At 38.9% G+C, this 288,358-nt stretch overlaps 6 protein-coding genes and 2 long non-coding RNA genes across 22 annotated transcripts in view; 2 read left to right on the top strand and 6 right to left on the bottom strand.

The window, feature by feature from the left end:
* Window positions 1–4,358, bottom strand: part of LOC135452054 (uncharacterized) — a 21,249-nt gene extending 16,891 nt beyond the window's left edge. Inside the window, exon 1 of the long non-coding RNA XR_010441534.1 lies at window positions 4,292–4,358. This is a non-coding gene — a long non-coding RNA (uncharacterized LOC135452054). The remainder of the gene's footprint in view (window positions 1–4,291) is intronic.
* Window positions 4,359–9,515: 5,157 nt separating this feature from the next.
* On the bottom strand, window positions 9,516–15,774 carry KCTD12 (potassium channel tetramerization domain containing 12). Its single transcript, XM_064713226.1, has one exon. The coding sequence runs from the start codon at window positions 15,546–15,548 to the stop codon at window positions 14,550–14,552; it is 999 nt and encodes a 332-aa protein (XP_064569296.1). The 5' UTR covers window positions 15,549–15,774; the 3' UTR covers window positions 9,516–14,549.
* A 4,648-nt stretch (window positions 15,775–20,422) lies between these two features.
* LOC135447954 (uncharacterized) lies at window positions 20,423–28,683 on the bottom strand. 5 transcript variants are annotated; one of them, XR_010440360.1, is made up of 8 exons: window positions 27,590–28,222; window positions 25,601–25,751; window positions 24,869–25,016; window positions 24,529–24,644; window positions 22,611–22,710; window positions 22,335–22,511; window positions 20,810–20,905; window positions 20,435–20,552 (listed from the first exon to the last, which is right to left on the bottom strand). It is a non-coding gene; the product is annotated as an uncharacterized LOC135447954 (long non-coding RNA). The 5 variants fall into 5 exon arrangements; XR_010440359.1 differs by lacking the exons at window positions 24,529–24,644; window positions 27,590–28,222 and adding an exon at window positions 28,233–28,683; XR_010440354.1 differs by lacking the exon at window positions 24,529–24,644.
* Window positions 28,684–37,685: 9,002 nt separating this feature from the next.
* Window positions 37,686–49,876, top strand: ACOD1 (aconitate decarboxylase 1). Of its 2 annotated transcripts, none has more exons than XM_064713197.1 (5): window positions 37,686–37,790; window positions 43,837–43,998; window positions 45,087–45,176; window positions 47,169–47,374; window positions 47,939–49,876. In XM_064713197.1, exons 2-5 carry the CDS (start codon window positions 43,921–43,923, stop codon window positions 48,891–48,893), a joined length of 1,329 nt encoding a protein of 442 aa, XP_064569267.1. In that variant the 5' UTR covers window positions 37,686–37,790; window positions 43,837–43,920; the 3' UTR covers window positions 48,894–49,876. The 2 variants fall into 2 exon arrangements, with proteins under 2 accessions (XP_064569267.1, XP_064569259.1); XM_064713189.1 differs by lacking the exon at window positions 37,686–37,790 and adding an exon at window positions 41,940–42,015.
* Window positions 49,877–50,468: 592 nt separating this feature from the next.
* On the bottom strand, window positions 50,469–57,853 carry LOC135447947 (glutamine amidotransferase-like class 1 domain-containing protein 3, mitochondrial). Its single transcript, XM_064713212.1, has 4 exons — window positions 57,638–57,853; window positions 53,636–53,807; window positions 51,652–51,856; window positions 50,469–50,762 (listed from the first exon to the last, which is right to left on the bottom strand). The coding sequence occupies exons 1-4, from the start codon at window positions 57,743–57,745 to the stop codon at window positions 50,570–50,572; spliced, it is 678 nt and encodes a 225-aa protein (XP_064569282.1). The 5' UTR covers window positions 57,746–57,853; the 3' UTR covers window positions 50,469–50,569.
* A 1,373-nt stretch (window positions 57,854–59,226) lies between these two features.
* CLN5 (CLN5 intracellular trafficking protein) lies at window positions 59,227–70,179 on the top strand. Its single transcript, XM_064713176.1, has 5 exons — window positions 59,227–59,305; window positions 61,863–62,384; window positions 65,673–65,838; window positions 67,000–67,225; window positions 69,017–70,179. The coding sequence occupies exons 2-5, from the start codon at window positions 62,260–62,262 to the stop codon at window positions 69,526–69,528; spliced, it is 1,029 nt and encodes a 342-aa protein (XP_064569246.1). The 5' UTR covers window positions 59,227–59,305; window positions 61,863–62,259; the 3' UTR covers window positions 69,529–70,179.
* A 3,113-nt stretch (window positions 70,180–73,292) lies between these two features.
* On the bottom strand, window positions 73,293–90,416 carry FBXL3 (F-box and leucine rich repeat protein 3). The gene is made up of 5 exons (XM_064713162.1): window positions 90,277–90,416; window positions 85,792–86,155; window positions 83,641–83,763; window positions 80,465–80,636; window positions 73,293–75,704 (listed from the first exon to the last, which is right to left on the bottom strand). Exons 2-5 carry the CDS (start codon window positions 86,152–86,154, stop codon window positions 75,061–75,063), a joined length of 1,302 nt encoding a protein of 433 aa, XP_064569232.1. The 5' UTR covers window position 86,155; window positions 90,277–90,416; the 3' UTR covers window positions 73,293–75,060.
* An 11,264-nt stretch (window positions 90,417–101,680) lies between these two features.
* On the bottom strand, window positions 101,681–277,347 carry MYCBP2 (MYC binding protein 2). Of its 10 annotated transcripts, none has more exons than XM_064713139.1 (85): window positions 276,877–277,347; window positions 253,941–254,016; window positions 246,126–246,341; window positions 241,245–241,398; window positions 239,784–239,980; window positions 239,327–239,569; window positions 238,980–239,051; window positions 237,037–237,133; window positions 232,598–232,671; window positions 231,388–231,526; window positions 230,707–230,783; window positions 228,939–229,143; window positions 227,855–228,019; window positions 227,001–227,159; window positions 226,346–226,550; window positions 225,500–225,645; window positions 224,688–224,789; window positions 215,419–215,526; window positions 207,634–207,753; window positions 206,902–206,983; window positions 200,949–201,066; window positions 198,867–199,071; window positions 198,363–198,516; window positions 195,868–196,040; window positions 194,687–194,812; window positions 194,464–194,591; window positions 192,762–192,853; window positions 191,723–191,857; window positions 191,559–191,642; window positions 190,239–190,335; window positions 189,267–189,459; window positions 188,389–188,663; window positions 187,232–187,453; window positions 185,419–185,610; window positions 184,391–184,597; window positions 183,506–183,637; window positions 182,784–182,962; window positions 180,030–180,172; window positions 179,156–179,256; window positions 177,796–178,014; window positions 176,129–176,354; window positions 175,711–175,829; window positions 174,357–174,444; window positions 171,339–171,391; window positions 170,487–170,659; window positions 170,104–170,248; window positions 168,118–168,330; window positions 165,607–165,662; window positions 165,068–165,183; window positions 162,941–163,038; window positions 158,711–158,827; window positions 157,798–157,938; window positions 151,736–151,810; window positions 149,579–149,803; window positions 148,547–148,679; window positions 145,741–145,866; window positions 142,187–142,348; window positions 131,199–132,845; window positions 130,075–130,244; window positions 129,091–129,335; window positions 128,223–128,390; window positions 126,420–126,577; window positions 125,807–126,006; window positions 125,378–125,527; window positions 124,078–124,238; window positions 123,320–123,476; window positions 121,819–122,043; window positions 121,104–121,169; window positions 119,577–119,816; window positions 119,325–119,423; window positions 118,631–118,711; window positions 117,786–118,052; window positions 116,128–116,411; window positions 115,898–115,994; window positions 113,951–114,070; window positions 112,262–112,363; window positions 110,457–110,585; window positions 107,855–107,987; window positions 107,530–107,633; window positions 106,175–106,363; window positions 105,541–105,648; window positions 104,307–104,516; window positions 103,594–103,701; window positions 103,196–103,361; window positions 101,681–102,468 (listed from the first exon to the last, which is right to left on the bottom strand). In XM_064713139.1, the coding sequence occupies exons 1-85, from the start codon at window positions 277,146–277,148 to the stop codon at window positions 102,353–102,355; spliced, it is 14,250 nt and encodes a 4,749-aa protein (XP_064569209.1). In that variant the 5' UTR covers window positions 277,149–277,347; the 3' UTR covers window positions 101,681–102,352. The 10 variants fall into 10 exon arrangements, with proteins under 10 accessions (XP_064569209.1, XP_064569147.1, XP_064569175.1 ...); XM_064713077.1 differs by having other exon boundaries at window positions 119,334–119,423; window positions 276,877–277,163; XM_064713105.1 differs by having other exon boundaries at window positions 149,687–149,803; window positions 276,877–277,163.
* Between the last annotated feature and the right edge of the window lie 11,011 nt (window positions 277,348–288,358).

Genomic DNA, 288,358 nt, shown 5'->3' with positions numbered 1-288,358 from the left:
CATGATCATGCTGAAGATTGCATAAGTTCACAGGTGTTTGAAAAGTAACCACAAAGTCATGGACTAGAAATCCACCAAGCATTCTAAGACACAAGGACAAAGCTACTGGTTTAGAATCTGAAAATGGGAGTAGGAAATACCATTACAAGTCTGCTTTATATTTGTGTGCCTCTGCAGTTTTCCCTTAACTTCTCCCCTTCTTGCCTAAATTTCTTTCTTGCTCACTTGGAGAAGGACAATACTGGGCTAAATGAATCTGTGACCTGATCAGGCACACTTATTTCTAGAAGCCCCTTGCTCCATTCACATTTCTCTTCATTTGTTTTTCCCCTGAACTACACAAGCTGTTCAACAGCTGAGTACTTAAAATTTCAAAAGGTAGAAAGAGTAGCATCCTCTTCCCTGTCACAACACATTTGGAACTTTCTCCTCAGCCATTGGGTTTCAGCTCTAAGAATCCAAAAACTGTAAAAGATGTGGAGAGGTGAAAAATTGAAAGATGTCTGTGGTTGCTTTAATATTTAAATAAAACAAATCCAAGCAAAACCCTCAATGTCCTCAACCTAAGTCTAGGGATGTTAATGAAAACTCTGTGATACCTCTCAGTCCTACAGCTCCTAATCAGGTCACTGCCAGCCCAGACTGTCCTACCCCAGTCTAGCTCAGTCTCTGCTGGGATCAGAGTTCACTGTGCCCAGCCCTGCAGTGTGGTTGGTGAATGCTGCTCTGGGGTACAGGGCTCTGGAATGCAGAGAATGCAGAATCACACTCAGCAGCAGCAAGGCCCCAGGGACTCTGCTGGAAATGTTGGCTCCACTAACAGTCAGGACTGAAGGGGAAGGCAATTAGGGTGACCCTAAGCCCCGCGAAGATCACTGGGCAGTGATGTTACTGACAATTAAAGGAGAGAAAACAGGACTCTCAGAGTGCAACTATCTCAGAAAGTCAAGCTCTTTGCCTACCTATACAACAGAGTGGTTCTGCTGTTAAAAAGTCAGAATAAATTCTGATTTTTAATGCTCCAATAAATGTTTATGTACTGCAAAGGTTTACAAAGAAATAATTGTGTTAGTGTTCTTCCTGGTTCCACACCTGCATCTTAAAATGAAAAAATAGATTATCATGTCTTTGTTGTACTACATTGTTCTATAACTGAGAATTAGGTTGTGTTTCATTTTAAGTATTTCCAAAAGATACAGATAATTACAGCTTTTACTAACAGCAATGAACAAAATGTGAATTCTCAGGTGGGCTTTTAAGCCTCATCTCAGCATGTTTGATGTAGAAACAAATATTAAAAGTACTCTAGTATTTTTTGTCAGTGCTTTCCTGAATAAAGTCTATTAAAAATACAGATTATTTTGGTCTTTCATGCAGAAAGTATAATGAAAACAATTTTAATCTTAAAATGACTCATCGAGATGCCAAAGATTAAATTAGAGATATCAACTACCAATCCTTTTCCCATTTACTTGCAGTCGGTCATACCAATCTTCAGACAATATATGTGAAGTAAGTCATCTCTACTGTTCCATTACTGTGTTATGACACAACTTGGCAGAGTTTTAGTTCAATTACAAAAACTAACGGTGGGCCAGACACATTCAGAATGATATGTGATCCCCAGCAACTGGTAGGGCAGCAATATATTAAAAAAAAAAAGTTATTTTCTTCAATAAGTGAAGGAAAATTATGGAAAAGAGAATTTAGTGCAGTATTTGACTGACAAGACAGGCCCAGCTCCTTTTCAGCTACTTCAAAAAGATATACTACTATATGAAACAATATCTAAAATAGATATTTTTGAGCTGAAGGCAAATGAAACAGAGAAGAGAGAATTAAAGGCTGTAGCAAAGTATTGTCTCTACAGGAAGATTTTTTTTTTCCATCCATATAAACACTTGAATAATTACTCCTCAGTTCTTCAAACTGGAAATTTGCAAAAAGCTGTTGAGTGGCTTTCAGTAGTATAAAGAGCTAAAGCTCTTCAGGGTCTCAATTACATCCTTGGAGGAGCTATAAAAAATGAAAACATGCAGATTGCAACAATCTATGAGAACACCTTCATTTACTACTTATTTGTCAAATGGAATAAACTACCAGTAATGACCATTTAGAGAAACAAAATATGCCCAAAAGTTTCCCAAAAGGGAAAAAATTTACTATCAGGTAGCTGCAGCTTTGCTGGGTGAGCTAATTATTCATGAAGAGACATTTTCTAAATCTGTCACTTCAGACAGTAATGGCTTCTAATTCTAGAAAGCCATTTGCCTAGAGCAGTAGTTGCTATTGCTCTGACTTAGCAACAAACCCAGTGCAACCTCCACTTCTTCAGCTGAACAAAGACACAGCTCTCACTGAGTCTCTTTGTGTCACCAGCACTTTTTTACATGCCTCACATGTAGAGCACTTAACCATGGAACAGTTGGCTCAGAACATTGTTAGGTTAATATCAATTTACTGTCCATGTCCTGGTAGCAACATTTTCAACAGAAACAGGCCAGAAGTAACAACCTGCTATACAAACCTGGTTTACAGGTATGTTCAATCCATGCCTGCTTTTGCAGCTCCAGCATAACTCAGTGTTATTCATTCTTACACCCTTTATGCTTTAACACTTCAGCAGCATAGACTATTCAAGGAAGTCTTTGCAATCTACCTTTCACAAAAGCACCTTTCTTTAAGCTGAGGCCTAACCTCCACTATATCCAGAGTGGGTTTTAAACCTAGGCTTCAGAATAAACATGTCTGCACACACTTCCTACATGGAGATGAATGCAAGCTGAAGATGGAGTTCAGCAAAAAGGATAAAGATGACATTCTGTGGAAACCATTTCTCTGCATTCTGTCACCAAAGTCCATCCTCTTTGTTGCTGTCCCATACCCAAAGAGAGCCTTGTGAAGACTGGGGTGACATTTGCTTTCTTCCAGTCCTCAGGCACTTCTCCTGATTACCATGACCTCCCAAAGATGATCATGAGTGACTTTACTATGGTATCTGCCAGCTCTCTCAGCAGTCATGGATTCATGCTGTCAGGACTTATGGATGTCTGTTTTACCTGAGTGTTCTCCAAACCAAACCTCCTCGACCACGGGAAAGTTGTTCAATGTCCCTTTACCCCAGTCTCCAGGGTCAGAGATTCCTGAGGGCTTGTCTAGCCAGTGAAGATGGATGCCAAGGCTGAGTTCAGTTGCTCTGCTTTCTCTGCACCCTCTGTTACCAGGGCCCTCTTTCCATTTAGTAGCAGAACCACATTATCCTTAGTTGTCAATGATGTATTTGAAAAAGCCCTTCTTGTTGTCCTTGACATCCTTGGACATCTGGATTTAATTCCAGATGGACTTGGCCTTCCTTGTCTCATTTCTACTTAACCTGACAAACTCTCTATATTCATTCCAAAGGGCCTGACCCTGCTTCCATCTCATGTGTGTTTCCTGCTTACACTTGAGTGATGACAGGAGCTCCCTGTTCATCCATGCAGGTCTCTTGCCCCAACTGCCCAACTTCTTGCTCATCAGGCTGCATTTTTATGCATGACCTTTCCTTTGAGACTGGAGGAGGTGATCTCTAGACATCAACATTCCCTGCGAGGCCCATTCCTATGGGATTCTTCCAAGAAGATCCCTGAAGAGGCCAAAGTCAGCTCTCCTGCAATCCACAGTGGCAATCTTACTTGCTGCCCTGCTTCCTCCTCACTCAAGATTGAATTCCACACGTGGTCACAACAGCTAAGGCTGCTCCCAACCTTAACATCTCCAAGGCTTTCCCTGTTGGTTAGTATGAAGTTAAGAAGCACACCATTCCTTGTAGGATCCTCCACTACCTGGGACAAGAAGTTGTCATCAGAGCTTTCCAGGAACCTTCTGGACTTTTTTTTTCTTCTCTGGACTGTGTAGCTTCTCCAGCAGATGCCAGGGTAGAAAAATCCCCCGCTGAGAACCAGTGCCTGGGACTTTGAGGCTGTTTCCAGGCCTCATGCACTTCCTCCTCCTGCTCTGGTAGCAAACACCCACAACAGTGCCACTCCTTCTAGTCTGTCCCTTTATCCTAAACCACCAGCTCTTTTTACATAAAAAAACACTAATACTTTGTAGGTTTTTCTTCATACAAAAACCAGAAGAACATTCAAAATGTATTTTTTCTCATGACCTTTCCTTAGAGAAGGCAAATCAGCAAAGCTTGTTGCCTTTTCACAGTTACAGCATACAATTCCTTATTAAACTCACACTGTGTTGTCCTTATATCGCAAAGGTTTCATATTGTTGTCTCCTTAGTGCAAGAGTTTCATACCTCCATGATGCTTCTCACAGACAGCTCCTCCGAGCACCAACTCTTCCTTGTCCTTGCAGCAGCAAACTGACTCTGGTTCCCTCAGCCAACCAATCCACTCTTTTATATCCTTCTTATTGGCTACAGCTGTGGCCTGTTAAAGTCAGGCCTGCCCCTAATATTTAATAATTAGCTCAGCTGCAACTCTCTAGGGCATAAGATTATTTTCTCCACTACCTTTATTTACTTATATTCTATCCCCCTACAAGAGTGTGCTTTACCACATACTTAGAAATGGGTTTACACTGAGATGCTCTATAGGCTTTACTGGGATTCTTATTATTTTCTTATTCTGAAATTATTGTCCTGTTCTTGAGAAATGTCTGTGAGATGTATGCTTTATCTTGAGGAAAACATTCAGTATTAAGCGACTGCTGTTCCAGAAGAGAGGTGTTCTGATCACAGGAAAAGTTTCTTGCTTGATTGAAACCAGTTTATTCAGAACTACCTCTTCTGGTATTCCATATAGGGAGAGCTACTTGCTGATTTCAGACAGTGACTTTTTTATTTCCCTTTGCTGCTATCAAAATTAAAAGTAATTTCTTATTGTCTAAGGATGATAATTTAAAGAAACATTTCTTCCTCTAATTCCCTGTAATTCAATGCTGCAAATGAAAAAGTGGAAATTATTTAAGACAATATCAAAGGATAAAAGGAGTTTACAACTGTATGGTTATAGTGAGGGAATTATACCTGATATATTACCTGATGAAAACAAAGTAACAGAACAGCTACTACAACCTCTTGCTTTTAATGTTAAGTGTTTGTTGTTTATTCACACAGAATCAGCCTTCACACACCATTAATTTGTGGGTTGGGTAGGCAAAGTGTGTAGCCTCCAGGAGCTGAGAGGTTGTCAGTGATGGCACTCTTTCTTGGCCACAAGCCTTTACCATAGCTGAATTTCATGCTGTCCATCTGATTTCCGTACCAGTTCATACATACTGGAAGCAGGGCCTCACAAAAAAGAAAATATCGTCTCCAGTGAGTGCAAGTCGAAGACAGAACAAAGGAATGATCTGTGTGCCATGTGTGTAATACTCCAAAATGTGTATCAGTAATGTTCTTAGGTAACTCTGTAAATGGAGTTTAGGAATAACAGTATTTAATGAAGAAGTAACTTTTAAATGTATTGAAAGAGTGCTAAAATCTTAGACAATAGTCCTCTGGTATCCATCTAGATATTCTTTGTACATATACCACAACAGATAGTAAGAGATTAAACAGTCAAAACACAAAGTAACATGATGGTATAAATTCACACTAGCTGTATATTAAGACACCTTGAAAAATACTGAATTTCTAAATCCTAGGTTACAAGTTCAGCAAATAACTGCACATGCAAAGTCCTGAAAGTAAAAAAGAGAATACTTTTCGTCTAAGTTCTCATTAGCATCCTGTAGTGACGGCACATTTTGTTGAGATCAACAGGAGGTAACAGTCATCCAGTACATCCTGGGATAGGATCCAGATAGCTGCTATTAAAAACTCATAGATATAAAGTCTAAAATGGAAAGAGAAGGCTATACCAATCTGTACAAATCAAAACTATAAATTGCAAATACTGTACTAACTGCATTGTATAAATTTAATAAGGTAAGAAAAAAGAACACAAAGAAAGTAGTAGTCAGCATGATTACAAATGAAATTATTTAATTTTATTTGGAACAATGTGAAAAATTGTACAGATTCATTATTAGATGGAATTTTTAGGCTCGTTACCTCAGGAGAAGTATAAACATTTTGCTGTTCAGGTCTGTTAGGAATAATGATCAATTTCCCTTCCAAACCTAATCAAAAAAATATGAGCAACAAGTATTTTTTTCAATCAGGTCTGGCCAATTTATATCTGGTATGTTTACAAGCCTCTGTATTTACTAATGCAGCTTTCTCAAAAGTCTCAGATCCCTGCAGAAGCTACAAAGGACTGGAAAAAAACCCATGGACTGTTTGGACTGTGGTTAAAAGAAAATTGGGTAATTTAGAAACTTCAGGCCTGCCAACCTGTCAGTCAATGCTTAGCCATCCATTCATGTGGCTGGAAAACCACCTATCCAATGTAATAACCAGGGAAAATGATACCAAGCATTCGTGTCACAGTGATGTCCATCAATGCTGATGTGGAGGAAATAGATCCACTTTTACTGGGCTTTGTTCCTTGGTTGAGTCAAGTTAAACTCTGGCATAATGTTTAATAAGCAAATGTCTTAGGCACTCCCATGCATTTTGACTGATAATTGGGATAGAATTCTGGAGACATAATACAGGTGCTTGCAGTCATTGTTTACTGGACATAAACTCCAGAGACACTTAAAGCCCTAATTCTTCTAATTCAAACCCCGAAAGAAATGAATGGAAAAAAACAGAGGCTAGGACAATGTTACATTTTTTTTGTGAATTCCCTTATTAGAATGAGAAGCCCCTGAAATGAGAAGTTCAAAAGACATTGATAAATTGAAGGGGATTTGGAGAAGAGACAGGAGATGACTAAAGGAGTGAAAAACATGCCTTACTGACAGACCACAGGAGCTCATTCTGTTTAGATATCAGGCTCCTTTGCCCAACACTAATAACCCCATTTTGCTGTGAGCCCATTCTGGGAGCTGATCCAGCTGAAAATAAGCCTGCTTTCTCCTGTTTCCTTGTTCTAAGGTTTCATCTACACCAGCTCCCTGAACTGGTCCACTCCACGGCCACATCAGCAGTGCCAACGAGAAACTGGTTACAGGGACAAGCGGCGGGGAACCAAAGGACACCACAGGACAGTTCATCCCCAGGTGTTGATCAGGGGAGCTACTTCTGTACATACCCTCCTGCAGAACACTCACTACAGCCTCAGCATGTCAATGAAGAAAACATTGCTGACCCTTCTGGGAGAAAGCCAAAGCTGGTGGCATTCACAGCCTAACAATTAACCAGGCACTGTGATGTCTTCTTGTGCACAAGCAGTATCATCCATGAAGTTAGATGACAGCCCAAGAAATTTCACTGCCTGACTGAAAGACTCTGCTAGGGGCAGCCCTACAGTGTATGCTATGTTGAATGGCAGACCAAATGATCTGGACATTTCTTTCTGTCCTCAAACCCTAGAAGGTGATGTCTTGGAAAACATCCAATCTGATAATTGTCAAGCTGAAACTTCTAGAAAAAGAAACACTGGTGCATTTGTATACATATACTTTAACCTAGCATTTTCTAAAGAAATTGGACTGTTTGGCCCAGTTACCTGCAGGTGAGTGCTCTTCAACCTCTAGAATGATACAAACAAGTCCAAGAGGATAAATATACTAGTGCTCCAGCTAAACTGATTAAGTTATTCTCATCTTAAACAGAAAAGGTGCCTTTACCCAGTGTTATTATAGTTTATGCAGCACTTTCCATGGTTTATTTAGGCCATAAAATTTTAAAGAACTATAAAACTCTTTTTAGGTGAATTGTCCTCATTGTCCCTTTAGTGCCATGCCAGATAAGCTATTAGACAGACTACTGTAAACAGCTGAACCTTTCCCATATTCCAACCATACCTTGAGACGGCAGATAAAGTGGTGCAGACTGTGAAAGCAAACCCTGGAAATAAGTGGGTCAGAAATCTCCTGGAGAAGAAGTGCCAGTTCGTGGCAGTTGGGCTGCATGGAGTGCACCAGAATACAAATGCTGCCCCTTTATTCACACAAGGCACCAGCAGCAGGACTGTGCTGGCTCAGGGACTGCTGTGCTACATTGGTCGTGGCCAGGAAGGAAGTGAGGCACAGGCAGAAGCTGTGGTCAGGACCACTGGGTAATCCTGGGGCTCAGCTGCCCACCCAGCTTGTTCTGACTGCACAAGGGATCACAGCAGAAAGGGATTGCTATGGAACAACTGGGAATCACTGCAAGACCTCCTGGTGCTTGCAGCTTTCAGAAATATTCATGCCTTGAGCTCTTAGCCATAGAAAGATGTGGAAATGAATTTTATAAGGTGGGGAAAATTAGAAGGGTTTGTACGAGACTACAGATTTGGAGGGGAAAGTGCACCATTTGTATCCTTTCCAAAAAAAAAAAAAAAGAGTCATTCTTTGTACAGTCTCTGCCCTTTTAAAGGGAAAAACTAACTTCAGGCTTCTAATAATCACAGGCTTTGCTGTAATATGAGGACAAAGATTGTCACTAAGCTATTTGGAAAATATGAGTCAAAACCAAACTATATCCAAATTAATGGAAGTTTTCATAGTTATGAATATATGCTTTTCTAAAGGACCGCTTATTAAGGGTGGGTGTGACGTTAAAGTTCAGCCAAGACCAGAAAAACAGACAGAATTGAGATGGCAACATTGTGGGTTATTTCAGTTATCTCTGAAATCAAAAATGTTGTTTTCATCACACCAGCACTGCATTCCCTCCTCAAGAATGTGGGAGAGGATTGGAGGATTTTTCCCTAATTTTATTTTGTTTTTAATAACAGCCTGCTCCTTAATAAATTAACCAAGGCTCTGTCTTTACCTCAAAATTACAAATTAAAAACATAGATCACATGGTCTTTATCAATGGACCTGTTTTCATCATCACAATCTAAATATTCTGGTCTCAGTTTCTTTGGCTGAACTTCAATGAATCCACACTTACTTAAGTTCCAGGTTGAGAAAATTGTTAAGTTGCAAATGGTAAGTCAGAGGCTACATGGAGCTAAGCATTCTAATCCTAGTGACTCCATGATTCTGTGATTCCTATATTCTTCCATGTGAACTTCTCTACCTTTTGCATTATGTTGAAACAAAAAGGATGCTGAAATGTTAACTCAAAGCAAGGTGTACCGCTAACATTGTCACTTCCCAGCTGCTAAACACTGAGCTTTTTTGAAGGATAAAAACAAAATAATTTCCTTCATCCAGATGATACAAAATAAAACCTAGAACAAGTAAATGTCATCAAGGACTTTAGCTTTCCAGGGCAGGTTGAGTTTGCATGATGGGTGTAATGTGTGTGTATTACTTGGATTATACAGAAAAATATCTTTTATTTCCTGTGATACCAAGAATTTTTCCCAAATTACTTGAAGCTGCTCCCACTTTGTGCAAGAATATTTCCTAGCCTTTATTTCCTCACAAGTAAACAGACCTACTTCAAATCCCTGAGTCACAGTTGCCCACAACTTTGACAGAAGTATCAAAAGCTCCATAGTGTGTGTTAAAAAACTTGCAAAGCAAGAAACGTGTAACAGAGCTTAATTTTATTCCAGTTTGAGCACAGTGGAGAGTAAAATGTGAAGAAATGTGATAATTTGACCAGCTATGGTTTTGACTGTCACAGCAGTTGTGCTGCATATTTCCAACAGACTATTTGCAATGGTGGCATTACTACTTCAGCAGACATACACAGGAGTTTTGTTTAGCAGCAGGGGAAAAACACATGCCGCTCATTTTAATGAAAAACAAAATTAGCATTCGGTTTCATAAAGCTAAGTACTTTCTAAATAAATAACACATTAGCACGAATATTTCATTGAAAACTATACTGAAGGGTTCTTACAAAAAAAAAAGAACAAAAAACAACCCTGCCCTGAGGCAAATCAAATCTTCAGAAAATGTTTTCCTGCTCACATTTGATTCAGCCTTGGAAATGCTGCAGAAATTAGGAGTCTATAAGTATTTTTAACACATTCTAGCATACCCATTAGTTTGACTGACTGGCCAGAGCTGCAAAAGTAAGAGTGACCGCCCACCTTCACACTCTATAGGGATTTAGGCATTTAGTACACTCAGACTATATAGACAGTGGCAGGTATAAACCACACTATTCTGTCAGCCTTGTTTCCTACTGAAATAAGGCTCATGGTATTTGCATTGTCCATTTGGGTGGATATCTGTCCCGCTTAACTTCTGAGGTGATGGGCAATTTAAACACAATCAAAAGAACTGAAAAACCTCACAGCTGTTACATTCTTACAAATTCTATGAATACTGATGGTGGGGTAAGGGAAAGGAAAGAGAAAATCTGTAGTTCACAGGGGAGACAAAGCCAAAATTCAGCCATAACCTTCAGCCTAGCAGAAGGTGGCTCTGTCAAGGAATGTGCCTCCTTCTTCAAGTAGAAATTGAACAAAATTGGCAGGGATGAGCAGGAGTAGGACAAAGAAAATAATGCCTTCAGACGCAAATTTTTGTTGCTCATAGAATGACCTCCTTTCTTTCATTATTGCATGATAACAAAGCACTCAAATACTATCAAGCTGTCAAATTAAACAGTTGATTAAACTTCCTTCAGCTGGTTCCTTTGTAGTATAACCATGATACCCAAGAAAGAACTATTAAATGTACAGGCACTTCACATGTGGATTATACTAACAAGTCACTACTAATTTTATATGAAGCTGACCACAAGTTTAGAAGAGTTTGCTAGATATCACAGGGTAGCTAATTAAAAATTCTAGATGCAATTCCCTCAGATCATGTATTACCTTAGGTATTATTGTTTCTTTCATTAAATGAGCACTGTATCGCATGTTATTATTCTCTAGCTTCATAAAAAACATCAACATTTGAATTGAACAATTCCTCAGTGCTATCAAAATTAAGCTGTTCAATCACTATTTCTTCCTGAGGATTGGCTGACCAGTACTACAAAAATTCTCTGTGATGCTTAAAAGGAAATGATGCAGTCTGAGTACTATGCATTTCTGTTTATCTTGCCATGGGTGTTACTAGAGGTCTCTGTATACATAATTTTCTTTGTTTTTCTGCTTTTTTAGTTTGGAGTCTTTGCTGAAGTTATGAATATGATACTGTGGGAGAACAAAGCTAACAATATCTGCACAGAGAATAAAAAGAACATCATAAACCACACAACGGAGTTAATATTTAAAGAACAAAAATTTAATTTGGTATGCAACTTTGTCCTAGGAGGATCTTTATTTTCAATGCTATACATGTGAAAATAAGAATGAATAAGTGGCTCATTATCTACATGTATAAAAATATAAACATCCTATCAAACATATGCAAAATCACCCTTCATGATATGCATCACTGAAAAGACCTATGCCTTAACTTCTAATTAAAAGAAAGACTGCCCTTGTGGATTTTTAATAGCACTTGTAAATGCTACTGCATTCATCCATAAGTACATGAACTGTGAACAGCAACAGCTACAAAACGTAGACAGGACTCCAGTATTGTGCCTTTATATTTTTGTATGTTTTCATGTCAACAAGTCAGCAGAGTCGTTGTGTTTATCCATTCTTCAAGCTCTCAATAGAACAGACAAGTAAAACTCATTGAATTTGCCTTGAGCATTTTTCCTTTTAAAAAGTTTACTGCCGTTACTAAGTAATGGTTCAGAAAAGTGTCATCTTCTGTGGCAAAGAATCAAATGACTGTTATATTTATGGCACCATCATTTTAAGCCTGCTGACGATACTGATAATGAGTTATCAGTAAATTAAAGGCCCATTTTTTAACACTAATAACACTTAAATTTTTTTAGCACAAAGACTAGAAAAAAATCCTGTTCGTATTACATCCATTTTTACGTAAAAGTGAGAATTACTGGGTCGTCTGCCAGGAAAGGGATAGGCAACAATTAATCAAAATACAGGCAATCTTTGTTAGAGATGCATTCAGCCACCTAGAAGATTCACATTCAAGCAAATATGTCATCAATTTCAGTTCTACAAGGTGATGATACTCATTCAGTTTTTTCCATTGAAACAGGTATAAGAAACCAGTAAAACATTACCATGTTATGTACATAACATAATGTGAAAATGCTCAGCTAGATACATTATGAAATCCTGTAGCACTAAAATTGTTTAAAAAAACTAAATGATTAGTGTAAAATGTTTATATACTGTATATATATGTACACTAAATCACAAGGTCAATTTAAAACTGCCCCTATACATAGTTCCTATGATGGATTTAGTAAGCTAGCAGATTCTTAAAAAAAGAAAGCTATCTAGAGCAAATTTGAACACTTTACTGAAAACTGATTTTATACAAAATCTTAAAAAACATACTTCAGAGTTACTTAACAGAAACTAGAAAAAGACGGTCATTACTCTTGAGAAGGGCACTGTAAAGACCTAGTAGCTGTGGTGACCAATGTCTTTTCACTTGTGGTGAAAGTTCAGCACAAAGAAGTCATCTCAGAGTAAGGCATAGGACAAACAGACTTCATTCCATCCTCAGGTGTATTGGCCTCTCACTGTATCTTATTGCTCATCTAATTTGGCAGGTTTACATTTCCATCCTTTTAAAAATACTCCATAATACAACTATCTACAAATGGACAGTATCCAGTGCTTTCATATGCACATCTTCAATCATGTTGATATACAACCTTGCTAATATTAGAAAAAATAAGCCATGGTGATGCAAATTATTTTCAGTTTTATGTAGCTGTGCATGCACTTAATGAAAGACCAAGTGAACAGAGACTGAGCACTGAAACTCGATAGAAATGTAGCTTATAGCTGTTTCCAAAGGAATTTGGGTTTTTTAAAAAAGCCCTACTGTGAAATTCTTTGGTTAGAATACAGGTGCTAGCAGTATTTCTAAATTTGGAGTTAGACCTAGAACTAGCATTATTGTTCAAGAGTTTTAAAAACATAACTTCAAGCCTTTAATATGTACTGCTAAATTCTTCAACACTTCAGGTATATTTAGGATATTTTTCTGTCTGAACAGGCTATACACATTCTTAAATCCAGTTTAGGTTTTTAAAGGGAAGTGTTTTTATACTCCAGGCTTCAAGAAATTTATTAGAAGAACTGCTGAATCTGTAAAACCTGCGGTTCAGATCATCTGTTCCAATGCAGACTCTGACTGCCTCCTCTGGGAAAGACTGTTACTCAGCAGTAACAAAATAGAGCTCAGAAGTAATTTCCCCTGAAGAAAGTTGGCATCACCCTTGTTTTTCTGAGGAGAGGGCTCAAGCCTTTCTAAGAAGCACTAAGTTTGTCGAGGAAGAGGTACAGTGTCAGTGCCCAGAAAATACTGCTATGAAAACTAAGGAAATGGCTCTTTAAAACTGTGATTTTTGTCATCTGCTGGCTTCAGAGTTTTACCGCAGGAACACGACAAAAAGTAACAAGGGTGCTCTTGATGACAGTTATAATGTACATCTTGCACTAATTCAATGTACATGATTTCAGCTTCCCAAGACCCAGGCCCTTCCTTTACTCAGGCAAGCCTGGCTTCACCTCACTCCCATCATTTTGAGGGTGTTTAAGGAAATGCACATGGAGATTTCTGTCCGTATTAGAGACAGTAACTTCAAGAGAATTATAAGGACTTCAGACCACCCATGGAAGTTACAATTCACAAGCACTTTAATTTTTCAAAGTGTCTTTGTTTTACCTCTCGAGGGAATAAACACATGTCTCTGGGGACACTTCATAGTTCAAATGGTTGGTTATCCAGCAAATCTGTCCTTCCACATCAGCCTTACGTGCTCGCTGTGCAGGACCTGGTCCAGCTTAACAGAGAGGAGATCAGAGACATGGGGAGCAAAGAGGGGAGATGGGAGCAACCACTTGTGAAGGGCCACATGCACGCCTCCTGCAAAATTACTCATCTCAACAGATAAAGTATGAGCCAGTGCAAACCCCTCACAGTCAGGCTTCCTTTCTATGTGACAGTCCCTCACAGACAGGCATCGCTTTGATGGGTGGGGAAGGGAGGAGTTAAAAATGGACAATTTGGGGTCTGCCCACCAAGGCAAGCTCTCTCACAAGGGTATTGGGATGGGAAAAGACAGGCGTTTGTCATGCCACCTTCAACAGAAGTTGCTCAAAGCAACTTCAAATCTTCTCAGCCCCTGCCTGGATGATTTTTAAAACGCCCCACCCTGCCAGAGCTATACCTCAGCTCTGTGTGGGGAGAGGGACAAAGACTGGGTGCACACGCATGCTTTTGTGGCATTTGGCTACTCCCAATATTTCTCTCCTCCCTTGCTACCAACACAGCTACTGGGAGATGCAGGAGGGAGGGTGAAGGTGGGAGCCAGGACATGGCCAAGCAGGGACACGACAGCCGAGGCACAACACGGTGACCTCCTGCCCCGGGGCCGTCAGGAGGTGCTGCAAGAGGGCTGGGGGCTGCGCCGGGGCTTGTGCGTGGAGGCAGAAACCGGGGTGAGACAAGCACAGGGAGACATAGCCCCGCTTCACATCCTCCTTCCTTCGGGACGCGAGGGGACCGTAGGTGCGAGGGTGTGCAGGGCCGGCTGTCTCGTCCCCGGACGCTCAGTCCCGGCAGAAAACGTACTCGGTGTAGCTGGTCCAGATCTTGTCATCGGCGGGGCCGCCCTGCTCGGGAGCGAAGGCGCAGGTGCCGGTGGAGGAGCAGGCGGCCATGCGGAAGCCGGCCTCGGAGAGCCGGTCGAAGGCTTGCTCGAGGAAGTTGAACTTGAGGTAGTAGCGGGCGGTGTAGCGCTCGGGAGGGCGGTCGGGGTCGCGGCTCTCGTTCAAGGTCTCCCCGAAGACCTCTTTGGCCAGGGCCGTCTTGCCGCAGACGGTGATGCGGGCCACCCGCCGGAATTTGGCATCGGCCTGCGCCTCCCGCCCGATGGTGTAGGAGCCCCGGTAGCCGATGGTGATGTAGCCCGAGCGCCGCCCGCCCGCCCCGTCCAGCGACTGCGACGGCGTGAGCAGCGGCCCGCCCGAGGGGCTGCGGCTGGCCGTGGGCGACGGGGCGGACGCCACGGCCCCGCCGCCGCCTTCCAGCGGCTCGGCCTCCAGGTACCCGAGCAGCGGCGGCGGCGGCTCCTCGGCGCAGATGGAGCCGTCGCGGTGCAGGACGGCGGGGCGGGCGGCGACCGCCCGAGTCTGCGCCAGGCGCCGAGCCAGGTCGGGCAGCTGGAAGTACTCAGCCTCCCGCTGGAGGCGGCTGCGCTCGGGGAAGTGCTCGGGCAGCACAAGCTGCAGGTCCCGCAGGTAGTCCAGGATGTAGCGGAAGAGGAAGCCGTCGCGGTCGAGGAAGAAGCGACCCTTGCTGTCCCGGGGCAGCTCGCTGGGCTGCTGCTGCGAGAACATGCGCCAGAGCAGCGAGTCGCGCACCGAGACCACGGTGCAGCGCCGCGTCACGTACACCTGCCCGCCCACGTTCAGCTCCACGATCTCCGGGAAGGAAGCCCAGCCGCCCGTCGCCGCCGCGGCCGCCCCGCTGCCCGGCGCCCCGCTCCCCGCCGCGGGCGACACGCCGCCGCCGTTGGGCAGCCCGCGGGCGCTGTCCGCCAGGGCCATACCGGAGCGAGCCCGCCGGAGCCCACGCCCTTCCTCCTCTTCCTCCGGCCGCCTGGGCTACGGCAGGGCCGCCGCCCTCGGGGGAGCGCGCAGCCCTCCGCTGCTGCCCGCCGCAGCCTCCCGCCCCGTCTGGCGCCGGAGCCGCGCTGCCGCTGCGCTCCCCGCAGCCGCGCCTCTGCCCGCTGCCGGACAAACTCCTCCGTCGGGCTGCGAACGGAGAGCCCCGGCACCGGCGGCACGGCCGTGTTTATGTAGCGCGGCCGCACCTCGCGGGAGGCGTGGGAGGCTGGCGGGAGGCAGAGCCGAGCGCACGGGGAGGAGAAGGGGACGGCCCTGCACTGACGCAGGGTCCCCCGTCGTCGTCCGTCCCCCGTTCCCCCCCTCCTTTCCCGGTCCTCCTTCCCCGGTTGCTCGGGGAGCCTCTCCCCGCCCGGGCTCCCGTCGCCGTGGGCGAGCACAGCGGTGCCTGTCCGGCAGGGATAAAACCTTGGGGGTCCCGCCTCTCTCCTGCCTCCCCTGTCCCCCTGAGCGAGGCTCCGGCTCCGGCTCGCTCCTCGGCTTCTCCGAGACGTCTCATTTTCCGCAGGCAGGACGAGCCCCCTGTTTGCCCCGAAGTGCAGGAGCAGGCAAGCGGCGGGACGCTGCTGCTCTGCCGAAGGCGCTGTGCACCCCTGCTAATCCTCCTAAGGCTTGCCCAACCCTCTCCAAATGAGAACTCCGGCAAGATAACCGTGTCCCCTCCCTCCTGTCGCCTTCGCAGGAGAAAACGCGAGCCTGCGGTGCTGCCCGCTCTCTCCTCCCGCGGCTCCCCGGCCTGTTCCGGGCTTGCGAGACACCCCCATGAAGGTCTCCGTAAAACCTCCCCGATCCTCATTCCCGGACGGAGACGCGCGGATCGCACCGTCGGGAGGCGCCGGGAGCGCCGTCCAAGGGATGCCCCGGCGGCCGGGGGAGGACCCTGGTGGCCAGGGACACCTCGGCGCCGATGGGGTCCCCTCCAGCTGCCTGACAAGCGGCGCTTCACCGTGAGAGCCGAGCTCCTCGTGTCTGCGTGCATATTTGTGTATTTAGGTGCCCTTACAGCTCAGATTTAATTAGGATTAATTAGGTACATCGGGATCTGCGTGAAACATAAGCACCTATTTAACATGCGTTGGTAGAAAGCATTTGTTTCAGGCTTTTGCTTGAATTTAATCTGCGCCTCGGTGTCTCTCTGCAAGCAGCGGTAAAGAGCTGCTGCCTCGGTGCATTCAGCTGCTCTCCAGTGGGAGTTCACGTGTGCTTCCTTCCTCGGGAGAGCAGCTCGGAGGACAGGAATGCCCGACGAGGGTGAAGACAATGTCAGTGCTCTCTTTCGTAGCGGGGGACGAAGCCCTCTCCGGACTGCCCTGCTGCAAGTGCCCCTCTGCAGCCGTCGGTGAAGCAGAAATCAAAATATGCAGAGGCAGGGGCTAGAAGCCCTTCAAAAATTGAGAAGTGGGAAAGGAAGGAAAGGCAAGTTAGTTCTTGAGAAGCAAGATAAGTTTGCTCAAGAGAAGAAGAGGAAGAAGAGGGGAAGTTGAGAAACAGAAGTTTTGAAAAGGGAATGGTAAAAAAGAATAATGTGTAAAGGGAGACCTGACAGGGAGATACTGTGGTCTGGGGGGAGTGGACACTCAGAATTTACAGGAGTTTCATCTTGAACAAGACTAAGAATATGTAAGAAATATGTAGACCACTACTTTTTCCATGTTGGAAATCTAGTTACCAGGGTTTTGACCAAGTATTTTCATTTGTGGGAGTAGAATGGCAAAGTAGGTTAATCTGATGCTTTGCTGACATTTTGTTACAAGAGCTTGTTTCTCTTTTCTTTTTTTTTTTTTTTTTGTTTGGTTGGTTGGTTGGTTTCATTTTGGTTTTTGTTTTGGTTGTTCGTTTTTTGTTTGGGTTTTTTTTTTTGAGAGAAGTAGAAGAGAGGTTAAAACAGTTCTGAAAGATGAGGGAGGAAATGAAACAATCTTGAATTACATTGTTTTGCTACCCATTTAAACACCTGAGTTTGTTGCTGGAGAAAAAAAAGGGGGGGAAATAACATGACATGTACTGCCACACACAGAATTTTTGTTTTCTTCCTGTATACTATTTCAGGGTCAATTCACCAGAGTAAAAGCACATGAAATTTTCACGTGGTGGTTTGCTGGTGACAGTTTTATGGAGTTGCTTTTACCTCTTGGTCTCTTAATGTGGCATCTCCCCCCACATCACCCTGCTCCCGGCCGTACTTAGCAAGAAGCCACCTCAAGAGCCTCCCACAGATTCGTATTTTAAACTCCACTTCCCTAGTGTGGGCTCTCTATTGAGAGCACTGTGATTAAACTGTGCACCCAGAGGATGAGATCATATAATGCTTGAGCAGGAGCTTATTCATAGCAGAACTTGCAGTGGAAGATTTTGTACCTACCAGCAGGTGAGTCTTAACCCATATTAAAAAAATGGGATCTTTAATTCATCTGTTAATTAAAATTATTTCATTTTTCTGGCATTAGATGAGTATCAATGCAGGTTAAGGAAAAAAAATAAAACAACACTAACATATTCATTAGACCTGACTTTGTCTTGAGCTTTGTTAGATTTGACTTCAGACATCATAAGACCTGAGCTTAATGGATTCTTCCAGTGCATAATTTCAGAAGCTTCAGAGATGAGTAAGTTATGGTGCTCCTGCAGGCACTGGCTCCTCTGAGCTCCTCTGCCTGCCTCTGTCCCATGGGAGATCAGCTGACAAGGACCCACCTGCTCCTGTGCAGCACCCTGGGCTGTCCAAAGCCATGCACATCAAAGGGGTGGCGAGGAGCACAGCGACACAATAAGGTGTTTGGCCCACTGTCCCAGGCTTCTTTTTAAGGGCACAAACCAGTCCATCCCCCGCCTGTTCTCTCTGTCAATGTGAAGCTGACTCCAGACTCGCCTTCTAAAAGGGAGCAAGGAGCGTTCTCAAGACACTGTTCATACAGCCTGTTCAACAGTCCTGGGCAAAGACCCAGCTTGCAGTGTTTGTCTCTGAGATAGATGTCATTTTCTGGGCTTAAAAACATGCCCAGCACTGAAATAACTGTTTTGAAGCTATGTCTCTTCAGAGAAATTATATTCTGCGGGCATCTCACTGCTGCTTTATGCCTTGCCTGGCTGCGAGGCTTTGGTTATTGTGACTTCTTTCGTCAACAAATTTTTCCTCTTTTCACAATATGTTCATCTAATTTCTTCTCCATTTCCCCATCTCTTTTCATTTGGCAACGTTTGTCTCAGTGAGGAGGATTGGCCTTCGTCTGTAGGTATTACAATGGGTAAATATATCAACAATTTTTTACTTATGTGTCAGTCACTGGGTTGCGTAACACAGTCGTAGTGGTTTATTCTTATTTTGTGTGGGAGACAGCGAAATATTGGTACATGAAACATTAAAGGCTGCCACAGAATGCCTCCTGTAAGGCATACAGCCCCCATAAAGGCTGGTAAATATGAAATATGGTCTAGTGAACAGGAAAGGCTTTATGACAATAAACATGGAGTTGAATATCTCTGACTGTGCAGTGTTGGGACATTTCGGGGCAGTAGCTCTTACAGGTAAGACAGTCACATTTCAGTGTTTGCTATTAGCTGCTGACCAGAACTAGCTACAGGGACACTGTCTTAACCTGTCAGGATACAAGTTTTTCTTCTTTTAATATTTTGAGATGTTTACATTTGTTTGGGGGGATTTAGTGGATTGGGGGGGCTTTTGTGACTTTTGTTTGTTTGTTGTTGTGCGGGGGAGGCTTTTGTTGTTTCCATGTTTATAAAGATACTTCCATCGCGATGGGCCCCTGTTTTGCATTTTGGGCGGTGCACCCACGGATGAGCCAGGTTTATTCAGGGAGCACAGTTTTCTCCACAAATGGAGGAAGGGTAACACCTAGTGGCAGTAAATCCACATTGCTGTTAAGAAATACAAAGGGCTCCAAAGTATTGCCAGCATGACCCAAGGCAGATAAAGAGAAAACGATACTTTTTCGGTAGATGTGAACTATTATGTATTCAGCTTCTTCGTGAGAAACTTTGTAGGGAAAGAACATATTTTATCCCTTTTCTGAACTGAAACTGAGTTATTATTTGTTCTAGCAGTCTTCGCTGTGTGAAGTGGTATAATATTGCTTAGAAAATACCTAATTCCATATGACTGCATTGTTTGAATTTTAGTACTGAGTTCAGTGAAATATTTAGCCTTCTCCATAAAATCATCAAAAGGAGTTAACGGTCTAAACTGAATTGGAGGTTCAAATACACACTCATTTAAGCTTCAGTCTTGTTTAGACAGTGCAAGAAAGAGAGTCTAGTAGTCCCACAGCAGATTATATTTCCTAAGAGTCAGAAATCCTTTGCTTTTTTGATACTTACATGCTCTCTAAAATGTGTGCAGTTCCATAGGTTTGACTTTGACAGTCAATGGATGGCTATTAGGCTGAAACCTTTCCCATTTCTGAGTCATTGTTCAGAGTGAACTTATCAGCCTCACCATTATGCTCAAGTGATACCAAGTAATATCTCCAAAAACTTGAATTATGCATTATTCCACCCAATGACAGAAGAAGAATTCAACTCCTTCTAAAGAGAGGCTGTCTCTCTCTGCAAACTCAGTTTACAGGCTGTATATAGTTGAACACAAATGTATACATTGACAGATTTCAATATTGCCTGTGAATTGTAATGAATGTTACCTGTCAAGTTACATCTGATAATATCTGTTCATAGAAATTGTTTTGTCTGTGTTTGCATTTCCAGCTAGATGCATTTAGCTGGAACTGCATGTTCTAGGAAATCCAGCTGCTGTGGAAATCTGCACATTCAAGCATGAAAGATGTTGAAGAGCCAGAATAACACAGGCTGTAAGGGACCTCAGAAACTCATCAAGGGCTCATGCACTTTCCTCCTGCCAGGGTGCTGCAGCATTTCTTTGGATAATTTTGGGAGGGCGATGCTGTGCAGAGTCTGGAGAAGAGGGAGGGAGAGAAGGAGGACAGACATTAGCAGTGTGTTCTGTGTCCTTGGCCGATGGAGAGCTACAGAGTGTGACTGAGAAACATAATCAAGTGAGCAATTAATGAAGGTCAGAGCTGTGTTAATTTCCTTCAAGCACCTTTGTGACAATTAGAAGAGAAAAAGCACCCTTTCAATGTTGTGGGGACATGCAGGTAGTTTCTGCCTCAGTGAGCAAGAGCACTGAAGGGGACACCTTCCACACACACCTTGAGCATCACTGAATTTGGAGAACACAGGAAAAGAGGCTGTGCATCCTATGTCAAATGGGGAGATACTCCCAGCTGCTTCTTTCCAGGTGATATCTAGGAAAATGTGATAACTGATCTCCTGTTTTGGTTAATTATAAGGAAGTTACAGTCCTGTCTGATACCAAAGGAGCAGAGGACAGCTGTCATTTTATACTATGCAGTGGTGTGGTATTTTACATGCACAACATCTGAGGCTTTTCTCCTATGCTAAATTGCTCACAGCCCCTATGGAGCAGCTTTAAATCAAAGTTCTTTTTGTGAGCTCTGGCTCTCTGAAAGTAATCTTCTGTATCTCTGTGAAACATTTCAGTCATGTCTTCAAATATTCTCTCAGCAATTCTCCTATCTGTGAATAAATAACATTCTGACCTGGCTTCTACCACAACAACAACAGAAACACAATTAGGTCTCTGCAAAATATGAGTGGAAACTACATCCACCTTCTGCATTACCATCAGTGTGAGTCAAGAGCCTTAGGCTGTCTCTTAGAACTTAACAGTATGAGGATTCAGCAAAAGAGCTCTCCTAATAGGGAAAATACAACTCATTATCTAGCTAATTAGGATAAAAAAAGCAACCTCTACTCCCCCTTCTTACCAGCCTACCTTCCTGTAGGGTTGGACAGGCTTCAGATAGGTTTTTAAAGGGGTAAAAACACATTTATGGTGCTTTTGGATGCAATCTAAAGATAAGAGCATTGATTTGCTGAGGAGCAAGTAAAGGGCTGTCCCTAAGTCTAATCCCTAAGTTAATCACAAGGATGGTATCATTCCTGGGTAGGAATTCTATCCAAGAAAAAATGCCTTTTAATGGAATTTCTTAAATATACAGCTCTTACTTACACCTTTTTCTTACAAACATGTGTTTTTAAAAAGGATTTTAAAATGTATTGGTAAAATTATTCTATTCTTTTTGACAGAGTGATCCCTCAAAGGTAGAATAGTTTATAATAATGACATTGGTGATTGTGCTTCAAATTTTTGTATTAATTTTAGCTGTGATTTTGAGGTATACTGTTCCCTAATTAAGCATGTTTCACAATCATAACTGTGATCAGTGAACAGTGATTAATGCATTTGTTTTTGCTTTCTTCCACTATGTACCAATAAAAGCTGTGCTTAAAAAACATTAACTCTTTAAGTTAGATTAAAATAAGCAAATGAAATGCAGACACTCTTTTCAGCAGACTCAGACATTGAATGTGCTGCTTTGTTCTCTTTGCATCTTTTTCTGTTGAAAACAATTTAAAATTCCCTTTATGTTTAATAGAAGAATTATCAAAATCCTTAGCAGGGGTGCTTACAGCATCTGCAAAGGTAAGAAGGGAGTGAAAGCTCACAGCATTCCACTATAGATAAGTTGGTAAATTATTTTTTTACTACTTTAGGTACCTTGCTTGACTACCTGAGAAAAACATATTTGCACTAGTTTAGTTTGCTCCTCTGCTGAGAGCCAAGTTTGTATCCCTGCTGGCAGAACTGACCTCAGTGCTGTCAAACCCTGCTGCCAGGCTTGTGCAGTGTTTCACAGTCCCCTGCTTGCTGCTGTCCCCCCAGGGTATCAGTCCTGAAGGATGCTCTGAGTAGAGGTGGTTCCAGCTCTCCACTGTGCTTCTCAGTGAAGTGTCTCTCCACCCAATTTCATCATCTCTCAACAACAGCTGAAATGAAATTAATAAAATCTCATTAGAGAATTGCTATTCACTTCCACAGAAGTGAAGATTAAAAACTATTTCTGTACACATAAAGAGGAAGAGAACCTTCAATGTCAGCATACTCGCACTTGTTTCTCCTCCTTTGGCCTCAGAGCCTCCTACAGGGTGAGTGCAGCTCCACAAGCTCTTAGCTGCTCCAGACATCCTGGAAAATATCCATTCTGTCAAGACCTTGCCAAAGTACATGTCAGCAATGGCTACAACTGGAGTTCATGCCAGTGAGGACATCTGTGAGTGAAGGCTGTAATTACACACTCTTAGCTCCTGCAGGCAGTGTATGTCAGCTGTTCAGCCCGTGCCAGAAAGGGATGCTGGAGCTCCTATTCACTGATACCCTTCCTGACCTGCTATGTAAAATAACTTGTCACAGAGAACATATTTCAGTTACTTGGCAGGGGAAATTATTCTCTCCAAAACTGCCAAAAATCTCTGCCTAGAAGGTGAGATAGTAGACAGCCTTCTGTTAGGGCCAAAATTGACTTTGCCAGAACATTTCCTTCAGCCCTTATCCTTAGCAGTGTTTCCAGGACTTCTCCTACCTGTTATCCACTGCATAAACCAACCTGATTTTTTCTTTGGACTGAGCCAAGCTTGAAGAAACTTGGAATCAACTTAATCAGGCATAGCTGATGTTACCCAGCTTGCTGTTGTGCTGTGCTAATGAGATGTTATTGCCCAAAGTAATGAAAAGCATCTGTTTCTCACCTGTAAAGAAAGACTAAGGGTTGCTTCTATCTACTTGAAGGTGAGTTTGACAAGCCTGTCTTCCCTCTTAGAAAAGTTCACTGCATGTATTTTGCTCTTGGCCTCTTGGAGAGGCCAAACAGAATTCAATTCATGTGTCTATACAATTCTGAATGTGCTTTCCTGTTGCAAGTGTTTACACAGAAGGATTACTACTCTGCTTTGTAGGGATTTCCTGTAAGATATCATCTATGTATGATCCGTGTTTGTAAATGCAAATAATATATTATCACTAAAAGTAAATATACCAATAGAATAAATGTTTGAGAGACATGTAAGAGATATATGGAATGAAGAGTGTGTTTAGATTTCATGAAGTTTTAATGAAGTAAACATCTGGATTTACAGAAAATCACAGCCAGTTAATTCCAGCAGCCTACAGAGTCTTCAAGCCCTTGAGAATATAGGAATTAGATTTTTAAGAGGCTCTTTTCTTTTTGTGTACTGCAAGCTGTTAAAAAAAAAGATTATTTGTTAATTGCTTATGAACTAAGCAGAGGAATTATCTTTTCTGTGTCAGCAATATGACAACAGCAGAAGTATATGCCCCAAAGTTTTGCTAGCCTGGAAAGTGCTGTGCCCATGCAAAGCAAATTGTTTATTTGTTTTCACCTTTTAATTTTTCATGAGTGTTGTGTTTGTATAGTTCTTGCCAAAATGCCTTTCTTAGAAAATGGAAAGCTTTCTTCATTAATGCTTGTATTTTTTAACAGAATGCCAAGAGTCTAGATTGTATCAGAACTGAGTCCCCTAAATAAAATCCCTTCAAATAAAACAAGCAGAAAAAAAATCTATTCATCTCAAGGAGGTTAAATCATATATAAATAGGTTGAGATTATAGGATGGATCTTAGTGAAGGGGAAGCTTATCTGAGAAGCAGAAGATAAGCATAAAGCCTCCAGTCATAGTGACAGTAAAAGGCTTCTGAAATAAGAAAATATCTCTTTTTAAGTCAAGATGCTGGTTGTGGCTGACAGCCTGAAAGAGGGGAAAAATTAAAACTACCAAGTATTAGGATTGTTAAGAGGGAAGAAGAGAAGGGAAGAAACTAAATATATAGCTAAGGAAAAGCAAAAGAAGTATGGAACAATTATTTCTGTATTTTATAAGCCCTCAGACACATCTTTTCTGTGCTTATGGGGAGTACAATAACCATGTATTTAATACTGTGTATAATACTGATATATATAATACTGACAATAAATGTGGTTATTCAAACCTGTTTGATAGTGGAGTGACTTGAAAATACTCATCAGTAACCTGCCCAAGTGATGTCTCTTCTTAACCTCTCAGCCTCTGTCCCCAGGTCAAGGCTGATGTGGCTCCCTTTGATTTCTAGTGAACAAAGATGATGTTTGGACCATTACCAGCTGTGCGCAGGAAGGCTTATACTCATAAGGGAGGTTCTCATTACTTTTTCCAAGAAACCTCTATCTTCATCCTTTTACTGTGATGTTGCTTTTTTCCATCACCCCCAGTGAGTGCTCAACACACCTGCTTGGGGCTTTTTCGCTTTGTAGTAGAAAGAAAATATTTGTGAGGGCAAAGGAGGTGCTTACCTAGCCCTAAGAGTTGGCATCTTTGCAGGTACAAGAGGGCACATCTCAACAGTGCCAAGTTAGCTACGTGTCCTGCATCCAGAACAGGGCTCAAGAGTAGGATGGAGTGGAGGAGCAGGTTCATGGAATGGAGAGGGTCTTCTGGTAGCTATAGGGAGGAAAAATATTTTAAACTGTATTTAATATGAGTAATCATACTACCCACAGGAGTTCTTCAGAAGTGAGCTGGGCACATTCCAGCAGTATGTATTTGATACACAGGTTGGGAAACATCAAGGTAACCTCATCTATACATGCTACAGTGACTGATATGCTGTAAAACTGACTGTAACATCTGCCCAAGTAGTTTCTCCCTGCTTCTCCCATGTAATTTATTCTTCTACACGAACTTTTTCTTTTCCCCCATACATTGAGCAAAAACGGTTTTTCTGATATTGCTCTTCCTCTGTGAAGAATAAAATTTTGTTTACTAATCTCAGCTAGGTATTGTCAGTAAGCTTATTGGGCATTTAAACCTTACAGACCTCACCAGATTAAGCTAATACCTGGTTTGTTCCATTCACCATACCTTATTTTGAGTTTTCTTGTAGAATTTAAGCAATTCCTCTTCTATATAGAATTCAGCTTACTCAGAGCAGAAAATACAAGGTTGTATAAGAAAATTTTATGACATTCTAAAGATTTTTGGTTGAAGACACAAAGCTTATTAGTGATCTTAGTCACACAACTTACATTAATTGGAGCTGTTTGCCTTAGTCTTGGACTAGGTGATGATTGTAGGTCCCATCCAACTGAAATATTCTGTTCTGTTTTCCTCAGCTGTGAGTATTTCAAACCTTGTTATGCAAATCACAAATCCATCCACACTTCTTCTGGCAAATTGCTGCCCAGGAAAGCATAACTAATTTAATGCATTAATCCCTACCCCTGAAGCACAAACATCTATCACCTGAGCTAGGAAGACTGTAGTTGCGCTTGTGGATTTCAAGTTGCTGTGTCAGAGTGAGAAAAAAATATACTGTAAAATGCACACGAAGCCTGAACATGTTTTGTTTGCTAACACAGTGTGACTAAGAAAATATGTACAAATTTACCCCCCCCTTTTTTTTTTCTTAATTTCTACTTTCCATCTTTACTTAGGTTGAACTTTGTAGTAGCTATATATATATATATATATAAAAAAAATAACCCCTAGTTATATTCAATGATTTCTTGATTATTTGAAGTAGTAGCAGTATTTCGTGTGTTGTGCATGCATTCTAACTAGTCTGGGAATATCAGGTCCAATGTTTGTGTTAAGATTCATAGTGGTTTTCCTTAGAAAGGACTCTGAGTATGTTCACAGTGCTTTCACTCAGAAACCTCCTAGCCTGATGCATTCAAATGAGGACCCAGTTAAATACACCTCAGCTGGGAAATGCCAGGCACCTGGCTGCCCAAGAGGTAAGGCTGTATTAGTCCTTTTCTCACCCTTGAGAATCATGCCTGGCTGGGGAAACATTCCTTTGCTCCACTCATGTTCAAGCTGCCAGGGCTAGAAGCTAACCCGCCTGAATTTGCGCTGCAGGAGGAAAGAGATACATTGGAATGCATTTGTTTCAGTCGGCTCTTTTCTGACATCCCAAAGAGTTTCCAGGCACAAATAAAAATTACTGAAGGCAGCAGCAAAGCAGGGTTCAGGCTGAGGGATTTGAATGATTCATGAGCAAGGACTCCAATAGGGAAGAAGAATGGGCTTACAGAGTGGTGCTCATGCACCTCGGCAGTGAAGCAGCTGACAGCTTGACTTGATAAGCAAGGATGATCCTGATTCAAAGCATTGCAAGACAAAGCATGAGCAGGTGTTAATGCCACACCGTGTTCCAAGCACTGTTTTTAATATGAAAAGCAGTTTTCTTTAGAATCTAGCACAAAAAAAAAAAAAAAAAAAAAAAAAAAGTGGTGTTCCAAAAGCCGGGAAGCAACTCTCTCCCAGTGAAATCAACATTGCAAATGTAAACATAGAAGTTGAAATGTTGGCCTCTCTCAAGTTGGTGGCTGCAGCTCCCTGCAGCTTTTGCCAGGATGCGTGACTGGCTGCACAGCATGCACTGTCTTTCCAGATGCACTTCTGTATTTCATCTAAATGTTTTCTGGGGGAAGATCTGAAATTCAATTTCTGAAATAGTACAGTTACTTTAAAATTTACATAGGCATTGTTGTAAGAAAAAATCATCACCCTTTGTCAGTTTCTGGCAGCTTTTGCAGCTCAGTAGTTAAATCACAGATGCTAATCTAATCTTTATTAAAGTGTCATCAAAAGGGTCACAGGCCTGGCAGTTAAAATTCCAGTATAGTTTCATTAGCACCAACTTTATAGTAACCCTTAGATATCCTTCATTATTTGGGTCTGTTGTGTCTAAATTTATTTGCAGAAACCACAGCTCTTGCCAGCCACAAACATCAGCCCCAATTTCCACAAAACTTTATAGTAATTTTAGTAGCTACTATTTTTTACCATTTTAGCATGACAAATGTTGTGATGGTTTCTAATATGACCTTAAAATAGTGTTGCTTTAAGTGCAGTTCTGATAGTGTTTATCAAAGACAAGGTGAGTAAGGCTAATAATTTCAGCTGTATAGGACAGGTGATGCAGAAGAGGAGTAAATACACACATTAACACTTTTAGGTCATGCATTTCAATAGGATTTTGCCATATTTTTCTTGCATATTGTTCTTACCTCTGTCACTCTTGTCTGTTGCCCATCATGCCTTTCTTTAAGGACAGCATTGTTAATATAAAGCCTTAGTCTGGTGAGAGGTTAATTGCCTGCAGTTTCAGTAAATTCCTAACGAAACTCTCTGTACTGAACTAGCCAAAGACAACAGTATCAAGGGGTGACTAAACTGTAAAGCAGGGTGGCAAGGCAGCTTGCTTTCTTTTTAAGACTGTGACAGGACTATAGTGGTAGCTTATGTTATTACCTGATGCTTTGCAAAGATCAAAGTTGGTATTTCATTTTATGGTAAACAATTTTTGACTATAAACTTTAATTTTTTTTAACATTTACTTTTACATTAAATACCAACTTTTCACATCCAAGCTTTAAGAATTGGACTCAATTATATTTGTAGGTCCCTTCCAGCTCAGAATATTTTGGGATTCTACAGGAAGGCTTTGATGCCCCTGGTGAGCAGGAGAGCCACGTCCCCAGGAGCAGCAGGTGGCAGCGCTGTCTCTGCTCTCCTTTTTTAAGCACTGCAGCAGCACAGCTGGAAGGAGCCATTTCAGCGAGAGTGTTTAATAGTTCAGGTTCCTGCAAACAAAGGCACTTCTGCCTATGGGCAGTGCCGACTGGCCTCATCAGGGTGGAGTGAACTTACCCTCCAGACTGTAGCCTTCTATCTCCACATGGAATTCCTCCAAGTCATGCATACAGCATTTACTCCAGTTTATGTAGCAAGAAGTGAACTCCAGTTTATGTAGCAAGGAGTGAAGGTCTATAGCAAGGAGTCCAAGTGATTTTTCTGTGCTTTTAATTTTAACCCAAGATTTATTTGCCTAAAAATGATTGAACTGTATATCTTTACTGATTTTGTTGGCAGCATCCTCTGGCAGGCACAGTTCCATCCATCCCTAGAGATTCTCAGCAGTAGATTCAGTAGCAGTGTCAGTGATAGGGACAAACCCTGCTCCTGCAATGTGGCTTCACCACATCCTAAGGGCTGGTCAGGAAGGCAGTAGATCAATGTCTGGCCATGCCTTTTTCGTCTGTAGCTGCATTTCTCTTCACAGAGAAAAGCAGGGCACAACTTCCCAAGGATATTGCTGGGATTCACATTCTCTGAATCTCAGAGAAAATAAAAAATTCTTATCTCATTTACTGCTTTTGTGTTTTGGAACAAGTGGAATGCATTGAAGAAGATTATTTACCTGAAGGAATTTTCTTGATTGGATTCTGGTGTGAGTGTTTTGATTCATTGACCAATTCAATCTGTGTGTGTGTCAGGGCTGTCGGCTGACAGTCACGAGATTCTGTGCAGTACATTTGAGTTGGGTGCTTGTGCAGATTCAGTGTAATAAAGTATAGAATGATATAGTGTAATAAAGTAATTAATTAGCCTTCTGATATCAATGGCGTCCTCCTTGTCCAACGCCGGGGGTTATCCTGATTTACAACGGTCTTCTCCTGTCTGCAGACTCTGCTTGTGGGCCACGGCTCCGAGGTCACACTAGTGTGCTGATGGCTCAGCAGCAGGTTGGCTTGCAGACAGAGAACTGAAGTGGTCCATGACTCAAAACACAGAATTAAATTTAGGCAATGTAAATAACCAGGGGTCCAAAACCAGTGCTCACCCCCTCATGCTCTGCTGTTTATCAGCACAGACATGCCAAATAGGACATCTGCTACCTGCAGGGAGTAGGGGCAGGACTGGAGGAGGAGCAGGGACAGACTGACAGCCACTGCCTTAGCTCGTTGGAGAGTGATGGGGAAAGGAATGACTTGTTGCAAATGCATGATGAGAATAAGCCACAAGACCAGGTCATCATGATTAGTGTGATCAAGTGGTATTATCCTTCCTTTTTTGAATTCTCCTTTTTTTCCCACTGTATTTTTAACAACCAAGACAAAAACAGAACAAATGAAAATAAGAAATGTCTTCTGTGGCCTCTGTTATCTCAAGAGGATTCAGATAAAATATGAGTTAGGTCACAGGGTTCAAGATAAAAAGCATAACTATAAACTGAGAAAATAAGTGAAGTAAAGAATTTTTCTTTGAAAGGATGAGATGTGAATCACTGAGGTCAACAGTTTCAAGACATGTTAAACTAGATGTCTGCCAAATCACCAAAGCATTTCTGTCAGCTTCTTTATTACATAAACATGGACCTGGTTTTGTTTTTAATCTGAATTCCTCAAATGGGACATCTGAGTTATTTGATGCAGTGTCAGCAAAATAAAGAAAACACTTGGCCTCTCTGAAAATAGATATCAGTCAAAGTGGAGACATTTGAAAGTTCCCCTCTGAGATAATCTCTAAAATTTATTCCCGTTAGTATGGGTGTCTTGTGAAATGCTTTTTTCAGTAAGGGCTTGGATAATTTGGTGAATCAGCTGAGAAAGGCTGGGGCAGACAGAAGTGGGAAAAGGAAATAAGCAGAATATGCTGACCCAATGTTCACTGCCAGGACTGAGAAAGGTGAGATAATTTGTCCATTGTCCTGCTTTGGACTGAAATGGGCTGCATTTGGCAATGGGTAAGCTGACAGTATTAGCACTGCATTAGAGCAGCATTACATGAGTGGAATTAAATTAAATGAACACACACAAAAGTCTGGAGGAATTACAGACCCATCTTCAGAATTTTGTTAGCATTTTCAGAGAATCACAGAATAGTTACTAAGATTTATTATTTATTATTGAGTCCAGCTGTTAACCATATTTGGTCCTTTCCTATTTCATGTGTCAGTTATTACTGCCCTTCCCACTGAATTATTCCTTTAGTACTCACAGCCATGTATCACACTGCTGAATCAGGATCACAACAAAACTTCCAAACAAAAAATACACGAAGCCCAGCAGGGAAAAATATGGGAGAGTCCCATCTGAAGTAGAGGAACTGTTCATTTTATGATGTTTCTGCAAGCTTCAGTGTGCTCACATACAAATGGAAAGAAGATGCTAATGTGAAAGGGCAGAATACAGAACAAGTTAAAAAAAAAACTATGGTACATGTCATAGGAGGTTGTCAGTGCAGCCTTCTGACTAGTTAGCTCACAGAGGCAGTGAGGTCTTTTGAAGCTTCCTCTCCCTCTTTAATCAGTCCCTTTAGAGCAAGCAGATCCCAGCTTCAAAGGCTGCAGGGCTCGTCAGAGAAGAAAGCTGCCTGCTCCTCAATGGAGCCGTGGATGGAGCTCAGTGTCCCACAGAGGTGGCTCCCCTGTGAGGCTGCCCAGCTTGGCAGGGTGGGAGTGGTTCCACAGCAACTCCTGTGCTCAGGTGGCTTTGAAGGGTTTATGTGCTCTCCCTACATTAGTATTGATCCTCTCCCTTTGACAGGACTTCCAAAGACTTGAAAAGACACTTGGTAAAGCATTTTTCTTACTTGATCCCTCCCCCAGAAAGACCAGGGGAATCCACAGGCTTCCTGCATTTGAGATAGTTTTGTCTACTTCTTTAAGTAATAAGGTTTTCTTAATTAGAGTGATCGTTACATTTTCTTTAAAAATGCCTCTACTTTTTCTTTTTCATCCTACCTACAAGACTTTTCCCAGAACTTACTTGCAGTAAAGTGAATAGAGAATTTTGTACAAGAAAGCTGCAGTATTTATTTTGTCCATAAAACACTTCATTAGAGAACATCAAATGTCATTAATAATGACATTTACTGACTCTGAGGAGACAGAAGATTAAATGCATTTCAGTATTTTCCAAGTCTGTGTATATCGATCTTGCAGCCTGTCATTTCTGGAAAAGATTTCCAAGGGGAAAAAAAAAAGTCCCTAATACAGCACCTCACTCCCTCATTTGATCTCCAATTTCCCATTTCTGCACTAGTGTATTTTAAACGGGAACACCAGTTATATTTCAACAAAGCTTTACTGTTTGGTATACTTTTCTTCTGATATATTAATGAAATTGTATATCTCAGCATACACATTTCCCTGCTGGTGACCCTGCTTCCCCTATTTGCAATTGGATTTCCATTGTGCTTCAGCAGCTACTTGCAAGTGCTGCAACCCCATTTGCAGTACAAATCTTTAACCTGGAAATCACCTCTGGTGTGTGACTTGTTCTTATGGGTTTATTTTCATGGTGTATTTACAGACCAGCTATGCCAGCCCAGGAAGTTTTCCAGAGTGCAAAGCAGGTCATGAGCAGAGTGTCTGGTAATGTGTCCATGAACAGCATATTCACAGATACTTCTCTGGTCTTCAACAAAATATAAGTCAAATAGCAATATTAGAATCTGGCACTGTTCTTGTTAAAGCAATTTTTCCAAGTACTATTGAGTTCAGTTAGAGCTAACTCAGGCAGGATGGGTGAACTTGGCAGATTGTGAAGTCTGGAAAAAGAGGGATAGAATGAATCTCAAGAGATCATTCTCAAAATCCACATCTGCACCAATGCAGAAAAAGAAACCTTGAACTAATCCTGGCAGATTGGGGTAATACATTGGCAATGATTCCAGTAAAGGAAATTCCACAATATTCTTATGTACAATATTTTAATACCCTTCCCGTTATAAAGGGGTTTATCACATCAGTCAAGAATCTGATAAATATTTAACAGATTCCTTTTTTTTTCTTTCTCAGCAGATAGAGCAAAGTTGTTCAACACTCTCTACTTCTAAAATATACAGATTGTATTTTTTGTATTGTGTACAGAAGTACACTTCCACATTAAAGCTATGCCAATCTGAAGGTCAGATGCTGCAAAATGAACCACCCTACATTTTTTCCCATTCAGCCAGCCCTCATGTGATTGTGATGAGCCAGTTCAGAGGATAGAGTGGAGTAGCATTCAAATAAATAATAAAATTTGTTTCCTAGCAATTTAGCTTACTGGATTAAGCCCGAGGGAGGGCATTAGGCAAGTGCCAGTGGTCGGACTGGCTTAGCTGTGATGTGAAATGGAATAGCTTCCCTTTTCTAGGATAAATAAACCTCCTCACACCTCTTTCACAGACCATTATTTCCAAGGCTGTTATTGTTCTTAGGCTCCTCTGAATAATTTCCAATTTTTCTGAATCTTTTTCATAAATGGTATATTTAATGTATGTCTCTATCATTTAAAATGTATGATCCAGTTGTGAATGAGCAGGCCATCAGAAGCATAAAAGAGATCAGTTGTTCCTCATATGCTCTTCTGCCCTAATTTGTGTGTGCTGTTACCATGACTTTGCCTGCCTATGTAATAATTGTTCTCACAAGATGGATGGATAAACACAAGTGTGTCACCCTGTTCCCAGCTTTTTCAATTTAAGAAATTCCAATTTCTTAAATTCAGTGCAGTCATTCCAATCTGCACCTTTCCCTATGTGGTCACTGCTCATGTGGCCATCTTATCATGTTCCATTTTAACTTAAGAAATCATCTAAATTCCAGAAGAACCTTAAGCAAGAGTTTCTCTAGATGGGGTAAATAATTTTCCTCAAGTTTCCTTCTGTTTTGCTCTGTGTGTACGCTGACCTACATTGAGAGTAGGCATATGACAGATTCTCAGTCTTTTCTGTAATCAGAACTCTTTTGGGGTTAATGGCTTCATGCAAGTATAATTTTGTGGCACTCTAAAGGAATAAGATTTTAAAATTCGCTGTATTCTTTTAGATATTTATAAATTTAGATTTTTATAAATAATGTATTTTTCCCAGTATAGATTAACTCTTGATTTACATTCATATATTTCTCTCAACACATGATCGAGACTCTTGAAGAATTTTTTTTCTTTTAAAGCCATCACCACCTGAAGCCATGTAGTCAACTGAGAATTTAAGTTTTTACTCTTACAGTTTCTCACTGTTATCACTGGAAAAATGGGAAGCCTGAGGATACAGCAACAGCAAAGTTAAAGCAGTAAAAGCCCCAAATATATGCAGCCTTATAAATCTCACCAATTGTTAACAACTGTGAGGCTGGAGTTTGTGCTAGAGAGTGCTGTGGGTGAACCCCACGCTGTAAAGAAGGTGCAGCAATGGTGGTTCCATCACTGACTTGTATCCCACCACGGGCTCTGGTAACCTGTGTGCTGCTCCCTCATTTGTAATCAGGTCTGGTCTGAGATGAGCCAGATTGTTCAGAAACATTCCAAAATGCCTGATCTGAAGCTGGGCATTGCCAGGCTTTCCTGTCCTTCCTGTCAAGGCTCTTGTGTGGTTCTCAGAGTGCAGGAGTGACCAAAGCCCATGGGCAGAGTAGATACACTGCCCTGCAGGCCCAGAGGTGATGTGGGACCTTTGGGCAAGCTCTTCCCCTCCAGGCTTCTTTGTGGTGTAGTGACATGGAGGAAGGAATGCTGCTCACCTTCATGTGCTGCCTACCCTCTGCTGAGACCTCAGTGAGCTTTTGAAGCCATCTTTCCGTAGTCTGACAGGAATTTCTCAGGATGTGAGGGACAGAGGGAGGGAGGGAGCAAGGAAGGAAGGAAGGATGGAAGGACGTGCTGAGGGTGGACAGAGACCTACCAGTTTTGTTCACCTGGACTCAGGAGCAAGCTCACCACATATTTTACTCTGTCAGAACACAGGAATGTTGCTGGGGCCTGGGAAGAGAAGACCTATGAGGAATCAGGGGACTTTACTGGATGGGAATATTTAAGGGCTTGGGGTATCTTTCCTTTCCCTTTCCTTTTCCCTTTCCTTTTCCCTTTCCTTTTCCCTTTCCCTTTCCCTTTCCTTTCCCTTTCCTTTCCCTTTCCCTTTCCTTTCCTTCCTTTCTTTCCCCTTTCCCCTCTTTCCTTTCCTTTCCCTTTCCTCTTCCTTGCCCCTTCCCACTTCTCAAAATTGTGCTTTTCCAGTGTCCTTGTGAAACATGTCATGTTTTATTCCCACACAGTCATATATCTTCTCTTTTCTCTCCTCCTTCACTGTCTCCATCCATCTTCACTAATTGCCTTTGACTGGAGAGGCTTCCCAAACCTGCACAGAGCAGACAAGCATGGGGAAATATGCCTGGCCCTTGCTAACACAGGAAGAAAAGAGGCAGTGCAGAGCTCAGCTGGGCTGGGCAGGTGGGGGAAAGTCCTTTTGCCAAGGGTAGTAGGGTGAGACAGAAGGAAGCTGTGGGGAAAATCTACTTCTCTGCATCAGTCATTGCCTTCCTCCCTAGGAGCCCTTCCTTTGGCAGCAGCAGCTGAACACAACAGAAGCACAAAGCAGCAATGGGTAGGTCGGGCTAAAAGCCACTCTGATTTATCTTTTCTTTCACAGGCAACATGGGCACCAAACTATCTCCTACAAGATGCTGCCAAAGGCAGCTTCCTGCTTTGCTTTTGTGGTGAAACAGAATTGCATTGGCTCTGCCCCGTGGCTGGCTGGTGGCAGGGTGATTTACAGCCCACTGCAATTGTGCTGGCAGCCCACGATGGGCCATAACATTTCACTGCTCCTTCATTTGAGACTCATTTAATTCAATGGGGGAAAAAATGTACCTCCTGTCTTTTTGGACTCCCCCAGCCACCCCTCCTTGAGTTTAATAAAATATCATAACAAATCAAGGAAAGAAAAAGGAAAATAGATGCCCAAAGAAAGCATAGACTTCAAAACAGACTTCAAATCTGCCCAATTTGATAAAGAGTGGCAATAGTAAGATTGCAGAAATAGAAAAATCTTCTGATTGTGGAAAGGAGAACTAAGAATGGTTTATTTCCATTTTATATAAACCCCAAAGTCTTAGTGATGGCATTGTGCCATGCAAATGAGTTACCAAATTCAAGAGGATCAGCTGTGTGAGCTGGTGGTACCACTACCACCATCTATTCTCACTGAATATGACCTTTTTCAATAAATAAATGCAAGACTCGAATATCACATTATTTCCCTTACAGCTAACCCTAGGGCTCCTGCAATAATTCAAGGCCATACAAGGAGGGACATCTTCCAGCTATTGCAGGGAGGGAAAAGGTAAATAAAATACTGTCCTCTGCATCTGACAGTAGGTTTCATTTTTAGGTGAATAGTTTTAAACCCTGCCAAGACTGAAGCATCAACATGGTTGATCATTCCTATCATTTTGTGAAAGTAGTTATTTTTCTTGATTTTTAATTCTTCCTGCATCTGGTTGAATCTACTATGCTGGAGATGAGTAATCACAGGGAAAAAATAGTGTCATTATAAATTCTAAAACCCAAAATTCTTCAAATGCTACTTATGTAAAAAGGACCAATTTAAATCAAATCATTAGCTTCTGCTTAGATGCTCAATTACAAGTGCAATAATATAAATGTTTTATGTATTCACAGCTCTTATGTTCAAATTTAACCTTTCTTCCATTTTTGCTGTTATTTCTCCCTTTTATAAATGTTGGTGTAATTAAGCCCATTTCCTCTTTAGAGGTGAATACACAATCACAGCTAGAAATTCCTCAGTATGTTTTACAGTCTGAAATATGTGATACTCAATCTCAGAACTAATAACTACCATGACATGTTTTATAATTGCACCATAAATCAGAGACTGCTGCATTTTAAAGTGTAATTTCAGGCTGTTTTGCAATATTTCTTGGCACTTTTAGAAGTGTATCAGGGTGGAAAATGCATAATCTAGCTGGGTACAGCCACAGATGAGGAAAAAGCTGTTTTTTGCAGTTGTTGGAGTGCTCCAAAAGAGCAGGGACATACTTGTCACTCATGGGATACCCAGGCTGCCTTGGGGATCTCAGTGAAATCATGATGTCTGAACAGGTGGTTCTGTCCAGCAGCTAGGAGGGAAGGGTGGAAATTAACTCATGGCAAGAGCTTGAACAGTGGGCGCTCCATTAGCAACAAGTACTCTGTGTGTGGATTTTGTAACATGACTCATTGTTTAAATCTTTCCAGGAGGGGCGGTGTTTGGGAGGGACAAAGCTGGGAGGAAGAGAGAAAACATCTGCCCCGAAAGCTGAAGGAACAATTCTGTTAACTCACACAGCATCTTCCAGCACCAGTCTCAAGCCTTCTGCAGCTGCTGCCAGGTAAATGATGGACTCTCACAAAATTAGGTGATTTTTTTTTTTTTTGCCCCAAAACTTGTTTCTGTTTGAAGAATGCTGCTTTATTTTTCATTCTGGTCTTGCTGTATATTCTATAGGTGTTATTTTAGCCGTTTCAGTGCATACAAAAGTTTGTAATCAATCTTGGATAATTTCCTAGGGATTCCAAATCCCTGAGAACTAGTATAGACACAGAGAGGCTTTTTTATCCCTTAATCAATGGTTAAGCTTGTTGTATACTAGATCTTGATACTGTATCTCCCCACTGGACCACCATCACAGGCTTGCTGGGGCCCATTATGTCCTGACATCTCTGAAGTGACCAGGAGCATCAATTTTCTTGGTGCCTTTCTGTGTATGATGCACAGCCTAGCACAGTGGGTAAAGCCTCATTTGCACCACTGGAGTTCTGCTGGTAATTTAATTAAAATTGCCACATCCCTCACATGTGCTCTCACTAGTTTGGTCTCTGCTCATGAAACTCTGAATTTATGCTAGTCAAGTTTTATCTTCTGCCCAAATAGCACAAGTCATGTAATGACATCTGGCTGCATCTTGGTCACATAATATAGACATCATGAGCTGCTCTTTGATTAAGGGAGCAGAGTGTGCTACAGGCTGCCACAGGCTGCCAAAAACAAAAAGTAGTTCTGGAAACTGCAGGTACACAACACCTATGTGATGGCCCACACTGCTATTATTCACACTGGAGATCTTTGGAGATCATCAAACATCTGGCTATTTGCAGAGGCAGCAGAGTGCTGGGGCAGGGATTGCACCCACCAAGGGGAGGAGATGAGTTTGGGGGTATGTTGGTGGCAAAACCTCTGATCCAAATTAGACAGAGGGGGAAAACACCCACCACCAGAGATTCTGGGGTTTGAGCCAGATCAGATAGAAGGTTGATAAGAAGCAGGCGCTGTGGAGGGGAGATGGTGGGTTTTGTCACATCAATTGTCCTCCCTTACACTTCTGACTTAGATGTAAATCCCCACACCTCAGGGAAAGTCACATTCACACACAGGCCTGAAGGTATTTATCCCTTCTGATGAGGCATAACTGGCTCAGCTACATGAGATGCAGCTGTGCTATCTTAGAAGGTGCCATAAACTATCAAAGACCCCCCAAAGCACCACCAGACTCATTTCCTAGTCCTTCCAACGAAGGATTTCATGTGATCCACAGTATTGCAGCAGAGCCTGAGGGTGCTGCAGAAGACAGGGTAAAACTGAGTGCTGGCACCAGTAAAACAGGTAAAGCTTGTAGCTCTGGTGAGAGCTGAATTGATTCAACAGGAATGTCATGGAGCTGCAGTGTCTTTTCATATTGTTATGGACCAGGTCTCTTCACACTGCTCCATAAATGATGTGTCTTGAATGTGATCCTGAGGGAATATTCCAGGTTTGTCTGGTGCCTCTAACTCACAGCTCATTTAAGCAAACCAGCATCTACATTACAAGTTAAAATGAGCCTTGAGGTCTTGCATTAAGGAATAGCACTGCTAATTTAGGAAGGCAAGAAGGGCAGTGTAATGTAGTGCACTGACCAGCACATTGACTCCTAGCAACCTTTACCAGAACATGGCCCGGAACTTCCAAGATTTGTTGTGGGAACTTTGAAAAAAACAAACAAGGGTGTAACTTCTCAGAGATTTCACTGCCACTGCCACTAGTTGTGCAAGTAAGTGAATAAGAGAACTACTGTAGGCTGGAAATTTCCAGGATGATACATTTCAAGGTGCAATCATTGCCTATTGCATTTGCTGTGTGTTAGTGCTTTTCACTGTAATTAAATATCCCAGTAGAGGGAAAAGGAGAAAGTTCTGAACTTGCAACTTGTTTTCAGACAGTAAGCAACAGCAGAGTCTCTGTAAACACAACACACTGGCTGGCATCTGTCTCCTGTTTTCTCATCTAAGCACAGGCCATGAACAAAGTTACTTCTTAAAAGCTGGCTTGGAAAATAGGAAGCCTGGGCTCTGTATTTTGTCATAATTTTTAATATTTCCTTAGAACAAAAGGAGCATAAGGCTAGGGCCAAAATTGCTTTCAGTTGCAAACATACAGTTTGCAGGTGTGGGCAGAGTTTAGCCTAAAATAACTGGAGGCAAAAGAAGGAAAAAACAGCTTAAAAATGTGATGTCAGCAGGAGAAAATAGACTCTGTGGGGCACTGGTTTTCTAAAGCCTTGTTCTGTAATCAACACAGCTCATTACTGTAGCTGTGTGCAATGCTGCAAATGACATTTGGATGAACACATTTTGTCTTTCCACCACACTTGCTAGTTAACAAATTGTCTGCCCAAATTGCTGAACCATGAGTATTGTGTCAAAGAAGAGGAAAGCAGCAGATTCCCTTTGTCAGGGTACACAGGCTGTACCAAACTCTCAGTCACTGATTTCCAACCTTCTTCTGTTCAGACCCCTAGGAATTCTGCTGTGCAGGTACAGGACTTTGTATAGATGCCTGTTCCCCCTGCAGTGATTTTCATATTGCTTTCTTTTCCCTCACACTCCACAGTGTACACCTGAGCCTGAGATCTGCAGACCACAGTTGGGAAATTGGTTTCCCAAGCAAAAGTACTGTTTCACTTCATTCTTTTTTTAAAAAAAAGTCTCTTTCTCGTAATATCTCAGTTCAGTCCATAAATATACTAATGTAATTATTGCAATGCATGGGACAGTCCGTCCTGCAATCAGGATGACAGAAGGAAGTGACCTCATATCTGAGATCAGCCAGCAGCATGTGACTGCACAGCACACTGCAAGGCACATCACAAGTTCTGGGTCCGTCCAAATTCACTTTGGAGTTTCATCATGGGATTAAGGCAGTGGAACTTCTATCTCACCTGAGGAGGAGAAAGAAATGAGAAACAGAATGGGTTTATAAATTATATCCCAAAGGTTTTGGGAAAGATGGTGAACTTTAGGGTTTTGAATATCTTTTATTTAATATTTTTTGTGGTTGCCCAGGGTGGCTGTGGAGTCTCTGTCCTCAGAGATATTCAGAACCTAACAGAACATAGCCTGCTCCGGGTAGCCTTGTTAGAGGTTGGACAAGATGGTGTTTGGAGCTCCCTTCCAACTGCGGCCAGTCTGTGATTGTATGGTTCTGAAATTTAAATATTTTCGTCCAATTTTCTAAGAGAAGAATGAGCTGAAAGAACAGAAGTGAAAGTAAACAAAATCTTTCCCTTTATCAGCCCAATAGCATTAACTTCTATGAACCTTTCTAACCACTGCCAACCTTGTCAACCTGAGCAATCCCAATATGTCAGGTGGATTTTATCAGCACCAAAGAAAATTCTTCAGGCTACCTCTGAGGTTTTCCTCAGTGGGGAAATATGGGGGGCAAGTAAGAAGCACAGATGCTCATTCTAACCCCATGGGGTCAGGATTTGGCAAAACAAACCCAGGACCTAGGACATGTGCTGGCATGTTTTATGTAGATGCAAGTTATACCTCCTACATGGGTGAGGGAACGCTGTCATACTCATAGAGAAAAGTGTGGGAATAGGTTTAGTAGCCATGCTGAACAGCTGCTCATATTTAAAAGAAAGACAGGACAAGGGTTTAAATGCAACCTTCACATGGTGCAGGTTAGCCTGTACAAAATTATGTTTGTGTTTGTAGGGCTGGGTTTTAGGAGTCCCAGGCCTTTGGCTGTATCCATGCACTGACTCATCCCTGTTTCTGTCATTGAAGGTCCCTTGTTACCCAGTGCAATTTTCAGCATCAGGTTATGCACCAGCAGATGATACCCAAAAGCAGAACTGGCTAAAAGCATGGGCAAAATAGGCAAATGTCTTGCTTAGAGCTTGCTGGGGAACAGCTGATTCCCTCTTTCTCTCATGTTCCTTGTCCATGCTCTCCCAAAATTTCACAGAATACTGCTAGCCCTACTCCTCCCTCCCTCTGCTTGTGCTATTGTATTTGCAGGGTGCCCAATAGAGGAAGGATTGATGAATCTGACTCCATGTTCTCAGAAGGCTAATTTATTATTTTATGATACTATATTATATTAAAGAATGCTATACTAAACTATACTAAAGAATACTGAAAGGATACTTACAGCAGGTTAAAAAGATAATAATGAAAACTCATGACTCTCTCCAGAGTCCTGACACAGCTTGGTACTGATTGGCCAATGAGTCAAAACAATTCACATGAAACCAATGAAACAACCACCTGTTGGTAAACAATCTCCAAACACATTCCAAAGGAGCAAAACACAGGAGAAGCAAATGAGATAAGAATTGTTTCCCTTTTCTCTGAGGCTTCACAGCCTCCCAGGAGAAAAATCCTGGGCAAAGGGATTTTTCAGAGAATGTGAATGCCACACTTGTGCTGCAAGATTTAATTTTGCATTTCCGAGGGAATGAAACTCAGTTATGCCTGACTGCTGAGGATCACAGAGACAGGCTGGAGCAGCTCAGAAATGGGTCTGCTCAGCATCAGGGCTGACCCAGGGAGGAGAAGGACCATGTACCCAGGGACAGGAGAGGGGGAAGGACACAGCCTGAAATAGGACCTTTCAATTGTGGTTAGAACCACTCAAATTGATGCTTAGCTTCACCTCTAGACTCATGTTGTTATCTACCTGGAAGCACTCAGGAGTTAGATAAGGCATTACAAAATTATTTAGAGCTATTCTCAGTAAAGGGCTGAGGTTCATAGACTGTTTTAGGCAGCATTTATCATGTAAGTGCAAGGCAGCAATTCTGAGATTTGATGCTTTGTTCCCTAACCCAGGCGATTTCCATACTTCAGACATGGTTACTTATTTACTTCAGAATTATTCAGTGGCCCCTAGTCATACTCCTGTGGGGTCTGCTCCCTTCCTGATGGGCTAGGCAGGGATTTCTCACTCACTATCTATTGCTAACACACAGTGATTCATGCTGTTAAAACACTGCTAAGAGCCAAGAACTGTCTTAATCCAATTTATGGTCTGAAATTCTTATGGCACACATTTCCCAAGTCTGAATTGTATGTGTTAGAGAGGAGACATAGAGCAAAAGAAGAAAAAAAAAACCAAACCAAAACAAATAAACAACAGGTTGTTTAAAATAAAACAGCCTTTGCCATCCTCTAGTCTAGTACTGGACTTTTCCAGCCATGTATTACTGTGGTTCCACACAGCTCTCCATGCTGCCAGATGAATCAGCTCCTATCTGGTAATGAAGTATTACATGTATTAACTTACACAATATGTAAACATGACTGGCTAAGTCCTATCACATGTGTCCCAGAGGTTTGTAGTGCAATTAGTCAGAGGAAAGTTGAAAGTGAAACAAAAAAGAACATTTATAGGCAGAAGAGGAAATAGGACAAGATGCAGAAGTGGAAAGGCCTAATATTCCTTCCCCCACCTAAGGCAGACACACATAAATAGTGAGAGAGTTCCCCTGCTCACTGGCCACCACTCATTTGCTGCATCTCTCTGGGACGTGCATCACCCCTGCAGGATGTGGGCAAAGGTACTGTCTTGTTTCCTTGCACTGTAATTCTCTATTTAAGCTTTCATATCCTCACTCCAAATGCTGCAGTTGGTGACCACCACACCATGGGATATGGGGTCCACCTGCTTTAAACTGCTTGTAATTCTCCCTTGGGACAATCTTAATGCTTCACTGCAAGTGTGAGTGAGAACTTGTTTGTAATGGTGGGTACAATTCTGATCACTGTGGTGGTGTTTGCAGCAGTCCCAGGACAAAGGAAGAGATGAGAATCTTGACTCTATGTTTCAGAAGGCTGATTTATTATTTTATGATATATATTATGTTAAAAGAAAATTGTGTACTAAAATTATACTAAGAGAAAAGAGAAAAAAGACATCAGAAAGCTAGAAAAAGAGAGGAATAGAATGATAATAAGATCTTGTGACTGACCAGAGAGTCTGAGACAGCTGGACTGTGACTGACCATTAATTAAAAAGAACCACATAAGACCAATCAAAGATGCACCTGTTGCACTCTACAGCAGCAGATAATTATTGTTTACATTTCATTTCTGAAGTTTCTCAGCTTCTCAGGAGAAAAGATCCTATCAAAAAGATTTTTCATAAAATATGTCTATGGCAGGTCATCATTGCTAGAGAAAGAGGAATGCAGTGTGAACAGCGCAATGAAAATAAATGAGCATGGTAGGGCTGAGTCCATATTGCAGAGGAGACAACAGCAGAGTTTGGTTTGTTTATCTCAGCTAAATGAAGGCCAAAAGGCAACACCAACACTCTGTGTGGATATGTACAGGGGAGTAAAGGAAGGGCAATGAAGAGGGGAAATGAAAGGAGATCATTTCCAAAGAGAGAGAAGATAAATATTCACTACTGCCAGTATAAAAAAGAAACTGTTTCTTTTTTAGGTTGTAAATAATGAGTACCTCTACACATTACTTCTAATGATCCAGGAAGTGGGACGTTTCTAATGGTCCAGGAAGGGAAGTTTGAGATAATTTTCTGAAACAGATACTAACAGCAGCTCACAGCCAAGAAGCAGGTTGAATTTGCATAATGGGTCATTGCTCAATAGGAGAGCAAAATAAATATATATAATTCCCAGATCAGTAGGATCCAGGAACAAGGAGCCACTGATTTTCAAAGAGGCAAGACCTTGTCTTGGAGAAAAGCTGGGACTCCAGCTGAGAGTGAATTCAATGGGAGCTGGGAGCTATGAGCAGTATGTGCAAGGCAGGGCTGCCAACTCCTGCCTCCTACTCAGCTCCAAGCTCAGCAAGATTTGGGATAGTAAGGCTGCCAATCAGGGAGATTAAATCTTGCCTTCTTGTGTGGTAGTGGGTGCACTGGCTTGAAATGCTACTCTCCCACTGATTTCAATACCAATAAGTAGGTGCCATGGGAAAGACAGATGTTTTTATTTCTGTTTGGGGGATGTGTGTGTGTGAATAGTCATTAGAGATGGAGATGAGATGGGGATGAGATGGGGATGAGATAGAGATGATAATCTTGCATAGTTATAGCACCTGCAGTGCATACTCTCAAGGGCTCGGGGAGAAGCAGAAGAAATTGAGACCAGAAAACGATAATGATGAAAGCATAAGTAAATTATAAATAAGTGGCATTTCTCGGAATAAAAAGAGGAAGAATTCAAACCTTGGCTTTGCTGATGCAATTCATGTAAGCAGGGGCAGAAATGGCCAGCGTGCTAGACAATAGCCCAAACACTGAAAGGATAAAAAAAAGAGGAAAGAAAAAAAAAAGGAGGAAAGAAAATAGAGTGTTTACTTTAAATATAGAGAAATATCTACTTCTTCTTTTTCTTTATTTCTTCCCTTCCCAGACAGTTACAGGAAATTTTGCCAAGGTGATTCATGGTTTGAATGCAAATCAGTTGACAGATGAAGTAATTCAGAGAAGTAAGCGAATGATTCTGGATACTCTTGGAGTGGGGCTTCTGGGTACCAGCACTGAGGTCTTCCACAAAGTGGCACAGTACAGCAAGGTAAGCTGTCTGGCATTCATGGCACATCCTAAGGTTTAGCTTTAAGAAAGCAAGGGAAAACTTGAGCAATGAAAAGGAAATTTTGCCATGGTGAAATTCTTTCATGGATGGAAAGAGAGAAATTGTGTTCTTCCCACTGGAGACAGTGAAACTTCAGTGCTCAAATTACTTTCCACTCTGGATGGGCAAAAGTCTGTGTATCAGTCTATGTGCTAAGATCTCCCTTACAAACACAGTCAACTGAGAACCCCTTCCTTTCTTTCACCTATGACATCTTATTAAAAACACCAACAAAGTAAGCATCACTTATCACCAGCCCTTCAAATCAAGGAACTGTTAATGAGATGGGGAGTTAGGAGTGGGTTACTTGCAGTCCATAAAACACAATGGTCTGAGGTGCATTAGCCATGCTTCTCCTCCAGTCTTGCTCTCCTCAAACTAGCAGAGAAATTGACCCTGGAAAGAAGCCTTCCCAGCACAGGAGTGCATCAATGAGGAGTTCAGCCCCCTGTTTTATCATTCAGACCTGCCTGGGTGGAGTTGTGCTCCAGAGCTCTGTGTGCCAGTTAGTCTCTTCCCACAGAGAATTCCCCCTTCCAAACCAGGGTAATTTATGCCCTTTTATTCAGTTTGCAGCACCAGGAGGCCATCTATCATTTACTCAGGCTCTTACTAACACACAGAAAACAAAACCCTTTAATGAGACATCTTCTCCAACAAGATGATGACAGTCCCATATCATTTAGGTTGGACTTGATGGTCTCAGAGGTTTTTTCCAGCCCAGCTGATACTGTGATGCTGTCAATGGGTGGTGAGAAGGGGCATTCAGTGGCCAGAGGTTGTGTGAAGGTACTGAGTGCCAGGTGGGTGGTGCTGGAGCCCCCCAAGCTCTGTTTGGGTGGAATAGGACATAAGCCAACAGGAAACTGACTTCCTTTTCAGACTTTCTGAAAGAACAGTATTTTTCTCATAAAAGGGAGCAGTTAGGTCCCCAGAGGACATGGTCTGCTCTCAGTTACATCAGAGATACAATGCACATTTATCCTTAGGTTCAGGACTTTGAATTAATTTATGTCAATTTGTTTCAGATCTACAGCTCAGATTTATCCAGTACCATCTGGGGCCACTTGGATTTCCGACTGCCTCCTCTGTATGCAGCTTTTGTGAATGGAGTGGCTGTAAGGGATGCTCTTTTATTTGCTCTGAAATCATACAAATTGATGCCATTCTTGCTCTATAGAGAACAGAATGTCCCAAAAATCATAGCTTATTCTGAAGCCTGCTACAAAACTTTTCTATATTATTCTCCTAATGTGCTTTAACTTCCTTCCAGTGAGTCTAAACTTAAGGTATAATATATGTATGATCCAACTCAACAGCATCCCTTACATTTAATATGGGACCTGGGGCTGTTGTCAAGTGTCAGAACTCTACATCTTACAACCTGGCAATCTTGTAGCAAGGCTACAACCTTGCTGTAGCTGCTTAAAAACGCACCCTCTAGCTCATTTCACTGAGCTAGATCCGAATTTCTTGCCAACTGGCAAAGTACAGTTACAGAAAAACACAGATGCACATATAGATACACACAGACATAATGTCACAAGGCAACTTAATCCTCAGTTACACAGTTTCCAAAAGCCAGTGATATATTTTGGACATGCACTTTGTCATTAAAGCAATAACTGACTCCCCAGACATTTGTTTAAATTCAGATTGAGGCTGAAACTGTTTGAAATTGAAAGATGCACAAGAGGTGGGGTAGAAAAATTTGGCAATTATGCAAAACTAGGAAAGGTGACCAACCAAGGAAATAGTAATATTAAGCCTATTTAAATTCGTGTGACAACAATATCAGAGGTCCAATTTAACAGCTCATTTCCAATGTAGAGAAAATTACCTTGGAAATGAGATCTGGTACTGCTCAGCTCCTAGCAGCCCTTAGATATTCAGATGTGGCTGTTAGCATATATATGATCAGTTTATATCTTGGTCACAGGTCAGTTTAAGCACTTACTGAAGACACCAGAAACATAGCTTACAGGGTATTGGCCACAACTACCCTTACCCTGCACTGCAGGGCATCTTCCCAGATGGCATCAAAGGTTTTCAAGGCAGACATTGTGTTTTCTTCTATCTGTTTAGAAACAGTCCTCAAAAATGCAGAATCACAGTATAACAGGGCAAAACCTGACTGTTGGGGAGCCTGACCACCTTCCCAGTTTGCTCTGAGGGTGAACAGATGTGAGAGTTCAGGTTTTTGAGGTGTTTTAGTATGCTAAATAAAAAAAAATGCTGTCCCTGATGCTCTCAGGTATTTGGGGGTTCTCAAAACTTCACCGGAGGAAGGAATGTGTGTGACAAGCTGTGCATTACAAACACCGACTGCACTTTTGGGGACAATCTGCTGCCAGATCAGCAGCCATATGCTGTGCTGGGAACACCTAAAACCTTCCTGAGCAGCTGGGCTCTGGGCATGAGAAAGAGAAGGCACCTCTTGGGATACTCTCTTGAGCCAAGCAGCTCATTCCATATTCACACTGTATTTTTCTCCCAGCAACTCCAGGAAATCTGGTTTCTTGTGTGACAGGTCTTGTTTCAGTGTGCTTAAAATTCACAAAATAAAGCCTCCTGTACATTTTCAGGCTTGTGCCTCTTTACAGTAGATGGTTCCAGCAGAAAAAATAGTTCTGATGATATAAATTCCATTTAGCAGTATTTAGCTGCTACAGTTTTATGGTGTGAGTCCTAATGGTAGCATCAGTTCCAGCACCGGAGAAGGAATTTCATTGTGTTTATATTTCATTATGTTTTGGGGAAAGAGAAAATTCATTGTTCACATGGTGGACCTAGAACAGCTGCTTTAATTATACCAGTCTAATGAAAGCAGAAACTGCAGAAAAAAGGAATCACTGTCACACCAGTTTCAGGCTGGTACAAGCTGAATTAGAATTATTCTCCTCTGAGGAAAGATCTCTGCTGCATTGCCACTTCTCAGACAGCCATGTTGGGAGTAAAGCTCTTTAAAAGACTTTTGAAATTTTTGCTTTCTAAGAAAGATCTAGTTCTCTGGCACTTTTTAATACCAGTTGCAGTAGTTCCATTTGACTGAGGCAACCTTGCAAAGTCAGAGTTTATTTCTAACATACAAATGCTTCTCTTTCCACTAGGTGCATTCAATGGATTTTGATGACACCTGGCATCCAGCCACACATCCATCTGGGGCTGTGCTCCCTGCATTGATTGCACTCTCAGAAGCCTTCCCTCAGAAGAAAAAAATCTCAGGTCTTGATCTGCTCTTAGCTTTCAATGTGGGAATCGAAGTGCAAGGCAGGTTGCTGCACTTCTCCAGAGAAGCCAGGAATATCCCAAGAAGGTACATAGAAATGGTTAAAGTAGAAAATGGAGTGGAGGTGTTTTTTATCAGTGCTAATATACATAATTAAATGTCAGTTAATATACAGGTGGCACAGTTATTCATATTTCCTAAGCTGTTTGTTGGAAATTTTGGGAAGGCTCATCTTACACATAAATACATTTGATTCCTAACTCTGTAGCTAATAGATTTTTTTTTAAAGCATTGATTAATTCAGAATGAGGCAATGATCTCCGTAGTTTGAATTTTTATAGATTTAGAATAATATATAAATTTAAATAATAATAAATATAACTTTATATTTGACTATAAATTTGCTTTAAACTATGAGCAGCACTAATGTTTCCATCGCTTTCTGGGAAGGACTTACTGCAAGCAGCACTATTCCAGTTTTACTTTTTCCTGGGGAAATGTGATAACTCAGTTAGGCCCACATGTGAATGCTGAATGTATGTTTCTTTATGGTCCGATCCATTTCCCATGGCAATGAATGAAAAGCTTTTGTAGATAGTGAATTTGGGTGAGTTTTTGAGATCTGGAAATGAAGATACTTTTGTTTTTCAGGTTTCACCCTCCGGCTGTGGTTGGTACGATGGGGAGCGCAGCAGCTTGTGCTAAACTGCTAGCTCTTGACCAGCTGGAATGTAAAAATGCCTTGGCTATTGCTGCCTCCTATGCAGGTGCCCCACTGGCTAATGCAGCAACCCAAATAAAACCCCTCCATATTGGGAATGCTGCCAAGAATGGACTGGAAGCAGCTTGCTTAGCTTTACAGGGCCTTCAAGGAAACAAACAGATCTTGGACATGGAGTCAGGGATGGGTGCCTTCTATACAGATTACAACCCACAGACTCTGCCAACCTTGCAGTCCTACCCATGGCTCTTGGACCAGCAAGATGTGGCCATCAAACGTTTTCCTGCTCATCTTGCAACACACTGGGTGGCTGATGCAGCATCTTCTGTTAGGAGGAAGCTCGTGGAGAGCAGTGAGAGCCTGCTCCCCATTGATAAAATCGAGAAAGTCATTCTCAAAGTCCCTGAGGTCAAATACGTGAACAGACCCAGCCCAGCCTCAGAGCACGAAGCACGACACTCCTTCCAGTTTGTTGCGTGCTCGGCTTTGCTGGATGGCAGCATGTCAGTCCAGTCCTTCAGCAGTGAGAACATTCACCGGCCGGCCTTGAGGGAGCTCCTCTGCAAAACACAGCTGGAGCACCCTCCTGACAACACACCCAGCTTTGACAGCCTGTACTGCCAAGTGAGCGTCACGCTTCAGGGCGGCAGCACCATCAGCGACCGCTGCACTACCTTCTACGGGCACTGGAGGAAACCTCTGGAAAAGGAAGACTTGGAGAAAAAGTTTCAATCCAATGTGCTCAACATCCTGCCCACAGAAGCCATGGAAGGCATTATAGAGACTGTGTACAACCTGGAAAAAGTAGAGGACTGTTCTGTATTAAGTACATTTCTATCAGGACAGTCTGCTAGAGCACTTCCAGAGAAGCTGTGCTTCCTTTGAGTGTTCCAGCCAACAACTACGTGCTCTTCACAAAGTCAATGCAAAATTCAGGACAAACTCTTGCTTAGTGACTCAAGCACTTTTAAATAAGACTCCTGTAACACAAGAACCATATTCAGTTCAATGCTGTGGGTTTTGATTAGGTAAATAATTTGGTGTTTAGGTGCCCAGCTTAGCCAGGCTGAACAGAAGATCTTCTGTTGGCACAGCTGACCCCAGCTATCTTTGTACCTCTAGAGGCAGAGCACTCACTGCTTGCTCACAGCACAAAAATCTCCCTGCTCCTCTGCCAAAAATCTGTGTTCTGCTTCTCCTAAATAACTCCAACAGGAAATCCAAACTCTGGAAGAGTAGGGAAGTCCTGTGTGTGTGAAAATCATCATGGTTAGAAGTACAGAGAATGAAAACCTTTTCATAATTATTTCTGTAGATTTATCTCTACAAGCTCCTTGAAGAGGGAATCTGTTATGGCTAAGCGTTGACATTTGTGCTAAAATAAACCCAGCAGATGTAGGGAGGGGTAGCACTCCCTACTCTGCAGCATGTCATGTGTCACTGCAGCCATTGCTCTGGCACTGAGGCAGCAAAGGCCTGGGCCCAGCCTGATCACAGGAGTGCTGAGCACGAGGGACAGCGCCACACTCCTCACCATAAAGGCATTCTTGCCCAGTTCCACCTGCTGGCTGCTCTGTGGTACAGGTCTGTTCCTGTTTCATTCCTGCCCCAGTCACACGAGACACTGAGCAGGTGATGTCAGGTAGGTTACTTGGCAGAGGCCCAGCAGAGTGTGGGCTGTGCCACACTGGGCAGGAGTGACAGACCTGTGAGCACCAGAGCACTTCTTACCAGAGACAACTCAGTGTCCACAGTGAACCCAGACCATGAATTCCGGGAGTTTTTTGTTCCTCCAGGAGTACAAAGCCTTGCCAGACTGAGCGTCTAAGAGAAGCTGCCAACCCTTTCTTCACATTTAGAAGATCAAAGCATGGTTTCTAATACATATAAAATTGTCTTCCTCAGGGCAATAAAAAATATATGCAAGAAAAAAAACTTCAAAATAAATCTCATTAATTTTACTAAATAAATCGGAAATTACTTCATTTATTGGTGCAAAACTTGTGTATTTTGCACATGCAATGCATTCATTTGTGCTGCATCTTGGTTTATAAAGTTGGTTTACCTAGGGGCTCTGCAAAATTTTTGGAAGTCCATCAGTAATACTTGCTTAAAGACACTTGCAAGGGGAAAAAAGAACCCAAATAACCGCATTCTTTTATTATTCTCCTCTGATTAGAAATCAGAATTTAATTATTCACCTATACTTATGGTAAACAGACTCATTTACAGCTACTTCACTTGTAATTGCAGCTGGGTACATTGCAATTGCTATTGCAGCTGAATACATTTGGATTCATTTAAAAAAAACCACAAAACAAAAAGAAAGGAACTCCTCCCATCACCTTCAATATACGGTTTCTATTTTAAAAGATAAATAAATAGGTTAAATTCAGCAGTAACCATCTGATGTATTAAACATTAAAAAACACCCCACCACACCAAACAAACCAGGAACTGTGAAGTTTAGCAGTTGCATTATTTTATTAATTCAGTCTAAGGAAGCTAAATGCTTATGCTTAGCTACACTGATTTCCTTGGAGAAGTCTGTACACTCCTAGTCAGGCAAGCTTCAGGACTTCTTGTACCATTGTTCCAATTCCGTCAAAGATTTCATGCAGAGGAGCTTTGCACATGAAAGCACAGGTAGTAACTATTTTATTGGCTTTATCCACATGGGATTCATTTACATTTTTGCAAATGTGCTTACATCCAAGCTCTGCTATAGCAGATGCCGTTTCAGCATCAGGAAATCTGTAAATAAAAAGACTTTAATTAACATAAAGGAATGATACAGCCATAAAATTCTGCACACATAACTTGAATGAGAGAACTACAATAATATCTACGTGAGTCTTTAACTGATGATAAGGGAGTTAGAGGCTGCTACTATCAGATTTTCCTATCTCCTATGGACATATCAAGTGATCTAATACCTTTGAAAACAAGGTCTGAAATATGGAGACACAATATGTCAGAAGGTACAATACTTTTTAATAATATTTCCATAAGTTTGGAAGATGATACCAAGTGCAGCCATAACTGATCTTCAAAAGGTTGAGAGAAGCCAGCTGAACTTGCAAACTTTTCCAACACCTCCATGCAAGGTGTTCCTCTGGGATCTCCAGAGATTTTGATTTTTTTTTCCCCCTTCTGGTAAGGAAGAAACAAATGCAATCTGTTCTGAACAGAATCTCCCACTATGGCTGCTGATAAATTTAATTCAGAAGTTTTATTTGGAGTTGACAGTTCTTGAAGCAGTACTGCTTTCTGCCAGGCCCTGTTCTCATCTCCCTCCCCTAAAGTGGCCCCAAACCACTACCACCAGAAAAACTTTATTAAAAATCACTGATTTAGCAGTTGGACTCACCCATCCTAGAGGACTTTTCCAACCTAAACAATTCTGTGGTATCTCAGATCAGTGTATACCTGCTTGTAGCACCACAAGTCACTTGACCTCATGGATTCACTCTGTCTTCCCTGAGAGTTCTGTGCCTACTACTATTATTCTATACTATTATACTGTGACTGAAAACTGTCACTAATTTTTCTTAAAAGTAACTAAAGAAACTTTTGCTCAGAAGCCTATCAATTTCCTAATCTTAATTCCAATGTAAATCATCTCCATCCATTTCCTTCTTACCTTCCATCTACGTTTTTATCCTGACCAACCGTAACCTCACAGCCAGGAAAGACTTTGGCTGCCAGAACTGGTGATATGCAGCACAAACCAATGGGCTTTTTAGCTCTGTGGAAGGCCTGGAGTGTGGAGCTCACGTGCTCATTGACAGTACAGTTCTTGCCATCTACAGCCCAGGAACACAGATTCTTTGCTACACCAAAACCACCTAAGAAAAAAACAAACCAAAACCAAAAAGCTCAAATATAAGGCACTGCTAAAAGCTATTAAATTTGATAATAGCACACACCAAACAGAAGCTCTTTTTTACAACATAATCTTGGTATCAGTGGGACTGTTAAGTAACTGTACTGAAAGCCTTACAATGTCACTGTAACCTGTAAACAATGGGTTTACAATGTTAAAAGTTTAACTCTGCACTTTGTTATACCACGTAGGTCATATACAGGCCAGAAAGCTTAACCTTGTTCCAAAAAGTAACAACTAGACAAAGAGGAAACCTCACATTCTCCTGCACTCAATAAAGAAGAGGCACCAGAACACCGCTACTAGTTAAAAGCACAAGTATGGAAGTAATGCAAACAGTGATTTGACCCTCTGTAGTAATTAACTCTCAAGTTTTATTTTTATGCTTAAGCAATTATAGAAGAGCTTTTCTTCTTCCCTAGAACTACTTTTCAACTTAAAAAAGCCATTAACACAATAAAAAAACCATTAGGGATTTTACATAAAATAGACATTATAACATATGGTATTCTAAGACAAAAGAACTTGTAAATGATAACATAATTTCCTATTAAAAATAGTGCTGATTTGCCTTTCTATAAATTAGTTTAAACAATCCTTTAGATACATTTAATCATCATTTAATTGCATAAGCAGATTGTATTTTACAGCTCCTTTGTCTGCTGGATTTATAACCATCAGAATACTCAAAGTAAGGTTATTCCACATGGAATGTGCACAGCATCAACTTTTCTCCAATAAGCATAAGGAAATTTCCAGAAGTACTTGGGCAGACATCAAGAAGCTTTGCATTTTTAATATTTTTCCTTTCCCGGTTTGCTCACTTTCAAGTGTTATCTGAAATCTCTGAGGTAAGATTTTAATTTTCAAACTAAATAGGGTTTATGTCCCTCTAACAGTTATTACAGCAATCCCCCCGGGCCTGGGTTACAACGGCATGAAATTAATGTGGAAAACATCTGTGAGCCTCTACTCGTTCCTGATCAGCCCTGACATCAACTACTCACAGTGCAGGCAGAATTGTTTCTCTGCGTTATACACACACTCCCTCTGCTGGCCTTACAGCAGTGTGAAAACTTCAAAATTAACAGGCCCAATCATGAAGGCAGTATTTAACAGCACTATGAATATTCTGGAAACAGATCTTCAGCAAGTCATGATTTCCTCGTGATGCTCCAGCTTCTTCATTTCTAAAAATGATTACAATTACCTCTGTCTGGAATGAAATTTTGTGGTCTCTAAATGAAAAATTATCCATAAACATGTTTAGTACAACTCGATCAGCAGCTGAGTGGATACATAATTAAAACAGAATGTACATCCATCTGACATGGAACATCATCTATTTGGAAACCTGCTATTCTGCCAACATTTTCAGAGGCCCTGAAATTAAGGCATTGCCATGTAACTGAGTTCTGACCCTATTTTTGTATTCGGGTCAGGGTTCTTGTCAATACATAAGTAGTGAAGTTTTCACAATATTCAGTAAGAAGAAATGGTGGGATGCATAACTTAATACTAAGAGAACACTCTGGCATTTTAACTTAAGTGAACTATGCATCAATAAATATACTGAGTTAAAAAATCACAATTTTCTTTTGAAAGATGAGCTCAGCTAGTCAGAGCATGGTGCTAATAACACCAAGGTTGTGGGCTCAACCCCTGTGTGGGCCATTCACTTAAGAGTTGGACTCAATGATCCTTGTGGGCCTTTCAACAAAGAGTATTTTGTGATACCTACCAGGGAAAATGACAGCATCAAATTCACTAGCTTTCAGTTCAGCCAAATCCTGAATGTTTCCCCTTGCCAACCTGGCACTTTCAACTAACACGTTTCTCTTCTCTTCTGCTGGACTTCCTTTTAGGTGATTGACTACATCCCTTTGCTCAATATTGGGGGCAAATATCTTCACCTAGGAAGAGAGATGAAGCAATTTTGTGAATGTAAACAAAACTCATACATATTTGTCACAATAAAGATCATTTAATGAAAACAGATTTTGTCCCTGAAGCCTCTTATCTAAGTCAAGCAAATTCCACAGAATGAATCTAGCACATTAAATATCTAAAGCAACATATGATATATTAGGATGGGTAAACACAGGCATCATTCCCATCCTATTACTGCAGCATTTTAACAGGAGAGTATTCTTATGCCAACATCAAGCTTACTGATTTTGCCAAGGCAGATAAGCCCAAGGACAAACAGGACACCACAATTTATACCAGCAGCCCAATTGGACATGCAGCTGACTTTGAAGAAAGGTTGCTCTTAACTGTTATGGGATGAAAGTGACTGTGGTGGTTTGACCAGGAAGAAGTGGGAATTCTGGGAAGCTGTGGTCAAACCAAAGAAGGTTTTGAGTTTGAGACTGGCACCTGGTGTAGCCAGTGGGGTTTGGACACACCTCCGAGAATACACAGGGGTTAAAAAGCAGGGCTCTGCCCCTGGCAGGCTCTCTTGGGACGTCGCGGCGAAGAGGTCAGATCTCCCCCCCCGTCCAGCCGCTGCTGCTGGGCGGGGGAGGGGCAGCCACGTGGTAGGCCCTGGGCCTGGACAGAGATGGGAGGTGAGGAGGCCCTCGAGGATGGAAGGGTGGAAGACCCCAGGGAGTCAGCCCTTGGGCAGCCATTCCCCCCCCCCCCCCCCCCCCAGGAGGCAGAGAGAGAGAGCCGGCAACACCGAATGTGATAGCAGCTGGCCCAGGAGGAGAAGGGGGGGAAGAGTGCCCGGCCGGAGCGGCAGCGTTTGGGCAGCGTGTGTGGGAGTGCCGCAGCTCCGGGACAGAGACTGAAAGTTTTAACCCCTTTCTTTCATGATTGGGGCCTTGCAAAAATGCTAATCCTCCTCGAAGCTGAATAAGAAGGGAGATAAGAGATGAGATGAGACAAGGACCTGGCCCGAAGAACGTGGAGATGATTGAATGGGGGGAGATGATTTGGAGTGGCCTTTTGGCTGGACTTTTCTTGTGGCCATGGACTCAGTTGTTCCTGTGACACAGAGACTGCACTTAGGGGGAAGCAGTGGCTCAGAACCAGGAGGGTTCATCGTGAGGACCCCCCGGCCCCAGGGGGTTGGAAAAATATGGGGGGGACAGATGTCCCAAAGCAGAGACTGTGCCTTTTTGGAGTGAGACAAGGCATCCTTGAAAGACAACCCTAAAAGCAGCTCTGGTCCATGCGCAGTGGTGAGAGCACTGGGCATGGAAGGAAGATGTCACAAGCGGCAAAAGGACTTTTTTCCGGGCGGTGCCGAAGTGACAGGGAAGCACACGAGGTTTCAGTGTGTTTCCAGGGGAAGCCTATGGAACAAGAAGGACTCCTTTCCTCTTCATGAACTGAAGTTTGAGTATACTAAAGTGTGGTGCCAGGCTGGGCAGTTAGTGATTTGGGAGAATGTATCGGATTGGGAAAGTCAGGTAGTGGGGAGGAGGAAAGTGGTTTTTGTAAGGTTTTCAATTTTTTTTTTTTTCTTTTCCTTATAGTTTTTCCCTATTTTCCTGTAGTTTAGGTAATAAAGTGTTCTTTATGTGTAAGCTAAAGCCTGTTTTGCTTATTCCTGGTCACATCTCACAGCAGACACCAGGATGAGGGCATTTTCATGGGGGCACTGGCTCTGTGCCAGGCTCAAACCATGACAGTGACATAAAAAAGTTAAAGACACAAATTTTACAAGCATTTCTAGAGCAAACATTAAGAGTTACCAGCTATGCTAAAACATCAGCAGCAGAAAGGAAGACCAAAACACAGAAGAACCGATTTTGGTTAGACACAAAAGGTGGACAGTGCATCAGAACACAAAGCTCTGTCACAGGGGTACCACAGGGGCTGCACCACTGAGTCTGTTTTGACGCCTCCTTTGCAGACTTCTCAGAGACGACAATTTTGTGCTAAATACGAGGGTGCTGTTGTTACCATCAGACACCTGAGCACAGCTACACACAGACAGTGACCAGCTTCTGCCACCTGAAGCCACAGATGGGACCAAAGCACACCACTATGTCCTGGCCCAGGCTTCTCTGACAAGTCCCAGCTTACCAAAGAGAGCCCAGAAACAGTGAGCAGAAAACAAGCAGGTAATCCCCAGGGAGAGCTGCAAAAGCAATCAGAAGGAAGATGAAGACTTTTAACCCATCCTCAGCTCCCTGTGGTCAGAGAAGAAGGGACAGGTCTCCAGGTTCTCCTTGCTCCTGCCTTCACAGGATCAAAGAATTCTAAGGGTTGGAAGGGATTTCTGGAGATCACCCAGTCCAACCCCCCTGACCAGGCAGGGTTACCTAGAACAGGTTCCACAAGAATGCATCCAGGTGGGTTTTGGATATTTTCACAGACAGAGACTCCACAGCCTCCCAGGGCAGCCTGTTCCCATGCTCTGCCACCCTCAATGTAAAAAAGTTCCTCCTCATGTTGAGATGAAATTCCTTGTGGTTTAGTTTATGGCCATTGCTCCTTGTTCTGTCACTGGGCACCACTAAAAAGAGTTGGCACTGTTGGCCACAAAATTGGATGCATTACCTGATGTGTGACAAGCAAATAATTACACATCAAGAGAGACATTGATCATTTATTTCAGAGTCATGCAAGCCTGGGTGTTCAGTGATATTCCACAAATCAAGCACACCCACTGGAGCTTTTGTGCCATTGTCTATACAGGGAAATTCAGAGAACTCTCCAGGTGAAGCCCCTCTTTTACAATTGGTTGGTCACGGCCAAACAAGTTTTGTATCTCCAGTTAACTTCTACACATGCTCAGGGGAACAGCCCTCACCTGGGCAGGGCTGTCTTTGACTCTTAGTATAATAACTTATTTGTATCAATGAGACCCCTTTTCAGTCTTGTGTCCAGCTGCTTGTGTAACCGGAACTCCTGTCAGGGAGCCAAGCAGGCCTTTGGAGGGTTTTAAAATTTGAAAAATGCGTATTTTATGACTGGCTTTTTGCAAATATTAAAATGAGTATAATATGTGTTATGTTAGAAAGTTATGCTGCACTAATTTTCTTAAGTAGTGTGTTAAATATAGTTTTAGGTAATAACATGATGTTAAAATAGAAACTAAGATACTTTTTTTAAAGAAAGGACTCACACCAAGATAGCAGCCACAAGACACCTAAATCTTTCAGAGAAAAATAATTTATTGCTCCCTTATCAGAAGAAGCGAACTTTTTCCCATCTCGCTCAGGTCTGAAGACGCCGTTAGGATTAAGAAGAAGAAGCTGACACTGACCAGACAGAATCCTTTGTTTGAATGGAATTCATGCATCATGTATGAAGTGTATGAATATGCAATAGGCTGTTGTTTTTAAGGGTTAATCCTCTGTTAACGGGTGGGTGTCCTTTTTCGGGCTTATTTTGCCCAGAAACAGGTACCCGGACGTTCGTAACTCTTTGTTTTTATTGTCTCATATTGTCCTAATCCAAATTGTCCAAAGTATTATTACTCTAATTATGTCGCTATTTTTGTAACCATTTTATTATTATTAAACTTTTAAAATTTTAAAAACAAGTGACTGGCGTTTTTCACAGAGGGGGATGAATAAAACGAGGGGGGGGACAGCATAAAGAGAGAGGTTATGGCCGAATATGCTTTGTAAGGTGCAGGGGCGGCGCAGGGAGCACCGCAAACCGAGAGGGGCTCCTGTCCCACGGAGAGGGGACTCTCGGCTGCTGTGTCGCACGCACACACACCGACAGACAGACACACAGACACAGACATACATCCCCACACCCCGCCGCCCCCCGCTACCTCCGCGCCGCCGCGGCTCAGGTGCACCAGCGCCGCCGAGGCCTCGTGAATCTCGCTGCCATCGAAGACGCCGCAGCCGGCGAGCACCAGCGCCACCCGCTTGCCCATGGCAGCCGCCCCTCGGGCCCGGCAAGGAGCTGCGGCAGGCGGCGGGCCCGGGCCTGGCACCACGGTCCCCGCCCCGTCCCTGTCCCTGCTCTTTCTCCTCCTCCTCCTGCCGCGCCTGCGCCGCCGCCTCCATCTTCCGCCAGCATACGGGCCGGCGGGGCAGGGTGGGAAATAAATGAGGAAGTCTGGAAGGCAAAGGGCGCGCGTCTCTAGTTTTAAACAGAACATATTTTAGAGCTCAGACATATTTTCGGCCCCACGGCTGGCGTAGCCTGCGCCCCGCAGCAGGGCAGTGACGGGCGGGTGCCGCACGGTGACCTCGGTGCGCTGCAGAACCCTGTCGCTGGTCCCGAATGTGCCGGGGCCTCACTGAGCCTCAGGGGGTGCCTGTGAGGTGGGCTTTGTTTGCTGGGTTTGCTTTGTGCGTAGGGCTATAATTGTGTAATAAAAGTCGACTTCCAAATTACTTTGAAAGCCAAAGAAAAAAGTGGAATTTGGTAAGGGGCCTGCGGTACTGCTGGGTACTGATGCTGTTTGTTTCAGTGACCCCACCTAAGCCTTTTTTCTCTTCCAGCCTCATGCCGGGTTTTAAGGAGCTGCTCCACTTTTATCAGGGAAAACGGAGGTATTTTAACAAACAAAACTTTCTTCCCACTTATTCCCTTAGGGCAGTGCTTTAGTGAACCAAAAGGGAAAGAATACATCCCATGTCTCCTCTTTAGGACTGTGCACACGAATGCCATACCAGGGATCAGCTGCATTGAATTTTACTAAGATCTCTCAGCTCTTGGTTCTTCGTTTTTCATGAGCTGCCTCTCGTATAATAAGAAGTTTGTGTTTAATAATAAAAACTTAGTCTTCTATTGAACCAGAGGACTGAAAAGCTGGATCTTGTAGAAAAATTAGAGCGTCTTCCAAAAATTTGGAGTATGGGTTTTCTGCAGAGGACATGAGAGTGAGCAGTTTGGGCAGAACAAAAACAACATTTGAAAGCAGAGCCTTTTCCTGCAGCAAAATGAATTCAGTTAAATAGTGATTGGTTGAGAGTCTGTGTGGCATGATGGACAGGGAGATTCTGGAACAGGGCAGGGCCAGGATAGAGAAATTCTGTGCTGAAGGGCAGACTCCTGTCTGCTGGGCAGTGCTTACTCCAAATGGGTGTAGGGCTTCAGCTCAGCCTACACCACAGCCCACACTCTGCCTCTTAGGAATGAGCATTACAGCATAGCTCCACTGAGAGTCTGCAGAGCTGGAATCCCACTGGAATCATCTTAATGCTTGAGAAGGAGCTCTTCTTTGCGTCTTCTGCCTGGAAGGAGTTGAAGCTCTGTAGGGGGATACAGCATGAAGGTGGTATAGAATGTAATCTTATCCCCCAAACAGCTGCAGCTGAACCAATGACTAAAGATTAGGAGCAGACCTGATCTTAACAGGCCACGCCTGTAGCCAATAAGAACAGTGGTATAGAAGAGTGGATTGGTGGGATCTGAAGTTATGACTACTGCAAGGAGCAGGAAGAGTCCGTGCTTAGAGGAGCTTCCTACAAGACACATCAAGGAGGTATGAAACTCTGGCAATATGGAATCCTTGCACTATAATGATAATAGAACTCTTGATATATAAGGCAACAAAGCTCAATGCGTTTTTGGAGAAATGAGTGTAGTCTCAAGCTCTGCTGTTAGGGCTAGGATTAATGTTAGAGCTAGGGAAGCGAGCACCCTCAGGATTACAATTCCATGCTCCTTTCTGACCTGATTTACTGGCTAGCTTTTCTGGATGGATCCTGGCCCTGAATTGTCCGTAACCTCATCTCCAGTCTTGTTTCTGGCCCTGTCTTTTAGATGGATCTCAGATTCATGTTATAGGTGGTCCTTTTTCCTGGATTGTCCCTAGACTTGGCTGGGATATGATAGTCCTATTGTACTTCAGGTTCTCTGTGTTGCACCTCTTATATATATTCATAAATATATTAGTGGTTTATTTTCTGTGTTCACAGCATAACTTAGGTTGTGTGAGAAAACCAAACCAGTACCTCACTGCAAAAGTTTCCTGTGGGATGTGATGAAGTAAGATATAAAAATGCTGTTAAAAAAAAAAATCAACCCCTCCAGCATCTACATAGTGGAGATTTAATAATCCACACTGCAAGCATATGCTGAGTGAGGTCTAAGAACCTGTTTGTACTGCATTTCTAGTTTGGCTAGTGAGCAGTTATAGCACCTTCATTATGTCTTTTTACTTCCTTGCATTCTGATTTCAAAGAAGGGATAAATTAGCCTTCCTTCATTTCATAAAGCACTTCCAGAGTTACACATCTAAATCTCTAGCACTAGGAATTAGGGCTATATTCCAAACAAACACATATCTTTTTGAACAGATATAAGAGCTGGTATACTCTACTACACTCAAGCTATGAAACACACATGATTACTGGCACTCTTTATTTTCTAACAAATAATACCAGAGATTTTATAAATCAGACACAATTTTAACATGCATGAAATTAAAATGAGATATGGAAATGTAAGTATGTATTGATTATGTAAGCATGCATTAAATTAATGTATAGTGCTGAATGGCATGGATTTTAAAAATAAACACTATAGAATCAGACAGCAGGGAAGTGAGATAAGGAAATGTTCCTGAAATTAAAAGTTTTAAGTTAAAAAAAGTAAAGTTTTTCTGAACATCTTTAGTACCCCCAGCATTATTGAAACTGATATTCAGCAGCCTATCCTTCATTTTTATGAAGGAGGCAGGGTTTTCCACCTGCAGTTTTGTTTGAATATATAGCCTAGCACAGTGCTGACTAGAGAACTGATTGTTCTTTAGGGGCTCACAAGAAATGAGCAGGGATGTTTTTCTGGTTCCTGATAGTCAAAAGTCCACAGCACAGTTATTATTTACCCAGTGAGTAGCATACACCAGTGTTTTCACTCTGCATGCCAACTACTAAACTTAGCCCTCTGGACTCTGATGCCAGCATAGCCAGCTGTGAACTCTACTGAGCTGGAAAAAGCTGTGTTTTCTGCAGGGATGCTGCTGAAAAACCTGTCTTCACAGATTCTCTTAGTTCATCTGCAAGACAGAAGTTCTTATCTGCAAGATAGCTCTCACCATTACCATAAAGATGAGAGAATAAACTGCTATATGATTCCTGTAATGTAAAGTGTTACAATTTGAAAAAGCATTGTGAAATGGGTGATAGATATACAGACTTAGCTTGAAGCCCTGAAAAGTTTCAGACAAGACTTCTGGGCAGTCTGAAGAGGCTCAGGGTTACAGGGTTTATCACAGCAAAAGCCTCTCCACCATTTGGTGAGGCCTCACGTCATCATCCTGGGGCCAGGCCCAGAGGTCACCCCCTCAGTAGGTTCTGGGTGTGAGGATGGGCACTCGATGTGCCTTTTACAGAATCACTGAATCAATGAGGTTGGAAAAAACCTCTGAGATTGAACACCCCATGTCACCTACAGCATGGCACTCAGTGCCTCCTCAGTGCTGTATTCAGTCTCTGCTTAAATACCTTCAGGGACAGTAACTCCACCACCTCTCTGGGCAGTCCAATATCCAAATACCATTTCTGTCAAGAAAATTCTTCTTGATGTCCAACCTAAATCTCCCCTGGTGCTGCTTAAAACTATGTCCTCTCATCTTGTCACTGATTACCTGGGGCAAGAGACCAACCCTGGCCTACAACTTCCTTTCAGGGAGCTGTAGAAAATGATAAGGTTTGTATGAAAGACATTCTGTGCTGTTCTTGTGAGCCAGCAAAGGCCTCCTAGAGATAAAGGAAAGCCCTGTATCTCTCCTGAGGAAGACACCAAGGTTGTCACCATGGCAAGGTGATGAAGGAGAGAAAGTTAAAAGATACAGACTCTAGCTGGCTCACAGAATGACGTGGCTCCTTGGTCACTTACTGAGAACTTTGTTTCTTTCTTATAACCAATGGGCAGTGAATGTGTCTGTTAAATAAATGTAAATATCTTGAAAAAGTATAAGAGCAACATGTTGCTATAATAAATCTCTCTTGCACCCTTCTGATGGAGTTGTGGTACTTTGTGCTGTGTCTTGCTTTATAGCTACAAGGTTCCCCATGAACCTCCTTTACTTTTAGGCGAACTGCCCCCAGTTCCCTCAGCTGCTCCTCGTAGGACTTGCGCTCCAGACCCTCCACCAGCCTTGGCGCGTCTCCAAAGCAATGCGTGAAACGACAACGTTCAGAGGATCCCTGCCCCATCTGAACGACAGCGACGTGGAGTTCCTTGGACCTCCAGAAAATTCAGTCGCAGTTCGGCCGGGTGACGTTTCTCAGGGATGATTCTGCACCTGGCTGGCTTCCCTCGGCAGGAGGAGGGAAAAGCCGCCCCGCTCGGCCAGGCCCTGCCCGTAGCCCGGGCTCGGCGGGCACCGCCGGCCTCCCCGGCCCCGTGGGCGGGCGCGGGGGCGGCCCCTTCCCGCCCGGCCTCCTCCGGCCCCGCCGCTTCCCCGGCAGCTCCGGGCCCGGCTCCGCCATGGGCGCCGCTCGCTGCTCCCGGCTGCTGCTGCCGCCGCTGCTGCTGCTGCTCCTGGCGCCGTGGGGCCTGCATGTGTCGGGGGAGCCCCGCTCGGCGCGGCGCCGCTGGCCGGTGCCCTACAGGTGAGTGCCGCCCCCGGGCCTCGGCCGCGCCGCGCTGCTCCTGCCTCTCTGTGCCTTAGCCTGAGAGGCCATGGGAAGCTTCCCCTTTCTGATCTCGGGGTGGTGATCACTGACACGGTGTTTGGCGTGGGAGCCGTGGTGCCATGCCAGGCCGAGCTGTGCTTGGTCTCTGCAGCGGGGGGTATTGGTTCCCCGGGAATGACTGCCCGCTTTAAACACGCGCCTTAATGCCCACAGAAAAGGTTACGGTGAGGAATTCGGAGTACGGGGTATTTTTTCTTTTTAAATTTAACTTAACGTCATGCTTCGTGACAAATGAAACGGTACAAAATCCCATTCGCTGGTCCAGAGCTGCCTGACCTCCAGAATTCCTGCTGGTGTCGGGGACAACAGGAGACTGCACGTTGTGTTGAGCAAATAGCGATAGATTTGGCCGTGCCGAGGAAATGAGCCCCTCCAGGAGAAGCACTACGTTGGATTGTGTATTTTGTGCGGGTTTGCTGTTTGTAAAGGGAGTAGTTATCAATGTTTAACTGCAGCTAAATAATGCACACCTGAAATTTTGAGAGCTTGTTGTGCAATTCCCAGCAGTTAAATTTGTGTCAGGTGATGCCTGAAGGAGCTGGTCTTGCAGTCAGGAGTTGTTGGGATTTTCCAGCAAGTTCAGGAATTGCAGGGCTGGGCCTTGGGATGGTCAGATTTGGAGAACAATCCTGTTGGTGTGAGATGCTCAGAAATGTGGGGTTTCAGTGTTTCTTAACATGCTTGTTGCCTTCTTGTCACATGCAGTGCAAGGGGTAATTGAAAATATAAGGTGTGCACACTAGAAATGGGACTTAAATGTGTGGTTGGCCTAAGTTTTTGTTTTCTGTGTGTTTTGTTCAGACATACTCGTTAGGGTTTCCCTTCTTTTTCTTTTCTGCCCCTCCCCCCGGGTAACCAGACAAGATCTGGACAAGTTGTGCATGCCAGTTTGTCATGGTATCAGGAATATAGGAGTGTTGTTTTAAGGGAAATACAGGAACGACTCTAAAGGAACTTGGAACAGGAAGACTTGTTACAGTGAGTTGATCCTGGCTGGATGCCAGGTGCCCACCAAAGTCACTCCATTATTCCCCTCCACAAGTGGACAGAGGAAGGAAAACACAAAGCAAGGTACCGTGAGGTTAACCATGAGTTAAGGACAGGGAGAGATCACTAACCAAATACCATCACAAGGCAAAACACACTCAGCTTTGGGATATTAATTGGATGTATTGCTAACAAAATAAGAGCAGAATAAATTAAAATAAGAAGTAGAATAAATCTTAAAAATACCTTTTCCCCAACCCTCTCTCCTTCCCAGTTTCTGCCTCCTTCCCCTAGTGCTGCAGGGAGATGGGGAATGAGGGTCAGGATCATTTCATCAGATGCTATTCCTGCAGGGAGAGGAGTCCTTCCCCTACTCCAGTGTGCGGTCCCCTCCACAGGAGACAGTTTTCCATGAAGTTCTCCAGCCCGAGTCCCTCCCACAGGCAGCAGTTCTTCATTACCTGCTCCAGCAGGGGTCACTCTTCCATGTAATCCTTCAGGCACCGTCTGCTCCAACGCGGGTCCCCCAGAAGGTCACAAGTCCTTCCAGGAAGCCTGCTCCAGCATGGGCTCCTCTCTCCATAGGTCTGCAGCCTGCTCTGTGGGGTCAAAGCGTCCTTTAAGGGATCCACCTGCCCCAATGTGGGTTTGTTCCACAGGCTGCAGGGGAATCTCAGCTCCAGCTCTTGGAGGGAGCAGCTCCTGCTCCTCCTTCTTCACTGACTGTGGCATCTGCAGGGCTGTGCCTCATACGTATTCTAAGCCTGCTCTTCTCTGGCCACAATTACAGCAGTGCATTAACTTTTTTTTACTTCTTAAATTTATTATCACAAAGGTCTTGCTGTCATTTCTGATTGTCTCAGCCCTGCCCAGTGTAGGGTCCATCCTGGAGCTGGCTTTGCCTGACATGGAGCAACCTTCTGGTGGCTTCTCACAGAAACCACCCCTGTAGCCACCCGGCTTCCAAAACCCGGCTGCACACTCCCCCCTACACTTGTCAAAAAGGTTCTTTGCTGTTTGAATATAGTGTGATAAGGAAGTGGATTGGGTCTTCAGTTTTTGAGGTGTGATAGGAATGAAATAGAAACAACAATTCCTGTCTGGTTTATCTCGGCTGTTTGAGGGGCCTGGAAGGCCCGGAGGTGGCTTTGGGGCAGCCCGCGTATCGAAAGACGAGAAGAGGCTTCAGTTCTTCTTTCTGGTTTTATGTTTATTAATTGTTTATCTAAAAGATGTTCTTTCAGCCGAACAAAGATCCGCACAGCAGTCAGCCATGGACACACTGTGCCGTCCCCCTGACCGCCACGTATCTTTATACTCCTTGTTACGTATACAATATTTATCATTTTTCCTCAATACCATCTATTCTTATAGCTCGGTGTACTCTTAGTAATAACCAATCTAAAGGTGCCACCGTGGCCAAAGAAGATGGAGGAGAGGAGGAAGAAGAAGGAGGGTAGGACACACCCCAATTCCTCCATCTTACTCCTTTAAACCCCCCTGTACATAAATCTTAAACCCTGTTTCTCACCCTCTAATTAGCTAATCTTTCCACCCTTCACCCCGGTGAGGCCCTCTTATCTTCATAAAGGTGTCGTCTCCCGTGTAGGGTCAAAGTCCTGCCACCAGACACTTCTGGCAACATTCCAGGACTCCCGGGCCCCCCAAGGGTGGTCTCGGGGGCCCTGCATCCCAGGACTCAAATCCTGGGATCCCACAAATTCCAACAATGTTCTTAGACCTCTTTATCTAAATTAGCATAGAGGGATTAATTATTCTTCTGGACTTTGCACCATTGTAGAGTCAAAACAGCTGCTCTGGGGACCTCTTACTATAGAATAGCAAGAACAAATTAGTCAATCCCTATGTAAATAAATTGCCAGGAGAATGTTTTTGAGGCAGATCTCAAACTATCCTTTTGAGGCAGATCTCCAAACTATCTCTGATCTGGTGAGTATGTCACCCTTTGTAATCCACATTATTTCCACTCCTTCACGATCAGTACAATACGACTTCCATTTGTGAGCCTGAAGTCCTGTTTCTGTAGATGTGCACCCCAGCAGCCTTATGAACTGGAGTACTCCAAGTGTTGCAGTGTCTGGGTCACAGAATGTGTCTTGTGGGGTGCTGGACACGTAAGCTGTCCCCCTTAGGAAGCTGTTAGTCTAGCTGCAAAGCTGTGCTTGTCATTCCGTGTGCCTCTCTTTCTCAACGCAGGCGCTTTGATTTCCGTCCCAAGACCGATCCTTACTGCCAAGCTCGCTACACCTTCTGTCCCACTGGCTCTGCCATCCCGCTTATGAAGGAAGAGGATGTCATTGAGGTGTATCGACTACAGGCTCCAGTGTGGGAGTTCAAGTACGGGGACCTGCTAGGACATTTGGTAAGGTGACGTTTTTAACAAAGTTAGAGTGACAAATTCAGCTGAATTTAATAGCAGGTGTTAAGAGTGGGAGCTGTGAGGTTGGGCTAGGCTTGTATGGAAGAATATTAGAGCACACAATTAGGGCTGAGCTATCTGTAGGGCAGATATTTAAAGAACACTGAGTTTCAAACAAAATGTACAGGATTCAGCTCAGCTAAAGACAAGAGCAGCGTCATTGGTGGGTTTGAACACGTTCCCCTCTGTAGCTGCATAAGTGCTTTGTATACACACACCATTAAGTCTTGGATGTCTTTTTTTCTGTGCTATCATCACATCAAGAAAATACTTTTATTTGTCCCTTTATATCAGGTAAAATAGTTGGTTAGTGTATTAATTTTTCTCTTGTTAAAAACTCACATGTTTGCTTGGACATTAGTATCTGTCAGGAGCAGACAGCCAGCTGGTCAGAATGGTGGATCATGAGAAGTTGGTTGCTTTTACAGTTCTTTCTTGAGTGTTATGATGAGTATGGAATTGAAGTCTCCATTCATGGAATCATGCAAACATGAAGTGTCAACTTTAGTAATATTTATAGTTATAGCAGTAGCAAAATTAATCTTCAAAGCATGATTCCTAATTAGTAAAGAAATGTTAGTAAATCAAAACCAAGCACAAAGAGTTAAAAATGGAAATAGATTCAAATATTGTTATCTCAATTGTTAACTAAGTTTGGATTTATGTTTTTACTGTACAGCTTTTAAATGAAGTGTTTATCTCATTAGTTTTAAAGCATTTATTAGAAAGATCTGGTTTTGGTAACTTGGTTCTGCTCTTTATTTCTCTGAAGCCCCCATGAAGTTAAGGATTCAAAAGACGGCTTGAGTCTTGATGATTAGCTCCCACTGAGTATCTTCTTCCAAATGACAGAATTTACAATGGATGGATAGACAACCACTGAGACAGCATGATGCTCTGAATAGTAGTGTGTGTGTCATGCAATCTGGTGTGTTGTGCTTCAGTGTTACAGAATTCAAGATGTTATAGGAACTCCCTCCCCTCTTCTCACCCTGTTACAGAACAGCTCCTGAGCATCTTACCTTTTGTACAGGTCAAGCTGAAGTTGTTATGAAATCAATGTTTTGGTAGTTTGGTTCTTTGTGTTTTTTTTTTATTTTCCAGAAAATTATGCATGATGCTGTGGGTTTCAAGAGCTCTCTAACAGGCAAAAACTACACAATGGAGTGGTATGAGCTCTTCCAGCTTGGGAACTGCACATTTCCACACCTGCGGCCTGGCATGGACGCACCGTTCTGGTGTAACCAGGGAGCTGCCTGCTTTTATGAAGGAATAGATGATGCACACTGGAAGGCAAATGGAACTTTAGTTCTTGTGACCACAATATCAGGTACATTTTAGATGCTTTGGATAATGTTACTACAAAATATAGAGTCAGCCTTGACTTCTGTAAAGCTGTATCTTTTAATTTATGTTCTGTAGGTTATTTGCAGCATTAGTCAATGATGCTAATTTCAGACATTATGTTGAATACAGAAAGTGGCATGAGGCTGCTGCCTTTTCAACAATTCACACTGAAGAGTTGTTAAGTGAGAGTCATTTGGTGTTGCTGTACAAAAACACTTGAGTCTCTTGAGTGTAAAAATAGCAAAACAGCTTAAACAGAGTCATTATGGACTCCTTTCACATGGCTTCACCAAAACAAAATCTTCTATTGTGAAGTGGCAGATGACTGCTGAGATGGAAAAACTGTTGAAAACATGTTCATTATTGAGCAAACAATAAGGCATATTTAGAAACAGTCTCAAAGATATAAAAATATTAATCTCTATTTCCGTCCCCCTCATTATGTGTCCTAAAAACTGTGAAAATGTCCCCAGTAATAGGTCTCTGTCATATGTTGTAGAACAAACCTAGGCCTTACACTTCAAAATACATAGGTGATCACCAGAGGAGTTTCCTGCTGTATACTGATCACTGCAGTCCTAAAATAAAAAGGTCATTCCCATAAATCTGATTGATTGCTCTAGCAGTAGAGTGAATGACTTACAAAGTTCACTGAGGAAACTTTGGAGAGTTACATTTTGGGTGATGAAAAGTGCTTAGTTTCTGAAGTTGGTGCAGGGTGCAAGACAGTGGAGAGTCAGCTTACAGCTCTTGTGATGTGGTGCTTTGTGTGTGCCCACTTCCACCCTTAGCAGCTTTGCTGGCCTCAGTCTCTGCATCATCTATACAGTGCTGCAAAGAAATTCTAGGCAGTTCTTCAAACAAGGAAGTAACGTGGAGCTGCTTTCCTGTGAGTTTGTAGTTCATGACTGAAGTATTTGATGCCTGATACAGTTGGATTCTTTTGTGTGAATACCAAGTTAAAGTTTTTCAAACAGCTAGGAAACTTGTCATGTTTCCTCTCTCTGTGGATTATTGGATGCCCAAGGAAGGTGAGGCTATACTGGTGCCTCATAGAGGCATAGCTACAGTCTTCCTCACCTTTCTTGCTTTCCATTTCCATGAAACTTTGAAGTAAGTAGCATTTCTGAGAGCTTTCAGTTGTCTGAATTTCACAATAACTGTCAGATTTCTAGTCAAAGAGAGTGAGTGGATGCAAGCACAGATGAACAGCATCATGAGCTGAACTTGCTCCCTTCAGAGAGCTGGCAAAAAGCATCCCATCTTAGTTGTCTTACATCCCACCTATAATTTGGCTCAATTCAGCTTTGCCAGCTGTGCTAAATCAGCAGGGTGTCTCAGTCTGTGTCTCTTTTGTGAAGAAACATGAAAATATCTGCTCTGAATTTTTGAATTTAATTAAAACTTGAAGTGCAGAAATGTCTATTGGTCTGGTGAGCATTTTTCCAGCATCTCTTGTAGACTGTACTACCTCTGCCCTGTTTGTCTGCATGGATAATGCAAAATGAGAAGTGTCACAGTTCTCAGGTGTTTGAATGTTCTGGCATAGTTACAGGAAGAAGAGGAATTACAGTTTAAATAACCTGCATGTAAATGTAGTTTATTCAGTGGATTTTCCCTTGCCCCTCTTACCTAAGCCTTGTGTCTCTGTATGGTGAGGTAGTGAAGGTAAACTTTTGCAGTGGAGGCAGGTGAACCTTTTAACAGATGGAAAATATTTTGAATCCTGCATTTGTTACCTGATGTCTGCAATAGTTACTTTTATCTCTTACAGGAACCATGTTTAATGAAATGGCCCAATGGGTAAAATACGACAATGAGACTGGCATTTACTACGAGACCTGGACAGTTCAAGCAAGTCCTGACAAAAAGTCAACAGTGTGGTTTGACTCTTATGAGTGCTCCAAGTTTATACTGAGAACCTACCAGAAGCTAGCTGACTTGGGAGCTGTATTTAAGAAGATACAAACAAACTACACCAGCATAATTTTATTCAGTGGAGAACCTATTTATCTGGGGAATGAAACATCTATTTTTGGACCACAAGGAAACAAGACACTGGCAGCAGCTATAAGAGACTTTTACAATCCATTCAAACCTCATCAGAGTGTCAGAGAGTTTTTCGTGGATCTTTTCAGAATAATTGATCGTGTTATCTTGAATCATCAGTTTTACCTCTTCTACAACTTGGAATACTGGTTTTTACCTATGAAGTCCCCTTATCTCAAAATAATTTATGAAGAGGTCCCTTTGCCTGTTGGCAGCAAAGCATCCTCTGGTATATGACTGTCTACTGAAGAACAAAACTTGCCTTTATGGCAAAATATTCTTAAGGATTTTGGAGCTCTACCATGATGATGTGAAAGGGTTGTATGTTTCACTGCTGACTGTAAAAATTGTATTGGGAAGGCTTTGCTGTACCAGGTGAAAGACTCTGCATTTTTTTCTTACATCCTGTATAATACATTCATGAATGCTTCAGCATCTCTGATCTGGCCAGCTTCTGTGTAAGCATGGCCCCTGCTGCCCGAGGGGAGACTGCAGTGGCTCCTCTGGCTGAGCTCTGCAGTGCCAGAGGGGGAATGGGGGGGCAGCTGCCTGCTCTGGGCTCAGGGACTCTGCATGCATGGCCACAGGGCAGCAGATGGCACCTGGCCACTGGCAGAGGGGGGACACAAGTTACAAGGACTAACTCACTCAGCATGAGTGTCTGGATGTGTCCAGTTCCTTCAACATGTGCCTTACACTGCTGTTACTGTAGTTCTCTGGTTTGTTCAGCTGGGGCCTGGGGCAGTGAATGTACTGGAGGGTGGGCATGGGTGATGCTTTTTCACCACTCTGCTTCCTTCAGCTGCACTGTAAACACCATTCAGCTGACTCTTCTTCAGTTTCATGTGTGTTCTATGCCACAGATAAAAGCCAAACTGCCTGCCTTGATGTTGACTCATGCATAATTGCAGTGTTCTACCAGTCTACTGTCTTGAAGTCTACTTGAGGCTTCAGTTGGTCAGTTTTGTAGAACTTGTGTATATTCCTTTCAAATTTTTTTTAAAAGCACAGAAATCTTAATATGAAAGACATAATGACAGCTTGTGGGGCATCAACATCGGAGTTAAAAATCCATGCTTGTCACAGAGCTGCCTCTAAAATGTGACTGCAGCCTCTTGCTGGCAGTGATGTTTGCAGTAGTGGTGCTGTGCCAGCTGTGCTGTCCTTGAGTGCCAGGCTCAGCTTAGAGCACTTTGGCAACTACTTAGTTCCCTTTAAACCCAAGGGACCAAAGCCAGATGAACACTGGCTTTCTGCAAACTACTGAGGTGCCTGCACACTGAAAAACCACAGCTGCAGCAATGTAGTCATCTCCAAGTGTTCACTGCTCACTTGGGATGCTTTTTTTAAAGTAGCTGTGGGATGAATTGTGCTCCTGCAGAGGTTATTGCTGCCTTGTGGCCAAGCAGGAACACAGGAACGAAACTCTGCAGTTTCATTTGGTGTAAGCCAAGCTAATACCCTGCTGCAGCCGGAGAGGAGACTACACAGTGCTTGGATTCAAATAATAAAAATGGCAGAAAATTACCCTTGTATTCAGAAAGTCACTACAATTAATTAGTTGAATTGCATTATCATGTAATGGGATGAGCATGAGAGGTAATGGGAGAATGAGCACACCTCTCTTCAAGCTGCTACTTCCACTGGTAGGTGAATCTTCATCTTTTACCACAGACTGAAAGACTTGAGTCTTTTTAGCCAAAGTCACAGGCCCTTGTGACTGAGCTCAGCTTTGGATTAAGACACTCATGGTTTCATCCCAGCCAGCAATAGAGCAGCACCTAGCACCACCAGGAAGGTAATCCAGGAGGCTCTAGGGAAGTCAGAGGGGCTGCAGCAAGCCCATCTACAGTAGTTACATTCTCACTGATGCATGTTTTTATGTCTCTGAAACCCTCAATGTGGTTAAACCCACTTTTGTCTTCCCAGGAAAAAGCTTCACCATCACAAACCACTGTTCAAAGCTCTGAAGGGGAAACAGGATCACAGAACCAGGCTTGCACATCAACTGCCAGTGATGTGGGGATTCCTCCATGCAGTCACATGTGTCTGTTTCACACTTTGAACACTATCCTCACTTTAAAGGTACTAATTGCCAATGCAGGAGCTGCCCTTTCTATAACACACATGAGTTCCTTCTGAGGCCAGTATTTATGAGAGAGCTCTCACTTTCTTGGCTTCTTTCAGCTGGGGGGGGGTTTGTGTGTTAATTAATTGGTCAGACTGAATGCACAGCTGGGTGGGAATAAACTCCACCAGTACAAACTGCAGTCCTGAAGGAGGTGCTGCTGTTGCAGTTAAACTGGAATGACTGCACTGGAATGAGCTGTAATTGTTGAGTGTAGTGTTCTATTGTAGGTAGAATCCACAATCCTTGAGTTAGGCCTACAGAGTTAGATCCGAAAAAAATAGAGATGATAAATAGGCCAATTCTGCAAAGTTTAGACAAGCCCAGAATAGATCCATAAAAATGACACTTTTAAAACTTAAAAAGGAAGCATTGGATGTCACAACTTTTGTGCACCTGACCATCTGTTTGTGACTGAAAACCACCTATTCACCTCAAACACTTAAGGACGGCCTGAAAGTCACACAGGAAGCAGGAGGTAGGATCTCACCTCATTTCACTCACAGCCAGGTTCTCTTAGCACCTGCCCAACAGTAGGAACCAGGGCGCTGTCCAGACTGCCAGGCTCAAGGATAAGCCTGGCGTTGTGTCACTGTCACTCAGTCTTTTACCACACTTTGAATACAGCACTTGTTCATCACTTCAGACTCTGCTTGGTTCTGCTCCCTGCTCTGATGCACATTGCACTTGAGGGCAAAAATATACAATCATTCTGTGCTACATGATTTCCAAGTACGCACTCTGGTCTTGTGCAAAACTGCTGCAGTGCCACACCTGTGGGCTGCTCAGGGTTGTCAGCCACACTTCATTCCATGAGGGTTCTCCAGCAAAGCAGATCCTGGCTCATCATCCATCAAGTTCAAATGGAGTGTGCTGCTCCTGTTTCTCAAAGCACCGTGCAATGAAGGTCACTGGTACCGATGCTCTCTGCCCTCTCCCTCACAAACCCTCCCCTAGACATCCTGGATTAGGAGACCTGCTGCCTTCAGTATCTTAACTTGTAACCACTTGGATTCAGAGGTAAGATTTGTCACTGCACACATTAACTCCTACCCAAAACTGGACAACCAAGCCAACACCTGAGTTTTGTTATTCTGATAATAACGGTGAGCTCAGGAGAAATGATACATCTATGACACTGATGTTCCTGTTTCTAGTGAACTTTGTGAGTCTTGGTACTCTTTACTACTTGTGCCATGATTTTTACGTATTTGAATTGTTTCATCATCTAGAAAGCAAAAGAAGACACACAGAATTTGCTCAAAAAGCGCTGTAGGCTTGCCTAGCAAGTTTATGTCATAGCTGGATTTTGTGAACAAAGGATGCAGTAATTGATTCAATGTATAAAACCTGCTGACCTCCCATGGAAGAGGGAGACAATTCCTTTTAAGCAGTTTTCCTGCGCTGAACATCTTAATGACCGGTATTCAGAAGGATTTTTTGAAGTCAGCGCAACAACACAGGCTTCTCAAAGCCAGCCAGTGACCTTGCTGGGGAAGTGGTTCTGCTACAGCCAACCCTGCCACCTTCAGCTCCTAATACATTCCTCACACCAGGGCCTGACAGAGGCCTCTCGGTGAGCAGCAGCACGCTGTGTTTCCAAGTTGTGACTGCCAGGAGTGGGATCAGGTACTGAGGCTGTGCCTTGCCTTTCAGTTATTCCCACTACCAACATGTTGGTGACTTACCTTGCAGCATCGGGACATTGCAGTCGAGGTCCAAAGAGCTTTTGGCTCCATTACTAATGGTATTAGTTCACATTAATTTAGTGAAAACTAAATCCTGTTCCCCAGATGTCAAGCGTTACTTGACCTTTCTCATACAGACAGTTCTGAGAGTCAGGTTATAAAAGACACAGAGCTTTTTTACTTTTACGGACTAAATATATTGACACCTTTTGTACAAATAAAAGCAAATTATAGTATTACATTAATTTAACAAATTCTAATACAAAAACCGCGTATTTCATAAAATGCAATTTTTAAATCAAAGCTCTACAGAAACATACAACTCCCCTATAAAGATGTCCAGTCCGCTGAGCATTGTTTGCTCAAAATATAGTTATGAACTTAAATACACTCATAAGTGTATTACACTAAATTATACATTCGGATAAACATGACTGAAATCAGAGATGAAGGAAATCTACTTACTACAGAAGGAGCTGTACAGCTCAAGTGAGAAGCAGCTCAACCCAGCCCGCGGGGGCAGCTCTGCCTTGCTGAGGGCTGACCACATCTCTCAAACATGCAGCGGTCTGGGCAACACTTCAGTGTTACCATCAGCAACCTCAAAGAGAAAGTAACTGTTGGCAGTAAGAAATGAAGTCACAAGCCACGTCCAGATCACAGGCAGTGTCTTGCCTACACCACTTACAAACTAAAAACTTTCTTTATTAAAACTGATTTATCAAATGTTCAAAACAGATTTTTGCCTATTGCTCTACTCCACCAAGTCTACTCCTTTTGAATTGTTAAATATTATGAAATGACAGAACTAGCTCAATTAAAGGAATACAAAAATTATCACCTATTAAACATCCACTTTATACATAAACATTTCTGAAACAGATTTACAGTATACAGTTAGTTTATACAGCTTAAGCAACTGTTCCAATGTCATTTCTGTCAAACTGAAAGCAGCCAAAAGGTCTAAGGTTTTGTGAAAAGGTTCTTGGTCAACATTCAAATTTTACCTTTCTCACCTTGCACTGCTCATACCCACGTCATCAGAATAACATTGCTGGGTTCATTTCACAAACCATACATTATTCCATCTCACTGTATGCTGCCAAACCGGGTAATGTGCAAGAAAAGCTCATTAACTCCAGTGTGGTTTTAAATACAATGTATCTACATTTTTCCCCAGAATGCTTTCGCTTCCTGAGCTAGACATAAAATACCTTAAAACAGGTTTAGACGCAGATCTGAGACCCCATAAGCAAACTACATTAAAATGCATAGAGCGTGGAAAAAACCCCACACCACTTTTGGTAGCTCACACTACTGGCTGTTAGCGCTCTAAACACATTTTAGATGGATCCAATAATCTGTTGAATAAGGTGGTAAACTTACTACTTTAGTTGTCTAAATTTATTATTGTATATTGCTCTTGCCTTTATGACTTAACAGAATGTGTGTATTTCACAGGCTACTAAACACTCCTCATAATCGTCATCTTGTCATCGAGGTGACTGGATTTAGAAATGCTACAGTCTGCAACAAAACATGCCATTTTGGTGGGGTTTCACTTGGCTTTTTAAGATCAAATATGATTGTGTCCAATACTACTAATCTAAATCAAAGAAAAACACCATATTAAAACTGGTATTTTTCAAGTGCATTTCAATATTTTAAATAATTTTTATTTCCAAAAATATTTAAAGTCACCTTTAATGACAAAGACTAAATATAAAACAGAAACCTGAATTTTGTTTGGATGAAAACAGGTTTTGGAGCTGTGAACTCTTTTGGTTCTCAAGTTCCAAATCAATTTTTGAAAGAAAAATTAATTTTCTAATCAAACCATTAATTAACTTGCAGCAAAATCTATATTATTAAATAAGCTTATACAGGAAATTGCAATATGGTAAGCTTGGGTTTAAGGTGCTACTCCATTCGCCCTGGAGTCTTTTAAGGACTTTACCAAGTGGGCATCATGTCTGGGAACCAGACTCTACCAAGATGCTTTGAAACCTCCCAGTGAATCTGCTCTAAGCTGTATTTCTGATCAGGAATCAGAACTTCCTCCATAATAGAGAGCTGCGAGAGGCGACCGCCACACATCTTCACGAACTCCACAAAGGCACTGCAGGAGACTTCACACTCCCCGAGGCCCACGGCCGACAGGTACTTGCACCGCTCGGCGATGCAGATCAGCTCCTCGTCCAGCGGCCGCAATCCATTGGCACACACCACCAGCTCCACCAGGCGCGGGCACGTCATCCCCACGCGGCCCAGCACGTCCTTGCTGACCGACCTGCCGAAGTACAGGTGAGTGACGGGGATCTCGTACCGAAAGAACGGGTCAAACTCCTCCTCGTACAAGAAAAAGTACATGACTAAATTCACTTTAGGAGAGTGCTTGATGAAAGCGTCCCAGCTGCTCTTCTGAATGGTGTGGAACTGAGTCTGTCCGGGATTCTCGCTGACCACGTCGATGCGCAAGTGTTCCAACCTGACGTGCTTCTCCGAGGACAGAGCCAGCAGCAGCTCGTCGCTCAGCAGGTGGTAGTTCAGTGCCAGCTCTCGCAAGCCGTGGCACTGGTCAGCCACACAGAGGATTCCTGGGAGAGACAGCACCATGCAAGGGTTACACAGATAAAGGCACTGATGACTGAACATAACATGGGAGGGAATTGTTTGTGTGGCAGGAGGGGTGCTATGGGCACCTGTTTCAAATGTCCAACCAAGACCTTAAATCAAAACCAAATCAAACTGGCCAACCAGAACACTAATCTTTTTCACAGGCAGGATCTTGTGACTTCTTTGTACCAATGTGTGAGACAGACACACACAATGTGACTACATCTCTGTTTTGCTGGGAATCAGAAAGAAGTGAACAAACACATGAACAGAAGTGACAAATACATAAATAGCATATTCTGACTGTTCTGTTGTAAGACTACATATACTCAATCTCACTTTTGTAAAAGGTGCTTACTCATGATAAAACTATTTCCTTAGCCAGCTTGGAAGAACTGCTGAGTGCTCTGCGGCTGACAAAGCAACCGTGAGTGAAATTTGTCATCTGAAGAAAGCAAATGTAAAATAAATGTTAGATTTTAATTCAATAGAGAGGCTCCTGCTGTCATATTTATTTTTTCTAGGAAAGTATAAATGCTTAAATTTGGAAAAGCTACAGCAAAAAAGAGGCAAAACAGTAGAAATTTGGAGCAGTAATTTCAAAACCAGCAATTTTCAGATTCTCTTTAATGATTCAATATTCAATGCAGCTCACAGAAGACAAAATATTAAAAAGAGAATCCGGGTCAGTCTAAGGTTTCCACTCACACTATTTGTAGATACAAGCGATGGTATTATACTGGTAACAATACGGAAAAAAAAAAGCACTAAGAACAGCATTCAGTCCTCTGCATTTCATGTGACCCAGAAAACTGCCTGAAATGTAGGATACGGCCCTTCCATTAAGAGAAGGGATGAGAACATAGCCTTTAAGATGAAACTGAAAAACCTGAGCTCAATACACTGAAGCAACAGGAAGAAATTCAGAAAACAGCAGTTATTTTAAAGTGCAGTTATTAAATTTAGGGAAGCCTATTCTGAGCATAGAAACACTTTCTTAAAAACATCACTGCAAAAACATTGCATGAATCAGAAGGGTCACTATGACCACTCTCTAAGGAAACTCAGACATGCTGCTTCAGAATACCTAGGTCTGCTGAGATATTTTAGGCAGTTTCAAGATCCATATACATTTTCTCATCTAAAAGAAGCTTGTTGTCCTGGCTGCCATCCTTCCATAAATCTTTGTTAACTTTAGGGGTACACTATGGACCAGTGCAATGCAAAAAGGGAAGAGCTGGGGTACAACTTACTGTGATTTTTATGGGTCTAGAACTGGATATACATGGTCTGTCAATGCAACTATGCACCCTATATAAAGAGCTGACAATGCATACAGTGTAGGCAGCTACTGGAGCACCTGCCTGGAGCCCATGTATTTCACAGAACACCCCTAGGCACTGCCCACACCCCTGTGCCACTGAGAGGTAAACAGCTCTGCTCTCTGATCTTACTGCAGAGTTGCATCAAAAAAATCCCTGACTCATGACGTCCCTGATGAAGGCACACCTGACACCGGCTCTGCTCCTCAACTCCCACCCCAAGAGAAGCAGCCCTCCTATCCCATGCCACAGCACAAATACCACCTTTACAGGAACACATTCTATTGCCTCTGTTCCAACAGTTGGTGTTTCAGAGCGGGAACAACAAACAGAAGTAACTTCAGATAAGCTCACAAAGATTAGAAATACATCACTGCCTTTGTTTCTCCAGCCCAAATTCAAACGTGCCTCTTTATCTTTACACAGTAACTTCGATCAATTCACTATTTGATATCAACCTTTTTCCTTTATCCCTGCAGTAGTGGAGTCTCTCTTGCTCTACTTTCATTACTCTTCTCTGTCCTTCACTAAAAAATTTCTTGAGAACTGACCTAGTAATGAACATTCCCCCCTCCTCCATTCTGAAGACATTTTAATTGCATCTATAAGTAATTAGTTTTGCAACTCACAGCCCTTTTGTTTCCATAAAGTTTTTCTGTATTTATAGCAGCCTGCTAATTACAATACCCCCATTACAAAAAAAAATCCAGGTCACTTTTTCCTTCAACAGTCTCATTTTTGCAGCCTGCCTGCTCTTGAAGCCAACTATCCACTTACCAGCTTCTTTATTTCTTTGTTCCACTTGGTGGGTTGTCCCTCCCTGGACACCAGGTACCCACCAAAGCTGTGCAATCACTCCCTTCCCCAGCTGGGCAGGGGAGAGAGAATTCAGTTTAAAACTCGAGAGTGAAGGTAAGGGTGACAGGGAGAGATCACCAATTACCATAATGGGTAAGACAGACTCAGCTTGGGGAAATCAATGTATTATCACTTGAATCAGAGTAGGGTAATGAGAAATAAAACTGAATCTTAACAGACGTTCCTGTCACTCCTTTATTATTCCCAGGCTTAACTTCCTCATGATTTTCTCTACCTCCTTCCCTCCCAGCAGCACAGGGGTACAGGGAATGGGGGCTGTCGTCAGTTCTTCAGACATTGTCTCTGCCACTCCTTCCTCCTCAGGGGGAGACCACCCCTCACTCTCTTTCCTGGCTCTAGCATGGAGTCCCTCACATGAACTTCTCCAGCAGGAGTCCTTCTCAGACTGCAGTTCTTCACAAACTGCTCCAGCATGGGTCTCTTCCATGGCATGCAGTGCTTCAGGAACAGACTCCAGTGTTCCACACAGGGTCAATTCCTGCCATCAAACCTGCTCCAGCATGGGCTCCCCACAGGGTCACAGCCTCCTTCCAGCATCCACCTGTTCCAACATGAGGTCCTCCATGGGCTGCAGACAGACCTCTGCTCCACTGTGGCCCTCCATGGGCTGCAGGGGCACAGCTGCCTCCCCATGGTTTGCACCATGGACTAAAGCGAATCTCAGTTCTGGCACCTGGATTAGCTCCTGCCCCTCCTTCTTCATGGACCTTGGTGTCTGCAGAGTTGTTTCTCTCATGTATTCTCACTCTTGTCTCCAGCTGCAGTTGCTCTCCTGCAGTACATTTTCCCCCTTCTTAAACAGGTTATCCCAGAGGCACTACCATTGTCACTGATGGGCTTGGCCTTGGCTCTGCTGGACATTAGGAAGCTTCTGGCAGTTTTCACAGAAACCACTCCTGCAGCCCCCTCACTGCCCCACAAAACAAGTGCCATGCAAACCCAGTGCATCCACCTTTTTTTCCATCTCAAGGCACACTCTTATCTGAATTAAGCAATTAAACTACCCTACTGTTTGCTCAGCACTCCCTGGTTTTGTTACTAATGCATCTTACCCCAATCTATTCATCCTCCATGAAGAACATGGAGGATGGAACATGTCCTTCAACAGGCACGACCATTTCCTACCCACTGTTCCTTCAATTTACAACCATGCAAGATACATCAATCAGAACACACCCATGTCTCCTCCCAAATTACCAAGCGTATGATGTTCCAATGAAGCCTTCTAGCAAGGATTATCCACAAACCAGCCAACTCTGCTGGAGCTGACAGGTTACTCTTCGATCCAAGTCCAAGGAAATGACTCTCCCTGCCTAGCTACAAATTACTGCTGAAGCCTTTTCCCCTTAACAGACACAGCTGTTATGGCTCTTGCACTTCTCAGACACAAGGATTCTCAAAAAACAATTTTAGGCTGGAAAAGCCAGTCCCTCAAGCCAATTTAAACAAACCCCATCTACAACCAGAAAGCTTGGAGGAGGCAATTATGCAGTTAATTCCACAAACACTTTGCCGGACCAGGCTGCTGCAAAACACCACTCCTGCATTTTCAGGACTTCTTTATACAAAGCCGAACACCAGGCTCTGTCTGAGAGCTACACTTACAAAAGGTATTAAGTTTGTTTTGTTTGTTATCACTACAATAATACGCCCTCTGCAACAGTACTGCTTTTCCCTTGTAGGAATCCTGCTGGTGAATTTGACAGATAATAAACCTAGCATTTATAGCTGCAATGTATTTGCATGGAGAAAGTTATGGTGTTATGGTTTCTATAGTTTCTACTCATCCTCAAAAGAGGAATCACACTAAGTTGCCAGCACTTCATTTACAATTCCTCTTCTCTTTCTCAGTAGAAAACTCTAAGTGTTAAGCTGATGGTCTGTGAATAAATCTTAAATTTGCTGTGTGTTGTGTAAGTCTACCACAAATCTTGAATGATTTTGTTCTGGAATGAGCTGGCTTCATTCTTGTAACAGACACACTTAAGAGTGTTAGAGAAGTACATTTGGTGACTGTAGAAGTTTTGCACAGTTCAGTCTCATCTCCTGTTTTTGATGCTGTCTGCAGTTTCTCTCCAGCAATGACTTTCTATCACAATTACTAAACCAACATCTTCCTAAGCCATGGCATGGCAACAGTCAAAACCTACACGTAACAAAGTATGGAAAAGAAACTTGTATTCCAAAAAAACTTCCTTATATTGGAATACTCTGTCATTGCACAAATAGAGCACAATCATTTGATATGTTCTCATTAAGTTCCACATGAGGTTAACTATTTGCCCACAAGAGACACGCACTATTTTATCATTACCCCAGTAGTCACTGTGAAGTGGTAGGATAGATGGATTGACCACCAGCTGAAAGTACTTTATTCAGGGACAGTTGCTGGTAATACCATACTCATCTTCCCTCTTACTCCACTCGTATGTATTCAGAGGTGCACTGGTTTCAGACAGAATTTAATGCATGCATTAAAAATCCCAATCAACCCACTAAAAAATCCCAAAGAGGCTAACCCCAAAACCACAGCAGCTTACCAGCTGGAGAAACATGAGGACAGCTGCTCATTTTCAACAGTTTGAGGGTGTCACTGTTGTTAGCCACCAGAACCTTGAGAGATGGATCATCCACGGGTGTGTCATCAATCTTAAGTGAAGAGAGGGATTTGGAGTTCACAAACACCACTGTCAGTGCAGAAATAAAGTGAGACTGAAAAAAAAAAGGAAGTTTAAATGAAAGAGTAGTACATGAAGTAAAAATCTCAATGGTTTCACAATGTGCACAGCAGTCCTAGTTTTTAGTTCTTGACAGTATTTGTTGAAAAAGCATTCTTTTGATATTGCATCATTTAAAAATTATACTAAAACTGACATTTTTAGTAAAGGAAGTGTAGTATTTTTTTGCTATCTGTTTATGTATTTGGCAAATCAGAATGTATAACATTAGATGTTAATAAAGAACCTGACCTTGGGCAATCCACTGCACAAATTTAAATCTGCAGAAAGACCACAAGCAAAGGGAAAGCCTAGAAGCCCTCATTTTGGGGGGATTTTTTAATGTCCTTTGAACAGATGAGACATGTCACATGTCACACTCTAAAAGAATCATCTTGTAGAAGAGGAATTCCTTCATGGCAAGTTGTGCTGCACTGGTGAGACGCAAACATAGTCAGGAGTGTTTGTATCCAAAGCCAAAAGACTGCACTGCCTGCCTACCACCCACATAGGAGTATTTAGGGTTTGGATGGATTTCTTGGAAAGCTAACTGGAGTGGTCCAAACAGAGCCAAGGAGCAGGAAATCTATTAATTACTGAATAAGCAGCATAGATAAGGTAGGACAAGTGCTAAGCATTTCTGCATAACCACTGAAACTTACTCTTTAAAGACAGAGCCCTGGGAACCTGAACTTGAGAAACAGACTAGGAGCAGATACAGCAGTGGTTGTAAAAACCACTGGTAGTATGAAGTGAACAGTTAGTTCTTCTTCATGATTTCTTATCAGACTGACCAAATAGAAGATTTTTAAAAAGTATTTTCTACGCATGCTACATTAAGTATCTTTAAAAAACTGAGCTGCTACTTGGATTTCAAGCCTGTTTAACTCTGAGCCACGGGCACATATCCTGAATACAATTGTATGAGAGAAGGCCTGGCAACAGTATTTGTTCTTAGGTGATATATTTGTGATTTTTGATAAAACTGACACACAATTAGATTTAGAGTAGGACTTACTGCTTTCACGTTTACACAAACTTTCAAAGTCAGCTCATGCAAATGGAAACAGTTCAACTCAGAATCTTTACACATTTTGGCTTCAGGGACCACTGCAACTATCCTGACAGTATGCTTGTATGTGTTATGTACACAAAAGATGCTTTAGTATTATTTCAATTCTCTCTTATGAGAATGTTAGTACTGTGCTTTTATTCTCTGTATTTAGAAAAAGAAGGCTGTTAAATAGAAAGGCAAAGCAAGCTAACCACACTTATTTAAAAAGGCAACTTGAACCTTCTAGTTTGAAGAGCTAACAGGAAACAGGCAATATCCCAACATGTAAAAGCTGGTCTTTTCAGTATTGTCACATCAGTAGTCTGCAGTGTGGTTCCTTTTTTTTTTAAAGATTCTACTTACCTACGATGTACTTAGTGAAAAGACAGGCAACACAACTCTAAATATGAGTCAGAGATATTTGCCACATGTCAGGTACTTGACAACAAGAGAGCACTGATGAAGATAATGCCAAGTAGTTCAGTCTTGATAACAATAAAAATCTCCACCACACCAAAAAAAATCTCAAACCACAGCAAAGTATTAACCACTTTCCAAATTAAGTCATCTTTTTCTGCTTTTCATCAAATGGACCTGTCACTAACAGCTTCCCACAAGAATTCAGTCATGGCCAAATTAAATTCTTTAGTTTCACTAGCTGTCCCTTATGCAAGTGACAAAATTATTAAAGTTGTAAGCACCAAAAGGCAAATGATCCTTAAAGCTAATTTTGGCTTATTTTGAATCTATTTTTTTAAAGATCAAATGTGAACTTAATGAGAACAAAAAAAGGAAGCCCGTGCTTTGTAAGCCTTGAAGCTGAATAAGAACATAGCATGAACAATTACAAGTAATTACTCAGCAAGCTAGATGTGACCCTAATATATCCCTCCAGTGAAAACTAAGAGATCTAAAGCAGCACTCAGATTAATCAAGAAAGCAGTAAGAAACAGCTGAAAGGACAAAGTACTTTTAACACACTGGATTGTTTTCACTATATTCAGGTTTTCTTATCATCACACCTCAAAGAACATCAGGAAAGGAAAAAAAAATCAGAGCAAAACTAGTTAAATATCTGAAAAGCCTCTTTGAAAATTATCAGTTAAAAACACATATTCAAGAGAGCTACATGACATGACAGTGACCACTGCAAGGATAATAACTGATAACCCTTCTGCAGCTAACCTCACCTGCAGCCTCGTTCCCTTTCCAAGGCTGTCTCTAGTTCTTCCTTGTCCTTATGCCATCAGCAGCCACGACATCACTGAGATCTAGCTAACAGTCTATTTGTATTTGGCCCTTCACAACCACTCCCCTGCTCCTTAGCAATAGCACAGTTCCACCTCACTACCAGGAATGCTTCTCTAGAAGCACATGTAAGAGATCTGTCATCCAGATTAAATGCTTTCTAACAAGATCTGATTTTTGGTAAACATGCAAGGCAAAAATCTTGACTGAAAATTTCAGAAATACAGTGCACTTCACCAAGGATGTTAATGCTTGACTGCCTCATGTGAAGCCCTGCAAATCATGATCCTATTTCTTTCTGAAGAGATTTGTAAGCCCTATGGCAAGTCCACATGGATAAAACTCTACCAATCATTTGATTGTAACTGTCTCCTAAACAAACTCCACAACACAACTACACAGACCTGAACTGTCTAACCTGCACCACGCTGCTCAGCACTACATTGAGGTCAACAGACAGGAGGACTTGAAAGAACAAGGCCAGGCCTACGCTCTCATATGATTCACAGACTGAATGGAATTTCATACATCCATCATTGTTCAAATCAGTTCCTCCATTTATTAGAGGTTAGACCACTAATAAACTTTTCTTTATCCAAGATTCATATTCCTACTATAGAGCTTTTGATAAAGTTACAGAAGTACTGTATGAAACACTGCAATACTTTGCAATAGAAAAATATACATAATAAAATACCTTTGGTAAATCCATGAAGCTTGGCCGGGCAGTTGAAATTAGCCCAAGTGTTTTCAGAGAGCAATTCACAAGCTGTGATAAAATATCACAAGCTGCTTCTGCAGATTCCTTGCTACTGTCCACCTTAAAACAAAACGAATTTTGTGTTCAGAATGCACTGCAAATACACTCTTTTAACTTTTTTTTTACTTTACCTTCTGAAATGTGATGTAAAAAAAAAACCTCTCATTGTGAATCCATCAATGTTATTCTTTATTCCCCAAAAAAGTATGAATCAAAAATTCAAGACTATTTGCTATAAATTTACTACTTTTCTAAACACTTCAGTAAAATATGGCATGGTGAGGGGTTAGCTAAACAGTGTGTTCCAAGATACTCATTCCATATCAAACAACAAGCAAGTGGAGGGTCCAGAGCCTATTCCACTTCCTCTTTACATTCCTCCTTACCAAAATGCAAGAATTCTATAAATCTTTTACTATGTGCAAAAGCCACTTCTTTTTACAGTGCCTCAGTTCATAAAACTGAGCTGCTGGAGAGTTAAGTGCATTATCATATGTACACAAGTGACTGGCCCTTCACTGTTAAAACCACAAGAGATGCAATGGATACTCTAAAAAAGCCAAACCAAACCAAGCAAACCAACACAAATCCCAAAACCTTCATTAGTCAGCTTGCTGCCCACCAAAATCACTTAGAGTGTCTCCAGGGGACTTCCCCTGACACTCAGATGTGCTTTCTGAATGCACAGCAGCCATGACAGCTCTGCAGACCTACAGAACGGTATCAAGCTTGATCCCAGGATCAAATTTAACTCCACTGTAAGCCATGCTACCTTGGCAGCAACAGATTAAGTCAAATGCACATTCATTTTCTGCTCAAACACAAGCTGAAAAACCGTGATTTTCAACAATCTAATCCTTTGCCTACAGCAAACATCCCTCTTGTTTTCAGCCTTTACAGAGGACAGGTGAGTGTTACACCCACTTCCTTGTGCATTCTGCAGCACTGGAACAACTGAAGTGACACATGGAAGAAATGATGGATCACCCTACCAGCAAAGGGCACCCAAAATTCCTTGGGCGTAAAGCAACACAGCAGATAAGACACTGGGAGGTCACTCCACTACAGCCCCAGGTTTTCTTTATTTGGATGCTGATAAAGGCCCTGCAAACCACGTGGTAACAGTTTGTATCTGGTACTGCAAGCAAGCAGTAGCAATACATGTGATCAGCTAGAGGTGACTCAGCTCCTCACATGCTGATGATTCCAGCATTAGAACTGCCTGATCCCAGACACAAGTATGCTGAACTTGCTGCAGAACACACTTCCTTTCCAAATTTCTCACACAGCTGATGCATATGCAGCCAGGAGACTCACAACACCATTCCAAAATACACTGCTATGTAAGCCCACATTAGAAGTTTTCATGTACTGAAAATAATTCAACAATGCGAATACATGCACCATCCTGTGCAAACCACACAAACTTTCTCAGTCCCCTGAAACACAGCTGCACTGAGTACAGACAGTCCCATACAATTTAAGATTAAAGCTGCTAGTTGATGCCTGGCAGTACTGAAGTCACTCTGTGTGCATTAGATGTTTTCTAACCATCAATGTTAGAGCCAAGTACCTACAGGACGTGAAATGGGGAAACGTTCAACTTAGGCATCCTGACTGAACTTCATTCTGAGGCAGTAACCCACAGATGCAGCCACATCACAACTATTTCTGTCCACTCTATGAAGCAGAATTTTAAGCAGCTGAACTGCTACAAAAAAACCCTCAAAAAACCAAAAGTCGAAACCAAACAAAAAGCTCACAAAAAACCCCAAAAAACATACCAACAAAGGACTCACAAAAACAAACAAGAAACCCCAAACAAACCACAGCACCAGCCAAAAAAATTCCCATCTAACGGAAGTAAGACAATGAAAAGGTATGTTCAATACTGTTATTCCAAATTTTGGTCCTCAAAATATACCCAAACAAATTAATTGGGAGGTAACCTCCATGTCCACATGTCCATTTAGAGAATCCATTTCCTCCATCTATTAAGCCTGAAAACAAGGCCACCTACCACACTGACAGCTGCCCTCTTTCTTTTAGAATAAAAGTCACTTCTAAAAAGCCTATAAAACACACTACCTTGAAGCTAACATACTGCAGGTGATTGGAATGCCTCTTTATTATTTGCTTGATTAGTTCAGGGTGTGTAGTCCTCAGGTTTGACGTGGCTGGTTGATTCAGCTCAAACTCAAAGCACCTCCAGAGATCAGGCATATGAAACACTTGGTTCCAGCTCCTGCAGACCTGGGATGCATGAGCACGATCCAGAAGTGGCAAGTACTGGAACACCTGCAGGATAATGTCTTGGAGCAGGTTTGCCCAGTCAGGACTCTGCACAACTGTGCTTTTCTTCTCTACAATCTTGTGTCTCTTGGATTCCTTCTCAGTTGTGTCTTCAGATGAACTGCTGTTGGCCTCATTAGTTGTCCTTCCTCGTTTCATTCTATAGAAGTAATAAAAAAAATTATTTATTTTGTAAATGTAAAAGAGCTGAGAACAATATTACTAGCAACTGTGGAGTTGAAAAAGGGTATTTTATGCAACAACACCTTGGCAGAGTTTTTTTTCCTGCCATATATAAAGGAAAAAACCCCAAGTAACAAACCAAAATGGCAGACCAGAAATAACATTATCATCTAAACTGATATCTTTACTATTACTTCTTTAATCATTAACAGTGCCAACCCATTTATAACAGTCACTCTCTTTTCAGTGTTTCACTTGTGTGTTTGAGAACACTTTGAACCTAATTTGTTTTACTGTGTTGTTGATTATTACTCTACTGTTCTACTAATGGAAGGATAATCCTCTAAACAATTTTTTGAACACTGACATAAATATTCCTGGCCCAGTCCTATTTATTAGGAACTACACCTGAAACTGTGGAGATAAAAATCAGGCAAGGAAGTAAATAATTACTAAATGTATGCTTGCAAGCACTGCATATTGCAATGTTGCATCAGACCAAATAATTTTTTTTTCATAAAGAAAGAATATTTTCTTTTAAAATTTATTTATTTAAAATACATTGCTTTAATAGGCATCTGTTTTAAATCAGTAACCTTGAAAATATATTTCATCAAGTCCATCGGTGTGCTTTCATTTTTCCAGCTAACTAGTAAATAGGCATCACAGAAGATTTCCAGTAACAGTCTGGAAGTTTCAACCCACAAAAAAAATTTAGAGAAGGGCCAGAAAAAATTCTTCAAAATTGTATTAAATTCAGCAAGCCTGCAGCAAAAGGTTGTAGCACATGCTTTTGCCATAATTACATCACTTAAAGAACTTCTACCTTACATTACATTATTGGAGAGAAAAAGACCCTTATCACTACATATATCTGAAACACATCCAGGGCTCACTGGGTTTTAATCCAAACATGTTCTTTTGTACATGCCATCTTACAAGTGAACTTGGCATCTGATCATTTATTTTTAAAAGCTTCAGTGTGATGCACATCATGCCCTAAAGAGCTCTGCTGCCTCATACTGAACTACAATGTGCTCAATTCCAGTCTCCAAAGAGCTGAGAGAATCCAGGGGCAGGGTGAGCCTGACACATAAAGCACACCCAGCCTCCCTGATTTCTAGAAGATAAAAAGGACTTTATGCACAGCGAAATCATCCTGGTTTAACATTCAAGCACAATTACATGTCTAGGGTTATCATATGCCCAGATCCCTCCTGGGATCTGGAAAGTTACATTTCCCTGCTAGGTACTGCCACTAAGTCTGGAAGTACTTCCTAAAACAAAATGCCAGCTAAAAATTATACTGTTCATAATCCAGTGCATCACAGATTACTTTCTCAAAGGCAGCACCTCCCTACCTACCTTTCAAAGGCTTTAATCCTAGCTACTCACATGACAGAAGCAAGCTATCACTCAAGGTCTAATGCCACTCATAAGATGATGCAGAGAAACCTGAACACACAGTCACGAAAGACTGATGAAGAAAATCTGTCTTCCCTTTTTTCAGCTCCTATTTTCACTCCCAGCACACTTGGAGGCAAGCAGAGTATGAAAACAGTGCTGGGCAAACATCTCTACTTGCTTCCTGAGAACTGTTTTCCATGATTCAGTTCCCGTCTACGGGACTGTGCAGAACACAATTCCTGCGCTGGAACAAGCTCTCTGCCAGAGCCAGAGCTCTGCTGCTGAGCCACTTCATCAGTGAAGAAAAGCAAGAAAACCGCACAGTGACTCAGAACCATCTGCAACTAACAAAAATATACAGGAATTGGATTTTGCAACCGTGAAAATGGAATTCAACTTAAAATTAATCAAGAATTAATTGGCAAATCCACTGCAAGCCTGTCGTGTTGCCGTTAGAGATAATAACTCAGCATAGTGCAAGAACAATATTTATAATAAGCTAGTCTGAAATGCAACATTAGTTTAAGCTTTGGGCTAAACAGATATTCCAAACAACTAGGTTATAAGGAGCATTCACCACAGGCAAGCTATTAACTTGCCAAATTCAGGCTTGCCTGTTTGATGTCCAAGTCTTTCCAAAGCCATCTGTAAAAAGCTACAGAAGGTACTGTTAGACTGGGCTCTCCAAGTCCTCCCTGCAGAGATCCTGTCTCATCTTTTGCTAGCAAGGCACTAAATCTGCATAAAAGTTCCAGTTAGGTAGGCTACTTCTACCACTGCATTAAAGTAGGGTTTGGGGGTTTTTCCCCCCCTCTTTTTTGTCTCCCTTTCAGAGAAGACCAGGATGGAGCTGCCACTGACAAAACCGCATTCATTTTTCTTCTGGGAAAAAAGCCTGTGGGATGTGTTGATAGGAGTGGACCAGGTCAGTGACAGCTCTCACTGCGCACCTCTGAGCTACCTGGGATGAGCTCGAAGTAGTTAATGTGTGCTGGTTCCACCAAATCCCACTCATGGAAGTTGTGGGATACTGTCCCACATTTCTGTAAACAGCCAACTTAAAAAACAAAATGACAACACAGCCATTCCTTAGAGGTATATTGATATTTTCTTCTTCCAAGAAAATAAGAAGTTACATGTTCTAAAGGCCATGACTTAAAGCAAGGGAGGGGGGAAAAAATCACATTTCCAGACAACTTTTTTTGTTACTGTATTTAAAGAGGTCAAGATTAAGATTTTTGAAACCTTTCAAAAGTATTTCCTTGGCAAACATCTTCCAAAGGAAAAAAGTGCCTAAGCTCAAGACTAAAAAATATTATTTTAAGAACTGCGTGACTGTTTTGTCATCTGATTTTTAACCAATTTGTTCATCTAATTTTTGAGTTCTCATTTTAGAACTTAAAGTATCAAATTACTTTTTAAAAAATGTAACTGCTTTCAACCTCTTCATATGCCAACAATAAAAAATATGAAATTTAAAGAATGCATATTTGCCTGCAGAAGTTTACAGAGGTATCTGAAAATATATTTACTTTTAAAAGGCTGCTTAAGAGAGAAAACTTTTCTGGACATTTAACATAAGAACAGGCAATGCAATTAGAAGTTCAATTCACTTTGCTTTATGTATCCAGTAATTTAAAGATCCGACCACTTGAAACCCAAGACCAACTTTCAACACGGAAGACATGGATGCAAAATTCCATACTAGCAAATTACTGTATGAGTAAAACCTACTTTTCAAGGAATGATTGCTTATCACTTCTTAGAAACGCAGGAACCATCAATCTTGCTTTTAACTCTCTCTGGCACACTCAGGACACACACATATCACTGTTTTTCAAACTGCTGCTATAACCAACTGTGCTTTAGCAGCTAAGATTTTGCCAGTAAGGAAAACAAACCCCAAAACCACCCAACTCTATGGGGGGCAGAGAGATGGGTGAAAGCCGGGTGAGTGCCTGACTCTTTAAGATTTTCCAAGTAAATTTCTCCGCCTGTTATAAGGACTCGTTTCTGAACTCCGCACCTGGGCGCAACCCAGGCTGCTATCTTGTTTGCAATAGTCATGTCCAACCCTAATCACACAGTTCAGCCACCGAGCAGCGGGAGGAGGAGCAAAGCACGTGCTTAACATTGTTTTTATTGCCGAGTAAGGTGCAGTCAGAACACAACGGCAGTTAAAGAAAAAAAAAAAAAAAAACAAAAAACACCCCACAACCAAAACCAAACAAAACAAACTGTGCAGAGCTGTTTGCACCCGACTGATAAGGCTTTTCCGAGAGCCTGTCCAACCGAGCTCGCTCTGCCTCAGCCCCGCTGTTCATGGAACACCAGGAATGCGCTGAAGGGGAGCAGGGGCTGAAAGAAGGGGCGAGCCCAACCCCTCCCTGCCGCAAACAACCTGCTCCGCTGGACACAGCGAGGCTTCCACGACTGATTACCGCTATCAGGGGAAAGCTTCGAGGCAGCGACCCCAAACACCGAGTAGGATTTAAGGATCTCTCGCTACTCCCGGAGAAGGCTCCCCTCAGGGTCGGCTCCTTCCGGCCCAGCCCCGGCCCGGGGCGCGCGGCTCGGACAGCCCGGCAGGCCCCGAGCTCCGCCGCCCCCGCTGCTCGGACCCCGCTCCTGGGGCCCGGGACCCCGCGGATGGTGCCCTGCGCCGCCGCCCGTCCGTTCCCGCCCCAGCACCTGGCGGCTCCCTGCTGCGCTTCGCATTAACCGGGGCTCGGGCCGCGCTGGCGCCTCCGCTCCGGCCACATCAGCTCTCTCCGCCAAAGCCGACCCCAGCGCCGCCTCCGCCGCCCGACCGTCCGCTCCGTCCCGTCCCGCCCGCGTCGCTGCTTCGCTCCTTCCCTGGCCTCGCTCTCTGTTTACTTCCAGCGGCGGAAGCGACGCAAACCAGCCAAAATGGCGGCGGGCGGCGGCCCCACCTCCCCTCAGCGCCCCCGCCCGCGGCGCCTCTGAGCCAGGGCCGGCGCCGGCTCCTCCTCCCGCCCGTCTGCGCCACGGCTCGGGGCTGGGCGCGTCCCGCCTCGGGCAGGAAGGGAGCCGTGCAGTCTAGAGACGTAGCGGGGCTAATCCCAGAATCTGTTAGGTTGGAAAAGTCCTCCGAGATCATCGAGTCCGGCCTATGATTGAACGCCCCCATGTCAGCTGCACCATGGCACTCAACTCAGTGCCTCCTCAGTGCCGCGTCCAGTCTGTCCTCAAATGTCTCCAGGGATAGTGACTCCACCACCGTTCCAATGCTCAGTCACCCCTTCTGTGAAGAAATTCCTCCTAGTATCCAACCATAACCTTCCCTGGTGCAGTTTATGATTATCCCATCTTGTCCTGTGACTGGTTACCTGGGGGAAGATGCCGACCCCGACCTGGCTACAAGCTCCTTTCAGGAGCTGTAGAAAGTGACAAGGTCCCACAAGACCCTCCCTTGTCTTCACGCTAAACACCACCAGCTGCCGGCTGTTCCTCATAGGATTGTGTTCCAAGCACTTCCCCGGTTCCATTGCCCTTCTCTGGACACACTCCAGCCCCTCGCTTTGTTTGTTGTAGCGTGGGGGCCTGAGCTGGACACAGCACTCACGCTGTGGCCTCCCCAGTGCGAGCATGGGGACAATCCCTGCCTGGCCCTGCTGACATGGCTGTGTGCTGTGCTTTGCCTTCTCGGTGTTACCAGCGATGGAGCCGGATCCTCATCATCAGTACAGCCGGTTGGTTGTGTCCTGTGATCTGGAAGCCCCATGTGAGGATGGCCTTAGGAGTGGATGTAAGAGGGAAAGCAAACCACCAAAGTGCCCTGGGGCCGACGGGCACGGGGAATGATGTGCTTGGGATTTTACCAGGCAGAGAATGTGAGATGCAAAGCTGTGTTTCATGTCAAGTACAAACAGGCGACGTGTGTACTTGTCAATGCGAAATATGTGGACACCGGCAATGGGATAGTTGCGAATTCTATTAATAACTGAGGAAAATAAAGCATGGGAAAAGGCTTTTGAACCTATCTTTTGTTTGCAATTAACCCTGGTTGAATTAAGAGCATTGGAATTAAGGTGTTAAGGATGTTGCTTTTTTGCTTGCATTTAATCCATAAAAAGCTCTGCAATAATAACCTTTTGAAGTATAATTGTAGAATGTGGGGGCCTGAATATATGTTGTATTGTAAGACCTGTGTGGGTCTGAGTTGCTCGAGAGCTGTGGCAGCCTGAGAGCTGGGACTGTATAGGGATATGCATATATTCTATGTATGTATCTAGGACAGCTGAGAGCTGGGCCTGTATGCATATTGTAATTGTATAATTGTTAAAAGAAAAGGGGGGAAATGTGGGGGCCTGAATATATGTTGTATTGTAAGGTCTGTGTGGGTCCCAGTTGCTCCAAACGAGCTGCAGCTGCAGGGTCCTTAGTTGGGCAGCAGCTGTAGCTCGTGAAGATAACTGAAATAAATAGGGGTGGGTCAAGAGCCCAAGAGGAGCCCCTGAGAAGACAGGAAGGACTGTGCTGCAGAGAATGGAGAAGAGCCCCAGCAGAGAAGCAAGAACAACACTGTAGCGAAGATTACAACAACTGGTGCCCTGTGTGAGGAAGAATATGCAGCCAAACATCGAGAGAAGGTATGGAATCCCCCGGACAGCCGAGAGCTGTGGCAGCCTGAGAGCTGGGACTAGAGAAGGTATGGAATCCCCTGGACAGCCGAGAGCTGTGGCAGCCAGAGAGCTGGGACTGTATAGGGATATGTATATATTCTATGGTTGTATCTAAGACAGCCGAGAGCTGTGGCAGCCAGAGAGCTGGGACTGTATAGGGATATGTATATATTCTATGGTTGTATCTAAGACAGCCGAGAGCTGTGGCAGCCTGAGAGCTGGGACTGTATAGGGATATGTATATATTCTATGTATGTATCCAAAGACACCGAGAGCTGTGGCAGCCTGAGAGCTGGGACTAGAGAAGGTATGGAATCCCCCGGACAGCCGAGAGCTGTGGCAGCCTGAGAGCTGGGACTGTATAGGGATATGTATATATTCTATGGTTGTATCTAAGGACAGCCGAGAGCTGTGGCAGCCTGAGAGCTGGAACTGTATGTGTATTGTAATTGTATAATTGTTAAAAGGGGGGAAATGTGGGGGCCTGAATATATAGTTGTATTGTAAGACCTGTGTGGGTCTGAGTTGCTCCAAATGAGCTGCAGCTGCAGGGTCCTTAGTTGGGCAGCAGCTGTAGCTCGTGAAGGTAACTGAAATAAATAGGGGTGGGTCAAGAGCCCAGGAGGGGCCCCTGAGAAGACATGAAGGACTGTGCTACAGAGAATAGAGAAGAGCCCCAGCAGAGAGCAAGAACAACACTGCAGCGAAGGTTACAACAATGGACAGCCGAGAGCTGTGGCAGCCTGAGAGCTGGGACTAGAGAAGGTATGGAATCCCCCGGACAGCCAAGAGCTGTGGCAGCCTGAGAGCTGGGACTAGAGAAGGTATGGAATCCCCCGGACAGCCGAGAGCTGTGGCAGCCTGAGAGCTGGGACTAGAGAAGGTATGGAATCCCCGGACAGCCGAGAGCTGTGGCAGCCTGAGAGCTGGGACTAGAGAAGGTATGGAATCCCCCGGACAGCCGAGAGCTGTGGCAGCCTGAGAGCTGGGACTAGAGAAGGTATGGAATCCCCCGGACAACCGAGAGCTGTGGCAGCCTGAGAGCTGGGACTGTATAGGGATATGTATATATTCTATGGTTGTATCTAAAGACAGCCGAGAGCTGTGGCAGCCTGAGAGCTGGGACTGTATGTGTATTATAATTGCATAATTGTTAAAAGAAAAGGGGGGAAATGTGGGGGCCTGAATATATGTTGTATTGTAAGACCTGTGTGGGTCTGAGTTGCTCGAGAGCTGTGGCAGCCTGAGAGCTGGGACTGTATAGGGATATGCATATATTCTATGTATGTATCTAGGACAGCTGAGAGCTGGGCCTGTATGCATATTGTAATTGTATAATTGTTAAAAGAAAAGGGGGGAAATGTGGGGGCCTGAATATATGTTGTATTGTAAGGTCTGTGTGGGTCCCAGTTGCTCCAAACGAGCTGCAGCTGCAGGGTCCTTAGTTGGGCAGCAGCTGTAGCTCGTGAAGATAACTGAAATAAATAGGGGTGGGTCAAGAGCCCAAGAGGAGCCCCTGAGAAGACAGGAAGGACTGTGCTGCAGAGAATGGAGAAGAGCCCCAGCAGAGAGGCAAGAACAACGCTGCAGCGAAGATTACAACAGTAGAATATTACTTGTATCCTTGAAACTATAGCTTTGGAATGTATATAAAGGAAATATGCTTATCTCATGCTATATTGAAGCAGAGAAAAACAGCTTGAGAAAGGAAGATGAACATCATCTCAAGGATTTATGGTTTCGACCAAAGGGAAGCTGGACATCACTGTTATGAGATTTATAGTCTCTGCAATTAAAAGGTGAACACACATCTGGGGAGCTGGACTCCACCAGATGAGATTTGTCTTTCTTCTTATGGAAACTGGACCGTCACCATCTGGGGATACTCCTTTGAAATACATCCTGAGAGATTAAAATCACAATAGTGTATAGAATTGTGATGTAATAATTTGGAATAAAAATTGCTGATGAGTAAAAAATTGGAAATAGAAACTGCTGAAAAAAACTGATAAGTACCCCTATAAATACCTGTAACCATCAATTATCGGTGTGCAGTTGGAGGGAAAACTTCCCCCACTGTACCCAGTGCTGTATTGCTCATACTTTACCATATTAAATACTAAATTGCTGCTTGAATATTGGCCTAGTCAAGCTTCTTATTCATAACAAGAAGACAAAGTGATGTGTGACATTTCCCATGGGCTGCAAATGCCTTGTCATCATGTGTCCTTTGTGCATGTGGTACACTCCAATACACCTCATTTTTCAGCCCTGTATGTGTCCAAACTATTTACAGTTGTTGAGATTCACAAAACTTAATTTATTGCAGGCTATAGTAAATAAATTAGTGCTCAAATTGTTGCAATCCCTGTCATTATTTTCTTGGAAACAGCATTTGTGATCCTGTGCTCACCTCAGTCTTGAAATGGCTTTGAAACATTCTTCAGTGGTCACTCACATGTCACCATCCCTGAGATCTTTAAGAAGCACTTTATAAAAATACATTTCCTTGCATACTTTAAGTCAGGTAATTTATTTTTTCAAGTCTAGTTTCTTGAGATTATTAGTGGCAGGGGGGGAAGACTTGTCTGGAAACAGAATTGTTTTTCAGTGAGAAACATAAAATACATTTTTATTTTGAGTTTCTGTGAGAAAATAATATTTTTCTCCATTTCAGAATGTCTTGAGCTGTTTGCTAAAGCTCAGCCGTTACAGTTCTGTGTGTATTTATGAATCTACATCCAGTCTTCAGCTTTTCAGGAAATGCAACAAAAATCTGGAAATAAGAGGTGTTATCACCCTACCTTGAGCAGATTAATGGGTATCTTAGACAACCTTGTAATAGCAAATATGTGACTGTATAATTTGCTCAGTTTTATAAGACAGCTGTATAAATCTTGGTAGGTAATGAGATGTGTTTATGAATGGAGCCAATACTGTCAAGAAACCTGCAATAACTGTTTTGCTGTCCCCATCTGGAAATGTTCCATGTCTTCCATTCTCACTGCTTAGGAATTCCCTTTTCAGCGCCGTGTTCCACGTCAGAGATGGTTTCTAATGGTGGGAAGAGAACAGCCCCCAGTTACAGTTTCTAGTGACGACAAGTCGTATTTGCAAGTATGCAAATGCAAACTGCTGGAGATGTGGGAGACAGAGTCAGACTGCAAAGGCTGGAACCAGACCTGGGCCCAGTCTGTGGGGAGAAGGATCTCTTTTTTATCAACAAACACAGAGCAAGCAGCTGCTGCTTCTCCTGGTCACCTCTCTGTGTTTTTAGCCAGCATTATAATGTGATGTAACTGAGCCATGACATGTGAAGTCAGTAAAAATATATTTTCATCAAGATTTATGGTCTGATCATGTTCTGGTGTCTGCAGAAAAAAAAAAAAGAAATATCTTTTGACCAAAACAAATATTTTCTTTTTTTGTTTGTGTGGAAGTCTTGGGAGATGTAACAGCTGCAATTTCATTATTTTTAAGGTAACCTTACTTTAAAACCCTCTCATTATCTGAGTTTCCCTCTATTGACTTACTGGGAGGGACTTCCTACAGCGCCGAGCAGTTGCAATTTGCTGCCTTATCGTCAGAGTGAACCAAGTTTGGCTCACTGCCTGTGCCCTTCTTGCTTTGTTGTAGCCGCTTGTGTAAGTTTTAGGCACCCTTTGTGTGTGTAGGAGAGGAGAACAAGCGCAGAAAGCACTCCCAGCACGACACTGTTTGGGGCCATAGCAGCTGAGCTGAGCAAGAGAGGCAGCTGCAGCTCTGTCCTTGGGGCCAGCCCAGGCCCTGGGCAGGGTGCAGAGCACTGACAAAAACATCTGGGCTGTCTGTGGGCAAAGCACAAGAACCGGGCAGTTCATCAGAACTGCATGAAGGCAAACCTGCGGGCAGCTGGTGCTGCGGGCTCCTGGTGACCCCCAGGGCTGGCTCTGGTTTAGGTGGCAGACAAAGCCCTGCAGAGCTCCTGGACTGAGGTAGCTGGCACTGAGATGGGTGGCAGCAGGCTAAGAAGGGGCCAAGCAGTAAAGGTTCAAAGAACATCCATAGGTCTGGGCTGGTCTGTGTTGTTGCCATGTTGTGGCCAGTGGGGGCTGGGCACTTTGGAGCTTTAGATAGGTTTTTGAGAGACAAATATTTAGAATAATTTTTTTTTTGTATGCTTTCAGTAGTAATAGAAAAAGGCCATGGCCTGTGCTGAGCCCAGCTATGCAAAAATGAGACTATTAAGGAAACTGCATTGTAACTTTTTCCAAAAGAAAAGGAGAAGCTCTCTGAAGTTTCAGTTTTTCTGATGGGACAATCACTCACTTAGAGATGTGAAGCAGCCCTCACTGTCACCATGTGAAGATGAGGAACAGCCCACAGGCATAAAACCCAAGACACAGCCAGTAAAATCTCAGTGTCTAACAGGGGATCTCCCCACCTCAGGCTGAGGTTGCACAGAACACCTCATTTCAGCTGGCAGGCTGCCTGACTGATGAAGCCACGGCAACATTTCAAATGCCAGGTCTTGATTATAAATGCTGCACCCTTTAGCACTGAAAGTCTACTGTGCTATTTTCTGGCTATATTCAAGTAGCTCTGAAGCATTCCTGAAGCAAGGAACTGTACTCCACCCTGATAAGCCTGGCTTGCATTTTGCTAGGATAAGAATACAGAGAGGAAAATCACAGAAGCAATTGGAAGAGAGTTAAGTAACCATAGTAGACCAGATCCAGCTATGATGAAAGTATGTCAGGCTTGCAGGGCATGAGTAGCTCTGATTTAATGAAAATAAAGTTCTGAAAAATGTGGAGAATATTGATATAATGAGTAGGGGCTGAACGAGCTGGTCTGGAATGTCTGTGACAATCTTAATTCTCAGCAGATTGTGCTGAAGAAGAAAATACAGAGGAAAGCTGAACCTATTCATTATCAATGCCAAAAGAAGTGAATGTTTTTAAGTAATGGATATCATTAGGGAAACTTCCTGGTTTTATTTTCTGAACATGTCTATACAGGAAGATTTTCTGTGGTGAGGGACTTTCTTAAACTGTTAGAATGTGGTATTATGGGCTGCTAAAATAAGTATGTTCCATCCATCTAAAGCAAGACCTTACAGAATACGAGCTGTAACTCAGCTTCTTTTTTTTTAAACAGTAGATGCAAATAAAATGGTCTTTAAAATAGTGGGCCTCAGTTTAAGGCCTCTTGGCCACAGAAATATACAAAGATAAAACTAAGGATGAGCAACAGCAGGACAGAGTGTTGCCTGCGACAGGCTGTTTACCTGATGTTGTTCACCGTGGTTCAGTAGAAGCTGGACATAATTATTTTAAAAGGTTCCTCACTGTCTAAATATTGTTTCTGTCTCTAGAGGCCCTAGTAATTCTTTCTAGATGAATGGCTCCCATGGTTGCTTCCTGGGTAAAAGCTGTTGTACCACTCTATTTTGTTAGGTAATACAGCAAAAGCTGCTGTTTGCTGGAGCCCCTCTGACAGAGGAGTCTGGTGGCATGGCCTTGGCTAGGGCTGCTGTACAAATGGGCAGAGTGGGCTGAGCTGTGCCCAGCAGCACGGACAGCACCTCATCTCTGCCATGGTGTGAGCCATGGACAGAGCAATGCTGCTGGAAAGGGCAGTGCCAGCTCACTGACAGGTTGGTCTGACAGCATCCTGCTAGAGGAGTTCTTTGGTTTACAGGAATTTTCTGTGCTTTGTGTAGCTCCTTGCAAATCAGTTCAGCTGACTCTGCCAGTGGGTGAGGAGTTAATATGATTAGCAAGGGACAGTGGTAAGAATTCCCAAACAGACTTATTGCTGAGAGGGGACTGGCATTTGTATTAGGATTGGCCTTGGTACCAAGGCATGGAAGGAGGGTACCTTATGTGTGATGTGAAATGTGTCCTGCAAGGGTACCTTGAAGCTGGTTTCCAAACATGGCTTGTTTCTAAGTCTTGTATCCTAGCACTGGAGGCAAACCCCAGAAGTTATTCACCAGCTCCTTGATTGTATGTGAGTGTTGGATGAACAGATCCAAAGTTCTGCCAGTGGGCATCTATTCATGGGAAAGGTCAAATTCAGTCAGCAGTAAGGCACTCGGGGTGTGCCAAAATTTAGGATTTGCTTGGTGGGATGTACGTAATTGTGCCCAGCCTCCATCAGGAGGGAAATAAAGATTTATGAACCTAGGCCATTCCCCAAGCCACTGGGAGTATGGAAAAAGCCAAAGATGTAGAAATAGAGACAACAATCTTACGAGTAACAGCTGGAATGTTGTTGCTCAAATTCTGTTTGTATTGGAGAAAAGGGAGGCAGAGATGGATGCAAACCCAGCGTATCATCTTACATATGTTTTGTCCATTAGAGCAGAATCTGTGGAGAGCTGTGTTTGCCCTGTAGCTTGGATCATCCCGTTGCGATTACTGCTCTGTGACAGAGTCCACTGATAAAACCTGCCCTCAGGCAAATGCTTTTAAGCTGTTGTTCAGGTCCTCCAGCCAGGTTTCTAAGTATCTTTGTCAGGAATTGGCATTAGGATGGTGATGCTGGTAGATCATACCCCATTCACACCAAACCACCTGAATCTCTAGGTTAAAGTGATGTGACACTGCTGCCCACATGGCCACAGTGGAGTACACATTCCCTTTGTGTGCCAGCATACTTAATGCCATCCTTCCTTCCTCTAATGGCTGTTCTGGCAGAGTACATGGCAGAGGTGAGGCCTAGGAATGGGGCTGGGTGGAGTGGGAATGCTCTCCAGGGCAGCTGAGTGAGCAGAAAAGTTAAACTGTGCAGGGGAAGATGTAGACAGAGTCACATTCAGGAAAGGAATACTACTGAATGAACTGACAGGGAGGTGGAAATACTAGATTAGCTGAGACCTAGCATGGGCTAAGGACGCTTGAATCACCTGGATGCAGAAATGAGTAGGAGTGTAGAAACAATGTCATGGATGGCAGTAGCAAACTACACTGTGTGTGATGCTCAGTGGACGACCCAAAGCACTGCCTCAGGTACCTATATCCAAGGTTTCAGTGTCCAAATCCCCTTTCAGGTACACAGGAAGAAACTTGGTACATCCAAATAGATTATATTTCAATGAGCAGCCCACAGCCTACATATAATATTGAGGCAAGAGCAGAGAGCACCTCCTGAATCCCAAGAGACTGCAGTGGTGGGTATTACCTGAGAAAACTCCCTGGACCAGCTGGCAGGGGACATCTTTGGGTGATTATCAATAATAATCACAGTCCCCATTGCATCTGGCTGCTGTGTAATCAGCGTGCTGTTCTGCATTTGGCTGCATCTCTGTAGGAATGCCTGGTGAGGAGTCAGATCCTGGAATGCTTGGCAGCACAAACTCACTACCACACCCCCTCAGCGAGAGTGGGGGCTGTGACAGTGCAGCCCTTCCAGTGCACCTTGGGCTGAGGGACAAGGCATCTGCCCTTCAACCACTGCACTCTGGCACCTGCAACGTGTGGCATGGCTTAAGGAGGGCTGTGGAAAAGCCCTGCAAAGCTTGAGTTCTATCCTGAATGGGTGGGCCTGAAACTCCCTAGCTAAGCCTCTGTCTAGGTGAAACATGAGCCTAGTATGATGGAATTGGCAAAACCTGTTTTGTAAGGACCAAGCTTATTTAGCCTTGATGATGACATGTTAATTAGCTGTATCTTATTAACTTTTACTGTTCACATTGTGTTCAGTGGGTGGAGACACCCATAAAAGTTCAAGCTATTTTTAAACTGATCCAAGTGTGAGCACTGAGGCCTCGCCTTGGCCAGGAGCTGACTTTGGTATAAATTAGCTGAGTGTGGTGGGCTGTGGCAAACAGGGTGGTACAAACAAGAACTGACTGTTTCCATTGTGTGGGCAGTGGATCAACAGCTGACAGAAAGACATGTGAGACTGCTGGAAAGGCATACAGCAATCTTATTGTGGACTGATCTGATTAGCAGCCTGTGCTGGCATCTGCTATAATCACCGGCAGAGATCCGCGTGGGGGGACGTGGTGACGCCAATGTCTGAGACACTGTGGGAGCAGCGTGGCCAAGGCTCAACCATTACGTGAGGAGCTGAGCTCTGTGCAAGAGCCTGATGCTCACATGTGGCTGTGCTGCCTCCCTGGAGTGGTGACAAGGGATAGTCAGCTGTGTGTGAGAGAAACATTTCTGCAGTACTGCCTATCCCTCACTCTATCAATTCTAAATAAACATGAACAATGTCATGTCCTTTCTACACCATAATCACAATTTCCTAAATTAATACTCATATTAATCTGAAATTAAAGAGAAGGCTGAAAAATTAAAAAATAGAATTAATTTGTAAGGATGGTGCTACACTCCAATTTTCTAAAAATGACAATGGATCAGACACCCAATACAGGGACAAGGACTTCCCTGGCTGTGCTGGCTATTTTTGACACAGGCCATTGGCCTTCTTGGCCACCTGGGCACACACACTGGCTCATGTTCAGTTGCTGTTGACCAGCACACCCAGGTCCCTTGCTGCTGGGCAGCTTTCCAGCCCTTCCCCAGCCTGCAGCCCTGCATAGGGTTGCTGTGACCCAAGTGCAGGATCTGTCACTTGGCCTTGTTGAACCTCACACAACTGCCCTCAGCCCACTGATCCAGCCTGTCCTGATCCCTCTGCAGAGCTACAGTAAGATCAATTGTAATTCACAGGTGTGTGAACTATTCAGAACTATTTCAAAGTGCAGGTATATATGCTGCTCTAGGTAAGCCTGTTTTAGCAGGGGGGGTTGGACAAGATGATCTCCAGAAGTCTCTTCCAATGCCAGCCTTTCTGTGATTTTGTGATTCAGAGGTTTGAAGTTAGGCAAGATGGATCCCGTGCTTCCAATCAAGATTGTCTGGTATGGATGCCATCTACCAATATCTTAAATGTAAAAGGCAGTAACACACTTTTCATCAGGTTCAAGACAGAAATGCTAGAAAGGGAGATGAACACATCTAAGAGAAAAAATCCAAAGAGAAAAATCTTACAAATAGAAGTTTTTACTTGAAGTTATATTCTGCATTCATTATGCAGGTGCAGAGGACCTAGGGCTTTAATGAAATGAACATTTTGAAATTCAAACAGCTGTTTGTCCTAAAAGCAGGAGTGATTAGGAGTCTTCAGCAAAATAAAACTGATCAAAACTAATTTAAAATGCAGTCGTCTTTTGTGTTTTAAAACACTGTTGGTAATAGAAATAGCAATACAATTTTTCATATGAATGCTGGAACATTTATCCAAGTTTTCTGTTGAGAAATGGAGCAGTGCTTTTCATGTTGTAAGTACTTCCATTATCACCAGTTTACCCAAAAGATTTTCCTAATTTTCAAGAGTCTGCTGAAATAATTATAGGACACCTCTCTTCTGCCCCTTCCCTCCCACCTCCCCGACTCTGTTTTAAGAATGTTTCTGAAAATGGAGGCTTACACATTTGTTAGACTTTCACTGTATAAAAATGTACAGTGGCTTTATTGACATGTACATTCCATTATGTTTACAGCTGCAAGATATGAGGCACACTCAGTATTGCACTTCATTAAAATTTCAGGCTCAAACATAACCCAGAAGTTTAAATGAAACTGCTGTTGTAATTTAATATTTCTTATACAGGACAAACATTGATACCTTTATATACAGGGTGATACTTGTTACATTTATGCCTTCCTAACACATTTTTTTTATAACAGTCTAGGAAATAAACCAGAATATTCCTCTTTCCCATCCCCACTTGTGATGCGTTACAATTGTACAAGATTACAAAAAGTCAGTATACAATAATCAATATTTTTTTCTTTCTCCTGAAAGCCAGCATCATTCATAGTCCACAGACACACAGATCCTTTAATAACAATTGTTTATTTGTAAATGTCCAATGTTTCCTAGCCGATGACTGTAATGGCCACATGCAAACACCTCACAAATTTTGATGTCTCAGTTCAAAAAATGTCAATATCTCACAGCAAGAATTATGTACATGGTATTTGGCATCCTTCTTGCACTGTAAATTGTTCCTTTTACCTGGGTTATGGAATGGTCCCATCCTCATCCCAGCAGGACTTTGTTTTCAGGACACTTGAGGGATGAGGGCACCTGTTTTGCTCTGGTTAAAAAAATCTGCTATTCTAAAAAGTGTGTGCATTTCTGCAAACCCCACAACCCAGAGCAAATTCTTCACCAGTGGGTGGATGGACAACATGAAGTGGACATTCTGTTCCTTCAAGTTGTTTACCTTTGGGACCTACAGTGAATGTAAGGATAAGGAAAAAAAAAAAAGAAAAGAATAGATTAATGCTTGCAGACAATGTAAACAGACATATATTACATTTCCTCCAAAAAAATCCAAACTAAATGAAAAGAATAAAAAAAGATCAAACTGCCATTTAACTAAAAGCAATCAAATTCAAATTTAAAATGCAAGATGCTTATAGACAGTCACTTAAGCAAGTTTTATCTCATTAATACTATGGAAGAAATTTATACAAGGTAAGAGAAAAACTGAATAATGAACAAGAGTTACATTCTGCAGTAAAAAATAATTCTAAGGTTATAGCAGGAATTGTAATTTATTTGTTTACTTATTTTATGCAAATATCTTGAAGAAAAGATCAGACTTTCAACCCCCAATCATTTACTAGCAGAACATTGATATACAGCACATGAACTTAGTAATTAAGGCACTGAGGTAACAGTTTGCAGATAATGGCTACCTAACTACACATACATCACTTAATAATGTCTCAATTTTATCAATATACCATTTTACACACCATTGTACATATGGAGTCTGACCTGGTATAGGGAAATTGAAATGTCTTTCTCTATCGAAGTTCCTAATGTTTAAATGATCAGTGCAATGACATTGCCGGAAAACCAAAAAAAATATCACCAAGAAAAGCTAATATCAATTAGAGCTTGTAATTTATTTCAGAATCCAGTGTGATAAATTTGCTTTGTCAAAGTCCTACCTGCAGGACAGTGTGGGAGCTCTTCTTTAGGGATGCTTGTCATTCTTTGGAAATCATCATGGCAAGCGTTGCAAAAATGCGTTGTCCCGAAACAGAAAAAAACAGCAACTGAACAGCAGTAGCGGCATTTGTACTCTAAGAAATCTGTACCGTGTTTGGGACACATCTGAACAAGGAAAGCAAACACCAGTCAGTGAAGCAGCCATGTTCTCACAATCCCAACAACTCACTTTTACATTCTGTACAATATATTAATGGTATATACAATATTGTTCAATATTGTATATACCATTCAATATTGTATATACCATATTACAAATGGCTGTAAATTACTGTATAGTTCAGGTACTCAGGGTTTCAGAATGAAATAAAAACATGAATAGAAGTTATTTACTCACCTGAGCCCTTGAAACATCAGAGCAGGCACCACAAATAAGTTCTCTTGGATCATAGTCATCTCCTTGTCCAGCCTCAGCATCACAACGAGCTTCGCCACCAAAATATGCCTTAATTGCATATAGAAATGATTGGATGTTAAACCAGAGACAATTATTCTTTTAACTATTCTTTTCAGTTTAACCAATTCCATTTATAAGGGGAATACGACAAATGACTGCCATTTCAGTGGCCTCCACTATTCTGAACTCTCTTGATTCTGTAGGTACGAGGTTTGGAGACACTCAGAGAATGTCCCTCAGTCTCAGGATGAACAAGACCCAAAACTGCAACAGCCCCTGCTCTATGCCAGTGACTGTACGGCTTTTGGAACAGCATTTGGATGCTCTATGAGCCCTATGTCAGAATTAAGTAGCAGCTTGAGGTAAATAGGTAGTGGAGGAAGTAGGTACTGCACCTTCTTCTAAGTGGCCATTGACTCAAGGTGCTTTTGGTTTCTGAGCTGCTCTGTATACATGCTTGAGCTTTACTAGCTAAGATACTGTGTACATCTCATTAGCCCAACACTTGATTTTTTAAAATCAAGTATTATTGTGAGTCTATAAACAACATCTTTTCCTGCCTTTCTGCTCCATACACAATGTATTAAACATAGGGTCTGTTTTAAGAAATTACTTGTGAAATGGTAACATCTATTTAATAAATCTCACCATACCTTTTTGCACTTGTAGCAAACATAATAAGCATATCTGTTCATAGCATAGCCAGCTGGGTCATTATAAAATCTAACACCTGGCGTTGTGATGGCCTCACTCTTGTGCAGCCCTTCATACTCCAATCTCATTAGCGCTTTTCTCCTTACATCTTCATAGAGTTCTTTGATTGGATCAAGCAAATCCTTTAATACTGTGTGATTGATTTTGTTCTGAAATAAAAACAAAGCTGTTTAAAGTATCGTGCATCTTTATCCCAATAGCTATGATAATTTGTGTTATAGGCACAAATAGCATGAGAGATGTCATAAAAACATATGGGTCTATTTCAAAAAACAGCTGATACAGAATGTACTCTGTTTGCTGCAAAAATGGTATCCATGAATGCTTTTTCTATGGCCTGTTGTGACATGGGAGCATCAACCCTTCCAAGAGACTAACAGCCAGGGAGTTGGTGAAGAGTATATGAAATATTCACCACAGCACAGGAATAATCTCATTGTGTATTTTCTGTAATTTTGGTCCTTTTTGGCTTACTGCTGAGCAAGTAAGCATAATGACTGACAGTCCTCTATGGCAGTTCTTTATCAATTTGTGACCACAAGCTACTGCCATTAATTACCCCACAACACAACATGACAGAAGTACCATAGCATGCAGAATGGCTGACTATTCCCAAATTTCAAATTCCTAGGGTGAGGTAAGGTGCTCTTCTTTCCAGCAGCTATTATGTGCTTTTGCTAACAGCAGTTTTTTAGAGTACAATAAGAATTGTTAGCAACTTAGCTAACTAAGTACATGTATTCTTTGGCTCTGCCCTCACACTGAAAAGCAAAAAGCAGCTTTAAAATGGTTAGTAAAACAGAGAATTCCTGTTTCAAGACAGTGTGCTTTAAGATTACTTCTTCCTCTCCCCACTATCACCAATACTGGGAATTTGCAAGCTGATGTTGGTAAGAATGAAACAATATTAAGACAATGTCTGACCTATACTTTCTTTTTAAGAGGACACCTCAGGGAACAGTAGGAGAAAGTCAAAAGATGCATCAATGCTAGTCTTTCTATAGCAACAAGTGGAATTAAGAAAACAAGTAATGTATAACTCATTTATACTGTACCAAGCAATACAGTATTAACAAAACAAAAAAAAGAAAAAAAAAGAAAAAAAAGAAAAAAAAAAGAAAAGGAAAGTATCAGGTAAGTTTCTTGACTTTGGCAGGCACATAGCTCATTTACCTTGCAAATTGGGCAGGACATAAACCCAAAAGTTATCCTTGGACCAAGCCATCTGTTTTCTAGTACTCGTTGACAGCATTGCAAATGGAAAACATGGCTGCAGTCCAGCTTTAGAAAAGAGTAAGCGAATATTGTGAATATTGAAGTTACATTAACCACTAAAGTGAATACTGAAGTTACATTAATCACTAAAGTAGAAGCAGTTATTTGCTTTTAAGTGGCAACATATACCAATTCCAATATTAATTTGAAATCCTAGAAGACCCCTATTTTCTTCTTAACAACAAGAAAGAACAAAAAATGGGCATTAAAATCATAACCATGCCAAGATCACCTATCGATATATGAAATACATGTGAATTACATCAACTAATTACCTCAGTTGTTTTACTCCTTCACAAAATACCATTTATTTTAATAAAGTAGACATAGCAAACTGAATTGATCCAATCTGCTTTCTTGAAATAGAATGCCAGACAAAAATAAAACTTTAAGTAGCTTAACTATTGTTACAGTGTCTGCTTTCAAATTTTGAAGAGCATAATTTGAAAGACTTTATATTTTCACTTCCTTCACACGACACATTACAATCGTAATAATAATCTCTTAGAAGAGGAAAAAACAAACAAAAAACCTGGATAGCTGGTGCTGCTGAAAGTGCCTCAGTGAAGCAGATCATGCACATGTCATCAGCATCTTGCTTCAGAGTTGTAGCGTTTTTATCGCAGCCATGCAGGCACGGCAAACAGTGCTCCTCATTCTTCACGCCTCCGCAGGGGTGGCCGCAGGGGTGTGTCTTGCTGCAGGCAATCTTGGCGTACTCCTAAACAAATGTAAAGCAGAGAGTTCATCATCTCTTCCCCTTTACCGAGTGTTCTGACAGTGTCACTTTTTGAAGGACTGCTGGTCCATGTAATAAACTGAGATGGAAGAACCATGGTTTATATTGTCTGCTGCTGCCTCAGGTACTTGGGAAAAGCTGAACGTTGTGTACTTGAAATAACAATGCTTCCTTTGTTTACCTACGCTGCTCTTGAATGCAAACGGCTAAAAATGAAACCATGATTTAAAACTTTCAATAGAAAGAGAACTGTTCTTTGATCCTGTATGCTTTTTATATATTGAGTGCTTCCTGCATAAATACTGCTGACCTGTATTAACAGCCTTTAAGATTTCTGCAGATTTTGGAGAAGTTTCAAGTAACTCACTCTTAAGAATACACTATAAGCTAACCATTAATCAGCATAAAGTGATTTTACATGGAAATGGATTTTTAACCACCTCTAATTCCCATCCCTACTAAACAGAAAACTTGTAAAAGTTACCCAGAAGCTAGCAACAAATTGAACTGAATTTAAGTAACCGTAATGAACTGTTACTCAACAGTTCATTAATAAACTGTAATATGTCTTCATAGGCTGACAGAGGAAAAAAAAGATGACCAATTTGCTTCACTTTGACAGAAACAGGTAAGAAAAGTAAACAGGTAAGAAAAGTAAAACAACTGGTTATGATTTGGTTCTCTGCCAATTGCACCCAGTGTAGGGCACAGAAACACTCAGGATACATGGATACAGATGATAAACCTGGCCAAGTCTGGAATGTTCTACACTCACGTAATACACAGGCTCTTGAACAAACTCTTTTCATCAAGCTTTCCAGTACATTTGACTTTATACTGACAGTGCGTAGTTTACTTTATAATTGCAAGGCTGGTGTGAAAACTTGAGGTACTTTTGAAGATAATAATGAAACTACCCAGTATGTAAGTTGACTATTACTGTTCATAGTCTGTAATTAAAATGAAAATTTACAAATTCAGAAGTATTTGAATGGTAATATTCTATATTAGAACCTTTTCATATGACAGATCTGATTTAAAATGGACTACAGGGATAAACAAGGTTTATTCAAAATAAGAAGCCCATTTCATCCTATGCTCTCCTCTATGTATGTAATTAATGGTGATTGACACTTGCTAATACACACCTGGCAGTCTGCATCAGAACAAACACTTCCCACTGCTGATAATTCTGTTCCACTCCTACATCCACAGAACCGACATGCTTCAGAACTGCTGGTGGTCGGTTTGCCTATAGTGTAAGAGAGAACAAGGCCAAAAATGTTCTCATGAAACACAAGGAACTCTATCAGACATCAAAGCAGCATTCACAGAAAACAACCAGAAAGCCAACAAATCTTACGCAGGTAAACTATTCTACTTTTATTAACAAATATTTAAAAGCATTGCCCTAAAGCAGGTGAAGATCACAATAATCAGGATAAAAAACAAGTAGTAACAGTTGTGTTTTACCTGTCTGTTCTCTGAACTCCACCATGGCCTTCATAGTTTTAGAATCTGCTAATGCCATCAGCCAGAAGAGTTTGGTCCTACCACAGCCCTCGTGGAGATCAACTTTGATAGCTTCTTCTTCTTCTTTGAACACCTGTCAAGTGAACAAAACAGATACTAAATGGCATGTTTAATTAGAGCATGGACTTGTCTCTGTTTTTTCTCTCGCTCTCTCTTTGGATTTAGACCAGGCATTTTACAGATTCTGTGAGATTGTCTACTGCAAGCTGTCTTTCTTTCATACTTCCATAACTTGTACATCTTGCAGATATGCATGATAAAGGTTTAATGTTTTTAGAAGTAAAAATGAATAAAATTAACTCTTGATCTAACATGGCAGAGAAACAACAGTGCAGCAATGCTAAGAATAGAGCTGCACATTTTTTTTCTGATTTAATAAATACAGAGCTTGGACTTCATAATTCCTACCCAACACATCCAGTAGGCCACAGAACATTAAAAGCACAAGATAATATCAGAAATATCTTCATATAACTATGCTAGTAGTTTATCAAAGCAACATTGAGAATCAGGGTCTTAATAACAAGTACAATAGAGTAACAATTATAGAAATGTGTGATATTAATATTTTTGACTTTCATATAAATACACAGTGGATACTTTTGGCTACAATGAGGAAAATATAAAGTTTTTGTAAATAAAAATAAAAACTGCAAGAGATCCTTAGGGAATTTTATGCAGTCTCTTCTTTTGCTGCTTTGAAGACAGTTCTGTTTGCATTTGTTTCACCTGTAATGCAAGGAAAGTTAGAATTTTCCCTGGTATGGATGTATACAGCTCACTCTAATTTTTACTAGAATCAGAAAAAAAACCTCTAACTGCTTCACAAAGTATTCACATAAGCACATCTGAGTAACTTATAGGCTGTCCTTTCTGGAGGGGACAGAAAATACATTAAAAAGGTATATATGACTGAAGTTGGACAAAGAACAGGAAGCAAACAGAAAATAGGACAGAGAGAACAGGACAGAATTGAAACTGAATCTGAGAGGCTCAACATATCAGATGTAAAGGTAAAAGTGGTGAATAAAGAGCAGAACTTTAAACATGCTTTTAGAAGTAAATAGGAAAATCTGGTAAGTAGCTATTTTGGACAGATAAAAGGAAAAATGGGAGGTTTTCTATGAGATAAGGACTTACTTTTTATCAACTGTAATCTGAACAGGCTATATAGGAGAAATCAGAAAAATGAATGAGACTAGACTGTGCTGTGCCACGACAGAAGAGTAGACATAAAATGATCTTCTTAGGATGATGAAACAGGAAAATTTCAACGGGGATTGCAAAGACTCTGGCTAAGAACTAGAAGATAGCAGACACCCATGGCAGTGCCAGACTGAGACTACACTGCAAATGCTGTGGCAGAGTGAAACTCAGTACCAAAGGTCTGATGTTTACACCACATGTGCTCTAGAGCAGCTTATCCCTTGCACTGAGCGACCATTTGCAGTGTGTCTCTGCATCTATCTTTTGATTTGCTTTTAGTTTCACCTAAAAGCAAACAAAACCAGTTCAGTTCATGCTCTCCAAGGCTGCTTAGTAACAGAAAACACTGTACTTTAAGGAGACATGATCATCTTCTTTAAAAGTGAATATAGATGCATTGTAGGAGAGGGAGAAGAGGACTGAGTTCCACTGAAGTAACTTTATTAATGACATTTATTATTTTAATCCTTGTACAAATATTAAGTAGTCAGAGGAAAGAGGGAAAATAAAGGATCACAACAAACCATAAATGAGGAATAGAAGCAGGAAAGAGGAAATGTTCAAGAATTCTAGAAGTAAAGGCATCTTCAACATCAATTTCAATGACAAAAACAAAAAAATCCAAAGAAAAGGATAAAAGAATACCACAGAAGAATAATAATTAGCAGAGTACACACAAGTTATAAAAAAATCATATCTAGTCAAAGTTTCAATCCTAAAAACAAACCCAAAAGAAGTCAGAAAATTTTCAAGCTTATGGATAGGGGAACATATTTCTCTTTTAAAACATATCTGTGTTTTAGAACGTAGTGAAAGCCAGAGGAATCTTGAAAACTAAGAGAAAACTCAGAGGAACCAGTAGGAAAAATTTGCTGTCAAATCATCTTCCTGGATATTAAAAAGGAATACACATACATTAGAAATGAACAGGTTGTAAGCACTGACTCCTATGACAGAAGTAGTAAAGATGATAAAATTTAACAGGAATAAAGAACCAACATATACTAAAGAAAGTCTATGCAGCTTCTAAATTCTCCTAAAAAAGCATTCCTAACCAAGAGAGAAAAACAAGAGAGAAAAAGCTGATGTAGCATAGGAACTAGAATTAGGAACTACTGCAAGATTTTCTAATCTTTGTGAAAGATAAAGGACACGAGAACATAACCAAAAACAACTGATGAGAATTGATTGGAAACACATCTATCCCATCTCCAAAATAAAATATAACACCCTTTTCAGATTCAGTATTTGCTACTACCTTTTGGTTCTATTTTATTTATATAAATATGCACACCATGATGCAGTACACACAACAAGGGGGCCATGTATACTCTACCTGTCTCTGGTGAGTTTTTGTTCGCCGATGGAGATGAAGGAATCGGTCACAGTCTGTGCACAAATTCCCACAGACATTACATAAAATGATTGCAGCAGTTTCACCATCATCATGGTTATCACACATTGGCTGAGAGAAAAAATGAAAAGAAATAATTCCTCTTTATTAAGTCCTTCACTTCCTTTCAGCATCTGTTTTTATTCTCCTGTCAGTCACACACCACCTCTCTAATTTATAAAAGTGGATAAAGAGCTTGTTTGGACTATTAATGCTATCTTGAAAATAATAAGTATTTAAACAATTATTCCTTGACACAAATCCTCTCAATTTCTGACATCAGTTTTTCTGATGCTCTTCATCTCGTATTTTGTGATGTACCAAAAATGTGTTTTTCAATAACACCATTGAGACATCACTTTCAACTAGTCTGAGAAGAAGTTTACATGATATCAAGGGGTTATGGGCATGTTAACAGAAAAGTTCAGAGATATGAGTACTCAGGTCAGTCAACAGGCATGGTATTTACCCTTCATTACTTTGACATGTTATGTTTACTCTTTTCAAACATCTAAACAAAGCTGTAGGTCATCCATACCTCAAAGACAGTATGGTTGAAGTAACAAACTTCAAAATCCATCATAAAAATAAGTTGCTCTACTGACAGAATTTTTTTTTAAATTCAGCAGGGTTCAATTTTACAATTCTAAATATCCCTGCAAATAGACTTCAACAACTGATTTTGACTATGCACATCCCTGAGAACAAGTTTCTATGGTAATACATGGTCCATTGTAACACATGGTTTCCATGATACTCTCATGCAAGTTAGAACAGAGCTCTCTCAAAGCAGTTCTGGTAGGGAGACTCACAGTTCACCTCAACTTTTGAATATCCTGATGTAGAACAGGACTGGGGAATTTCAGGCTTGGGTTCAGCAGCTTGAATACCTGCTTAATAATGTCTTGGCTACTTCTCTGACATCTCCAAGACCTTTGACTTTCTTAATCACCTCAGAAACCTCTGTGTTTGCTTCTCAGCAGGGTTTTACTCCTTGCTGCTGCTGCAGCTCTATGCCTCCTGTATTCTGTTTCTATCTACACTAAACTGCTTTGGATGCTTCTTTGCTCTAAATATGCTTGATTGCCATTGCACACTCATTCCTTGCTTCCCACAGGGATCCACCTAATCAAGATTTAGAGAGACCAGCTTCATTACTGTGCTCTTTCTAAAATGGTATTAAAAAAATCACAAGCTTTTTGTCATACGGAAAAGTACAGGCATTTTGTCAACTGAAAAGTATGGAGACAATCGTATTCCATATCAAATTTATAAATCCTCTGAGTCAATGGCAGTTTTACTAAATTCAGTTAGAAGGAATTTCTCCCTGGGGTAATCATTCTCTAGTGAGATGGGGAAGAGGAAGCTAAATTACAGAAAAGTAGTTACTGAGTAACACAAAATAATCGATTTTATTTTGTGACAAGGATTAGGACAAAGAAAAAGCTCTGACAGAAGGTGCTGTGCAAACTGAGTCAATCTACTAAAAACCTCATGCCACAGGTGTTAGGAAGGCCTTGTTTCATCCTGAATGCTGGCAGAATTGCAATATTACTGTTTTAAGTTGGAACTTCTGTTTCTGGGCAATACTTATCTAGAATGCAAATACTTCAAACATATATACAATCCCCACTGGGACAGAAGAAAAAGAAGAAAGGCCAATTTTACTATTCTCTAACATTATTCTAAATTCTTTGATGAGTGAATATATCAAAACAAACACAAAACTGTATGATTTTCAGTCTCACCATCTGTTTCTGTTGCCCATCCTTTCCCATCCATCTTCCTGAGGATAGTCTATCAACATGATCCTGATCAAGTACACAGAGGGATGCTAAGGCCAGCCACAGCTATTGAAAAGCAAGGTAGAATTAAATGTCTCAGACATATGAAAATCAAACCAAATACTGAAGAGAGAAACTTTGTCAGATAAGAATGTCACTGTTACCTGCAAACTCTATTATTGTTAGCTGAAGCCTGCTCATACAATGTAAGTTTATTTTCCCAAATAAGTCAGGAACACAATAAAACTTATTTAACTTTTGGAAACGACCTTGTTTCTTTCAGGTATGTCACTTTATGATTATAAATACAGTAGTCAGCACACAAGAAAGAAAAAAGTGAAGAAAGATCAACCAATGTACATTATGAAGAAATATGACAAATAAAGACTTGCACATTGACCCACACATTGCAGGCTTTGGGGAAGAAGAAATTCAAGGACATAGACTAATAAAATCAATCCCAAAAACAACCACCCAAAAACCTGAGCACAGTGAGACTGATTTCCCTGTTCCCTCCTCACTGCATAGGGCAATTGGCATTACCTAGAAAAGGGCTCTGAGCTAATTAGTCAAAGGAAGATTTTCTCTCTTCTTCTCCACTGACTACAGGGAAATCCTGAACAGATGAGCTACATGAGGATAATTTGTCACTGCAAACAAAACTGAAAGGCACTTGACAGCTGTTTTTTGGAGCAATCTTTAATCAAACCTGTGGTTTGAATAGAATTGTTTTAGTTGAGAAACTTTACTGGACTCTCCCCCCAAAACCCCCCATCTCCATGACAGAACTACACTCAGTCACAGGAGCAGCTGGGCTGACATTCACGGCTCCTCTGAGACCTGATTAAACTAATATGACAACAGCAGAAGCCAGTGGTAGTCCAAGACTATGATCTCCAGAAAGCAGAGACTATATGAGTAACAAAAATGATGGAAAGAACTACTGGTACAACCTTTTAAGATGGAACACAATGTGAGTGTCAAATGCTTGAAACCACTGCAAACTTTTTTTTTTACTTTTACATGTAATTATTAAGCTTGAGAAGCTAAAGTCTGTGTTCCCTATGACAGCAAGAATGTCATCATTTACAAATATGCCTTTCATGGTATTTCAAGCAATCTGTTAAGGTTAAAGTAATCTTTAGTTTCTATAAAAGATTCACAGACAAAGTAAAGACCAAGAAAAGAAAACCACCAGGTTACACCATGTCAGTAATAAAGGGCTCAGCAAATATTTTTTGAGACAAACACAACTGAAGCTTAGCTTAATTGTCCTAGAGAACATCTGTTGAAGTGTTTTCATAATAGCCTTGAGATGTGGCAGCTGATTACCTAGAAGTCAAACAACTTATAGTAATTGCTTGGAGAGCTGAAAGAAGACCGCTGATACATATTGTGCAATTTCCCACACAGATGATCTCACATTTAGTGTAAAGCAAGTGTGACAAACTTCAAGCAGAATTATCTAAAGAATAAACCCCCAAATACATACAGACATCACACTTATTCTTCATTATTTCTGAGATTCCTTAGATGCACATTTAATTCTAATTCAGTTTTGGCTTGTGTATTTCTGACATATAAGAAGGTTCTTGAATGGGCTCCTACTGCACATTTACAATGAACTAATGGTAAGTTTGGTGAAGTTCTTACTCTGGTTGTTGCAATGCACCTCACAGGTGATCTATACTCTTCTTCCATTTTGGTCAGAGCTATGATGGTTTCAGCAATAGCATTCTTTGTCACACGTGACCAAGCTTCTGACAGATGACCCTGTTAAAGATGAAACTCAATTTATTACAGCTTTTCTTAATATTAAGAGCAAATAAAATTGTAATTAGAACTGCTATAAAACATTTGGTTAGTGTCTCAAGTTAGAACAGAAAAAGAGGAAATTTGGGATGATTGATATGATAAATAATTCTGTGAAAACACCTAATTTATCTTGGAAGGGATCTTCAAGATCCTCTAGTTCCAACCTCTTGCCATGGGTAGGGACACTTTCCACAAGACCAAGTTCTTTAAAGCCCCATCTAACCTGGCCTTGATTTTCCAATCAGACACATCTGGCAAAAATTAGCCCTCAAATACTGAGGTGACTGAGTTTGTCTCTGAGCAACTACTGGAATAATTAACTTGGAATAGGTAGAGAGCATATGATTTGAACAATGGGAAGTCCTTTTCCTGAAGCGTTCCCCACCCCTTCTGGAGAAATAAAGATGCAGAGCTGGAGCACAGATAAGTGACTGTGACCAGCACACAGATCACACAGGGTTCCTAGAAAAATCAGCTTCACATGGCTACCTCAGCCTCCTGAATAGATTCCACAGTTCCTGTATTAGAAGAAATAATTAGGAGTACACAGCACACATCAGAGCCACAGTATACTTTCCAATCTGTAACATTCTGAGCCTGTAGCACTGACTCATACTCTCAAGTTTCTGATTCAGAGGCTGCTGCATCCTTCAATTCTTATTGTCATCTCTAAAGTCCTAAACTTCATGCTGAAGGTGACACACAACTGAGATTCACTGGACTCTAAAAAGGAAACTATAATGACTAACTCAGATACAGGTACCTACACATTGCAAATGGTAAAAATGATATTGAAAGGAATCACATTTGTAACTCTCATGAAGAGGATAGTTACACTGATGCCACCCTGCTGATAATTAGCAGCTCTAAAAAACTTAGAAAAAAAACTTTTCCAACACAGACAGACTTTAATTGCAACTCTTATCAATTATGAGATTCTAAAATCTTGTAGTCAGTATCAACAGTGAGACCTCCCATCCAGCTTCAGCAACCTTGAGAAGGAACCTCCTTAATCCAAGTACAGTGAATGGTTTAGAAAATAGGACTTCCATTCAAAGATACTGAAAAACCTTTCAAAGGGTATTCACAGAGGAAAATCTGGGTCATTTAGAACATCTCACTGAAATAGGTGCAGAATTAAGGAAAACACAAACAACCTCCTAACTAAATTCCTTTCCCAGAAACATATACAGAACCTTTTTTTCTTTTGCCAATATCATTTCTGGGAAACAGTTGATTCACTTTTCTTCAATTTTTCTGCCAAAAATTGTCTGAAGCAGAACTATGGAAAATTTAAACCCAGATAAATGAAGTAGTAAGTAACTGTAAGTGTAGATTCCAGCAACGAAAAAAAGTCAATCTCAACCAGAAAATCCATACATTAAGTCTATATATAGTTACATGAAAACAATGCTGTTATTTTACTTCACAGGTAAGTTTTACTTTTGACTTGAAGTTCTGAGTGCTCAAGATTTAAAAATTAAACTTTAAAGTTAATAATATTAGAAAATGACCTGCAATTATTGTTTATCTCTTAAATTTCTAGTATAAGCAACTTTTTAAAAAGCTTATTTCAAAACTGGATTTCTGTTTATCAAAAGGAGAACTCAGTTGCTACTGCTTTTAACCCTAGACTCTATCCAGAAAACTGTATGGGTCTTTTTTCTTGAGACCAATTAACATCAGCTCAATCTGATACTAACTGTAACAGAATTTATGAAAAAATGTATTTTTCATGATCAGAAATATTTGAATACCATCCACATTTAGAGAATAGAAACTCACCGCTGCCATGTCTTTAATGAGCTTAATGATGATCTCTGAAATCTGGGTAGGTGTTGACCCCTTCATCCACCAATGACTTTCACCTCGCCGAATATAGCTGCAAAGAATAAATGGTAATAGATGAAATAAACTCAAATACTTAGTATTAGTCAAAATCCAGCACAAAGAAATAGTGCACATACTCAGCATACAGTAGGTTGTAGCAGTTTGCTACATATTTTGAAACAAACCTGGAATTGAAGATCATTGGAAGTGTGACTGTAGTAACTCCTTTGCCTGCAGTAGTGCCAGCTGTCCCTGTGATAGTAGTTCCTTTGGCTTTTAGCTGTACAGTGAGAGCTTTGGCAATACATCCCAAAAACATGTCCAAGATACCTAGTTTGTTCCAATCTCCTTTTTCTGTTGAGTGAATTATATCACTTATATCTGCTGGTGGAAGAGACTTCACCCCTATAATACTTGCCAGGCGGCTGGGGGTTACCTCGGGCAAAACACGCCTCAGTAATGATGTTACCTGGAGAAAAAAAACCACAACACCACAGTTCTTACCAAGACAGCTGGAGTTTTCAAGCAAAATCACATGAAGTCCTTCTTCACAATTTATTTCAGTTATAAGGACTCAATCAAATTGCTGTACTTAATTACTCCTATAAGAAATTCTGCAATATTTCTACATAATGATGAAGCATTTATTAATGTAAGCAGCAAGGCAAAGATCTAAACCTGATCTCACTCAATACTTATTCTCCACATGCTAACAAAATAGTGTTTGGTACTGGACTTAGGATAAGAGTGATACAGATGTTTGTACAACTTTGATTTGCTTGCATGGCACCCACTTCACATGCATTATTGAGATGTCAAACTGTGGTAGGACTGTTAGAGACACTCTGGACTTCTGGAAACAAAGTACTTGCCTGAGGTACTGAGAATTATAATACTTTTTTCCAATGCCTTTGTTTTCCCTTTTGCTAACCTAACAGGATTTTTTTTTTTGCTGTGTCAATAGCTCTGGACCCAATAAGAATTGTCTTGAAAGCTTACCAACTGGTGAAGCTGGGGTTAAAATTGCACGTATCATGCGAAGTTTGGTCCAAATCAGCATGAAAGCTGATGAAAGCCTAAGGACTTAATATTTCATATGTAATTTTGCAAGCCATCAATGTTCTCTTGAAAAACCATTACATATCTGCAATGTATCACAACTACTAAGTACCTGCGTCCAGGCAAGATGAGATGTGAGATTTTAACAGATCAAAAACAGTAGAAGGAAGAATAAAGAGTATGAAACAAAAACTTCTGCAACAGAAACTTAAAATCCACCTGAAGAAGGCACAGCACCTAGCAACAAAATAGCGCATGAAGTGTACTAATGCAAATATGTTATGTTTATATATTATTAGCATAATTAAACAAATATATATATATATATAATATGTGTTCATATAGTATGTGCCTACAACTATATATACACTCAGACAACACTCGAATTCATAAAGAAACAGATATTAAAACTCACCCTGAGGATACCAAGAGTAGAAAGGAGCTGGCTAGTTCCACACTACTACACTTAGAGCCTGAGCGTAAGACACAGACACTAAGGACTCCTACCAGACCCATAACAGACTCTGATGATTAAAAACTTCTCATCTTGCCTACCCAGGCTACGCGGGCATTATATACACATCCCAGGAAATACTGAAAAATCACTGCGCTGTTCCTCTGACAGACATTTCTACCATGTAATCATTAGCAAAAACAAGCACCCTAAAACTTGGCACTTCAATTCCCAAAAGAAACCCTGTATTTTTTCCAAGCACATGATTTCAGTACTCCAAAGACACTATTCCAGCAATACCAAGGCACTGGAGGATCGGTCAGCACTGACCTGCCTCTGCACCCTGGGAGAAGCCGTGTGCAGCAGGGAGAAGAGGTCCTGGAGCAGCGTGAGCTGCTGGGCCAGGTACTGGCGGCCCACGTTGGAGCCGCTGAGCGCCAGCACCATGGAGAGCAGCTCGAAGCAGTAGGCGTCCGAGGCGGCGTCCTCGTCGCTGGGCTGCGAGTTGGCGTTCTCCTTGCTGGAGATGGCATGCTCCCACTCCTCGCGCACGCGCGTCGCCTCCATGCGAATGGCCTGCACGATGTGCGCGCACACCTGCCACACACAAGCCAAACGCGCGGCAGCTCTTAAAATGTTGCAGTTAGGTACCTTCACAAGTATAGCCTAAATGTGGAATTCGGCCTATACTTAAATTACTTTTCAGCATCAATTCAAATGAAGAATAAAATGCTGAATTTGCTCATCTATGTTATGGAAAATTAAAACGAAATGATTTTTAATTTTATTTCAGATCCTGCCTTTTAATTTACTTTCTATATAGAATTCAGGCCAAGAAAACCACTCCACATAAAATCCCTAAGAAATACATTTACTCAACATACACAAATAAAAAGCATTTATTAAAATAGTGTCTTGTTCAGTTTAATAATAAGAAAGCTTAAGAAAAATTTAGAAACAATAGCATGGTAAAAAGCATTTTTAGGAGACTACAATGTTTGCTAAGATGAATGACAGAAGACTAGATTCTGCTTAACTTACTAAACTAAAAAATTTCAAAATTAGTCAACAGCTCTATTATTGTACAAATCTTCATAGCAATATTCACTGAAATTGAGCTTATTTATTAAAAGACACCAATATTTAATCCTCAAATAATTTCAAAAGGAACAAACCTGTTTCTGCAAATTTGTCAGTTTGCTCCGGCTGAATATGATCCCTACCATGTGCTCCTTCAGGTCTGCATCTGATGTTGCCTTCATAAAAAAGCATGTTTAATATTAGATCAAAAGTTTCAAGAACACTTTGTCATTACTGTAGCAATTATCACGGTAAGTATCAACAAGCTGTGTTTTATAAGTTTGTAGCTTTTTCTACAGAAAGATATATAACCAAGATCAATGTAACTATGCTTAATAAATACCTCCTCTATATATTAACTTTCTCTTTGTGAGAGGAATTTAAGCATCAAATGAAGTAATAGGCCAAACAAGTAGAGTGCAGTTTCTTTATACTTTTTCTCTACATATTAACAAAGCCTCTCTTGAAGCATAATGGTACTTACTTACTTTCAGGCTAAACATTACTGCAGCTGTTAAGTACCTCTGTAATTGTAGGCATCACTTGCATCACCATTACTATGGTGTTTCCATTAAATGCAATATGCCTCAATTATAATTTACTTTAAAAAAAACCTCACTGTGGTTTAGTATTAAAGATACACTATGATATTTTAAAAATAAGCAATTGTAACATAATACTTCTGTTTTGATCTAAAAATTATGCAGCATAAGAAATGGAACAAATACTGAAAATCATCCTGGATAATTTTTTTCATCAAAGTATTATTGATAGAATACGAATAAATACATTGTGTACTTTTTCTTCTCCTTCTGGGGATGACAACAGTGCTTTTTCTTCTTGTTCTGGGGTTGGCTCAGCATCTCCGGAGATAAGTTTCCCAAATACCTGGAAGAAAGACAATGATGTATCTCAAAGATGTATCTCAATGAATCTCAAAGACAAACTAGTGCAAATGTCACATTTTCCATTAAAACATAAAGCACTTAGAAGTCTACAATTCACAGTAACTTTCACTGTATAACATCATTAAAATCCCACCTGGGATGTTATAAGTCGGAATACTCGCAGTGTCTCAGATTCACAGTTCCTTTGTTGAGCCACACTTGCAGAAATCTGGCCTGCTATTTTAATGCTTTCACCATCCTTCCATCCAAGAATTTTTACTTGTCGAACTCTTAGTGTGTTCTCTGGACCCTTCAATTCGATTTTGATGATGTGATTATCACCCCCAGGAAGCTCACTTGTTACCCAGCCAATATGTCTTGAATCCAAGTCTACCTATTAAAGAGGAATATAAAGTTGGAAACTGACATTACATCAAACAAAAAGTCACCCATCATCATATATATCACTGTAACAAATACTGTGCTTGTAATGAAAATCTGAACTTGAGCAATAAGACCTATGTTTAATGATAAAAATACTCAATCTCTTGAGTTCAGATTAAAAAGTGACATATAGCCATTTCAGATTTATCTGCAAAGCTGATTAGAAATAGTGGTCTCCCTATCTCTTTTATACTCAAAGCAACAGCTCATATATTAAAACCAATAATTCTTAAAACTAGTCCTTGGTCTAGTTAGTCCTTGAATTAGTCCTTGGTCTTACTCTTAGGGGGAAGAAAACAAATCAGCCTCTACAATTTAACTGAAAATATAACATACAATTATAATTTCATACATTATTTCATCTCTATTCACACAAACTCCTGCCAAAGAAATTGTTACTCTGTGGAAGTCAGTATTTGCTACCCTTACACCAAGACATGCAGCACTTGTGTAAAAATGGGGAGATACACCATGTCAAATTAAGTGTATTTCAAAATAAGTACTGTTTAAAAAAAACCCAACATAAATAATGCTATATGAAATCATATTAATATAGGATCCTATAAATAACGCTATATGAAATCATTTATTTCATATGAAATTGCAGCGTCACAGCTGGAAACCAAGCACTGATAGGGTGCTGTGCCTCACATCACTACTCAGAGAAACCCAAGCCCTGAGCCAAGTGAGCCCTCTCTCCTATCCATGGGCTCATTTATAATCAAGCTAATATTTGTTTTTGCCCATTTCTACATTAATTCTCGGAGTCTGCATTGAACTGTGCTGCAGCAGACAAGGCTAACTTTTTTTTCTGATACCATGAGACAAGATACAGTATGTGGGTGTGCTGGAAGGTAAAAAGCTGTTGGAAAAGTGTCAGAGCAAAGAGGAAGCAAAGCAGAATCAGTTTCTGCCTGTGCTCTGGGAGTTTTTTTGGGATACCTTCTCCAGCTGAAAGGATAAGCTACCACATTTTAGTAATTAAAACTAAATTAATCTAAGGAACACTTTACATAACTCTGTTCTATTTCAGTAGAAGGGTAAAAGCTTGATCAATAGTCAGTATACATAACTGAATTCTGTCATTAATGGTACAGTATTTTCCACGGCTTATTATGATGTCTGATATTTGCAAAGTAATTTATCTACTGTAAGAAAACTATTTGCTCAGAAAAATCTCTGGTATGTGCACAAAAAATGGCAGTAATTTTTCTGTGTCAACTGTTAAAATGTTTACCTGCTTTATTCTGCAGAGATCTTCTACTGCCTTGCCAGTTAGAAAAGTCATGGAGGTCACTTTGTTCTGCAACAAACAAGCAAAATAAGAATGAAACGCTTCAACTGAGACACTTCTGACTACTTCTTCTGTATTAAGAGAGTACATACATAAAAGAGAAAAACTGCTTCATTACAAAAAACCTCTCATAATCAAAAGCAAGGACAAAGAATTCCAAAACACAGCTCTCTTAACACAATCTGCTCTTTGTATTAAAAGCTGTAGTTTTTAATATATAAAATATATATATTATATATATATTACATATATATACATAGATATATATGTAATATTACTGTACAGATCAATAAAAAAGAATGTAGAAGGTCTAAAAAAATTGGATTTTATGACAGCTCCTTATTTCAATGCTTTTGTGGAAACCATGAGCAAGAAAAGTAACTTGAAATACTTAAATGATTGAAAATGCATCTGAAATAGAATATGCCACTAAGAAGTAAGTTTCCCAGTTTTAGTTTTATGTAACTGTAAATTCAGACAGACTGGTCTGATCATAACAGCTCTTGCTTTCTAAATCACACGACTTAGAAACTTCACTTTGAAATGTGAACTTCTGCATTAGAATTACCAGCTGACGAAGAAAACAGCACTTTAGTGATAAACACATACAGCTTGGACTATGCACGTTGAATAAGAGACACTTTTATTTTCCTCTTACCCCAAGATCTCTGGAATTGTCCACATGAACACAAACATAACGTGCATTGATTCCTTTTACACAGTTGATTGTGATGTTTTTAGTTTTGTTTTTGTCCTCATCTCCTGACTCCCAGAACGTTTCTGTAGACCCATCTGTTAAACTACCAATCATGGCAGGTCGGCTTGATGTCTTAATGTCAACAATGCTGGTTAGGTCTTTCAGACAGACTACTATACACAGCTCCTGTGAAAACAAATGGCAAGTTTTAAAATACTTGAGGGCAAGTCCAAATACATGGGCATGATTTACGATTTTTAAAACCACACGGACATTTCTGTTTTGATGAAATGCGCTCTCCAAGAAATTTGTCCTTTATTGATTCAAATTATTTAGTTCTTTAAGCCGAAGGAAACATTAATAGCTAAGAGCTGAATATATCAGCAAATGCCTAAATGTATTACTACATGGAAGAAAATACTTTAAAAATATTAAACAGAAGTATTAATTCATCCTCCTCAGAATAACAGAAGAAAAAAGATGTAATAGCAAAGAACTAGAAGCACACAACATTAAAAAAGTTTACCAACTCATGACACTCCCCAAAAACTTTACTTGCAAACAAGCACTTCTCTGCGGAGGGGAGCATATGTGGCCCGAAGTTTAGAGTCCGACTAGCTGAGGGGGAAAGGCCGACGCCCCTCTGCAATTCCTGGCCAGCGCCCTTCGGCGTCTGATGGCCTTGGGCTGTGCTGGCTGCGGACTGGCGTACACCGCTGGTATAGGAGAGGAACGGAGCTGACCATTTCCCGGGGGTTAAACATCGGTTTATTCAAGGTGATGCGGGGTCCAAACACGGGGACAACAACCGGGAAAAAGTTATTTCATAGGGGGTGAAAACAGGATTATAAAGGAGGGGGGTGGGTACAGGCGGAGCCAATCGGGAAAGGTGAGGGGATGAACTTCACAGAACTGACACTCCATGGAGACCAATAATCAAAAGGTAAAGGAGGTGTCCTGGGACCCCAACCAACCACCATCTCCAGAGAGGAGAAGAAGGTTCTCGAAACCTGGGAGGAGAAAGGGAGTGATTGACTGGACAGGGAGGAAACAACTTTCACTTATAAGGGAAACCAGGGGAGGAGCAATTACATATCGGCAACTATGAATAGCGGTTACTATAGCAACTTAGCTGACAGGCTAGCAGTGGCGGGAAAAACTGGGGGAACGAAACCATTTTACACATAATAGGGGAGAACAATACATAAATTGGGGGAATAACACAAGAAACTTAACAACACACTACCACACTTCTCCAAAATTTAGGTCTGAGTGATATACAGGCTAAGGGTCAATATTTGAACCTCTAAAGTTGAGAGCAGGGACAAGATCCCAATTTGAGATATGTCCAAGAAAATATGACACTGCAATAAAGAACCTTTTAATTTAAAGAAAATCACCATGGGAAATACAGACTGTTCACAAATGTTCTCTGCTTCTGAGCTAGAGCTGTGATACTTGCCTGATTCATGACTTCAAAACCAGACTGAACGCTGATACTAAAACTCTCTTCACTATCTCCATCATCAGATTTAGACAAAATATTGTTGATATGATGAAAAACATTGCTCTGGTGCAGGAACTGGTGATCAGATTGTTTGAATTTAAGGCTCCAGCACCTGAAAACACATTTAGTTGACTTTGAAATTTTGAATGTTGGCAAAAGACATCACTTACCCATGAAACTATTAATCACATTCTCGCTTCTCGAAGTATTTTCTATAAACGTTAAACTTCAAATTTTGCAGGATTGCTAGTGTTTCTAGTGCACCATTTTGAGGAAAGCAGGAAGAGGCTTTTCTTAGAATTGTAATAGTAAATGCAACCATTATTATTAATTTTTTGTCTTTGAGACAAATACACAGAAAAAATCTCAAAGTTTAAAGATACTATCCAGGCGACAGATTTCTGAGCAAAGGGCACTACAAAGCCATGCACATACAGATCCTTCCATATTATTTTGTTAGATGCTTTCTTTTTCATAGTGGACACTGTGTAGAATTTAGAAGAAAGTACTTCCTCTCTACAAAGTCTTTTATGCTATTATTTATATGTATAAACACTTAAGTGTCTTCTATGCATCTCCTTCCTAGTGGTAAGGATAGATGTGCTCCTTCTCGCACAAAGTTTTCAAGCATTCTGTTTACATTGCAAAATCTTTTAACCTGTAATTCTACAACATTTCCAGCCTTTTCAAGAACTTTCTTGATTTGTGTTTACCTTAAGGCCATTTGCTGTAATGCACTACCACTGGGAAGAGACATCATAAGATCAGAGATTGTCTGCAGAAGGCGATGGAAAGTGTGGGGTAAGGGGTGAGCAGCTTCCCCAGCAATCACTATATCCGACAGAGGGTGTTCACACACTCGTGTGTCCTTTTCCTACAGGGAAAAGCAATCTGGGTGTTATTCACAGACTTTCTGAGACAAAAGGTTAAGTAAACAAAAACATTTCTGCTGTTTGCTTTATGAGTAACTGCAACAATCTTACAATCTATGTGAACTTGACACAGTTCCTGTCAGAGAATTTTTGGAGTAAGTTACACACAAGCCTCAAACAGGGAATTTGGGAAGTGTATTGTATACTGCCACATATTTCTCATGATTTAAAGATGTGAAACATTATATGGCAATAATTTGAAAACAAAGAAACAAACCAGAAAAAAGTAACACATCCCAGCAGTTGAAACCAACTATATCTGAACGGCAAAATCCACCCATAGCAAACTTGATCACTAAGCTGATGTTATCAGTTGCTGCATTTCATTAGAGCTGTGAAAATAATAATTCTTAGTTAAGGTGTGTCAGTATCAGAAAAACAGTGTACCAGGTTACACTGCTGAAAAGACTTATTTCAGAACAACTAATTCCAAAATTGGATTACATTTGAAGTGATAGAGATTATCCTGACTTCTTGACAACACTAGCATGTTTTTTTTTGAGCTATTCATCATGGACATGATAATATTTTAAATCAGAGCTAAGTCTAGAATAGGTTGTATGTAGATGTCTTTTGGAAGTATGGGATGTACCATTTTGCAGGCTACATTTTCAGAACTATAGATTTTTCTCAAATCACTGAATTAATATTACTTAATTATTTATACACATACATGTACACAGCAGTACATAAATTGTCTATGCTTTTTATAACTAACTATGGACTTAAAACATGGAAAGACATAGTAAACCAAACCACAAAGTGGTTCTAAAAAATATTTTATCTTCTCTCTCATTGTAGTGCAAAGGAGGAATAAAAAGCAATTTTTTTTTAATTTATCAATGTGCTTGTGCTTGTTTTGCTTTCTTATTTCCCAAGAATACTAGAAAATGCTGCTTTAGAAGACCTCATGATTGATCGGCACATAGAAAGTGATGATTCAGAAGAAAAACTAATCTGTCTACAAAATGAATTCAACTACAGTTTAAGATTTTGTTTCACAGAGGGAGGATTAAGGAATTTTGTTTTTCACATGGAAGTATTTCTAATTTGCCTACAAAACCAGCAAAACCTCACTTACTTGTTCTGCATTTTCTTTATTTGATTTATTTTCTTCATCCTCTTCTTCTTCAGGCTCTACAGGTGCAGGAGTCAGGGAAGCCACAAAATGCCATAAGATATCATGAAGAGAAGTTGTTTGAATGACGTTACAAAGAAGCCAGTTGAAGGCCTAAAACAAATTACATACAAGGAGTTACCAGCTGGTTAAGCAAACCTGGAGTAAAACTGTTTCCTAAACCATTTATTGAAGGAGGTGATGATGATTTGGACAGGCAAATAATAATGCAAAAGTCTTCAAAGTAAGACATTATTGCTCTGTAGCTAAAACAGTTTATTTAAATGACAACTATAGTACAGCCAACAGAGCATAATCTTAAAAAAAAATTTCCAAGGCAGAATTTACAACCACAATATTTTAATCATCCAAGAGCCATCAGTACATGAATACCTCCATGGCAAAGACTCTGCAAGCAGATTTCCGTAAGGCTTGTTTCATCGCTATTTCAAGTCCTTCCAGATCATGATGCTGGATTACAAATGCCAATACTGGCCACTGGAAATTTCTCTCTCCTTTGGAAAGAGAGCTGTGGGCGGAGATTAACCGAGAAAGTTCAGGAGATGGATGTCTCAGGAGAGAGGACCCCACTTCTATTTAAAAGCATAAAAATATGCATACATTAGATTCCTTGGGCATTTCAATTTTATAGCCACAGTAAAAAAGAAAAGCAATAAAGCACTTTTAGAAATGATTATTTTTTCTGAGAGAAAACTGCATTAAAAAAGCAATATGGAAAAATGATGCTTCAACTGAGAAAGAAAATACCACCTTTGCTTTCAAAACAGGCACAGAAGATTCACTACAAATTTTAGAATTACAGTAAATCCTAATCCAATTTTAGGCTAATTCTGTGCCGATTACCAAACACCTGTTTATTATTATTTTGTTTTATAACTAAAAAGTCACTACATGTATTTATAAAAAAGATATTTGTCTACAGTTTCCAAAAAGAATTCCAAATCCTTGAATCATCTTTCCCTGCTTCTGATGTCTGTGCTCTTACCTGCATCTCCACTGTTGACTCGTCTCCTGGGGATTGCTTTTACACGTGCTGGCAGAATTGAGTGCTGTTTGTCATATTCTGATGCAACAACTGAGTATGATCTTTGAAAGACTGTGCGCTTTGCAAGGTCTGTGTCTGTGATTGGACTGGTTTCCAAACTACGAAGAAATCAGTGAAGTAACACACTCATTAGCAAATATACACAGTGTATCTGAATTATACACCAATAATTAATAAGGATACATGCATTTCATAATCACAATGCTACTACTGCATGAAACTTTGTCTTATGTACCTAAGAACTGTTTAAATGCTGGAAAAGAAGGAGCACATATTAGAATTACACATGGTGAAAAAGCATGCAAGTGGCTTTATAAACAAATGTAATGATGAACATGGTGAGTTCCAAGAATTTAGGTATTTCTTTTAGAGAAATACAAACATTCAGATCATGCCTAATTTGAAGTTTCAGACCAAACTTCTCCTGAGAATGCATGTGAAAACATCTATGAAGTGAATTTTTAATAGCAAGCCAACTGAAATTAAGAACTTTATGTGAAGTAATAATTTCTAACATCATTAGCCTTAAAGTCAAATTTGAATTGCTACGGCTATACCTCTGACATGTTTTACTCCTTACCTTCAGTGGACTTCTTACAGTCTGCAGAAGGACTCCCAGCTTATGCTGTCCCTATAGGCCTCAGGAGACCATGGTGTCCACAGTTTTAATAAAGGAATATACCAATACGATGCACTCTTAAGGAGTTTTGTTAGAAAAGTTCTATTTCTGAAAAGACTACATTATAGATTGTAGTATTCCAATAAACTAATTGTGCAGTCAGTATGAAATACAACAAATTGAAATAAAAACAGATTAAAAGCAAATTTTCTCTTCATTACATCCTCACTATAATATGAGGAATCACTGACATCTGAGAACACTGAGCATCTAAGTAGATTCTGAACTATTATTAATAATAAGAGCCATTTTTCCCCTGGTGAAACAAAAATTTTTATATCTTCTTGAATTAGATCACAGTAACATTACATGACAAGGAAGTGGCTTAACTTGACAGAAACCATCAAGCACTCTTGGTCCTAGACAGCACTGTCATTTCTTCTGTGACATTTTTATGTCCCACAGAACAAAGCAGCAGCATTTGCTTTGAAAAGTGTAAGGCAATGAAATTTCCTCCTGTTCAAGCTTCCCTTCAGAATGAAATCCTGAAAGAACAACAGCTACTTCCTTTCAAAAAGCCTGCACTCAATCAGTTGTGGTAAAGAACAGATACAGAGTCAAAAAAACCTGCTACATTTTCAAAGAGTTTGCAACAGTTACAGTCCTTGGATTATTGATCTTTAGATCACTTCTTCAGTTCTGTTGATTCTGGAGAATTTTCCTCTATGGGGAAATAAGCAGGCCTGAAGTAGAGCCTATGGATAAATTTCCCTGTATGATAAGAGTCCTTATCAACTGAACAAATTGTTTTTGTATTTGGGTTGTAAACCCAGGATCTTTCTAGAGCGAAGTAAGTTTCAGTTCTGATTTGTATATTCCTTGCATATTTACATATTCAAACATACTTCACTGCTAACAGTTGAAAATACACACCTGATATGCTATAATCCACTAAAAATTTCCTAACTACAGCTTCATAGGCTTTTGTCTTTTATGCTGCCATTTCAGAAACTGATCTGATACTTTAGCTTCTTAACTGCAGCAATGTTTTCCTTTTTTTTTTAATTGGTGTCATGCTACTGCTTTAGCATTTGCACACAGCACCTAGAATTACAAGGAAGTACCTTGGGGGCATAGATTTCATGTTACTCTCTGGCTCTTCAAAGACATTCGGGCTTGCGTCTGGCGTAACGGAGATGTATGGTGCAGGTACTGAAGTTGATCGCAAGTATCTCATCTCATCCTGGAACAGGTTGTCATCCTGGTACCCAACAAAATTTTCATGATGATGCCTACACCAAATGAGATTTTAAAATTAGAATTAGGATTAAAAATTGCTGAAACACACACATCCACAAAAGTTGTTTGCTGATACAGCGCATCAGCCAATGCTAGTCATTGTACTCTTCACCTATTAATGCTTTTAAGCTAGTAATGACTTTGAAGAGTGGCATACAATGACTTGGAAGATACAGTGGCATTCCTAACCAACAGGTACTGGGGATCACCTTTTTCTATCTTTTAGTATTTTCATCAGGTATTTCCAGAATGTATTTTAGGTCCAAAAGTCTACCCAACATAAGCATGAGACACTACAGTGAAATTTACTTGGAATTTACAAGAAAACCCAAGTCTTCTGGTTTCCTTTTTTATTATTTTTAACTGTGAAGAGAAAAAAGTAGCACGTATGTCTGCTACTAATACACTAAGGTAAACTCTTTGGGAAATTCCAAATTCTTTGGACAGAAACTGAACTGTTATAAAATATTTAGCATCTAAAAACTACTTAGGGCATATTTGACTCTAGGAGAAAATACAATCTAAAAGATTGAAGAGGATCATGGATCAAAATAGATGAAAAAAACATCATGAAGAACTAGGAAAATATGTCTTTTTCTATGAAAGCTTTAGTTCAGTTTACAGACACATTTTTATCCAATACTCTGCATAAATGAGGGTTAAAATCAATATTCATACATGCCCTTTAATTACCTTGCTAATGTCTGTAGATAGAGACATGGCATCTTAATGGGAAAGTCTTCAGAAATTCCTTCTTTTAGACTGGGAAGTTGAGATTGGAATGCTTTTGCAGGGTTATAGCAGAGGATACTGGGCTCAGCAGCACTACTCAGCGACAGTAAATAGAGTGCATTGGCTTTAATCACTTGATGAGCTTCCATAGTTGGCAAGGCACGAGGTGTCTTAACTTGCATTGGTTTTCTCCTAGATTGTTTAATCTAGATAGATTTAAATAAGGCATAATTAAATTCACCACAGGAAAACCTGATGACCTATCTCATAATAGAGCTGCTGAATTCTACCCGTTGTAAAATGCCTCCTATGACAAAACACATTTCTATTACTTTCCTACCTTTGCAAACATTTAATAGTTTGATAGTTCTGACACTTGTCTTAAGATTAATTTTGTGTGGAAACAGTTTCAAAAAATTTAGATTAAAAATAAAGTTAAATTAGCATCATTAAGATCAATATATTTGCATACTTTGAGCAAGATTTTGAAATTAGTCCTTGAAGACCACTACAAGAAAAACACCTTTTGTACTATTTCCATTAAAAACTCCTCTAATGGCATCTTGTATGCAAAGATCTGGATTATTAGGATCATTAAAAAAACTTCAAACATGAAGTTAAAACAGCCCTCATTTTAGCAAACAAATAAAACCATTCAAAATTAAATAAACTGACAGATGCTAACAAAACTATTACATTCAATCCTGTGGCTATAGAGGGATAAAAAATAAAATTACTTTACAAATTTGAGCACACTATCATCTGAAGGAAAGAAAACCTGTCAGAAGCCAGTGACGTTTCTCTTTTATCTTAAACCTAACAATGAGGATAAGAGGCTATTCCCAAATTATGAAGTTCCAAATTTTTTAAACTAGTCCTTCTTTTCAAGTTGTGAACACAGCACTACTAAGCAGACAGGAAGTTAAACAGAGAAGCTGAAAATACCTTCTCTCTTGCCGCTGCTTGTTTTTCACGGAGGTACTTTTCTCTGCACCGATCGCACACCAGATACCACGTGCTCCCTCCGATGCCACCATCGCCACAATTGCCAGCCCATCCTCCACAGAAGTGCCCAATGCTGTTGTACCCTTGGCCACCGGCATAGCGGCCACAGCCTACATGGGGGAAAGTGAGAACAACTGATTTCAAATGCAGGATTCTTACTCTATTATTTATTGCTCTAAAAGAGGGATGAAGAGGGGAGAAAGGGAAGTGCTTGTCTTTTTCCAGCCTGATTTTCTACTTTTCTATGTGTCTGAATTGTTCTTTATAAAACTTGAAAACGACATTTGTATGCTTTAGATAGTGGTGGGATACATGGACAAGAACAGACAAGAACCTTGTTTTGGTTCTTGTCCATGTATCCCACCACTATCTAAAGAATACAAATGTCGTTTTCAAGTTTTATAAAGAACTTATCCAAAGCATGAACAGATCCCCATTTAGACAGCTAAGTTATAGTTAAGGTGAGTATTTTAAGTTAGCCAACAATATCTGTAATTTAACAAACACAAAAATCTTGCTTCCTAGCTAACAAAGCTTAAGAAGGAATGGAGGGTATTCTTTTGCTGATTAGAGTTTCTCAGAAAGATTCAGGACTTTAACTTTGCACACACAGTGCTAAAAAAAAGTAGAGACCAACAAATACGTAAAAAATAAAGTCACTGATACCCAGTACTGACACAGCAGACAGAAGCTCCCTACTCTTGACAGTAGAGCAGTAACAGAAAACTTCTGTCAATGTAGAAACTCTAACTGACCAATCTCATTTTTTATTTCAGCACAGCTTCAAATCCTAAAGTGTAAAACACAGCATGTTTCTGAAGAGCTACTGTAAAGTCAGAGCATTATTTTGACCTTGTTTCAAACAACTTAGAAACTTAAGATTCCTAACTACTTAAAATTATACACAAAGATGTGCAACTGATCTGTATACAAGTATAACTTTTAATTTAGTGTATATAACAGAAAGCATAGCCTGACATTCTCCTAACAGCAACTAACACCAAAGCATGTGTGTGAAATATACTTTATGGATGGACATGGGAATTAAAAATATGGAGTCTTACCTGGATGAGCTTGTCTCATGTGGTAAGTCACTGGATATGGATGGGATTCTCCACACAACTCACAGATGGTATCTTTTTCTGGTCCTCCCACTGCAAGCTGGGCCATCTCACCAAAAAGATTTCCCCTTGGCCTAGCTTCAATTTTTTCTTTTTTCTTTTTCTCCTTTTTGGCTTTCTTGTTATCTTTGTCACTTTCCTTCTTCTTTAAGACTGCGCATGAACCAGGACTTGGAAAAATCATGTTTTGGGAAGCTGCTTTAATAGTTGCTAAAGAAATATCTTCCCAGAAAGCTACTAAGTGCTGCAGTGTTAATGGAAGAGGAGACTTGGATTTCATTGTGTGATGACTGGATGTTTCAAAGGAGGTAGTTTCATTTTTTCCATCCTCACACTTTTCATGCAGAGGCGGTTCTTTTAACATTGAGAGGACTTTGTTTTTATTGATGCTACCCATTTTAGAGATATCTGGTCCGTGAGGTGAGATGTTGAACATGTTAAGAGCAGATGATATTTCCAATGAATGTCTATTTTTCAACTTGGTCTCTTTTTCCTCTGCAGGTTGTTGAGTAAGACTGCTTCGTATAGGTGCATGCTCTTTGGACAGTTCTGGATTAAACTTCAAGAAAGATGAGCATGCCATGGCATCATGAACTATTCCTTCATGCCAAAGAAATGCGGCAAATACGGCTCGAGCACATTCTGCAACAGAAGGTGACATTGCTTGCTTGGCAGGCTCTATGGGCTTTGATCCATCTCCTTTGAAAAGGAAGTTGGATTTTTCCTTTTTGGGTCTTGTGTGCCTGCCAGCACATTTACGGCTCACTTTCGGAGATGCTCTCATGTCTTGCTCATCCTTCAGTGGTGCTTTTCCAATGCTGAAATGAACTTTATTAGAACCATCGTCCAGACTTCTGAATTCGGTGTTGTCTTCACAGGTGGTATCTGTAATGCTGTCAGTCTTCAAAGTACTCGAAGTACAGACTTCAACTACCTCACTGTGAAGATTTTCTTGTACGACATGAGGGGAAGGAGCTCTATTTTCAGTTTCTGGTGCAGATTTTCCATCTTTCGTAGTAATTTTTGGCTTGGGTGAAGTGGACCTCCCCCTTAAGGGTTCTGTTAGCGGCACTTTCTTTTTGCGAAGCGTGTCTGGATCTAACGTGTAAGAATCTGATTTGGAGCGTTCTCGAGGAGGATCAAGCTTTGTTTTTACAGGGGATGAAGCTTTCTGAGGTAGAGTTGTTTTGTCATTGGGTGACGAGGATCGTGGAGAACTAGCACCGGATCTAATGCCTGTAAGTGTCTTTGTCTTTGGAGAAGTTGACCGGGTTCCTGGCCCTGGAGATTCAGCTCTCAGGCCAGGAGTTGTTCTTCCATCAGTTTTTAGTGTTTGCAGAGTGTTATGATTTGGTGACAAAGACCTGCTGTGCGAGTCTGAGCGCAACTTGGCGGCATCTGATTTCAGCATCAGGCACTCGCTGGCCGATAAGCCATCGGTATTTCTGGGCTTCTTCTGCTCGGCAGCGGCTCGGTTCATTCGCACGTCAAGCTTGGGTGACCTGCAGTCAGATCTGTGCTTGGATGCCATGTCTGATTTTCCTGCTGGAGAAATCGGTCTAGCAGCTCCTGTGAAATTCATTCGGTCACCTGTATAATGTTTCATAATTGAATTGTTACATGCTGACAGTGACACCCTCGATAGTACAAAACAAAGACTGAAGACCTGAACACAAGGTAAGCATCAAACACATGCTTCTGTTCACATCAAAATGAAAGGAAACATGAAGGGATCTTTTTCACCCTAGAATACTTTTGATACATTTCTTTTCCCAAAGATACACAGAAACAAGTGTTAGGAAGTTTTTACAGAAAAAACCACTACTATGGAGGTTGGCAAAAGGCACAGTTCATTCTTTCTAAAAAACGCACTATTTACATCCCTAGGTGAAATTCCAGAGTTAACTAAGTTTACCACAGCTGCGACAGAAACCAGGGACTATTTATCTGCTATCTCAATGTGTGACAGGCTGACTGCAACAGGAGACCAAATGTATTGCCAGATTTATTTTCTTCAATGCTCAAAAGCCAGGAATTGTAGGAAATAAACACTTAGTAAGGCAAACTGGGCGAGAGGCTTTCAAATATGCTCAAAATGACTCAAATGGATAATCAATGCAATCTACTTTTTCAAATCTAAAATCTACCCTATCTTCAGCTATAAAAAACATTTAAACCCCTCCAAAACAAGAAACCCACTTTTTCAACCACTAAGTTAAATGGCCAGCTTTGGTCAGTGATGTCGTCCTACTTCAGTGCACTAATTTATTGTTCCTATGCACATTGACTTTATACATATATTAATCTACAGAGCTGTAAGACTACAAGAGCTACAAGAACTACAGGCAGCTTAGTACAGGTACATACAAAACAAATATATGCAAAAAGTAGCTTATGAAGGCAATCTGCTTCTGATACCTCTGTGAACCAAGTTTCTGCTGTAGAATTGTACTCTGAAAATTAATCCAAGCAATATGGAAATTACTGGCAAGCAATGCAGCAGTTAATACAGCTGTCTCTCCATGAATCCTTACTGCAAAATCTTGAATGCAGAGTTAAATCCTTTTGATTTGAATGGGTTTTCATTAATCAAACATGAGAAGTGTTTCCCTAGTAAGCCTGCAGAATTAGGAAACAGTACTTAGGAATATTTTTCTTTTCTAGATATTAAAAAGGTTATTTGCATTTGTCTGGGCTTATTTTTGAGAAAGCAACTATTTGTTAAAAAATAAAGTTTCAATTAATCAAAGAGTATTTGCAAATTTAAGCCTTGATTTCTTATGGGAACAGGATAGACAGTCACCTTTTAACTAGTATCTTCAGTATTAGAAGATGTGAAATCAGTGTCTACTTTCTTATGCATTATGGGATCTGAAGCAACTTCATGAAGTTCTCAATCACCAACCCTTACCCCTACCCTAGAAAATACATAGATGCAATTTTTTCCTATTATCTCTCACAATATAAAAAACAACCAAGAAAAATTTAGGAAAATTTTGAGCAAAATTTATCAACAAGATGCTTCCTCATGTTGTAAAAAATTTTTATTTGCTATTTCCATATTTAAATACCTTACAATAAAACTAACAGCAAAAGGAAAAAAGTGAAGGATGAATTATATTGGAATATTTAACAAGCCTGAAATTTAGAATACTTTTCTGCCTTTCCAATACATGGCAGAAGTTCATACTTCTAAGAGCAGAGAAGAAATATCGTGTCTATATTCAAGAATAATATATCAAATGTAAGCAAATAGAATATAATGAGAATATAGCAAGTATTTATCATCCTAATCAATTTTGAGAGTCTAATCTGTCTTCATTTCTACTAGTTCTATAATTGTTTTTCACTTGGAAGGGGGAAGTTGGCATAAGAAGGCAAGAAATAACATGGTAAATTGTGGTTTATAAAATGACTGTTCTTGCTAAAAGAAAAAAAAAGTTTTGCAGTCCAAGCATTTCAGCCATTCCAGCTTAATTATTCACCAGTTTTACTCATGAGTTATTTTGAGATGCTTATTTTGTGATAAATTCTGAAATGCAAATTAGAATTACTTTTATACACATTTTTCCCAGTCTCCCAGATCAGAAAATACTTAAGGTTGAAAGTTTTACAGAATGCCTCATAAAAGAGAAAAAAAATGTGAAAAGATGACAATCATTTTAGAGGACATATAACACTTCAAGCCATTCAGCAAATACCAAATTTGAAGTACATGCATGATTAGCAAATACCAATGAGGAAAACATTCCAGAACAAAACTGCTTATGAAAGGTATAGCCTAACGATGGCTTCCAACAAAAATAGTATCTTGTTTTTTAAGAAAACAAAGGTTTGCACATAGAGAAATAATCCTAAGCAGCATTCAGGAGTATCAGCACAAAAAGAAAAATCTCCCTAAGAAAAAAGTGCATAAAACAGCAAGCTTCTTTGTCTGTAAGCAAGAAAAAATTCCCAGATCTTATTTCCTGTTTCTTCTTATATACTTTTGCCTATTGTTTAAAACAGCTGTAATTAGACTAACAGTCACTTTCCATTTTACAAAGCAGAGACAGCTACATTGTGCATGATGGAGTTGCTGCAACTCAGGAAGGCAACACTGAATGATTACATCAGATGAGCTCCCAACAAATACCAAATTTGAACATTCGCTTTCAAAACATTATTTTCTTACATGATTGAAATGAAAATGCATGGAAGGAGAAAGAAGCACAAACCCAAAACATTTTGCAGGTAAAAAATCTGAATAACCTTGCTATGTTGGCATGCATACCCACCCTTCAGTTTGTGAGAGAGGGATGAAATAGCAGAGGCAGGCCCAGCTACATCACTACTTTTGTAAATACGCTCACGAGAAGCAAGGCAGCAGGATGGAGTTTCTACAGTGGAAAACAGTTGCACAGAAGCAGCACAGATTCAATGGAAAAGCAGCAGAGATAAAAACAACAGCATTTCAAATGATATGCATCTTCTTTGCTATGTATTGTGAATTCCTACATTAGTTTTAAATGACAGACAGTAGTTTGTATAGGAATGCAGTAAATCAGCTTCCTTGATCTAAAAATGCTGCAATTTCAATCTTAGTTTTTAGGATCTAAAAATGTAATATATGAGGGCTAGCCAATGACAGTTATGGTTCATTATAAAAATCAGCAGTGTCTAGTTTTGAACTGAACCTGGATTTGAGATGTTAGCATTTAATCTGTAAGTTCAAAAATTATTTAGAACTTCAATATGGTCTTCCAGATGATCAATTTACACATTCTTTAGTGAAAATTAGAGAACATCTGATTTAATTTTGGAGTCTTGTTAATCACTTGAAAGAATGAAAAAAAATACAATAAACACACCAAAACACTCTTTTCAGAAGTGATTGCACCTCATTAATGTAATGTTTTGAAAAACTTCACATATGTAATGTGAAGTTCCTCAATACAAGAAACCTAACTAGTAGTAGATCAATGTCTACCCAACAGTATACAGATGAAAAAAAAATCTGCATCAGGTCTTAAAAATAATTTTGATTTAAGAAAAATTCTGATGTCACCCAAGATAATTTCAGTACAGTGTACTGACATCAAATCTGTTAGAAATACAACTCCACAAAAATAAAACTTGGGGAGAAATAATAGGGAGTTTTCATTTCAGTCTATAATTTTTTTTTCTGGTTTTAAGTCCTATTCCTTCCTTTGGAAAAAAAAAGTGTACAATTCTTACTGAAGTAATAATGGTAAAGAGAATGTGCATGTTAGAAGATACTGTTTTAGACAGACCTTTTTGTATAAATGGAGTAAGGTAGTTGTATTGAAAATAATTATTTCAATTCCTACACTGTTTAAGACACCTTTTTGTTCTGGTAATACATTTACTAATTTGTACACTCAACAAGCCTGCTACCTTATGCAATGAGCTATGGTTCCAGAAACTCTGCAATGAGAAGGTGTTCGTACATTTGAAGTAAGAATTTCATTCTCTAAAAAAGGAAATGAATCCTTAATTTTTCAATACAGTATTAACACAGATTTAACACCAGTATTACCTACTTTTGATACCAATAACAACTATATGGCTTCTGAGCAACAGGATGTCACTCTGTCAATTTTTAAAGGTAAAAGGCAGACAAACATTAGGAGCACAAAACAGCAGTAGCAGCAAACCTAAAAATTTGATACACTAGCATCCCACGAATACTGAAAGGAAAATTTTTACAAAATCCACTTTCAGGAATGCACATTTATACTTCATTCTTTCACTCTGTCTCTGAGAACACTTACATTTTACAATACTGTAATCTAGCGTTGAATGATGCACTACTACTATTAAATTGTTTCAAGGGGACTGTGGGTGCAGCAGTATAACTGGAAAGCCTCAGGGACCAACATTTTGATCAGAACTCCCTCTTCTTGAAACATCCTCAAAGACTACAAAGACAAGGCAGGCAAGGCTGTCTCATGAGCCATTCAAATATGACAGTGTGCCTTTAGTCATGCTCTTTCCTTCATCGTGGAAACACCTCCAGCTTGAAAAGCCACCCAATATGGAACATAAGAGGCAATTCAATTTCAATGGCAGGATTGAAATTTCAGCAGCTGTGCCTACTTCCTCTGAGGAAACCTAGGAAGCAAGACATACCACTAACTGGCTCGTGTGAATCTTCTTTAAGCAAACTCTGTAACCATCATGTAAAGTGCCACTGGAAAATAGAGTTAGCTTCAAGTTTCTTCTGACATGCCACTGCTTTTCTGCACCGTGATGAATGAAAGCACTGACCTGCCTTTGCTGTGCTGCCTGAGCAATGGATACCTCTTAAAAATAATGTACTCTTCTTTCACTCACTTTTACTGACATGGAAATTGCAATACAGCTGTCAGTTTAATCTCCTCAAGCACTGCAATCAACATATCTTTCTTCTCCTCCTGAAAATGCCAAATGTCATAGTAACAGCAGGACTAGGACTTTTTTAGAAATTATTTTTCCATGAATAAAAGAATGCACTGAAGTAAAAAAAAAAAAAGCTTGAATATTAAAGAGAAAAATGTATTTAATATGGTTAAAGTAGGGATATGAGTGAATGAATTAAAGCAAAAGCTGAAATAAGCTATAATGAGAAAAATATTGGCAATATTCTATACCAATGGTGGGGCTTGGAACACTAACACTTGAGCCACATAAGTGTATTAACTGAAAGAAGCGTTCCTGTGCTGGAAAGGTATATAAAAAAATGAATTCTATGATTTTCTAATTTCTAACTACAACTTTTGAAGATGTGATACGAGGGGATTAGTTCTAAAAAAACACCTGACACAATTTGCACTCTTTCTCCAGGCTTTACCACACCAGCCCTCCAAGGATGGTTTTGGATTGACCAGGCCAAATGTATGTTCCATATGTACCTTTGCCTATAGAACTTGAAAAGCCTAGGTTATAGGACCATTTAATTTAGCTCAAATTTTCAGGAATGATACCTTGGCAATATGCAGCCAAGGTACCATTATTTTTAATTTTTAATTTATGAAAAAACAATTAGACTAGTTGTCACTGGTTTAACTGATGATTAAATCACATATAGAAGAGATCACCATGCCTGGTTGAGAAGATTCTCTCAATTTTACTGAGACACTACCAAGAAGCACATCTTATCTGCTCCATATGTGTGCTGGTCTTTTGTGCCCCCTCTACAGTTTTAGAAAATGCAGACAGAAGCACTGTGGCTCTAAATGCAATTTCACCAGCGCCTAGTTGGGAAAGGAACAAAACCCAAAAGAAAAAGATCACACAATACTGAAAGGATGTGTGGAGGAACTCCTGACAAGAATGGCAGGAGCTGATGATGGGTGGTTGGACTGCAGCTCTGCAGCACAGACTGCAAAGGAAGCAGCTGACAGGACCCTGTATAGAACAGCAGCTCAGCACTGCAGCTTCTGCCTGCACAGGAAGAAGTACCTCAAACAAGCTGCATGGCTGCTGGGAGGGAGGGAAGTTAACATATCAGAAATCATGGGGGTCCAAAGCTTTTTAGCCCAGAAATCCATCCCTCATTTGCAGTATCAACTCAGGTGTAAGGAAACATGGCATACAGGTCTAACACTGGTGACTGCAAAGTCTCACACTTCCCTCCCTAACTTCAGAGCTCAACAGCCAATCATCAAATTTTGGTAACTGACGCTGGACAACATGCCAAGATCCTGTGACTCACACTTGCCACATCTAAGGAGATTTATAACCTAGCATGTATTGCTGAAGGTTGAGAAACTAGATCTTCCATGACCCTCTAGGCTTCCTCACTTCCCCTACAATCAGAACTCAACAGAAATTTGAGTCTTCTCTGCTTTTAGCAAAGTTCGTTGACAAATAAATCAACCAACCAGCAATAATCTTGTGGGTATGGCAGTTTGCACAAGCAAATCTGTTACTGATCATCTTACAGGCTTCTCAGAAGCAAGCCTAAGCAGGCTGCAGCAATTACAGCCTGTTTTGGTCAAATATCCAAGGAAGAAACATACATAAACTTGTGATCTTACTGGAAAAAAATTCTTGCTAAGGCTCCAAGTCAACACAGATGTTCCTGTACTCTAAGGTAGGTTCTGCCAGGTCTTTTACCTTTTCTGAACTTTTAGTTGCACACAAGACTAACAAAGAATTAAAATAAATGGCAAGAGTACCTCAATTTTGTCTGTCCTTGTGAAAAAGAAAACAATCTCTTGTATAGCTATGTCTGAAAAGTAGCAAAGGAATTAAGCAGGACAGAACAAACAGCCCTTCAGACTTCTAGCAAGTAACACAAAACTGAGTAACAGTTTCCCTTTTGCTTTTCCTAATATCCCTTCTGCAACACATTCTTTGGTATAACACAGAGTGCTGTTGTAACTCATTTACAATGTGAAAGGAGCAACAGAGGCACTTTTTATTTCCTCAAGCATTATATCTCAGGAGGTGATTGTCCTAAACTGTAGTATTTCTGAAAAAAATAACCAGACACTGTGTTGGAGGAAAAAGGTTGTGACAAATCCTTTCCTCCTTTCTTAAGTGAATTTGCAAACCAAACCTCAAGGACAGAAAAAGCTCCTGAAAAAACAGATACCTACAAACACTTCTAAGGAAAACTATAATCTGTCACCAGCACAAAGTATGTTTATATCAGATCAAGATTTTTCTTCCTATTACAAAAATCTAAATAAAGGAAATAATTCTAGAGGGCATTCAGCAGAATCCTAGCTTTCCTCAGAATTATGCCAAACCAAATTTCTCCCCAGAGATAGAGATACTTGAGGAAGAACTGAAAATGTAAACAGTAGACTGAACTATTTAGGCTGACTTGCAATCAAGATTGGCATTTAGTATATAACATCTGCAGACAGGAAAATCTGGGCTGGCAAAACTTCTTTCAACTATTAGACCATCATTAGTCCATTTAATAAAACAGTATACTGACTATAAGCATTCATTTTAATTTTAAAATCTAACTTTACTGCAGGAAGCACTTATGGATGAAGCATGCAATTGGAAACTAAAACTAAGTGTATCTAGGGCAAAAATTCAATTGACTTGATATGGACTAAAGATGTGTTGTTTAGTGGATTACTTTTAATTACATGTTTGGTAACAGAAGGCTATAAAGTGATTTAGAATTAATTAATTAAAACTGCATACTTAAAATTAGTTTCTGTTACTGAAAGTTCTAATATAACTGCATAAAACTTTTAAATGAACAAGTAAATTGATATAGTCTTACAGGCATCCCTGACTATATGCTGAATTTGGATGTACTTGCAAATGGAGGATGAACAAGTTTGCAAAAGTCTTAAGAAATTTAAACCAGAAATCTCCCATGTTATTCTTTAACTTTGTGAAAACAAAAACATTAGTATTTCTCTCCTTTATGAATAATTTACATTATCTGCATGAAACCTGACACTGGATAATAAACTGCTTAAAAAAACCTCTTTGTATCAAATCACAGTCAGTGTTCAGTACACCAGTTCAGGCTGACAATTTTTTCCCTTCTGGAAGGGCAAATCACCAAACTGGTTGAGACTTTGTACTAAGCTAAGATCCCAGACACAAATTCAAAAAAATTTTCCAGTTTCATAATTTTATTATTTGGTAGACCACCAGTGCTCCTTCCCTACCTGACAAAAAAAAGGCTTCCATTTGAATTGTATCCTTACTAAAACACAAAATATGGATGTACCTTACTGAACACAGTTTATCTACACATCTTGGACAGAGAATCCATTGAGCAAGATCTTGTTGGGCAATCAAAAATGATGATTCTGTTTTCATACAATGTAAGTCTAAATGCTAAAGGACAAATCATCTGAAGTTTGAAATAATACAATTAGGGTTACTTTTGATGCAAAGCTGAGTAACTGATTTTACTTCTCTGAACAACTGAAAAGAAAACCAAAAAGTGAGAGGAAAGAATAAATATTTGACAAATTCTCAATAAGGGTGTGCTGATGCCACTGGCAGTCAGCTGTTAATTTGAGTAGAGTTTGGAATATTCTGCTTTCAGGATGTTGGTCTAAGTCCAGCAGAACTACAAAAGATCACGATCAAAAGATTTCTGACAATCCTCGTAAAAGCAAATTAGAAATCTTAATCTAGCTCTCACATGAAGGACTTCAGAGTAACCTCAATAAGCTGAGCTGGAGAGACGCAGGACTGCATATACACAGACACTGAACTGACTGACAGGGTCAACAAGAAAGAGCTGAGGCACCTCAGAGAGTTTGTGGGAGACAGGGATAAAGGAGTATTCCTGTGACCTGACCTGTTCTGCATGTAAGAGAGAATTTAGTGCAGTATCAGCTATCCATCATGAATGCTGAGCTTTTAGTTTTCATTAATCAAAACAGTTTCCCGTCCTCCCATCAGCAATCAGGTTAGCTGGTATTCACCTCAATGAGCAAACTTTCTTTACCATGCCAATCCTATGAACACCCAACACAACATTAACAAAACATTTCTTATGAGTAGTGCCAAGTTATTTCCACTGTCCTGCTACATCCCTAAAGTTAGGAGCAACGACAAAAATAGAAATTTAGGAAGTAAGAAAAGTTAACACCTATGTACTTACTGAAGTGCATTTTTGATGTTAAAGGAGTTATCAACATTTTGTACTATATGAAATATTTACCTTATTTATAAACCAGAGTTGCATAAAATATCGGAAATGCACTTTCATGACTTGTCTATGGTGAAGAACACATACAAACCCAAAATACTGTCAATATAAAAATTAAAGTTGAACAAGTATACTTCTTTGGGAGCATTACTTCACATGCTTCTGAATCATGAAAAACTTAAAAAAAAAAACCAAAACCAGAAAGGTGCACTGGGGGATGATTAGCAGCTGGTAAGCAACTGAGAACAGCAATGTGAAAGCTGCAGAAATGGACTGATGAGGCAGGTAAGGCTGACAAACTTACTCTGAAGCTGTGGCTGAGGCTGCTGGAAGGAAAGGGGCTGTCCGAACACAAATGGACTGTGGACAAGGGAAGAGGGAGGTTTTGCAGCTTGATCAAAGATGGAAGGAGCTGGGAGATTTGGCCGTGACTGAATGGAATTCAGTATGGCACTCAGTTGGTCACCTGTAGTGGGCAAAACAGTCAAAACTACAACCTGTTACCTGTCATTCTCCACAAAGGCAGAGTAAAATGGTACTCAAAGTTTCAATGATGATAATAGAGAAAGCTCATGAAACTCATTTAGCCACATACAACTCTGGTTGTGGCTAAACAAAAATCTCTCTCCATGCATGGCAATAAAATTACTATTTTTTAAGGCTCATGGATATTTTACTGCAATTATTTTAAACATTTCAAAACAGAGATTTATATTTGCCTTGCTAAAAAATGAAGAGCAGCCAAAGAAAAAACAGAAATCCCTAGCACTTACAGTAATACACACATGCAACAGTACATGCAGAAAAAACATTAGAAAAACTGATGATAAGGGAAAGCTAACATGTAATTAGGCTTTGGCAAATGTATTTCTGTGCCAGGGCTTTGGTAAATATTTGCTCATTTTTGCAAATATTTTTAAAACTATTCTGTTACACTGTTTTTCAAGGTCAGATTGAAGGTAATTTAAAAAATCTGTAAGTACCATTTAAGAACTGGAACCGGTTTTCTGAAGAATTACCTACATTTGCTGTGAGGCAAATGAAGGCATTCAATACACTAATTTATCAATTATAATTTATAATTATAAACTCTTGATGTTAAAATCAAGAGTTTATTTTCTGAATGCCAATTTTTAAAGAACTCCATGTGAGCATTAGAAATACATGACGCCTCAGTAAGAAGCCCACACCATGTCGTAACTTGAAGTATACTTAGTAATATGAGGTAAGAGACACCTGAGATTCTCTCAAATTCTTGATTTGAACCATCACCAGACAAATCCTAACAATGTCACTTTATTCTGCAAATTCCTATGACTATGACAGCATTGTAGAAAACCTAGTAAAGAATTTTAGCAACTGATACAGAATTTACAATGTTTTTTGATTATTATCAATTTTCTTTTTAAGGAATTAGGGAAATACCAGCAGATGAATCAAATCCAGTATTACCCAAGAACTGAAAAGTTAAATTTGTTTTCTTGATATTTTGGGTTAAAAATTATGATGACAAAATACCAGAAAATAGCTTGAATGCCCTTCTAAATAATCATCTAGAGGAATCAATGAATCAATTTTATTTCACTCTTTTGGAAGTAGCATACCTAAAACCTACTGGAATCTGTACTTCAGCATCAATCATTCCTACCTTAAAAACCTAGAAGTGATTGAACAACCTGATCTAGGGTGGGTTTGGACCTATGGTGATCTGTAAGATCTCTTGCAACCCCAGTTATTCTGTGATTTACATGTCTGACAAGCTATTATTATTAAATGTAACATGCCTAATTTCTAAAATGAGAAATTATTTTAAAGGGAAGTATATCTGAGAAGTTGAAAGTCATCTGCCCACAATAATCAAAGATGGAGGTGGGTAGGGCCAATCATGAGGAATATTAAAAACTTGCCTGTAACACAGAAAGCTGGAAGAGAGAAGACATAGCTAAATCAAACAGATTCCTTGTGGGAATCAAGTCTTTCTTGCAGGCAATACTGTAAACCTAAAATTAATGGTTTTACAGTAGGAAACTCTTACCTACTGTAAAACTATGATGGGGATCTATACCTACACCTATTATGGGGATCTTTACATTTGATCAGTTATTTTGAAACACTCTTGGATGGGACTGAAATTTCATCAAAACCAGGGCATTTCTATAGAAGTACTTTTAACAAACAAGCCCCTCCAAAGAAGTGCTTTCTTGGGAAATTCCCCTAAGAGATTGTGCCTGTGCCTTCAATTTTTTATCTTTTACAAAACTCAGAGCTTCTTAGACCTGAAAATACAGAAAGACTGCATACAAAGTAATGGTACTGCTGAAGAATTCTATTTTTGGGAAAGTAAGACCATTAATCTTTCAATATAATTGCCACAACTCTTGGGCAATTCAAAAGGAAATACAGTACACAGACTGAATGAAGCCACGTAGCTGAGTTGTTCATTCACACTAAATATCACAGCTTGAGGGTATCTTGAGAAAATAATGCATACAAAATAGTAGGGAATTCAATGCCAGGAGTAGCTTCCAAATGTTTTGTAACTGTATCATCCCAAAGAAACACCTTTGAAGTGCTTAAGAGGTAGTAAAGAGAATCACAACGTCTTTAGAAATCAGGATGCCTGTTAATATAGCATATTTATCACTAAGATTTTATCTTTGGACAACACAGAACAAAAAATTGTTGCCTTAATACATTTTTGCAGAAAAAAGAACAGATAATTCTTCTGCACTATTACACAATTGACACTGAGAGACAAGCTGTAATACCGCCTCACATCTTAAATACTTCCACTTTTGTGATTCCACCATTACTCTGAAATGAGTATGGATGAACTGGGAAAAGGTTTAAAAGGCTCTAAGAAACAAAAGGAAAATGCCTCAAGTTATGCAGCCTTTGTCCAAAAACGAGTGTTTCCTATAACAATGCATAGACAAGTATGAACCTCTTTCTACACAGTAAACCACTGTGAAATGATATAGGACTATTTCATGTTGTGACATTAACAGAATAGACTATTTAGGAATAGTTAGTTTTCTACTCTTCTCTCCTTTAAAGTAAGTTTTAAATTCTTTTATTTAGAATCCCATGAAGAAATATCTGCTGGTGCTAAAAAAACATAGAACACCTTAGGCCCTTATTTGTAGTGGCATAGGCTACAGCAATGTACGAATAAAATTATAGAGCTCCATATTTCAGGAATACTTCTCAAGAACCTCATGGAAAGCCCCTTCTGTATTATTAGATCTGCTAGAACTAACAAAGAAAGGAACAGAAAGCATGCAGATTGAGTTTATTCTGATGGCTTTTATATATGTATTTAGATCTCACCAACAAAATAAATCATGATTAAAAAAAACAATTGTTTTATATCAATAAAAGAACCTAGACTTTATTTATTTCCCAGCAGTTGTAACTAGTATACAGATGACTGAAAGGCAACTTCAGTTTTATAACTTCTTTTTTTAATTTCAAAACAAACTTTAAATGGCATATTTTACCTTGTTAACTCACTAAAGGCATTTTAAAAATATGAAGAAAGATGACAAATGTTTCTGGACTTTTAAAAATGTGCTTTCTAAATAAAATCGTTTTCTAATCTTGTTTTAACATGTGTTTTTCATTTCAGCATTTCAGTTTTGTGCCTACCAATGCAGAAATCCCAAACTAACTTCCAAATCTTAATTGAGTCTTTTTATACACAATATTTAGACTGAGTGAAACTAAAGCAGAGAAAAAAGCAGTTTTAACACTTTGCAATTCATTATACTATTGCTTTGGAGAAGACCTGTGGTGGCTCAAAAGGCAGAAAATGAGTAATAAAATGTAGCTATTAAAAATATGAGTGTAAAAACATACCTTTGTTATTTCCAAGGCCATAATCAAACCCTTGTCCATTACTACAGCTTGTCCCCTTACTGAAAGCTTGTATTGAAAAAGGACTTGGGGGAGGAGTCTGCACATTTTGATCTAGAAGGACTTGCTCTGCAAAAAAACCACATCACTTTGGGGTTAGACCTCTGAGTAATGGTTTTCCACTAGAAAGATGAGTCACAAAGCAAAAGGTGATATTTATTTCCACCGATAGCACTCTTCCTCTTGACTAAATTCTCTTCAAAAAACCCCACACCTGTTCTTCAGAACTCATGCTCTAAAAATAGTAAGACAGAGGACTTAATACTAAATAGACTGGTTTTGTTTGACTGAGTTGTTGGCAGCTATGCCATTATTTGATACGTTTTTTTTCAGTAACATCATTCAGCGGTGTTTATTCTTTGGACAGCAATTGTTAAAATCCCTTTGACAAAGCAAGGTGGACAAAGGATGGTTTTCAGAGTGACAAACTAGGGCCACTAAACATTTAATTGTAGCTACCCCTGATAGTTCATGGAACATGAGACATTTTTTCCTGACAAATTTATTTGTATCTGCAAATGAGTACTATAATTTTACTTTCTATATGATACTAAAGCAACCTCCAACCCAAACCAACCTGAAGTATTTCATAATATTCAAAACTACAGCAGAATGAAAATAAATGAGACAGAATCCACTTGACTATTTAGATTCACAGAGAAATTACTGACTTAACGTAGTCAAAAATACCATTCCAACTGACAATATATATGAAAACTTTCAGAAGAAATATCCCAAATTCAGGTTTTTAAAAGCTTGAGCTGGCACCTTGAATTTTTTTTTCTTGTCAGTGTACTAAAATTAACATGGATAAAAAAAAAATCACAACTCTTTAAACAGTAATTTTTAAAAAATTGCATTTCAGGACAAAATTGCATTTCAGAGTACAAACTCTACATAACTTATTCAAGTTAAAACAAGTTATGAGGGAGAAAGTTATAAAGTTGGAAATTTAGTCAGTCATAAATAAAGGATCAAGAATTTTTTCTATCAGAAGCTATTCTAGATCTTGCTGTAGTACTGTAACTGTCTACAGACCTAGCTATTCAGAGTTCTACCTTGTCTCTGACAGAAACCCTACTCACTATGGAAATTTAATTATAATTTTTTTAAATAATGAGAACATGAATGTAATGTGAAAGATGGTGCTATTCATGGATAAAAAAATGGACATTTGGAAATCTAGCTAGAGCACCTGTAGATCCTTATTATTTCCCTCCAGCAAAAGCATTGAAGCTGATCATAAATTTTGAAATAATTTCATTGCAAATAAAAACAATCAGTTTAAAATAACCTTCAGATATGGCTTAAGTGCACAAAATTTTACATGGCACTGGGTTGGACTAGGAATCTAGAACAGGTTGAAAAATCTCAGTAATTGCACTGGTAACTGCTTAAACTCCTTTAGCTAGATGTCCCAGAGACATCTGTCTTCACCCTACCTGTAAAAAGGGACTCATCTAGAACAGATTAACAACTGTTACATTGAGGCATGGGATTCATATCAGAAAGTTTCTAAGATGGTATTTCCATGAGCTGTATTGCAGAAATCCCACTACAGAGTTTTGTCCACAAAGCCTGGAGATTGCATTTCTGCTTTTCTGTGAGAGCAATGCTATATTCCAAGATGTCTTTCAGTAACAGTGCCTAAGTATCAAGAATCTGAAGACAAACCTTCAAACAAGGGTCTTGTTTGAAGTCTTCCTGATTTGTAAATTCTTTCTTAGAGCACATATATACTTTAAGAAATTTAAGACAATATGAAATGATTAGGTCAAATACTAAAGATGAAAGACTACTTAAAATGCAATACTGTCAAGTTACTTATATGTATTTCTCAAAATAAGCATTCTGGAATGGAAATTTTTGCACACTGCTTAATGTATTGATTTCAGATAAATGATTTTCTACTGGAAAAACAAACAATCCTGTATAAAAATAGAAAATAATGAATTTATCAACCCTATTATTGAATACCTGTGCTTTCAACAATAAGGTACTGTTCCAATTCACAATTATTTAGTTTATGTACTCTACTTGGGCTCTTTGAGCACCTCAGAACTTGACATTATCGGACACAACTAAAATTAGAAAAGCTATGACTTCTGAAGGAGTGTTTAAGCATTACATAAACATTTATATATTTAATGAAAATCTCTTGACTATTCCCCTTCTTTGCAGAAGGTTTTACACCTGAAAGTCAAGCTGCAACAATCTACAGAAACACTTATGTATTAGCAAGGAATTGCTTTGTTCTGATACAGTAATGTGATTAAAATTGTTAGAGTATCTACGTGTGAAATGAATTTCAGCAGCAAATGTGAAAACCAAAAAAATGGCAAAGAGTCTGTTAAAATTAACTAATAAGAGGCTGACAATAAGTGTGGCCTAAAAACACAAGCAGAGTATAACTGCTGAGGTCAAAGCTTTTCATAAAAATACTTTTTGGAAAACAGATGGATAAAAATTAACCCCAGAGCTAAAAGAAAAAAGATGGTTAAAATTATCACCCATAACCATAACTGGTACAGAAGAAATAATACAAAAATATTTTGACTGTTTTTTTAAAAAAATAGTTTTAAGAATGTTTATAAACAACTTTTAAGTCCGACCGTGCAACATAATTCAAATGAAAATACATAAGCTAATGTTATACCCGCTCAAAACTCAGATACTTCTTTATTTCTCCTCTTTAGATTGCTTATTTTCTTTAAAAAGTAAATGGAAAAAAAATAAAACAACCACTTGCCATCTTCATGTCGAAGGTACTGGTTTCCACCTCTGTCTCTAGCTAATGACCATGCCTCGCCTTCATCACTTTCACAGAACTCTACCATGCTGTTCTTATCCATTTGCACCCACGTACCTTCTGAATTAGTCACCTGATGCACACACATAAAAAAGCATAATTTATTGACTTCTCAAATAATTCAGTAGTATGATTCAGCAACTACTTATAGTATCTGGAAAACACATTAAATTTCAATCTTTCTATTAGAAAGTAAATGTTAAAAAAAAAAGTTTCTTAAATTAAGGCCACAGGCTGAGGCAGACTGAAGTACAAACCTATTTATGGCATATTTACATTTAGGAGTAATTAAAAAAATTTTAGACCTATTTATATTCAGAAGAAGCAAAACACCAACACCACTACTTCAGAAAATCCACATAAGCCTAAATAAAAACTGGAGGGAAATAGTCACCAAGATATACCTTCTAATCGATGGTGGCAACAGGAGAATTATAATACCAAGATATACATGAAAGGTTTTTATGAGTATTAATTTTGTTCCTGATATTTAGGAAATAGCATGACACACTTCATCCTTAAGCCCTACTTAACCATAAAACATCACAACTGGAAAACCCAGAACAATAACAATAGTTCAGCAACTAAACAAATTGATACAATCAGTAAAGAGAAACAGGAATTGTTAAATGGTTAGGTCCTAGGAAGACATTTTATCATGAAACAGAATTCTTTCAAAGAATAGGACAAAAAAGTAGATCAAGAAACACAATTTTGCAAGGAATACCATAACAGAAATACATAAGCAAGCACAGGTAACTGCAGTGCAATTTTAACATTATTCCAATCAATGCAAAAAGGCAAGAGACACGACTGCATTAGTACTGATAACATAAACCAAGGTCAAAGGCCAGTAATTAGCATGAGGAGGGAAAAAGCAAACCTGGACAGAGGCAGATTCTTTTGCTGTGGTTACTACTGTTATATACTGGTATCTATGAAGACATGAACTGAAGCTACAAGGATCCATACCTCGCCCACTGCCTTGACTTTGTTTCCCAGAACTAACATTCCAATTGGGATACCTCTAAGGTTAGGGCAGCTTCTGATGTTGTGACCTGATGGGCCAGTCTTCACTACCTTGTACACTCCAGGTCCACCTCGAAGGAATGGCATGTCTTGTTCTTGCATCACTGCTTCCTGTGGGCAGTGTGAATTTAGGTCTTTGAAAAAATCATCAGCATTAGACCTAGATTCCTGAGAAATTAAAAAAAAAGGCAAAACAGAACAGAATAAAACCTATTAATACCACCTTTAAACTACTGAGATAAGAAACACTTACTTCAAGACTACAAAAGGTAAATTTCAGAGCTAAAGGAGATCCTAGCCTAGTTACATTGCTAATTTTAGTGTGCAGTGCTGAACAACTAACCACTACTGAATTGCATATCAATTGAATTACTCCTGACATTACTCTTCAAGCAAAAGTGCTATGAATGTAACCATTTGTATAAAAATAATAGCTCATATCTAACATCAAATACAAATTATTTAATCTAACTGCTTTCACTAAACCTTTATCCTCGCTGACATTTCTCAGGATACATATACATTCCTCCTGCTCTATCTGTGAAATTTTGTTAAAGTCTGGGGCTATGGAAAGGGAATTCAATATTATTGTGTACTATTTGCTGATAAAATATATATCCAAACCTGAAGTAGGAAAACACTTTGAATTTCTTACCAAAAAAAGTGGTAGTTACTAAAAGAAGAGAAAAATTAGCATAGATTTTTCAGTCAGCAACAGCTTAACTGAAAGGCTTTGTAAAAAAAACCATGAGGCATAGAAGTAACAAATGTGCAATTATTTCAGAAGAACGCCAGTGAGAAGCAGGACCAAGTTCCACTATAGTCAAAGTCAAAGGTATTCTAAAGGAACATTAAGGAAAGTTATCAACTACTAATGTCCTGCTGGATGAAGCCAGGGGTTCACCTCATTCAGTTTACTGTGTTCAGCAACAGGAGAAGCTTTTTAGAAGCAGCATAAAATCTTTACTAGTGGTCTGTCCCTTATATACCAACAGCACTTAAAGCCTTTTTATTATGGATGTTAGAGGGTACACCCTATTTTCTTTACTGTCTATTTATCAAAATTTAATTTCTTCTGAATATGCTGATACTTTCTGCCTTGATAATCTCCCACAAAAACACCTTCCAGGAGTTCACTTACTGCTGTGAGAAATAATAGTTTCTTGGTCACATTTAAACCAAACTTCTGGTTACATTATTTACTTTTAAATGAATGCAAATTTCCTCTGATCTCTTTAATTATCATGTTTTCAGCTTTTTTTTAGTATGGAAGTCTGTGCATGTGTCCAGACTAATACAGAAGTTTTTTTCAAGAAGCCTTTACACAAAAATGATTCTATTATGTAAATATGTAACTTACAAAGCAAGTTAATGCAAGCTGAGGTAAACTGGTTTGAGAGAAAAAAAAGACAATTTAAACATAGTTTAGATCTTGACATAATAAAGTCTGCTATTCTGGGGAAAAACAACCAGTGGACAAACAAGTTTTAAAATCTCTAAACCAAAATGTACTTCACATTATTGTCTTCATTACAAATTTCATTTAAAAAAAAAATCCATCTCAAAACATTACAGAACTGATATTCAGGCAAACACAACAGTCACTTTAAACAGCTTAACTGTACATAACATATAATGTTCCTAGAATGAAATAATTTTCAAAAACCCATTAAGAATGGTCTGAGTATTTATTAAATATCTGTGTGGTGGCTTTACTAATATAAATATGAAGTTATTGGATGCTGCAACTTTATGTGGAGCCTCCAATAACAGAAAAATATTTACCAGTCAATTCTGCTCTAAGAGAGAATGAAAGGCTTTGTTATGTTACTAGGCCACCTCTCTGAATTTCTAATTTGGTTTGTTAAAAAAGGAGAGCATTACTTATTAATTAATAAAAATTCAATAATCTGCCCTAGTACTTTTTTCTCATTTTAGAAGAAAGAGAGACAGATACAGCACTGAATGCAAATCTGCTATTTCCTATAAAAGTAAGTCACAGTAAAACAGACTTCAAGGAATATTGAGCATAAAGTTGAGTCATAAGGTGCATTCTGAAAACATGAGATACAGTGTGACTGTTCCTGTAATTTAACTCACCTTAGGGGGTAAAGCTTTGGAAGTCCATGAAAAAAAGTCCAAATCCCTTACTCCTTGGCTAGCATTAAAGACATTCTGAGCAACAAAGTTTGAAAAAAAGAGACATATATCAACAAAGAAATGGGAACAAAGAAATATTGGAGGAAGAAGCTCAAGGTAGTATAATGCAAAGTTTCTCCTCAAGTAAATTTACTGGTAGAATGTTTTGAAAAAAGGGGGAACTTTTGTTTTCCTAATCAAGTCACCTGAGTCCATTGCTCACCATGGCAAATAATCCATTACACAGAAACAGTTTAGTATGTCAAAAGCTCAAAATGGATGTAGTGTGTCATGCCATTTACTGAAATTAAGAGCCAGACATCTCTTACAAAGCTTGAGACTTCAGACACAGAAAAATCTCGTATTTCTGTTACCAAGAAACGGTAGCTGGTCCCATCACAAACCAGTTTTCTAGCGAGATGGTCTCCTGTTCTAAAAGATGATTTCAACCAGTGCAGGACAAGTGCACACAGAATTTTAGTCACCCAGTCAGAACCAAAGAGATGCAGAAGGGCTAAGCTCTCTGTTGCTGAAAGGAGTTTACTTGCACAGAATGATTTCACCAGTTTGCACATCAAAACTGTACTTTTAACTGGAGCCAAAAACTTCAGTGCTGTATGGAGAACAATTGCTAAATTCCATTAGTTTTGTAAAACATACAATGCATTAACAAGTTTGTTATGAATAATTGTAACCCAAATATAGCTGCCAGAGAGACATCACTAATTTTTTAACCAATTGCACACACTATCGAAATAAACACTGCTGCTCCTCCTTAATTTTTCCTCCCAAAAAACAGTGAGGACAGCATTTTTTATCACTGGAAAACATGAAAAAGAAGCCATCTTTTTTCCATAAGCTAGTTTCTACTCATTTCAAAGAAATTTTCTGTCAAATGAAAGAACAGTATACATATAGCAGAACTAATAATTGTATTTATGATGGCATCCCTTTGACAAAGCACCCATTTCATCTATATGAACTGAAGTATTAAAATCTAATTTCTTATCCCATCCTGATATGGGAACCAAATGAAATCCCTGCTCAGCAGCCACATTAAAATTTAACAGTAGCTAAGGCAGTAAATCCTTTCAGCTAGAAACAAGTACAAAACACCTTTGGCATGCTTCATCTGTGTTCCTTGAAAAAGCACTAACATGTTAAAAGTAAGCAAATCTACATTTTTACCACATGATAGAAGCAAATAATCTACTACATACAGCTTGTAAACAGTAAGTTTCAATAGTACAAATGATCTGCCATTTTGACAAAGGGGGAAATTGCCACAACACCAGCAATTCTTTAGAATTGAGCACCTTTACCCACAACTGAAGAGGTAGCCGTGCACTAGTGATATATGCTCTGGGGCACTGGGGAAGGGTCTCAGATAGGAAGATTAGCAAAGTAAAGGTTTATCAACTCAGCATAAAACTATGGCAACTATAAAAAGTCGACATGTGCCTCATGAGTGTACTTCAGAGGTATCCAACCTACATAAACTGTCTGATTCTATTACTCTGCAGCATATCGCCTTTTTTCTGATGGACTTCCACTGAGAAACATGGACTACCCATACCTGAAATATTTAGGTATCATTTCAAAGATCTATTTTTCTACATAGAGCTCTATGTGTAAAATACACAAGGAAAACCAACAGCAGTGAAGTGGGACCATGCTGGCTTAGAAACACCAAGAAGATCAAACTAGAAGCTCTTTTGCTCTGTGAACTTGAGAACACTTCCTGCCTATTATAACACTGCACACCAGTTTAGATGAATAGATCAGGCAGCTATTTGGGAACTAGGATTTCATTCTGAGAAAATACTAGATAGAAGCTTTGAATTTAGCCCTTATGCTATCATTTGTAGATTTAGTTGATGCTTTCTTTCAAGACTTTACCTTCCGAGATCCAAAACTAATTTTAGAAATTCATGGTTTTCCCAATAAATTCAAAGTTTCAGAGATTAAAAAAAATTAATTTGTTTTGCCACAAAAAATGATTGGTCCATTAGGAAGCATTTAAAACCTCAGTGATTATTTTTCAAAACGAAGACTTATCTTAAGCAGTCATCTTGACATTTTATCCAACACAGTCTTACTCTTCGATTGCTTTCCATCATGCTTAAAACAATGGCAGAAATTTTTGTCAACATCCTTCAGTGTTTCCACAGAACATTCAGCTTTCTGAGGTTCTGTGATCAAGCACTGGAGCCTACATACTAATATTAATTCTTTCTTCCATTGCAATAATGGTTTGAAAAAACAAGTTTTGCAATCCTTATTTGCCTGTGGTGCCTGGGGAATGTAATATTGTAGCTGGACATCAGAGTACAATATTCCTCCTTATAAAGTTTTAAATTTAAAATGAAGTAGTTCGAATGTGATGTTTTAAAAGACAAGTTCCAGAGTTTGACCAAGATCAATTTCTATTTCTTCCTAGAGTGCACTCTCTTGTATCATATGTTTTCTCCTAAGCACTATGTGTAAGCAAGAATAAGTAATTGTCTGTATGAGGAATTTTATGAGCATTTTTTCAAAAACAGATACCTGAATATCATAAGACTGAAGGAAAGTAAGTACCAGAGATAGAATCAGCTTATTCAAAAAATAATTGCAATCTATTAAATTCACAATCTCATAATTATCTACAATGGATTGGATACACAATTTTAGACCAGGGCTGTAAAGCAGTTCCTTGTGAAAGGACAAGAGCAACAGAAGAAGAGCTGAAGACTTTCTAAGAAAGTAAATGAGCACAGCTCAAATAAATAAAACACTGGCAATATCATCAATCTCCCCTTTCCTATGATAATTTATCTTCAATTATAATAGCCCTAATAAAAATACAGAAAGTGCATTTATGAGATCCACAATATTCAGTATTTGCTTTATCATAAAATACCTAGTTAATGCTAATAAACATACATAAAATGAAGATACAAAATATACATCAAGATGAAAAGAGGTCACAATTAACACCGCCAAGAACCTCTACTGTTTTTAATCTGCTCACTGTTCCATAATATAGTAAAAAAACAGAATAACTAAAAATTTTTTAAAAAGTTTTTACATATTTTCCAAAATGCACTGAGAAATTTTATTTACTTAAGGGATTGATTATCAAAAGCCTGTATATTTAAACATGAGAAAGCAACGTAATTGGAGATGACAAGTCTGCCCACTCAGAGTGGAACAGAAAATGGAGTCTAGTTGAAGAAACGTGACATCTATTTATACAGGGAATACATGAACTAGCTCAGGCATTTGATCTTCCCTTTGCATTTTCAGTCACACAAGAGACTTTCTCCAGTCTTCCTTTTAAGCCAAAACTGGTTGAACAGCTTGGCTTCAAAAAATCTCACACAATCAAAATTTTTTCTACTGCATTCTGCTCATCAAGTCCTTCAGCTACACAAATCAACAGGATTGAGCAGATATGAATTATACCACAGTTTAATCTAACAAAACTTTAGCATTTATTACTTAATTCAGTATCTTTTTTGACATAAATCATTCATCTCTAGAGGACTGCAAAAATCAAATTTGACAACTTGCAAACAGTCAGCTTTTTGGACAATTCTGAGGAAAAAAAATAGAGTATAATTTGAAATATTTTCAACCTAGTAATCACCATAAAAAAGATTTTAAGCTTCCTACCAAGAAAGCAGGATCTGTGCAAAGGAAGGATCTAGTAAGAAAGCAGTATATGCTAGACTAGCATGCTGTAAAGACTTAAGCATTCAAAAGTCAGCCTCTGAACATTATGTTTTGTCACCTTTAAAATACAGAACGTTAGAAAACTATTTTCTTCCTTTTTCCTCTTATTATAAAATGTATATATATATATATATCAAACCAACAAATCTTACTGCTTATATACCGTCATAATGAAATAAAATAGTTTCAGGATATGCCAAGTCCTCCTGAAAATCTGAAAATTAGAGCCACGCAAGGAAACTCTTGACAGTAGCTCAGAACACATTTCTTGCACATGCCTGCACTGCTGAAAGAGTTGCTCTCATAACCCTTTTGCTATGTTGGCTGCCACTCACAGAGCAGAAGCTAAGAAAGCACATGACGTTTAACTTCTGTCAGTCAAGACGTGTGACTGGCTACCTAAAAGAAAATTAGGCATATCTGAAGCTCATAACAGTCTAAATGGTAACAAAACTAATTCATAAGAGTGTTCAATAACCCCCAAAACCAAGAGAGAATTTCATCTGAACTTCAGATGCAGAGAACTAAATGTTTGAAAACTGAATGCTCTTTTTCACATTTGATTGTACCTGACCTCCTTATTCATATGAAATTTGAATTCTCAAAATTATGCTGTCAAGATTGAATGCTCGGTTATTAATGGCAGACATTTCTTTGCAGGCTTCTCTCAAGGAGCACAGCATATGCTTTTCCCTAGAACCACATGTATACCAGAGCTGTATGAAATATGCCAAGCAGTAAGTTCTTGCTAATCACAGACAATTGCTGAGCTCAAAAACACTCCCTTCAACAAGTAAAAAGGTACTGAAGATAGCTAAACTAAAAAAAACAAACACCACAAAAAACCACTAACCACAACTAATAAAAATCTACCAGACTGTAATACCCATCTAGATAAACAATATTTGCTGAAGTTAGTTACTTAGTCACGATAAATTCACTTTTACCATGGGTGAACTGGTAAGATACAACTACTGCACAAAACTGTTAATATTTCATGGAAGTATAATACAGCAACTTTCTAATGGCAACCAATTTCTAAGGCAAAAAATACAGGCAAAATTTTAAACAAAGCCTACTTTTTTCCATGCTTTCATACATTCTACAGCAGACTAGACAAACACTGTGATGACAGGCATATTTGAGTGACTGATTTCTGAGTACAGAAATAATTTGCTTCTCAAATCCAAAATTAAAATAATTTCCCAAACAAGGATTCTATTAAAAAAAATCTACAAATATAAACATATCAACAAATAATTTGTCGACAAGAAGACCTATTCACATCACATAACAGTGTTTGGCAGAACAGCCACAGGATATTATGAATTTCCAGTTTTAGCTACTAGCAAATAGCCCAATTTCACTGGAACTGGGAATATCTCAGTTCTTCTACAACCAAAAAACATGAACAGCATAATATTACTGTTGCAGTGTTTAATTTCATGAAATATTTCTCAACTATCTTCAATTGTAGCAGCAGCTTACTCAGATAAGATGACAAATCAAATCTAAATAGCAGTATCAACCTGATTCTCACATTCTGCCCATAAGAAAACAAGGTACTGCCCATTCTGGGGAATGCATGAAAACAGATGAGCCAGAAAGGCCAGCACTTCCATGAATCTTTTGAGAAACACTGGTTTAGCTAATAAAGCTTTTCCTTTTTTGTCTTTCACATTTTTCAAAAAACTGTAATTGGTTTCCAGAAAAGGTCTAGCCTTTAACTGTAGTGATGACGATCACCATTAAAGGTATTCACTTCCTGTTAACTCTTATTATAAATTCAATGTTTGTCTTGAAGCTCTCTAGGGTTCTTTGACTAGCTAATGAAGTGGTAACTTAAGGATTCAGGTATAAAACTCACAAAAAACATCCCAACAACCCAGAACCTAAAAAACTTTTTGGTTGGTTGGGTCTTGTAAAAAGCAACAATTACATTGATTCACTGTAGGCTGCAAGCTTCTTCTGAAATCAAAGCACCAGTGGACACTTCACAGACAATGCTATCTAGCATAAGAAACACCTGGTGCAGACCACAACCTAAAAGTATTCTGTTCTTATTAAAGCAGTCCCTGCACTTCTGTTTCTCTTCTAGGAGAAGAGGCTTCAGTATAAAAAACCTCATACCTTTCTACACTCCACCCTCATTACACAGCAGCCCTCCAAAATGCACACATATAAGGTTGTATTTGATAATTAAAATATTGTTTACCTCAGGACTTTTTGCAGCCTTAATTAAAGAAAGTCTTGTAATGAGGATAGAGTGTACTTTTGGATATTTTTCAAAGGCACCTTTTACTTACGTCAACAGGTACCAGAAGGCTCTTGCCAAGATGTTGGTTAAAAGACAGACACCAGGCTTCAGTGTAACCATTCATGTTTGGAACATACTTCTTTATTGTTTCATCATTCAGCCTCAGCCAAACACCATCATCATTGTGGATCTATGGGAAACAAGCAACAAGAACGAGCCATGCCCTCCTGTAACTGTTCTGGAGCTAGCAAGGATTAACAGACTTCAGGCAGACAAGAGCAGCAAAGAAGCAACAATCCTTACAATGCTGATACAACAAAAGCAGAGGTAAAGAGGAATATTGACAAAATCAGAATTCCAAAGCAATGGGGAAGCATATCTTTTTATAAGTCAAGGCATGAAGACAAATTTAAATCAGATCATGCAGTAAATGAGAATTGCTTTGAAATAAAAGAGAAAAGAAAGCCAAGCCTTAATAAGCTTTATAAATTCCCCACTTCCCATTTTTCCATTGCTGGTATGAATTTGTAAATCACAAAAATATTCCTTGCATATGAAGTTATATTGTAAGGAAAATACATGCATAGTAGTCTAACACACTGGTAGTGATCTTGCAGATCTCTAAGTAACAGATGTAATGAAAAGGACATCTGCATCTGAATTTTTGCGTAGAGTTGAAATATTAAGTAGTGAAAAGCTAAATCTTAAAAGGTATTATTGTAAGATGAATTCCAGGAATTTTCTTTCCTTGTATCAGTATCAAATGTTTGTTACACAGGTTTGAAGTAAGTAAATTAAAGGAAATGACAGCTTGAAAAATTAAATTAGTAAATTTAGATTTTTGCAATTTATGGTCTTAGGTTGCATATGTTAGCATCTAAACATGGAAAAAACCCCATTATTTTGCATGAATTACCTTTACATGTCAGCCCAATTTTCAATAGAAATGTCTTATGGATTACCTCATCAATGAAAGTGATGGATCCATTGACTTTCACTATGCCTATCTGCTCACTCTGAAGGGAAGGGTGGCTACGGATACGAAGCCCTGCACTGTCCTTGGCCACAAATTTGCGAACCTAAGAGAAGCAAAGAAAGACAGTAAGGAAGAAAAAAAATTGGAACAGAGCTCTCAGAGTAAAAAGAAATAGGCTTAACAGGTTCTGAAATGCCAGTGACAAGACAGCAGTCTTAAGAGTTAGTTTGTTGCTAGTTTCCCATGGCTGCTGTGTATAACTTCATTTTTCTGCTATAATCAAGAAAGTTATAATGTTCCAAAACACCATAATGTAAGCATGCATTAACTTGGAAATATTTCTGTTATACCCTACAATAATCAGTACAACCTTCTGATTTTTTAACACACACATTTCATTCACTGCTGAAAATTTCACCAGATTTGCATTTTCAAATTTATTATTTCTTTCAGCCTGGGATTACCATTTCTCAGTTGTGCTACTGCAGTATTATCTTTAGTCAGCTTTTTTTACCAAAATTTGGTTATTTTCATTTGCTAAAGAGTTAACTAGCCATTTTAAAATAAAATAATCTTTCTACTTCTATATCTTTTAAACAGCTATTTCAATAGTTTCTTCCTTTTTTTTCCACAGCAAGGTTAGAGCAGAGGCTTCTTGCTATTAGCTGGAATTTCTACAGCACCACAAAATCTTCCACTTGTTATTCACTATCATGTTTTTTACCATTCAAACATTATCAGGCACCTATTCCATAGAGAACAAATGTAAGGCATCCTATTGGTTTCTTAAAACCAGAGATGCATATACTCTATCCATACGGTATAAAACTATTCTCTTGGAAGGTTATTTTCAAACTCCACAGATAAAAGTGATGAAAGTATCAATGGAAATATGGATTTTATCTATAACAACATAAAGGACAGAATGATGTGTAAGGAACAAACTTAAGGATACATAACAAAAGGTAAGAGCTAAGTGTACGAACCTTCTTTCCCTAAAGAAATTATTTAAGAAATTATATTTATTCTGAGGATAATTTAAAAAACAAAATACAAAACCAACAAAACTCCAAAACCAGAACAATGTAAAGGATTTCATACATAAATTACTCCAAAATGTCAAGGTTTTGCTTATTAACAGTCCCCTTACTTGTAATACTTAAGATTCTCACTACAGACAAAGCTAGGACTTTCAAGGTCCTTGTAAAAATATAAACTGAATCACTGCTGACAGCATTCTAAACACAGACAAACCAAAAAACAAAGTCTTGCAAATTAGGACTCCTTGCATCATGTTACTTCAGAAAATCGTTATGACAGTTTGCTAGGACCTGGATTAAAAACTTTAATTTAGAGGAAAAACCTACATTCCAGATTTTGAGCAGGCATAGGCCTGGAAAGAGCCTTCTTCCCTTTTGCAACAGCTAACCTAATTAGTTAATAGAAAACTTCAACCTATAACTAGAAATTACTTAAGGATCAGATCCACTGACAGACAATACAATCAAAAACAGATCAGGAGTTCTTTTATGCTCATTTCTGACCATGATGAAAAATTGCATCATCTGTGTCTTCTATCTGATACAGCACCTCTTTACTGGGAATATTTCTGTATAGCACAGTGGATTCGTAGCTCCATAACACCTCCACAGGCAGCTCTTCGATGGAGCATGCACCTGGATTCCAACTGAAGAACTGACTAAGGCAGAAAGGCTTAGCAATTAGGATGTACATCATCCCTACAGCAGTTTTCAAGACCTGTATTGCTGTGCTTTTTTATCTGACAAATCTGCAAAGAGGTACACATCACACAAGTAAGGGGTGTTGTCCAGGATAAAGTGACCTTAACAAGGGGGTTGGTCTATGAAGGGGTGAGAAAAACCACCTCCAGGCCAGAGCTTTTGGGTTTGGTGGCTATTTTTGGGTTTTGCAATCAATGCTAGCTACTTGTTGTGTCAGGATGGTAGAAACCATCAAAACATGTTAGTGACCGATCATTCCGGTATCAGTCTTGCACCTTCAAATTGAGCTAAATTAGGACCCTTTCCTTCTAGTTGGTTCCAACTACCCTGAATTACACTACATAGCCTGAAAAACAATGTTTTCCTCAATAGGATATTGAGGAAATCAAGTTTCCTGCAAGTTAGTTAATTTAAGCTTTGCAGACTAACAGGAGGCAGCAATTTTTATGGGCCACATACCCCACACTGAATACAGATCACTATCACAGTCTCCTTCAGATTTTTCATCTGACTTCAAATAACAGAGAATGAAGAATACACATATCAAATCGTAACACAGTACCCATTTTCACCTTGCAATTTACATGAGGTTTGGCTACAAATCTGGAATGTTCCAGTGGCTCAATGAAAATATTTTGGTGTTTCTAGCTGAGAACAAATCACCACTAAGAATGCACTGTTAGTATCCTTTGGTTACAACTATCTGAAATTTCAGGTTGACAAAGATGATGAAACACCATTTAGAGCTCAACTATGCCCTTTTTGTCAACAAAACATGACTTGGTACACTGAGCTGTCTCTGACTGATACATGTCTAATCTGCATTCTTGGCTTCAGAAGCACAGAGCACAGTACAATTACTACCTTGCTGTATTACTTACAATATTGCTGTTGATACACAAAGAATTATCCTGATTTGTTATGATTTATTATGACACAGAAGAAAGCAGACTGATTAAATGATTTACCATGAAAGGTCTGGTTTAACTGTTTAGCTGGCTCTACAGACACTATGTACAGAACAAAGATGGCTCCTTTTTCTAAGAGACAAACTTGGAACAAGAAATGAGACATGCACACAGAACAACACAAGGAGAGGATTAAACACTATATAACATCTCAGAACTCCAGAAGACTGACTTTTGTCAAGTACTTTGACTGTTCCTTGACAAAACAGAGTTATCATGTATGAACAAATCACACCAATTTCCACTGTAATAATTGAAAAGAAAAGCAGAACTTCTGCTCAGCAATTCCTTTCATATCAAACCAGATTCTCTCAACTTGGGGACAGCAAAACAACACATATGATGATCACCTTGGGTGCAAGTATAATGAAGTTGCTTGAGATATAAATCTCTCTTAGTAGAGATTCCCAATTAGTAGGAAATGGGAGATGTAATTAAGATAATGAACTAACCAGGCAATCTTCCTTCCAAGAGAAGGGAGAAAGTCTAAAAGAAGCTTTTTGGGGAAAAAACAAAAAAAAAGAGAGCCAGTGAGGGGTAAATGCTGCATTGAAACTAGAAATACATTTATTATTTTTAATTTGAGGCATGGCTCCAGAGAAAAAAAATCTTGTTAGTAGTAGAAGCAGATGCTGGATGCATTTTAGAGACTAGGGAACCATACAACAAAGTTACTGTTTCTGGATTAACCTGAAGTCTAGGAAAAAAAAATTAGGATGCACTGCATAGGTAAGAAGTTGTCAGAAACCTGATCCCTTTTGTAACCATATATTTCTTAACCACCTTCCCACTTTCAGTAGGACAGGAAAGACAACCTTGTGGTATTTCAGAATTCTGCAACATTAATACAGGTTTATTAAAAAAAAAAATAAAAAATCAGCATCTCATTTGTGCAAGGTATCTCCCTCATCTAGGCATTTGCCTTCTACCAATGCTGCCCAGTTCATCTTACTTGCTTTACTGTGCCTACTTTAGTCCTTCAGGGTGGAATGATAGGGTGAAACAGGGATATCAAAAGCTACAGAAAGGATACCTCTAAAAAACAATCAATCATGCCATTCTCTAAGGAAGAAAAATATACTAAAGAAACTGGCTATGGACTATATACTGATTGAAGATGCTCATGACAGAACAAACAAAATCTTTGTAAAATTTCATTCACAATTAATTTTGCAGTACAATATAAAAGAAATAGAACTAATAACAGTGCAAAATTTTGTCTGTGGCTTTAATAATAGTTGTGATATGTTTGTGTGACAAGCCAAGGCAAAGGCAGTTTCTGTAGAGCTTCTATCAGTTTTATGAATTCATGTACAAAAAGAATACAGAATGGATTTATTTCATTTATCCAGTGTATTAATTTCATTCCATTCAGCACGTTAAAGTGATCTGTAAATATCCTTAAGTCTGCAGCACTATTATATGATAGAGTATACATTAAACAACAAAAAAGTCCCACCCAAACATAACTATCTGTTTTGGGGTTTCTTTTTTAGTTCTCCAAACCTTGTTTGGCTGAGGCTCTGCTTTTGGTTTAATAAGCTGGGTTCCAGGAGGTATCATTCCTTTTGGAGGATCTTTTACTTTCACTTCTAGTCCAGCATCTATAAGCAAACAAAGACTACATTTAAAAAAATATAAGGAGATATATCACTTAAATAGTAACTACAGTTTATCTGTGCTACAATTTAGAGTGTACAAAATAAACACTTATCTGTCTGCCAAAATCAACACCTGCCGCTGGCTTTATGGTGCAAGGTATTAATTTTTGAACATTTCTATTTTCGTATGTGGAAATTTACAGAGATGTGGTTTCATGCTGCTTTTAAATATCTGTCACAGTGTAGGTACAAAGCACTACCACCTAATTTTGTATCTTAATAGTGTCTGTAGGGTTATGTTTCAAGGTATGATCAACACAGAGTCTAATGTTTGAGAGGTGCAGGTGAAAGCTTCTGGAGCAGTACCTTACACAACACTGTACTGCTACAGAAGCTAATTGCTACATGTGAGACAGATATAAGAGCCTGAAAAGCCACATTATACAACCAGACAAGGCCCATAGTGAAAAAATTGGCATATTTAATTACCAATGCTGTTAAAATTATGAAGGCACTGGAAAATGACATTCTTGTTTGTGAAGAAAAATACATGTAGTAAATACATGTGAAGAAAGACACAAAAATTTATCTAATAGATGAACACGACCCTGAGTAACAACCTTCAAAGAAATTGCCTCAGCAATCACTGTTAAAAGCGAAGAAGAACATCTTGAAAAGAATAATCCTGATATAGCAATGGAACTGCTGGTTTCACTAACATCCTTTTAAACAACCACAACAGTAACAGAAGCAATCTACAAGCATCAAGAACATGAAAGATTTGAAACAAAGGGAAACTGTTACCAGTACTTAAGCAGTCAAAAATGGACAGAATTATGGGCCAAGCATATGTACATCAAACCTTCAGGGGGCACAGTCTAATGACTGAGTCAGAAAGTTCCATTGCAGAAAAACAGCAGAGCTAAGTATTAAGAGTACACTCCTATCTGTTTAATAATGAAAGTTAAGAGTTATATTAATAATTTCTAGAAGTTTACACAATGCTTGAAGATGGTAGAAGTTGTGTGAAAGTATAAGAACCGTTGACTGAAACTACAGTGTAAAGTTTGCTCCAGAGATGACACACTGGAAAAAATACAACTGAGTGCATCACAGGCTCCAATGAAGGCAAATGTTGCTCTGTTTGAGGAATAGAGGATAATTAATAATAATACTTTATACATCTTATTTTCTGTAGTTAAAACATAAAACCAAATCTCATTCCATTTCTCTGTGAATTATGTGTACTTGCATTTATGAGTATCACTATGTGTTTACCAATGGTGCTGGTCAGTATTGGGAAAGAGAAACTGCTGGTGCTCGTGAACTCACCCAAACCCTCTTATCACATGTGGATCCAGCTACAACACTTGGAGTGTTTCTACTTCCATCTTCACCATATCACCAGTAAGGCTGACATGAGAGCATTCATGACAGAGTATTTTGGAAGGGCACTCTTTCCACCACATGCTATAGTATTTATATCATAGTGCAGTCCCCAAGACTGGCAAGATAACGAAACGATTTCCAGCAAGGAACGAACCAAAATAATTTAAAAATTAGTATAAATAATTAAGAGTTTAGGCAGAGTCTCAGTTAAGACCACATCTCCTCAATTTTCCAGAACAAATGACAGTAAGTATTTCAGCATTGTCAGGAGCAATTTCACCTTCCTTAGGTTCTTCACTGTTGGGGGCTGAGTTTTTTTTCCCCTTTAACTCTACTTCTCTGTCACTCTCAGCTGAAACAAGACATTCTTCTTTCAACACTGAGAGTTGAGAATAAGAGAGTCTGTTAATCTGGTAATCTAACCACATTATAAATACATGATTTGCAACATGCATTCCTATTTCAGCGTGGTTTCTTCTTCTGAAAAAGAGTGATTGAACTAGAAGGCTTCTGAATTAAAACTTGGCCACTAAGTTTTGCTATGAACTGTAATGTTAAATCTTATGAGCATTAAAACAAATGTGTTAGTACACAAAGTGGAAATAATATAAATTTATGCTTAAATATAGTAAAAATTAAGTACCTATTTCAATGCCATCAATAGTAACATGAATGGTATAGAGACCAACAGCTCCAGGAGTCCAGTTTGCACAGTATGTACCATCATTATTGACTCTGATCAACATGTTTTCACTGGGTCTAGGCATAAACAAAACAATTAAAATCAATCAATGAATTATATATAACGATTAGTATAATGTTTATTTTGGAAACTACTCTTTTCTAGCAGATCATCTAAATACAATTTTTCCCTTTCCAATGTATTAACCTCCTATTATTTACTATGAAAATGTAATCCTCTATACTACATTTATTTATAGCAAATGATAATAACACATTCAAAGTGTAGCTAATATAAATAAGGAAACAACATTAGAACAATTAAGAAAAAAAAGATTTTGAATAAAATTGCTACATGTAAGAAAACATAATACTTGACTTCTGTGTTTCTACCTTCAGACATGATTACCTGCAAGTCACATTTGGGAGTCTGGATGTAAACAGAAGTGTCAGGATACGTTAATTTAAGCCCCCATCCAAAAGAAATTTTTTAATGTTTACCTCTTTGGTGTTGGTGAAGCGAAACGCAGCTCTTCAAAGGAATAATTTTCATATGCCTATACACAGATAATATTCAAAACCAAAACGAACAGTTACACCACTATCTTGAATAAAAGAAAGCAGAGCATTTTCTTAAAGAACACATCAGCCTAGCTTTACACATCCCAGAAGCATTAATCAGGGAATCAGAAACAAATTTCAAAACACAGAAATATATGTGCACACAGGAAGAGGTATCTTCACTGTCTCATTAAACAGCCATTATTTAGATAAGAAAGATTGCTACTGCTAACAAAAACCTTGTTAAATCTTTGAATCTCTTCAAATCTGACTTCTATAAAACCCCTTTGAATCCAGGCAGTGCACTGAAGTCCATGTGAATATAAGAAAGCAAATAAATTGCATGTAAAACCTGCAAACCAGCCCCAGGCACTTTATCAATGAAATTTCATATCCTTTTTCTTTCAACTCCAAGTGAAGACAGAATTCCCTGAACCTTGAGGTGATATGAGGTGATACTTCCATTGATTTCCACTACAAAAAAGACCTGGTTCACTTCCATAGCATCTTGTAAAATCACTGCTCTGAAAAGCCCCCTAAGAAAACAGAGCTAGTCCTAGGAGTGTACAAAGTCCCTCAGCAAGAATCTCTCTGGGCTGCAATAGTTGCTGAGTTACCAGATTCCCATGTTAAATCAGAAATACATAAATAATTTAAATAAATAAATAAAGGTAGGATAAGTACCTTGGAACATATATGTATATATGCCATTCTGGGTCCCTGCATAAGGATATAGTGTTGGGTATCGGTCCCCCAAGCATGTCATAATTGATTATATTTTTTTTTACTAAGTGAGATTTTTATAATCATATTTAGATGTTTGTATCAAGTACTGATCGAAGGTGTAGGCTGATGTAAAATGAAAATATCAGGAGACATCAGCATTTTACACTGAAATTAGTGTACTTAATAATGCAAGCAGGGAAATAGAAGAGAGTATTTACAATGCCTTGAATTCTTAAAAGTTTTGGATGGAAAGGACTTAGCTTGAAAGGAACCTTGGGAAGATTCTCTGGAAAAGCACTAAACACAGAAATCAAGCATGTTTCAACAAGAGAGACACTTTTAAAATTTAACCTTGGTGTCTTTTTACTTTTATCTTTATGAAGGTTTATACTGTTATTACCTTCTGAGAGGATTTTAAATAAAACCATCCATTTTTATTTTCCCTTAGCCTTATTTCAGCTAAAGAATGACTACACATTAACTAGCTGATATTAAGCATTCCTCACTCCATCAAACCTACAGAAGAGTTTTTGAACACCCTACACTTGCACCACAGTAATTTACCCCAAGGCATCTCATACATTACAAGATATACAACTCCAAGAGTTTTGTGAGCAGATTTGACACCTATCACTGGAAAAGAAGCAGCAGACACCTGTGGACAGTGGCTATCAGAAATATCATCTAAGCCTTAACTTGGGATACATAAATTATTTCTGCCTCCATTCAAGTCACTTTTAAAAGAAGCACCAAACCAAGAAGTGATGTTTGCACTAGCCCAAATAAAAATGCCAAAATCACACCTTGATATGCACATGATCTAGCAAGTTCTTAAACCATTTGTTGTACACTGCATTGATTTAACAGTTCTTTCACTGATCTATTAAGACACTATTCAGTACCCAGCTGCATTATTTACACACAGGTACTGCAGCACTATCCTTTGCCTCTAAAAGGTGCTAGTTTGCTGGTTCTGCCCCAAAAACAAATCCATTCTGATTATGCTAAGTATTATCCTCCTCTACCCTCCTGGCTAATCCAGTCTCATTAAGCTGTGCAACTGTTAGCTGTACACAACATATCACATCTCTTAACTGCGTGAGTATGCTACACATATGTAAATTTACTGCATGTGCTACAATATACTCAATCAAATCAACACTGGCTGCTCAGTTTTCATTTCTTTAAAAACTGTCCCTGGCTAAGTGTCTGAGCTGATCCATTTAACAGTGGCTCATTTTATCAGATACTGCTTAATACATATGCATTGATATAGAAATCATTTGCATGCCTTTTTTTACTACACTGAGCTCTTATTTTTTCCCGTTTTTCTATTTTACCTGCTTTAGTTTAAAGTAAGCATTCACTGCAACACTCCAACTCCATATACATAAAAATACTGGTTTAACTTTCCCTTCACCATTTTCATGTCTGTTTTTATTTCTCCTGCATGACTCCGATTAATTTGTTAATCTGTTTTATCAAAATCAAAGACAACTTTCCTTTTTATGCTAATCCAATCTAACTGCTTTACAGTTTAACTAATTGGCCCTTTTGATGTATTTAGTTTATTGCTGAACTAATATTAATCAAAGTAATTTCCACTGAATATATTTTCAGATTGGGACTAAAAGCAACCATACATTTTTCCTTCTCTACTGAATACCTTTACACACTTTGAATGCTGAATTTTATAGTTACATTGCCAAAATTGCAGTAACTTACCTTCATCATTGTAATAGCAATATACCGAGCTTCTTTTACTATCATTGGCTCATAGGAGGAATCCAGCTTTGGTGAAGGAAGCCCTCCAAAGGTCATATCACTGCTAGGGGAAACAGCTGTTGCAGGACTGCCTGGTATCCGCTGCACTTTCTTAACCTGTTCTTGTTGCAAAGATGTTTTTTTCTGAGAAACAGGAATAGCTTTGACTTCCACCTGTAAGAAGATGAGGAAGAGGGAATATGATTTAGCGAGAAAACACACAGACATTCTTTCAAATCTGATGCGGTGCAGTGACAAAGCACTTAGAGCCCTCCCTGTAAATCCAGCTGTGTCAAAACCCAATGTATATCTACACTTAACCTGCAAAGCCAAGCACAGCATCTTGGGAGGATGCCAACTGACTCCACCATCAGCACAGGCTGGTGTCACTTCTGCCAATTCCAGAGCATTCCCTGGCTGGCAGAACACAGTCTGCTATACCTAGGGAAGTTCTCCCAGAACAAAAGAGTGCAACAAAGGAGAAAGAGAGCCTTCCAAGAGAGTGCACAGATTTCAGAGCAGATCATCATGGCCACTAGATGTGGATCAGCAATGGCCAGACTGGATCCTGGCTGGCTCTGCCACCTCCCAGCCAGCACTGCACATTTATATTGTGCTCTTCAATGCATGTTTTTTAAGTGACTTATTCCCCCAGAGTGAGCACAGATCTCCATTAGTGCAGGTAACAGCTAGCAGTACACAATTTTCTGAGAAAGACAGACAGACTACCTGGAAAATAAGTTTATATATTACTCATCCAAAATTTGCAATATCAAATACTGCAATTTTCACACACAGTTTTATCAAAATTTGATTTATTTTACCAGAAGTTACATCACTGCATTGCATACTGAATGAGTCCAAAAGAATAATTAAATTGAATTAAGGTTTTTGTTACTTTAATACATTTGTGAACAGTAATTAAATAATAAAACCAGTAATAATTTTGATCATATTTTGACATATCTTTTTCCTGACTGATAGGATAAAATCACTACTGAGAGTCTTCCACTTGTTCTGTCACTAATTTAAGTCAGTAATCACACAAGTTTCACTCAAGCAGTGCTTGTGACTAAGCTGATTCTTGTGTTACTGTTGCAGAACTGCTGGTCATTATTATGTTTACAGCTCACTGTAAAAAAACTCAAAGGAATCATGCCTTTGTAAAAAGTATTTCATCTACACTTCAGCTTGAACAAAACCAACTACTGTACAGTAGCAGTGGGCTTTAAAACACAGAAATAACCTAACTTATTTGAACTACATGAAAACCATTTTGTGTTTTCATTTTGTTTGCATTGCTTTCCTACTTCAAATCAAGCAGCCCACTTTTATACATTCCACATAGGTTTTACCCCAGAATGCACAAAATTCTTCTAACTCTACCTGAGGCTGTCAAGAACACCTTTCCAGTACTGAAAAACAGTGGTTAACTGAAGAGGCTGAAGGCAAACACAGGAACACCAGTCCCTGCCAGTTTTCCTTATTAACTGCAAGGACTACAGGAACATCCAAGTATTAGAAACAGAAAAGGCAAGAGTACTGTTCTAGTCTAAAATAAAGTAACTATAAAGTGGTCCATCAATGGGCTTCTGATTCCTTTTTTCCATCAAAAAGTCTATGGTTTGTAACACTCTTTCTTAGCTTACAAATTTAAAAATGGATTCTTGTCACTTTAATACATCACCACCATCCAACCTCACTTATGACTGATAATTTATGCAACTACAAATGTGTAACTCATTACAGGCAAGTTATGAATTTCATGAAATGGTGGTGGCATAATACAGAATTCAGCAGGTCTGTGGATTTAGAGGTAAGAAAGTCTGATTACAATGAATTTATGAATGCCACTTTCTGCCCTATACAAGAGTATTCTGTGGAATACCTACAACAAAAACTAAAGACAACAAGTTTAAGCAGAACAGCCAAGATTACAATAATTACCTTCATATTAGGAACATGAACAACTTCCCCATACTGGTCTTTTGTTTGTACTGTAATAACAGTTGGCCAGCCACACCGGATGTCATCCTTATTCAAAATCAATGATGTTTTTTGAGGATCAGCATATGAATCTGGCTGCAGCCACCTAGAGCAAAGAAAACCATCCAACATTAAAATCTCCTACATCCTCCAAAAGACCAATTCTTACTCTGCAAAATGTGACACAGAGCTAAGAAAAGACACAGAACATCTGAATGCCTACATGCTTTTAACTAATGTACTAATGGAATCAACATAGCCAAACAGTTTTATTCAACTAATACTTAAAATAACTATGACAGTTCTATAGCCAGTTAGAAGGACAAGCAACAGTGCAGTTTTACCTTGCAAGTCGTCCACCACTTGATCCTGGTACACAAGCAATGAAATCTTCAAGAAATGACTGCTCATTGCTCTGTACCTGCAGGGGAAGGCTTCCTTCAAGAGCTTCCAAAATGGTTGGGGAGTGAGATAGTGCCAAGCCTTTCCCAAGAATGCCTGAGTGAGCTTTGCACACCTTTTTGGTTTTTTTTGGCAGAGGTTGAGGGTGAAAAGAGAGACATAGAACAACTTTTCAGTAACATGTTCACATTTTCCCATAATGTGACACAATTGGTAAAAATATTTTGAGCATTTAAAACTATTCAAGAAGAATAAATTCTACCCTCATAAAAGCTTTAAAAAAAGCCATCTCAGTCTATTGAACAATAATTTATGCCAAAAGAGGTTGAATGACCTTGAGTTGAGGGAGATTCACCATTAACTCCCATTGTACTCAACAAAAGACCATCAGCAAATCAGAACAAACTGCAATTGTATTATTTGAGACTTGATTAACATCACTGCTCAGCTGAAAAAGTTATTTTATTTCTGTCATTACAAAGACATGTAAAAGATTGGTTTTGGTAACATTTAAAACTTGCCAAATACTGCAACTTCAGCTAAACAGATATTTTGAAATACTTGGTCATCTAATGTTCAATGTGACATTGCATGTATTTTTTCCCGAGCAGATTCATTATAAAAATGACTTCATTTAAATACTAAAATTCTGTATGACTTTCTTAAACTATCAAATAATAAGCTGGATTCCATTCTACTATAAAAGCCTTACAAACGATTTTTTTCTGTAGCAGTCAGTTTCAATGCAATTATGGGCTTAAGTGCATTGCAACGGATAAAAAGCAGCAGCATACCTGTAAGGCAGCCTCTTCAAGTATCTCAAGATCTTCTTCAAACTCACTACCTGCTGGAAAAATAAACCAGTTATATTATCTACATACTGCAGAAGATGAGATTCAGTTCTGTTTTGTGAAGCTTTTTATACTACAGATTTCAAGTCTGCATAATGATGTATCATACTGTTCAATCAGCAGCTGAAATATTAATATTTATAAATAACATAGTAAACATACAGTATAGTGTAGTTCAGTGCACACACAAATGAACAACCTAAGTTACAGAGAACAAAAATTTGGTGCTTCTCTTTTAATCTCCAAGGCACTATGTATGGCAAGTCTTTGGATGTCACTAGATGCTTTCAGAAAGATTGAGAGGTCAAGATGGTTTATGGGAAGCAGCATCTCTAAGTATGCACTAGCTGCTCCCTTTTAAGAGCTTACCTTTGTAAAATTATTTGAAAACCTGACAAAGCCTGCACAATTTCATAAATTATGATCTTCCTAAAACACAAAACTCAAATACATACTATTACACAGTATTTCTTTCTCACAAATCCAACTCCAAAGCCTGATTCCAGGATGACCAGAATTGCCAAACAGTCTTAACAGAGGGGTGAAACAGATAAGGTAACCATATTTCTACTCTCTTTTAAAAACATGCCAGGCAATTCTACTAGTCAGAAGAGGGAGAAATAAGAAAACCAAGTTCCAAGGCAATTTTTAAAATTCAAAGATATAAAGACATCTAAAAACTGTCCTCAGAAATAAACTCCTGCCAGATTTGATACAACTAAGAATGTATTAATACAAAATAAATAAACCAATTTCACACTGCTGTTGAAGTCAGATCTTGGTCACAGACCAGATCTCTCCCTTGGGAAGAAGCATCTTAAATTCATATCTTGAAGTGGCTGGCAAGAAGGAAGACCAACCATGTGAACACGGAAACTTGAACAGTATTTGGGAGTAACACTCAAAGATACTTTTCCTAATATATGAAGAAATCACTTTCTGGTCTATCTTCCTTCAGAGCAAAATAGGCTTAACCTTGTCAGGTCCTTCGAAACACTTTTATCCCTAATATTTCTAGAGGAATACTCACACAAATATTTGACTTTGCACACTGATTATACCCACTATGACAATTACTAAAAAGTACAACTGTAGAAATTATAACAAAGTTTGAGAAGTCTACTAAAAAGGGCCTTCCTGTGTGTGTGCATTACAAGGAAGTCTTTTATATGATTATTGATTGTATTGTTCTATGTAGGTTTTCCTTAAGGAAAACTCTTCCACAAGTAAGATAAAAGGGCTCTGCAGATTAGGAATGACAGTATTAAAGAAGCATTTCACTTGTGGCAAAAAGGTAGAAGACACATAACCTAGGATGCAGAAAAAGGAAAAAAAGGCCTGATACTAAGGCATATAAATGTTGCTCTAGAAAACCACAACCTCACCACTTTTTCTGCCACAGTGTTTTTCTGAGACACCAGGCAAAACACTCAAAGCAAAATTACACACAATTGAAAACCATTTTAAAAGGCTGCACAGTAGTTTCCATTTGCAAATACTACCACTGTTGGCTACAATTCCTCAGTTTTGTTTACTCAGAGGGTCTAGTGGTCTTGGAGAGAAACAATGCACTTATACAGCACAAGCACAGTAATCCTACCAGCAACATTAAGAGACTTGGTTGAAGTTGTTGAGTTGATGTTAGATAAACAGTCAGACAAATCAACTGCCATTAGATCAATCATCAAGAAACTCCTTAGCAGCAATGCACCTACCCCTCCTCTCTTACAGATCATAAACAACCACATTTGTATGCAGCTGTGACTGCACAGGTAACTTCACTGCATATTTTATTTCAAATCTCTATGGCATAGCATAAAGTCAATCTATGTTTCATCCTTCTCATTTCAGGCATTTTAACAGAACAAACATAAAAAGTTCCCAAAAGAGAAGTACAAAGTATAGTAAAATATTGGAAAATAAGTTACAAGGATTTCAATCTTTTTGCTGTTGCTGCACAGAAGAATAGCACAACTAAGAGAAGTCAACAAAACTAAGGAGCTTGAGGGATAAGAGAGGAAGGCACTTATTTAACCTTAATAATTGCCTGTACTTTGGAGAGTGAAATACAGGTCTACCGGTGCAATTGAGGTGCCTCCTTACAACATAAAAAATTTTGCAAACAATCCAAATACACAAGCAAAATATTCGATTAAAAATACAAAGGTTTTGTGATGAAAACTCCACACTGATCAGTGCTCTCCTACTCATTAATCCATGCTTCCAGTGTAACAGTATCTGAGCTATGATTTGAGCCCCTACATTAAAATGATCAGAGATATCCTATTATAAATTATGAGCCTGTTTTTCCTATATGCTGGTGCTATTTAAGAGAAATTATATTACTCATAATACAGCTGCATCATTAGAAGTTCTAATTTCATTTCCATATCCATTAATTTCCACAAACTCATTTTTCCTTGGATTTTAAATTGCAGTTGGGTTACTATAAACTTCTATTTGCAGCATCTGCTGTAAACGTATGTGATTTCTTTTCTAACTGTAAAAAAAACAAAAAGCTACAGTAGAAATATTTTTAGCTATAAGGTCTACTGACAAAATGGTCACTTTCAACTTTAAAACAGTAATTTGAAGTTTTGCAATTCAATGCTGCAGGTATTTTTTCATACAGAAAGGTGCGAAGTGTGGGGAGGAAAAAAACAGTGAAAGAGAAATATAAAGATGATACCTGCACATTTAGGAAGTACCACGAGGAAACTTTGGGACACAGTTCACAGTCATACACTACCTGTGGATGGGGTGAGTTCATTCAAATTTAAATGACCAGGTCTTTCTCCTCCCCATATACACACAAAGGGAAAAAGGTTAGCAGAAAATACTGCCAGCTTTATTACTTGAAGACACAATTTTGTATTACTGTCTCTAACTAAAAGCAACAATAATATTTGAATGTACTATTAATTCAGAAAACAAAGATGAAAAAATGAACTATGTTCTTACCAATAGGAAGTGCTAAATCTTTCTTCATCAAAGCTGCTGCACACGATCCTCCCAAATTCGCCAGTTCTTTCTCCAGCTGAATAATACCCTATAAATTAAAAAAAAATTAAAACTGAATTAGTGTCTGAGAAAATAGGACAATAAATACATTTTTATGACAATGTTTTATATTAAGAAATACTGTAATGTCCCACTTTGAAGCCTCTCAGCAATGTATTTCTTGTCATACAGCTACTGCCGTGTTTTGCTGTGACATAGGACAGTGTACCAAAATTTTTAGAATACGTATGTCTGAAAACAATTACTTCTAACTATTCCTTAGATGATTGACTTAAGGTGTTGGCTAGCATGTTTTAGCACTGAGTGTTAAGAATATGCCAAGCAGCTTTGTTTGTAAATGCTTTAAAGAAAAAGAATGACATACGAATCTACACAGGTATTTTTGAATAGAAATAACTTTTGCTTAAGCAAACACAGACTAACTAGATCATCTGTAGGAATTATAAATCTGATTCTGCTGAAAGCCAGTACTACCACAGATGATAATCTTATGTTATGTGTTCTTATCTGATACGTAAATAAATTCCAAAGAACCTGACATTCTGAAAATCTGAAGACATTATTTAGTTCGAGCAAAATCCAGAATAAGATGAGGTAAATTTTCTGTGAGGGTTGTAGTGTAAGCAAGATGCAGACCTTGCAAAATCCACATGAAGGAACAGGGCCAAAGACACCCAGGACAAGGGAAGACTTATTTTTCTGGATGAAGTATAAAACATATTAAGTGTTTTCAGTAATCTCTTAAGCCAAAAGAAAGAACTGGGTCAAAGATGTGATGAAATCTGATCTTCCCTTTGCAATAAACAGTGGTGGAGATTACTCATGTCCTTAAAGGTAAAATGAGGAGACCACTGGGTAAAACCTGTGGAAGCCTAAATGCACACAGCATTTCCAAGGAGTCAGAGTTCTGCTGTGAGCACTGGAAAATAATGCAAGTATGTCATTCAACAGGCAGTGACAGTAAAAAGCCCCACATCTTGGATCTCTGATGCAAAAGTAGGCCAGAATTTCAGGAAATCTTATATCCCACTGATGTACAAGACAAAACCACACTATGTTTTTGCAGAGTGCCACAAACCACACAAAAAGCCATTTCAATAGCATCCTGATTAAAGAATTCCAAATTAATAATGCCCTTTGCAAAAAAATGTTATTACTTTTATATAAATAATCTAAAAATATTTTGCTAATGTGACTTAGCCTTAAGTGGAAATACAAATTTTTTTACCTTCAAAAAATTTATTAGGTGATTTATTAGGTGAAGCAATTATAACTACCTCACTTTTTCCCTTACCTCATCACTTCCTGGACTAAATTCATATCCAATTGCATAACATTTGAAGCCATAAAAACAAGCTTTTTCATCTTTCACATAGTCTGACGCAGTCTCCAGAGAAAAAAGTGCTTCATTCCCTTAGAGAAGTAAAAGGATAAATTAATAATATATTCCTCCTCTTTTTGTGTGTTTCTTTTACATAAGTATATATGAAACCCAGCCTTCATATGTAAAATGTGAATTAAAACCATGGGGAAAAACAAGCAGATCAATACTTCAAGCAAGAAATCTACTACAGACATAATTTACTTGCCAGCTGGGATAAAGACCCTTCTTTAACTTTGTTTGCCAAAATAATTCTGCAGAAAAATCAAACTTCCTTTAATTATTGCAGTAACACGCATTACCAGTAATTACATCAGTATCTATGCATTACCTGGCAATACCAACACCATGGTAGGCCATCCTGAAGATCCAGAGAACTTTTTCAGTTCTATCCATGAATTAAGGTTCTCATGAACAGAGGTATGCTTTGGTCCAAATCCCAGGCTCTGTGCAATTCTGACAGGAATTAGTAAACGAAGAACATCCTCTGACTGAGCAGTGCCACACTGAGTGTCAAACTCTATTGTTATCCACCTGACACATTCAGGAAAAGTCACCTACAACAAAGCAATAGGTTAATCATGTCCAAGCTTTTGGGGTTCTTGTTTTTTTTTTTTTTAACATTACTTCTTCATTTCCGTTTGGCTTTAACTCTCATTTAGTCTACAGAAGTGATTTAATTACATAATTCTGCACAATTGTTTTGCTATTCTTTTAATTAACATTAACCGAATTTATTCCTTGAAATTTATGTACACCTGAAGTGCTCTGCACTTTACACAATTAGAACCCTGTGTTATAACTAAATATTCTGTTTAAGTATTTGCACTGGCACCACTTGTGCTTTTAAGAATTCTGCACAGGTTCATTAAACAAAATAACCACGGACTACTATGCACATTAAACTCTCAGATACCTTTTTCAAACTCCAACTTCAATGAACATAATTAATACCTGGTTTATGCAATCCCAGAAAAGCACAAAGCAGCTGAATTCCACTAGTGAATGTGGCCTGCAGTACAATAGCATATAGCTACAGAAAATCAAATGCAGTAACTACTAAACTCAAGGCTTTAGACATGCTCCATAAACTTTTAGGACAAAAGGAAGCACTATTGCACCAAGATGACCACACGGTAACTACACTTTCTGCAGTGGATGTCTTGCTGTCTCACAGCACAAGCAACTGGAATAGTAGAATAATAATTTATGTCCTGTTGAGGCTCTTGATTATAGGCTTGCTACTTCTGGATGTTTGTCACAGAAAAAAATGAGGGCCTTTGCTGGGGTCGAGCTATTTGTCGGTGAGGGGAGACTCAGACACTCAATATGAGTGATAAGCAAATTCTAGTATATTGAAGAAAGCATCAGACACTTATACAGCGAGTAATAAGCTTATGAATATTCTGTAAGCCAAGCAATCTATTGGTTAAACTATACCTCATTCCTTAGGGGTTACATCTCTCTTTTCTCATGTCTCTTTCGCTGTTTGTTATTCTACTGCAGCTAGGCCCAAGGACACTGCTATCTGTGCAGGTGCAGGACTTGGAATTAGCCATGGTTTTGTACTTTTCTATTCTCTAGCAGCTAAATTCCCAACAGATGTTAATTTGACTAGAACTGACTTTATGCATTCTTACATAAGAAAATCTGATATGTGATTATATACTCTATACATGAAGACTTTGACCTTCACAACCTCCACAGTTAGAGCAAAGAAACTCTGCATGACAGCAGAAAAATCTAAGACTATGTAAATCTAGGGATTTAGAGCAGATACCTGAATTAGGGGGTTAAAACTTCACTATTTTCCACTATACTTGATGTAGAGTTTTGTCCAAAAAGCAGTACAGCAATAATATAATAATATGTCTTCTATATTAGCCAATATTAATTATCATCCATGGCAAAAATTTTTCAGATAGTAAATGCCGACTCAAGAAAACTCATGTGTAAAGCTTTTAAGAAGCAGCACGTGCACTTAGAAAGAGTGCTCACCTTATAGTGTGTAACAGAGGCAGGCTTATAGGGGTGCTCACTTTCAACAACAGCATAGTGATTGGAGGTAGTACAAGCTGAAAGCCCTTGCTCTGGCTGGTTTCCAGTGGTGCTGTCTGTAGACTGATTTGGGTTAAAAGCTGGAGGGGCGTACTTCTGATTCAGAACTGCCACAGAAGGAAGCAGCTGTTGTACCAGGCCAAAGACCTCAACAGCAACCTGTAACATAACATCACATGTGTTATTAGAACGCCTTATAAGTCAGTGAAAACAATACTCTCATACTTCCATTTCTCTTCAGTGGCTGTATGAACACTCTCAGAATATCACTAGTAACAATTCATTAAATCATTTTGCAATTCTGCATCTACACAATCCTAACAGAAAAAGCACTAGTACATTAATCTTCTCTTGGAGCCCTGCCAAAGCTGAAACAAGAATCTGCATGTAACTGTGACATCCTTTCCCTAAAATAGCTTCTACTAAAATCTTGAGCATTAACAAACGGGAAGCACAAGTTCACAAAAGTAAATACCATACTAAAGCCAAAATCCAGTTATACTCTATAACCATACTAATATTTATTTCAACATTATGTTCTCTGTGATCTTCACTACATGTTCTAAGCAGATGAACACTTCTACAGCAAAACACTTGGTTATTTCAAATCTCAGTTCCATGAAGAAACAAGGTAACTAAATTCTGACACTGTCTTTCATGACATGTCTGCTAGATTTTAAGTGGTCAGCTCTACTTCCTCCCCCTTGAAAAAGAAGTCAGAAAACATCTTACAGCTCATGAAAAAGCAATAAAAGGTAATAGTGTATACTAGCTAAGGATTATTGACATTTGTAGATCTAATAACAGATCTCAAGAGTGTCCCAGGCACATGCAAGAAATGCCATGGCACTGGAAAGAAATATTCCTTTATTTACAGCTGACATCTTTCTAACGCTAAGTTTGACAGAAATAATCTTAATTTCATGAGCAAATGCTTCTGCTCTTTACTGTAAAAATAATATTTATATAACATAAAAAAAACCATTTCATCTCCCCAGTGCTCATCAATGAGCTGTAAATTACATTCTCTTAATTCCTTATCTTTTCCTACTAGTAAAGCCTCTCATATTTCTCTGCTTCCTGAAGGTATTTTTGTTATCATGTTTTCAAGTCAAGTTAAAAAAAAGGTCATTACATGTTTTTTAAATTCTTGTCTCATGGAAAATTCATGACTCATTAAATATAAACCCCTAATTTAGAGAATAGTAAGAAATCAAGATGGTCAAATTTTCAGAGTAAACATTATCCTTGCATTACTACACTGATACATTTCTTCAGTAATTTCTCTTGAGGAGCATACCTTGGGAATAGCTGCTGCCACTGGTCCTATGTAGGCTATGATGAGGGGAAGCAGCATTGAAAACAGACTGGAAGAGCTGAGTAACTCTGGAATGTCTTCAGCTAAATAAAGATAATTAGAACAGAGGTATTATTAATAAACATGCTTTGGTTCAAAGCACATCTTATTTTTCTGGTTTGCCCCTTGTAAGTTCTATTTCTCAGACTATTTTTATTTCAAATTATTTCCATTATTTAGGCACTGTTGAATTCTGAGTCTGCCAAGTCCACTCAAGATAAATATATCATTATATATAGTTCTTTGTTGAAAAATGTCCTTCTCTTAGAGGATTATTTTATTGCATTCTTTCCCATTTTGTGCAACTGTGTTTCTATTTTCTACAGTATAAAAGTTAGCACAACAGTCCTCCCAGACCTTCAAAATGAGTTTCATAGCACTATGCAATATTCTGAACATTTTGGCTACAATGGCTGATACGTACATTTCTCACAAAGGGACGTTTAAGTGCTTATATATTAATTACATTAACCAGTCCTACTGATGACAACCTCTGTGCTAAAACTGAGGAAATTTGCAACTAACCTGTCATAAAATATCTTCAGGAAATAAAGAATCTTACCAGCTTTAACACAATGCTTGCTAAATTGATGAGCAAATTTATACAAAGTATCTGACTATGCTATCACAAGCATAACTCAATGATATAAAAGTTACTCATAGTTTGATACCTACAGGAATGAAAGGTTAGAAAAATATTCTTTGGAAAGCAAAAGAGAAACATCACAGCTCTTGTACTCAGGTCATATTCTACTATTATGGCTTGCTAGCAAAGTAAAAAGTTTTGAAAAGTACAGTAAATTTTCTCAAGCCTTACCATCTACAGCAAGAGCTCTGTGCAACAAGTCTTTGGCTGCTCGTACAACAGCACTCACGACAGAAAGGGCCCTGCTACAGTTTTTGTCCTCTTCATTAGCTTTGTTCAACAGCTGTGACTGCAGATCGCCATCATACTCACTCCTGGACAGTGGATTAAGTTAAAGTAAGTTCACAAATACAAAATTACATTAAAAAAAATCTACTGATTAATTTTTGGCATAGAATAAGCAAAACAATTTTTGATAAAGCAATAAAAAAACCACAAAGAAACCATGGAGGATATTTTGGAGGAAACGTGTCACTGTTAGTCCTTTGCAAGAACTTCATTTGGCAAAAAGTATAAAAAGCATTTTTCTGCAATGTTTCCTTTCTCTAGATGCCTTTTAAACCACACAATTAATTGCTATGCTCTTCCAAAGCCAGTTCCCTGTCTTGGTAAAAACAGAGCAATGTTAAATGCTTCACAGAAACAAGTAAAACTTCCTTAATGGATATTTCTGCATTTTCATAAGAGACAAAGATTCTCCCTTCTTATTTCAAAGATTAATTATGGCTTTGAAACAGTCTTGGGCTTACCCAAGACTTACCAAACAAACAGTTCTTTCTTTTAAATCCACTCTGTATGTCAAATTAGGCTCTCTTAAACAACATCAAGCATGCAGCCATTTCAATAAGGTTTGATTTGCTTTTTCAAAGCTATCAAATGACAATTACAAACTAATTCAAGACTTCAATATGATAGTAATTAAGCCTTGGCACAGAGAAATAAAATCACTTAGTCAACATGTAAAACAAAATATACCATTTTCTTTGGGATATGTTTGTCCAGTGCATTATTTCAGGACTAGCACTTCAGAACTTTAAGAAATTTTACTTTGAGCAGTTCAGTGAAGAAGGATATCTCTCCTTCTCTGTCATGTGAACCAATGACTCATACAAAAATATTATGTTTCTTCAAAGTGTCCTAGAATTGTAGCTTTGCTGTCAGCCTCAAGCCTTTTTCATTTGACTTTTTTAGCTGCTGATGGTAGGTGCAATTCAGCTGAGTACTTTTCCAACAAATTCCTCCAAAACTTTTCTCCCCTTATCAAACTGTGTTAAACTTCTGTATGTGGTCTTTCTTTGCATATGCCTAAGAAACAGTTTCTATTGCTATCTGAGCAGCCTCCAAACAAAATGAAGTGTGACTTTTACAAGCTGCTCTACAATAGTTGACTGAACATTTGTTTCTTTGCTGTAAGCAAATCAAAACTTCAAATCATTATACATCAAACAGTGAGTCCTCAAACTAAGTCCATAACCATAACCATGCAATAAATAAATTTAGATTGTCCATGTAAACTACAAAGACATTGTGATTACAGCACAGCAGGTGCAATTTTTTTCAACACAATTTATTCCGTAACAGTTCCAACGTGTACCACTACTCTTTCGAAAGCCTCTTTGAATTTTATCAGTTGAAACTCAAAAACCTGAGACTGCTCTGATCTGAAGACAGAACTTTGGTGTGGGGTTTTTTCATATGCTAATTTACCATTGTTAGAATGCCTTGAAGTTTCCATTACTGAAATTATGTCCTTTACTTCTCTGAAATCAAAGAAATTGTTATTTCTCTCTTAATTTTCTCTTTTGGCTGTATAAAAGCAGACAATCTATGAGTGCAAATAGATGCTCGCCATGTTTGTCTTTCATCCTTCTTACATAATGATGCTTTCCAATTAAGATACTTCATAATAAAGTCCAGGTTTCCAGGAGACTAAATCAATTAAAGTATCATGACCTGCACCACTGCAATTCCATTCTTTCATAAGTAATTACTGTATTTATTGACAAGCTGGATCTTTGAGCACAATCTTAAGTTTTAAGGTAGTTTAGAGCTATCCTGTATCTTCAAATATACTATTACTATAATTTTGCTGGCCACTTTATTTCTTCATATTTTACCTTCTTTAAAACTTTAAAAGCAATATATGTTCACGTGCTTGTTAGTCTAAAATACATCAGTTGGTGTAGTATTACTTTTTTGTATTTTCTACATCTTTTATTATGTAGGTACTTCTCACACAATGAAAGATAAAAGTAAATTATTATTCATTGATCCTTTTGTTCCTTCCATTTTCTAGTAATCAGCCTTGTACTGCCAGTTTGAAAATCCTGCCTTTACACAAATCAGGGTAAGCACCTCAAACACAAAAGCAATGCTTTCTGCAAAAGCATTACCACAAGTGAATTCCTACTGTCATCCTGAAAGGCTGAAGTAAAGCTCCTCTGCAGGACCATCAGATGTTTCAGCTGATTTTCTTCAGGCAATAGCAATTTCTCTTTTTATACCTTTCACCTCTAAGTAAGAGAGGAGTTCCTATATAAATAGCCCTTGCTTCACTACCTGATGCAATTATTTTTGGAAACTGAAGAACTGAATAAACTGGGGAGATAAACATGCTAGTGAGTAATCTCTCAGGTATCTCCGATAGTATAGAAAAAACAGAAATTGAAACAGTGCCTCTTACAAGTTCCTCATGTTCAGAGCTTTATGGTAGCAAACAACGGACATCATAAGAAGTCAACAATCACATTATTTGTCAAATTAAGAAAAAAAAAAACAGAGAACCTCAAACAAGACTGGAAGACGCATCACAAGTACACTCTGGACACATTTACTTCTATCACTTGTTAAAAACAGATGTGGTATAATAGCACTGCGATGGTTTTGTTGACTTTTCTTAGAAATGGATGATTACACCACACAAACCTGTAATAAAGGATCTGTGGGATCTGCCCTCGTGTTTGGTTGGTGCCATTGCTGCTCAGACTGCACGTACTGAAGGTGAACGTTACACCGTCCGGGCACTGCACCGTGGTCATTCCCCCATCTCCATTGGCAGTCCGGCTGCCGTAATTCCGCAAACGAACCGCGTACTTCACGTTTTCCTGAGAAAGGAGAGCAAAAACAGCTTGCAGTATAAAACAGATATCTAATGGCTTCATGGTATATGAAAGTTATTATTTTACATTAATACTGGAGAGCCTGGAAAGTCCCACAAAGCACTCTACAAATGAAAGAAAACAAAAAAGGGCCAGCATGAAACAAAATCAGAGCTGTTCCATGTTCCCAAATTATGAACCATAACTTAAAATTACTATAATTACTTTAAGAGCAAGCAGATATCCAAGAAAATTAACTATCAAGTAGCACGAAAAAAGTTACATTTTCAAAAATATTCTAAAATTACTCGGCAACTATAATCCATCATATGCACTTATAAAAATCATATGCACTTGGGATCTAATTGCTTCTAGCTAAAGGATATGGAACTTGTAATTCATAGGTTGAAGTTGAGACTTTATGAAGCACACATCAAGATCAACTTGTGAATGTGCATCCAAAAACTCAAACAATTTACACCGACCATTTCAATTTTTTTATCTAAAGAGGTTGTATGAAACCTACAGATGTGATTTTATTTTATTTACCTTCAGTGGCACAACTTTGTCAAGTCTGATTTCAGCTATGTCACTAGGAGAATCATCTGTGGTGTAAGTTCCTTTAACCAATTCTAAAGAAGTCCATCTATGAGAATGAGTTGCATCTCCAGTATGATCACTCTGATTCAAAAAAACAAAGTAATTTTAGTACATTTATAATGTACACAAATACATGCACATGAAATTGTGCAACTTATGTTTCACTGCATAAATTTTTACACATGGCATTACAAACAAAAAGATGAAAAACCTGCTCAGAGTCAACAGTAAAGCCTTTCCCCTGAACAGGAAATTACTGAGCAGAGAAGTTAATTTCCAACAGTAACCTATGCTTGTCCTTTGGAAGAGATCAGAATCATCAGTTATAGTGAACAACTGTGTGTAAAACAACAACAGTTTTGCTTCATTACAAGTACCCAGAACACAGTTTTATGCTGCCTCTAAGAGAGTACATCAACAGCACATGAAAGATCTGTAGGCACTGTCTGATCAAGCTGGGAGGCTATCATCCTTTTCTTCAATTTTTGGTTATAACCTCATTTCTTAATTTCATTTCATTCATGGTTGACAGAGAGGTAACTGTAGTAATTTCTATTTAGCTCCAGAAAGTGAAGAGCCCATGATACTTCAAATATTACTTGTAAAAAGGAAGACTTCAAAACAATAACCAAGATAAGGACCCTACTAGATATGGTATGAGGCTTGTGGTAATACAAAAATCTTCACCACAACAAGCAAAAAATCCTACTACCAGTGCACTGTTTTAGTGGTAGCCTAGACTGAATATGAAAATATCACTTTGTAAAAAACGTACTCTAAAAAAACCCCTGAGGTTACTTTTGTTCAAATTCTTTTCCCAAAAGTAGTACTTACATCATCAACTAATACCTCCAACTCATACTCATGAATTCCTCCTCCACCATAAACTGAAAATCCTACTACAACTACACCAGGTTTGTCAACAGAGAAACATATGGCATCAGGGGATCCATTCCCAGTATTCCAGCTTCTTCCCTGACTTGTTTTAGTGAATCGGTTTGGAGTGGATTTGACAGAATGGAGAGAATTCAGTCCATCAACCTGTAGAAAGTTAAATACAGTTGTCAAAAAATATTCACTGCTAAATTTAAGACTATTTTAATTAAGCAAAGTGAATTATCAGATTTCTCAACTGGGCAAATTTTAAAAGTCAACACATTAACCACAGAAGATGCTGCTCTAGCTTTCTAGTTAATACTGACTAAAAAGAAAAAAGAAAGTATTTCTGATAATTAGAAATTAACTAGGAATAATCAGAAATCCAACTCGGTTTTTTTAAAGTATTTGAATATATATTTTATGGATGAACTAGCAAAAAAACACAGATTAGCTGTACTGAAAGAAAAGTTAGGTATTTCTGTGTTAGGTAACAGGTATTTCTGTCTCAGGTACAGACAAGATTAGGAGAGGGCAGAAACAGATGTTACATAATGGTAAAAACACCTTGAATCAAGATGTTATCAAAAGCTTGATTCTTTCTGTGAGAAAAGCCTGTTGATAGCACAGAGACAGTGATGTGCCTTTAACAAAATCAAATACTTTTCTGTCACTTAACGAAGTTATAGCCTCCTGAAAGGATTATATATCTACACAAATATGCAGGCAGAAAGCAAAGTACTCAAAAAATGTGCCTTTTAAAAACAATCCGCAGTATTCTTTAGCACTAATGAAGTAACTAATTATCAACAGTACTTCTCTAGTACAGTGCGTATATGCTTTTAAATCTACACAAAACATCTGCCCTACCAAGAATTCCAGAAACTCAAAGATCTGCACACATATAAAACACCCATCCAGCCTCTATCACATATGTAGTATGTTTGTCCTGAAAGATTTCTAGAATTGTTTTAGAGCAGCTTTACCTCAGATCCTAATGCTGATGCTGTAAGCTCACTCACAATACTAGCAAGCAACCCACAGGTATTAGAAACCAGATGTGAAGAGAAAAGTTCATTTTCTCTTCTAAGGCTGTTCCGTACTGGTAAAACAACAATGACCAACATCTTTTCCAGCACTTCCCGAAAGCTTGTCAATCCTGAAACATTTTCTTCACTCTGCAGTGTAAACAAAAACAATGACAAATGACATGGTTATTAAAAAACCAAAACACAAACTTTCACATATTATGAGTATTAGGTAGTTGAAATATCTGTGACTTCATGAAGATTAGAAATGTCTAGAAGGTGAAAAAAAGACTAAAATACTCAAAGCTATCACAGTATGTATTCCTTTGTCACAAGAATTGACTGATGTCCTTAATTTCCTGTATGAGGTGGTGACAAGTCTTTTATTACATTGGAAAGACACCAGATATAGATGTCCTTTCCAGGAGATGTCTCTTCTTTATATATTATACAGCCATAAAACCTATGGGCTTTAAAAGCATACATTAAAACACAGTGGATATATGCTACCTTTGAAACTGTTCATTTTCTTCTGCAGTGTCCAAACAAGAGACTTAGAAGCTTTATTGTTTTGGTGTAAGCAAAAAGAATCTTCTATGCAAAGAGGTAAGACAAAACCAGAAGTGGGATGATTATGAACAGTTTTTCCTTGCTGAATGAAGTCCATTAAACTAATCTAAGCTTAGGCATCTACTGTGTTGTCTGCCTAGCAGTGACATCCCCTGCTTTCAAGAAAAATAAAATCAGCTCAACAGCTGAAAATGCAAGGTTTATCTTTCTCACCTCTTTATATGCCAAAAAAAAAAAAAATCCAAGTAGTGAACAAATAGGGAAGATAATCAGGCAAAGCAAACCTGTACAGAACATTTTTCCATCTTTTACATTTAGGAGGCTGCTTATCCAAGACACAAATATTGTATTTGCACTTAGTAGTGCCTGTTGTTTTTTCCCTTCATTAATTTGTACAGGTGCTTACCAAGTCCATGAAAGCTTTTAGCACAATAATGGCCTATAGGAGTATGTATCCCAGCTTAACTGTGTATTTTATGAAGAGTGGAAAACAACTGACCTTATTTTTTGCTCTAAATTTCTGGGACTGGTAGATTCTACAACTATCCTCTATTTACCTTTCTTGCACAATTCATAATTCCATACCCCTGTTGTCAGCCAAATTGAAGAATACTGTTTAGTAGTCCCACTTCCATAATTATTATCTTTTATTTTATTATTTATCTTCTATCTTATTTCTCATTCCTGTAAATCCAATCTAAAATATCAGAACTACAACAATACAGCACTAAAGAGCCCTTGATTTGGAAATTGTTTAATATCCTTTGCTAGAACAGTATGAACTGGAATTCCTTTACTGACCCCTGTTAAAAACTCCAGTTTGGGACATGACTTTTTATAACTAAGGTTGTCTTCCTCAAAACATCAAATCTATCTAGATGTTCCTCCTTGTGATCACATGAAAAAATTGCTGCAGAAACACTATGCAACAGAATACTACTCCAAAGGATATTTCTTCCAATTTAATAGTCTAAGATAAGAACCATTCTGCTTAGACATTCTCCAAAGAAGAAACAGTTGGAATATGTCAGACAAAAAGTTGAAAATTGTACAAAATAACAAGTTTCTGAACTAAGCCTTTTAGAAAGAAAACACTTAGGAAAATTAATATACATTTTTATTGAGCAAAAACGTGTAGGTACGCAACAGCTTTCTGTTGCAAAGTAAAATAAACCATTGGATTTTTAGAACACATCCTCACCTGACTGAGCTTTTCCATGTGTGCTACCAGAAGAGGGAAGCGATGGGCCAGGGCAGAGTCGTTCTCGGTGCTGACTTGTTTAACCATGGAGCGCAGCAAGGCCTCTCCGTCGTAGGCGATGGGAAAGATGGAGGTCAGCTTCACCGACGTGTGGCACAGGGCGGACATCACTGCTGCAAGGAGCCGGCTGCTGGAGGTCTTGAAGTTGGCTTCCTGGATATCCTAAACACAGAAAAGAAATTAACAGAATGGCACCACTGCACTGAAACAACAGAGAAACTACTAAGAAAGGAACTTTCCAGCTTTACTGTAATTAATAAAAATAATTTAGAGAAAGCTTTTCTATGAATTGACATTACCTTGCCTCATAAGCTTGAATTAAGATCTTCAAAACTGGAGTAATTAAAATTTATTGGTTGGCATGCTTTAAAATAAACCCATATAATATTACTTTTAAAATTTTGGTATCCTTTGAAGACAAGGCTTTTCTTATATTAACAATTATAATTAAACGACTTAAAGTAATACATTAAAGAACAGATTCTTCCTTGAAATTGTATATGCTAAATGAATCTTCATGCAAAGCAGCAAACTGTTAACAGCTCACCACAAGCAATGCAAGCAACCAACTACACTGCTTAGGTGTGGGATGGTCATTCACAATAAGCCAAAGAAGAAAGTTGTTGATTACAGAATCCTATTTCCAGCTGCCTCTCATGTACTTGGCTGGATCAGAGTATTGCTGTAGTGTTTAATAATGAGGAATTACTTAATTATTAGTGATAAAAAAAAATACTACATGGATGCTTTTAGGCAACATGAGGCAAGAGTAAGCACATATAAAGGCATGGCCTCAACACTGAAAAAGTAGGTGCTGACAAATTTTCTTCACTGTCCCACAGAGAATCTTAAAAGCTAAAGAAGACAAAGTTCCTAGGCTCTTATTGAACTACATTTAGAGAACACCCCAAACAAACAAAACTAGAAACAAATCCAATACCCAATCATTAAAAAAACAATCCAAAACACAACAGAACTCAAGTTGCAAATCAGGATAAACGCAAAAAAATCAGTAACATGTTTAAATATTACTTGGCTTCAATTTGAGCAAAAGGACAAGCTAAGCTGTTAGATTTACTTGTGCCATTTTAATGTACCTGGTCCAAACAGTTCAGCAAGTCACAAAGACATGCCCACTGGAGAGCTGGTGTTGGATAGAATGAATGGAAGCAGGCTGTAAATGTATTATGGCATTCCTGAAGAACAGCTTCTAACAGACTGAGAGGCTGACTAAGATATCCTTGTGGATCATTGTCCAGCTTCACCATGCAATGGTCAACTCCTTCAGATAAAATTTTTCTCAGCAAGGTCCTAGTTTTTCCAATGCAATCTGCTAGTTTGCTGGTTTCTTCTACAACTGCCTTAGCTGTAGCTAGAAGATTACACAAACAGAAGCATAAATGCACAATAATGAAATATTTTCATGTTAGAATGTACATTTTACATGCAAACAGAAAAACAGGGAATTCAGCAACATTTTTAAATCTACATTCAGATAAGTTAATTCCAAAAGTAAAACAGTGAAAGGGTGTTAAAACTCTATCAAAGGAACCTGAGCATTAAAAACTCCCATTTTTTCTGATATTTTATAATATATACTGTACTTTAATGATCATTGTTCAAGTACAGGCATGAAAAACACAATCTTTCAAATTCACACTATGCTCATTGTCACAGCAAGCACTATGTACAGAAATGGAAAAAAGAAGATATAAACTGTCAAAAACAGCTCAACTGACAAATCACAGAGGAAATTAACTTTAAAATACAACACAGGTTACAGTGCAAACATGTGGTACTTAGTTATGCAGACAATTGGAAATTCCCTGTTTCTGACAACAAGTCATTTAATTGCTCCAATACACCCATCTTTGTGAGCAAATCTATTTTATATCATATCCTATGTGACTACTTAGATCAAATCATAAATTTCCTGTAGATTATTTGCTAATAAATATGAAACTGAGAGGAATACCTGATATTGGGTATATTTCACAGGTGTAGACCCTCAGCAATCTCAGGCAGCAAGTGCCCACAAAACGTAACCTTTCCAAATCCAGAAGAGTAGCAGTGTATTGGAAACCCTTCAGCCCACGAAGTTCTTCAACTCCCAGCACCAGTGTTGTCCAGCTCCAGTGAAGAATGCTCAGCAAAGACTCAAAGCATTCCTATTTCAGGGTATGAAGGATAGATACCAAGACAGATTTAGTGTTAAAAACCAAAAAATGACAGTTCTGCATCAGTGTTAGACAAAAGGCAAATAGCATCTTTATTTATGTCTAAACACATCTACCATGCAACACATAAATCCCAATTTGCTTGAGAATATTAAAAAAGAAAAACCACTGAGAATGCAGGGGACACTTCACTGCAATACCATAACAATATCTATCTATAAGCTTTATTACAATATTATGTGTGGAAGCCCCTCAGTTACTTTTAAGAACAAATGTATTCACCTGTAATGAGATTTTTCAGTAAACTTTATTTGCTTGTTTACAGAAGTCTGCAACACTGACTTTTGACATAATACATTTTTGTTATAAAGTATTATCAGGGCTGTCTTCATTTTGTTTTTTATCAGTTATGATCAGCAGGACCATGGCCACTATATGACATTTACAGTACTTGAAAGCTAAACAGAAGCACATGGTAGTTCACAAAAAATCTGAGGATGTAAAAAGTTTTGTTTCTCCTGTTATTATTGTATGTGGTCAGTAATTTCACAAAGTTGTACCTCAGAAAGGAAAATAAAAGTATTTGGTGTTGAACACCAAAATGAAATATTCAGAAAAAGTAAAAAAAATTAAAATATTCTCATCAGTTTACCTAACTTCTGCTTGAGAAAGCAAGCACAAAATCACCATCATTTCCACATCTAGATTTTTCAGTTTCCTAACCATGTATGAACTGGCAGGAAACACAGAAGATTCTCAATAGTACTCACCACAGAGACAGTTCTGGCAAAAGATCTCTTTAAAATATGCACAGGTTCACTAGTTTGCTGTTTTCCTTTGGACGCACTGCCATCACTTGTTGGCAACCTGGAAGAACAATTTTAGAACTTATTTGAAATCTTCAGTTTTTACTTTTAGTAGAGTTTTGGGTTGGATTTGGTGTTTTGTTTTGGTTTTTTACTTTTTGTAGTTTTTAGTGCTTTTATTGTTCAAGTAGGGAAAAGAACCAAACTGAAAGTTCCATTTCAACATAACTTTTGCAGTTTCCTAATCATTCTAGATCACTAACCAAGTATCTTGAATTCTCTCCACTGGCAGTACTGTGACAAGTAAAAACGAGATAGATTTAATTACATGCAATTATTACTAATATCTACTGTATTTCATCAGATGACATCAAGACTAGAAATGTTGCTCCTTAAAAGAACACCAGTTTTGTGAAAGGAAAATGTATGAGGAGGTTAAAACTACAGACAGCATCTATCACTGCAGCATCTTCCCTTTTGCGCCACCCATTGGTCTTCAGAGGTCTCAAGGCTTGTTTTCCTTTTGGCCAGAGCCATCTCCCTACAGAAATCACCTAAATAATGAATTTGTCATGCCAGGACTTCCTATAAATCAAAATGAAACCTTCACCTCGAAGGACAGGGCATCTATGGACAGAAAGCTTAATGGCAGAAGTGAGCTGTTCTGCAGAGGAACCTTGAAAAGGACATTCTTAGAAAGGACAAGAGAACTGGTATCAAAGAATTCTAACCTTCAGAATCAGTGTGGAAGCCAGGGGAATTATATATACAAAAATATATAAAATTTATGTCATGCATCTATCTGAGGACATCTGTATAATTTACACAACACAGTGAAAGAGTTCCTGATTATTAAAACACATAATATTTATCAAGGCAATGATAAGTTTATGGTAGCTTATTGTAAAGCACAGTTCATGGCTGATTTTGGCTTTGTTACATTAGCATAATCTGTCCAAGAGCATACAGTTCCTAAACTGAGGGCAACCAAACAGAGCAGTTCCCAACCAGCAAAAATTATTAATGTTATTGTGAGATTCTATGGATGTAAAGGAAAATCTCAAGACTCATGCAGCATGACTGCAAGAAAAACAGCAAGGAAGTGAACGTGGGTAAAATTTCATTACTTTTCTCAAAGGCACTAAGTTTTCCCTACATTTTTCAGATACTGATTTCCTTTGCTTAATACAGTAATGTTTTCATGAAACACAGTTATAATGAATTTAATATTTCTATTAAAAAATAAAACATGTCAGTAAACTGTTCCAGAGGCTAAAGTATTACCTGTAGAGTAATTGTGGAATCTGCCCTGCATTCACATCCGTACCATTATTTGATTTCTTGGAACTTTTAAACTGAAATACAACACTGAAAGAGAAATAACCTAGTTATTATTCAAGCCTTATTAGAGCTCTTCTTTTTCAATAAAAATATAGAAAAAAGTATACCCATCATCTGTAGTAATAGAGGCCTGTCCATGAGATCCACAATCACTGCTAGGTCCTGACACTCTTGCCCACGCTACATACCACCAGCCAGCTTGCAGGAGTACTGGCTCATCAAACATCATTGCATATTTCTCTCTGAGAAAAGCAAATTTTGGAAAATGTCAGCTGTTAATTATTTTTATACTCACTTTTAACAAATTACACTCTAATTATAAAAAAAAAAATTGAGAAACAGTGGAATTAAGCTGTATCTATTTAAATTCAAAACCCAAAAGCATTTAATCTAAGAATTTTAATCTAAAAATATTGTAGTAATTAAAAAATAATTCAGAAGGACCTACAAATGCCTCAGTTGTGCTTGATCTTGAACTGTGAACAATCATATCAATGCTGAACAGAGTAAGAAGACATTAAGTTAAATTAATTTTAAAAAGTTTAAGTCAATTAACTTAAATAAACCCAATTACATCTAATATACAATACTGCAAGCAAAGTACTAATTATAAAGTACTATATAATACTGATTTCAGAAAATGTTTGCAAATGACAAGAACATGTACATAAATTCTTAGTAATTACAATAAGCATTAAAGAAATTAACAGGATATATATTTAGGGGATTGATATATAAGATTTAAACCTGAAAGAATTAATCACGTATCATTTGAAATGTAAATTACTTCATTACAGAGAATGAAAAAGCAGCTATAACATAGCTAAACCAAACCATATACACAAAAGAACTGCTGCAATATTTTGCTTATGGTCTCAACACAGGAAGATGGGATTTGACTTGGATTTATAAAAGAGCAAGAATTTGATTATTTTTCTTCTTTTAATTTAAATACCTTAATGGCTTGGGGACATATTTGGTGTTTTACTATTTCCCTACACACATCAAGTGTTTTACATCACTTGCTACAAAATTTTAACGATGTAGACCATCTCTGTTGATATTTAAAGTGATACTAAAATGTGTATAGGGAAGTAAAAATAAAGATCAAGAAGCAGGTGTAAGTAGGCAAGCTAAATATCTTACCTGGCAGCACAGTCATATGCTAAAACATCTGTCTCAGCAAGGAGGTCTCCATCTGTCTCATGGTCTCCCCCATCTGGACCCAATTCAAACAACTGGTGAAGTAAGAAAAAAGGTAAAATTATGTCTTAGGTGTTGGCAACCTCCTAACACCACTTTTTCTTGTCTGGCATTCTGGGAAATTGTATTTCCCAAAAATAACTACTACTAAATATCACTGACAGGCAAAACCACATTCGGAAGTCAGACATTAGCTGTTAAGAAACAGCAATTGACACTGACCTCCCAGCCCTATGTCCAGATACATTTTTAAGTGGAGGAACTCCCTAAATCTTGCAAGCAAGACAAAAGCAGAGCAGCTAAAAAAGGCAAAGTTGGGCAGAAGTTGCAGGTTTTCCATCACCAACTGAAATGCACTATATGACCTTAAGATATACTCAGCTTCTCAGGCAAGGGATAGCTTGACAGTTCAGCAGAGACAGCTGATAGTGTTACAAACAGTTGGTGACTGGGACAAAAAATGATACCTAAGAGAACTTTATTTTCTTACTTACAAATAATTTCTACCGTTTGATGATTTTGAAAATGGACCACAATACATGTCTATGACTTCTCTTGCAAACACCTATTTAATACACATCTTATTTCTGGCAGGACTAGCAGTTCTTATCGTGGCTGTAAGCTAATCCTAAACGAACTGAAAATATAATGTTAGAGTATTATCATAACGTTATTACCTCTGGTATTTAAAAGGTGTGATTAACATTAAGTTTCTTGGCTGTACTTAGTTATTTGCAATTCTCAGTCATTATGTTAAACTAGAATAAAGTGCAACTACTTATTTTCTGTTGGCTTAGACAAATGTTACTGCTAAGCATGTCATCCATTTCCCTAGAATAAACCTTAATACCTATGCATCTGAAAACAGAGGGAGAAAATTCATTATTCCACTAAATTATAAGTAACAACAATAACATGTTCTGAATACACAAACATCTAACAGAAATCTCAGATATAACATCTTTCACCAAAATCCTTATAAAGCATAGGAGCAGAGAACAGTCACCCAAAACCAGAGGTCTTACACCAGTGTGTGTTTCTGTGAGGTTTATTTATCCAGATTTATTTATATTGCCAGATTTATTTCTTTTAAAACAATCAGCACACATGCTCCACCCATAATCATGCCTATATTTGGCACAGAGTTAATTGTATTTGCTGCCAGTTTCTCTCAGTTGAAGAATTCCAGCCCAGAAGCTATCCACAGAGCAGTATGAGAAAAAAAATGGCATGGAAAGTGGAAAGCAATGGCTCCTGATAAAGGACCCTTTTTCTGTTTTTGAGAACAGCTCCTCATGCATCACACAGCATGTGATTTTAACTGGAAGCCCACTACACCAATCTTCTGCTGGTGGACCTTGGAGCTTTGTGTAAACAGATCACAGAACCATTCAGACTCTAAAATAACTGCCCAAGATATCTCTAGGATGGCACAGCATTTAATGAAGGTAAGAACGGGCCAATTTCATGAAAAGTAAGAATGGTAATTCTCAGCTCTCTACTTCATCCACTGTGCCTGCATAATGCCACATACAGCAAACCACTCATGCATCAAGAAAAAAAACTAATCATGGTTTTGGACAGCATTACTGAAAGTTGTGATTTTGAGACACAATATTGCTTAAAACAAAACCAAACCTCCTACCTTTATTTTAGCAGTGTATTCACCTCTACCACCAAAAAGACCAAGACCACCTAGCAATATATCTGTGTCAGCACAGAAACGGATAGCTTCTACTGAGTGGGCTGAATAACCCCAGCCTCCTCCATGACCTGCAGAAACAAATCCCAACAAAAATATAGTTAATCTTAGTCTGTTATTCTGCAACCTCATCAGCATGTGCTATGAAATTTTAGTGTGTACATACTTTCAAATCTGTTAACAACACTATAGTCTTCTTTAGAATAAACTTTCATTACTGCTTGAGTCTCTTCTTCTGTATTTGCAACACCCATTTTTAAGTCCTGCATAGCAGCCAAAGTATCAAGGCAACCTAAAAGAAAGCAAAACCAAAAAGAATTCATTCTCTCACTGTTGATTATAATAATTGAAATAGAAATGAACACTAGTTAAGAAAATCAAAGCAATCCAGTTGTTTTGTCCCTACACCACACATATGCTACCAAGTAGCTTTATACTTTTGATTTAGTTATGGGTTACTGCTGCAGAATCTCAAGGCTTGCTAATGAACAAACTTCATTTATTATCCAGAATAACAAACAAATGTGATTTAACCTACTCTGAAACTTTGCTAATGGCAAATAAATTGCCAGTAACATTTTTTTTTATACTTTTCTTTTTACACTTAAAATATTACCCAAAAAGAGTTAAAGTAGGAACTGAATTACAGTCAGATTTGAAAATCTTCACAAAGGTGTTTTGTTTCATACACATAAGTACTAGCATGCCTTACTTTGACGCAGACACAAAAAAGTGCTGTTCAAATTGAAAGTTACCACATCTCTAGCACACAATGAAGTGAGCAGGTCAAGGAACAGATGACTTATCATAATCAGTGGACAAGTGAGTTAAAATAACTGCGTATGTTGCACATGGCCAGTTTATATATGAACACAGTGTACTTACATGTTGCATTTTTAGACCACAAAAAACTACAAAAGGAAATAACATTTCCCTTAGTGACTCATTATACAAAACTGAAAAGATTTTATATACTGCATTTACTTGAAAATAAAAATAACTTATTGAAGATCACTTTTTTCAGGTCTGAGTTCTTTGAGATTCCACGTTAAGAGCACTGACTTTATTCTGCGGACTTTGCAAAAAGATCCTCTAGGAAGGTCTCTTACTTTATTATGTAGACATCTAACAAGTTCGACCAGAACTCTAAAATCCTCGAACATCATTAAAATGGCAGAAGATAACTACATTAGCCTAATTATAAAAGTTAAAATGAATGGTGAAAGACTACAAAGTGAAATCTTAAATAAAAAAGTCAGGAAGCTTTTAGATTACAGTTTGTTTATACATTAAGCTATGTTACTTTACTTTGTCTAAGGTTCTGACTCATGAACTATAAATATATACCTAGAATATGCAAAGCTGCATGAGATCTGGTGGTTAGAGCTTTGGAACCTGTTGGCAGAGCAAGTTCTGGACTCAGAATACTACACCGGGATTGCATGTCTGGAGCTGAGGGAAGCCTGGAATCAGCAACTACTGCGTTGTAACTCCACAGTTCCCTGGCATTTGGGCGAAACCTGGAGCAAGAGAAAACAGAATGAACAAAATTTGTCATCTACTGAAAAAATACAAACCCTTACCAACAATTACATTTTTAAGATATTTAATGTAAAATGTAGATCTGCTGGTATAAACTCTTGAAACTGAGCACCACTATCACAAATATATGAAAACTTTATTAGCTTAACACTCCAGCAAACAAAAGGATACAAAAATATTATTATACCTTAAGTCAAAAAGTCATATTAGGGTTTAGAAATTTCAGAAAATATTAAGATATTTCTCAAAACTAACAAATGTTAAAACAGCATTATCTATTAAGAAGTGTGAAGTAACAAGCTAAGTACTAAACAGAATGGCAGATGTGCTGAAAAATTTTAAAGATGCCAAGCAAAAGGAAAAGGCTTACCTTCAAATAAGAGAAAAAAATCTTGAGGAATCCACTGTATTTTGTTTGGGCTTTTTTAAATGGGTAACATCACCTCATGAGTTTTTAAGGGATTATACAAAAAGGGCAGCATAAACAAGGGAACACAAAGACTTTCTATAATATAGATTAACACATAGAAAAAAGAAAATAAAATGTTTGAAACCACTACATAAAAGGAAAAACAGTAAGAAGACATAAGTCTATAGGAGTGTTCTGAAGAAGCACAAAAGGAATTTTCACTTGCTACACTTTCAAAAATCTTAAGGTCAACAAAATAGTTTTGGCTAAAAATATTAAAGGGCACCATATAGACATTCAGGATTTTAACAAGTTATCAATGTTCAAATTTATACACATGAACTTGAATTTCTACTTGAATTTCTACTTGAAATTCACATCCACTTGAATTTCTACTAAGAGATCAAGTCACAAAGCTTTGCAGAAACGTTTAAGCTGCACATCATCAGAATGTTGTCTCTGTCCAAGAAATTGAATCCATCACTTAAACAGGCACGAATCAAAATGTCCAGAAATAATAATATGCCAAGTATTTAACTACTAATAGGCATGTTTATTAACATGTCTCTTACTCAGACTATTTTTCCATTTTCTATTGAACAAGAATGGGATATAACAGAGAAATAAATCTGCACAGTCTCAAAAAATCCACTCTTCTGTTAAGTATTTAAGCTCTGGATTTAGTTCCATAGTCCCCAAAGTACTACAAGACAGTAAAATATCTCAATTCATGTTTATCCATAATATCTAACATGTGACTTTTTACTTCCTTCAGCTGGATAACCATTTTATTGTCTTCAAGTTGAGAATCATTATCTTGCCTCCCCTGAAACTTACTGCATTCCCATGGTCATTGATAACTGGTTTAGTTCACAAATTGAGTCTTTCAGTGGATTTAAACATGCTGAAAATATAGAACTCTAAGGGATGTGGGTGCTGCTGTTATTTCTAATCTCAACATAATTTAAATAAAAACTGAACCAGTGAGAATCAAACAATCCTGCAGATGTGCAAAATGCAGAACTGCAACCATCCAAGGTAATTCCTATGTCATAAAGGAATGTGCCTGGCAAACACATGCTTCATTTTTAACTGGCTTTCAAGTTCTTGAATCTCAATTCTGGATGAAGATATCCAAAGTAGGACACAAGTAGCTTTTAAAGACATGATCCTATGAGATATCATCTCTTCCAGATGAATGTTGGCTAGCTGAGCATCACTCAAACTTGTTTTGTCTTCAAGCAATTTAAATATCGTCAAGCTCACAAACTCAGATGGAAGTTCAGATTTCTCTACAAATCCTAGTTAATATACCTTTTAAATTGTTATAGAAGAATTGAATGCTATGATTCTGTGTTTCTCAAAGACTACACTTCAAAGACTGAAATAAATACAATTGGTCTGAATGTCTATGCCATCTAAATAAACACATTTACTTTGACCTCCCAAAGTGTCAGAACTGAAAAGAATAGCATTGCTCCACCCCTTCTCTAGTGGTCTTAACTACTAATGGCTGGCAGAAGAACAACAATTTAAGACTGAATTGGGCAGCTGAATATGGCAAGGAAGTTATTCAGTCAAGTGTTAGGTAGATGGAGGAAAGGGATTTAGGAGAGTACAGACACAAAACAGATTTGAACCCCCAAAGTATTATGAGACTGGAATGAGAATGATGCAAAAAAGAAAGGAATTTTAAAAATGCAGACAGGAGAACATGTTTGTTTTGGGCTTACTTGAACAAACCATCCAAAAATGTGAAAAAATATTTATGGAAGACTAAAAACTGTTTTTCATTTACAGAGAAAATAAGCATAATCAAATCTCCAGCCCTGAGCAATATTTTAAAAATTATTTATATATTACTATTTTAGTAGCTATAATCCACACTTGCCTCCAAATAACATCATAGACAGGATCCAGACACACACCAGAACCTTGAAGGTCTTCCTGCTCAGAATCATTGAATGTTTTGCAACTGCCATCTACTTTGTTTATCAGAAGACATTTAAAAGGAGGAGGTTCTGATATTGAAGCTGGTACCAAACCTAGATCAGGGAGTAAAAAGAGGAAACATGAAGACACCACTCATTAATGCTTTATGCTCAGAAAATGGCATGTTATACAGTAGGGAAGAACAGATATACTGCTACAACAAAAATAAATAGAGATAAGATTTAAATGCAGGTGAAGGTTAGACTTTGACATTATTATTTTAAATAAAAAACAACTTTCTAAAGAAAGGATCACCATATGTAGTAGAACTAGAAGGCAAAAATATTTTCAGTCCCTCCATCCATGTTTTTGACTTGTTGCTCCTCTATTGTTTACACAACTGAACCCACTTTCTCCTCCAGTACTTCTATAAGCATTTAAAATAACAGAGAAGAGTTCTTGCCTATTATATGCCTGCTTGCAAAGATCTCTGATGTAGCAAGCACATGAGAATTAATGAGAGCTTCGTCGATCCGGAGGAAAGTCTGGTCCCCGCTCGCGCCAATCCACGTAGCTTTGCGCCCATACTTGGAGCCTATGTTAGGCATTGGGGCTGGCTTTGCATTCCAGTAGGGCATGTCCAGAATTGGTCTGCCAAGCTGACCTTTCTGTAGGAAGAATGCAAGAATCAGTAAGTGACAGTAACAGTTAGTGTCAAAGACAGATAAATTACTTCAATAGTTCTGTCACACAAAAGTGGTAAGCTGGAAGAGAATTTACCACAAAACTACCTTCAAAACGCAGTGCCTGCTCCAAGTGAAGTGTTATGCATTTAACTACAAGGAACAAGTTACTGACAGATATACTTCTCCCTTTTCAGATAAGTTTTTGAGTAAAGTTTTTGTTAAATACAACTCCAACTCTCTATGATGGATAACCCTGCTTTTCATCTTCAGTATCAAATATAAAAGCGTTGTTTTCCTACAATGTTCAATATCTGATTAATGTCAGAGCTAAACAAGGAATAGATTCATAAGGAAAAAAATTTATATTCAGATAGATCATCCAAGTTCCATTCAATTCTGAATTTATACGGACTAAGATTTATACAGCAAATACCTCTTAAAAGTACCTAGAAATCGATTAGCTCATCAAACTTGAGCTAAAAACAGTGCCTCAGCAAGCACTGCTGCACATGCTCATGAACACTTATCTGGAGATCTAGGGCTTAACCTCTATCTACAACTAGTTACTGAGATGGACCAACAGTTCATATACTGCACCTAAGTATGCAGAAAGAACTGCTGCCAGAAACCTGCTTGTGCTCCATCTACCTCCCTCAGGCACAGAAAATGCACTGCATGCCAAAGAAGTTAAAATTATTAGAGAAAAGAAAAATGTATATACAGCAAATGTCTTCTGTTCGGCACATTACTCATCTTTCTTCATAACAACATAAGTAAGTAAACTTGGTGAAGACATTTTCAAATAACATGCTTTGTTTTGATTTAGTCTTGACTTTATGAAGCTTTCAGCAAACTTTCTAGTACTACAATATTAAAACCAGACACAAAAATCAAGTGGTTTAAATATGGCCTGAACTTATTTTTTTCTTTTAGCAAAAGGGGGAAAAACCCTCAGCCAAATGACAAGCATTTACACCCCATTTCTGAGAGTGAACTTGGGTTTTCAGGGGCCAAGTTTCACTGCAAGACAGCAAAGCTTAAACCTTTACATGTTTACATGTCAGTTTTGACAGGAACACAGACATCAAAGCTTTTGCCTAAAGTCTGAAAAACAACAAAATATTACTCATTTCCAATTCAGGACGTGACTTTCTACTCCCAAAATTTCAGTCTTCACTTTTTAATTTCATTTTTTTTGTAAAATGATTTCAAAAGTTGAAATTTCTCTTCTGTTGTGTCAGACAGTAAGTAGTTCTTAAGCATGTAAAAATAGCTCAGTACTTATACGCTACAAGGGGCATCTTTGCCAACACAGGGAGGCAGAGAGGGAAGTAAACAATGCTTAAGCGCCTGTTTAGTGAATATAAGAATGGATTCCACATGGACATGGGGAAATATACTCCATATGGCTATGAAAGAAGACTACTGGAGTTGTGCTGTGCTGTTCTGAGCAATAACCCCTCCCCTCAAGTGTAAGCAGAACTTCTGCAACTCATTGCTGTTTCTATGGAAGAACCCAAACCGCTTTTTTCTATCAAATGGAGACAGGTAATAGAATAGGCAACAATTACTTAGAACCAAGCTTGAAACAGTAAGAGGTTGAGAAAACGGGTGCACTTTATAAAATAACACTGTTTTAAATCACCATCTTCATTAAAATATTAAAAAACCCCAAGAATTCCTGGCATTATGCTTTTCTAATCAGAACATTATTAAAGGCTACATTATAAAACATAACTACTGAAGACATGCAGAAGTTATGCACAGTTCTGTAAGAGCAAGCATCAGCAGTCTTGAAAGGTCTCTGAACAACACATGAACTACTAGCTTATTCCCATAAACAAGCAACATTTCCTTACTGAGAAACTTCCAAATGTGAAAACCTGGCCATCCATTAAGAGAATAGCTGTGTGGTTGCTCCCAGCAGTAACTTGTGTACTAGGACCTGGTAATGCTTGCACCAAAGTGGGACATCCCCTAGACAAAAATAAATTAACTCTATGTCAATACATGGTCACGCAGCATTTAAAACACACATTGTAAGTATTTCAATTGCTGTGAAATATATTCACTAGATTCACATACTATAGGAACTTAGAGCCAAGAAACATCTTGCATATTAAACCAACAGAGGTTTGAAAGACTGCACCAGATAGTTAAGTTTATGCCTTTCTGTTACAGGGAAACAGATCAAGGACCCTCTCTTAAATTAAACTCAGAAATTAGCATAGAGTAAGAATTATTAATTTAATATATAGTTCTAGAATTACAGATGTGTAGATACAATAACATATACACATGTGTATTTTTGTATGAATACAAAATATATTGCAATGAAATGTAGCAGTAAAATATGTTCAGAGAACTCTACTTAAGCACTTAAAAAACCCCTAGAAGCAATCAGAGCCTCACTCCAGTACAGTTACCAGAAGCAATATTGCTACAGAACTCCCAAGATCACTGGCTAGGGAATTATAAAAGAAATAAAAGTTTACTCTTCTTCATCAGCTCCTCTCCCATCAAACTCAGACTCAATAAAGAACAGACCTCTCCAAACTCTTTTCCAGAGAGATATGAAAAGGTCTAATCCATTTGTCTCCCAAATATGGACAGACATAAGAAAATCAACTTTCTATTTCAGTAAAAATGAAGGGGGAAAAAATGACAGGGTGTTCAGGATGCAAAGAAAGAAAACTTGAACTGATGACTTGGAATAGAAAGAGCACAAAAGATAAAAAGAATGAGACACTAAAATTTTTATTTCAACACCAATAAAGAGAACAGAAACCTACAAGACTTTGAATTCCATAATGAATGTCTACCTAGACTTAATATTTCCTGTGGAGTTAAAGACTCTGAATTTGAAGAACAAGTTATTTCCACAATTTTATGTTTGGAAACTGGGCTCAGAGTTATACAGAGGATGACAGAACTATGTGAACTTACTTTTAAACAGACTTTCAAAACTAGGGTAATCTAAAATAAGAACAGGTTGTTTTATACTGGAATAAAAAAGGGCCCGCCCATGGTTACCTAGTGATAGTTTAGCAGCTGATGTGGTAAAAGATGGTTCATCTCAAAGTTCTGATTTTGGTTGAATTGCAGGTAAAACAAAAGTCAAGAAATTATAAGTAAGATGAAGCATCATGTTCAGTAGAAAAAGGGCAGATGGGAAGATGTGAACACACAAAAATGTGGAACAGAAGAATGAAGCATGAAGATAAGTTGATAACCTAAAGAAGGATGAACACAGGTACACAGAAAAAGTATTCTTTGGTGGCAAATGTAGCTTTGAGTGAGTGACTAGTGAAGATGGAGGGACTGAAGGGCAGAATAAAATTGAGCGGAGGATGTACAACATGACACTCAAATTTAGGTGCTTATCTTGGTCTACAGGCACATGGATTTGGACATCACTATGACTATACACAGACACAGAGCATAGTTTAGCAGCACCAATGATCACATTTGTCTCCCATTAACTTTAAGGAAACTCAGAAAGGCATCAAAGCATAAATAAAACATAACTAGTAACTAATCCAAAAGCACCCCTGTTAAATGGAAGTATTTTTATCATAAGGTTTTTCTTCCTCTCTCAAAATTATGATAGCTGCAGACATGGAATTATCAATCATATCTCTATTAAAAAAAAAAGCAGTGAATATTTCATCTTTTAATGCTTAAAAACTGTGCTATTATCACCATAACTATTTATCTTTCTGTTCTTCCAACTGACTCTATCAGTAATGTTATATGAATGCTGTGTTTGATAGCCTCTTGGCTACAGCAGAAGAAAATCAAATAAGCCACTAATGCAGAGAGATGAACTACATTACCCTCTTAAACAGCTTTTTCATTATGATCATCCAACTTTTGGAATGGCCAGCTACAGTCTATTGGTTCATTTAGAAGTGAACAGAGAAAAAAAGTAAGATACTTAACTACATAAAATAAACATGAATTGCAAAAAACTAGTTTTCACTTCATAAAAGGAAGAGGGATTTCAAAAAATACAGACAGTTTGACTAGTGCACATAGAATTTAAAACCCGTGATACTACTGAGTATTTCCCTATCCCCCTGAAACTCAACACAGGAAAGCTCAGAATAGACACTAAAGAGTCTGAGAGACTCTGGGCAAAGTTTTAACAACCAAAGTTTCTTCATTGGAATCAAAGAAAACAAGAATTTTGTATGACTGACATACCACTATTTTTCTGGGATGGAGTGGAAAGACACGCTGGTATTAAAGTCACAGAACATTTGGTCAATCACAAAAGACCAAGCTCAGCTATAGAGAAATTAACCTGAGATCCCTTAGGAAAAAGCAACAACTGCTGAATAATTGAGGAGATGTACATGGATCAGCTAACTCAGGATCCTGAAGAAGGCCCAGATGCATTCTGGCTGTCCACATGCAAACCCTCTTCCATCCCCAAAGGTAAGCATTTCTCAGAGCAGTTGTAGTCTTTGAAAATTCATTATGCATGACCTGTTGGAACAATCTCTGTCCGTGGTACTGATGCAGCCAACAGCTGCCTGCCAGCTCCCAAAACATGTCGCTTGGAGCAGCTGACCGTGGTGCTGCAAGCACGGTTCACTGGGAAATGTTACTGTGTAGCGGGTGAGAGGAAATCGGTAGCAACTTTTGTGCATTGTAAGCAGAGTTGGACAACTTCATTACAGACAAAATAGAGATTTCTGTATTTTAGAAGTGACTATTTTAGAGGAAATCTGGTGAAAAGATGTAAATATGACCTGCACTCCACCACTGGAGTAAAATATTCAGAAAATACACCTAAAATCATGGTCCTAACAAACAGATAACAGAACATTTTTTTTCCCTCTGGAGTTACTAATAGTCTCTATTCTTTACCTTGAAGTGGAACATAGCTGATCATCTATGGAAGGTCTGATCAGTTTTGGTTTATGTTACTGTTGAACCTTTGGAAGCAAAATCCTATCAAGGACATATCAATTCAGTCATTCCATTTCTGAAGCTTGACTGTCAGGTAATGTACTTGCTACTGGAGTGCTGAAGTCAAGAGTTTGCACAAAAAAATGCAGGCAAATTTTGAACAGTTACAGAAAGATCCTGGAGTTTTAACTTCCAGCTTCTTGAGGGAAGCATCAGCAACAAACACACCTTTGCTTACCTGAGCACAATACATGCTATCTTTCACCAAGACTAGATACTGCAAAGCATTTCTTGTTTCCACTGAGTTTCTATTCACCAGCATCTAATTTGAGGACAATATAAGCACAGACTGACAAATCTTTCACGTAGTGAATAGCTTATCAACATCTGTCACTGTGGATGCTACAACAAAAAGCCTACACAGGCTAATTGAATGGTTCCAGCTTACTGACACGGCATGTAATCTATCTCATTCCTGCTGAAGTAGACGAAGAATGTGTGATGTTTACAATATTCTAACAGAAGAGTCTAGAATCCCCTTAATTAAGGAGCAAGGCATGTCTGAACAGGTGTTCAGAATTTAAAATACTTGACCATTTTCAAGACTTTTAGAAATGTAGCCTCCCTACTAAATCTTTACACTGCAACTCAAAAGTCTCTGAAAGGATGCCTAAATATTACTTTTCTTTTTTTCTCCTCTCTTCTCTCTCTCTCTCCCAGAAATACAGTAGAGTATCAGTTCCTGAATTCAGAAGATGATGCTCTTCCTGAGGTCAATACAGGCAATGTGACACACTGCATGACTGACATACCACTGACCTGGCAGAAGCTGGCCATCTGAGCACCACTGCGTCCCAACTGAGGTGGAACTCTGCATAAGGATTCCCTGTTTCCTTCTCTGAATCCCTTACTGTGAGGACAGAGGAGAGATCTCTACTTAAAGCTGGAAAAAGAAGTAGATCAATGAAGAAATTATAATTTGAATGATGGTGCTAAATAGCAATATAGTACTACAGCCAGTTCTCATGCATAGGACATACTCCAAATTCCTTCCAGGCTTTTTTTCAGAGACTTTCTAGGTCTGATGTAGAATGATACAAAGGTCTGTGCCAAGTCACTGGCACCTCCTCAGCTTCTACTTTTGGTCAAGCACTATCCTTCAGTACAAGAATTTTCATATTCTCCTTTAGGATCTCACTTGGAACTACTACTGGGCTTCATCCAGTTTCTATCTAAATAAGCAACAGATGTAGGATTTACCACCTGAAATACTGACAAATACAGCAGATATCTCCAAAGCCTTCTGACAAGCCAAGTGATTTCAAAGTTAGCAATAGGTGACATTAGGTTACCAGTACAAATGTCACTGCTATGTGTACTTCTTCAGTCTCAAAGACAGAAACTGGCCTTTTTCTATCAGCAACTTGAATTGCTAGTTTAAGCCATTGCTCCTTGGAACAAATACCCAAGAATTTCCAGGAGGGAAAAACAAAGTACTTGTCTGCAATATGATTCTATCAGACAGAAACCCAGACGGCATCCACCAATCTAAGGCAAACTGAGTAGGGGTAACAGTTCAGAGATTACTATCAGGCAATATAAGGCAGTATTTCCAGTATACTTTCTTCCCTCTCCCCCTCTGGCATAGTGAATCCAATGCAAGTTTTAAGATGATGAAGATTTCTTCAGGAACTTGACAAAAGAAAGAGTTTTGAAGTCTCCAAAGAGATTAGGAGGATAGACGTTCAGTAATTTTCACCTGACTGCTACAAGAGAAACAAGAGAACTGAAGACAGGTCATGGATGCTCTGCTCTGTATGCCTTTTACATAAGGATACTGAGCATTATATACACAAAGTCTCAAATATTCCTACTATAGAAACCCCCATTGTGTGCATTATATGGCATATGTACATGTCCAAAGACCTAAATCACATTTCCTTTTACAGCAGGACAATCATTTTTTTATTTACTTTAATGAAAAGATGTGACTGTAAGCATGAGGTACCAAGGGTGAGATTGCGCTTCACATTAAAGACACATATATTTAGTTATGTATGCTCTCACTGTAGTCAATGGAAATCAGATTTACAGAGCTACTAAGCACACCACACCTAAAGCATGTAAGCAGTGGCTGGTTAGCCAAATACCTGTCCATGCTCTGTTGATTTCTCCACATCCACTGATCACAGTGAAAGGACACATCACTCTTCTAACAAGACCCAAAACAAGTGACTACAAAATGCAGCTGAGACCAAAGCTTAGGGACTTCACTTGGGAGATAACTGATGAACATCAAATGAGACTTCATCATAACTGAATTGATATTAGCTCAGCTGGTCAGAGCACAGTGCTAGTAACACCAAGGTTGTGGATTTGATCCCCACACAGGCCATTCACTTAGGAGTTGGACACAATCCTTGTGGATCCCTGCCAACACAGAACATTCTATGATTCTGTGAATATTCTGTGAACTCTTATCGCTGATTTAACAGGAACAGGCTCATCTAGGTTTGCAATATCATACTATTTTAATTTTTGTGTATGTAGTATTCTACAGAAATAATGAAATCTTAATGAGGTATCAATGTAATTCTCATTGATGCAGGGAGAATTAAAGAGACAGAAATCTTTCAAACTATTATCAAAGCAAGCTAATACTATGCACAGAAGATTTCATGCATTAAATAAATTACTCATACAGTACAAGAGTACTGTTATTACATCGATATTCAGGAGGTTATGGGGAGTAAGTGCAGAACAAGACCTCTTCAACTTTATTTGGTCTTATATTTGAATTTTCACACTTGCTAGCTACAGAGAACCAGAAATGTAGCCATTTCTTAACGCAGCAGTACAGTAATACACAATCACGTCCTCTGATTACCAGCTTACCTGGAATTAACATCACCATGTCCAAGTTGACCATGCTGCCCATATCCAAATGTGTAAACATCACCATTTTCCATCAAAACCACTGAAAAACAACAAAATTTTTTTCTGACATACACACATGACACGGCACTGCACCAGTCCTGGTTACCCTTCTGAGTTGCAGCTTCTGATTCCCAAGAGATCCAGATCAGATTTCCACAACCCAAAACAACGAGCACCTCTATGCAGGAGTAGAGCTCTGCCATACAGACGTTTTAAATTGACTCCAAAATTGCTTACAAGCTCTGATATAACTCAGTATATGATACTTATAGCCCTTTTCACTGCTGAAGGACAGTGAGATACCTCTCATTGCTGAAATAAGGGAGGTGATGCGAGGATTTGGGTGGTGATCTTACTTTAGCCTGTAACAAAACTGCATAAAATATGTCAGCGAAGGTTTAGGCTGGATATTGGGAAAAGGTTCTTCACCCAGAGGGTAGCTGTACACTGCAATAAGCTCCACAGACATGGGGTCACAGAAGCCTGACCGAGTTCACAAAGTGTTTGGACAATACTCTCAGGCACATGGTGTGATTCTCTGAGATGTGACAAAATCACCCTTCCACGTTTTCAGCTTTTAGCACTCCTGCATACATCCACTTTAAAGAATTGAACACAAAGCAGTGAAGACATCTATGACAACCTTAAAAAAACCCCTCTCTATTACAATAATTAAAATTGATTTTTTACCTGAATGGTGAAATCCACAACTGACTTGTACAGCTCGCAGCTCACAGTCAAAGCGGACAGCCCCTGGTGGATACGTTGTGATTTTGCTGGCATCCTTCTCACCTCTTTCTCCACTTCCATCTATAAACAAGACTTACAATTATATACTATGCATTCTAATAAAGTTATATTAGAAGAATGAATAGAATAAGAATAGTAAATAACTCCCCACTCCACCTCTTGTAAGGTAGAAGAGAGAACTCAGAGTAGCAAAAGAGCTCAAAATGCGGCATCAAAGCAGATGTGCAAGATGACAGAAACTTTATTTTTAAACAATGCTCTATAAAGGTACACACTGGAAAAGATCGTCCAAAGCAGAAACTTGCCAGTGAGCAGACAAAAGGAACCAGCGAAACAGAAAATGCAAACTTCAGAAGCTTTGCTTAAAAGCCATCACTTTCACTCTTTGGTAAGGCAGCATTAGTAAGTAGGAAACACTGTAGTTAAACTTAACAGGCATAGCCTAGTCTACCTTTTCCAATTACTACTCTTTAAGGAGTTTACTTGACTCCAATTCAGCCACAGAACCCCTGTTCTAAGTAGGTGACAATTACTTACACAGCTCATTTCTAACAATGCAGACAACTCACCCAGAGCCTGTTTCTTGTCTGCTTCCATGCATTTTTAGACATAATTTCTGTGATTTCTTTTAGTAATTATGTATGAGTTCAGTAAGTATGAAGTGCATTACTGATTCCTAAAGTCAAACTGCCTTCACATTGGACAAAAGCACTGAAGTGCAATGTGTTATTCCCAAGTTTCTTGCAAGCTACCATCTTCTCCAGAAATCAGAATGTTTCCTAACAGTTGCTTCTCAAAGAATTCAAGGTATTGTTAAATTTACATCTCTACTTAGAATTTCAACATGTTTTCTTGAGTAATCATCAGTGGAAGTCTGAACTTCAGGACTTCATTATTCCCTCTGTGAAGCATAGTAGTTACAGACTTACAAAAAATTTTTAATATAATTCTGCTTTGATACATATTGGTCAAGTTTTACTTTTTATTACAGTGAAGTCATTTCACACTTTCATTACATGTCAGTTTTTAAAAATCTTACTGTTCAAAGAATAAAGCTATTTTCTAGTGATGACTTGAGTATAGAAATTACATGAATCTGCATGTAATACACATCTGTAAAGAACAGTGTGTATAGGTACTAATGGTTTTGAAGAATTAGGTTTAAAAGCATAGGTAAAGTACCCCTTTGAAACATGCACTATATACTCGATACGTGGTGGTTAAGAAAACTTGTGTCTCAGAATTGCCATTGCATTTTTGAGGTTGTGTACTACCAGACTGTACACAAATTAGAAAAAGTGTCTCTGAAGGTCTGTGTGCAGCTTTTTCTTTTTTTTTTTTGTATTGGTAGCATGAGGAAATATAAGGAGACAGAATCACTGTTGAACAACAGTCCCCTCAAAATTACAGTTTTCCTCTTGGCCCCATAATTCTGCCTTAAGCAGCTCACAGTATTTTAGTCAAGTTTTACTACTTCCCAAATACAGTACCTTTGAACTTTTTATGCCTACTATTGCACTGAATTCTATGTGCCAAATCAATCAGAAGTGGTTCTAGCAGCTGATATTGCCCCCAGAATTATTTTTCCAGCAAGCAGTCTGCTTACTGCTTCCCAATTTGAAACTCATACAAGTTTTTCAGACAGGAGCAGAAAACCAGCAGATTATTCTGGAAGTCTACCTGTGGCCCCTGTATCCCCTCCTCCCTCAGACACTGCTGGATAATAAAAAATATGAGCTCTCCCACTGTGTAAATGCACTTGATTAATCATCTGTCAGAAATACACATGTCCAGTAAGAATGTGTCCTGGCTGCATGCACTTCCAATGAAACACACTGAGCATACAGCAACCATGTCACCTAGGCAGTCACATTAGCAAAATGTAGCAGCAGCGTATCAAGTGATCTGCAGAAACTTAAAGAGGCACATGTGCATTTCTGCCTCACTGTAAGAAAAATATCCTGCTCTAAAGGGCTTAAAAAAACATTAATAAAAAGTTGGGATTCTTGTTATCTCAGTTGATAAATGTGATACTACCATTAAATAAAACTTGATTCTAGATCTAGCCCCATTTTCTCCAAGGTTGCAAATGAAAGCGTAACACAGTACTTCCCTTGAGGAAATACTAAGTATTAGTGTGCAAGATGCAGAGACAAGTACCTTCACATGAAACAAGTTTTGCAATTACGTGTCTGAGCAATAAATTTATTCTAAAGGATAATGTTCTACAAAGTCCAATTGGCACTTCCAATTTCCAAAGCTAACTTCTTAAAGGCTCTAAGAATGCAGGAATAGAAGCAACTATCCTTCATGCATATCTTACTTTGCTCAAGTGCGAAATTTTTAAACTGAAAATGGAATTCCTGCCAGCCTTCTCTGCATGGTTAGTAACTGTCTCAAGAGCTTTGAATTGTTTGGATCTTCAAAACTTGATAAGCACGTGATAATTTATGTGTGCTCCAACAACATTCTTGCAACTAAAATAGCTAGTCTTGTTTAGGAAAAAAAAGGTCTTTTGACCAAAATACACAAAGCCAAATAGAATATCATTATATCATTGCTTACTTTTAGAGCAGTATTTCTGGACTACAGTGTTTATCTGTTACTCCATTACATGGCCAATACATATCACATTTTTCCAGCAGCACTGGCTAGAAGTTACACTTAGAGATAAGGCTGCAAATAAACTGGGTCATCCTCTTTCCTTCCATTACTTTCAAACAGTCAAAGTTTTTTTAAAAAACGTGAGTCAAAAGTGGATGCTGAAAGCTTATTTGCATGTCTCAAGGAACAACTGTAACTAGGGAGATACACATTTGTTTTCCTTCAAACAACTGCGCACTTTTTCATTTCATCAAACGGAATATCAAAGTAACTGTTCCTGAAAGGGAAGCATAAAAAGCCTACTGAAGCAGAAACTCTTATTGTTGGATGCATTGGAACCTTTCAGCAGAGCAAGCTAGTATCTCCAGTGTTCTCCAACTGGAGTACCACTGAACAGCATCTTTGACTCCATCTCTCTGAGACACAAGAAAACCCCAAGGAAAAGTACTTTCTGCTGTCAACTCAGAGGGGTGCTCCATGAAAAACTGCACAATGACGGGTTTTCATGTCTGATGTCTCAAAGTTGGGGAAGGAAAGAGAGAGAACTGCAAATAAAACCAACCAATCTCCACTATCACTCAGGAAATTCTTAATTCCTGAAGATGATTTTCCTCTGCCATTAAACATGCTTAGAAGTTCTCTTGGCTCATACTGCTGCCACAAAAACCACTACTTCCCAGAAACAAAGAAAAAGACTATTCAAACTCAATAGCAAGTGAAGTATTAAGCTTTAAATGAGACCTCTTCAGGCAAAAAACCCAAACCCAGCATCATTACAGGAAGATATGGTGGACCCTTGCTAGGCCAAGATCAGAGGAAAAGCATTTTGTTAGCCTTCTCCAACAGCAAGGATGGTGATATTCCATTTCTCGCTTACCATCCATCTTTGGAGGAGAGAAAAAGCACTTCTAAAGATGTTAAATACCCCACAGATGAAAAGCATTAATGGAATATGACTGTATATTACGAATTCTTACATTAACTGTCTCTTCACATCACATGCCAACAAATCTTGGTTCTGTTCAGCAGCAATCACCCAAATAAAGCATATTGGTCAAGTTACTGGTTAGTCTCTGTGACGTCCAACTCTCACAGGGTGTTCTGAGAGCCATAATTTACAGACTTTCTATACAACATTACTTTAACTAATCAGCCCGTGTCTGCAGCTTCTTGGCTATTTACCCCAGGCTGCAGCTAAAATACCTGTAACCAATTTTACAGATACAGTGCAGAGGGAAAAGGAATATACGCTGACTGTGGAAATCATCCACATGAGGGCAGCACAAAAAGTAAGTCTGTTGGATTCCTTAGAAGTTGCTACAGAGCTTACTTGAGCTTATAGGTGAAATAAGATATGCAGAGCCACAAGAGCACAACACGTATAATAAAGTGCTAACAAACTCACATTCTAATTATAAACTCAGTCTTAGATGTAGGTTTTTCATTGTCAGCTGTCTCACTCCAATTAGTGCTTCAAGCTACTCTGCCCTTCACATGGTATCTTAGATAGCCAAAAAGTTAAAACTAAATTCCAAGTAAGTTTTCTTGAACGTCTGGTAATTTTCTCTCAGTATTTGCAATATAGTTGACCTATATCTTGTTCCATCCACGCAGATTCAGCTTCATCTAGTCCTAGCAGTTTTGAGGGTATTTGTTTCCTTAGCATGTTTACCACTATTTCCAAATGCAGGGAAAAGGTGGCATTCAAACTGCTGAATCTTAGCTGACTAAAGAAGCTTACTTTGTTTCTTTGTTTTTTATTTCTATTCAGTTCATTTCTGCAGTTGAGTTTACAGACTTTCAGTTGAGTTTACAGACTTTCATTAATCTTTGATGCTTTAAGTTTTAGTTTTCATACTTTCCAGATGTAGTACTGCATTAGACTATAACTCTGAACTTCATATAAAGTTCCCTTCACAGTTTAGTTAGACAAAACGATCCTTTTCCAGCCTGAGAACCAAGGACACCATTGCAGCTTCAGACCCAAAAAGTACAAACAGCAGCGAACTGAGGAGAGCAATCTGGGAGGATGGGACTTCATAATCTGAAGCCGTAACTGGACAATTAACCCCAATAATGGAAATGGACCAAAACATATAAAATTGTGAAAATTCATAAATCTGAGTTCATCTTGAGTGGAGGCACAGCCAGGTTCTTGTACTGCCCAAGGTATCCTTTGAAGGCCTTTTCAATAAATATCTACTTTATTCCTTTAACATTGTCTACCCCTCTTCTAGGTATCCTCTCCAGGCATCACTTTTTACTAAGATGCTCAGTTATGGGAATCCATAGGGACTGGAGATGCAGACTGGAAACTCACTATCTAATTAAAGAATAAGAATGAAACTCAAGCTCATTTTTCTTGTTAGTGCCAAACTACTCCATGAATACTAAACATGTCATACCTAATCCCTTCTATTAATAATTGTGAAAGACACAGAAGACACAGATCAGGAAGGGTACGCTTAATTATGCAGTTTTGGCAGTAACAATGACCTTGATATGCAGATCCTATAAATGTGAAAAGAGTAAATGACAAAGGCAAGATTTCTAAAAAACCTGCTGTTTCAATGAAACTGAAGGAGTTTTCAACTGAAGAACCAAACAGATGAATTGCACAAGTGACAGACACGTGGATTATTATGAAAAAATTCTTCACTCTGAGGGTGATGAAGCACTGCAACACGCTGCACAGAGAATTCGAGGATGTCGCACCTCCGGAAGTGCTCTAAGCCAGGCTGGATGGAGCTTTGAGCAACCTGATCTAATGGAAGGTGCCCCTGTCTATGTCAAGGGGGTTGGGACTGGATAATCTTTAAGGTCCCTTCCAATCCAAATCATTCCATGACTCCATGGTTTGACAATATGTACAAGCACATATCAAATACACCTTTTATAGTAGACAATAATTGTCTGAAGAAGTCCTGAGGAAGCCGTCCACATTCAAGTTTAAGTATCATTATCAAGAGAAGTTCTTCAGCTGCAAGCAGAGAAGTGGCAACCAGCAAGTTTAGTACTGGCCTTATCAGTACTACCAGCTGAACTAAACATTCCTTGCCTAAAGTTCCTGAAGGTCTGGTTGGCGTGAAGAAGACTACTATAGCAGAAACACCTGAAGGAAGGAGGACAGTCTGGAAAGCATCATGTTCAAATAATTTGCTGATTTCAATGTGATAATGTCCTTTTATCTCTGCTCTCTTATTGCTTTTACATTCTTCTTCAAGAAGAGAGGCATGCCTTCTAAGATAAAAATTATACATTATCTTTTTCACAATTCTCACCCTGCCTGTTACTTGGATAACAACCCACTTCACCAGTTCTCCTTTTCCCCTTGGAATCTCTTTGGGAAGTTAAGGGGTATTTCTAGTTCCTAGTCAAATTTATGGCTGTCTTTTGAAAAGCAGTCTCCTGAGGCAGAGAATGGTCTAAAAGTTTACTTAAAACCTCCTTATCTGTTTACTATAAGACACAAAGAACTAAAATAAACTGAGTATTTCCTTCCATATAGCCTTCCTTAAAGAAAAAGAAATGTTCATTTCTATAGGGCATATCTGACCAAAGTCTTCCAGCACAACACAGACCTTTATACTGTTCTTACAACTCCAAGAGGCAACATAAGCCTCAAACTGACACTAATGAATACAGCTCTTGTAAGGAGATACTTGATCTGAAATGAGTTCCAACAACTAACACATGCCAAAAAGGCACAGATGTAGGCAGGACAAGCATACTCCTTTATGCACTTGCCTCTGGAGTCAAGGGTTTGCAGTACAGCTGGCAGCAGTATCCAGCTCAAGAATAATGCCCATCAGCAAACTGCCACTCATGTAACGATACTTAAATTCATTATGTGCTCTTTCAACAGGCAACCTCTCCAGTGAGATTATGATAGGTTATTCTAAGTCCATCAAGACTTAAAGCTCAGAAAATATGCATTCCAAAGACTGAATGTTATGCACATTCAAAGTATCTGATTTTGCTTTCATTTCCATAAATTAAATTTAAAATGATTTCATAATCCAGTATGTTCATAACTCAGTAAGCCCACCACCCACATACACTGAAACTTTATCCCATAAGGCTTCAAACTGATACACAGTTTGTTTGCACACATGCCAAATACAATCAGTAACTTCCACTAATTCAACTGAAATGCCATACTAACTCCTTTAACATTTAGCTATTCTTTAGAAAAGAGTTGAAGCATTCTGGGTTCACCATTTTTAGCAGCTTCCTACTTTGACCAGGTCTCTAACCTCCATTTTACATATTTATCTTCTCTATATAAATAATGTATGTACAAACACATCAATACACAGATATATACAAACGCCAATCAGATTTGAGACAGCTCAACTTCAGTAAGTTCAGATATTAATACACTACTACTTTCTAAGAAACATGTAAGTCATTTATATCTGAACAAATTTTTTGCACACTTTGAAATTGAAGATATAAGGAATTGGTTTTGCCAGACACACAAAACTATCTAAAATATCAAGACACCTCCATATCTGTACTCTATCAAACCATTTAACTCAAGAATATTGCAGAGAAAAGTGTTTGTTTTTATTTGTAGTCTCCCCATTCAAAGTTAGCAAAAAGTAATGTTTACATTATTTCAAGTATTTCACTCCTCAAAAGGGCTTGTTGAAAGGTAACATACCTATCAGAAGATTTATGCCAGAATTATCAAGCCTGGAACTGGTATGTTTAAGTAAAAACCCCAAATACACAACACAAAAGGACAAAAGCCACAAATGCAGTGCAACAATCTTGAGTCACTCTAACATGTTACGTTTCCTACAGTAAGAACAAAGAACCTTAAAAATGAGACAGCATTAGAAATGAGAGAAGACACACATAAAGACAATGCATATATCACAAAAAAGAAAAGGGGAAAGAAAAACAAAGATGATGTGGACTAATGAACATGTAGATTTCTAAAGAAAGGTCAACATTTAAAAGCATTTTCTTTCTCCTCAGGTAACAAGATACTAACAGGAAGAAAAGGCAGAATTCATTTTGTGCAGTTCTTTGAAAAGACAGATGCAGCATCTGGAAGAAGTGACTGGGAGGCTGGGCTTATTTCCACCCTAGTCAATAAGGAAGACCAAATACCTTTGTGCTTGTCCCGTTTATGCTTTAGCGGTGCTGGAGAGAGTCTGATTCTGGCTAGAGCCTGTTCTCGGTGGTTCATAAAAATAGGACCAGGAATTACAAGGGGGCCTGAGGAGAAACATTTTGCACATGCATAGGAAAGCTCACAAAATGGAAACAGTGTGTCAAACAAAATTCAAATTAAAAGCAATGACAAAAACAAAAAGAATAATAATTATAAACTTGTTTCCTTAAATTCAAAAGACCTTAAAATATAAGAAAGTTGCAGTGTCTTGATAACTTACACGAAAAACCAATAAACATCCCACAGTGATAGTTTTACCTGAATTTCTAAGTATGCAACTGTACTGCAAGCAATGGAAATGTACTCACATTAGAGTAAATTTTGATAGCAAATACCATTATTGCCTTTAAAAGATAAAAAGAATATTTATCATGCTTTAAATCCTACAATATAACATTCAAAATATTGATTTGGAACAAGGTCATAATGTAATCACTAAATTTAAAAACCACCACCATAAACTTGCTTGCAATTACTATATTAAAGATGCAGAGGTATAACTTTTAAAGAAAAAGTTCCATGTTTCATGAAGAAAGTTATTCAAATCATATGACTCTTTTGTTATCTCAGTAATTTTGAAATTCATTTATTTTGAAAATATTTTTCAATCTATTTAAAGGTCTTCAAGAGAAGATTTGATTTAAAGAAAGCAATGATACATGCATTTAATTTTTTTTCCAGATTGCTTTTCCTTTTCAAAAACCTAGACTTAGGCAGTGAGGTACTATGCTTAACTGAGGCCGAGTATAAGCAGGTAATGAACAAGGAATTTGTTTCTTAAATCTGTATTTCTCCTGTTTTATAGATTAAGTATGTCACCACGAATTTTTTGAACACTTTTTGTCCTTCCAGAAGTCCCATATTCAACAGAAACCATGGATCAGAAGCAACTAATTCTGCCAAGTGATACTCAGTTCCACAGGTCCGCAAATCCAGCCCCTCCACGAACAGTAAACAAAAGCACCCCAATCAGGCTGTTGTGTTATAAACCACTTAAGCAAAACTTAGAATACAAATATTCCTCCTTTTTCTGCAAATTCATTGATACTTCTATTCCTTAGCTGAACTTTATTAAGAAGACAGTGTAGGTTAACTTTTAATAAATGCCCACTGCCTCTGGTTTTCTGCTGTCAATTTTATACCATCAGCTCTTCACTAATACTAAAAAGCATGGATAAACATCTAAGCAAAAGTTAGGCCAAATCTATATAGCTTTAGAACTTTCATATGAAGAAACTTTCTTCACAGAGAGAAGCTCCCAAATTTTAGCATTCACTTAAAAAACAAAATGAAAAATGCTTTAAAAATACACTACTGCCTAGGTTAGAGGCTCATACATGTCCTAGGGAATATAATGGCCCAAAACTTCCTCAGTCATGTTTGTTTCTGCACACAGCATTGAATTTTTATTTTTCATCTATTGCATTCATTCGGACTCTATTCCAGAAGAGATCTTCTCACTAATTCAGAGCTCCTTCTCCTAATCAAGGATCATAATTTGCTTTTGATTTACCTTCATCTTGCAGATTCTTCCATCAATTGCCTTGCTGTTGTGCTCCCCCTTTTCAGTCTCCTCTGAATTCAAACTCCCATTTAACAGATACCTTTTTGGTAAACATTACTTTCTGCCAAACCACTTGCTGTGTTTAATATTCTACTTTCCAGAGTTTTGACTTACACAAAAAACTACACTGTATTTTGTTTCTTACCAAGTGAGGTGATAAACTGAGGAGTATCCTGAGGCACACCAGGAAAAGGCAAAAAGAGGAAGAGATGAATGAAAAGCAGATTATGAAAGCTAAAAATGTCTGAAGGACAAATGATACAGAGGAAAGGCAAATGAAGAACATGAGAAAATAAGGCAAAAGTAGTGGGACTTACTGGAAAGTTTCTAATGAAATTAAAATCTGAAGAAATAGAGAATAGACAGGACAATATGCACAAGTGAAAGTCAGATCAGCAAAGTTGCAAAAAGAGATGCAAGGACTGCAAAGAGTGTGGCTTGAAGAGTGTAGATCTAAAATATTTGTAGGTGACTGAGTGATCTCTAGATTACTTAGGCAAACACTCTGAAGCTCCAAAACATGCTTGCACAACAGTGCAGGGAACAAGATACAGTCCTGAAGGCAGCCTTTGGCATTGCAGTGCTAAGAGCAAAGGTAACAAAAGAGAATTTCAGGAGGACAGAAGTGAAGTACAGTAGGGTGAGCAAAAGTACTACAGGAGATTTGTAAGACAGAGGATGTTTAGTAAGCATAAGAGGCTGTCAGCTCCAGCACGGCCCTAGCACATACCTGCCATCAGTTTCCAAGCTCCTCATCTGAATCACACTCTCCTAGTCAACGTGACAATTCTGTGACAATCTAACCTTCTGAACCAAGCAGGAATTATCTTTCCTTCTGGATATTCCTATACACTCTACATTTACCAGTGTGTACAGAACTTGAATCCAAAATAAACCTGAATGCAACAGAGATTGCCATTTCACAGTAATTTGTACCCAAATCCATGTAACACGTCTGTTATCTTCTTTGGGTTTTTGTGCATGCTAAATCTGCAAAATGATCATAATAGAATAGGAAAAATAAAATAAAAAATATCTACATTTAGATTGCATTGTGATGCCTGCCTTCTTGGTCATCTGCTGGCAAGGTGCAAAGTACCTCCCTCTCCCTCCAAATAACACAGGCAACAAAACACTACAACAATTCATGGAGACCATGAATTGCTTTCTGCTCACATCTGAGGTTGCCTGTATGAAGGGAGCAAAGTTTAGATACTGGGAATATTTTGGTGGAACAATCCAGTCATGCATTAGATACCTCCTTTAATTTGTTAAAAAAATTCTGCAGAGTATTATTTGGAAAACTGCTTCAGAAGCTTCTAAGATAGATCTGCATGGGGAATAACAATCTATTACTAGTCTCTACTTTTGAAGATCAAGTGACAGATAAGCAGAGGAGTCAATGGTAGACTACAGAGCTATTTTAAATCAGTCATCAGCTGTATGATGCAAAATGACATTCACTCCCTCCCTTCCCAGACTGTTTTTCCATAGCTGAGCTGAGATGCTGAACCGCCCTAGCTGAAATGTGAAGGCTAGCTTTCCTTTCTTGGTCCAGACTTTGCAAAATGGACATTGTTTCACAGAGAATTCAAAGGATTTAAAAAAAAAAATCTATTTAACCACAGAAATAATCACATTTTAACCACATAATAACCACATTTTCTCAAAATAGAATGCATTTATTAAATAATGCAGTGGACTTCAGAAAAATGTATAGAATTATTTCATTCTACATGCATTTAATGTGCTTTGGCATTCTTGGTCATTTAAGATCTCAGATACAGCTATGAAAGAGTTTAATGTTTGATTTTATATAACACAGACTTTGATTTCTTCTAGTACCTCACCCTAAACAAATGCTATTTGGCAAACTGTGATTGCAGGAGACTGAAATCAATTATCCCAAATGCTGACTTCTGCATCAGCGCACTGAACACAGCAGGCTACCTGAAAAAATAGTACATGATGACACATACATACAGAAAAGTAGTATAAATTCAGGTTGCAGAGCTAAGTCCTAGGTTGGATCACATCCTCTGTTGTAAAAACCTATTTTTGGCTTCTTGAAAGAGACCAAGCAATTTTTGGGGTGCTGTGTTTTGTTTGGTTTTTAGTAATAAAACAGGAAGATAAAACCCTAATATAGGAAATTACCCATCTTAATAGGTCAACAGGTTGCAAATTTTGAGAAAAATATTTCAGAAAATGGAATTAGAGACAAATGCTTTACTTCAGTTCCACTACAAGCAGAAAACATTATAGGGAGATAATGTCCCACCTATAAAGCCTTAAAGGAAACAAAATTTAATATTCTTATGAGGCAGGGCGAATAATTATGGTATGTTAAAAAAAAAACTCTATTTTTCCAACTATGACTAACAATTTATCATTAAGACAAAAACATTCATGGAGAATGTCATGTGCAGGCACTAAGGTTAATTGCAGTTTGCTGCTTTTGTTCAAAACATTGACAATAAAGACAGGATACATGTCTCTTCCTGTAGTCTTAAAGCAACATTTAAATTGTGCAAATAGGTATGGAAGAAAAATTAAGGTCTTTTAAAGGGGAAAAACATGCACACTAGCCAACACAAGAATGCAGGGCAATGCAGCAGTAATAAGAGAATGAGATGGAAGTAAGGTTTATGATAATCTTAATTTGGACCCTTTCTCCCTTCTGAATACTTCACTTTGTATGTATTGTTAAATAAACATAAAATAGTAATTGCTGCATATAAATACATGAAGTAAATTAAACCAGCAAATATTAACCAGAACTGTGTCATGGTGTCTACTACAAATCTGATTTCTGAAACAATAATATAAATATTTTTACTTTAAACATCAGTTTTAATAACAATAATTAGCCCTTTCACAAAGGAATCACAGACACAAGGTGTAACAATGTAAATTCACAGAACCATATCTGATGGTCATTAGGGGCAAAAGCCCACAGCTTTCCCTTGAAAGCATTCTCAGAAAGTCATTTGTGAATTCAATGTTGTTTCAAGTGAAAAGGTAGGGGGTTTTGAGTGGTTTTGGTTTGCTTAAAAAAACATTGAAACAAAAATAATCCTGAAAGTATCAAAATAAACATTTAACTAAAACCATAAAAAGAAGCTGCAGAATTATTTACTAAGTAATATTGCACTCACACAGACAGTTCTGCTGTGTATTTAGGTATATGTTGAGCAGACAAGGAGATTCCAAGCTCAGAGCGGCTTGTGCAGATGTTAAACAGATTTGTATGATACTTAGCCTACCATGGTAAAACTAATCACCGAAGTAACTCAATCAGTTACACTTCAGGAAAATGAAAAAATGCCCAAATCTAGGCAGCCTCAGATTATATTGTCTTAAAACAGATCAGCTTGGACTAAAATTAATCAATTTTCTGTGGGTTCTTTGTTGTTGCAAGTAGGATAAGACTGATGAAAATTAATTTCCCTTTTCTGTTAGGGCATCAAAAGCTAAACCTTGCTTAATTACACACCAAATCTGCATCTCAGTAATGATCATCTTGAGGTTTTTACATCATAGGCTGAGAAAGAGTTGTAGTGAAATACCAGTGAAGCATGAGACCACTTATTATTGCTGTATTGAGAACCATCTCTGTGGTTTTTAGCTTATTAGTTAAATATAGTTGAAAAGTCTATTTTAACATTTGCATTGCCTTCTGAAAAAATCCCCCAGAATTATCTTCAAGTGATAAATTGAAATCTTTGACTATACCAACATCTATTACTTCAAATACCAGTCTGAAAGTCTCATGAACAGCTTTCCAGATTAGCTCTCTCAGAAAATGCTAGTCTTAGGTTCATTACATTAATTGCAGATGTGGCCCACAGATTTCCGTAATCCATTAAGGCAATTTAATGCCCCCATGATGAAAAAACCCAGTTTCATAGGAAAGAAAAAATAATTAACCATGTTCTGAACATTCTAACATACAAAACTTCCTCACCGCCACAGAAAATAATCAAGTGCAACTATTTCCATATTCATCTCTCATCATTCTCATCAAGCCCCAAAACAGCCTGATAAACAAAAACCACTTCACCATATGGAAAATCAGCTCCTTCACTTCTCACCAGAAAAACAGAGACAGTGAAGAGCTGAGATAATTCCATCAATAATTATATTGAGATATTATGATTTAGCATAGAAGCTGTGATGAATACAGCTGGCTTTATTTCTCAGAAGCTCATACACCCAACTCAAAAATGTAGAATTGGTTTTGAGCCCTCTTCACTGCTTGTCACAGTCACTTGTGTGCAGGAAAGAGCAAAGAACTATAATAAATATTAAGGAACTTATAACTTTTTTAATAGTTGATTATCCCAAACAAACACTTTCTACCCACTATCAATTTAAAGGATCTATTTTTTGCCACTAAAGCAGAATTTCTTTCTTGAATACAGCAACATAAATAACTGATTCAAAAAATCAAAATTATTAGCTGGTTACAGTTCCATTACAAACTATAGGTTGCAACTCATTTCAATGTAAAAAACCAAAGAAATCTTCAGCATAAGCACTTTAAATTTCTGAAGTTACTTAGTGTGCTGTTGCTGAGCTGCATGTATACAGGTCCCTTACAACAGTGGCAGGCTACTTGGATCATGTGTGAGGAGTTAATTGCTTGTGCCAGTAACACTGAACCAGGTCATTGATATTGTAGCTATTAGCAACAGCTACTTCTACCCAGAACATTCAAATTCAGAGTTATTATTTTCAGATAAATGCAAATTAAGATAAACATTCTTATCTTCTTCAACACAAGAGACAACAAGTGATCTTGGGGAGAAATTAAGTTATTGTCACACCTAAAGATGTGATTATCACTTTTATTCTTAATTCAAGGGGACCCCAAGAACATATTTTTGTATCACAGGTCATTGTAACAGGACTAAAGTCTGGAACTTTGAATGAAACACAAACAATTAGACAACTTAAAAATTAGTATAATCCCAGCACTTTTGCTCTTACACCTCTCTCCTAAACCTAAGTCCTATTTCAACACATTCAGGTGAGAGGCTTCTTTGTGAGTTTTTGTTTTATTCCTATGACTGTTTTAGGAAGAAATACTCCTGTATTTTTAAAGCTTTTCTCTTGTTTACAAGACATTCAAAATTTACTGAAAATATTTGTATTGAATAAAGGTCACCAACAGGAACTTAAAAGTCTGCAGCTACAGTCAGTGATGAATCCTAGTCTTAAACGCCATAAACTAGACATGCTTTGTTTCTTATAAAAGAACAAAACACACACATTAACACACTAAATAATCCAGAAATCAGAATCCTGACAAACCAAACACTGTGTACCTTAAGGAAAGGCTCCAAAGAGCTCGTCCAGCCTTTAACTGACTAAGCAGTGTTTTCAGAAAATTGAAAGTTCTTTCTGGATCTCCAAATAGCTATTTCATTAGCATGGATATGTTCAGTTCCATATGCACAAATACTAAAACCCTTGGGAAAACTAAGTAACAAGTAACCTGCCTGTTCTTTTAACATTGTTATAGCTATGTTTTATCAGACTGCAAAACCTTTTGCACAAAAAATCTAGCAGATTATTTAAATGTTCTCTCATGAAAAGAGCAGTATCATAAGAGTTAGCAAGAATGGTGCTACTCTTTGCAGCAACTCATTAATGAAAAACTTCTTCATTTGGATAGAGAAGCAAAAAAGCTCTTTGATCTGATTATGCAAATAAAGATTATCAAATCAAATATTCATACTTGATTATATAAAACAAGATCTCTAAGTATTTGTGAAACACTGCTCCCAGCTTTATCACAAGAAGTTTTTCTGAACCAAAACAGGAGACTAATGTCCAACCCCTCCAGACCCACTACCTCCCACAGCCACACAGGTATGGGATTTCAATGCTCTTTAGATAGAGAATGTAACACAAATGTGTGCAACAAGCTGCATAACAGTATATTTTCAGCTGCAGTCCCTATACAGAACCACAGAATCAACTAGGCTGGAAAAGACCTTTGAGATCAAGTCCAACCAATGATCAAACACCCCCATGTCAACGAGACCATGGTACTAAGCGCCACATTCAGTCTTCCCTTCAAACACCTCCAGGGATAGTGACTCCATTACCTCCCTGGGCAGCCCATTCCAATTCCCAATCACCCTTTCTGTGAAGAAATTCTTCCAAATGTCCAGCCTAAACCTCCCCTAGTGCAGCATAAGACTGTGTCCTCCTGTCCTGTCACTGGTTGCCTGGGAGAAGAGACCAATCCCCACCTGGCTACAACCTCCTTTCACCCAAACATCTATAAAACCAACCATAAGAGTACATTCCTGCTACTGTTCAAGTGATCCTTTTTTTGCTTTTTGAAACAGATGGCATACAGAAGGGATAAGCTGCTCTGGTTCTACTTCTAGACACAGAAATAGAAGCAAATGTAAATTTTTCTCTGCCACTCTTCTTTTTTCCTTTAACTGAAATCTACCTCCCAGCTCTGTCATCAGTGATGGTCTGAACAGCAGCACCTTTCAATAATGCCTGGGAATTTAATTAGGTTTCAATAAAAAATTGTTAGCTGCACGCAACATTTGCCAGCAGCATGCAGCAGCTCTGACATGACCTAAACAAAGGCTTCCTCTTTTTACTTCACAGCTAAAATTAGCCACAAAGATGCAAAGAAAAATAAATATTCCATCCTCTTCCATATGCACAGGCAACTGCAAGACTTCTCTTTCGCGTTGCTCTTTATTTGTGGCCAAAACCAGCAATTTCTTATAAAATGAAGTAAAGACACAATTCACATAATAAGATTCACTGACACAGTCTAGGGAATAATTTGGATTACAAGGCACATTTTGTATTCAAGTAAAACCAGTATCTAACACATAAAAGAAGAATCAAAGTGGTATTTACTAAAACTGCAGGAACTTGAAAGAGCATATGTCCCAATAAGTTATTCCTCTTCTCAACACACAATAACCTTAGCAACCACATCATCATGCTTTAAAAAAATATTACAGGTTACATCAGTCTAAATTTCTCATATTTAATTTGACAAGACACTGAGGTATTTTAGAACACAAAGAGTACTGTGAAGTTCTTAATGTAGATTATTTTTGTGTAGAAAATCAACAATGAAGTAGATAAAACATAAGAATTTTGAAATGCTGCAATGGTATTTTGTTTTTCTAATTCAGTCTGTGTCAATATTCTCACGTTATGCAAATACAGAAAAGTTCATTTTATAAAAGAAAATTCTGTCTACTATTACAGAACAGAAATGGAATAATTATAGTAATTAGATAATGCATATAATAGGTAAATAGCATGGGACAGGCTTGTAATCCTCTCTTCAAATAAACGTTTTTTAAAATGCAGATCCTAAAACAATCATTCAACTAGGAAGAAAACAAAAACACTGACCTGTGAAAGTGATATAAAGTGCTCCTTTCATCATTAAAATTCTGACTCATATGCGTAGACTTTGTTAAACACACAGATTTTCCACATTTTCTAAAAGCATGCTACATAATGAACTATCTTCTTAGGACCTGATTTAGTTTGATCACTGCACAGGCTCAATATTTTCATTCTCAGAAAACAGACTCAGAAGTTTCTTAAGCTATTCAAGGCCCTTCTCAATAAGCCACTCACCTCTTCCTTCTTCCAGTCTATGTCTCCTAATTACACGCTGCCGCTTTTCTTCTTGTCGTAGCTGAAGGTGTTCTTCAATATTAACTCCAGGAACAGGGACAGCTAAATAGATTAAGAAAATAAGCAAAATTATCTTTAAAATTGTTGTGGTGGCAATAAACCCAAAAGAAGTTAAGGAAATGAAAACTGAAAACCTACTTACTAGCTGCTTTTTACATGGCCCTGACAATAAAAAGGATTTGAGTAAATTTTGAGGAGTTTCTAACCTTTATCTCCTAATTTCCTGGTTTTCATGAATCTGATTATTCCAACATCACTAAATAGTACTTAGGCATATACATATATGTAGTTATTTGTTGTCATGGTTATCTCCATTCTCTCCTAAAAAGCTTTTAAAAGTATTATTAAACCAAGTCTATGATTGTTTATATTTGTAAAAGGTTTTACATGAATTAGCCATGCTTTAGTTTAAGAATGCTTAAATCCTGATAAAAACATTATAGAAATTTTTCAGGATATCAAAAAGGACAAGAACAATTTTGTAGTATCAACATTAATATTGTAACCGCACAGGTCACAAAGTGGCACAGGTGACTGTAGTAAGGGTGAACTTAGTTCACTTAACAAAATGATCCCACTTTGCTTATCACCAATAAATAAATTTGACTGTTAAGCACCATTTTAACAATATGACACTAAAATTGTCTGGTAACAAAGTGTGTAAACAAATGTACTGGACAACAATAGGGAAAAAAATCAGGTACAGTAAAAATGAGAATTAAAAGCCTTTTTGCTAATTTCATATTACTTACCCAGCAAGAGATCTAAAGGTATCATCTCTTTTACAGCATCAAGGATTCCTCTTTGCCTTGCTTCCTGGCCATCCAGTTCTCTAGCACATGCCTTGCAGCAGCCACACACAGCACAGCCTGACTCACCTGAGCCACAGCCACAGATTCTGCAGTAAACAGAGTTGCTTTATCACTATCTTTATTTTTGTAAAATAAAGTACAGTATTTTGTACTGATGCCTTTGTAATTAAAACATAGATTATTATTTTGTTCTATCTGTGGATATGCAAGTTCTCCTGAGATAAACAGGAAGGACAGCTAATTTAAATCCTAGCTGCTGTTGCATGGTGCCTTACACTGACCATACACTGACCTGACTTCTCAGAATAAATTTTCTTTCTTCAATTTAATGTACACCACATGAAAACATGAACAAGGAAACAATGAGCACACAAAATGCTGAAGAAACAGTAATGGTAATGCAGTGGCCCTCCTGCAGCTCAACTAATAAGTAACAGATAATGGCAGCTTGAAAAGCAAGATAAACTTCGATAAGAGGATGAAGAAAAGTTATCCTAAGCCAGCAGGTCTGTCATGAGACAGAAATGACATTGGTGTTCACATCCAACAGCTTCTAGTAAAGAACTACATGCCAAAGTAAGAAAACAGTTTGTAAAATGAAATCACCTGCAGCCAGAAGCTATTTTCAGAAATTATAAGCCATTTCTGATTTTAAAAGCACATACTACCATATATTTAGCTATAAAGTCACTTTAGATGGAAACTTCAACTCAGTTCACATTCAGGAAGTGCTTTAGCCATCCATCCAACCCCCTGCAGCAGCCACAGCCCCACACATGTGCTTACCCTCCAGGTACTCTATCAGGACGGCCGCTGCTAACACAGCTGGCTCCATAGCCTGTGCAATCCCCACATACAGTGCACACCATACACTGCTCCAGCTTCCATTTATGCATGCCTGGAGGACACATCATGGACTTCTCATCTTTTTCATCCAGTTCTTCTTCCAGATCTTCATCCATTGCTGTTGCCATGTTCTCAACTCCAAAACCTAATTAAGATATTGAAATAAGAAATTCTTGCTTTCTGAGGCCAACAGAGAGGGTTCTCGTTACTCCGAGAGGTAAGGACAGGTTGGGCAAGGCTCTGAGCAACCTGATCTAGCTGAAGATGTCCCTGTTCATTGCCAAGGGGGTTGCACTAAATGACCTTTAAAGGACTGCTTCCACCTCCAACTATTCTACATGTCTATGAATTGCTGAAGCTCTGAAGAACATTCACAGATCAAGTTTTAAAAGAAATGACTAGGAATGCCTCATTTGCCTGCTCAGCCAGCACAGAGACTTTTTGGAAATATCCGATCATGTTGCATGTATTCAAACTTTAGTGCTGGAATTACATTTCATAAAAAATGTTTAGCTTTGTTTTCACTTCTGATATTTGCATGCAAATGAAAAGCTAAAAAAAAACCCTAAAAAAAAAAAAAATCAAGGTCCCACACCTTTTCCTCCCTGGCTCATAGAGCCTGTGTCTCGTCCACACTGTCCTTTATTATTTACTCCAAATGTCCAAACTTCTCCATTCTTCATTAACACACAGGTGTGAGCTTTGCCCATGGCTACTTGAGTCACAAAATGACCTTTCAAATCTGTTACTAAACCTGTAAGACATAAAACACTTGGGTGAAAAATTGCACTTTCTAGCCAAGAAGGAAACTCAGTGATGTAACAGAATTGTTAGTGGATACAGACAATTTTAAAATTTACAGCATGTAAGAAAAACAGATATAAAAAAACAAGTGCTAGAATAAAAAGTGAAAGGAGAAGTAAACCTAGGCCACTTGTCCTGCAAAAAATGAAAATCCAAAAGCAAACCTAAAACTGCTGCAAATCACATGTTTTGAAAAAGAATTCCAAAGGAATCACAAAGCCATTGGAGTTTATTTCATTATATTTTACTTAAACTGTGGTGTACAGGATCTCCAGCTACCTTATGAGCAGAGAAGCACATTAAGGCTCAGCTTCCACCAGCCCTTGTTCATACCAAAGCACATCTTAGTTCTGTGGCTTCCTCCTGTGTGGCCTTCTTGTGCCAGATTAGCACAAGTGATTTTTTTTTTTTCTTCTCCTTAGTGGAAGAATTACTTTGGATATTTGTCACCACTGATGCTAAATTATGTTACAGAACTTTTGGAAACTACCTTTTTCTACCCATTCTGTCACATTTGTCTGAATCAACAGAATGTCAGAAATACATTAAGAAACACATAAACAACATTTTCATGGGCTAAAAACTTCCATACTAATTTCAATTACTTCAGCTGAAAAATAATGCAAAAGATGAATATTAACTTACTTGTACTATCAGAGTAAATGGCATCTTTTCCAAACATGTACAGTTCTCCATCTTTGGAAATTACAGAACTGCTCCCGTTATTGCACGCTGTAGATATGACAATCTTTCCTTCCATTTTAATAATTTTTTTAGGCTTATATGGTTTTGATTGCCGTCTGCTTTTAGCTTTAAATAAAGAAATAAATTACAAGTATAGCTACCAAAAAAATCCTCAAACCATCACAGGTATGATCATAGTTTTCAGACCACTAATGAAAAAAACCCAAACAAACAACTAACTATAGGTACAATCTCCTGATCTAATTTTAATTGGATTATACTGGCTCCTCTCAAAAAATTCAATGGCAAGCCAAGGCATGATTAAATCAGTATCTTTTAGAAATGATTCTTCTAGTATTTCAAATCATGTTAATTATTCTTATTAATCTACCACATCATCATCTCCCATCTGTTTCCTAAAGTGAAGTATATAATTCAATATTATAGCAGATCACAGCTCCAGGGCACTTAAAGATATCTTCAGTTGTCTTACAAAGTCTATTTCAACCTACACACACAACTACAAAAATCAAGACCAGGAAATGTGTTAATCTTATATTGATGAGGCATTTATTAGTCTGAAGATCAAATTAATCTGTCTTCTTTAATGTCTGAAGAATTCTGCTTGATTGAGCACAGAAGATCTGCTTCTACAAGTTCTCATCAATGCACCTCCACCAGCCAGCAAAACACTCATTTGCAAAGCTCAATAAAACAACAGCGAAGAGGCAAAAGTTAGGCTCCACAGTTTTTCCAAGTCCCAGGCAGACAGCATGGCCTCTTGACCAAATTTACTACCATCTTTTTTTGGGACAAATCTAAAACAGTATTTCCACCACACAACCCAAACTGTGGTAAAACACAGATTGGATTCAGTAGCTGGGAGAGGTTTTGGCACTGGTTGTCAGGACTTGTGGCCAGCATCATCTCCAGCACAAATGGCATGCCTACATGTTCCTGGAAAATGCTGAAACTCTTATTTTCAAATTAATAAGTCTTTAAGAGGCTTTTACCAACCACTGGTCAAGCAAGCAATGATACATACTTGATTCACCATCCTCTCCTTTACTAGCAGAGCCTGTGAAGAATATGCTTCCATCCTCAGCAACAAGTAAGGCATGTGAGCCATCATGTCCAACAGAAAACTGAATAATCTTTGGAGATTTTGTGATTGGGAGTTCAACCCATTTGCCAGCTGAAGGGCCACCTTGTTTGATTCCAAGGCTCTGATATTTGCCAGTATAATAAATCTAGGAGAAAAAAGTTTATCAGTTTTAGTTATGACACAGCACTTCAAGCTTACATAATTCTCAAAGTTGCATTGTTTTTAATTCTTTTCACTTCAAACCACACTGCACTCTTCCTGACTTTGTTTATGCCATTTCACTATCTCTGTCCCAAACCCACCAATTTTGACTTAATGGGGAAACATTCCAATTAGATTCTCAGATTAGACTGTTTGGAATTGTGCTTTCTTCTGAGCCACTGAGTGAGTTTTCATATATAATTGTTTGGCTAGATGAGTTGAACACACAAGAAAGAAACCAAAGAAACTACTCAGAGGAAGCATTTTAAAATACCTCACAAAAATGTCTGGTCTGTGGAAAAACAAGACGGTATCCCTACAATAAAATCAATTTCAAATAAAAAATTATTATATATTTTAATATGTTTCAACACATTTGTAAAACATGTTTAGTAAATGCACAGTGGCCACTGACTACATAAATAACAGGGTAAGATATTTCACGTGAACAAACACAAAAATACTGACATGAACTAAAAGATTTCCTTTAGAACCATGCAATTCAACAGCTCTAAAAAATTGGTATGTCAGGCTATGGGGCACCTGAAACCACTTCACATTCCTTACACATTGTATTTCCTACCTTAACAGACACTTTATAGACCAAACCCAGGAAATGTGGTAATTTTATACTGAACAGGCACTCCTGTTAGTCAAATGATAAAGTTCATCGGTCTCCCTCAATGCTGAAGAGTTCTATTTGATCAAATTCTGGTACATATCATTAAATTTTCTTAAAAAGTATTTGCTCTAACATTTTAAACAATCTCACTGTTCTGACAGCAGCAGAGCAAGGCCTTCATTCCAACAAAGCAGTGCAATTTTGAATATGTAATTAAGAACTATGTTTCTACAAGATAAACAGCATTAGTCTTTCACACTGAAATAGAACCTCAGTAAATAATGTAAAGAGTCACCGACAGTATTATTTCTAAATTTCCATGATTATGCAAATGCCTCAAAAAGTCTCCACTGAGCAAAACAACATATCAAATCATTAAGAATAGGTTTGAAGAAATCAATTGAAACATTTGCATAGGGGAATCAATAATTCTCTAAGAGACCAGAAAAAAAATCAGGATGGTATTTAAATAAATTACTACAGTCAGACTGTAGAAAGTTATGAGGTGGTCAAATTTGCAAAGGTGCTAACACATCATTTGTAGACAGAAGACAGTTTTGTTTCCCAAATTTAAACAAAGCCCTTTATTGTAAGACTGACTGTAGAAATTCCTATAAATTCAAGTAATGGATTTCTAAGGAGTTCCAATTATCTGATTGGTTGATTATCTTATTGGTTGATTGATTATCTGATCTTTTTTCAAAATAACTATTTGCCTCTTAGGTTCTAAAGTAGGCTCTGAAAAATATATTTGAGTACAGTCATAAACATACATTCTAACATACCGAAAAGGCAAAAAAGACATTATGGAAAATAATGATTAAATTAAAAATCACAGAAATCTATTGGTGCAATTTGCTATTTACTACAGAACATTTTCAGTACCTTTCCACTAGCAGTTTTCATCAGTGCAAACTCTCTCCCAGCACCAAGGACAGCTGATTCCTCATCAAACCCTGTACCTGTGCAAGTAAGATTGTGTTAACTGAACAGTTTAACCAGGCAGTTTCACAGACCAGTCACCTATCCACCTCTGCTGGTCCATGGAGCCAAACACGCTTTTGCTTTTGTTCTGGTACAGCCAAAAGCAAGCTCAATAGAGCAAAAATACCCCAAAGCAAAGGCCAAGTGATCTTTTTTTCAAAATACCTTCATAGATACTAACAATTCTTCAACTCAAATTCTGATGTAAATGTGTTTCTCAATGTAATTCTTTCTCCCTTTAATCCAGTCAGCGATCCTTGTAAATTGTTGACTTTGAACCACAGCAAGGAGTTCTGCAGCTTATTATAAAGTCCAAGCTTCAAACAATTATATATTTATTATACAACTGAAGGAAAATACTGAAAACCATGAACAGTACTAGAGATAGAAAGGTGGTTCCAAATGAGTGTATGGATTTGACTCTGAGTCAAGTAATGCTTGAATGGTTTCACACCCCTCTCCATGTGTTTATTTCGGAGCTATACCTTCCTGCACATAGTAGAGCCAAAGGAAAGCACAATGTTTCAGCTCTACTGTTTGAATTATCAGGCTTGTTATTAACCTTCAAAGAAGAAAACTTACTGATAATGTGCAAATCTTTCTCCAGATCAAACAATGAGATGCCACAGGCATGTAAGCATTTTCTTGCAAGCTTAAGCTGCAGTTCTTGTTGCAATACTGGCTCAGTACTCGTGGCAAATATTCGCACTACAAAGCCATCCTGCAAAAAATACAAAAATCCACTTTACACTGTACCAGAAATTAATTAATTCACTTCTCAAGTCCTAAGTGCATCAACATAGCACTACTTCAGAGTAAATGTCAGAGGACACATTGATAAAGTAACTTTTATTTTAATGACCACAGAGGAGAAAATAATTAAGTGGCCACCAGGACAAGCTGAGGTATCTGATGCCTTAAACTCACTGAGTTCTAGGAAAATGCTATGAACACTATAAAAATAGTGAACTGCTGTAGAAATCTTACTCTTGCAATTATTTACATCTATGTTTAAGCCCTGAACAACTTCTTATTCAGAACTCAAAATTCTGCATGCAGAGTGACTGCTGTAAAGAGTAGCTAGAAGAGTTTTCTGTTTACAAGTGCAGAGTCATGTTAAAAAAACCAAACAGCTGATTCTGCTAGGAGGGAAATGGATTAATCTTGGTTTTTCGACAGTTAATATTCAGCATCTGTTGCCAACCCAGTTTCACCCCATCCCTGTTTTGCAGATTTCTCACTTGAAAAACCACACCAGAATTAAAAACACAGTAACTGTCTGCTGAAAAAAATATAACAACCACTACAGTTTTGTCCCTAGTAGGAGCATTTTGAGTTTCTACAGCTTTGGCCATCAGGCAATTTCCACACAAAAATCAATTGGAATCTGGAATTCCTATATTTTCTAATAAAACTGTCTGAAATGCTCCAATAAGTTCCAAAGCAATTACAGGAAATTAATAAAGAAAAAAAATTTATTCTTAATTCTTATTCCCTACAAAGCTTATCCTACAAAGAACCTGTAGAACATATTATTCAACATGTAAGATTTTTTTTTCCTGAAAGAGCAATGGAGTTTTTCTTAAAACTTATCTGAAAAATAAAAAATCAATCACAAATGAAAACTGTGTGAATACCGAAATATTGCACTTTTATGCACAAATATGGAAGTTTCTCATTATTTCTAGTTACATGGATTTCTTCCGTAATTGTATTAGTGAAGAAAAAGCCAAACATGAAGCAAAAAGGAGGCTATAAATATTGTAAAATAAAGCCCAGTTGTAAAACTTACATCTCTAGATGCTGCTATTTGATTGATATATTCTCCATCTGTGAAAAGTATATTCTGCCCTTCAGTATGACAATCTGTGAGAGAAAAATGAAGTGCACTGCATCAGTTTATATTAGCATACATACATACACTGATCTCTGCTTCTGTCTAATTCATTCTCACTCCAATCAGATCATGAGAGTTCTACTTTGTCTCAAGTGAGAGCATACCACTCTGATAATGTGTTATTTTGCATTAATATGTCCTGTCTCACCAAAAGCATGTAATTCTCCTTGGCTCCTGTAAGTGTTATAACAGCACTTGCTATTGTATGAAATATGAGTGGTTACACCCCAATATTTAACTGTTAGAAAACTCCATTCACCTTTCACAGGTAGTCATCTGTGAAGCACATTCCAAACTATTACAATACAAATAAATTCAAATTTCCCAGGACTATTAAATCTTTCTCCTTTCCCAAAAACCTTTTTTAATATAAGGATTTTTATCTTCATAGAAATGCTTCCTCAGTCCAGCATATAAACCCTACAGAAATAAATGAATCACGGTTTTCATTATTTATCTCATTTTTTCATAACTTATAAATCTCACCTAACTATCAACTGAAAATCTAGGGGCTTTTTGAAAACTATGAAGTATATACTTGAATACATACTCATTTATTGAAAATAGCTCAGATAATTCCAAGTAAATGGGAGGGAAAGAATTCTACCCAAATTAGCAGGAAAAAAAGAAAATATCACTTTCTCTGCAAGTTTAAATCTATGCCCCTACATCATTTTTTCTTCCCTTCCTGCACTGTTGATGGAGCTACTGGCAAAGAGATTGATATCATATGGTTTGTGTTTGTCTCATTGATTACACACAGGAAAAAGACCTCTTCCAAAAATACTATAGGACAGCCACTTTACACTCCAAATATTTGCTTCATAATCTGAACAAAGATCCAGTATTAACATTTTATCACATAAATTTAATGCTAAATGGAGCATACATAATGTCTTTCTAGCATAACCAGCAAGTTCACTGGATTTTTGCTACCTAGCTGAAGCACTAAAATAATACAGCTGAAAACACCCCATAGAAACCCACTGTTTACTTTTTCCTGATACACTGCCCAGTCCAATCTAGTGTCTTAATCAGGAACAGAATATGCAATAAAAAGCCTTCAGTAACTTTCACTTCTGGAAGCAAAACACCAAAAGTAGACAACATTCCTTCCCCTTAAGAGCACAACCAGGTACAAATCACAGAAAGTATGCAGCAAGCATGATGGAGAAAGGCAGCAGAAACACTGAACCTTGAAATTCTGCTCAAAAAAATAATCTTGGATTTAACAACCAAAGGCAGTCCACACTACTAATTCTCTATGCTGCAAAGTCATGTTAGTGATAAAAGAAGTACCAGTAACTGGATGAGAAGTTCCAAAACGAATCTAAATGACATTTCTCCAAAGGTTACAGGAAGCTGGTAAGCATGAAGTTTCCTTGAATGACTGAAAATTACATGCTCACACAAGCAGAACAGCCAAGGAAACAGCACAGTCTGGCCACCAGTGGGTCCAGATTGCACTACTTAGCCTATTGCTTGAGTCACTTCAAGAAAGGTGAGTCTCCTGGTAAACATTTCTGGGGGTTGTTGCTATGTTTGGTAGATCTGCTCAAACAGGAAATCTAGAACAGAGGTGTTGTTTTTTTGGGGTTTTTTTTACAGACATGCTCTCCAGAAGATTTCATTTCCTAAAAATTAGCACTTGCTTAGCTAACAGAGGCCCAGCATTAAAAATCAAATCATTGGGAAGATTAACAAATGGAAGGCAAATGGAGTATTTGGAAAAAAAAGTACAGTGTCTCAGCTAGGAAAAAGCTTGTATGATCAATCCTAAATCTTGTTCAATATGACTTTGTATTATGGGGGTAAGGATAACCAAGCATTCTGTCTGAAGATTGCTATAAGAGAAAGTGTTTATGTACTTAAACCATGTAACTATAGATATCTGTTAATCACAGCCTCCTCAGAGGCTTCAAAGGAAGCCTCTGTTAAGCATCAACCTTCCACATCCATATTGCACATTCTGCACCAACTAGTAATGCAGGCCTTGAGATCACCTAGGCTACCCTCAGCTAGCAGTACTTTCCACACTAAGGGAATAGTCCTGAGCTAAAGACACTAATTTGCAATTTCAAAAAACAATAAAACCATATACCATGTGACTTCAATTTCTCCAGCTGAAAACAGAAATGTTTTAAGGTATGCAGAAAGCATCACTGTTGAAAGAAATGGCAAAGATGAAAACCTCTATAAATTCAGGTCTTGTCATCTAGTAAATTCTCGTGGAATTCAGACATTCTTTTATGATACATGGACTGAGAAAACAGATACTCAACTCAGGTACAGTGTATAAATCTTGGCAAAGGCCTTAGACACAAGAATGTTGACACATAGCCTGGTAGCTCCAGAAACAAGGCTGGATTTGCAAGATCATTTTTCAGAGTGGAAAGATTGCCCTTTAAAAACAGAAGTTTATGGCTTTAATAAGCTAATGGATCCTGCTGTCTGAGAAAAGAAAAATAATGTTCCACAGTTCTCTGACTTTTCTAAGGTCATGTGACTTCTATCTAGGATCAACTTCTAATCAAATCTCCTAACCTCCTATGCATCCCATGTATGAATAAATTCTAATATCTTTTTTTAATGCACTATCACCAGCCCAAGCATTTGAAAGAGATTAATTCCAGATAGAGCCATGCCTGAAGATCATCCCAACTAGGAGCAAATATTTGCTGTGTTCAGCTGTTAGCAAGGTCACTGACCTCTAGTTCTATCCAGCAAGGCTTTTCAGAACTAGAACAACTTGCAAGTCACCATAAGATTGCAGTGGGGCAGCCACTGCTATTCAGATTCAAGTACCTACTCAGTTTTCCTCAGGTCAGACACTTTTCTCCCTACCTTCATTTCATTTTTTCTAATGGGAAAGGAAAATAACCAGAAGTGGAACCCCTGGAATTTGTCCCAGGCAAAAGAACAAGGTCGTATCTTCTCACAATAACACACTGAGCTAAATGTGTAGAAGTGCACAAAGCAAAACAGCAAAGTTCAAGGACTGAAATACAAAGGACTGGAGTTACAAAGAACATCTACTTTAACACCATCACAAACCATACAAAATGCAACTGAGAGGACAGTTTGAGAAATTTCTGAATGGGTATTCCCATTTGGATTTGCTTTTGCAAATTGTTGAGAAGGCACACACATTTAATTTGTGCCTTTTTACAGTATAAATACAAGGCAGTCTTGCAGAACGACACTTGCCACTGAGATTTGCAAAAACAAGCTAACAGCTCCAAAGGGTAGACTTGAAATGTGCTCAAATCTCTCCAAGACTTGCATGAAGAACACTGATTTGTTTACAGATGGTAGCATAATTAAGGACATGAATGAACCCTGCTGTGTAAGAAGCTGCCCTGAGGTGAACAAAGGTAAAAAACCACTCTGGAAGGCAGTTTTTCAGTTCCTTGAATGTGCTCTCACTGAAATACTTCTTACAGCCCCCACAAAGAGCAACAGCAGCTTAAAAAGACATCCATACTTTAAGGATGTGCAGAAGGCTGCATGGACTAGATTCAACATTCAGAACTTGTTTAAAAAATTGCTGTTTGCATTTTAACGACAAAAATCCTAGAGAACTTTTCTGAGGTTTCAGTCAGTGGTTTCTTATTTATGTCAGGATGAAACAAAATCTTTCTTCTGATCTACAACATAAGCCTGACATTATTTGATTAAAAAATATTCTTGTGTCCTTCTGCTATTTATCTGTGTGGCTAAGAACAGATGTATTTCACTAGAAGGCCATTAAAGCATGTTCCAGGAACTTCCTTATTCTCTAAAGAGACTCAAGTTATGAGGTTCCTCTGAAAAAGGACAACAAAATGAAAACAAACAAATCCCCATAAAACAAACAAACCCTACCCAAAACCCCCGAAAACAAAAATAAAATGCCCCACACAAATAAACCAAAATCGACCACCAATATAAACATCAGAAGCATGGTCCATCAGTGTTCATTAGCTGCCTTTGCTTTTTGGATATATTTTTACCCTATTAAAAAACAAAATTGTTTTGTTCATAGTTTATAATTGCCTACATGTAAGACATCCTGGAAGCGAAGTCATACATGAGGCAAACACTCAAAGCTCAAATGAGAAAGAAAACTTTTAGGAAGGAATTTAAATTAAGATGTTTACATATTCTAAAATGTTGCAATATTCTTCCAGCAACTGGAATGAAGTGAAATACAGAAGCTGGTCTGAAGTGAAGCAAAGTCATAAAGCAGTCTATTTGTGACCTCAAAACATCTCAGTTTCTCTTCTGCGTGCCTAAAAATACATAAAATGTAAAGAGCAAACTATACCAAATTTCTCTTATGTGGAGATTCTCACCTGGCAAAGTAACTGTACCGTCTTGTTCCAAAGTTTCAGGGTTTATTCTTATGGCTGTCATACTGTGATTATTCGCATCTCTGTATAATAAATAGCCCTGGCAAGAACAAAAAAAATATGTGGAGGTATGAAAATACTCTTAAATATATCAACAGATATTAAAAGGGAAAAAAATGCAATGATTATTTTATATATTGCCTTAAAATAACAGAAGCCTTTTACATCAAATGATGATCAACATTTTTTCTACTAACTCAAATTTTAACTAAATTCCATATTAAAAGATGAAATTTGACTCCCTTCCTTCACTGTCTTCATGCCATAGATTAGCATGCTAAAACTTGCATGCAACTTTTGAAGCCCCACATACCAATTGTTATTTACATCTGTATAGAATTAGACTTAAAAGCCACAGCCACAGTAAAACCAGTGTTTCTGTATCCACTTTTCAAATCAACAGAATAGTCACAGGAATACCAGAAAGGCAATAGATAATGTTGTCCTACACAGAAGAGCAATCATTATTGCATACAATTACATGCATTAAAATCTAGAATAAAAAAAGTATTAGTTAACTACTCTGACTCCCACACTAAGACAGTTCCTTCCATTGAAACTACTGGATAAATAAATCTTGGCAAAATGAGGAAAACAAACTCACATAAATTAAGCAAAGAGCATTAAAGCAGATAGAAAATCTTCAATCTAAAAGTAGCTATTATGATGAAGTAGGAAAAATCACCTGAATTTAAGGTAACCATGCACCTGAAGGGAAATGACACTAAGGACATTTTATCTCTTATGGACACATAACTAGCAATAAGTGCAAGTCACACACCTTTCTATAAATATAGGCACAGAATGACACTTGTCCTAACTGCAGTGCCCTTGGCTACAGTCATTGTGTGAGAGCACACACCTGTACAAGCACTCAAAAAGCATCACATATACTTAATAGTTATGTACAGAATCTGCAAACATGTAACACTGTATAATAAAACCACATGAATCCTGTTCCTTTCCAAACTGATAGAACAGGCTCCAGAATTAATACATCCACACCCATTTGTTTTGTGCCAGCGTACCTTTCAGTGATTTGCTTTTACATTAAATAAAACCAGATTTGTGTTTGTGTTTACACAAACAATAACTACAATGAAAGAACATATATTTGTAATGAACAATTTCACTGCAAAAGCATGGCAAGGAGTATACTAAAAATCAGATGGGACAATCTGACAACTGAGACAGATTGGGACAACTGGGACAACTGAGATCACTCAGTTAAAAGCAAATATACAATAAATTCAGTAAATTAATTGTTTTAGGAAATACTTTTTTAATGTTTTGAGGGTTTTTTATAATGAATAATAAAAGTGTAAGAAAAAGTGGTTGATATTGCAGAAACTAAGCCTAAAAAACACAAACCATAGAAATATAGTTAACTCCACAATGTCAATGTCAATAATTATCTCTACGTACTGTTTACATATACTCAAGCCTCCCCAACTAAAACAGCATTTCCTTATTTTACTGCAGATGTTTTCATCTCAATTTCGTTTCATAAAAAGTTATTTCAAATATTTTTTACAAATTCATTGCAACAGCACTTTCTTACATCTACTGACATGCATTTAGAACCACACACCAATTGCCTGTACAGTTCATAAACTGATGTGCTAAAACATCATATTTTGCAAAAGTCTTTACAGCGATAACACAGGTAAGGACACTCCATTATTCCTTTCCACAGGCCAGTACCAGTGATTACAGGTCCATCGTCCTCTATAATTTAGAAGGCAGTACCAAAAACTTTTTTTTAATAAAGAAAGCCAAAGGAACAATAAAATATCCATGTAAGCTTACTCAAAGGCAGAGTCTACTTAAATTATTTAGGAGGGATGAGGAGGGCTGCACATTTTATATTTTAAGTATTAACTTACCTGAGCATAACCTAACCAAGACTTTTTTTCTTTTCTGTTTTTGATGCGGGATGTAGAATTGTATATATGACCCTGAAAAGCAAAAAATTTCCATCATTTAACAAATACCAGAGTGAAAATTCAACACAATCATTTACCATTTAAGCAATATCTTCAACCATATTGCAAAGTGAAAATTCTAAGAAAATGTTGTCAAGTTGTCATAGAAATCATCAGAAAAAATTACACAAACTGTAACAGAACTGATGATCACTAAGCTATGTAAGATTGCCCATGGAAATAGGACATCATAAAAGTTAAATTAAAATACTAAGTATCACTCATCAGATAAGAAGCAGACACATTACCCTCACTGTCCCACTGTATCCAGAGCCAATTTTGTAAAGTCCATCTTTACATAAGAGATAGAGGAAAAAACCATCACTCTGAAGTAGGCACTGGTCATCTTCATCTACAGATATTTCTTTCAATGGCCATTTGTGCATCAAGGCTGCCTTCTTTATCCCATTACTGAACCAGTCCTGGATTTGGATTTTGCCCACCAGAACTGCCTGTACACTCCGCTGAAGAGAGTTTAAAATGGTTGGCACCTAAAAAGTAAAAGAAAGAGTGAAAAAGATGACAATTTTTAAAAATGTTGTATTTTCTGTTCTAACTCCAGCTCAAGAGAGACCAAGAAATACCAACTCATCTCAGAAACAGTGAGAAGGAGAAAAAGGTAACAATTAAACAACACATCTCCGAACTCATGAGAAGTACTCATTTACGTAAATTCCCAGATACAGAGAAGTCTTAGTGCAAGACCTGAATAGTCTGACAAGCATGGCTGCCATTATTGGTGAGGATTGCAGAGATTGCTTGCAGTGTCCTTCCTGTCTCTCCCCAGGCAGCCACCAGACTGAAGAGGCAAGCGCAGGAAAGCGCTGTCAAGGACTGTCCCGTGCTGTCATTCATTCCCGTGCTACGGACTGTTATTTCCAAAAGCAGCTGGAACAGGGATTCTGCAGATAAAACACAGCCATTGCACAGATCAGTCACAAGATCATACAAAACAATTTTATTATCAATGGGAAATTAAAATAGGAAAATATATTTTCTCTTTCCTCAGCTATTATGTTCAGAGCTAATTTCAGATAGAAAAGCATCTTAAGTGAACCTGAATGATCCTTAACTTTTCTTCTTTTCAACCAGAAAACATCAAGTCTGGATAATCACCATGGCTGAAGATGAAAAACTACAAGTCCTTCTGTCACAGTGGAACACATTAACCAAAAATTGGCCAGAAAATGTTATTATAGTAGACACTATTCAATCTTCCCCACCACTGAGATGATGTGTGGATCTCATCTTGTCTACTCTTTATGACCATTACCCATGTTGAAGCACAACCCACTTCATAGGAACAAGCATTTCAAATTGAGGATTGAAAATTATTTTCATCATATGCCTCTTTCCAAAGACTGTTTGGTGGCTGAACTTCTCTAACAATCCAGGTGTGAACAGAAATCCACCTAAATTTTCCCAAGAGCTGATGATACAATTAATCACTATGGCAGTAATCAAAAAGTCTTCTTTGCAGCTTTTTAATACTCTATGCATCAATACAAAATAAGTTTTCTGCAGCAAATTACAATCTTTGGAAATGCAATACTGTTAAGTCATAAAACATGAAAAAATACACCAAGTCTAAAGACTTTTTAAAAATTGTCTTTAAAGAACTCAGAACTGCAGAGAAGTCTAGGCTATAGCCTATCAACAAACAAAAGATAATGGGATTTTAACTTAAAGGATATAGTCAATCATGCTCTCAAAGGCATCAGAAGTTCAACTTTTATTTTCAATATCATTTAAAAGAAAATTAGTTTTCAGGGAAACTTTGGGATGGCCAGAGAAAATAAAAACAAGAATTGTGATACTCTGCTTAGCAGCTTCACATAAATTACAAGATTAAACATCTAAGCTATAGACCACAACATCAGATTACAAGAGAAATTCACCCTAAAACTGTACTCTTTCAAATAAGACCAAGTATTTTATGTTTCAGTAAGACAGTAAAACCCGATTTTTTAGGCTGTGCTGTTCATTACTTTGTTTCAGTGAGGAAGTACCCCATACATGCACCATAAGGACCTAACAGGCCAGAATAGTCAGTCAGTTGAGAACAAGCATGTTACTATCTCACAAATACTTGCCAAGAACCATTTTCTTCTGTCCAACACAATAACAGGTGTATGTTAATAAAAATACAGTAAGAGATGAGATTACCTAGGACTTCAGGAGGCTCTGATTGCAGGCCTTCTGGTTGCTGACCTTGGAGCACATTAAGTAGGGCTTGTAAGCTCCTGAGACACAAGGATGGATGAGAAAACCTCGTCTCCTTTATCAATTCAAAGACTTCACACAATCCAACTTCAATGATCTAAAGAAGCACAGATTTTTCAGAAGAGATGTCAATATAATATTGTTAGATCTTCATCTAAAAAGCATATCCCAGTGTTCACTGAACAAGACAATTACTCAAATAAAACTTGTAATATAAGATACAGTGTTAAACCAGAATCAAAATCAAGAATCCACCTATACAGCTATACCAGCAAATATTACATGTAAGTCAGCCATTATATAAAAGAGCATATCTAAGTAGACTAAGTTTCCTGAAAGAATAAGGAAGCTTAAATTTTTTGCACAACAAAAAATAACCTGTACCTCTGAGCCCTTCTAATTTCTATCCAGTTCACTCTTTGACAGTCTTCTTTTTCCTTGTTCATTAATGTGAGCCAGCAAACTATAACGGTCTTGCAACCTGGCTGTACATCCTGAACAATACATTTGACAGCTGATGCTGGCAGCTCTAGAACTGTCCCCTCCAAAGCCTCTGAGATTGTTTTTCATATTGTTACAAAAACAAAGATTAATTGCTAGTCACTAAAACTCCACATGTACTCATAAAAGACATGCATTAAGCCAAATAACAGAACACGTTCAAAAGCTCTGTTAAAGCCATCTCTAACTTTCCCTTTTAGAATTCCTGACTATTCTGAGATTACAGTCATGCTTCTCTTCACTGCTGCTCCCTTGTACTTCTTCTCAAACTCTGTATTTAATAATTATGAAGATGAAAGAGAGGAGGGTTAGCACATTACAAATAAGCAACTGTATCTTAAAAACTTCACTATGTCTTTTGGTCAGGAGCAGAGCCCCCATAGAGTATTTAACAGAGACTCATCCCTGAGTAAAATCTAAGGAAAAATATAGAAATGCGAAAATAAATAACATTGTTAATGCAACTGCCATCCATGCTTAAAACATATATTCTGGAAGTCAGCTCCAAGTTCTACTGGGTGCCTTGCAACTGTCTTTGCTGATCTTTAATTTGATTCCCATCCTTCAGAAATTATTTTACCATCTATTTTTTTCTTGGAGGAAGGATAAAAACATCACCAAATCAAGTCCTTAAAGCACAACAGCAATTTTCCTACTAATTACACCTTACATTTCACATTGGCAATGGAGTAGGGGGAAAACACATGCATGGAATCTACAGTGAAAAAACCTGTCAGCATAATAATGTTTTTTTCCAGGATCTAAAACTCACCATCATTCTCAAGGCTAAAAAATAAAATACATTTTCCGCACATTTTTATATAATGGCCTTCCTGTTCAGTTATAATGTCTTTGAGAGAAACTAAGTTTATTCTTCACAATCTTCAGACAGAAGACCTCATCTAAGAGCTGACAGAGGCAGCTAGAGAAAGTAGAGAACATAACACAGTGGAGAAGTTCACAGTTTGGTGAACCTCCACTACAGTAGGAATCAGTAAGAGAGTTCTGCTGGGATGTTATCAATTCTGCATAGGTTTTGGGTTGGTTTTTAAATATCTGAAATCAAGAGATTGGGTAGGCTTCATAAAATAGATCTATTCACTGTGTTATCTCATGTATGTATATCTTACATATATATACACACACACATATATATGTGTATCTCTCTACCTCTCTCCTCCCAACGATGCTCTGAAGGACAGAATAAGCAAATAGTTCTTTCCAAGACATCTTAAGCTTGTTCTACCACACTCTGAAAGGTTTTTGAGCCAAAACAAGCACTGCGCTGCCTCAGCTTGTGTCACAGCCTGACAGCTCTTACTGATGCTCTCTGTTTAACCATTCTCCCATTCGCTTTGCAACACCTTTGAGACTTCAGAACAAAAGTTTAAGACTGCTTAACAAAAGGTACCCAAAATTCTAGCCTGGATGCAGATATTGTGACTCCTAACTAATTCCTAAAATCTCTCAAGATTTCATCTTGAAGTCTTCTCTATGCCCTTGTTTTATTTCCTTTATATTTCCTCTCATTGTGAGCATTATCCCCAATGCTCACATTGCTGGAATTGAAATTACACACTACTCTGAATTAATTTATATTATACACTTACACAAAAAAAAGAGAACATTTACAAAGGTAACATTATGCTAATGAATTTTAAACTGTGTAAAATCAGTCCCTAAAGAAAGTAATTATTTGTCTTTTATTTTTTGTTACAACTTAAGAATTTAAATTTTTGCTTAAGGTTATTAACAAAATGTATGCCAGGGCAGAAACAAAGAATATTTAAGTAATTTCATTCCACTTTAATCCAGTATTTGTCCCTTTTAGTACAGGGCTTTTGTGGATCATTCATTACTCAGCCTTAAGTTTAACATCGGGGTGGGGGGGTGGGTTGTCTGTCTGCCTGTATGTGTGTGTGAGAGAAAGGTGTGGGAAATACTTCTCCTTTACTCTGCAAATTACAAATCTTATCAACAGAACTGAACCTACTCCATTTTAGGTAGAGAGAATTCCTCACCATTAGCTAAGATACTAAATAAATAAGGTAGCAAACAAGTATGTCAAAGAAAGGCAAGTACTTCCTGAGAAACCAAAAATATAAAGCTATCAAAACAAGTTACTAAACTATCTGAACAAAACCAAAAGACAAATTTTTTGTTGTGCTAGTATCTGCAGAGCAGCAAAGTTTGTCTCTTAATGTTAAAAACAACTATTCTCAATCTTATTATAGAAATTGCATAGGACAACTTCTGATTCCAAACTACATTCTACTTAAAGGCTCTAACAAACCTGACTCCCTCAAGTTTAAGATCTGAAAGAAAAATATCTCAATAGAACACCTAGTAACCTTAAGCTACAAAATTGTACAATGTTTTCAGCTTACTCTCAATTAAACAAAAAGCCACCAACACACCAATGACTACACTCTGGAGAATCTGTAAGAGCACAAACCCTAGCCACAATTTTTTTCATCTTTCACCTCACTGTCAAACTCAAAATATATCAGTATCCTTTTTAATAAGCTAACAATTACTACCAGAAATTTGTCTTGTAAATATTGTGAACCTTAGAAACTTTATAATAACTCTTTATAATAACTTTCTTCTTTACAGTTAACAAACTAAGCCCTACACAATATTGTTCATTATCATGAGACAGACACCTGTATCAAGGATAGCAAGAGATTTACAAGTCAGTCCTTAGAAGTTTTACTACATGTGAGACAGTTCCAAGCAGATGCTTTTTTTAAAAGCATGAATGCAAGTCTAATTGTTACCTCCAAGTGACCTAAACAACCCTGTATTACCTAGATAGTTATGAAAAATACTGAGGTTGTATCAGGCATCTAAACATATTTCTGTACCATAAATTCTCAAATTTGATATTTTGTAGATACTTTACTAAAAATTAACAGTGTGAAAACATCTTAATTTTCACCAGTTTTATATTTGCTGTACTGAATGCAACAAAAATCTCAACAATTTTCTATTTTGAGAGAAGTTTGTTACCTACAGTTTCCTTATCATCTTTGTAATTAACTGTCCAACACAATACCAATGTTTTGGTTTCCACATGCAAGTCTTCTTTCCATATCACTGATAAATCTCATCCGGCTTGGAACCTCTTTTAATTTCAACATATTTTTAAAACATCATTCCATCCTCCATAAATGCTAGTAGCTACATTGGCTTTTACTTAAAATTAAGCACCCACAAGCACTTGCTGATTCATTTAATACAATCCATGAGGGCTCAAATGCAGTTCATAAACAATGCTGACTTTATTTCCAGTGACCACACATTGCAATCATCAGTCATGAAATTTCAGTTGGCTGACTTGGTTATGCTTCTCTACAATTCACCACTACTATTTTCTGGAGTGCCAACTTTATCCCTCAGATAACAACACCTAAATGCAATCATCTACAAAATCCTAATTTTCTAAGTCACTCAAATATTCTACATAACCACAGCTGCAACTACCTTTATTAATTCAGCATTTGTATTGGTTTTAGATCAAATATATACAAGGGAAGTTAATCTGAATATCCTTTTTAGATTCAGAAGAACAACAAAACAAAGTACATTCCATAGCATTGATAAGGTAGCAATGAACAAAACTAAATGCATAGTTTTGTAATACATAGTAAAAAACAAGTGAACCAACAAATTGAAAAAAATAAAAAAAAATCAGTAAGTTCTTTATTTCTGACTTTCTACCATTAATCCTACTGAAAGCATAGAAGCAGTCAATAGTAAAAAAACCCACTCTAACTGTTCAACTATAGCATCAAAATCTCAACATGCAGTACAATCTGGAGCTGTCAGTACACTATGGGCACTAAAGCCAAAAAACGGGAAAGAATAACAGACAGTTGCTGCAATTACATGCATACCCAACAAAACATCTTAGGAACCATTCCACCAAATTATTTCCATTATTAGAAAGACTTAGTCTTTTTGGAGGGTAAAGCAACAAAAGAGCACCCTTTACCATTATGAGTTGGTAGTCTCTCAGAGATATAAGAGCTGCCTTATTTGCATCATTTCTGTGTAGATTTTTGAGGCAGGAGGTGTTCAAGTACCAACACTTTGAAAAGAATTCAACTTGAGTGTTTACCAGACATTTAACTGACTTTAATTGGGCAGGTACATAGATCATCCTAATTCATTAAATGATTCTGAACTAGATGGACTACAAATAAAACTACAGCACTGTTCTAAGCAGCTGGATTGTACTGTTGCTCTTTAATCCCCAAAAAGAACACACCAACCTTAGATGACATACATGGCACACTTTAGGTGGTATCAGTTACTTGCCTTTGGAAGTTTAATAGGTGGCTCTTTGGGCTCCTCCTCTTCATCACTGTCTGAATCCCCACTCTGGACACTGTTCTTCGAGGCCAAAGACACAGACGCTTCCTTTTTCTGCCACTCCAACACACAATGGCGGACATTGCAGTAAACATTAAAAGCTGAAGGATTGCTATGTAATCTGATATCTGGTATTGTTATTGTACTCTCTAGGCTCTCAGTCTGAAAAACAAGATCAGTTTTAGTTTATTAGTTTAGTAAAGTTTCAAGCTTTGCTAAATATAAATAATCTCAACAGTCTCAATTTTGACAGACCAAATTATTTCTAAACTAGAGACAACTTTCCTGCTGAAGTACCTAAAGGTCTATTTCAAGCAGGGAAGAAAGGAAGAAGATGACATTTCAATAGATTCCATCTAGCTTCAGCCTCTACCTCTCATAACTTGATGAGGACACCGGGACTAAAAATGACAGCAGCTCAGGCTACAGAATGATCCAAACCTATGCCACAGTGGTAAGAATAGCAGAATCAAGCTCTATCTCCTCACAGCAGTCTGTTTTGGAGGTTTTAATTATAATTGAACTTTTAAATACAATCCATTGGATTGTGTACTAGCAAAGACCAGCTGGTATCAGCACAGGCTTTGAAAACTGGATTTCAGGCACATGGGAGGAAGCAATTCTCTGTAAGAGCTTGCTGTAGACAGAGGGCACACAGATCATGCAAGGAGAGAAGGCCCAGGTTAAGACTGCAGGACAAATTTGCTTGACCATGCAAGGCAAAATGTGGGGGATTATTAGGCCAGACAGACTCAGGGTCATGACTAACTTCACAAGGTCATTTCTGGTTTCATTCTTGTACTCTTGAGGGACAGGGGGAGGAAGGGCACAGTGAGAGTGGAGGCTTTTTGTCTTTTTTTTTTTTGTTTTATTTATAGGGTATTAATACTGTGCATTGCCACATTCATCTGGCATGAAATTACACAGTGAATTATACTACAGTGATTTGAAACAGATCACTGAGAGCAGTGATGGGAAGGAGAACATTAAACTAGCAGAGGAGAGGTAAAAGGAATTTGACAACCAGTGAAGTGGGTAATATTTTAATGGGGTGATTTGTTTTTCTACAATATGGATGCCACAATTTTCTACATCAAAACCACTTGTATCTGCACATACATTTTTATTAATACCAGAAACAACACAAGACTCTAAGACCTTTGAACACTGAATGTTAAAAAACAAAATTCAAAATTACTTGAAAATATTTAATCATTCACATATTCCCTGGTTTTGACTATAATATTATTCTGACTGTACTGGTATGTATTTGCCTATCTTTCCTTTCCATTACTACTAAAGTTATTGCAAGCTAGAACATTAAGAAGTAATGCTTTACTATGCAACCTATTTTATCAAACACATTGTGTAGTAATTTTTCTCACCTGCATCAGTGGTAGCAGTAAGCACAAAAATATAAATATAATGAAGTAGGAAAAAGAAAAAGCTGGAAAAAGTTCCCTACATGTATACTCAGGTTTGGCAGGATTTTTCTTTAACTCAACAGAACTTGTACCATTAAGGACTGAAAGACAGCAAAGTTCAGTCTTTGTTCAATATTTGTATCTTTGAAATAGTAAAGCTTTTGTTAGAAATCCCACAATATTAAATCAGTGCAAGAAACCAAGGCACAACCTCATATGTTATTCCAGTAACAAACAATCAAAATAAATTTGGATTGACCCCACTGATAATGAGCTACTACATGCTTTCAAGTTTGACACCAAAAAACTGAATGGTTTTAAGATGTAACTCTTCTGTTCATCAAGTATCCATACACATTACCTCAAAAATTTTTGCAGCTCCTGTTAAGGCAAATGCACAGTACAAGCTTTCAGCTTTAAAGCTAGCTCAGCTGAATGGCACAGGTTACATTCCTCAGTAAACTTAGTTTACTAAAGTTTTTTACAGACAGTTACAGAAAGAGAAAGCCATTTCAGAGGCTCCAGATATCTATCTGAAAGTTCACTTATCTAGTTAATATCACACATTGTAATTACAACTTCTGTGAAGAGTTTCCATTCCAATTCTTTCTTGTCAGCTCAGCTAAATCTTTGATCCTGAAGAGCCTAAGTTCTGTAGCTCATACAGTCTCTTTTGAAACAGACTGGCCAAACTGTTAAACCAGCACAGATAATTTTAGACACTACAGCGCTAGATACAAATCAGTGTATGTTTTCTTGCCTATTATTAACAAGCTGGCTAATTTTTAGAAATAAACTCATTTTCCTGTTAACCAGTAAGCACTTTAACTATTCTATCTCTGTGTTCAGTGTTTTGCATTTCTACAGTAGTGCATGAACAGTACAATACTTGCATACACTAACTGCCTACAGACACTTCAGTACAGCACAACATCCTCCAGAAACTTCATCATAAGATAAAAAACACTGATGTGATTTGTGATGGATTTGCTCAAGTCTAAGGGGTTTAACTAAAATACTTATAGTTGCTAGCTCTTCAAAACAAATATGCATCTGTGGATGCATATAATAAGCAGGTTCTACAAACATCACATTCTTAGATTTCCTTTACATAAGACAAGAACTGAGCTGGCAACAACAAAAAAGAAACCAGTAAAACCTTCTGCCCCATCTAATGCAAGTGATCATTCAGTGAGCAGCTTTTTTGTTGTTTTTTTCTTTTCTTCAACAGTGGTAGAGGAAAGTATTCAAAACAGACATCAGAAATTTTCCCTATATGAAACAAGTGTTCTTCCTTTCCAGGTAACAGATTCCTAACTTCACTAAGGTCAGATACATTGAACAAGTCAGAAAACTGGGATTTGAGTTCATCCCATCATCACCTGAAAGTTTACTTTTCTGCAGCTAATGAATACCTTCTACACAATCATAAAAACTTCCCCAATATTATGAGACTCATGGTATCATCTGTACAATCTTGCTGCAGACTCAGATGTTGATACCTGTACCTACAGAACCTCAGTCAGTACTTCTTTTTTTAAAGTAATAATTAGAGAATTTACAATTCTCTAATGATGTTGCATTTCATGTTGGCACACAATACATCTACATTGTCAAGAAAACCGGCAGAATATTAAACCAAAATGTTAATCAAATTCTAAGAACTCAGTAAAGCAATTTATTGATTTTGCACAGGACCAGAATAATTAATAATCCAAACAGACTACTCTTGAGCTATACAATAAATTATTTCAAAAAGAAACAACACCTTACAGCCTGTTTTCATGGTGTTAAGAGTACTGAGAGTCACATGACACTTGGAATAAGGTGAAGAGCAGCAATCACTTTCTCTGCCTCTGAATGTCCAATTCTTAATGGCTGCTGGAATATTGCAATCCAAAGCGCTCATTACATTTGACTACACATTCGGTTTCCAAAGTGCCTAAGCAGAAGATGAGATGATAGCTTCTATACTAGCTTTCCCCCCAAAGCATCCGGTTTCTTGCAAAATGAAATTGCTACCACTGTCAAAAAGAAGAGAGCTTACAGACTGGAAAACAGAATTATGCTGTTTGATTCAGTAGTTTTCATATGAGCTGTAATGTCACAGACATATTTTCTGAAAAATCCTTTGCTAGGATTTTTTCTCCTGAGAAGCTGAGAGGTCTCACAAATGAAATGTAAACAATAATTATCTGCTGCTGTGGAAGGCAACAGGAATGCAATGCATCTTTGATTGGCCTAACGTGGATTGTTTCTACTTGATGACCAATCACAGTCCAGCTGTCTTGGACTCTCTGGTCAGTCACAAGATTTTATTATCATTCCTTTCTATTCCTTGTTAGCCTTCTGATGAAATCCTTTCTTCTATTGTTTTAGTATATTTTTAATATATAATTTTCTTTTAATATAATATATATAATAAAATATTAAATCAGCCTTCTGAAACATGGAGTCAAGATTCTCATCTCTTCCCTCATCCTGGGACCCCTGTGAACACCACCACACTGTAACACAGTAGCACGTTCTGAGTCTTCATCTTTGCTGTTTGACTTTGTGCCACCAAAAATTAAACGTGCACCTTATCAAATGAAGATATATGGTGAAACATACATTGTAAAACTTAAATATCCATCATTGGTGAAGACAGTTTTAATACGAGAAGATTTTATTTTTTGTGTGTTACTTTTTATTTTCTGAAAGGTAAGACTCTTATGATGGAGAGATCAAAGTGCAGATGCTCACACCCTGATGCCTGGCTTGTCCTTGTAAACATATACTCCCTGCTAACTGGAAGAATGAATTATGTAGGAGAAGGTAAACAGCACAGGTTTGGTTCAAAAGATAAGAGCAACCTACTCCTAATTGCTCTTCTCAGTTAGCATTTTGTAATGTTCCTGTACACTCAAGGACAGCAGTGCAAAAAACCAAAACCCTCTGGTCTCCTTTGCACATCTCACACATAAAGAAATTGTTTTCCCTAAAGATGAAACCTATACATAGCTTATTTTCTAACCTATTTGTTTTCTTCCTCTTGAATCAGATGACTGTGGCAATGGCTTATTCTTAAATATGATGGAAATAGACTATAATTTAAGAGAGGAAAGTTAATCTGCTGTTAAAGATGGGTCAGGTTATAATAACCATCTGATCTAATCCATGTGTAACACTGAGAAGAGAAGCTCACCCAATACTTTTTTAGACAGTCAAAAGATCTCTTAGAAAGGGATGCCCTCTTGAGGTTGAAAGACCAAATACAAAAGCCACTGAAAACAACGCCAAATTATTTGAGAACCTATGTGTCTTTTTAATAAGACAATATTCATCCTGGTCGATGTGTTTTATACATCTATTGATTAGCTTACAATGAATTTGTCTGGTACATGAATCTTCCCCTTAAAGTTTTATTACTCCAATTTGTAGAAAGCCAAAAAAGTCATAGCTTAAAACCTGTGCATAAACTAAACAGGTAGACACCAATCATTTCCAGTACAAGCTATGTTTGGTGGACTCCAATTTTTCAGTATTCTTCAAATAACATTATGAAAACAGAATATGAGGAACTGTGGTTGTCTGTGTAAGTCTCTCTCAATCCAAGGGTCCTAAGCAGCACTTGCATGAATTAACAGCAAAGGGGGAAAATATCCAGGGTGTCTCAAGGGGGAAGGGGAGGTTAGCAGCAATATTCATAGAGTTGGAAAAAGTTACATGGCCTTACAATTTTCTGGCAATATTCTTTGCCAAAAGACATAAAAAGTGGGGAGGAGGCAGGTAGGGACTGGAATCCAAGGTGCTACACCCATGTCTAACAATCAGATATTTGTTTTCTATTTAAAAGTCACTTATGTCAGCAGTGAATTTCTAAAGCCAAAATAGACTGCACCACATAGAAAACTTTTGTACCTCCATTTAAAAAATAGATACTAAACCACAAACCAAAAAATGAGCAATAGTTCAAAGACTAGTGATCATAGCATGACCCACCTTAGAAACAGAATAAGGCTCAAACTACTGAGCTATTTAAACACCAATTAGTTTTACACCTAAAATGTTCTAACATTTAATGCTTAAATGGTGGAAATAATTTTCTTCCAGTTGATCAACAATTGCTTCACTTTTAAATTTCTCTCCTCTTCCATTACTCAATCATTTTTACTAAGCAGGGGATATAAATAACAAAATTTTGGGTTACTTCATCTTACTCCTCCTTTAAGGCCCTCTCTGCCTCTATTAAATATATTAAGAGAATGCTTCCATCTCTGTTCAGACTAAAAGACTGTTTCTTCAAAAAATAAACCAATGCACACAAACTCTACTGCTCAGAAGTCCAGCAGTGAAAGACTTTTCAACCGCTCTATTTTAAAGATTCCAAATGGAAGCTCACATTTTCCTGACAACAGACACAACCATTTTCAGACATTCCGGTGCAAAAATAATCACTGTGCTGATTCTGCCATGGTAAGCATTGGGGTGCATTGAAAAGTACACAACAAAACAAAACCAAAAAAACCCTCCAACAAAAAAAAAAAAAAAAACCTACAAAAAAAAAAATAAACAAAATCACCCAACCCTGTCAGTTTCATAACCTCAAGATATGAAGCTGGTTTTATCCTTCCCTTCTCTGCTACGTTTTTCAGGAAATACACAATTTTTGCTAACATGCTGAAATAAGCTGGAGTGCTCTTCTATACCCAAGTTACGCAGAATGAAGACCAATGTTCTAATGGTCAATCCCTGGTCAGTCTCAGACGCTATCTAGATAATAGCGTCAGTAAAAGATGATGACACAAAAAAAATGACACAAAAACCCATTATGACTTTCAAAGATGCAAATCTCAATGCTTTAAGTAGAAGTTGGCCTAAACCCAAGAAAAATCTTGAGAACAACCTTCCATAGGGATGAGGTGAGGAGATTATCAGTTAGTGCCATATCCATAACTACTCACACGAACTAGCCTTTAGTATGTTCACACTGTCTTGGCCAAGGATCCTGCCACTCCATCTACCTAACACAACCAAATTTAAGAACTACATTTGACTTCTAAGCTTGTCAACAGCCATTCTGTATTTAGCTTTCTACTTGGCAGTAAATCTAGGGTCCCACCAACCAGATAGACAAGGGTCCCTTTATAGTGTAACAATGACCAAAGCCAAAGAGTTATCTTATTTTAAAAGCACAAGTTTCTGTCACCAGACAGAACACACAAACTAACTATATTTCTTCGAATCTCTAACTTGGTTGTCTTTGTTGACAGTGGGTTGATAAAGTCATGGAGGACAGAGCTAAAACTTCTTATAGCAACTGAAGAAAGGACTGAGAAATTCAGTTAGGACCACAAACATTTTACTGTACAGTGCTGAGAACAGAAATGAAGATAAGCTCTTTCTATACCATAGTTGGAAGCTGCACTACTTGAGATAAGCAGAATAATCTGGTAAGTCTCCAAAAAGTCAATACCAAATGAATAGATAGAGGGTTTGCTTCACCCTTCCAAAGCCATCTGTCTTGAGATACAGTAACTACATGAGGTTTGGCAAACAGGGATAAGGTGGCCAAGTGGTTCTACAGTGCATTTGTATTATAAGGGCATTCAGCTCACTAGAAAGTGTTTTCACCGGATATTTCAGTGGTTCTGTCCTTCAGAACCATTCCAAAACTGAGTTTTCTCTTTACTGATTACAAGCCTTCACACCCCCATGAAAATCATTCCAAGACTGTAGCTTAAACAGATAAATAATAGCTCTCTAATAGAGAAAGAATGCAGCACAGCAGTATTTTAAAATAGCACTGCTTCTGCATAAATTTATACCCTCTAAAGAATAAAGATGTAAACATTTTTATTAAGTTCATTGTATGGTTCCCATGCATTTAAAGTGATTGGAGGCAGGGGTTATATGGGGAGAAAACAGGAATAGAATCACTTAGTTATCATTTATTACGTTTCCATTATGGAGGAATTTTCAGAGGTAACTTTGGAGTCCAAAGAATGCTCCCTTTCTCCTTCAGCCAACATGGCAAACTCTTTGCAGCACTAGTCTCTGTCTCCTAGATGCAGATCTCAAAATTTACCTCTAAGACCAACATGTTTAGCTACACTTGGAGAACTAAAAACAGTGTTCACATTATTTCCTGTTGAACATTAGCACCAAAAACAGTTGAATAAGGTTAACATTGGTATCACAGTGATGTAAGACAGAGTAACAGAAAATACTGGTCCACTATTAACTCCTCTAAACAAACACATTGTTAGTCATATTTAGGTGTTCTTGCATTTCTCTCAACTGAAGTTAATGTCATTTTTGAGTCAGGACTATGTCAAGTTAGTTACAGGCTTACCTTGTTGCGTGTTTTTACTTTCAATTTAGTCTTCTGTTTTCTTTTCAACTTTTTCTTGCTAAAAAGTTTCTTACTTCTGAAAAAGAGAAAAAAAGCAATGAGAACAAAAAAAATAAACTCCCTTCTGTACCTCTTGGTAATAAGCAGAGAGGGGAAAAAACATCAGAAGCGCTCTATATTTTTTTCTCATAGACAAAGGGAATAATCACAGGTAGAATTTCAGAGTATGAATCACAGTACAAGCACCTAAAATTGTGCTTTCCTAATGTTCCACTGAATTATGGGCCTTTACTCTCATCAATTTAAGCAGAACACATGCTAGGAGAGAAACAAGTCCCTGAGCTTTCTATTGGCTTGCCCTATTGTTTCTATTACAAGTTCTTCAGTGCCACAGCAATGCTAGAAGCCAGAATTATTGACAATTCTCAGTAAAACAATCTGCTAGTACAGAACATTGCTTTGTAAAGTCTTTATCATACAAAGATTCAAGCCTTCCAAGACAAAAAGTAAACTTCAAAAATGTATCATTTAGCAGAAGATTCAGCTGATGGAAGAAACTGCAGTTTCTTTACCTTTTGTTTGGACTTTTTCCATCCTCACTTTATAGACTTAATGTTCATCCCTTTACATTACAGCTAAGACACTTCTCTAAGCTCATTTAATGCTCTCCTGCCCACACTTCATTCCTACCACATTCTTTTTCTCCTCCATTTTATTATCCAGGAAAAATAAAAAAGACATCATACAAGAAAGACACCATATGCACACATGCCTGTTCTGTTACCATCACTGAGATTATTCTGAAATGCATGTTTTTTAACCTACTATTTTTTCAGATTATTAATTCTACAAAAATAAGAAAAAAGTCATACATTACCTATGCAGCACACAGCTCACCTTACACAGGACTTCAAGCAAAAGCTACTAATATTCCTCTGTACAACAAACTTTACTCAAATAACTTACAGTTCAGATTAGTTGAAAAATAAAAAACTATTAGATCTGAATATCCCAGGCAGTGAGAAGTTCAGTAACAGACTGAGAATCAGAAGAATCTTAATACTTTATTCAAACAACTTTGTTCTAAATAAAAATGCTGAGGTTCTAAAAGCATAGTGGTTACTGTCCTGTACAACATTCAGACTGCAAGAATATAGAAGCCTCATGGTCCAGCAGTTAAAGGCTAGAAAAACTAAAGCCTGACCAACAGCCAGCTGTGAGAATACAAGCTCAAACAAAGAATTCCTGCAGAGTATGCCAAGAAAGCTGCCTCCTAGAGAATTCACCACTTTTCCCCTCTTGACCTGTATTAAGAGGAAGGTATGTTCCTCAAGACACTACCTGCAGAAACAAACCAGCTCACCACTTTGCTTATAAGGAACAAACATCATTATCCTGGAGTTAAAAGAACTAGTTCAGTGCGCAGTAATTCCCTCACCACCCTCAAAAAGTTAAAGTTTACAAAGAGAATGGAGATGACTGCTCAAGGTTCCCCCAACAGTAAAGTTTCAATAGGTAACAGTATACAAGCTATTCAAGAAGCAAGGAAAAAACAAACTTCATATAACCTTTACTGCTCAAATTTCAGCAACTGAACTCCACAGCCTCACTATTTAGTTTTTCTTTAATTAGACATGTTTCCTTATTATAATTTAATGTAGTTAATAATTCTTATTCTGCTGTCAAACATGAAGAACAGTGCAGCCCTTTCCACTCTGTAGCCACTCAATCATCTGCTCTGAACCTAATGACCTTTTATGAAACTTGCACCCTAACTTTCAGTTGAAAAGTCCTGATGAAAGTATCTTCTGGGCTCTCTCAGTCCATACCACACATAAATCATGTTGACCAAAGCTGAAAACAATACTAGTTGTTTGCTGTTAGGAAAACAATACTTGTTGTTTGCTGTTGTCTCTCAGTCCATACTGCACATAAACCACGTTGACCAAAGCTGAAAACAATACTTTCTGTTTGCTGTTCGGAAGAGGAAGAAGAAATGTCTCATAGGCCTCCAAGGTCACATTTAAACTGCATTCCAGGTATTATTTGGCAGCTCCACAGCAATATGGCAGAGCAGACCTATTTAACCCAGGCCAGCATGAAAACATTTCCCTGCAAACCTCAAAACTGAGCTTCCAATACTCTTTTTGTACCTGTGCTAATAATTATGCCTTTTAAACACAGTATGATTTGGACTTCACACAGACAACTTGATACGCATAGCTTTTTTCTTTTTGTTTTAAAAGACACTAATTCAAGTTGCCAAGACATTTCAAATTTAATCCTTCCTGCCAAAATCCCTGAAAACTCTACAAATTTGTTACAGTCTGCAAACATTAAAAACACTTTTTCATCTTGTAAATATTTCACTGGACCAATCCCTGTAATTTTTGCAAGTATTTCTTCATGTTTGCGCATACATCTGAAAAACCCCCAAATTAAGCCTTTTCCCTCCCCCCAAGACTGGGCTCATTTCCATAGTAACAAAACCTCTGCCATTTGGCAGATTACCTTCATTTGTCATGACACCTACACAATGTTTTTTCCAATTAGCAAACAGGAAAGATCAGCAACGGGTTTACTGATGGTGCTAAGATCTCCCTCATTCATACAACAACCATTAAAGATGCTGCAAACAGCAGCACAGTCTGACTGCTCCATTGTGGCAATCTTTATCTTCAGCAAGTTTTGAGTTTGAATAATTTTACATGGAAACAGTTTGGGATAGAAATGCCATAGTAAGAATCCACAATTATGTCCCCGTATTTTCTAAAATTGAAACCTCAAGGAGTTGGGAAGTATACTTTCTTCCACTTCCAAACAAACCTCCAAAACAAGTAAGAAATTAATTAATAAAAAATACCTCATCACACTAATTTTATATAGCTCTGAGCAACCTACAATAACTATGCATAACACTAATGTATTCACAATGTATCTGCACGTAACAAAGATACATATGATGGTTCACCATTCTACTGTTATATACCATAACACTAAGATGGTTTTAATATTCAGAAAAAAGACACTAAAACAATATACCAAAACACTGAGATGTTTTAATATTCAGAAAAACATGGGTAAATATATTCATGAAAAACAATGTTAAGCAGATTATGAGTAATTTCCTGTTGGAAACCATATGTTAATTATAACCACAACTCCTCTACTACCTGAAGATTAACAAGATCTGATACGGCTCAGTTGGATTTTTAGCTACATTATTAATCATATTGGTGGTTAACAACTGTAAGCTGCTGCTAGCTGTCATTTGAAAAGGTCTTGGTATTCTGTGCTGACAATCTGCTTCCGTTGGCAAAAGGTCCTTAGCCTTCAACTTCTAACTCAGTTGTTGATACCATTTAGCTCACAGAAAACAAACACTCATTTTCAGGAAATCTGAGGCAGGCTTTCTGCAAACTGCTTCAAAACTTTGTAACACTGGAGACCAAATTTTGAACTGGACCACAAGCAAGTGCAAGTCAAATGAGCACAGAACGTAAAGACACCTTGACAAAAAATTACTTGTAGCAAATGGACACAAAGAAAGAGTGAACGGTGCTATTATAGCCTTTACAGAAAAATCTGTTGAGAATAAAATAAATATCAAAAATCTTCAACCTTGGAATATGAAATAATTGCCTCAAATCAAAGGCAGAAATAAAAAAGGGAGGGGAAAGGGGAAGGTGGGTAATAACCAGTTGCTTGACAATTTAAAATAGGTGAAACGGCTGTTTAAATGACATGATTGCAATTCTAATCAGGCTTGTAGCACCTGTAGCAGGAGGAGTTTAGTTTATTTGCAGCATAGTTTAGTTTATAAAGCAGCATGCTTTAGTTTATTTGTTCTAGACCACAAGTAGCAACAGCTAGTACTTGGACTATCTGATGCATTATTAGGAGAACATTGTTCAGTGTCTCAACACCATCGCTCTTACTGTTTAAAAGAGATGAAGAAATGCAAACAGAGCATCTTCCCTCAAGGTGCAACTGCCTTGAACTGTAATTGATAAGCTTAAATTTGAGAGGGAAGCTTTACATGAAGAGTGTGTTCTCCTCCCCTCAATGCTGTTACTGAATTACTCAACATGGACTAACATTATGTTGGTGTTACACCTCCACAAGATCTTCTAGACTGTATGTTATACAAAGTGCATGTATAATGAGTGGAAAAAATATTATTCTGTCTCTGCTGCTGAGGCAGGAAAGGAACAACAAAAGCCTTATTTAAGCGCTGTCTGACCTAAAACCTTTGCTCCTGAAACATGGTACCAAAGACTATAGTAGCTAGTACAGTATTAGACACAGTTCTGCTGTTGAATCTTGAGTACACTTTTGAAAAATTTGTGAATTTAGTAAACCACATGCTAACACATGCTCAATTTTTTAAGACTTCCAAGTGACTTTAACTCAGTGCATTTGTCTAAACTCGCTTGCTCTAGTTCAAGGGCACCCATCTTTGGGAGGAAGTATACTGTTGATAGGATAGGTCTGGCCAAGAGTTGCTGCGTTCAGACAAACGACAAATACATTCTGTTACTCTGTTTCCACAAGTGCTAACTCAACACTCATCTTTAGCTTAAAGATTCAAGGGCTTGTGGAAATTTGCTTATCATGCAGCAGCCACTCAGTAAACATTGAAAATGAAACAGTCAGGTTTGTGGTATCAAACAATTATTTTGTTTCCTCCATGAGATGAACTACTGCTGCTGGTGATCAACTTGGTTAGACAAGATGCAAGAAGCATTTTGCTTCTGAACAGCCCAAAGTGAAATTCCAAGCTTAGATTCTCAAGGAGACCACAACAACAAGCTATGATCACTCATCATGTAGTGATGAGTGATACACTTATCATGTAGCCATTATCAAGTTTGAGGGTGTTTCATCACAGCATCAATTTACTGGATGCAGTGGCAGTGCAGGTGAAGTTCAGGAACTTGAATAGAAGGAAGCAAGACAAAAGCAGCATCACAACCCTAAACTTCCTAAGAACAGACCTCACCAGTCAAGAACAGCCTGTTGTTCATCAGTCATTTTTGATGAATCCACAGGATACAGTTCTCTGGAGAGAAAAGAGTGCAGAAGAGCTCTCCAATGCAGACTCAAGTTATACACACAACTTGCAACACTATCTGGAATACCACCGCAAGCTCTGGGTGCTCCCGAACAAGAAACTCTTGTTTACTAGAGGGAGTCTGAGAAAGGCCACTAAGATGCTTAAAGAGCTGGAGGTTCTGTTGTATGAAGAGAGACCAAGCAAGCAGAGATTGTTTAGCTTTGAAAAGAGAAAACCTGGGAGGGTGGGGGTGGAATAGCCTCCATGTGAATACCTCCACCTCCATCTGATGGGGGAGAGCAAAGATGATGGAAACATATTCTTCTAAGCAATATCCACTCACAAGAAACAATGGAGGGCAAAAAATTAATACAGGAAGTTCCAAGTACACCTAAGAACTGTACAAATGGTCAAAGATTGGAACAGGTTGCCCTGAGAGGTTACACATTCTCCTTCCTTGAAGATATTGAAAATACAATTGGACAATGTTCAGAGCAACCTGCTACAGTTGATCCTATTTTGAGTACTCGATATTCTCCAGAAGCCCCTTCTCATTTCAACTACTTTGTGACCTTCACCATTTGCTTATAAAACAAAGTAAAATTTGACTGTACAATAAACATGCTTCTGCATTGTGGAAAGAGTGTATTTTTCCTCTTTCTGAGTTTTGCATTTCTCCTGGTGTCATGCCATGTTTCTGATAATGCTTCCAAGTAGAGACATACTGAGCTTTTCATCTGTTCACCATCTGGATCAGCAAACAGACATCAAAATAAGGCACAGGAGGAACTTCTATGGGAATTAGTCAGCATAATCAAACCTCCAATAGTACACAAAGCTAACAAGAGAATGAGGGATGAAAACTACCTTATCACACTTAAAATATATGCCCACATTAAGACAATCCAGTCACTTGAATTAATCCACACTTTGTTGGAGACAACCAACACCCAGAGGTCCACTAAGAAAGGCATGACAGAGAACATGCTTATAGGCAACCATCAGGAGCTTCTCTGTGCAGATGAACCAACATAGGCACTGTACAGGACCTTCACAAGACTTTTTTTAAAAAAGCTTGTGCACATGGCATGTCACCTGGAAAACAAAAACTAATTTGTCAAATGAAAGGCACTCTAGAATCAGTAAAAAGAGTGTCTGGAAAGAACTCCAAAAGGTCAGCATTTCCATTTCCTGGTCTATCACAGAAGACCAAGGGTCCTGGTCAATGACAGGCTGATTGTGTGTCAGCAGTGCCCTGGCAGCCAGGAGGGCCAACCCTGTCCTGGGGTGCATCAGGCGCAGCATCACCAGCCAGGCAAGGGAGAAGACTGTCCTGCCCTGCCCTAGGGTGGCCTCACTTCAAGTGCTGGGGGCAGTTTTGGGCACCACAATGTAAAGACATTAAGCTGTCAGCATCCAAAGGAGGGCCAGGACCATGGTGAAGGGTCTGGAGGGGAAGCTGCATGAGGAGCAGCTGAGGTCACAGTTCAGCCTGGAGGAGACTGAGGGGAGACCTCACTGCAGTTACAACTTCCTCATGAGAGGGCAGGTACACATCTCTTTACTCTGGAGACCAGGAGAGGACTTGAGGAAATGGCATGAAGCTGAAAGTATGGCTCATCCAAAAGGGTGGCTGAGCTCTGGAACAGGCTCCCCAGGGAAGTGGTCACAGCACCAAGCCTGACAGTTCAAGGAGTGTTTGGCCAATCCTCTCTGGCACATGGTGTGACTTGGGGATGGTCCCGTGCAGGGCCAGGAAGTGGACATGGATCCCTGAGGGTCCCTTCCAACCCAGCATATTCTATGATTTGAGTTAAATTCCACTGCATTCCCAACATCTCTTTTCCCTGGAGAGATATTAAACACTGCCAATGATCACACTCCCACCATGTTCCATGAAATCCTACTAAGAGAACTCTTTCTGAGGTACTTTTAAAATTGTCTTTATGGCAATTAAATGCTATTTTTCATATCTTCATACAGAAAAATGAGTTTTATTTTTCTCTTTTTCCACAATTTGCTTGATTTTTTTTGCAAGTCTGAGGAAAAACGTGTCTTCTGACAATTAAGCAGTCTCAGTTCAGCCTAAGTCATAACTCATTTACATCATTACCATCTAATTTCACTATTCTCTCATAGTAACCAGTCCTTTTCCAGAAAGGAGTGGGGGGGAAAAATGCTGTAATGCTGAAATACAAAGACAAGGTCAAGAATTACTTCAGGTTTCTTGCAGAAAAGAATCTCTCACAATTTTAAATAAAATTCTGAAACATTCCAGCAGTAGCATGGCTACTTCTGAATCACAATCACTTTCTAATTTTACAGAATGTGTAGAATCTCTCATGAGGTACCTTTTATTCATTGCTGGTTTTACATTTTTATTTACTGGCTTGGTAATGGGACTTTCTGAAGCTAGACATTTACAATCTTAACTATATCTTCTACAGTTTTGCATCCTCTATTAACTTTTTCACCTACAATCTCAGTTCCAGCTCTGAAATTGTCAGAGAGACATTATACAGTTCAGGACCTAGGACAGATCCAGATGCAGAGCAACAGCAACTACCTGTTTTCACAGGCTTCCCCCTCAACAGCCATTCCATAGCATCTCTCCAGGGTGGGCTCCTGTGTAGCTTTAAATCTACTTTACAATTGTTCTACCTAGAACAGAGACAGCCAAGTCATCAGGCTGAAGGCAACACACCTAAAAGTTCTAGCTGAGGAAGGAAACAGTCTAGACAATGATACAAGAGGAGCAACAGATGTTGCTTTTCTTACTTGTACCTGCTTGAAAATCATAGAAACATAAAATGCCTGATAGGCCCCAATTAAGTCACTCCAAAGCTTTCCCTTTTGCAGGCTGAACAATCCCAGTTCTCTCAGCACTTCCTCATAGGAGAGGTGCTCCATCTCTCTAAACATCTTGGGGGCCCTCCCTTGGACTCCAGCAAGTCCATACCCTTACTGTAACAGGGACTTAGCTGAATCATGCCCAGCCTCTCACCCACCAGCATCCCCAAATCCTTCTTTGTGGGGGGCTGCTCCCTCTGCTCCTGTTCATCCCCCAGTCTGTGTTAATAACAAGGGCTGCCCCAGCCCAGGTGAAGCACTTTGCACTTGGCCTTAATAAACCTTCTGAGATTCTTGTGGGCCCAAGGGAATGCTTCTAGGTGCAGGCCCGGGGCTGGAGTAAGAGCTCTGATATACCCATGCATCATCTCATCAATCATCTCGCTATAACAAGATACACCAGACCTGCAACAGACTTTCCTGTTGTACAGAAAACCAGAAGGTATTCTTCTGATGAAATACAACAATGTGCATTTTTAAGGGTTTTTTCCCTTCTCTTCTGTAAACAAGTCATCTATCCGACACTTGATCACACAAAGAACAATACTGTTATGAAAAGCAACTTAAAAGCAACCACAGCCTCTGCTGGACTTCCTTATTTCCTAAGCCATTTACTCCATTCTCTGAATTGTTCCAAAACAGTTATTAAATTTGTAATTGAGCTTCAAGGCAACTTAATAGCAAACACAGAGAACTACAGCTAATAAATATCAGTTCACTTGTCAGCAAGAAACTTAGTTACGACACACATCTCATTGCCATAGAAGTTCAACTATAAGAAAGGGAATACTAAGGAAAAAATGGTTATCAAGTCTGCTCAGATGATCTGAGGAGATCTCAAAATTGTGGGACCATCTTTAAAGGACATCCCGACTTGCTGTCAACAACTGAGAAGCATCTGGCAAACAGCCAAAGGGAACAAAGAAAAGAAGTTGTTCAAGAGAAGTTTGGCACATACAAGCAACTGCTCACATGAAGGAGTTGACATTGACCAGGAACAGAACAAAGCAAGTGGGCAGAGCTTCAGTGGCCTGCCCTCCAGACAGAGAAGAGGTTTTATGACCAGAAAACTGAGTATCAATAAAACTACATAGAGGCTGCGTGTTGGCAAGGAGATGAAGAGATACCATGTGACAAAATGCAACCAACAAACCTTGCTGTAAAACATACTGGAGTTACTGCTTGCACACCCTCTATTTTGGTACCTCTGCACATGTACATAAGATTCAGTGTTCAGCAGTCTTATTCCTATAAACTGGATGGTTACTGTTTTTTGAAAGTAGCTACTTGTTTTAAGAGCCTCTACATACATAATCCCCCATATACCCTCCCTGTACCATACACAGTACAGGTATGTACTGCGTCCTTGCAAACAAAATACTTTTATTTCTTCTATCTCAATGTAATCTCAGCACTGTTATTTCAGCTGCCAAGAATTCTAGCATCTGTAATGAAAAACAGCCTTACAAAAAGTCCCACAAAGTAACACAAAGTAAAAACAACTCACCTAAACACAATGCCATACACCTCCTACAAAGCTGGCACACAGAATGAGTTTCTTTAAGGTACGTGCTTTAACATTGCATCTTTAACTGAAAAATGGGAGATGCTCAGAAAATGGTTCTGATTCTGTCCTCGCTTTTGTGTTTCTCCATCTGACACCAACACAGATCTACCAATTAGTGTCAAAGTGGTGCAAGTCAAGAGGACTCAGTAAATGTTCCATGACATTGAGAAGTTGCTGAAGCACCCTGCAACTGAACTTCCCTAAGGCTTTCCATGGTTAACTTTCCTTCCTAGCAGATACCTTCCATTGATAACCAAGTAGCCAATGCGGTTATCCTTCAGTCTACTGCTGGAACATCCAGGACACCTTCAACCATGGGGAGGGACAGTGCCAGTAGGTTGCAAGAATGAAAATAAATATCACTCAAAACTCCCAACCTGCTCTTGCCTTGATAAACAAAATGCCTTACAAACAATACCTCCAAGAGTTTTTTAATGCTTCATTTTTCATATCAACTACAGCAATGCCTATTAAGTTTCCAAAAGGACTTGCCATAAAACAGTTGACAGGGAACAAAATATGTATACATAAACTGAAAGCTGGCACACAAATGCCTATGATACAAATATATAACCTCACAGTGTAATGCCAAACTAAGCATTGGCAAGCTTTATGAAATAAGCATGCACCAAGTATATGCTATACCATATACTTACATCACAAATGGACCCAAAATTTTACAAATCACAAATAGAAAAAAACCAAGAATATTGATTTCTGAAGAGATAAATGTACGAAATCTTTTCACTTTGATTTGGCAATGAAATCTACAGAGCACCTGAGGAAAAAAATGCTTTATGTAAGTCTGGTAGTAATGCTGGATTTCATAATGTATCTGAAAAAAGAATTATTGCTTTGTAAAATATTTAATGAAAAACACCTCCATGAAGCAGTTGCTTGACCTTCCCTTCCTCTTTGCACAGTTGCAGGCAGGATAGGAAAATAAGATACTGCTTCTGCCAACATCACCACCCAAGTAGCTCAGTTGCAAGACAGTTAGCTCACAAAACATTTTTGCCTGTTGTTACAGTTTTAATACATTTGTTCCCAAAAGGAAAAAAAAAAAAAAAAAAAAGTGGAAGCCTATAAAGAGAAAAGCTAAGATTTTTGCAGTAATATTTCCAAACTGGGAACTAACTGCCACTAGTCAACAGCCAAAAAGACTTCAACACACAAAACACCCTAAATTCAAAAATACTCTAAATAATAAATTACTTACATTTGTATTTTGTTACCATACAGTTCTTCTACAAGAATGCTTGGCCAAATATGCTGTTTTGTCTTATCTGAAACTGCAAGTGAACCTTTTCGGTTCTTCTCACATTTCCTTTACTCATATCAAGCTATAGCATGAAGATCTGATAAATGTTTCTAAAAATATGTTTACAACAGAAAGAAGGGCAAGGACAATCTCCATCCTGTAAAGGATGAGGAAAATGTAGAGGTACTTAATCCCTTCTCTGTTTTAGTCTAGTTGTGTTCTCGGTATTCAGCACTCATCATCCAAGGGGAAATGATCAGTGACTTGCTACACCACTTAGACACACGCAGGTTTACAGGGCCAGGTGGGATCCACCAGAGTCCTGCAGGAGCTGGCAGAAGGGCTCCCTGAACCCCTTTCTATCATCACTTACAGCAGCTCTGCCTGACCAGAGAGGATCCACTTGACTGAAAGTCACTGAATGTGCCACCCAATTACAAGAAATTCTGGAAGGAGAATTCAGGGAAGGAACTAAAGCCCTTTGAGCCTGACCTCAGTGCTGGGGATGGTCATGGAGCAGATCACACTGAGTACCATCACATGGCACATACAGGACAACCAGGTCACCAGGGCTGCCAACATGGGTTTATGGAAAGAAGGTCCTGCTTGACCAGCCTGATCTCCTTCTATGACCAGGTGTTCCACTTAGTGGAAGACGGAAAGGTTGTAGATGTTGTCTACCTGGCCTTTGTAAAGCCTTTGGACACTGTTTCTCACAACGTATTTTTGGAAAAACTGGTGGCTCATGGCTTGGGAGGGGACTCTTTGCTGGGCTGAGGCCAAATGTGTGAGGTTCAACAAGGCCAAGTGTTGGATCCTGCGCTTGGGTCTTGACAACCACTTGTGCACTACAGGCTGGGAGAAAGGCTGGAAAGCTTCCCATCAGAAAAGGGTCTGGGGGTGCTGGTTGACAGCTACTGAACACGAGCCAGCAGAGTGCCCAGGTGGCCAAGAAGGCCAATGACAACTTGGCCTGTATCAGACATAGCGAGGCCAGCAGGGCCAGGGCAGTGATCACACCCTGTACTGTGCACTGTTAAGGTCACACCTTGAATACTGTGTTCAGTTTCGGACTCCTCACTCCAAAATTGCTGGAGTGTGCCCAGAGAAAGACAGAATAGCTGCTTATGTGTCTGGAGAAAAAAATTTATGAGGAAGGGCTGAGATAGCTGGAGTTGTTCAGCCTGGAGAAAGGGAGACTCAGGGGAGACCTTATTCCTCCACACAACTCCCTGAAAAAAGGTTGTAGCCAGGTGGGGGTCAGTCTCTTTTCTCAAGCAACCAGCAACAGCACAAGAGGAAACAGCCTCAAGCCGGACCAGGGAAGGTTTACATTGGGTATTGGGGGAAAATTGTTCAGCACAAGGGTTTTCAAGAACTGGAACACACTGTACTGGGAGTGGTAGAATCACCACCACCAGACATATTTAACAGGTGTGTGTTGTCATTATAGTGCAAGAGTTCTGTTGTTATTACATTGCAAGGGTTCCATATTGCTAGAATTTCATACCTCTCTGATGTTTCTTGTAGACAGCTCCTCTAAGCACCAACTCTTCCTTGTCCTCACAGTAACCAACTGACTCCAGGTCCCCTCAACCAACCAATCCACCCTTTTATAGCACTCTCCTGATTGGCTACAGCTGTGGCCTGTTAACATCAGGCCTTCTCCTAACTGGCTCAGCTGCAACTCTTTAGGGGGAAAGATTATTACCTTCATTTATGTTCTATCCCCCTACAGGTGTGTAGATGTAGCTGTCAGCGACACAGTTTAGTGGTGGACTTGGTAGTGCTGGGTTAGAAATGGACCCAGTGATATTAAGGGTCTTTTCCAATCTAAACTATTTAATGATTCTGTTTCTAGTACCACAAGTACCATCATCTTAAAACACATCTCTGCTGGAAGATCTGACTGCTCAGCGCCATGTTTGTTCCCTGTGACACATCTTTTCAGATGACAAATGAACTTCATATTGATCCTATGTCCTTCTTAAGGACTGTAGAATCACATCATTCAGGTTAGAAGGGACCTGTTAAGGTAACTTTTTTTTTACTGCGAGGGTGACTGAGCACAGGTTGCAATCAAGGCTGTGGAGTCTCCATCCATATTCAAAGCCATCTGGCAAGTGGCTCCAGGTGGTCCTGTCTGAGCAGAAGGGTGGACAAGATGAACTTCAGAGGTCACTTCCAACCTCAACCCTTCTGTGATTCTGTGTCTGATTCTGTCAAACCCTGCTCAAGCAGTGTCAGAGACAGTAAGGTGCCCACTACCATGCACAGTAGCACTTTAAGTACTACCAAGGAGATGTAAGCCTCTTTGGACAACACTTGCCAATGCTTGACCTTTCTCATAGTGAAGAGCTGCTTTCTTGGAATGCACTGGAATTTAGTGAATTTTAATTTGTGCCACATCAGTGCCATGTCAGGGTGGGGGACACTACTGAGAAGCATCTCCATTCTTCATTGCCTTACTGCATTAACAAAATCACTCCTGAACCTCCTCTTCTCCAAGCTAATAATCCCAGCCCTCTCAGCTTTTCCTTACTGAAGAAAAGCTCCAGATCCTTAATCACCAACATGACCCTGCACTTAACTCTTTGCAGTACCTCTCTCCTCTACTGGGAAGCCCAGAACTGGACACTCTAGATGCAGCCTCATCAGAGAGTAGAGAGCACCTCCTTCAAGCAGCTGGCAATACTCTTCCTAACATAGCCTAGAAGGCTGTCTGCCACCTTTGCCATGGCAGTGCATTACTGGCACACAGATGGTTGCCAACCAGTACATCAAGAAACCTCTCTGCAGAGCTGTCTCCCAGCTGGTCAGCCCCCCAGTGCTATTTCATCCATGATGCAGGATTCTGCAATTCCTCTTGTTGCACTTTAAAATCTCACTCAGCCCAAATCTCCAGCCTGGCTGCATCCCTCTGAACACAAACACAACCATGTGGTATATGAGGAACTCCTCTGTTTTGTGCCATATGGGAACTTTCTGTGGGGACAGTGTCCCAGCATTCAGGCCATTAGTGAAGATGCTAGGCAGCATTTGCCCCATTATCAGCTTCCAGAGCACACGACTGACAACTTGACTCTGGCTGGACTTCATGTCACAGACCACAAACCTCTAGGCCCAGTCACTCAGCCAGTTCTCAATCTACTTCACTGTCCACTTATGTAACCCATCCACTGTCAGCCTGTGCTGACATGTTGTGGGAGGCAGTGTCAAAAGCCTTACTCAAGCTGAGGTACAGCACATCCACTGCTCTGCCTGCCTGTATCTGCAGATTGCAGTTATTTTTCACCAAGGCCTGCAGATTTTTAAGGAATTCAGCTGTAAGAATCATTAGAGTGGGAAACTCTTCAGCCTGATAGGCGGACCTCAAAACAGCACTGAGAATACAACCAATATTTTCCATAAATAATAAAAACTGAGTATTTTTTATTGCTGACAATATTATCTCAGATAAACTTAAATATTTAAAGTTATTGGTATTTTTATTTAGTAAGCCTAAAATTTAACAGTTTTAGTGGAATGGACAATAAGTAAACTGTCCTTCAAAGAGCCACATGTACATTCTCCAAGCCATTACCAGCTTACACACTATCTTCTTTAAATAATTAATCAAGCTTTCTGACGTTAATTTTTCATCCATGCCAATAATAAAAGGAAAGGCAGGGCTTAAGCAGTATATCTACAAATGGAAAAATCATCAAAATCCTGTCCCCTAAATCCGTAAATCAGGGTAAGGAACATCAACTGCAATCCAATTACCACAGGCTTAGAGGAAAACATAGGCAGAGTAGTAGGACAGGTTTACTCTGGGCTTCTAAGGCACCTAAAAAGACAAGGTTAAAAAAAAGTCAGAACAGAAAATAAAAAGGCCACCCTACTCATTGATTTTCCAGTTGGGATTTTTATGTGCTATTGTTGGTGAGCAGAAATCACACATCTTTTTAATCATTACTTTAATTTTATAACTGAGGACTATTTTACTGTGACAATAACTTTCTTAACAATTACCATTTTTCTGAAAGCCAAAACTCGAGAGGCTTAAGAATTATTCCAGTGGCTGGAATACCCTAAGGCCTCTCCAATAATGACAGGAACAAATACTACAGGTTCTAAAAATGAAATTAAAACCCAACTGCGCAAGTAAAATGCAACTGATTTTCATTTAACCATGACAAAAGTGCAAAACAGTATCTGATCCCTTTTGTAACTGGAAAGGTTTCCAGAACAGCATACATCTGTCTCAGATGAAGAAAAGCAACGTAAAGGAAAGCATCCCTCCAAAGTGTTCTCCACACAAAGAGAACAACCACTCAGGACAACCACTGAGAACTGGGGTTTCTTTTTGGTAATTATCTGATTTTTCATTATTCATTTCAATGCTGTATATGAAACTAGATCTGTTAAGAACACATGCAAGAAAACACTTATTCCTCAAGTTTGTCAATGCAGATGAAAGTATTTATCCTTAAACACTTCTAGGACTTTTTTTTTTATATTTGAAAAGTCATTCAACCACAGTAAGGATGACAAGATCTGGACCTTTGGCCACTCTTCTGTCTAAACACAACCACCAAAATTAAAGTGTATATACAAAGCTATCTTACACCGAATCTTATCAGCAGAATTTTAATTTAACAATTATGCTACATGAAGTAAAGGAAAATCTGTACTTATTAAAAACAAGCCCATTACTAGTGATTAATGACAGCGTAACGTCTTTAAAGTGATTACTATCAAAAGCAAAACAAATTCAAATTTAGTCTGCAACAAATAGCAGAAGACAACTGCCAAGTACAAACAACTGAAAACTCACTAGTTTATAGCTGTCAATGGTCTACCCTGTATAGCAGTGTATTCTAGAAACAAAAGTGGATAGAGAATCGATTGGTTTGAAGAGAAAAGGAATAGAGACATGACTACTCTGAAAACATACAAGCATAATGAAGATATATGAGCACATCTGTTGGAAAGAATTATGCATTGGCTAGTGGGAGAGAAGCAAGGCCAAATCAGATAGGAAAGTCACAAGTGACTACATGTAACATGGTGAAACAAAATAAAGAAGCGGCTGAAATAATAAAAATAGAATAAAGTATTTATATAACAACAAGCTCATCTCAGTGTAATGTAAATGACTGGCTGCAGATCTGTACAGACAGGGCAATAGAAAAGATGAGCAATGTTACCAACTGCAACAAGGAGCACAGCAGAGAAGTAATACTCCTGTTTTAATCCCATTAAGGTTAAAACTCTCAGCTACAAACTTTTCTAGACTGACAGAGATCATGGCCAAAATAATCAAAATACCACAGCATCTGTGAATTTAAACTACAAGCAATAGATTTCTGCTTTTTGATCTTATCTGGCTTTGGCTACAATAAAAATTTTCTTCCAAGCAGCTTGTATCATGTTTGTATGCTTTGGATTTGTGAAGGGAACAGTGCTGGTAGCACACCTGTGCTTTATCTGTTGCTGACTAACACTTGGACAGGGTCAAGGCCTTTCCAGTTTCTCACACTGCCCTGCCAGCAAGTAAGCTGGGGGTGTACAAAGAGCTGGGAGGGGATGTAACTGGGACAGCTGAATCCAACTGACCAAAAGGATATTCTCTACCATATGACATCATGCTCAGTATATAAAACAGGGAGGAAGAAAGAAGAAGTAGGGGGACAATACATTCAGAGTTATGGAGTTTGTCTTCCCAAGTCACTGGGAATGATGAAGCCCTGCTTTCCTGGAGATGGCTGAACAGCAGCCTGCTGATGGTAAGGAAGGAATTAATTAATTCCTTGTTTTGCTTTGCTTGTATGCACAGCTTTTGCTTTACCTACTTAACTGTCTTTATCTCAGCCCTGAGTTTTCACATTTTTATCTTTCCAGCTGTCCCCCATCCCACTGCAGGGGGAAATAACCAAGGAGTCAGGTGGTGCTCAGCTGCCCACTGAGGTTACACCACATACATCCTTTCACAGAAACTATAAAGCATTTTCCAAGAGTTTTAAACCCATTACTTGGAACACAAGTGTAAAAAGTTAAGGAAAGAAAATGAAAACAAGGAACAGCAGTAATCTAACCACACATCTCTAGTTTCAAGTGGGGACGAGGAAACTCAGTTTTTGATTTTTTTTTATAATGTGTACAACAGGTATAAATTTAGATTTATTACACTAATAACATTTTTTTCTCAGGCTCAAGTAGTCATAGATATACTAAATACAGAGATAACAATCATTCAGTTTAAGTTCATCTAATTAAGTTCATCAACACCTTCATCAGTCTGAAGGCAATGAGCTATAACATGCTATATACTACGATACAATAAGAAAAAATCATATAAAGCATATCAATTTGCTTTGAAACATATGAAACACTAAATCTAAAAGTACAGAAACCATCTGCCTTAATGCAGTCACAGCATAAGGACCCTATTGTCCTGTGTTAATTTCTAGCATTCATCCTTTGAAGGGGCACAGTGTTAGGAACTGGCTGTGAAAGGCCAAAGGAACAGACCAGCTTCAAAATGTATTTACACCATGAAGTTAATTATAGGAGTACTAGTCCACTTAGCACGTGAGCACAAGGCAGGGTTTATGGCAAGCAAGGTAAGAAAGAAAAAGACAAAAATGTAACCATGTGTTCAAGTAATGCTGCAAGGGATCAAGTTTTCTAAGTAAACAAAGGATTAGGAAAACGGTTTGCATGAAGGACCTTGAAACTGTGTTATTGATACATCCCATGTGCTTTCTATAAAGACATAAACAGTCTTTATCTTTAAATCATGGGTTTGGCAAAACATACATTGTCATATGTCAGGAAGAGAATTTACTGAAAAAATATCTTCAAAATATTTTGCCCAGAAGGCAGATCACAATATGGGAGGAAAACCAAAACTAAACCCTGACAGCTGATAGTTAACATAGCAGAAAAACAAATTCAAGTTTTTCAGTATGCAGGAAACACATTTACTACATTTAATATGGCTAGCAGCGAGGAATGGTAACTTATTAAATTGCTCCAGCCCAACCTTAACTGCCTCAACCTGCTACCCAACAAACCTTCAGTGTGCCAGAGCACATTGTGTAATAAACTGAAACTTTAACTAGCATGTCCTCTCTGTTAAACTAAAAAATACAACATTCAAAAAACCCACCACAATACACCATACATGGATCTGTGTTTTAATTTTTCCCATTACTTCTATAAATTATCTTTTATAAATATACACAAATAAAATGCCCATCTTAAGCCTCTCAATGTAATGTTATTGGGCTCTTTCCAGCTTCTATTATGTTTCCCACACCAACACTGAACAAATACAAACAACCATGTTAAACTAAGAGACAAGAGTTTTTTAAAAAACCTACTACATAAAACTTTTCCTTAACAGAATACAAGGTAAATAAATAAAAATACACTATTTTAGTCATTTGCTAATCCCCATTAACCAACAGGGCAATACAGTATTAAAACACTACTACACTGCAGCTAAAAAGCCTAGAGCAGACAGCAACTCTCATCAAATCTTCTAATGCACTGCTTAATCTAAGACTCAACAGCACATCAATTTCCCAATAAACAGTTTTAGTTTACACAAAACTTGAACTCTGTTTTGGAAAATTATATCTACAAAACACAAGAACAGAAAACCAGATAACATAAACTAGACTAGAATATTTCAGTTGGAAAGGAGCTATGGAGCAAACGTTTGCACAGGAACAAGTAGGAAAATGGAGTAGGTAATGTAATACCACTATCATTTTACTTGTCTTTGTACACATAACCTTTATTTTTTTAACTAAGTAAATGCTTCCTAACTTTTTGCAAATATTATTCCATATTAAAAGAGCAACAAGTTCCAAACCAAAAAATCTAACAGCTTTTGTAAAGGCTTTAGATCTGAAGAAATTAAGGCTTTCTTGTGTACCAACAATCAAATTCACACAAATCTCATACACCAAAATTACTTCAAAATAGTTTTCACAAAATCTTTAAATCCTCAAGGCAAAGCTGAAGCTTCAGTAATATTTCTGCACTAAATTTTCAAGTAGATATACTCCAAACATCTCAAATAAGTACTGCTTTACTGAGTATAAGTAAGGGTATAAGGGAAGACTGTAAATTTTTAAAAGCGTAAAGACTAACCTAATGTCCAGAGGATGTATAATTTAGAATTAAAAGTGTGAATGAGTAACCTAGTTTCAAAATGTGCTGTAATCATCTAGCTGAAACAATCAACATGAAATAAAGTTGGCTGGCTCTTCTTCAGCCAAAATATAGTAAAATAGCCATCTAATTTCTACTTATTATAAGAAATCTTACATTCCCATCATCACTGAAATTTTCCTGGCCTCAGTGAGACCATAACACTGGAGTTCACAACACAAAGAGAACCTTTCAGTTTTTTGAAGGATTTAAGCTGAGAGGCAACTTTAGCAACAAAGTAATGGTCATTTTGGCACGAGCATGAACTCACTGTTATTTTAGAGTACACTGCCATTGTAATATAACAATTTCAAGTTAGTCCAAATTACGCAGTGAACACTTCCACTACAAAACAGGTCACACTAAAGCCATTATGAATTTATATAGCTATCCATATTTGACAAGAAGTCTCAACATGCTGAGCCTAACTGATAATTCTGGTAGTATGTAAATAGGTGAAAGGACTGCCAACTCAGGGAAACCCCCCAAGATGCACAAGCAATAATAGCAGCCATTCAGATGGACAGGGATGTTTGTTAGGATTAAGTTATACGGCAGAAAAAGCATATTTGAAGACAGCAAAAATGTGAAAATCAGAAACACCTTACTTGGCAAATACAGAGCCTTGGTACAGCACTAAAACCAGTACCCACTTGCAGTTTTGTCCACCCAGAGCCCAGCATACAAGACAACAGTTCAACATGAATTTTTAGTTGCCCTCTGAAGAGGCCAATACTTCCTACTAGTGTTTTACACACTAGTAAGTTACACTAGACATCATGCAGTTATTTTCAAATACTTCAGTGGCCACAAAAGAGAGACTATAAACTGAGGCATGCTCAGAGCAGATTTTTCTTCCAAACCAATCCTGAATTGACAACTAAATTGTCCACTGCTGGTAGTACTGCAGCAGATCCTTAACATTGTTATCTGCAAAAAGACAACGGCATGTTAAATCACAGAATTGGATACTTTTTTCTGTTTCCTTCCATAAAATTATTAGATTGACATGAGTGACAAAAGTAAGTTTCTTTGTCCCCGCCTCTCTGTACACAAAAATCTTCGTGCACCCTTCACCTCGCATTGTCACAAGTACAATCACAAGGTGAGCCAGATCAGGGAATTAGTCTGGATTACAACAAACCAGTTTTGCCAAGTTAATTTTAACCCAGAGGGAGTCTCTAATCTGTTACTGCAAGACACTACAGAAGTATTATGTCAGCGTGGCAGGGGGAGCAAGCACACCAACCAACCCATCTCCTGTGGAGACCAGTGTTCATGACACTGCAGCCTGTATCACACGAGGAAATGCAAAGCACTGCTGGTTCTGTTTCAAAGCCAATTACTGCATCCTACTCAACACGTAATATTCATCCCTTCCGATGACAGCCAGCACAAACACCTTGCAAATGTGATACTAATCTTGTGACTTTCAGATAATCTCCACAATGTTTGATTTTCTTGTCTACACAAAAGCATTTTCATACTGCTTGCCAATTCTTCATAAACATTAAAGTTAGGTTTGGAACAGAAGCACTTACTGAGACAGGCATTGGTCACGGCCCATGAAGTGCAGAGTATAATTTTGCAGACTTGAAGCAAAAATTCCACATCAATTTATTGCAAATAGGTTGCACTATCATTCTTCACATTAGTCTTGGAACACATGAAGAATTTTATTATTATTGATAAGCCAATTTGTTTAACTTTTTTTCAGTTACTTCAAGTTATTTTTCTAGTCACAAACACTCTTACTGACAATCTTACTGATTAAGACACTTCAGATCTTCCCAATATATAAAAATCAAGTTAGAACTTCTGTCATAACCTATATTATCTTAAGCTCCATTTAATTTACCTAGCATTGTTTTCTACCATAGCAATGCAGCCACAGTTAAATTTAAAGCTCTCTTGAGGAAATATTTGAAATTTGTATTAGTTTTGTAAAAAGGCATAAAAGGTCAAAAAGACCATTTCTGTTTAAGTCTATCAGGCAGCTGAAGTATTTTGCAGTATTTTGACACCAATATGGAGAAAAGGTGGAGACCACAAGCAGTATCTTGGCTGCCATCAGTCTGCCACATAAGGCAGTGGGGGTAGTGATAGCAGGAAACTAGATAATTATTAAATATTCCACCTCTCAAAAATCTAATACACACTGGCTGTATTCACCAGTATTAACTACTTGCCATTTACTTGCCAAAGCCTAATATAACCTGTTTGCTATGTACAAGGAGTCGATCTCCTTTGACTTGACCTCAGAAGCATCAACTAAAAGAAGCATTAACATTTACACACACCTAAGCTAGTATTTTCTACAATTTTAAGTATAAGGGATAGCAGTTGAATCATCCTGAAACCAAAAGACATGGAGGACACGACTAATGCAAAACTACAGCTTCAAAAAATACAGACCCCTTTGGGCAAAATTCAGACAGGTATTTGAGCAGTGAGGAGCAATTGCACAGCTGATTTCCTTGCATTTAGTAGTATCCTTACACTCAGCACTTGCAATCCCGAGGTTAAATGACACAAAGCTCAAAAGTGGGAAGAGATCTAATGGAAAAACTATAAGCAATGGACTAAGGAATACGTAGAGTAAGAAAACACTTGCTGGTCTTCAGGGGGGAAAGATGAGCTATAGTTTCCCTATCATACACTGTGAAAAGAAGTGGGTAGTTGCAAAGATGTCAAGTACCCATGCTATCAGTCCACGTTTCCAGCATTTACCATAAAGCAAATTGGGAAAGGTATGTGCCTTATGTTAATTCCACTCCTGGACACAGCTTTCTGGGGCGAGGGGGGTGGCGGGTAAGCCCTGCTGTCAAGTCCGACTAACAAAAACCTGAAGAAGCGAATCAAGCAACCTCCTTTGCAAACTTGAAACAACGGTGACTCAAAGCTCTCCATAGGACCCGGCCAGCCGCATCACAGCCTGAAGAGCAGCACGGGCTGAGAACACAGGAAGGTGCCGGTTTCATGTCATCCACATCCTCAGCGACCTCCGGAGGGGAACAATGGGGAGCCCTTCACACGGCGAGACCGCGCACCCCGCCATGCCTGCAGTGCTGGGAGGATCCGCCCGGGCCGGGCCGGGGGCTGCGGGCTGCCTCCCCTACCGCCCCTACGGCTCCGCACCGCTACAGCCCGCAGCTCCCTCCCGGCCTGGGAGCAGGGCAGGGCGGCATTCCCGGCCGGAGGAGCAACAGGCGCCCTGCTGCGGCCCCAGAGCCGGCCGGCAGCACCGGGAATGGGAGCCCTGAGAGGCATCATACGCCGGGGAGGGGTGCTCGGGAACCAGGCGGGGCCACACCGCACCCCAGAACCCCCCCCGGTTCCCCCCGCAAGGCGCTGCCTCCCTCCAGACACCGAGACCGCCTACATGGCGATGGCAGAGGGGGAACATGACCTAAAGAGGAGGAGAAAAAATAAGGCAGGGTAGCTAAAGGCAGCCCCGGTACATGGAGAAAGCGCCACGGTCTCTCGCTCGGTAACACAGCCAGCGGGAGCCGCGGGTGCCCTGCGCAGCCTGCCTCGGGAGAGGCCACGGGATTCAGCCCGTTCCGGCAAGCCTGGCCGGAGCGAGGTCTGCCCGGGGGCCCAGCACTGGCATTCTCCATCCCCCCGGGGGAGCTGGGCCGCACACTGGGGCGGGCACAGGTAACTCTGCCCCGGAGGGCCCCGGGAGAGGGGGCGGCAGCGCCATCTGCGCGGTATCGCCGGCCAAGCGAGCGGCGGGGCCCGGGCGGCACCTGGGCAGCCGCCGGGTTACATCACCGCCCCTTCCCTCCGTCCATCCCCCAGGGCGCGGCGGCGCGGCCACATGGCAGTGGGCACACACAGCCGCGCTGCCCGGCACGGGGGCGGGGAGGAGGATGAGGAGGGCGGCTGCCGGGAGGGAGGAAGGTGCACGCGCCGGGCCGCTCCCAGCCGGCGATGGGAGGGGTGGCGGGGGCTGCGCGTCTGGCCCGGGAGAGAGCGCGGCGCGCGTTACCTGCCCGGGTGGCTCCCCAGCTCACGGTCGCTCAGCGCCGCCGTGTAAATCCTCCGGTATCTGTCGGCCAGGGCCTTCCCGGAGAGCAGCAGCTGGTAGCGGCTCCGGCAGCCCAGCGGCGGGGCGGGCAGGGCTCCCAGCCCGCCGGCCGAGCCCTCTTCGGGCCCCATGGCCGGAGCGGCGCCGCCGGAGGAGAAGGAGTAGCCGCGTTCGGCCCCGGTGCAGGCGGCGGCGGCTCCCGCAGAGGCGGCGGCGGCTGCGGCGCTGCTCATCCCCCTCCCCGCCCGCCCCCTGCTTGCGGCGGCGCCGCCTCCTGGCGCGGCGCGGACACAGGCGGCTCCCGCTGCCTTCACCGTCGGGGCCCGGCCATGGCGAGGCCGCAGGAGGCGCCGCAGGAGCCGCCCTTCAGGCTGCGCATCCACCCGCGCTGCGGGAACACCCCGCTCTTCCCTTCCCCCAGCGGCGGCTCCAGGCCCCAGCTACTCGCCGCTCGCCTTCCGCCCCGGGCACAGCGCCCGCCGCCACCGAGTCCCGGGAAGGACCGTGCACCGCCGGGACCGGGGGAGGGGGGGGGCGGGCCGCTTGCTTCCCCCTTCCCGCTACAGGGTGTGTGCGTGGGGGTGGGGGGTGGAGGCCGGCGGTGCCGCTTCCCCTCCGGAGTTTGTGCTCGGCGCTGCCGCCGCCCTCTCCCGCACGGCCGCCCCGGCCCCGCCTCCCTCCCGCGGGCAGCGCGGCCGCCGGGCGCATGCGCTGCCCCGCCCGCCCCGCGCGGCCCCCGGGAAATCCGGGATCGGCGGCAGCGAGGGGAGGACGGAGGGAGCACCTGCTGCGTGCGGCCGGGGCACCGAGCGTGGCTGAGGGGACGGCCTCCCATCCCCCGGTCACGCCCGAGAGGGGTCGGGCTGCGCGGGCCCTGGAGGCGGGTATTGGCACGGATCTTCTTCTGCGCCCTGTTGGGAATGGCTATCACGGGATCAGCTGAGTTGCAAAAGAGCTCAGCCATCGTCGAGTCCAGCCTGTGACCGAACCATGGCCTTGTCAATTACACCATGGCATCAATTGCCATGTCCAGTCTTTCCCTACGCACCTCCAGCGAGGGTGACTCCACTGCCTCCTCGGGCATTCCATTCCAATGCCTGCTCACCCTTTTTTCTGTGAATAAATTCCCCTAATGTCCGACCTAAACCTCTCCTGGCACAGTTTAAGACTCTTGTTCTGACCCTAGCGCCCAGGAGAAGAGGCTGAACGCCACCTGACTTCAGCTTCCTTTCACGTATTTGTATAGAGTGTCTCTCCATCGTATTTTATTGAGATGTCCAATGCCTCACACCTCGCTTCTATGCTATGTAATGCTACCTAGGAAGGATCTTTTTCCAGGAGCAATATCCTCCATGGCTTGAGGCAGTGTCCACTAAATCGAGTTGCCATATTAGGTACAATTTTCCTTAAGTTGCCTTCGCTATCTCCAGGGCAACTTACCTGCTTTTAGAGGATAAGGGAGGCATGGCAGCAGGCACTTTCTTATCTTCAGGTCACTTGCATTATTGCTTTTTATCTGTTGGAGTTGTAGCCCTGCAGTTTTGCCACACTTTCTACCACTTTATACAGCTGAAAACTTCAAGTATATAGGCCAGAATATGTAATATGCAATAAATAATAAGTAAAAAATAAATTTAAAAAGCCTTCATACCAAATGTGGTTTGGATTGCCGTCTGCAGAAAGCTGTCATCCAAAGAAGGTATGTGCTGAGATATTTTCTTATTTTTAATTCTACATTCCAAAAAAGGCCCTAAACAAACCCTGGAATTCCCCTGCTTGTAACTACAGATAAATATTTTTGCAAACAATTTCTGCATAGTCATAGAGTCACAGAATACCTGGAATGGATGTGACCTACAAGGATCATCAAGCCTCTAGACCTGCTCAGGACAACCAGAAGCATAACATTTGCCTGAGACAGATAAAACAATAGCAAATATAAGAGAACTATGCAATTGCCATCTTGCTTAAGCTTGTGTGTTGCCCACCAATGCCTGATCTTTTTTTTTTCTTTTTTTTTTTAAAACAGAGAACTAGAGATTTTGAAACCAGTAAATTCTTGCAGGTTTTCGCAAAGGTAACTGTTCAGGTAGCAGAAAGACAGCGAGAAGAGTGCTGCCACTGAAGAAAAAACTACTTTCTGATGCATTTAGAGGGAACTAGAGACCATTCCAGAAATATTTAAAGCATTAACTAAAAAGCTTTCCATTATAATTCTTATACTGTAGTGGGGGGGAGGGGGAAAAAAATAAATAAACCAGCAGTGATTAAAAGGAGCAATGAGAAAAGAAGTACCACATCTTATGGTGTTAACCACCACCAAAGTACATTCCCTATGAGAATCAGTGATAAGTCTTTCTAGCTCCTCTTCTAGGAGTTACCTAGAATCGTTCCTGCAGGCAAGATCCATAAAACCAAAGAAACAAAAAACAAATAAACAAGAAAACAAATGCACTCCAAATAAACAAACACAAACAGAAAAAAACAAACATGAAAAAAGCAAAACCAGCAAATCCACCCCCTTTTAGCTCATATTTTTGTCTTTTTGTAAGCTGTTGCTTTATATCCAAATAGTAATTTTTCCTTCACTAAACACACACTGCCTGACAAAAGGGTTGTGTTCTGGTTGTCTGTCTCATCTCAAAATTATTCTGCACTGCTGCCACTGTAGCCATCTTACTGCATGGGCAATAAGTGCTGGCAAACTTTTATGAAAGTGATGCAATTTATTGCAATTCTTGCATATTGCTGCAAACTCCAGAATTTGTCTGGGCTTGTGTTTACAGAACCACTCACAGTGGGGTGAGCATTATTTGCAGACTGCAACTTCTACTCCACATCTGTTTTTATCTCACATCTGTTTTTATCTCAAGCTTATGGAAGGTGGACTCCACACTCCAGGCATCTTGGAAGATTCACCCAAACTGAAAATTTCAGTTGAAATTTTCAGTTTGAGTGAATCTTCCAAGATGCCTGGAGTGCGGAGTCCACCTTCCATAAACTTCAGTCTATGATGAGCAATGGAGTTTGACAAGGATTTGCCAGGTCAGGATAACACTGTAACTTATTCTAGTCCACCTCTAACCTCTCTTCACTCAAAATAAAAGTATCTAACGTGCGAGACTCTTAATGGCACAAAGTGCGAGCTGGGTTTAGTCCTCATTCACAGCCATATTTTCACTTCATGCTTTGTCCTCCAAGGAATCTCCCTTTTCCTTTTCTTTCTTTCTTTCTGTGTTTGGACTCTGATACCCTTGTTTCATATTCTGACACCGATTCTGAGCAACAATATCACCACTGTGCCATGTAAGAACATTCAGAACACATTTCATCTGGTCCAACCTTATACGAGATCTGATATTGACTATACTCCGGTAGTTAGCATAAAGTGTATTCTGCAGTTCTAGGATGAAATCATTACCAGTTCAAATCTATTTCCTTGCTTGTTAGTTGGTTGTGTTTTCTGTTGTTTGTTTATTATTTTTTTTTTCCAGGGATAGTGTCATTTTGGAGACTGTTTGCACTGGATGAGCCCTTTGTTTTCTGTGGCTGCAGAGGTGTAGCAGTAAACGTTTGAAAGATGGATTTGTTATACCATCAGAACAAACTCAGTCATTTGAGCAAAGCTACTTTGTGCAGAATATATCTTACTTCTGACAGCACTCAGCTCTTTCCCTGTTTGCAAACATCTTCCTGCTGAGACAGAAAGAAGTGCTTTGTCCATCGGCCTCTCCCTTTTACTTTAAGGTGGGGCTTACAGCAGTTGTGTTCATTCACCTGGCACCTTTATAAATAAGTTTTAGCAGAACAAATTGTTTGCATGTCATCAAGAATCAGCCTGACAGTCTATCTTATTCATTGTCACGGCTCACATAGATCAGCATTGTACAAATGTGAGTTTCAACACTGCAGAACTAGAATTTCCACCAGGTAATTCCTGTATCCTGCATGACAGAACGTAAAGTAAAAAGTTTCATGGTTTCATAACTTAACCCTTATACTATTTGACTATATTTCCAGACCTTTTTATTAAGCTTTCAAAATACTATAAAAATCAACGCAGTAATTTTTTCACAAGCAAGCAGTGAATCTAGAGTAAGACAACTTTAAAATTTGTAAACTAGACAGTTTTCATATCACATTGAAGCCAGGAAGTTATGAACCATAGAATTTAGTACTTCTGCAGTAATACTTGTAATTTACTACAGTCAGGTGATGTCAGAGCTCTTTGTTTGCCTGAAGCAACTAGCTTTTGCCAACACATTTGCTCCAGAAACAGGACTTAAATCAGTAATAACAACAACAACAAAACCATAATAATCTTTTGGTCATTTAGCTTATGTCGCTGTCAAGATGTGAGGCTGTTAACATGATTAGTTAAAAGGACCATTTTTCACCACATAGTTCCACCAAGCTGGCATCTGTTTCGGCATTATTACTCTGTAATGGAAATCTATCATTATTTAAGTTGTCAGCATTTATTTTGAAGCTTCATTGTTTTGGGGGACATACACACACACAAGCACCAAACCCCCAAAATTTCACAGTATAATTCTTGTCCTGTGCTTTTCTGTTACAAAGAGCTCTTTACTGATAGAAAGCACAGGACAGGCACTATATTGCAGACAAAGCTTTCTTCTCCATGCTACAATGGAGGTGCTTATTCCTCCCTATACGTTTGTTTTCCAGGTAACTTATGCTTACCCAGGTTTACTTTTGGTATGCAGAACAGATGAAGGAAAACAAAATGCACATATTTAAAAAATAAAAATCAATTTAAAAATGCAACTCACCAAATGTATTTGTATTGTCATTTTTTTTTAAAGTCAAGTTTTTCCATTCTAAATTGTAGAGACATGCTAAAGGAAAGCAATCAAACAAATGCCACTTCATTTTTGATGCCAGCTGTCACAAATACCAGAGTTGGATAGTCAAAAGGAACTTCTATGCACTTTTGTCTTTATATTACTTATTGTGCCAATATTTGGACTTTATTTCCAAAAATAAAGAAAAACCCTATCTTTAAATGCTTTCTTTAAAATTTATTTAGTATGCACAAAAAATAGTGTGAAGTAAAAGCTTAGAGTTTTAATGCTGACAAATATATAAGCTCTTCAGTTAGGATAATTACTTCTTTTAGGTAGGGAGACCAACAAAGAAACCCAACAACTTAGTGCTACCATGGTAATATAATTGGCATTAGTCTAAACAAAAATAGGTACACATTGAAATAAAAGAGAGTATTCATGAGTAAATTTTTCCTTTCAAAATTTCAGTAATTATTATTTAACAGTATTCCACCAGATTTCCCCTTATACAGAAATCCAAATTTTATATATATACACAAATATCTGAACCAGCTAAGTACTACATGAAGACAAACACAGTTGAAGAAGTATTACCAGGAAATTATCTTCAGTCATCCTGAAGAGCAAGAAAATGTGTGCAGAACTTTTTAGCCAACAGCACTGAAGTTTGTGAATGAATGCAAAAAGTCAAAACCCAAACAGAAGTATTAGAAACAAAAATGCCTACTAGCAATGTTTGATAATATATTATTGCTTTGAAAATATTTTATAGGTTAAAAGGAAGAGCTAGCATGGCTTGACATTCAAATCTGTGTATATCAGGAAGCTTTGAAACTGGACCCTGGACTGAAACTGGTCTGAAACTTGGAAATTTCAAGTCCTCTTGAATATAACATATGGAATAATGTTTACTGGATTGTCACATAGGATGAAGAAACAAAGGCTAAGATGTAAAGCCATTGAAAAGTTCTACTATGGAAACACAGGACTGGAAATATCCACTTGGATCATCAAGACCAGTCTTCTACCTGAACTGATGCAATGTACATGAGAAACAATTAAATCTGCATCCCTTACAAGACAGGGAACATCTGAACTCTATTGAAAACTAAATTAGCTTGTCGGGGAAAAATATTACCTAGCAGTTCAAACATGTTAATCTGCAAGCAATAATCTTGGGTATCTGCAAACCAAAAATGGAATCAGATTATATTTCCATTTTTTTTCCATTTCCTTATTTCCACACAAGGTTGAAATAATTTTATTGAGTCTTCTCAAATAGATAAAGCAGGTCAATTTTAAATTCAAACTCCAGACTCAGAGTAGAATGCCAGGGATATATTTAGAACAATCATGTTGTCAGTGAAAGCTTTGGAAGTCTAGCTAAGAAATTGAAGGGATGGTGCTGTGTTCACAGAAAAAAAAAAACCAAAACAGTCTAGGATGCAACTGCGTAAACTTCACACAATTATCGATGTACATATTTTTAGTAACTGTAAGTCACTTATACCAGTTTTTTCAAGCAACTGTAAATTACATTATTACCTTTCAGGCTTTGTGTTGTTTATTAAATGCAGAGTCCAGGGGTTCAGTTATATGAATAGCTCAGTGAACTTTCTCAGCTCTTTAGTTAAAACACCCAGAAACTTTCTACACATGAATCATCACATTGGATTTACTGAACCCTGAGGTATGTGCATATACCCATTGCTGCACTAGCCACATTATTCCCTGTGGGATCTCTTTTTCCTGTAATCTTATAATTACTAAGGACTACTCCATTAGTCACTTAAGAGGTAATTTTAAGAGATAATTTTCTTACAAATATGTATCAGTAAGGCAGCCAAAAGGAACTTTCCATTTCCACTAGTCCTGAGAACAAGCACTGTCCCCAGTACTTCTAGTAGCATATATTAAACAGTTAGACCAAGGGGCAAACACCCAACACTGAGTTCATTATTCTACTTATATTTTACAGTTTTTAGATTTTCAAAGCACTTGGGCAAAGCCTATTTGGCCATTATTTGTGGGAGAGTGTACATCTCTGTTGTTTCCTGTGCTAGACTCTGCATCTGAAGGTATAGATTTTGATGTACTTAAGTTTATCATACAGTTTAATAGCATGCTTCAGTAACATTGACAATTGGGTGTTTGTCCTGGACATGTGTGACTAACCTGATAAGACTAGGAATGGATCTCACTCAAATGGCTTCCTCACTTGTTGATCTCTCTTCTGCTCTGATTTCCACTTAAAGATAGAAAAATCAAGAAATTTACTAAAAGAGAGGTAACACATCAAAGGAATATCTAAAATTCCTGTAAATGGATAAAATTCCCAAGGAATAAATGGTACCTGAGTAACCAGAGTTATAACAAACTAGAAAAAGCCCCAGCAGAGTACAGTGTCATACTGTCCTGGTTTCAGCTGGGATAGAGTTAACTGTCTTCTTGGTAGCTGGTACAGTTTTGACTTCAGCATGAGAATAATGTTGATAGCACACTAATGTTTGAGTTCCTGAGCGATGTTTACCCAAAGTCAAGGACCTTTCAGTGTCTCATGTTTTGCCAGTGAGCAGGTGCACAAGAAGCTGGGAGGAGCATAGTCAGGACTGCTGACCCAAAGTGTCCAAGGATATTCCATACTCAGAACAGCATGCTCAGTATATGAGCTGGGGGAGCTGGCCAGGAGCTGCTGATCCCTGCTCAAGGATGGGCTGGGCATCAGGCAGCAGATGGTGAGCAGTTGTATTGCACATCACTTGTTTCTCTTGGGATTTATTCCTCTCTGTCTCCTTTTCATTACTACTATTATTGTTGTTGTTGCTATTACAATTACAATGATAATTATAATAATTATTATTATGTTTTAAATTGCTTCAATTATTAAACAGTTCTTATCTCAATGCATGAGTTTTGCTGTTTTTTCCTGTTTCTCCTCCCTAGCAGGGCAGGGCAGGGAAGTGAGCAAGCGGCTATGTGGTACTCAGTTGCCAGCTGGGGTTAAGCCATGACATATACATGCACTGAGAAAAATGTCTTCATCCATCAACATTTCTCACTTATTATTCAAATGCCACTGATCCACTTACAGAAAGTTATTTTCTTGAAGTACTTGCATTACCTTGAAGCAGCAAGGCACTTTTCATTCCATTAACACTTAAGACAGGTGTTGGGAAAATCCACAGGACTAAGTGTTTTTAAAACTAACTGATCACAGAGGTAAGCCACATCATCAAGTCTAAAACCTCTGACTCCAGATTCAAAGAGTTTTTGGTTTTTGGAGGGTTTTTTTGGTTGTTGTTCTGGTTTTTTATTTGCTTGGTTTTCATTAGGTTTTGGTTTGGTTTTTGATTTTTGGGTTTTTTTACTCCCTGGAACTGTCCTGATACTTAGAGATCTTTTCAAAGAACTAAAATACTACATTTGTGCTTTTATGAGGTACCAACAGAATGACAACAATAATTACTCTGTAATTATTTTAATGTTACTCCTTAGGTAACAGAAAGGACTGCAGTGCTAGACAGTCAAAGATGAAATAGCTTTAGTTATGCTCTTACACAAAAGTAGGTCTCATTATGTAAATCTTCCTTCCCTCTTTGACAGAAATACAGATATAGGTTTCTAGGTTAGTACTACACAATATTCCAACTCCAACATCAACACCATATAGAACATGAAATAAATAGGTTATTGATTAGATGATGAACAAGTACTTTTTGAGATGTATCACAATATGTGCTTTATCCATGTTAACTGAATTTAGTTCTACCTTCTCCTGCAACTGACTAGCTTCCAATTCCTTCTACACTACAGAGTAACTGAAAGATTAGTCTTGTACAAGAAGAAAACAAATATTAAAAAAACCCACCAAAAATCCACAACATTTTTAATATCAACAGTAAGAAAATCAATAATTACCTCTGTTATACATTTTGTCTTATTATTTTTTTAAGAGAAACAAGACCACAAAAGTAGCATAGCTGTGACAACTTCCAGCTCTGTCCTACTGCTGCACAGACAGGCTTTATTTCACAAACCCAAAAAAAGTGCTGTTCAGTTCATTCAGTTGCCAAGCAGACACAATCCTCCTGCTACCCCTCAGTTCACACAACACCTCTCACCTTTCTTTCCTTCATCTGCTCACCCCCAATAACATTGGTCTTCTCTCTGAGCTTGGACTGCCTTTGAGATGGGACTGCCTTGAGTTGGGAATCATGTACTTTATACCTTATCACATTCACAGCTGTGTGCTACTATTTCTCAAAGTGAAGGGGGCTAATTTCCTAAGTCTGTAACATCAAAGCACAGTGTTATCAAAAAGGACTAAATGTGATCCTCAATTACAGAATGGAGCAGTGAGAAAGAGGAGAAGTGATTCTGTCATTTTATATCATGTTTTTGAGTTACACCTATTCCTCCTGCCATTGCATTGAGTAGAAGTACTCCTAAATGAATTTAAACTGCCATAAAAAAGCTTGGATAGAAACACCCTTCAAGTTGCAATACAAAGATGTGTAGCTGGAACAAGGATTACACCTGACCCTATCCCCTGTCCGTGTCCCAAGAGCCAGGGAAGAAATGCAGGTTCTTATGATTTGTCAGTATATCAAAACCACTAATCATTTATGTATTTTGTATGTTTCATGAATACATTAAAGTAGTATTTAGAAACAACTGACTCACCAGCAAGCATTGACATGGGCATCTATGAGCTCACAAAACTGAAGGTTTTAAAGATAGCAACTTTCAAAGTAGCAACAGAGTAAACAAACTATATTATAATGCTTGTTCTGATGGTGCAGTAGGAATCAAATATTTTGTGGAAAGAGTATTCACCAAATTGCATTCTTGTCATATAAATTTAGTGCCAGACTAATATTCTGTCTTGTAGAAATCATTAGACATCAGGAAAGGAGCTGCAGTGCTTTTTTAGTAGAGACTTATCTATTTGGATTACATCTGTATGTGTTTACATATCTTAGATTTTTATAGTCTACAGAGCAAAAAACTAGAATGAATATTAGAACTTCTTATTTTATGATTGGCTGACTACTGGGTGCTTATAGAGCAGGTAGATTATTGGCTGATTTATTTAATTTTGAATGTTCTCCTTTTTTAGAACTGATATAACACATTTACTAACTGAAAAAATGAAACCACCCAAGGAACAGAAATAACAGAATAATATTCAATGAGGCTTTACCCAGAAATTAACCATCAGCTTTGTGAATTCTATGTTTGTGTAAGTCCATGTAGGTACAGGCATTTGGGGCAATATACAAAAAAAGTAATCCCATGCAGGTGTACTATCCCCACCTCTTTCTTCCAGAGCCACTTTACAGGTGTTGAGAGACTAGGATTTCTTGCAGTGTAGTGCTCCTTTATAATCTGGAAGTACCATGTGAATTTAGGACAACCTGACAACCTTCTTAACGCCTCACTCAATTCAAAACAGCAACTGGAATAATGGTTTTAAAGCAACTAATTGTAATATAGATTTAGTTAGTTACATTTTGATGACAATTTCAATTATTTTCTGCTCACAACAGTCACACCTTGGAATGATGACCTATAACCCCTTCTTTAGAATAGTCATTCTTGCCATAAAAATGGAAAACTTACTTTACTTTACAATAGTCATCTTAAGGTTGGGCATCTCAGACCAATCTGGCTTAAAATCTAACAAAGTACATATCTCAGTCTATCACAAGCAGCTAATAATCAATATCCTTCAGGCAGGATTCCCTAGTTTTAACCACCTATGTGTGTGTTAGCTCTGTTGCCTACACTAGACAAGCTCTTTCCTTTGTAAATGGAAAGACTTAAGTATCTCCAAATGGCACTTCATCCTTCTTGTTTTTATGGTGGAAAGAACTGCCCTTCAGATGTGCCCACCACATTTTAATTAGAGCTTGAAATAGATAAAACCTTTAATCAGGCAGTTATAATGTGTTTTACAGTTGCCTTACTCATCTTAATGCAATGCAAAGCAGCAAAATAAGAAAGCAGATGTGCCTTGTGGTGCAAGTCTTTCTAAAATTTGTTAGAAGGCAGTTTACTTTGATTACAGGTGAGCATTGAATGCAGTTTACCTTTGACTATAGCTCTGTTCTGATGTAAGAACAAGTAAATTCAAAATATATTCATCCTCTTTAGCCCCTAAACTCTTTTTAACAAAAAGTCTTCCAACAAGCCTTACTAATCTCATTCCTTGACCTCAGCAATGGAAAAAGTTGTTTTTCAGAGTTCAAGAGTTTTGCCAGTCAGCTACTGTCATTTTGTTTTCCACACCAAGTCATCTTTAGCTGAAGCCATATCCCACTTTAGTCCTGAGAACTTAATTGTTGGAATGCTTCTGGCTGCAGCTCATACAGTTAATTTTTCCATTGCACCTAAACAAAGTATGGTTTGGGTCTTGGTTTGGTTTTTTGTTGCTGTTTTGGTTTGTGGTTCTTGGTTTTTGTGGGTTTCTGGGTTTTTTTTAACAGGAACGGATTTTGACTGGTGCTTTAAGGTGCTGTGTCAGCTGATCCCTTAACTTATCCCAGTTTTAGGAAGTTCTGCAACAGGTTTTTTTCTTTGCTTTTAAAATTTGCAATTTTGTTTCTGCTAGATATTTTTTACCTCATGAATTT

Source organism: Zonotrichia leucophrys, chromosome 1 (genome assembly GCF_028769735.1).
Source record: "Zonotrichia leucophrys gambelii isolate GWCS_2022_RI chromosome 1, RI_Zleu_2.0, whole genome shotgun sequence".
NCBI lineage: Eukaryota > Metazoa > Chordata > Aves > Passeriformes > Passerellidae > Zonotrichia > Zonotrichia leucophrys.
The sequence above is the reverse complement of the archived record's forward strand: the minus strand, read 5'-3'. Positions and strand labels throughout refer to the sequence as shown.

Excerpts from the sequence above, each read along its gene's own strand:
- FBXL3 (XM_064713162.1), bottom strand. The coding sequence starts at position 86,154 with ATGAAACGAGGAAGGACAACTAATGAGGCCAACAGCAGTTCATCTGAA. Across the intron at positions 80,637-83,640 it reads GCTTCATGGATTTACCAAAG|TCTCACTTTATTTCTGCACT; the intron begins GTATTTTATTAT and ends TTTTTTTTTCAG. Across the intron at positions 75,705-80,464 it reads TCCTCATGTTTCTCCAGCTG|GAATCCTCTGTGTGGCTGAC; the intron begins GTAAGCTGCTGT and ends TGTCTCTCCCAG.
- ACOD1 (XM_064713189.1), top strand. Across the intron at positions 43,999-45,086 it reads AAGTGGCACAGTACAGCAAG|ATCTACAGCTCAGATTTATC; the intron begins GTAAGCTGTCTG and ends AATTTGTTTCAG. Across the intron at positions 47,375-47,938 it reads GCCAGGAATATCCCAAGAAG|GTTTCACCCTCCGGCTGTGG; the intron begins GTACATAGAAAT and ends TTTGTTTTTCAG.
- LOC135447947 (XM_064713212.1), bottom strand. The coding sequence starts at position 57,745 with ATGGGCAAGCGGGTGGCGCTGGTGCTCGCCGGCTGCGGCGTCTTCGAT. Across the intron at positions 51,857-53,635 it reads TGATGCTGTCATTTTCCCTG|GTGGTTTTGGTGTAGCAAAG; the intron begins GTAGGTATCACA and ends TTTTTTTCTTAG. Across the intron at positions 50,763-51,651 it reads GATAAAAACGTAGATGGAAG|ATTTCCTGATGCTGAAACGG; the intron begins GTAAGAAGGAAA and ends TTTTATTTACAG.
- CLN5 (XM_064713176.1), top strand. The coding sequence starts at position 62,260 with ATGGGCGCCGCTCGCTGCTCCCGGCTGCTGCTGCCGCCGCTGCTGCTG. Across the intron at positions 65,839-66,999 it reads GGGACCTGCTAGGACATTTG|AAAATTATGCATGATGCTGT; the intron begins GTAAGGTGACGT and ends TTTATTTTCCAG. Across the intron at positions 67,226-69,016 it reads TCTTGTGACCACAATATCAG|GAACCATGTTTAATGAAATG; the intron begins GTACATTTTAGA and ends TATCTCTTACAG.
- KCTD12 (XM_064713226.1), bottom strand. The coding sequence starts at position 15,548 with ATGGCCCTGGCGGACAGCGCCCGCGGGCTGCCCAACGGCGGCGGCGTG.
- MYCBP2 (XM_064713139.1), bottom strand. The coding sequence starts at position 277,148 with ATGAGCAGCGCCGCAGCCGCCGCCGCCTCTGCGGGAGCCGCCGCCGCC. Across the intron at positions 198,517-198,866 it reads TGCAAGCAGGCATATAATAG|GTTTGGTACCAGCTTCAATA; the intron begins GCAAGAACTCTT and ends TCCCTGATCTAG. Across the intron at positions 189,460-190,238 it reads TTGCCAGAACTGTCTCTGTG|GAATGCTTTGAGTCTTTGCT; the intron begins GTGAGTACTATT and ends ACCCTGAAATAG.